The sequence below is a fragment of the Melozone crissalis genome, unplaced genomic scaffold (genome assembly GCF_028551555.1).
Source record: "Melozone crissalis strain CALT ecotype California unplaced genomic scaffold, PUWL_Pcris_2 ptg000005l_1, whole genome shotgun sequence".
NCBI classification, from domain to species: Eukaryota; Metazoa; Chordata; class Aves; order Passeriformes; family Passerellidae; genus Melozone; species Melozone crissalis.
This window is the reverse complement of record NW_026535783.1, coordinates 58,660,767-58,946,897: the sequence shown is the minus strand read 5'-3', so window position 1 is coordinate 58,946,897 and position 286,131 is coordinate 58,660,767. Positions and strand designations below refer to the sequence as shown.

Here is a 286,131-nt window from a genome sequence, read left to right as displayed (position 1 = left end):
GTAAGCTTTGCATAGACAAAGTCTTTCAATAAAAGCTGTGGTTTTTTCTTTCTATGCAAGACAGTGTTGGCAGTTGCAGAGCAAAGGGTGGGTATAACTCAAGACTCTTCTGTATAGATGTGTATTATATAACTCCTTTCTGCTGAAATTAATACTGTCATTATTCCAGAAGCATTCATGACTGGAATAGAAAGCACTGGGTTTTGTCTTGCTTATGGAGCAAAACAAAAGTTTAGTCTGAAAGATTAAGATTGTAGTTGTTTTTCTGTGATATTCTTGAGAAGTGAAACTAAGCCAGTTAAACATTCACAAATGAAGTCAGAATACTTGAGTGCCTCACACAGTATCAGCTTATACTAATTGCATAATTACAGTTCTGGGTATTTTATTGCTGGTTACATGTTTATCTGAATTGAGGTTTCCTGTTGCTTAACAGGAGATGTGGGTGATAGCATCTCAGCCTTAACAGCAAGTATATATTGTACACTCAATTTGTCTTCAACGGTATTAAATTATTAGTTTTACAAGTGCATAATGTTATATTTGAAATCTTTGTTTACATATCTTTGGCTGTTGCTTTATCTGCTTTAACTTAACAAGTTATGGCATTGGCACATGATCAGTAAAACATTTTAAAAATGGGGGATTGTACACCTTTTTGCTATGCAACTGAAAGTTTTATCCCAGCTGTCACAAAAGATACAGTTGAAATAGCTCTCTCCACATAGACCTAAGTAATGGTGTGAGTGCTGTGTTAGATTTTAATGAAAAGAAGGCATAAAATTATCTTGTATTGCCCAGGTTTTATTATTATATTGTGTATTCTTGTTTCAGTTTTAACCAGCTCCCTATATGCTGGCTAGCATTTGTGTAAGGCATTGGTTCTGACCCAGTTTCAGCATAATCAGCCAGTTGGAGGAAGTTGCTATTTCCCTATCACAGACAAAAACTGTTATTCCAATTCATCTTCTGTTGAATTTTGAATGCTGCATTTTGCAGTGCAGCCTGAAGTCCTCCAGGAATGCCAAAGTGCACCAAACTGGAGTCTTAACAGCCAGAATCTACTGCAGCTTTTTGTATTCCAGCTCAGCTTAATATGCTTGTCTTACAAAGAAGACAGTAAAAGCAAAAACCATTCATTGGAGTGTTTTTCTTCTGTTTTTTCCAAATAAAGAGCAGCAAGTTCTTAATTTAATGATCTTCAAGCATGATCAGATTATCAAAGTAAGAAATCCACACAGCTTGGTTTTTGAAATTACATGGTCTGTGGAATTGGGTGATAAGTGTTAGATACCTAACATTATCTTTGGACCCCTAATTAGTGAAATTGCTGTCTGTTAATTTAGACTTCTCATAACTGAAACCAGTTTCACATAAAGCACAGTTTCTTATTTCTTTGTTTCTCCTGGAAAGATAATGTAAATACTTAAAAGGAGAATTTGATAGATCTCCTTTTAAGGAAGAAATCTTTTTGTTTGTTTCTTTTTTTATGATTGTGTATAATTCATGCCACCTTGAAATCTTTGAGTTGTATTTGAGCTCTGATCTTCTTTTCCTTTGATCATTTTCCTAGGACTTGGATTTTTTGATCCTGCTGCATAGTTTAAGAATGACCATGGTGACAGGGGAAATAGAATTGATTGTAGTTACTTCAGTCTTCAAACCTGAGAAGTAGTACTGAGGGCAGTACTACTGAGTACTAGTACTGACCTTGGAAAGGATCAGTTGCAACAAGAATATATTTTAGAGATCAGAAGTTGTATTAGATACTAAACTTCTTTACTCCTTCATTAATTTAAAAAATTATCACAGCTCTAGGCTGGAACTGAAATTGTACATGATTTGACTGTCTTTAGTTAAGTACCTTCTGAAGTGAATATTTGATAGGTGAACTCCAGCTTCTACTTTACTCCACAATGTGTTGGGATAAGTAAAATTGCTCCTGAACTTTGAATATGTCAAAAGGCACAACAAGTAAACTACCATAATTAGTCATTTATGATGAATGAGAGTAGCAGTTCATGTGAAGGAGAATTAGAATGTTGAATGAGATCACAAATTCACTTTGGTGGTAGATTTGGCTGTGCTGCATCTAAGCTTTTAATGGGAGGAATATTTGAAACCTGTGAAAGTAAAAGGTCATTACTGAGTAAAGAAAAAGTGTAAAGCTCACAAGTAGACTGAATATGGTCTTTACCCAGTGAGATTTGTTTGCAGGTCACATGTCTTGCCACCTTACATGGCAATAGCAAAAGAATGTTAAAGAATTACTAGGCAGTTGCAGTATTACAGAGTAATTACCACAGATGTTACATTTACATTCTTTCACCGAGGTGTTTTAGAATTGAGGTGTTTTCCTTCCAGTTTTGTAGCTTCCATTATTGTGGAAAGCCCTGTGCAAAGAGTGGGCTGATCTGAAGTATTTTTACGCTTTGGCTTCGGTAGTTATGTTGTGTGAAGTACTGGAGGCAGTATGCTGCTGCTAGAGACAAAGTCCTTTCCCATTTCTAGCAAATTGTTCCACAGAGCCGCCAGTTTTCTGAAAAAGGCTTATTATCTGTCATTGCTGTCTCAGCCAGCATATCATAAAGAGTTTTGGATTATTCCTGTCAAGTCTTGGTGAAAGTTCTTTCTTCAAAGAAACAAGCAGCATCACAATATCTTTCCTCCCATATGCTACTACTTTTTACTCCCATCAACTCTATAAGGTATGTGGTATATAAAAGGGGGTGCAAAATAGTTTTGAATTGGTATTAAAATGTTGATTTCAGTGGATGTAAAATACTGATTCTTCACATCCATGTTCATCATGAGGGAAGGTAAACACGTTCCTGTCATGAATGCCTCCTGCACAAAAAGTGAAAAAGTGAATTTAACACCTTTTAGGACAAGTTGATTAGAATAAGTACAAATAAGTTGATTAGAATAAGACTGTAATCTTGAAGTAACTGAAATTTGAAACTGTGTAGTTATAACTTATGGTTTAAACATTTTTCTTAAAAGTCTCGTCTGAATAACAGGTGACATAGTTTGGGGTTTTTGGTTTATTGGGTTTTCTTTCATTCCTCCCTACACCTCGAAAAACTCTAAAAATAATTATTTTCACATTCTTCATTGCAGTTGGTGATTATGGGGCAGGATGATTTGAGTAGTTAATTTGATTTACAGAGGGCTTTCAGAAGGCTCTTGCAAAGTTACAGAGAAATAACACACCTGAAGATGTAAGTATCTTTTTTTGAGGAGCAAATCTCTAACATGGAGGAGAGAGGATTGAGGATTAGTATGGGTGGCCTCTAAAATCACAAGTAATCCAGGGAAAACTGTATCATTCACTTGCTTTTAAACAGATACATCAACAATCTCATGAGGATAAGTGCATTTTCACATAGCAGATTTTGAAATTCATTGGGAATTTTTTGACTGCCAAAACTAGCTTTACACTAGATTCAATACAAAAAATGCATGCTATAAAAATCTGCATTAAATATAAAATAGTGTCCTGATTAGTAAAATCTCTGACCTAAACATGCTGCAGCTAGGAAAGTATCCTAGAGTATCCTGGATCCTTGGAGTGTATCCCTGTTTTTATCAACCGCTGCCGAAGCTGGGTTTGTTCAGGTGTCTATCCTGATCTGGCTCAGAATGGATATTGTTTGTACTGTTTGCCAGTATGGTGTTCCAACATTGTATGCTATTGTGTTTTGTCAGTGTTTTGTGATAATTAAATACATCCCTCTTACTGAAGAAGTGACCACAAACATTTCCCACTTTGAAGCTGAACAACATTCACTGTTGACCATCATGATCTTTAGTGATCATCACATTTCTTAAAATGAATACCTACATGTAACCAAATTCCACTGATTGAAGAGTATTCTCTAGGACTTCAGAAATACTTAAATGAAGATTCATATACAGTTTTCCTCCTAAAACATTCTGGTAAAACAATGGCTAGTCTTGATAAATAACTACAATTATTCTTGGAAATGTCATTTAGAAGATGTGAAGAAAACTGTTTATTCTGGTACTGTGCCTATAAATACTGGAAGATATTTTAATTTCTCTGTTATTAGGTAGAGAAAATGAGAAAATTCTTATCATGTCTATCAAGTAAAGCAGTTGTCTTCTGGCATGCCTTGGTTGTCTGTTACAGGAATATGTATGCAAAGTTGTAGTCAGTCTACTGAGATGATTTCTATAATTGAATGCAAGCTTGTCATTGCTGCCTTCTTCCTTAACCAGCTAAGGGAAGTTAAACATCAAACTGAGAAGCACTGTAAATTTCAAACCAGGACACACTTCTTATTTCAAACAGTCCCTACTAAATTCTGTGCTTATTCCTGCACCTTTTTTTGATCAGTTCTTGGATGCTTCACTATTTTTGTTTACATGATCCAGTGTTGCTGCCAAATAGTTCTGTCAAAATTACAGTCTGCTCATGAATGAAATTTATTTTTGCTTTCTTACCCTTTCCCCCACCTGACCACTTTTATTGCTTCACCTGGGATGTCTGCACAGTGCTTGAGAAAATATTTCTGGGTATGACTGGAGAAATGCTACAGTGCTCTTGACATTTCAGAATATCTTGTTCATTACTCTGTTTCATGGAACATTCAGGTTTTAGCTTTCCAGTGGTGCATTTTTGTTTTTCAGTTTATTATTGGGATATGATAGCAATGTTCCTTTACCAGTCAACACCCCAAAGTACAGCGTTCAGACATGTAAAATACCCAATTTCTAGAACAGGCATAAAATCTCATCACAATCTAAGGAGCTTCACAGAGACACTACAAAATAAATTACTAAATGTGGGGGGGAGGAAGTGGGGGGTAATTTCTGATTTCTAATTATTCTTAGTTTGCAACTGCTGTTTGCAGTTATGCATAAAGCAAAGCTGGAGTAAAAGATAGGTGTGCCTCAGAATACTGAACCACAGCATTGAGAATGCACAGTAACTGAATTCCACAGGCTGCGCTTGCAAAGGTGCAATAACTACCTAAGTAAAATGATTTTTTAAAAATTACTTAAAATAACTAGGCTATAAGAAATCAAAACTTGCTACTGTTAATATAATCCAAATTTTAAAAATAAGAGTGAATTGGAAACAACTTTGTTGCAGCCCATCACTGTAACTTGGAGTAAAATTGCAAATCCACAATCTTAGAGTATCTGTTTTAAAATGAGGTGAAGTGAGAATTGCCCACCTGTTCACAATGTGAGGATATTTGCACATATTCAAAATATGAGGAACTTACTGGGTTCCTTTAGTAGCTGGTGGATTTAGACTAATTTAGCTGATGCAGAAATCTGAATAGGTAAAATGCATGGAGCTATAGAAATACCTTCTTGTCTATTGCTGTGGGTGTGATGTGAATGAATGTTAAAAGTGCATGTCTCAAAAGAGAGACTAAACAAGTTGTTTGGGGGGGAAAAAAACCCCAAGGGTTTTTAAACACATAGCAGCCACCTTCAGCATAGAATTCCCTAAAGCACAAATGGCTGAAGGCTGTCAGAATAAGCAAAGGAACACAACTCAGCAGGCATCCCTGCAAAGCTAGACAGCTGTCTACATTTGCTCCCCTTCTGAAACAGGACCTGAGCTAGACAGATCCACCGTAACCACCTTTTGTTCTTACATGACTGTAAACTGAGACCAGTTAAATGACTGCCATCTCAGGTGTAAACACCTGAAGTTCAGTCATCAATACCACTCTTCATGTCTGAGAGATAATTAATGTCTGTTGAATTAAATATTATCTGAGTGATGATTAAACTGTTGGATTCATATCTCTATATCTGAAATTCCATGCTTTGCACAGCTTAGGGTTGAATTACATATTTTTATTTTGTTGTATTATGTCAAGTTCCTTCAGGTTTTTATCCTGCCTGTTTAAAAAACAATGGCTGAAGCATCCTCTGCTGTTACTAAGAATAGCTAAGAAATTATTTTTTGCTTTTTTCTTTCCTCCAGACTAGTAGTTTAGTTAGGTGTCAAAGTCCTGCCTATGTCTCGAAATTCCATATGCTTTCTGAATGAGGCATAGATGCTACCAGTCAGTGCAACAGAGGCATGGAAAAAGTTGGGTGTAGTCAGTTCTGTTCAGGTACCCTCAAAAAAAGCATCTTCACATCAGTGCCTATCTTCAGATTTCAGGCTGATTAGGAAGCACAGAAGAGAGAAATTGCAGGCCCAGTGTTTGAAATCAAGTCTTTATTTTCCTGAAGAGAGCCAGAAGACCAGAAGAAAGATAATATAGGAATTTCTTTTCAGGAAGGGCAGATGATTTACTTTACAACCTGGTATTATTTGAAAAAAAAAAAGCCAAGATAATTTTTAGACCCACCTGTGCCTGCTTTCTATACACTGGAAGGCAGGTTATGAGGAAAAGTGGGAAACAAATACAATTACCACTTCTTCTGCTGATTTTTACATGTTAGAACAGGGTAGAAAATAATCAGCACCTGGCTCCACCACCCACCAATCACAGAATGCACCTTAGGAAATTGTTTCAATACCAGGTTTCACTTCTTGCCTCCTTTTCCCACACTACATGATGGCTTATCTTCAAAGCATTCCCATTTCACTATCTTCAGACAATTTTTTTGCAGGTGGAAAGCAGCTTTTTGTTTTTCCTCAGCTTTGATCGTTACCATATGGTCTTTCGTACGTGCTCAGGGTCTCTTTCCAGGTTCACAATTTATTTTTCTCTCACTGGACCATTTTTCTGACCAGTTCTCTATACAAAAAACTACTCAAAGTGATGTGTTCTTGGAAGTATTCTGGGTTCCAGACAGAAACAGTTGTGTTGTGCCAGGGGCATAGATCAGTGGCCTGGCCTGGGGATGAATGTTATCAGGTAGGAGGCCTTATCTCAGAAGAATGTTAACCTAGGACACAAATACCCCATAACAGAAAACAAATGGTGTCACAGAAACAAAAATCCAGTTCTTACTGGCGCCTCCTGGGCCTTTTATTCTTTTCCATAGGCATTGCCTTAAAGATTCACAGTCAGTCTTTGAGTGATGTGGTTGTGTGTTCTCTATTCTGCTGCTGTGTTTGCTGGAGTTTGGAATTTCTTTTTTGGCCAGTGGGCTCAGCGTCCCACATTGGTGCACTTAAATGACCTTCACCATCTCCTGAGGGCATAAAATGGCAGTGTAGTCAACTGTCTCATCTGTGATTAGAATTGCTAGTTGTGTCTAGGTTTTTGATTCTTTTAATCTGTAGCATATTGCTTTTCTACTAGCAGGCTAAATCAAAATTAAGTGTTGGTTTTAGGCGTCATTTTGATTTTTTTTCTTACCTATTACAGCCCTGCTGTTTGAGTTGTCAGCAATGTAAAAAGTTCTCTGAGTCTTGGCAGCTTGGAAATACTCTGCAAAAAATTAGGTAATATTGGGAAATGTTGATTTGTTGAAATCATTGTGATTTGGGGAAAGATTCAATCTGAAGTAATATTAGTTTTGAAATATTTTGCAGCCTGGGAATGATTTCAGATCAAAACCACTAAACAGGCATGAGAGTAGCCAGTAGCAGGAAAAGACAGTATCTGGGGAGGTGCAGTTAAGGGTGTGGCACATGCTGCTGCTACAACCCAGGTGAATTCCCTAAATATTAGGCTACATAATTCCTCTTTTTGCTGACACAATACCCAGTTATTTACAGAAATAGGACTGTTCCAGAGAACAGTCCTTGACTTGACTGAAACAAAGAAATAGATACTGATGGGATACTTGCTCATCTTGTGTAGGAATGACCCAGGTCTGATTTGAAGCCAGAACTTCAGTTGTGGATCTTAATGTCTCCTAGGAAACTGCTGTGACTGTTAATGGCTGTAGTTTATTTCTGTCTTACTATTTTTCTGTTTTTCTTTGCCAGGAACTTCAAAAGCTCCAGGTTTTATTTCCAGACAAGGTCCTCAGGGATAATATTTCCCCACCCACTTCTAATTAATTTAGAGTATCTTCTTTGCCAGATCACAGACAGAATATGCTGCCTCACAATTCTCTGCCAAAATCTTGGCTTAGAAAGAAAAAGAAATCCAATTTCTAACCCCATCTTACTGAAGTGAACTTGTAAACTTTGGCTGTCAGAGCATCAATAGCAATCAGTTAAACTTGCTTCAATTTTAAAGAAGTCCCTGGGCAATAACAACCTGAATCTGAGAATATTTAATCATGTGACATGGGGTGCATTTGTTTCTCTTGAAGCCAGATTTTGTCTTTGTTATGTGCAAGTGTTTCTGGCCTGGCATCCTGGTTCAGAGACTAAAACATTCTAGCATATCAGGTGGAACAGTCCTCTTGCAGTATATATAAGGCTGTTCTCACAACCTTCACCTGCAGTGATGCTGATAAAAAGATTTGCAATCTTACGTTCATCCAAATAAGCTCTCCTGCTGTTTCCCTGAGTAGTCTGAGCAAGTTTAAAGGTTAAAGTTAAAAGTTTCTTTGTGCTTAATTTAGCAGCTATTAGTCCAGCTTCTTATAGTCTCAAAAGCATTACTGTGTGTACATTCTGCAGGTATTGAGCCCTTAATGTACTTAGCATTACAGGTGAAATGTACAAGGACTGGTTTTTAACTCTTTTTGTTTCTTAAATCTTTGTGTGAATATATAATTCTTCATGAGCATTTTGATTCGACTTTTTGAAAACCAAGAGAAGTTCACCTTTCCTTAATTCCAAACAAAATTTCTCCTTAAAGCAGTTGTAGTTTTTTATCTCAATAACTTCATTACTATTAAGAAAATCTCTCCTCTGAAGACAAGCTGAGAGAGTCAGGGCTGCACAGTCTGGAGAAGACCTTGGGAATATCTTAGAACAGCCTTTCAATACCTAAAGGGAGCCTACAGGAAAGCTGGTGAAGCACTTTTCACATGGGTGTGTAATGATTGGACAAAGGGAAATGACTTCAAACAGAAAAAGAGTAGGCTTAGATTGAATATTTGGAAAAAATTCATTACTCTGAGGGTTGCCTGGAGAGGTTGTGGCTGCCCCATTCCTGGAGGGGTTAAATACCAGACTGGATGGAACTTCGAGCAGCCTGGTCTAGTGAAAGGTGTACTGGCAGGGTTGGAACTAGATGATCTTTAATGTCCCTTCTAACACAAACCATTCTATGGTTAGAACGCTTTACAGTTATTTGGATCTTATTAAAATATTCCCAGCCCTGATTGAGGTGACTGGCTTTGTTGAAAGAGAGAAAGAACAAACCATTTTGCAAGCAGTACTACAGATTTTCTCCCAAAATGAACCCATATGGATTGCTAACTCAAATACTCTATGTTAACAGATAGCTAAATGAGAACCTTCTCCCCAGTCAGATAAAGATTTACTTCATAAAAGCTTCTGCAACTTCTTTTGGAAATATTCCCATCTTTGGAGTATGCACTATGCCACCTGTTTATGTATTTATGAAACGCTGCTCCCTGCGGGACAAGTCTGGGTTGTATGCTTATTTTGATAAAGCACTACTTTAATCTTCAGACACTAAGTAATTACCTCCTGCTAATGAAGTTATGTCCAGAAGTAGAATATATTATACCTTTTCCCTCTCATTTCAATTTCCCCAAATTAACTGCTCATTGTATTGTATACATGTAGGCAGCATGCTGCTATTTCAAAGCTTTAAACAGAATTATAAATGAAGGAGATACCTGGGACTCCACTGAAGACCATCTAACAACTCAGGACAAAGTATTCTGTCTGTGCATTTGTGGCATGTGTGCCACAGGTGAAGAGTCACTGCACAAACTGGTGCTATAAAACAGTGATCATTAGAGCAACAGTGGAGTGTCCTTAGAGTGAGTGTTTGTGTGTTTCACTGTTGATACCTTGCAGATGCTAATCCAGTGATAGGAAGTGATGTTTGTCATCCAGCTAAATAAAGATTGAAATGCTGCTTAATCAAATAAGCTTATGTTCAGATGTTTCCCTAAGGGTGTCCAACTGGTTTGATGTCTGCATACTGTTAGCCAGCTCTTGGTATTCTCTCTACATCCCATCCCATTTTATCCACAGCTGAGCTGTAATTCCAAGTAGATGATATCATAATAACAACTAAGGATGCATAAATTACTGTTCTTTCTGGGATCTTCACAAGTCTGCTTAGTGAATGGACATCATATTAGTTCCAGCAGGGTGGTTCAGAGTAGTTTCCCAAGACTGATCCTTTCTTCAATAACTGTTCTGGTTAGTCAGTATGTTCAACAGAAAATTCGTAATATATTGTGAAGTGTTTTTAGCTCTGGAATTTGTTACGTTCAAGGGAAAATAGGATTTCCTTTTGCTATGTGTGTGGCAGCATCATCAAGGTGCTGATGAATACATAGAATGAGCTGAGTTAGTAGAAGTGACTGTTCTTCCTCCAAAAAATGTCTCACTCATCATAAATCTAATTGTAGAACTAAAGGTTGACTTTATACATCTGGAAGCAATAAAAGAAGTGGCCTGTACTCTCCAAGTGTCAAGACAAAGGATATGAGGTGGTGAATGACATCTTGGAAAGCTGAGCAGGGACCCTACTGCACATTGTCCAATCTTTTACATTGCTTTCAGAATAGTACCAGAAAATATCAGTGATAAGTAAGTTGCCGAGATGTTTTTTATGCCATCTGACATAGAAGACTATGATTCTAACCTCACATCTTCAAAATCATTCTCCAAAGACCAAATCTGGATATATTGCCAACATGCCTATATGCTGAATTTAGAATGGAAACCTAGATGAAGTGATTATTACAAACCTGCATCCCCAGAAGCTAGAACTTACTCTTCTAGCTGATCAATTGGTGAATTAGAGTTTAGGAGATTACAAGAGAATTGAGAGTGCCTACATTACAAAAAACCAAAACATCTCCTCTGCAAACTCCACATTCGCAGAATGTTCAGGCAAAGGACATATGGAACAGTTCACTATGCTTAAAGTTCCTTAGGGCATCAAACCTTTTCCAGCTCATCACACTCACAGAGGTTTAACAACTCTTTGGTGAACTTAAATAATAAGAATCAAAAGTCTTGAGGGACCTGGAATCAATCACAGTCAACCATGGGTATATATTTTGCTCTTGTCTACAAAAATATCTTCCGTAAATGCAGATTCAGTGTAAAGGAAAAACAAGAAGAAACCAAACAAAAAAACACACTATCTACCATGGAGGATAATACAGTCTCTCTAAAACACACTCTACCATGGAGGAGTGAGAGTTAAATTGGGAAAATTAAACATGCCACTCTTGTCCCAACCATGGCATTAGCAATAGGAGATAATTTTTAAGAGAAACTGCCTAGTGGATCTAGAAAGTAAGCACTGCCTAACCCCATGTATAAAAAGGCAGAAAACAGACAGGATTGTTAACTCCATTATGAAAACAGGATAGGAACCTCTATGACTACAGATCTGACAATCAAGGTCCTCTTTGGACCTCTTTGATCAGAAACAGGCAAGGGGTTTTTTTTCAATATCATGAAAATACTAGTAAATTCTGCCCCAGTATCCCATCACTTTCTGTGGCCATTTTCTGATGCTTTCAAAGAAAGTAACCCTGTCTACCCTCATTCCCCAAAATCCAAATTATACACTGAAGGCAAATGTAAATCTGGCCCCTGCAGGTAAACAGCTGGCAGCATTAAAGTATTTAAAACATGGTACAAAAAAGGTGTATGGAAATGCAGTCTCCTTTCAAGGCTCTGCTACAGATACAAGAAGTTAACCACTCAAAGATATAAATCACAAGTTTTAACTTTGAACAACAGGATCACTTATATCCTGTCATCAAGTCCCACTTACACACTTGTGAGTTGCTAGCATAAAATATTTTATTCCTTGTGGTCATTATTTCAAATGCTACTCCAGAATGGCTTATCTTCAAAACTCTAGTCTTATTTACAGACTAGTTTTATTTATAACCAGTTTATACAACTTTCCCCTTAGATGCTTTAACCAATATTCCCTCTCTGGTAAGAGCTTTCTGAATTAAAATAACTAATCAGATTCCTTTTTAGGATTTGATTACAAACTAAGCACATCAAACTCTTTCTTTAATCTCTTCTCAGGCCAATGGCTTGTCATTTGCCAAATCCTTTTGGTAGCCATTGCTTTAATTTCTTTTATACATAAATCATGCCCAATGCAAAGTCAAAACATAACTCAGAATGGGAATTATGAGTGGTTGTTGTCATTGAGCTGATGAAACATGCTTCTGCCACAAAGTGCAGTTAACCCTAACCAGCATTTGATAAGGTATGAAAGATCACAGCCTAAGAATTTTCTCAGAAGTAGAAGGTGTCATAAATTTGGCAGTGACTTGCAAATCAGATTCTGAAGTGGAGAGTCTGGAATACCAGTCTGGTCAATCTGTTAAATGAAGACCCTGAAAATTTTCAGCTAAAAACTGGGAAAAATAAATTGCTGCTCTGATTTTTATTGTTAAGGAAGTAACCTGTAACTCATTAACAAGGTGCAATCAAACATGGAATTGATTGAGTAGTTTTTAACTGCCTTCTGATGGCACTGAAGTACTTTGAGTTTAGTAGTTTTATTTCAATGTGTGAGACATGTCCAGAGGCTAGAACAAATAAATGCATACATAAATAAAACAGATAGCCATTTAGAGCATTGAAAGTACCAAGGGTAGGTCTCCATTTTCACTTTCTTTATCAAGTTGGTATTTTTTCCAATAAAATTCTATCATCAGTTGGCCTGAAAGTGTTGTCACCTCTCTCTACAAACTTTGCCTTATAAACTTCAAAACAGCAAGTAAAGAGTCGACTGAATATAGTCAATAAATAACAAATGGGAGTTGTTTTCCTACTAGAACAGTGCCAGTGGTGATGATTGGTCTACTAGTATTTACTTTCCATTTGCAACACAGTTTGCCAGTCTGATGATTATTTGTAGTCACAAATAAGATAGATGAAGGAGAAAGGGAAGTTATTCATCAGGAGTGCAAACTGCAATGTGACAGGAGTCAATGTATATCAGGATCGCAACTGTTGAAACAAATGCTGATTTGCTAGGCCCAAATTGTTTAGGAAAGGCAAAGTGTTAAGATATTCCTTTGATAGCTTTACTGTTCTGGTCCGTATTTAAGGTCTGAAGAAAGAATTATGCATTATAAAAAGTGTAAACTTTACTTGAAAGCATACTTCCTTAGTCACTTAACAGCAACTTAGAGCTAAGAACACCACCATAACTAAATATGTAGGTTTCAGTGAAATTAATATTAACAATTCACTTAAAGCATCCAGCTGCCTGTTTCCAGTGGATAAAAGGCTTTACTTTCCTCCACAACAGTAGCAACAACTTTCTTCTAAAAGAAGCCAAGTACGTAAGCAAAGTAAATTTTCATCAAATTTTCATTCCAATCCAGGCAAAGTTCCGGTTTTGTCAGACTGCCAAACAGTATGTGAGCTTTAACTCGAAATTCCAAAGTTCTGTGGCAAAATTTATTCTTTGAACTTGTTAGTTTTTAAAAACTTACAACAGTAATATCCTGAACAGGTTACTATGTACTACATGGCTATTTTAATTAGCTGCTTTACTTTAGTGTTCCTTGGAGCTTTAAATGCACTGTCATATAATTTCTTGAGGTAGTTTTTTTACAGAAGGAGATGCCAGGTGAGATAGGTAGATATTATAGTTTGGATAAGGGAAGGGAAGAGGAACATGGGTGAATGATTAGGTTTGATAATCTTGAGAGTCTTTTCCAACCTAAACAATTCTATGAATTGCTGAGACTTGGCTGTGTCCACAAGACATTCCATTCCATCCTGGCATTGAAGTGGATTTGGAAACTACCTCTCAACCAGATGGCATTTGCAACACTTTTGATTTGTTTGTCCGTGTTTTAAAAATTGTATCAAGAAATCAAATGTTTGCTTATCACAGATGTATTAAACCTGCACATTTCAAAGTTTCATGGTACTGACACTGGCAACTTTGGAAGACAATGAGAAAAAAATGTGTGATGAAGGAGGAATGCACAGAAAAACAATTTTTCTTTTTTAACTGAAATGCAGGGGCCCTTTTTTGCCACAAAATGGTGGGTTAGAGTGTTTCAGTGAAGAGGAAACTATTGCTCCTTGCACAGGAAGAGCTGTTGGAGGGAGATTAATTATCTGAGTTGTCAGAAATAACAACCCTTGACTATCATATGAAATAACAGCATACAAACAATGGAAATAAAAAGATAAGAATAAAATGGCAGTGTGTTAGCTAACCAATCCTCTGTGCTCTGCCAAAGTCCCCATTGTCATTAAGGGCAGACTGAAGGAATCCAGAAGTGAGACAAAACTGTGCAGATGAAATCCTTAAAAGAGGGCATGACTTGCTGTTCATTGTTGAATGATGGAGTTGCTGCTGTGTTTTTGAACATGGTATCTTAAAGAGCATTCAGAGCTGGTAGACTAAGAGAAAGTGTATTCATCTTGTTGCCTTTACACCATCTGCCAAAATAGCATCTGGCCTAAGCCATCGAGACAGCCCTGCCTTTCAAAACACCAGCAAGCATTATTTTCTTTATGCATTTCATGTGTGATTAAAACAGAGTTGTTGGTACTATGGGCCATGATAACTTCTCAGCAAGCCCCATTCCAGAAAAAGATAGAATGATGCTGTAGTGAAAAACAGACCCTGTGAGTGCTTTCTCCATGTCAGGGAGCAAGACCCATGCTTTCAATCCAGCATAGTAAACCAGTGAATACAAAAAGCAGTATTAACTCAGCTGAGCGCTGGCTGTCACTTGTGTTCTTTTCCACCTGGTGTTTTTTATTGCTGGGTGTATCTGCTGCCTTTGTCATGAGGCACGGCAGAAGCTTATGGCAAGATAAAGTGACCTAAATTACCCAGGCAAGGATCACTCTAAATGTATTTAATTCTTAATGTGAAAGAATCTACATGCCAGTCAACATTATTGTTGTTAAGTATTTGTCAGGTGAACAAGATTAAGAAAAGGTCCATGGCAAAGATCATCCTCGTAAAAAGAGGAATTCATCAATAGCTCTAAGCTGAACAAAATTCCTGTAGGCTGAGCAAACTCAGAACATAGGGTGCCTCTTACCCAGGAGACTGTTCCCAGCAGAGCTCTATAAAGCTTACTCGGTCTTTGACATTGTGCCTCAAATGGAGGCTGTAACCTCGCAGGGGTCTGCAAGAACTGAGGCAACATGTAACACATTTCCATAGACTTGGGTTTTTTTAAGGCATAAATGTTTCAGCCAGTTGCTCTGCATTGTGCAATAGCCATCTCCAGGGATTTCAGTGGCTGTCCCAGAACTTGCACAGAGGAGCATTAAGCAAGATGCACTTCACATTAGGGAGTCAGAAGGTAATGGGTATTTTCTACACTCCAGTGTATAACAACAAATTATCCTCATCCTGATATTATCTGTATAATGAATAGTCTCTTCTCTTCTTGTTTTTTCAGTACTGTTTTTTAAAGCCTCCATTGTCTGACATACTTACTTACTCACAAGTCTACTACAAAACTTCCTGTTGAATGCCCTGCCAGTGTACAAAACCAATACAAGAAGGAGCTTGTCATGGTTTCTGGAATTAAAATCCACTTCCTCAGAAGTAAACCAAGATGCTGCTAAAGAAGTCTCAACAAATGCTCTTTAGTCTTTGAACTGGCAATATGTAACAATTAAAACAGGCATGATTACTCAGTAGGAAGATGTACAATACTCATAAAATAAAATACCCTTGGGCAGGGAGAGGCATATTTTTTGACATACTCTGAAAAAAGCAGACATATAATTCAGGTCTATTATTTTATGCTGCTATACTACTACATTACTGCTGTACTGCAGATAAGTTGTGATTTCTAAATAAGGCAGTAATTGAAACCTGTGTGTAGAATATGAATCCTGTGTGTATTCTTGAACACATCACATGTCTCCACTACACAGACACAGAGAATTCCACTTTACCAAGAGAATAATGTCAATTTACTCTTCTATTAGAAAATACGTCCAATGTGAAAATTGAAGTTTTGTTGTAGCTTCTGGCTCCTGTAATGCAATATACAGCAGTTGCTCTGAACCCCCAGTCCTTGTAGCTCTGAGTTGTCTTTCTTTTATTACTTTGCACAAGCTGTCTCCTAGAACTGTAAGGAGAGGAGGGGTTAGAAATGTAAACAAAAAATGAAGTGGTCAAGGATACCTATACATCCATTTTTAAGTCCAGACTTCAGTTTTGACTCTCAGTGTTAGACAAACTGCTAGTTTTTATTCATTTTGTGGTCCACAGCTCCTGTTTGTATCACTGTTGCAGTGGAATAACAGAAAATGTAACTATTTCCATATTGGCTAAGAAAGACTATTTAAGACCTCTAAAATAGAATTTACAATACAAATAAATAAAAAGTATTACCAGCAAAATTAGATTGGAGCTAAGAATTCCAAAGAGCCCATAAAGTAAAACAGTTCATGAAAAATCAAAAATATTTTTTTTAAATCTGGTAGTAAAAGGATGTTAAAATCCAGCTGAATATATGATTGGAGAAATTTAAATCTCTATTGGATATTCTGTGTGTTGTCTTCCTGCCTCTTTTGGGTGCTTGTCTTGCTGGCTTTGAAACAACAGTCTTATTTGACTAAATACATCTCTGTGAATCACAGGAAGCCCTTAACGTTCATAAAGATAAAATAAACAACCTGACTCTATTCCACACTCCCCAAAATGCTTCACAGCAGATCAAAATGGTCTAATACTAAATTTCAAAATGCCAAATCAGTTTGTAAGTCGATCTAGATTTTTCCAGCAGAATTATGCTCATTTTCCCAGAGTTCTTTTATACCCAAGCCTCTGCTTGGGTATAAAAGCAGCAAGAGGTCCTCTTGGTCAGTTACTCATTATGTAACCTCATGCAACACAGATTAATAGGTACCCTAATTTTTTTCAACCTTCAAGCATTACAAGAAAGCCTTTCAGAGAAACAGACAGCACACGAATAATTTTATTCTTTTCATTGGCAGACTCATGACTTTTATTTTTCTGTTGGACTCTGAGGTAAGGAAAATTCAGTTTCCCTTTCTTTATACTGTATGTATATGAATGTCAGGGATCAAACTTCCTTTGAGCTTTTCAATAGAGAATGAAATGTTATTGGAACATATTGCCCTAAGAATCATTGCAAGAACATGATGATCCCCAATAGAAACGAGTATTAATGGTCTTGAAGTGTTTCTAAATATTTTCTTCTGCCAAAAGTTTACTTATGTTTTCCTGATACTGAAATGGAAAACATTACTGAATTTAATAAATACTTAGATTAGATGTTAAACTTACCCTCATTTTCACTTACTCATCTCTGAGTTGGTCTGTTCCAAAGAATGATTGCTGGCAATTGTTTAATACATCAGTTATTGCAGTATTATACATTAGATAATAACTTCACCTTATCAAGAAAACACATTTCTGAATCTCTTGATCCACTGAGGGGTGATAATTGGATTTTTTTTAAACACTAGAAGGAGACTGAGAATAAAGTAGTAATTTAGTTCTTTCCAAGCTATTTTTGTGCTTCTGGAAAAGTAGTGTGGGTTTCAACAGATCATTTTGGTTAAAGCAAGATCCTTTTAGTCACAGATTACAGCTTTAGATTAAATAGTTTTATTTTTTTAAGACAAATGTGTCTGAACTCTGCCTATGTAGAAATACTAAATAAAATGGAATTGAAGAAAGACAGAGGCAGGAATGTGATGAACTTTTTTTCTTCACCTTGGAATCTCTAGTTGCTTTTTATTAATGCAACAGAGATCCAGGAAGGATAAACTGGTGGAAATGGATTATAATGGTCAGAAGAACCCAGAACCCAGAAGAATACTGAAGAGTGGCTGGAAAGCTGCCCCATGGAAAACGACCAGGGGGTGCTGGTGACAGCAGCTGGACATGAGCCAGGCTGTGCCCAGGTGGCCAAGAAGGCCAATGGCATCCTGGCCTGGATCAGCAATGCTGTGGCCAGCAGGGCCAGGGCAGGGATTGTCCCCCTGTGCTGGGCCCTGCTGAGGCCACACCTCCAGTGCTGTGTCCAGGGCTGGGCCCTCAGTGCAGGAAAGGCCCTGAGGGGCTGGAGAGAGTCCAGAGAAGGGCAATGGAGCTGGGGCAGGGTCTGGGGCACAAGTGCTGTGAGGAGCAGCTGAGGGAGCTGGGGGTGTTTGTCCTGGAGAAAAGGAGGCTCAGGGGGGACCTCATCACCCTCTACAGCTGCCTGAAAGGAGGCTGTGGCCAGGTGGAGGTTGGCCTCCACTGCCAAGTAATAGGTGATAGGATGAAAGGAAGTGGCCTTAAGCTGTGCCAGGGGAGGTTTAAATAGAAATTTAGGAAAAATTTCTTCATTGAGAAAATTTTCAATTCAAGATGCCAAGATGCCTAGGGAAGTGGTGGAGTTAGCCTACCTGGAAGTACTTAAAAGGCATGTAGATATGGTACTTGGGAACATGGTTTGGTGTTAGGCTTGGCCATGCTGGGCTAACAGTTGTACTCATAACCACTATGTGAAGATGATGTCGGGTGGGGGAGGTGTTGCCACCTATTTTTTTCAGGCAGGAATGTGCATGGAAATTTAGCAAGAATATTGTTTCCAAAATGCTGCGATGCCATAGAATTTCACAGAAGTACCACTTAAGGCTGTGCATCAGGAAGGTCTTGTGGCCTTAATTAGCATAGTCTAGCAGGCACAAACCTCATGTTTGACTTATGCCTATAAAAAAAGATTAAGCTGTGAAGAAATACAACTCCAGTACTGAGAGGAAAAGCGCTGGAGCTTAAACCCCTTGGTAGATGATGAAAGGCTTGAATGGAAATGGAGATGAGAGAAGACCAGGGCAATTCGCAGTACTAAAGTAGTTACAACTATGGAGGGGTGTGACATAATGTGAGTATAGATGCCATAAGGGCTATAAACAGATCAGTTATCCTTAACTGGGAAGATAAACCAGACAGAAAAACAAACAAACAAAAAAAAAATAGAACAACAGGCAGGAAAATTGAGTAGGAAAAGGACATGGGTGACATAAAGGTGGAAAAAAAAGAAAAAGAAAGGTAGGAGAGAAATCTTGTTTTAAAAGGAGGCAACTGATAACAGTATATTTTTCACTCTGGGGTGGGGAGGCAGTTTGAAAGGTGGGGAGTATGGTGAAGAGTGTGCATAGGAAAAGGAACTGAAGAGAGATATTTAGGGGAGACATTTTTAAGGTCATTCGTTTCTGTATATTGGCAGTAATCCATTGTGGAGAACAGACAGCTACTGTAGTTGTTAGTAAAGATAAATGTCATTGAATTATAGATGAACATAATGGAAAACTTCATGTGTAGCCATTGTGTAAAATTAGGAGTGGGACATACTGGCTGTGTGGGCTTGGTAAATGCCAGGTGCTTGGGTGAGTCGTGAGCATTGGGAAAGAGCGTCTTATTCAAGTGGTCTATTCAGTTCTAACACCAGTACTGTAATGTCATTAATTTTTTTAATGCTCTGTCTGCTGAGTACAAACCAAAGAATAGTAAACACTAAGTGCCTTAGTGACTATCTCAGCACATCCATATATTTCTGCTTGCATGTTCAGTGCAATGCCAGAAGGGAAATAACTCACCGTTAATGTGGTGATTGTTCATAAAGGCCTCTGTAATCACACCTGCTAACTACATGACATGACACTGCACTGGGTCACGATACACAACATGCTATCCAGCCTCAACCAGTCATTCTGAGATTACAACTGAATAAGTATTAAAATCTTTATCTCTTCTGACATACAAAATTTCCTTACCTAAAGTGCATTATTTTTGCATATATATGAACATTTACTTGCCAGTAGTCTGGAAAAAGTTGTAATGGAGGTGTTTCTCCCTCTATGCCTGTGCCATACAGCTGTTACTTTCCAAGTACCATTTTCAGGCTGTTCTCATCTTTGGCTGTTTCCCCCTCACGCTATTCTTTATACCACATACTATTTGTCCTTCTGCATGTATGTTTGTTGCATGTTGTTGCATGTATGTCCTTCTGCATGTATGTGGCTACACAGCCACTTTTCCAGGAACTCGATTCTTCTGTCATAACCATTAAATGTATTAATACCCCATTTGCTGCAGATTGCACTGCCTTAATACAGAATTCAATTGACAAATGTTACCATGAGTTGTGCCTTATGTGAAAAATGACCAATTGAAACAACTGGCCCACTCAGACAGGAGATTGATAAAGAGCAGTTGGAGAATTAACTACACTCAGCTAGCCATTAAAGGCAGAACTCTATAAAAAAAATGAAGGTCTGTTCTATACAAACATAGCTTAAGAACCCAAACATATTGAAACATACTCACTAGCAGCATGCTTACAGCAGTAACTGAAAAGCTGTTATATTTTCTAATGCAGTTTCTGCATGTTTAAGTAAAATACATCTGGTTTAACAGTAGCTAGTAAGGAGAAACAAGGAGTAACCTAGATTGCATTAGTAAAAAATTCCTCTTAAATTCCTTTAAAATAAAAACTCTACAAACTAAATCATATCGCTTCCTTTTACTGTAACAGCACAGAGAGAGAATTACAAATAATATTCAGGAGTGCATAGCTTAGAGGTAGTATGTCCCCCTCTCTAACATTCAAGGTGAAATATCTTGTAGATATTTCCAAGGTGCATCTACCAGGTTAGGATACAAGTAAACATTCCCTGCAGACTGACTATGGCCACCTCCTCCTGGCACTCCTTCCTCCTGGGGACAGAACAGCCCTTGTTTAAGACTTGAAATGATTTTACTTTGCAGCTCCTCCCTGACCATTTCTGCTTGGCTTCAATTCTGCTTGAAAGTGAGAAAGGGGATAGTGGTATGTGATTTGGGTAGAGGCATACATCTTCCATGACGCTCACTCTCTGATTTATGGTAGACACAAATCCACTGTCCCTATGCCTGTGATTGTCAGATATTGAAATATCACTTGTAGAAAAGGAACATAAGGGATTTCTAGAGCAGAGAAAAGTAAGCACTACAATTATATTATTATAGCAAAAAGGGGGAGGGAGATGCCACCTCAATATAGGGAAATTCCTTATCTACAAGTTACTGCAACTAGAGGACTATCCAAGGAGCTTTCACTATATGTTTCATATAATCTCCCCAAGACATTTGCTGTCAGAGAGAGTTAAGATGCACTGTTGCTTTTACATGCTATATCTATTCTTTATACTCACAGATTTAGTTTCTCAGACCTGGATTTTGCCTCCACAATAGTTACCTCCCTCTGGAAACACACCCTCCCCAATATGATCCTCAGGATGCAATCCCTAGGAACTCAAGTAAAGAGGCCTCTTTCCTTCCAGCCAGGCCCATCCCCTCGTATCAGAGGAACACAGTCACTTGGCTCCAGTTCCAACATATATTATCACTTATTCCTGACATGAACACTTCACAATCTGTGCCACTTTCCGGCCACTCAGCCACCCTCTGCTTCTATGATTCAAATTCTGAAGGTTGCTGCCAGCCTGCGCGCCTCCTCCATGACAGCTACAGAGTGTGTCCAACACACCGTAGGAACTGCCCAGGGAAGAGTAAGGTTCATATCTGTGCCATGGACAGCTCTTGGATCTTGCATAACACACCCAACTCAATTAAAATTGGCAAAAAAATCACCTACAAATGAAGGAAAGCATGAATGTACACATCTACTCTACACTTCTAATCTACACTGAGGAAAATACAGCTCACTCCAAACCAGACCAAGGTGGAAGAGAGTACTTCATTATATGAAGTACTCTGGCTGCAGAAGACAAACACACCTGCTATTTCCAACCTTCTTACATAAGCATTCTGAAGTTCCATCACACAAGAAAACCCTGCCACAATCTTTCCCAACCACCTAAATGTTGGCCTGCACCTAAAAAAGGTCCACACTGGGCTGGATCCAGCCCTTTGTGCTGCCCCACCTACTGGTGTTAACATAAGAACTGCTCCCAAACCAGAAGAACCTGGCATGGCAGGGGTTAATGGGGCGATGGGGAGGGGAGGGTGAGACTAAAGAAAATAGCCCGACACTCTTCCCAGCTTGTTTGATGGAGATGCGACCTGGCAGCATTGAAAAGCTTCAAGATTAATGGAGAAAAGGCGGAATCTGACAGCTTTTCCGCTGGTTTCACTCCTCCTGGGTGGGCCGATTGCTCTTGAATGTCACTTGCTACTTAATCTTGTGTATCTGAAACAGACTGATGTGTTTGGGGAGCCCTGCTTGCTCTGTATAGACATCAATTGGCAAGGCAGATAAAAGGAAACTGCATTGAATTACTCTCTTATGCCTTTTATAGAGCACTTTCTGACTACAAAATAATTAGTAGCCTCATCCAACAAAACCCATCGTGGCTAGGGTGCTCGTTAAACACCAGAAGTGAGGAGGAGAAAGTATTGCTTACTCTCTTCCAGCTCCTTCCTAGAGCTACCATCAAAGCAAGACATGTTTACACTCAAATGAAAACATCTGTAGTTAATACTGTCATTTAATATCACCTCACTGTCTGTGGGATGCTTGCATTGATTTTTTTTTTTTTTCTGGATGATTATTTCTGTTTGCACATTATCACTGCGGAGTTAACAATTTATGTGTTACATTCTCTCTCTGCAGAGCAGAAAACCCTTAAGTATCCTTTAAAAATGTAATACATCTCCCACTCAGTGAACACGATACATTTTCTCTTGTATATAAAGGAGGGCATGGGAGACTAAAACATACGGGTTTTTTCTCTCCATCTGCGATGAAATCAGATGGCGACTGTCTTGCAGAGGACATTTGATTCTTTTTTTAATCCCAGAATATCAGGTCAAGTTCTTCTATGTCTTTCACCCATGTCATACCATTTACAGCTACCTAGAAATAGTAACAAAATAAAAAAAAAAAAAGCAGCCTCTGTTAGTTTGTAAAATTTGCTTTATGCCCCAAACTGATTTGCATGCTATAAATCTGCATTTGTCCCTATTTGTTCCTAAAACTTCATTTGGAGCTATACTGGTGGTATAACACAAAGCTGACATTGCGGTTCAAGTCTGCAGTCCACAACACAGGCAAAACTCTGGCACTGTGTGAACTGAAAGTTAAAATTTTAACTTTTTAGGCATCTAAATATTTAGGAGTGCTTTGTTGCCAAATTACCTTCTGCCCTTTGATAAACAATTGTCTGAAATAGATGCACTCAGCCAATTTGACACAGGATGTATCTGTCATAAATTCTATTTTTTTTCCTTTTCAAGCAACAGAAATAATCACAGTTAGTCTTAAAACTGTGGATTCTTTCACACCACCTTCTAAGTAAGGAGAAGCATCCCAGATTAAACATCAGCACCGCTGTATTTCAACTGGCACCTAAAACACAGTTAATAGGAGATGACTGTGCCTTCAGCAAATACATAGACCTGTTCAGTTGGCAGTGGGAGGGAAATAGCTCTGTTCTGTGCAGGTTTTTACAATATTTCTCCTCAGACCTAAGTGGCCCTTTATAGAAAGAAACGAGGTGGAGGAATAGCAGCCATTTGAGTGGTGTTTTTTTAATCTATCTAATTTCTATGCCTTTCTTAGAAATATAGGAGACATAAACTGAACAATTAATCACTAAAGGGAAAGCATCACTAAACTCTGTATTATATTTATTTACTATGGTTTTTAATAGGGGAATCTGCAGACACTTTGCTGTTTTTAAACAAGCAGTTTTAAACAAGCAGTTGTTACTTTCTGATTTTCTTCTGTTTCAGCTGCACGGGACTACTAAAAGTATAACATCTAACTTAAACAATCTTTAAAAATTTTATAAGTTGTTTGAGAAACTTAAATTAGTAAAAGCTTCATAAAGTCCAACTGTTGATTTTTTTTTTTTAATGTTGGGCTAATGATTGTGCCTTAATAAATGAAGCATAATTACACATTTAGAGTAAAAATCAAATTAGTATCTGTTTTCCCATATTGACATTTCAAAGTTCAGGTTAATTCTCTACTTTAATTTTGTTGCATACATTTCTCAACCTTAAACCTCTAACACCCTTTGTAAAAAAGGTAAAAAGAGCAACCAAACTTAGTTATGATAATTTATAGAAAATGGATCCCATATCAGGTATATGTTCACTTTATAAAGATTCAGGAGTGAACAAAGAAATACTAATGAAAAAGAGGCAATTAGAACCTTTTGGCAATATTGTGAAAAACAAGCAGCATGACACCCTAGAAACGAAAAGGTTTTCACATCATTTCCCTTCCCCCTTCCCCAGAAGGACGGCATTTGCATTGTTAAAAAATACACAGGACTTTAAAGATATTTACTAAATTTTGGTGAATCCTCTTGAACAAAATTCTTTCTGCAAGTGTAGTCCAGCCAAATTTATATGCTATTTGTCAGAATAAATCTTAATCTTTCTATATTTGGCCTTGTTTACTAAACATTTTTAAGATTTTTAAGAGCACTGATCAAATTCTACACGCACATTTAACTTCACCAGTTAAGTTCATGAGATGTAGCAGAAATGAAGATGAGCCTGTGTAAAACTGCTTACAGCACTCAGATCTTACAAGTAAAACAACCTGAGACAAGCTATTCTATTATTTTTAAGGATTAAGGCAAGAGAATTTCTGTTAATTATGTGCATATCCTTTATCTGTAAAATTTGTCACTTACTAACATCATACCAATGTTTTAACGAACAAAGAGTAGGGGATGCAGTCAAGCCTTAGGTAATTCATACAAAATGTCTTCACAGTTTGTTGGCACATTTGGCCACAAAATGGAATTTCTTATCTAAAGTTTCTTAGTGCAACATGTTGCAACCATGCTTTGATTTGCAGCCTAGTTCAAACTACTTGAAATCATGGGTCACTAGCACACTACGCCACTGCACTCTCTGTGAGTCCTGTTCCCTGCTATTTTGGTGCAGTTTCTGTTCCCACTTCCTAGCAGGATCCAGGCAGAGCGTCTGGTAAGCCACTGATGTGTGCAGATACACACACACAGGTGCATAAAACAAAAACCAGAAAGAGCTTTGTTTTCCTTCTGCTGCTGTTCCACATGAAGATGCAATTACAAACGAAGAATGCCTGGATGAACAACACTGGTGGTAAGCTTAAATGGCAGACAAAACAAAGTCTGATCTGTTTAGACTTTTATACTACTACAGAAAAAACAAGAGGCTTCCAAGGCCGAGTTAGGCTTCACAGTGACACAGCCAAGGGCAACAGGGATGTTGTCTGGAATTGTACTGTCAAATGGAAGGAGGCCTCCACATGGCCCTCACTGCCCCTGTGCAGCCTCACTCCACTGCCCAGCACAGATATGACATGCTGGCAATTGTTTCCTGTAAAGAAAAAACAGCACCATTTTTTTTCAGCCCCACCACTCTATATTGAAACCCATGTTTTAAAAGCTGGTTTCAAACTCCTGAAGGTTGATAAATCTAAAGGTCGAACTTGTACTGTTGCAAACACCTTTGGCTATTGTTCGACCTGGAAGATGTCAGCATGGAATGACTTTCAGGATCCTGTCCTATCCCTCCAATTCCAATTTCATTCCGTCATAGTGAGATGAGTAGGAGACAAAGTGATCATGGTGCAAGAACTACTTTCTCTTTTTCCTAATAGGATTGTGCAGTTATGAAGACAAAGGGCATACGCATAGCATGGTGCTTTACAAAGATAGGACAATATTGTAGGTAATAAATTTTTTTCTCAATACAGCTTCATTGCAAGAATTCCACAAGAAAAGCTTTTCCTTTGCAAAATGGGCCAAAATTCCATTTTACCATGTTCTAGACATTTTTGTGTCCCTAAAATATTATTTTTCCCTGTGCTTCACCCTCAAAAAACTTGTTAATATTTATTTCAACTAAACAGTTTAAAATGTGTTAGCTTTTTCCAAGGCAATATTGTTCCCTAATATTAAAAAAAAAATGAAAGATATCATTGCAAGTGTGAGAAGAATATGCAGTCCTGGCTGAAAATGCATGTTGCAGACAAGACACAGCATCACATCAGCATAGATGGGCTGCAGGGTCCCAGCCAAGACCTGGAGCTGAGAGAACCCCAGGCGGAGTGGTGCCCTCTAGGTCTCCTCATGCTGCCTGTGCGACAGGAGGCGGCATGTCACAAATGCTGTAAGGGAACCAGGGCTTAGGGAAAGGTGTGGGCACATTTGACCCTCATTCGGCAGGAGGGAAAGAAGCGCTAAGGCAACATCTCTCATCTTCCAGGCAGGGGACTGACAGTGCTTGTGGGAGATCCGGCCTGCTGGAGTGGGACAGCACGAAGGTGCTGGGTTTGGGGGGAAACCGTTGCTGTGGCCCATTTGTGTAACTGCTAATATGGAGAATGGGTACGTGTGGGTCTGTCAGAGGAAAGAGTAAAAACTTGGGAAGGATAGGAAAGGGGCTCAAGCAGAAAGGCTGTGCGTCACCAAGCCCCTTTAGTTTTTGCAACGCAAGCCAAAACATAATTTAATTCCATTTATGTGAGAGAGTATTGAGACCATTAACAGTTTTCCATACACAAGCATTTATGTAGGTATTTTAAAAACAAAATGAAATATATATAATTGTCCTAAGATATAATATTTTTTGTCGAGATTTGGACAAAGTGGGAAGATGACCAGGACTCAGCAACACTTGATTTTTTGCAAAACCACTCTCCTGCCCACATAAGTTCTAAGGCAGGGATTTTTTCTATCATCCTTTCATAGGGCCCCAGCCTATACCCAAGATCTTGGCTCCCATAAAGCTGTTTTGGAAATAGAAATTAAACCTCCTTTCTCATGACTGCCAGGGAAGCAGGGCTCTTGCAGCCAGTTTCAGGAGCCCTTGCCCAGGTCCCGTAGCTGCTGTGCTCCTTTTGAGTCCCAGCATGAGATCCAACACGCTTTACTCTGCTCCTGGCCACAGGCTGCACTCAGATGGTCACTTTCCAGCCCCCTGCTGCCTGACTCCATGGAGGAGGAGTAGAGGGAGCACGCCTTGGAATTCAATTACCTCCTCCCCATGGGGAAAGGAGAGGAGGTAAGAGGCAAATCAGAAGACAGAAAACAAAAGGTTGAGCAACTGCCTGCAGCAAAATAGGGAATTCCACGAGGGAATGCTGAATTTGGTGGCACCCTGATGAAATGCCAAATTGCATAGCCATTGCCTTGCTGAGCGCTGGGGCCCAGAGCCTCAGGAAACAGGACTAAGATAAATTGGATCAATTCACACAAGTCAGAGGCATTGTTTCAGATCCTCATTGGCGTCATGCATATGACATTGCAATGGATTACATGATATATTTTTAAGTTCTTCTTCAAAACTAAAAGGGTTGTTTGTTTATTTTCCCCTCTGAACAAAATTGTAAATTCCATTGCTATGAAATACATGGAGCTATTTTAACAAATCGTTGCTGCACATAAACTATTGCCAGTCATCTAATGGATTATTGATGATATTTTAATTGGGCTGGCCACTTTACTGAGACCAACTGTCAGTGAATCATATCTTGTCTAATTTTAAAATCCTTAACTCATTAACCTCCTTCTCCTCTCCTCTCTTACTTTGCATCTGTATTTTATAAGTATATATGTATTTACTACAGCTACATATTTTCACGTTAGATTAATTTTACTGATACATCAGCCGGTGGTCCAGTGGGAGCCATCTGCAATGCTGGTTCCAAAACCCCTCACACTGCAAGGCTGAGACGCAGTGGAAACTCCCAGTGCTGGATCTAGCTTTCTGAAGTGTTGCTGGGTAATGCTGCAACCACAGGCAGCCTTGTTCCTCCTGCAGCCAGTGTGAAGCCAGCATGTATTTCACACAGCCTGTTGTGATCAGTGTGACAGAAATGTTCTGGTGCACATCAGATTAGGTGAATGAGACAGGGGTGATCTCATTCTTACTTCAGAGACTACTAAGAGAGACTGCTGCAAGTACTTCTGTTCCTAAGATGGTCTGTGAAAAGTAATTTATCTGTCTTATCCAGAGGGAAAAAGAGCTTCCTACTGCTCAAGGGTACCTTCCCCAAAGTAGGAAGTAGTGTCATGTCAGAGACTGGACATCAACATCAAGTTTTATAATGAAGCTTTTTTCTTACTGTGCACTGTGAAAGCATGTGAGCTGCAGCCCCACCCAAGGAGACACGAAGGACAGAATAAAATGTGTGTGCTTAATACCTTATGTTTAACACGCTGGAAGGATCATTTCCCTGTTTTCACTTGTAAACCCTTGTTGGAAAATGCTTAATGTGGGGCAGGGAGAAGCCAATTTCTCAACATTTTTCTGTTAGTTGTACAGTTTTAGAAAAGATATTGGTTATTCTTTTCTCAGTCCCTGTGTAAACTTAGATGTACCTACCTACCTTTCCCTTTATCTCATTGCTGAGTTTTCACAATCAGCTTCATTTACTTTTCTTCATGATTCATGGTGTTTTATCTCCCAGGAGCAGAATAAGGCACCTCTGAGATATACACTGATGAGACTGGTTCTTCTGGTCATCTGCCAAAGCTTGTGGTTATCCAGTTTCAGAAGACAGTAAAAATCATGGTTGTTTATATCAGCCTTTAATTAAATTTGCAGCAACCTCTAGAGTTTACTAATTTAAAGTAGTTGCCTAAGTTGGAGTCCTATGTTAATCTCTGTTTAATAATAATCATTACTGTTCAATATATTAAAGGTGGTGTGAGAAGACACTATTCCTACTCTCATACCTTCCAAACATTCCTCACTGATGCTCACATTTTGTGTATCCCAGCTTCCACTGTTTCAGCAGCCACACAATGGCTTTTTATTTTACAAACAGAGAAAATTTGTTACTCCCAGAACATATGATCACAGCAAAGTTCTCAGTGCTTGAAAAGGTGGTCTGTGATGGCTTTGCTGGCAAACTCATAACTTTGATTAGTAATGCTGAAATGTTAAATCCCCATCACATTAACCTACATTCTGTCTCAAGTACTTGGAATACCACCAGGCCTTGCAGAACAGAATTATTTTTTCTTTCTCTTTTTCCAAAGTTTCCAGCACAGCCTGGAAGGGCAGCTGGCTCTGCCTTGGTGTGTTAGAGGCACGGTGCATACCCAGCTGGCTGTTCAACAGAATTTGCTGGGCAAAGGCACAGAGGAGCAGCAGAACAGTACAGAAAGCTCTGATGAGCACTGAGATAAAGTAGATAGAGTTTCTTATATGTCTGAAGTCTGCTTTTGGTATAAAGTATTCCTCGCTTTGTCCACTTGTCTTGTTGATTCACTTCTTCTGCCCCTGATGCTGTCCTAAGTTTCCTTTCTTCCTCCTCTCCTCACCACCTTTGTCTGCTCTTTTCCTCACCCTCTTCCCCCACCTGTGCTTTTTCTGCCTCTTCTAGAGTTACCCTGTGTGAGGAGCAGCCAGTACTTGGATTTTATGTGCAGTCCCTCATGCCAAGCACCTGGTGCCAAAGCAAATGTCTGGTTAAAGTGCTGGCCTGGCTTTGGGCTGGTGAGTGCTGCACGATGGGCTAAGAGCTGCTGGGAGCCTGACTGGGGCTTGGCAGCAGCGCCTGGGACACCTCTGCCCACCCCAGCTCACCACAGCCCCCCTCTTCACTACCCATGTCACATGGACAGGGCACGTTCCTCACCCTCCAGATGGGACAGAGGAGCTGCCAGCTTCCCTTTCCACGGTGTGGCTCTTCAGAGAGCACCTTTGATTAATTGATAAAAAGCTATTTCGCCCAGGTATTTTTGCCCGTGTTTTTTTGGGGTTTTTTATACCTAATAGAAAAATTGATTGGAAGAGAAAATAAAATCATCTTACATACTTTCCTCACTCCTTCTTTCAGGCATATTCTGTTTCATACCACTTTTATTAACAAGATTTTTACTGATAGTGGATGAATTATCCACTAGATAGTGGATGAAACAGCAAGGTTTCCACTATTGTTGATATTAAAAAAATCTCAATCTCTCTCTACAGGACTATTTCGCGGCTGATCAGAAAGAAAGGGTCTGCTCTTTGAACTGTTTTTTTCTTTGTTAATCTGGTATTCAAACAAATTAAATTAATAAATTTAAAACTGACATGCTGATTTATTTTCAAGAGCAAGGTCTCACTTTGTAATATTGTTTGAGAAGATTGTGATTCCTCCTCAGCTTTATTTTCTGAGTTCCAGACAGAGGTCATATAAAAATAGTAACACATACAAAAAGATGTTTTTTGTTCAAGCCATTATTCTTAATTACACACATCCTTGAACCATCCTTTTTTTCCTTAACAGTTACACCAGTCTAATGTTTGTGCATTGTTATCGTCTCTCCTATCAGCCTCATAGCTCCACATGACTAACTCCCCTAATCTTCGTGGCAGGGAGGAGCAGTGGAGATTGCAATTGTTGTGTATCCCCTGGCAGCCTGACAGATGAAACAATCCCCACGCACGGCTCTGCTATCAGCCGGCTCCTCCCATTACCTGGCAGCAAACTGGCCGCCCTGAGGGGCTGCTCGCCCACCAGAAACTGAGCCCCCGATGGGCTCAGCCAGATTCCTGGCTTCCCTGCTGGTCCCAGCTCAGCACTTTCACAGCTAACTAATTTTACAAGTGTCTTGCACTGATTGCACATATGCAGTTGCACACTGAGTTGGGTCGGGGGACTTGTCTGGCTGAAGGGTAATGTGGAAAAAGGACACTGGTGCAAAAGAGAAGGAGAAAGGCAAAGCACTCAGCAGCGTAAACTGTGGAGGAGCATGTGCTGGCCAGAGGGGCTCGGCCTCAGCTTAAAGTCACTGGTGGCATGCTGTCCTCATCCTCCTGCAAGAAACCTTCCCCAGTGCCAGCCCATGGGTGGGCAGATTCCCCAGCCATGACTTTTAAAGTGGAACGAAAATGGCACTTCCACAATTGGATATGCAATTCTCTTTAATATCACAATAGATGTAGCTAAGGTTATCGATGACTGCTTACACTACTGGCACAGTTCTTTGAGAGGGGCTTCCACAGAAGCTACACAGTTTTTCTTTCACAAAGTAACAGTTGAGTGTGGAGAAAGCACCTCTCTCCTTCCTTACAGAGGGGTGATTTAGGTGTTTCCATTCACTTAGAGCACTGGATGTTCCTACCAAAGTATCTTGGACAAAACACCACACCACTGCTCTCCAATCTTAACAGGAGTTGGACTTACCTCCAAATAGTGATTTGAGGTCTGTCTCAGTTTTGCCAGAATGGGACAGTTGTGGCTAAGGAAAGAGGCCATGTCCCCAAAAGTCCCCATTTCTCCAGCTTATATAACAAACTAGTTTAGTTTCTGATGGCTCAAAGTGAGCATATATGGAGCCCATTAATAATTACTACAATGATGTCCAAGAAAAACTGGGAGAAAAGCATTAGGAAAAAACCCCCTAAAACCTCCCAAAGAATCTAATCATGATAGGGTGAGAAAAGAATGTGGCTGTGGATTGATGGATGATGTGTAGATATTTTTTGTTAGAGACTTATGAAACAAGTAGAAAGTCCAGATGTTTCAGAGACAGTAAATAGTTCAATGTTTCTGAAATGGGTGTTGTCAAGGGAGAAAGTTAACACTGAGATGCCCAAATAGGCTATATCTTCCACATGGCTTTATTAGTTGGTGTAGCTGAGGTTTTCTTCTATAAAGAAAAGCATTTTGAGCTTCATCTAAGCAATTCTTTTTTAGTTTATTTCAACTAAACACATCATGCTGGAAGTTGTAACAAAATTGGATCTTAGTGTAGGACCAGGTTGCTGCTGCACATGACCAGGGGACAAGCAGCATGATTGTGGGCTGGTGTAATCTTCAGTCCAGTTTTATCTGTATTGCAGAAACCCACAGGCTGGACATTTCACTCAAAGGCAGAGAAATTGCTCTGTACTCACACATTTCTAACTTAGAAGGTCACTTCCTGTCCTCCTCTCAGTTCCTTCTAGATTTGCACCTAGCCAATTCAGCTTGGAAACATTCTGCACTTCTACAATCCCTTTTGTTTTCTGCTGTCAGTAGCCCTGTTGCTCTTTCTGTTGCTACATATCTTCAGCCTGGAAGAAACTCTAGTTCACTCAGCTTGCTCACATTAGTGAGCTGCTTGAAAGACAAACTTAAATCCCAGCTTTGATTTGTGATTTGCTCTGCTAATGCTTTAATTAGTAATAGTTCTTCAATACCGTGACAACACCTAAGTAAGCACAGCCCTGCAATAGATGTGTCTTGACATTTTATTTTGGTGGATTTTCAAACAAAGATCAAACCTTGCTTCCAGGCTTTGGTCCAGTCAACCCAGTGGCTTCCCAGGTAGCAGCACACCTGGCAGAGTCTTCTGTAGTCTGCAGAAAGTTTTCTCCATCACTGCTGGGGTTTGGCGGCTGGTTCACTGTTCCTCTCAGCAGGCTCTTGCTGCTTGGTGCCAGGATTTTCATCTGCAGTCTCTGGGCTGTCCTTCCACCAGCTCCACAGGGATGGAGGAACAACTCTGCCTTCCAGAAAGCACTCTGTGTCCTCCGCAGAAGTTCATAGGGATCTTCTTGAAACTCTCCACCAATTAATCTTGGGTAAGTTCTTGACCTGATAGGCATCAGGTATTTTGGCTTTTTGTCCTTTCTGGAAGAAGGGTTTTCAGACCCAACAGTCCTTTCAAACTTCCATGCATGCATTAGTGAATGCTCTTCCAGTGGCTTGGAATATGCATATACTCTTTCCCTGGAAAAAAATGAGTGAACTGTACTCATTCCTTCCTCCATAATGTTGCAGGCTTTGTGCTATTTATGGCTCAGCACCCACCTCCAGAGTCTGTTCCCCCAGTTTACTGCAGCATATTCTGTACCTCTGTTCACACCCCAAGGAGTCACAATTCCTTAAGTTGAAGACATTGCATACTGCAAGTCAGATAGATGATACTTTCCCCTTAGTAAAACTGCCTTTCTTCAAAGAATTTTAAGTCATTTATGAGCACAAGGCAACTCATACTCACAGCATCTGAGATAGACTGGCAGGTTTTTCTGCCAGTCTATCTTGTCCTCTCTACAAGGAAAATATGCTCAGAAATAGAATTTAATTCAAATTTTAAGATTTCTACCAATTTTAAAAAATCTTTTTCTAATTCCTAATGGCAATTCTGAAAAAACTTGTATCATAAATAATATTTTCCTTGGACCCAAGGTGTTGTGTACATATGTGTGAGTGTGTTGCATAAAGACAGATTCACGCCTTTTCCTTTTTACTCAAAAATTTTGTTCCTCAGCACCTGAGAGCACTTGGGGCATTAGTACTGCAGAGAGCAGAACAAAGGACAGTATGTAGGCTCGAAGTGTGACCAGTGTATGCAAAATGTAATCATTGTTGGGACCACTAAAAATTGCATGACCAGCAATGATTTATTAGTAGTGCAGAATCCAGGGAAATACTCCCCTCTAAATTATTGTTTCTCTGGCTCTAAGCATTCAGTACATTCCCAGCTTGAGCCAGGGAATTTATTCTCTCCTCTCCTCTCCTCTCTATTTGTCTGTGGTTTGCATTATCATTCACTAAATATACTTGGACATGACATTACTTTTCTTGAGCTACAGATTTGAAAACTTCTGTAACTCTCCCTTTGACCCTCCACCATTTCAGGAATTTCATAATTAAATCAGTAACTCACACTCACTTAATGAATGGGGCCTCTTTTTTGGCATTATATAAATTATATACTTTTTAAATAAGAAGGGCAGAGTGACAAAAATTATCTAAAACTCACTAGATTGAAAGGCTTGAAATATATAATTTTCATGTTTACACAGTTCCTCCCTTTCTTCTAGAAAATATGTGAAAGTAAAGTGGATAATCTGCCACTGAGACAGTTTAATGGTCCATCTAAAATATAAATGTCTACCATTTTGTCTGAAAAGCTACCATACTTCTGTCACCAACTATTTTCATTAACAATTTACATGCTTTATGGAAGTCTTTTTCTGTACTGATTATTCCAATTTTCAAGAAGCCAGAGGAGGAAGCATTTGTCATCAAGGGCCAAAAAGAACAAGTTACTTGGGTCTTAAATGAGCCAGACCAAAAAGTATCTTATGTTGCCTAACGTATAACTACAAGCCCAATTTTATAAGCCAGCGATGTCAGGTTTGGTCAAAATTAAGTTTGTCTTGGCTGTGAATTTGCTGAAGCTGTTATCAAGTGCACTGAGGGTTGGGGAATCTGCTGACTGTGACTTTGAGAAAAGGAGGGGGCAGACTCAGCTTTCAGAGAATCAACCCACAGAGGTACACACTGGTGTTTCATGGTGGCCTTTTCAGGGCTACTGCTAAATGTGAGATGTGCCCCACTACTGCTCTAACACCAATTCAGGAAAAAAAAAACAGCACACAAAGTGAAATTTCCAAAACTCAGTAAACATGCGTTTTACTGCTGAAGACAAAGAAGAAAGGGATTCCAGTGTGTGCTGGATCTTGAGATGGGTAGCTAGTGCTACCTCCATTGCAAAAGAGGAAGATGAAGAAGAAAATATCTGCCAGAAATGGGATAAGATGGGCCATCTAAAATAACAGACAAAGATATATCAGCCAAGCAAAAAAGCAATAATTGGAATGCTGGTCTGGGAGTTCATGGCTTTGTAGCCTTGTAAAGGCTGGTGTTTGACTCTTTCTTTTGCTAAGACGCTAGACAAGTTCATCTTCTGAAAATTAGCACATGTGACTAAATACACAATGATAAAAGCACTTATATTATTTCCATAAATTCCCCTGACAGCCATTTGAATGCAAATTGAGCAGAGAGAAACCCTGTTTAAATGAATTAACAAGGAAAGGCAGCAGGGGGATGTGGGGGAAGAAACAGGACTGAACACAGACATACTAGATACAACCTCTTAAAAATAGAGTTGGTTCATATTCAATATACTTGAAGAAGGCATTTCATATACCTTTATTTAGGGTCAGAGGACTCTTAATTTATCCAGCTTGAGTGCACTGACACAGTCAAGATAGTGAAACGTTTCATCTATTTCATCTATTTCAATACTGCAAACCAGGGACTGCCTGTTGTGTGTTTGCTTTCTTGCTTTTGTCTCTATGAACAAAAGAAACAGCAACCTCTTAATTGAAAAGATAACATCACAAAATTGAAATGATGCAGCACAAAATAAGTGCCACATGTTTAGAATCTGCAGTAACTTATCTCATTTTGGTGAGCCTCTGTTACTGCGCTTGCTGACCTGGCGTGTGCGAGCTGTAGAAGATTGATGACTCTTAGAAGATTTACAAGAAAGCTAAAGTTAAGCAGGAAACCAGTTTATTTTATCTTGAAAACTGTGAAGTAAGATGAAAGCTTATACCACTTCAGAGTGTGGTAGATTATTTAGACTGTTTTGTTTTTCCTCAGAAAGGAATAGACTGGTCAGTGTGAAATTCTGGTTCCCAGTGCTGCTGATCTACATTGCCACAGGGGCTGAAGCTGAGGAGTAAGGGCAGAAATAAACTTCTCCTCACAAAGTCACCACCAAAGAAACCAGATGGAGTCTGCAGGTTCACCTGGGTGTTAGTCATCCCAAAGCATTTCATTGGAAAGTCTTAGTGAAAATAAGATGGATGGAACTTAACCTTGTATGAAGTAGTATGGAGAAAACTCCTCCAGAGGGAAACAAGAATGAAATAAGGCATATACTCTCTCTACATGTACCTAAAACAAGCATCTGCTGCAATATATCTACGAGCAGTCCTTTCAGACCATGAAGAGTAGTAGATAGGAACAGATCTATTGAAAAATCAAGTATGGGTTCCAGAAAAAGGCACTGGTGACTCACTGTTCAACAGTGTTCAATTGCCATTCAGCTCTTGTGAGTCAGGGATAACTGTACAGATGGATATCATGTTCAGAAGAGATGTAATATCATGACACATCAAATTTACAAGTATATTTTCATTTGAAAATAAGTTACTTAATCATAAATAACTTCAATTTAAAGGAAATTTTAATTTATTTCCCTATTTTTTCAATAAAATTGTAAACTATTTTACATAGTTCAAAGTATTTGAGGCTGACATAGCCAAATAGCACAATTCAGTTTAAATAGAATAATTTTGAATTTTTCCTCAAAATTAGAAAATATTTCACTGAATTATGGCAAAACCAAATGACATATTTAAATAACTGTCCATCAATCCAATAGTGAGGGTTTGAAATAGCAATAGAACAGATTCCAAACTGTGGACAGATATCCTTTCTTTATGGCTAACTGGGTTTGGCTTCTCATGGTTAAAAGATATATGTGAATGTCTAGCTACAGCTGAAATAAATTAACTACATCCAACAGATCCTTTCTTGTGCAGACCACATAAAAAGACAAATATAAGAAATGTTTGGACAAAAGACTGTTTAAAATTATTCTTTCATGAAAACCATCATTCAACCATCTTCATAATGTCACCCAAGATGTAAATATGCAATGCCTGTACCAGGTGAAATTACACCATTGTACACACTGCCTACCTAAAACCATATTACTGCAATGCAAAACACAGACTTTTCCCAAAGGCCTCTCTGACAAAACACAAACTCAAACCATGCTGGGGACACAACCTTGTCTCCCCTGCAGAACAGCTGCAGAGGAGAGAGTCATAACTGTTTGCAAGGTGCAAGAGGACTGCATGATAGCTGTGATCAGTGAAATCGAGCCCCTTGTTACCAGTCAAATTTCATGGAGTTACCAAAGTGAAAGTGCCTTGGGAAGCTTAACATGAAAGGATTACAAACTTGCTTTGCTGGTCTCATCTATGGGAGGCCTTAGTTGCATAGGGAAAGCACTGTAGTGAGAGCCTATGCTCAAACACCAGCACTGCTTCGGAGTTCAGATGATCTTTAGGTCAAAATTATTCTGCATTTGATCTCTCTCTCTGCCAAATGGAAGAAAAAAAATCCTCACTTTCGTAAGGAATGGAGTGAGGCTTAATTCTGTGGGCTTGTAAAGCTATTTGAATAACAAAGGAGACAGAGCTATAGTTAGAATAATGATGTTAAGTTAGGATGTTCAACAACACAAAACTATGGCACTGATTAAATATTGATGTGAGAAAGAGAACTGATAGAAACAGATCACTATATCAGACAAAACATCCTCCCTAGAGAGCTAACAGCTAGTTAGCTGCCCAGACAGACATTCAAAGGCACTCCATGAAACCTAGATAAAAAAAGGCAAATATTGACACAAATTCATCTGTTTTAACTGTTGCTCTGTCTGGATTGCCAGATAGCTACAGGTCATGCAGCAGCTGGTGTCTGAAAATATGCATGCTTCAAACTATTACCTACACCTGCAAACAACTGCTCATGTGATGATGGTCTGAATGTCAGCAGCACAGCTGGTCTCAGTTCATATCCAAAAGACAATGGAGACTCTGTGGAAGGCTCCAGACAAAACTGGCATCCTTGAAGGACAGTGCTACATCATTACCACTCTCCACACTAAGTTGTATGTAAAATTTTCAAAAACTGCCCTTTCTCCCAGCAAGATTTCAATTGCTTGAGATGGGGAGGGAGAATTTGAGATAAACAGTCAATTAAGAAAATACTTCCCAGAATTATTTTGAGATGTTGTCTGGCAATGGTCTGAGCAGATGTGCCATGGCATTGTGCCCTACTGTTAAGGGGGCTAAGCTGTGCTGTTAGGCAGCCTCTGTGCTGAACTGTGCCGCACACACCACCTTCCATGGAGAAGGTGTTGTCTGCAGCCAAGTCACTGCTCAAGGCATTCCCAGGCCTCATAGTTACTGTGGCTGGATGAGAAGAAGGAATCGCATCCTTTGGATGTTGGGGCCTTATTCAGGATCTTGAAGACCAAGAAATGAAGCAACAAATCTAGAAAAGCCTAGTTGGTTTCTATGCTTTTAGCTGAATAGGTAAGGTGAGGACCGGTGTTCTGAACCAGGTGGTTTCTGGGCAGGCGCCAGACCCACCAATTTAGGGAACTGCCTGATGGCCTTGAGAATGGGAAAAAAAAAATTAAACCTGCCTGTCCTAGCAAAAAAGGCATAGAGAGTGACCTGGCCAGTTAGAGAGAAAAAACTTGCCTCTTCTACCTTGATCCTCAAGACCCACATCCATGATACCATGACCAAGGTTGTTTTGAAGGTGATGGACCAATAAACTAAGCCTCTGCTTCTGAACTACATTTGTCCTGTGTGAGGGAAGGTAACAGTCATCATCCCCTCTAGTCAAGTAACACAGATTTTCTCAATTCACCCTGCACTCATTCTCTGCTAAAGAAATGCTCTCTTGCTCCAAATATTTTTGTCCTGTCTTCTCATTCATTGCAGACTTTTCATCCACTGGACACTCATTCCATGCTGTGTAAATGCTGCAGATATGCAGTGAATTCACAGATGGAGGGAAAAAGGTACTATCCCAATGGTTTGCAAGACCATCAGCACCACAGGGAGCTTGTGAGTCCCCACAAAAGAGTTGACAAACTGCTTTAGCATGAAGCTAGGCCAGTCATGACCCAATTTTGACATCTGGGATAACTGCAGGAGGACAGGGAATTTTACTGAGCATCAAAACCACACCATGCACAGTTTGGAAAGGTGTGTAACAAAGACATACAGAGAAATGAGGATAGATGACAAAATTTCAAAATAAAGTTAATTATAGTTATGCATATCTGACACTAAAGCAGTTCTGGTAACAGAATCTCATATTTGCATCCTTTGAAACATCAGTGTAATATTTTTAATTGTTTTTCAACATATTTTCTCATATACAAGGATTTTTCCTACAGTACTCTTTAAATTACTTACTTTGGTAATATTTTTCTTCCTGAATTTTCTATAACTTTTAGTTCAAGATACTGAATCTGATATACTGTAGCCTTAAAGTAACCACAGAATATAGACATGCAGAATATAGATGCTGCTCAATAGAAGCAAGTCATTTTGACAGGTGAAGAAAAATCCAAGCAATTCTGAAGGAGAAATAAATATTGAAACAATTTATGTGCTCCAGCTATCACAGCCCATAAATGATTACATGAAAGAGATATTTTACAAAACGCATGTAGACAAGATTTTTTCCTTTGTTCTGTAACCACAGATACAGCTTAAGTTTCCTCATAGGAAACTTTAAAATGGTGAAAAAAATGATGGCATTTACCTTACCATATGGAGGTCTACATATTTCAGTTCAGTGGTGGTATCCAACATGCTTATCTGCACTCCCACTTGACTCTATATCTGTCTAACTACCCAGGAGAGTGATGCATCTGGAAAGGTTGAATAGGCCAAGGGAGTTTACATGTATTTTGCAATGTTCTTGAGAAAATTTACTGGAGGGAGGTCAACATGTCTTTTTTCTTGTATCTCTTCACATTAAATAAAAACACATTGTATGTTATCTGAACATCCTGACATCTAAGTTTATTTGTTAGTTTGTTTGTTTTCACTAAGAATGCAGAAACGTATTGGAAAGTGTTTGCTTTTGAAAACCTTGTATGCAAGGGGAATGCTTGACAGGGTGTAATATGAGGATTAGTACTGAGTAACAGATGTAGATGAAGAGATAAAACAGGTTTCTGATGGAACAGATTACAGTCAAAAATGCTTTTTGAAGAAGTTCATAGAGTTGCACTCCAAAAATTAGCATCTTTGTAATTTATGGTAGTGATTCATGGTAGCCTGAGACAAGATGCATGAGAATGGGGTAGGTCCCTGCAAGAGAAACGTGGGGAGGGTTGAGCAGTGCCAGGAAAAAGGACTTGCCCTGGGGGTGGGGAGACCTTTCACATGCCTCCTCTGTCCATGCAGCCTGCCAAGGCACAGGCTTTGATCTGCCTAGGATGACAGTGAGCCAAACTGTCCCTCATTCAAATGAATCCACCAGACAGTTGTGAGACATTCCTCAAAGGGTCACCAGCACAGGGCTGCGGAGGAGGGCAGCTCCGGCCACGCTCCTGTATAACATCTCCTCTCAGCCGCACCACCTGCTGCAATTTCCCCCCACATCAGGCTCAATTTGTATGCAAATTCTCCCTCATTTATTCTTGCTCCCTTCGGAAAGGACAAATTAAGTATAATAACAGTAATTGCTTTAATAACATGAAGAAAATGACACCTTTATGGGACCAATAATCAAAGACTGAGACTGTAATACAGCATGACAGGTGTGAAGGCATGCCACCAGCAGTGATTTTCCCATTTCAGTATTTCTTTCGTCACCTTGAAAAGTGCTTGTCTCGGTAAGCCAGGCACGGCTGGTGCCTGGCTGTGAACTCCACACCGCTCCTGACAAGCCAGGCGGGGTTCCCGTGGCAGAGGCACCACGAGCAAGCAGCAGTTCCCCTGGATCAGTGGCCGCAGGTCATCAGCAGCCAGCTCTGCAGGACATGGGTTGGCATTACCTGGTGAGGTAGAGGCGCTACCAAGGCCTCCTCAAACCGGTGTCTCCCCTCAGCTCTGTGGCAAACAAATATCCTGTGGCTGGTAGGCCACAGGCTCAGGTAAGTGGCCATCCCTGAGGAGGCCTCAGTGTCTGAGGGCTCAGTGCCATTCAGAATGGTGGCCCACACCTCACCAGGCTCACGGTCTGCATTCCTTCTGCTGAACCAGACATTATCTAATTTTGGGCAACTTTTTCTGGTTTAATTCTGACATTAGTAAATGAGAATCAACTTTCAGCATAGTCAGCTAGAGCAAGGCACATTTGATCGCCATTTTAGTTATACTCAAAGCCATCTACTAACAGTTACATTTACTACAACAGTCACTAAATGTAACTAACAGTTACATTTTCTAGCTATTTGTGTTGTAACCTGCAATTTTCATCATAAAAGAGAGTCTCAGAACTCTCCTCCTGTAATAGTCCCTGCTTTCATCAAAGATAAACCCAGCATCGAAGATCAATTATTGCATGAACCAGAGTTCCCACCCAAAATAAGCAGATATGGAAACACAAAAGATGATGAGAAAATGAGCCTTCATGCATACTCTGATGAAGAAAGAAGAGAATACTGTGTCTCATGACAACCATGAATGAACTGGTCCTTGGGTGCCAGGGGAATTCCATATCTGTGTTAACAATCACTCCAAGGGCACAGTTGGGTGACATGGGAGAGAGATGTGCAAACAGGTGTGAACATCAAGGGGTTTTAAAATGTTTTAGCAGGCAGAAATTAAAAGGATCCAGTCACTAACTGGAAACATTGACTTATAGTGAACACCTCCTCAGGCCTTAATCGGGTTAGATGCAAAATGGCTCTCACAGACCAAGTGCTTGAGAACATGCTAATCACTGGTATCCACATAGTATAAAGTACCACACTTGAAAGAAAAAACAGTTTCTGTTTAATTTGCTTTGAACCAAAACCTAAAAGCAAAACTGCCTTCTGAATCTCTCATAAGCAGACAGAACAAAATTTATCATCCCACAGTGGTTTTATGGAAGATTTGTCCTCATTATTGAGAACCTAGAAAACAAGACATTTCAAATCTACAAACACTGCATACATTTTTGTAAATGTCTATGTCACCAATACATCTATATATGCAACCACCATATTTGACCTTGATATTAAAATTCTTCAGAGATCAAAAGCAAGTGCTAAAAATAGGCACGATATTTATATAGCCCATAATAGTAGAATCCTATATTACAAGCACCTCTCAGCGGAGACAGGCCTGAACTGAAATCTCAGGTCTGCACATCATACCAAGAAAAGAAAACAAATAAACAAAGAGTTGATGTTCTGTCTCAGATCTCAGAAGTTTACCAGGAATGTTTCTGGTAAGAGGTAAAAGACCTTGGTGCATGGATGTTTGATGTTCTTAATGCCCCAGAAATTAAAAAAAAAGAAAAAGCCAAGAGAAGGAAAAGAAGCTCTCTTTAGTCTGAGAGTGAGCCCTGAAGTCAGCATGCCATGTAAATGAAATGAGAGAACCCCAAAGAAAAAAGCCTCAGCAACATGCCGCTGTCTTTGGGTAAACATTTGTTTGCAATATCTTTTAAAAATAATACTGTCAACTTCAGTGATTGACGATTTCACCCCATTTATCACTGACAACCAGAATTATTTTTTCAGCTGTGGATCATGTTAATTGTGGAAGCTAATAGAAAGGAATGTGAGGTAAATGGTCTCAATACCTTTAGTATATGTGATGACTTTCACAGACTTGCACTACTGTATTTACTGTAACCAAAAGGTCATGCTCTATATCTTAAACGCAAAAGTGAACTTTCCTGCATCAATCACACTCCTGCAAACTATGCAAAAAATATTTTAGACAGGGCAATTAGCATTTTTAAAAATCAACCTTAGTTTCAAATAATTGAAGGAAGTTCAATTTTTTCAATTCTGACACACATGTGTAAAGCAGAGAGGATTACAACTACTTAGTTGGCAAACAAAGTAATTTATTAAAAATGGACTGTTAAATGCTGTTGTAACTCATGTTACTGAAAATGACTACTAATTTCTTCTCTGCAGCAAGATAAATATTGAGAAAAGGATGACATTGCATTTTTCATTCCACTGTTAGGAAAAAATAGAAAAAAAAGTTTTCCAGATGCTGCAGTTAATCAGTGTTAATTTTAAATGGTGACAATCCCATTCACATCTTGAATCTCCAGGTCCTACAAAAATACCATATGTGGCAATGCTATAATAAAATAGTTCTGATGTAGTTTTGCAAACAGGTATTTACTATATTTTGATACTGTCAGAAATGGGGTCTTTGAAAGTTACAATACAGCAATTTGGGTATAACTTTCTCTGAGGAAATACTAGGATATGTGCTTTCAAATAAATGAGAAGATGACAAAAGAAAGAAAATGCTATTTTAGTGTATGTTAACAGAACACTAAATTAATTCATTTCTATAGATGAGACTTTTAAAGTGCCAAATTTAATGCACAGCAGGAATTATTGCTTTCAAGGGACTATGTCAAAATTAACAAACCCAAAATGTAATCTACTATAAAATTAGGCTCTTTACATTTTTTTACAGGATGCATTTTTGATCCTGGAATATCTATCAATCTTCCTAATTCAAGATTGTCATATTGTGAAAACACCAAATACTTTGCCGTGTGATTGGCCATTAAACTTGTTTTGGTTTTCCAATATTCATATGCAAGTCATGATTTCCTCTCTCCTGTCTGCCATCTCTGGGATTATGCATTTGAACAGCACCAGACCTTTTGTTTGGGATTTCCATGATTTAGCATTTCAGCTGGCACTGTTTTAAACAAAGTTACAAAGTTCCTGTCCTTCAATATTCAATGCTTCCTTAGAAAGATGGCAGCTCTCAATATGTGGAAGTTGCAAAACCAAAAAAAGATTTTTTGTCTTTTACTTACTACGTACAAATGCTTTCTAGTGTACAGTGAAATGCAAGAAATTATAGTTACATTTCATGATAATAAAATGAACCACAGCATTTCATTTCTGCAAGGTGATAGGTGAAAAAGAAGTACTGTGGTGGCTAGTTTTATTTGTTGTCGTTTTTTAGGTACAATTCATGCCTCTTGCAAGTGGGCAGGTTTCCAAATACATCTATATAGTTATATATATAGTTTAATTAATGTATGAGGATATGTTTCTGTGCTTAGAAATTAATTGCAGCAGCATTTTATTACAAATAAGGTCTTTACCAAAACCAGCCTGGAGAAGAGGAGACTGAGGGGAAATTTCATCGCAGTCTACAATGTCCTCATGAGGGGAAGCAGAGGGCCAGGCCCTGATCTCTTCTCTGACCAGTGACCAGTGTCAGGGCCTGAGGGAATGGCCTGGAGTTGTGTCAGGGCATGTTTAGGATGGATATCAGGAAAAGGTTCTTCCCGCAGAGGGTGTTTGAGCACTGGAGCAGGCTCCTGGGAGATGTGGTCACAGAAGCAAACGAGACAGAGCTCAAGGAGTCTCTAAACAATGCTCTCAGGCACATGGCACCATTCTTGGGGATGGTGCTGTGCAGGACCAGGAGTAGGACTCAATGATCCTTGGGTGTTCCTTCCAACTCAGAATATTACGTAATTCAGGCTATTTTCAGGTGAAGAGTGTCTCTTTTGCCGTAATCATCCCAAACCAGTGCTGGGCCTTTTGCTGATTACTTCAGTTGGATTTTCTGTAAACCTGACAAGATTAGAACACTTCTGTTCTCTCCCAGTTTATTGCTACAGGTAACTGGAGCTCCACAGACTACTGTTAGTGCCAATACTGACATTCACATATCTGCCTTTCCTAGAGAGACTTGGTGATTAAAAAATCAAGGTATATTTAAGACATTATAAATGAAAGTGCTGAACATGATATTCCATTAAAACCGACCAGAATACCATATATTACATTTTCCTATGAAATTCATATATAATGAACAAGGATTATATACAGCCTATTTTGGTTTCCCTAAACACAACTGTGATAAAAGCTCAAATACATTATAAACAGCTAGAATTAAGAATAAATGTCTCAGAACTATTTAAATTAAACTTCAGTCAAACCCACACAAGGAAATTAGTCAGTTCACTCTTGAGGGCAGAAGATTGAAAAGGATAATGATCTTCTTCAGTTTCTTCACCTAACAGAATTCAGCACAGCCTACTTGATTTCAGGTGTCCTTTTCAACTACAGATGCTGAAAAAGGTATGGTTTTTGTTTTTATATTGGATATGGGACTCCCTCTTATCCTCATGTTAACCTGGGCCCTGGATGACTAACCCTACAGCTGACACAGATGTTTTTATTTGTTTAAACTATTAGGTCAAAGGGTTAATGAGCTAATGAAAATTCTTTTTAAGAGCTATCAAATGAGGCATGATTAGCTGGTTTTCAGTTCCTATTTGTATGAAACAAAAGAATTTAAAAGAATTCTCAGTTTACAAATCTTTCATTTCATTCCTAGTCTTGGTCAAGAGGCAGATTTAAAAAACAGTGACATGAGAAAAGCATACCTCAGTAACTGCATTACCAACTCCAGTCTGAGTTAGCAGTGGTGTTCTTCCATCAGCTGTTACAACTTCCATTGTGGGAGCACCTTCTACTCAAACAGCATTTGACAGGATAACATTGAGCCATTTTGGCAAGCTTCTATTTTTCCCAGAATATATTTCTTTACTCAGCTTCTGTAACTTGTGTTTTGTATATGTATTTTGCCATGTCATTTATTTAAAAAGAAATTTCTAGTCACATAAACAAGTCCCTCAGTTTAATATTATGGAGTAATTGTGTAAGGATTATTCCAATCCCTGTTTCACCAATAAACCTGCAATATCTTTCAGAATACTTCCAGAGTAAAAACATCTTGCTGTAGAAGATATCAGCTGATTTTGGAAGTTTCTATTTCATACATATGTATGTGAATTTGCAACTATGTATGATGTACCAGTAATTATACAGTAGTATTTGTTTTCACTTATGAGTAAATAATTTATCTTGAAGAATCCACATCAAGGCAATATGCCATGCTTCCAAACTGGCTACTTACTCAAGAAACAAAAACTTATCAAGTCAGTTCTACACAGTGTTTATTTTATTTTCTTTTTCTTTCTTTTTTTTTTTTTTTTTTCTGATAGTGGAAATCATGTATAAATCACAAACAGTACAAGTTCCCCATGTCAGCAGTTGACCACTTGATTGGGTCAACTTCTGTTGATACTGTATTTTTAGTATAAAGTCAAGATAATATGGCAGTTAACTAATACTTTCGACTACAGTAAAGATACAAACTTTTGTAATATAAATTAATTGCCATTACAAAAAGGCAACTGTATTAAGTAATACGGTACAAAAATCTGCAACTTCTATAAATATAATGAAATGCAAGAAGTTAAACGAAATAATACATCACAGATTTTTGTATAGCGCATTTGAATAGGCAAGCTAAGATACACATGGAGCATTATACAGCAAGAAAGAATATCAAAACCCACTAAGACTTAACTTTTAAGCCATACAAATGCCAAAAGTACAAGTACAGGACACAACATGAAGCAGTTAAAATTACCAGCTCAGAGTGGGCAGACAAAGAGCCTTAGTGATGAGTTGTAAAGCATTAGGCAGCAGACAGAAGGTTGTCAAAACCAGCTGTTGTTGGATACTGATTGATAATGTTTTCATTCTGACGGCTGAGACACCGCAGACAGCCACAGGTCTGAGAAGAAGCCCAGTGTGGGCACACACACACACACAAAGTAATTTAACAGATGGCTAAAGAACATTAAAGCACAATATATTTTTTTAAAAAGACAATGTTCACTCCTTAATGAACTTGCATGGAAAATAGAGCCTAGTGCCCAAGTTTATTCCACCTAAATGACAAACACATGTGGAAAGATTAAAACAAACAAACAAAAAACCAAAGCAGTTTAGATTGGTTATCTGAAAACTGTATGGTGCTTACATATTCTACCATAGCCAGAGCATTCAGCACTATAGACAAGGAAGTGTGACATGAGCTGCTATGAACATTGTTATCCCCTCATAAAAAGGTGAAGTTGTTTATAGACATTTAAAAGGTACACATCCATTAAGTCCATCTACAACACAAAACCACAGAAGTACTACATTCAAAGTAAAGTTAAGTGTTGGTCTTCGCCTTCAGCAGTTATGAGGTATTGTTTCAACCTGTGATGAGGAATGATCACTATATTAGTAAGAAAGAGCATACTCAAAATAATTCTGAAAATTAAAATCACTGCTTCTGTGCAGTTGATATTTGCCTAAAGAAAAAACACTGAAGTATCAAAAGGTCCTAGTCTAAATGGCCACTGGCATTCTCCAAAACCACATTATCAAGGACTTCTTGGGCATTTCCATGTAAGTTATGTAGCACCTTCAAACAGTGCATAGCTGGGAGATCATGACCAAAAGTTGGAGCCATTAAAGTTTTTGGACCAGACAAACTCACTGGTGGTAGAAATAAGTACAGTTTCAAGAATGCAATAGAGTTGGACTTCTTTTCATTTCCTGTACCTTTTGGTCCATAGCTAAACAAAAGCAGGGGAAAATAGTAAAAAAAAGTTATTTCACATCTTCTCACTAATGGCCAATGAAAAAGCAGTAAAAGCTTGGAATCCCTCAATTTGCCTCCCCAAACTGCCTGGAAATAATGCTCCTACTCCTCTTCCCTGCTTATTTTTCATTCTCCCTAAATAAAACAGAAATCTGGGGACCTTGTGGAAATCTGGGGACTCTGTAGCCTTTAAGCTCATGTCAGCAATTAGGGAGTTTGGAAACGTACATTAGATCCAGTTCCCCTTCAAATCCAGGGAAGGGAACCTCCTTAGCCCTCACAAGAGAAACTGATGGGCAGCTGGGTCCTGATTAAAGTGTGCAGAGAGAACTGAATCAAAGCAGGCCTCCTCTGTGCTTTAAAATGAACAATTCCAGTTCTTGGTTGTTTCCAACAGTATTAGCAGTGAGACAATTGACCTGACAGGAAAGAGAACACAAAACAAAGCAAGGACATGCCCTTCAGGCTTCCTGCCTATTCTATCTCAAAATTAAACAAGGAGTTTACCAGTTTTCCCAGCTTCTTTTTGATAATAGGAAGCAGTTACAACAGTGGGAGCAATGCAAGAAATTAATGGCGAATGAAAAGTAAACTAAAATACGTATGAGAAACATTTTGTTTAACAAAGAGCAAAATTACAATTAATAGAGAAATGGCTTTTATGAGCCTTCAAAAGCTGATGTTTACTATTTTCTTATCCCCAAATAAACTAGTAAGGAGCTACAATAAACTTCAAACAGAAGATAAATGCTCAGGGTGGAAAGAGATGTTGCTTAAAGCCCCAAAAACAAGGCATTGTGTGTTTCATGACAGAAGCAGAGCTGATGAGGAACTAATGACACCTCACTCGAGTTTGTGTTTGCAAACACTCATGCACAAGAGTACCTGAATGCACAAGGCACAGCATTCAAGGCGTGCACCAGTCCAGTGACTGATCTGCACAGACCCTGTTGTCACTGTCAACCAGTGGCCTGGCACGTTTCTTCAATGGACAAAATCAGTTTATGAGTTTTTTTAAAAATCAACACAAAGTAGCTGAAATACTGCAAATCTACAGTGGGGAAAACAAGGAAAGAGGAAAAGTGGACTGTGTTACGTGACCCAAATCAACTTCTAAATGTATTACAAATGTTGTTTCCAATGACTACTTTTTTGTCTTCTAAGTAACATGTAGCCCAGAGGAAGTTAGAAAGAACAAGATATAATCCCCTTGAAAAGAGAAGCTTCTGGTACAAACACTGGAAGACCCTTAATTACTGGATAGATGCCTTGGCAATGTTACAATAGCAGTAGTAGTCGACGAATGAGTGATAAAGGAAGTATTTAAAAATCACTTATACTTTTAACTAGCAATAAAGCCTCCACAGATGAACTAACCGATATTTGCTCTGCTTTTCTTATGGAAAACTACTTTCAATTAAAATTATTACTTTATTCAACTTCTGTATATTTCTAAAATCTTTCATATACTTCTAAAATCTTTTTACTTAGATCACCTGTTCATGTCAGCTGATTTCCCCAAATACTGTTATCTGTGCACATCTGTTTGTTAATTTATTTTTCAGCAAACTTCCAGCAAAATACCACACTGCCTCTGGCAGGGTTTTGCAGTGACTTTAGAAGACACTCAACTACCTTGGGAAGTCCACTACCTCAACTGTGTTTTCACCTAGTAAAACCTCAGGAATAACCTTTGCATTAACATGAAACTGCTTGTGTTTTAGGTATCCTATTAAGGTTCTCAGTGGCTGTGCTCTTCCATAATGTGAGGTCAATAAACAAGCTAAATTAGACTCATAAATTCTTTAGACATTACTTATTTTTAAAATTCAAGGTAACACATGGAATTCCTCCTTTATGGACTATGCTATTTTTGTGCGTGTAAATTTTTCTACCAAGGATGATCGTGGTGCAAGAAAGCAACATGCAGTGTGCAGAAATAGTGGTAAACAAAGAGGGACTTTCTACTTCAGTAGTGTAGACAACTTTACTGGAAATAGCTGTGTACCTGATTCACAGAACATTTATTTTAACCAAAGGACATTCTGCATTAACTCTGTATGAACAACATATCACAGCTCAGCCTTGATACTACGCTGCAATTAAGCTGTGACAGAGTGAGCAGGTACAGCAATGCGTGGGAACCTCTTCTTTCTCTTGGCTTTCACATTCTTGAAGGTTCGAAGTCTCTCTCTTCTAGCAAGTTTATTAGAAGGGAGAAGCTGTCTTTTACTGCCTCCATGTCATCCAAGGAGCAGGGTTTAAGAATCCAGCGCTTTCCACGTGCAAGTGGCTCAAGTTCAAAATATTTTTTTATCTATTAAGAAAAAAAAGAGAGATCAATGTATTATATTATGACAACTCTCTGTCTCACATCTAAAAAAACAAACCAATAAAAACATGTAAAAAATGTTTATCCTAATGGATATTCACTTTTTAGAATCTTACCCACAGCTGCTCTTATAATACAGGTTATATGACATGACCTGAAAGGGTTTTCTTTAGGGGTGCTTGGAAGCTACCATTCTACCCATACATTTAACAGCATGGGAGGTCTGAGGAAGAATTGTACTGACTTGATGCAAACAGCAAAGCACATGAAACGTGCTCAAAAACATATCCAAACCAGCAAAAGTAAGTAAGAGCCTGTGTTTGTATTTCAATGTTAAAAATGTATGTATCTTATTGGTAACACTTAAGATACATACTACTGTAACTTCACAAATTAAACATAAAAAATTTACAGATCCTAAACATTCCAGTCAAACATGAGCTATAGCACAGCATCTGTTTGTGACTAAGAAAATCCTATAAAAATTAAAATTCTTTCAAAATTACTTAGTTTTTTTAAAAATTAAACACAGAAGACTAACACACTAATGTTAGTAAGATAGTAGTAAGTATTATACATGAAACATGATGCAGTTTCTTGGAAACACCAATCATTACTGACATTGCAACCACTGTCAAGACACAAATACAGACCCAAAAAGACTGAGAAAGGAAAGATTTTTATTTGGTAGTATATTCCAATCACTTATCAAAATAGAAAGTACAATATCAAAAAGAAGTTTTTGATGTCTCTTAGAAGAAAACAGCAGCCTGCAGGTTATACTGGTCCACAGTTTCCTGTTTTCATTAAAATTTTAGTCTTTGAAGGTATGTGACCCAACAGTCTACTCTGCAATTTGACTCGTCCAATAGAATTTTAGTTTTTGCATCCAAAACTACATCCCTCAGTTCCTGCAACTGTCCATATATCAGCAGAAATATTTAGTCCTGACTTAGTTTGCCCATTTTTGTTCATTGTAATTATTGCAAAATACTCTTAATTTTAGCAGAGGCTGTGCTGTGAATATGCAGCACAATTACAGAAACAGTTACTCACAACATGGTAGGCAGTAGAGGCCCAAGACAGGCAACCGAAGCCACACTGTGTTAAGGCTCCATGTGCAGAAGGAATGAAAAGAGGAAAGAAACAAAAAAGGGCTTTCAAAGCCCTTTTGCAAAGATGTTGCAAACTGCAACATCTCTATGTAGCTCTTATAGTGTCTACTGATAAACAAGTTTTGTTTTCCTATTAATGAATTCTAATAGAAAAAAACAAGTTGAGTTGTATCAACTCACATAATTCAAAATACAATCATGATCAGGCAGGCTTTCTTATGTTTTAGAACGGAATTTCAACCAGAATGTTTAGTAACAAATATTAGGGGAAAAAATGGTGGTTTTGAGATGAGAATTTCTGCTAACCCAGAAACAACACTGTGAAAAATTTTAAATCTATTTTCATTGAAGTAGAATTGTATCAATAACATTTGAAAATGAAGCGTGGTACTTGACATTCACTTCCCCTCAAACAAATTTAGAAAACATGCAAGTTGAAATAAACGGGGCTCCAACAAACCAGTATCTTTATAGCAACATACCAACTTTTTAGCATTGCTATCTCAGTGCCACACCAGTATCTCACATGCTAGTAAAATTTTATGTCTTTACTACTATCTACAAGGGATGCATTGCAACTTTTTCAGCAGCTTGAATTTACCCCCATTAATAATGAGTTAATGGCACTGATCACAGTATTGGAAAAGCAGGGTAAGAAAGTTTTATTGCCTGTTCCAGCAGCAGCCTCCTGGACTGTCACATGAGGAAGGAAGTAAAAGCTGCATGGAAGGATAACAAAGCAAGGTGTCAGCGCAGCTAGCGGATAGAGCTGCCTGCTGGCGTTAAGCTGATAAATATGGCTGAGAAATCTAAGATGTTTCAGACCCACAACCCAGAGGATGTCCACCACACCCCCTCTACTGGAAGACTATTGCTATCAGACCCTGGAGCTCACTGAAGTCAGTCTGCAATCTTCCTTACACAGACTCTTGGATGAGGGCTCTGCCATATGAAGGGAGGTCATTATATTGTAAGGACAGCACTTGGGTTTAAAAGTAGAAACACGTGCTCAGGGAAATGATGGCAGTAACTAGCACTGAGTCTTTGTGAGCAAATACAACATAAGTTACCAAGGTAGCCTCTAGCCAAGCAAAATACAATGCCTTTAGGCTATATTTCAGTGACTGCAGATGCCAACAGATTTAGTGAAACCAATTTTGCAGATAAATTATTTGGATAACCCAAAGTGGATCAAAATATATTTTTTTCTGTTTCTATCTGTGTAATCAGAATGTTACTGAATTAATGATGTGCTGTCATAATTTTTCCCACAAAGGAACAGTTCAGAGTATCTGCAGTAATAGGTCCTAGATGAATGCTGAAATGAAAGCATTTGTTAGGCAGTTGTTTTTAAAATGTGACGGTTTGATACTGGCATGAAAGCACAATTGCTTATATTCACAAGCAAGAGTTATTTCATTCATACCTTCTGCAGAAAAAAAAAAGATCTGCTAAATGACTCATGTCTAATACTAATCTAGAAAAATAACACTAATTGGCTTACAATTAATAACTAACTAAACCAGAAGTAGCACAGAAGTGATTTTTCACAACCCAAGGGACACTTTGTGGTGTGTTACTAAACTTCCTCATTTAAACTTCATACCACAACGGAGTTTGCTAAACCTCAAAGTTTTGAGAGCAGGCTTTCTGGACTTTGAAACTTCCAGAAAGAAGTTTGCAGACCCAAATATTTTCCAATTTACTGTAGCTTTTTCTCCCTTCAACTCAGAAGAAGTCATTCTGTTCTAAAAGCAAGTACTTTTTTTAGACTTGAAAAAAGAACCATTTTTTACATGCAACAGATGAAACATGAAAAGATTGACACAATCAGATGCCCAACTCTTTTTATACAGTTGAGTTTTCCACTGGAATGCACTCAGCTCTCCATCCATGCTTGTTTTTGTAGTTCCTTTCTGCCCCACTGATCGTCATCCACATTCATTTCCTGCAGATTTCCTAAAAGGATGTACACTGATCACCCAAGTGTCCATAGAAAGCTGAAATTCACAGAATACTCACACTACCTAGGTAGTTCTTGCATAATCAGCAGTTACTATTTTACAGCTCCCTTCAACCACACCAGCACAAAGGGGTGACCTCTAAAGAGAAGCTCTTCTGTCTTCCCCTCTGCACAAACAGTGAAAAGCTTTCTGCCTGTTCATGGATGCTGAAGTGAAATATAAATACTCAAACATGTTTCAAAAGTCTGATGCATTTGATGCACATTTACATACTGGCTTTGCATTTTCAAAACTTTACTTTGAGATTACTAAATTTTTAAAGATATAATCTTAGAAGAAAATACAACCAATTAAATCTAATTTTAAGACTTCTTTACTAATTCTTACAGGATATCACTGTATGTCTTGACTCCACATGGGGGCCTTGTTTTATAGAGAACCTGACATTGTATTTATGCCACATTCTGAAGTCAATAAAATCTAACAACACACGTTTGCAATTCCCACTCTTCCCACACTCCACCTTCTAAGTCCCATTCTACTGGCACAATACACTAAACATATGGTTATCAAATGTTGCTTAACCTACGTGCTAGAAAAGTCAAAACACAATAAAAAGGATCAGTGCCCAGAACTTCAGCTGGTGTAAATTATCATAGCAGTGTGGAACTGATGTTACTAAATTGATATACGTAAGCTGAGTAACCAGGCCCTGCTGAAAGCTTTTCTATGTTCTATTAATGAACTTCATCATCTAGTCAGTTCACCACCCATATGAACATAAGATCTATAGGAAAACTTAGATGTTCTAATATATAAGAAGAGTAATCTCTATTATTCAACATGAAAAAAAAGCTGATTGAAAGCATTATTTTTCATTCAAATTCAAAATTATACTACCAAATTTCATCAACATAGAAAAACTTCCAGCCCACTGCGACTAATCTGTTGTAAACAAATACAAAATTCAGATGATCACTTACATTACCAGGCTGGCAAACAGAGAACCTAATGAATAAAATATTTTTTCATTCATTGCTGTTTTATTGAAAAATTTTACTGGGACAAAAAAATTGTAACAAAACGTGTATTATATCCAATCAAAGGCTGCCTGGTCTTGTCAGTGTCCCCACTAGACAAAATTTTCAGAAGGCTTTCACAGGATTTACCAATTATTACTGCAAAAGGGTGACTGTTAAAGCTATGAATTGAACTAAAATAATCTAATTTGCTGAATCCATGTATTAACCATAAGACATAGTTCATTCATCCATTCCAAATCTGCATGGAGAAGAAACAAAGTAATAGTGGGAAACCAGAGTAGCCCATACTAACACTGTGCAAGTTTCACTGAGCTGTGATGCTGATAATATCTTCTCAGACATCATGAAAATCTGCTTTTTGGAACAACCATTAAGAAGACACAGCAGAGAGAGGGAATTTTGCTTGCTGTCTCTACAAACAACAGACAAGCTGCCTATAACAATTCTTGTGCAAATTCAATATATTTGGAGAAGAGAAAAAGCCAAGAGTACTCTACTTTACATAGCAATAAGTTTTAAAAAGGGAAACTACATAAAATTTGTAACTTAAAGAAAATTAACTATGCAGCTAAAAAAGTAAAATGCTTGCAGGTGGCACAGAAAAAAAATACCATAATTAGAGGGTCAGAGTATATTTATACTGCTTCAGACAACTTTAAAATAAACAAAAAAAGCTTTCACCAATTGCAGTAAGGAAAAGGATGGCATTAGAGGTAAAAGAAGTCATGTCTAAATAAAGAAAAGAGAAAACAAAAGAAAGGAAATTCTGGCAAATTAAATAGAAACCACAAATGTTGACCTACTAACCATAGAGTAGAACTCATTATTTAAATCACCACTGATGGTAAAAAGTAAATTGAAATCCACTCTAGCTTATGTTGGTGTGCTCTACTACAAACTGCACAGCCTCATGAGCGGCTACATCAACTTTTCTGCTAGTTCTTTTCTGAGTACAGGGATTTATAGGATTGTGTGGAGTGGACTGATAGCCACTTAATCTTAAATCAACTAGTTTAATCCACTGTCATACAGGAGTTTACACATCCATGCTTTTCCTGAAAAATCTGCTAGAAAGCTCCTGATCTGACAGTCCCCTTGGCCAAAAAGGACCTTCTGTCTGACCAGAGCAGCTGTAACATGCACAACTCTCAGCCAAAGTTTTGTAATATTTATTCATCCTACAGAGACACTTCACTTCTCCTAAAAAGATACTTCATGTATTCCTGCTCGTATGCTTCTTCTCAACAGTGATCTCATCCTTGTCTAGAGGGATCCTTGTAATGCACCTATGCATCATAAGCACTCCTCCTAAAGCACCTGTACCTCATGTTTATTGATTCCATATGCAATATCTCTTACACAACAGGGAGGGGAACGAAAGTGCCTCAGATGATGAGAGGGGATGGTGATGTGCTGTGGTCTGGAGCAACCTATGCACAAGTCCACTCCCAGGAATGCCAGCTGAGGTCCAACAACACTATCAGCAACAAAAATGCTTTTATATTCTAGCTCTTTGAGGATATAGATTTCACTTCTCACTGACTTTAATATGCCAAGGAATCCAAACTCTGTATGCACAATGTTAAAAATTTGCAATGAGTCCATTAAGTACATATGATAATCAGATTTATGTAATTGAGCTGCCTTTTTTTAAACTTTAAAATATAACCTGCTGAGGTAAAATCAAAAGAAAAAATAAGTCTGTCTTCTTCAGCATTTCTGTGTCATAGCAGGGTAAGCAATTTCTCTAAACACGATTACAAAACCATCAGAGGCTTTTTAGTACATCTCACAAGTAGTAGTGAATGCTTTACAAATTGGTATTTCTAGTTTGTACAGCTTTCCAATGATTTTTTTTGTTTTTTTAGATTTTGCCTTTTATAAAAGACTACCTGAAACACATCCAACTCAGCTATGTAAGAGAGCTGGATGATATTTTTGGCTTCTAAGTCTTTACAAAGGGGAATACAGTCACTTAAAGTAATGTACACAGTGCTTTGTGCATGTTTCCATCCTTGTTATCTCCAGTGGCCACAAGTCACAACACTTTTCAGATCACAAGTGATAGTTGAAAGAAATGTATTTTAAAGAAGATAACTAACTATTCAGAATGAAGAAATAGGATGCCTGACAAATCCACAGAGCCATACTATTCCAGAGAGCACAGAGTATTGGCAAATGTAAGCAGGAGACAAGAAAAAGGGGGAGTGAGCTAAAGAGCTGGAAGGTTTATAAAACAGAGAAGTTGGGGTGTTTTTTTAACAGATAGAGTCATGTTACAATTGGTCTGGAAAAATAAGATGAATGACAGTGAGGACAGAAAATTGCAGAGCTTGCAGAAGTACCACTGAGATTTGCATGCAGATGGAATCAAAGATAGGCTTTGAGAAGCTACTAGGATCCATCAACTCTTTGCACACACTCTTTGTGTTACACAACAGTGCACTACAGTGCATTAGATTGTTTTTGTTAGATTCTATTATTTTGTAAAAAAGAAATAGTAAATTGTGTAGCTGCCAAAAATATAGACCTATACTTTGCCTTCCATGTTTCATTCACCCAGGATATTACTTTCATATAAGCATGTGCTTTTCTTACAACTGGAAGAAATGGAAATAACATGAGAAGAGCAGCAGCATACCTATACAGGGAAAACCAGACTTCCAGATGAAGATTCATATAACTGTATAACCAGAAAAACAAGATAAGGGCTCACAATTATCCAACCCTAGAGTGAGTGAAAGAGCATCTCGAGTGATAAGGGAAACAAGAACAGAGAAGAGGATACAGTACAAAAATGAATGCAATGAAAGCATAGTAAAATATTTTTCTTTAATGCCACTTTAATTCTTTATTTTACTTCAAAGAAATACTCAGAATTGAAAATAAAACATCACTTTAAGTTACTGCTCCTTTTGCTTTCTCTCTTACCCACTATGTTTTATTATGTACTGTGGGTTGCCACAGATACTGACAGTTACGTACTTACACATAAAGTGTTAGAATATAAAATCCTAAAAAGCAATGCTGAAAATTAGCCCTGGTTAAAGATAGCTATCTGGAGGTCATCTAAAATTCACCTATCTTTCTTCCTCCCCATAGAGCACAGACACAAAATTGCCAATTTACTGTGTGTAAGGACAATTTTCTATTTTAGTGTATTCTCAACACACTCTAGTATATTCTTAAGCTGTATTGAAAATGACTGATTGAATATAAGATCAACTTAAACTTAGGATAACTCATTTAAATTACTATTGTTGTTCTAATCTGTTAACAAAAAGTATAGAATGGAACATATCCAAAAATAATTTTGCAGGAAATCTACTGAAAGATTTTACTATACCACTAGTCATCTCCTCTCTACGATCTCTGACTCAGGTTTGTTTTTGTTATAACTTCAGTTAAATAGCTTAAGGAATTCAAATAACTAGTAGAGACTCAACACTCAAGACCTGTAGGAAACATCTTTCAGAGGCTTAGAGTTTTTGTGGCATCCTTTTTTCTTAAATAGACTGCAGGTACTCATGGTTTACTTCAGAATATAAAACTACTGACAGAGTATGCTGATTTCAGCAGCAAAATATGCTACTTTTATCTACAGATTGTGGTTTGAACTAGTAACAACATTGAGACACAAGTACTGAGATTTTTCCCTCCCCAACCCAAAAAAGTTTACCTGCGATGCTGAATGTCAAAATAACCTTTAGAGTAATGAGAAGTCCAAAGATCAATCCTTATTAAGACATCCTTTCTGCAAATAGCATGTTTTCTGTTCCGACAGCAGATAAGCAGTATTTTCTGGGGAACTGCATATGTGATGATTCATCTGCATTTGCCTGAACATGTACACAAATCTAGCACTTGAACAAAGAACATCTGTATACAGTGCCCGTGTCTGCAAAGCACCAAAACACTGTATGGACACGTACCCTTGTATCAGCAGCAAAGAGCAGGATTTCTAAGGGCTTTGTGGTTGGCTCCTCACATTCACACTGCTGACACTGTTCCAAGTTAACAGTCAGATTGAGCACAAAAGCAGCTGTGGTTCTGTGAGGTGTGTGCTACCACAAGCAGACGCAGACAGTAGTTGTGCCTTTTTCCCTTGCTCCTTACCAGGTACAGAGCACAACATATTAGTATAAGAGGGTTCCAACCTCCCTTCAGGGAGGTTTTTGCCAAAGGGAGAACTATTTCTTATACAAAGTCTGCATAGAGGCAATGGAAGTCCTGAACTAACTGCAATTAACCATTTCTAGTTCAAAAGCAAAATCTGTGTAATAAATCCATTTGAAAAAGTTAACATAAAGTACTTGTTAAGTAAAAATTGTTCCCAGAGACCAAGCCACTGCCAGGTTCAGTTCCTGGCTGTGAGAATGCCATTGGCTCTGTGACCCTCCCAGCTGCTCCAGCATCAGGAACTTCTGTGGGACCTCTTTCTGAGGATTTTTTTCTGCCCTGTGGTTAGAGGATGCAATATACTTTGTGCTTTCTAGATCCATGTCTCTGAGAAGATTAATGCTTCCAAACTCACAGCAAGCCACCACTTAAAACTACTATTCCAGGCAGCTCCAAACTCATCTATTTTTTGATACTTTTTAACCCTCTACCTAGAATTATGTCAGAACCCCTCCGGGTTCTCTGACCAGGCCTTGCTTGAGTAAGGCCCCCTCACTGCTTTCAAATTTCTTCATAATGCACAAGGATACCAAGAGAAAAATTACACAGCTCAATTCAGACACAGTCCTGTATACAGGAAAACATCCATGTGCAAAACAAATCTGCCACTAACCCTAAAATGATAAGAAATGCATGAGCAATCATAGATATGGAAAAAAAAGTGAGCACTTTACAGCAAGACAGGATGTTTTAAGTCAAGTAAATGGGAAATAATATTAGCAAACTGCTTTGCATTGAGATTTGCAGCAGTGGTGCTGGAAAAGACATGGATGACCAGATGGATTTGGAGGAGATGGGTGAATGCTGAAGAAGAGTATAGTTATTTTGACTACTGAACTTAAAGGTAAAGATTCTCTCTGTTTTTTCAGCATCAGAGTTATTCCTTCTATTAGCATAGGTTGCAGCAGGGAATTCTACCTTTCTGAAAAGTCTTTTTAGTAAAAATATTCCATGAGAAGGGGTAAGAGAAAGAGTTTTTCTTTACTGCATGAAATGTTTTTCTTTACTGCATCGAGAGATCACTTTCCTACATTATATTGATCCAAACTCCAAGGAAAGAGATTAAATGATCAAGAGTTGTGTATACAAGAAAGAAGAGAGATACATTGATACCTCAGGAAGGATATCAACCTTGACATAAAAAATCCAAAACAGCTCCAAAGTACCATAAAACGGCTTGGGTTGGAAGGAACCTCAAAGATCACCCTATTTCAACCTCACTGCCATGGCTGAGACACCTTCCAATATAGCAGGCTGCTCAAAGTCCCATCCCACCTTGAACACTTCTTGGGATGGGGCATCCATGGCTTCTCAGGGCAACCTGTTCAACTGCTTACCCTCCCCACAGTAAAGCATTTCTTCTCAACACCTAATCTAAACCTGTTCTCTTTCACTTGAAAGCCATTACCTCTTGTCCTATCACCACAAGTCCTTATAAAATGTCCCTCTCATCTCTCCAAAGAATGGCCAAACTCTGACTGACAGCATCTGTAAAATTTAAGGTCTTAAAGAAGAGCTACTCAAAATAATATTGAAGGAGCGTAAAACAGGTTTTGTAATAAAACTATTGTTACTTTAGGCGAATTAAGGCTTTCTTTTGTACGTGCCAGCTGTGGAATACCTTTTAAAGTCATTGAGAAGCCAGATTATTTCTGAAGAAAAGCACCCGGAGGCAGGTGCTATGTCCTGGTAACACCCCAAGTATCATGACTGTACCAATGAAAAACAAAACCAGGTGCTTGTCAAGCGATTCTAGCAGAAAGGGAAACCTGGCTTTTGCAAGCTGGCAGCTCCTTCCCTCCACCTTTGGATGTGACTTGCTGATTTACCAACAGGCCCTAGCATTACACCTGGGGTAAGCACTGCACTGAAAATGAAATCAAATATAGCAAATGTATATCTGGCACTAAACTTTTATGAGGATGAGAAGATTAATATCATTTGACTAAAATATCTTAATGCAACAGACTTTTCTAAGCATTCTCAGCTTACTTTAGTGAGCAACCTATCTATTCAAAATTGACGTCTAATAGAAGCAAAATCACTTCTTTAAATTCTGAGGTTCTGGCACTCTACATAAGTCAGAAATCTGCACATTTGCAATTCCTAATTGAGTTTACTTTACATTAGAAACCATAGGCTAAGTTTGCTGACTACTAGTGACAAATGAAAAGGTTTTAACCACTAGCTTTTACAGAAACATATTCAAAATTGGTACCATTTTATCACTTCTTGATAATGAATTATTATATATGTCTACAGCTAAAAAGACCTTAACTGAATACTCCTAACCAAGCCAGGAAAGGTTCTATATATTGAAGCTAACAAGTTTAAATTTCAAGCTCACATATGAGAAACAACCAATTATCCTGTCTGAAACACAGGCTTGTAAAACTCTCAGTTACTTGTAAAACGGTCTGCTACACACGAGTAAGATGTTGTTTAAATGAGTTGTTTGACTAGATGCATTCACCATGAAATTGATTCTTTTAAAGCATTATTTTTAAACTTGATACAAGGTAACTGCATAAACTGAAAATGGGAAAAATCTGGCATTATAAAGCATAAGTTGCAGTATGAGTTTAGTATTTTATGAGGTCGAGGGTTACTTGAATGAGAAACCCATCAAAAACAAATAGCCATTTGTGAGGCAGTCATTGAAAAAAAATTGAAAAAAAAATTAATATGATTAAACTATTCTGCTATTTCTAAGCCAAGATGTATAGTATATTATCTACTGTTATATCACCACCACCTGTGCAACTCCGAAGTATTGCAAAGGCAATAAAACAACAAATAGAACATCTTTCAACCATAAACAACAAAAATAAATCTGAGCTTTGATTTCTCTATAGTCTAAAAATAGTACTATATCATAGCTTTTTTCTTGGTACTTCCAGTTAGATTTAGTATTACTATCCTGTTATGTCTATTATTCAGTGGGTGGCATAAGGGGATAACTAGCAACAGGTTACTGAATATTCCTCCATCTCCACCTCAGAGACACAGTTTTCAGCTTTACATGGTCCATATTTCAAAGAAAAAGAAACCGTTGCAAGGAGGTAATGAATAAAGTATATATATATTTAAAAAACACAACTAAATATGTTCTTCAATAACATTTTAGATCTGAACATTTAGTACAGTCCTATATAAACAGACAGACAGATAATGCCAGTTTTACTGAAAAGACTAGAAATTGCAAACTCATGTTTTATGTTTGCTTCCATAAATGAAAAATGGTTCAATTGCTTTATAGGGAATCAATTTACTAATGGTATGCTGCTAATAATTCAGATGCTTTAGTGACTTATAACAAAAAAGGTCTACTTGGTAAAGAGCTAGAATTCGAAATATCAATAATGTAATGTTTCCAACTGTGCTCTCACTAAAGAAATCACCTCCACAAGATGAAGCACTAACAACAATTAAAAAAAAAAATAACATTACAAAGTGTTTTATACGTTGCTCCAGAAAAGCAAGGAAAGATGTAATGCTGCCTACTGCAATACTGTTTTGGAGAGGGATCACATTCTTAAGACTTCAAATAAATAAGTATTTGCACATTGTACAGCAATTTACTCAACATGCAGTGAAGAGTGCCACCAGCCACACTGTTTTATAAGACCAGTTGTAGACAGATTAATAGAAAGGACAGTGTCAACATCATGTCAGTCAGACCACAGGCAGTGCAGCAGGAATTGGAGAGGGTAAGTAGAGATCAGCCATATAAAATGGCTTTAGATGATTTACAAGCAATAAAACATCCTGTTTCTAAAGATGTGTAATCCATGACAGCAGAAATTACTTCATATTAAAAAAATTCCAGTCCAGCTGGTAGTGTATCAGCTTGATGTTCGCCAGCTAGAAAGCATGAATCTGCAAAAGGACTCGACAACATTTGAAGAAGAGTATACTGAAAAGTGAACAATGCTTAGAAAAAAATCAAGATTGAACAGTGACATCTGTCACAGAAAACAAAAATGTTTCCTTTGTTACTTTCACAAGAGTTTAAATGTATTAACAGTATTTATCAGTAAAAAGAAGGTATAAATTAAATCACTTAGGTTTAGATTAAAGAACAAGCATGGACAAACAAGTACAACTGGATCCTATAAAAAAACCCCACTGTCCAGTGGTCTGATTAGATTTTCAGCTGTTCTTGTGGGAGGGAGGAGAGCAATTCTCATTGAGAGATAATTCTCATTGAATTCTCAGTAAGAGAGCTCATTTCATACAAAACACATGCAAGACCATAATGCTTCTAGTAGGATTTGAATACTCCATTTTTAATTAAAAGTTGATATATCTGACTTCTCTGAATTTTACCAGAACTGTTAGACAAAGCATGAAGATTTTTCCCTTTTAGCCTTGCCTGTTTTTATGGACACAGTATATAAGGCGCATATATATATATATATATATATATATATATATATATATATATATATATATACCAATCCTTATTTCTGTGAACACTCTGTCACTTACTTTCCCCAATGAATTTTCTAAATGGCAAACATGAACAGTTCAATTATTTTCTTTTCAGTATCCAGAGTATATGACTGACCAGCTGAGTTGTTTGGTTTGCCTTCTTCACTGGATGACATTTTAAAGCAAGTCAGTAACAGACAAATAATCCAATGAACATCAACATTCATGTTTGAGCACAAATACCCTGAATAATGCACAACTTCTCATTCTCTATTTTCTCTTCACTACAAACATTCAGAGATATTAAGTCTATTATCAGTTATGCAGTTAATTCATGCTTCATATAGCAGGGTAAGAAAGGTGCTGGATTGCACTTTAGATATCAACTACACCTTGTTCTACAAGCAAGAACACCTCAGCTTGTACCACATAAAAACATGAAGTGACATTATCATTAAAATGGCTGCCCAAAAACGCACAGCTGAAGCAAAAGGAGAAATACAATGTCTTGTTAATGTCCTATCCAATACTGTTATGTCCTGTTAAGCTCTTTTAATATCTTGATGGGCTATAAAGAAGTAAAATCACTTGGTAAAAAAATGTTATTAATAGAGCACTCCATCTACCTATAACAGTGCCAATATGCAAAACACCCAGCACAACCGAAACATATTTTATGGTCTTACACTTTGATATTAGCACATAGCACTTCTTTGCAAGACACTGTGACACCACAACGATGTAGAACACGCTCTGTCTAATACAGACAAATCTGGAACACTTTGAACCTAGTTTGTGCTTAAAGCTGGTAACATTGAGAAGAAGGAAACAGCAAGAAGAGAAATTAGCAGAGACATCAAAAAGAAAGGCAAAAAAAATCCCCTTGCCTACAATTGCTAGCATTGATATATTTTACAGCCATGATCTAGGCCACCTTCCTGCAGAAGGAAGCTAGTGCAAAGAAGTGTGGGTCAAACCTAGAGTGACATGGTTCACTGAACGACCAAACTGAGGTCTACATATTTCCTTTATGGCTGCTGGCACCGGTTTTGGCCTAGAAGCATCTAATCAACAAAGAGAGCTCTGATCCTTTCTGGAGCCATTCATATGTGATTAAGATCCAACAATACAGCACTTTGATCCACTAAGTTACAGAAAGATTGGATGTTTCCTGAAGAAGTCATTTCGGGTGAAAAGGAAAGAGAAGAAAAGAAGAAAATTTTCATGATCAGGTCAAACTTACTGAGACAGCACTCTTCTCACATTTGACATTCATTGTATTCTCTTGAGATTTTTGAAGCTTTGGAAAGATGACAGATGACTGAGGTACAGAAAAGAGGAGTGAACTGTGGCATCAGTGTCTCAAACTCAAAGAATAAATTTAACTTTTTGAAGATGGAATAAGATTCATTTTCAAGAGAAGGAAATTGAGTTAGATAATGCATAGGCATATGCATAGGCATATTGCAAAAAAGGAGGACATACAACCACTACAGCAAACTGGACGGCATCTTTCATAGATATATTTTAAAAGCTTGCAGCATCACAGTCAAAAATACATACTTCCTCATGCTGATGTAGCTGAAAACAGCAGGAGATATATGGGTAAGTCTATAAAAAAAATCTCAGAGAATGAACACCTGGTTTCTTTAAAGTAATCTTTCTATCTTGACACCAATATACTTCACATAACCCAAGAGAATTAAAGGCCTGTTTGAAGTTAGAAGAGCATGTTCTTGACATACCATTTGGAGGAGTATTTAGCTTTTTTCAACAGACATAAGTATTAAGCACAGGTGATGGATTCAGATCCACAGGAATGAACGGAGGCTGGAATGTCTAGACAACCAGGAAAGCATAACACAGGTGTGACAACTCTACTTCACTATCACATTCCAACATTTTCAGTACAAACTAAATAACTTCCATCATCTGTTGATATAAAAGCAGAAGAGGAAAAACATATTTGGCTTTGTCTACTACAAATGTCTACTCCTAATAATTTATTTTGGAACCTAACTCTCCTGTTCATATTTGGGTTGGATGCTTCTAAGTCCACCTGGGAATGGCTCAGCTCTCTGGCTATCCAGGACAACAGTTCTTAGTTCAGAAAACACTTGAAGTTATTTGTCACTGTTATAGTCAGACTGCTCATACGTGAATGCTTTTCATGTGGCTGTCCTACTGGACAGCAGGTGATTTTTTGCTCAAGAAGAAAATCTTCATAGTCTAAATTTACACTCTAACTTCTTGAATCCTTTGCTAATGTATGTGTTCTATAATTCCTCATGTACAAAACAAGCAAAACACACTATCTTTCCTCAGATGATTTTTAAAAACCAACAATGTAGACCTCCACTGACAGCCAACTACCAAAACCAGGGAAGCTGAGGTGAAAGCAAAGGGAATCAACAATGTGGTAATCCTAAAAGTAAAATCTAAAGAAGACTTGCCAGCAGTCTTGTACCATGAAAGATAATACCACCCTCTATAAACTACTCCATTTTTTGGTGCTATAATGACAGGTGAATATTAAATATATCTTGAACTATTATGCCAGAATACATTGAAGGCAATTAAAGGTTAATATGCTCCTCAAAACAGTATGACTACAAAAACATATGTGAAAAAAATATTTTCCATCTCTAACAGATTAAGGAACAGTTTACCTATTTTGGAGTAGAAGTTATGGAAAAGTTTTACTTTTCCTGATGCCTTAGGATTTTAGCTTCTATATTTTTCATATATTTGTAATCCTGTCATTCTTTAGTGTGTAACTCTAAACTCCATATTCAGTGTTAACTACTGTCTTCACATTTTGGTCAGACAAAACAATTCCTCTCTAGGCCTGGGAATCAAGGACACCTCACTATCTCAGGCCCCAAGAAATGTAAACAAAAGTAAGCTGGGGGGGGAGCAAACTTGGGGTAAATTACTTCATTACCTGAAGCAGTAATTGGAAAATTAACTCCCAATATACAAATGGACTGAACTTATAAAAGTGTGAAAACCTGTGACCCACCATCCATTTTTGGGTGTAGCCCCTGGGTGGGCTCTATATGCCCTAAATGTACCTTAAGGCCCTTCAATAAGTATTACTGCTTTTTATGCTCTTAATTTTGTCTGGCCTCTGGTTTTAGGTGAGCCTGAAAAGGCATCATTCCTATCACACACCTGCAGTACAGCATGTTCAGCAGACAGCTGATCAGCAAACTCTTCAGTAATTAATGTTTGATTACTCCTGTCATAATTTCTTCTGCTTCACAGAAGATAATCTCTAATTAATCATTTAATTTTAATCAACTAATTAAAAATGTATTAGAGACCATTTGCTATTACAAATCCATGAAAAGGAGAAACTTTAACAAATCCATTAGACAAGTACAGATACAATTTTTGGATCTATAGAACTGTAGACAAAAAGCCAGTCTCTTTTGAAAAACTGACAGTGGACTGACCTGTGAATTAGCAGAGGGGCAGGAGTCTGGACAACAGCACTCTCCCATGACATTTACAAAGCTGCAGTTCATCAATATCACTGCTAAGAGCAGAGCTTGTTCTGACAAATCAAAACAACTTATTTACCCTACTTATAATTAACAACAAAGGCATAAATTTTAATGGCAAATAAGTAGTTAAGCCAGTTGCTAATTACTGCCAACCTGCAACTGGACACACCTGTGCTTTCAAAACTTCCTATAGCCACATACAGCTGAGATGTCTGACAGCCTAAGTGTGACTGTTCTTCTTCACCTTTAGGAGTTTTCCACTTTCCTGTGCAGTACAAAGCTGTCTGTACTGCAAAAGTACCGCACATATAATTGTGTGATGATTTTCATTATTTTCCATGTATTCTCTGCCTTGGAAAGTCTGTTTTGTTCTTTTCTAGTGACCGGGGAATTGAGTTTTTGACATTAGCTTTAAAACAAAGAAAAAAGCACTAAACTAAAGGTTGTTATAACAGATTATGATAATTAAAAATGGCATACAGAGTACTGATGTTGTAACCCTTAAAGAAGCTGAGTAATGCCCAACTTCTTGAAGAGATTTCCCAGAAAGCCCTCTATCTTCCTTCCTCATTTAAGTTCAAAGTAAAAGACATAGCAACCTTTTGACTGAACTTGTCTAAAATACATGTGGCAAAGTATCTCTTTCACTTGGACAGCTGCCAGCCCACCTTTGGCTCCCAATGACAACCAAATATCCAGCTGCAGCTAGGTTGAAGGATGAGAATTTGGCATATCAACAGCAGTCAAACAAGAAAAAGTTTACTCCCAGGCTCCATAGCTGAATGATCACCATTTTAGCTTCAACTGGCTACCTGGAATAAGGGAGGCAAGTTTCCTCAGCAGTCACCAGCCATGAGCAAAGTCTGCTTTACTTCCTATTCGGTTTTAACTGTAGGAGTAGAATGGTCCATGTTAGTCAGGGACAAAAGTGAATGCTGCAGGACTGAAGTACTATACAAATGCTGAAATCACAAAGGGTGACTAGAGCTCCATTAGTGGGCGTACATTAAAATCAGGTCAAGTATGCCCAACAGAAAAGAAAGAGAGCTAAGAGGTCTACAGAGTTGTGCAGTTGTGGGATTTTTTTTTGCTTTTTTTTTGTTTTTTGTTTGTTTGTTTGTTTGTTTGGGGGTCTTGGGGTTTTTTTTGTTTGGATTTTTTTGGGGGAGATTGTTTCTTTAGAGACTTTTTGTTGGCGATTTTTAAGTGCAGGTGAGTTGTTTATTTGGGGGATTTTTTTTTTCTTTTTATTTGGTTGGGTTTTTTGTTTGGTTGGTTGAGGTTTTTTTCTCATTTTCTTGTTTCCATAATTCAGCTCAAAAGAGAACCTAGGAAGATAGGAATAGGTAGGAATAGATGAAGAAATGGTGAATGAGATGGACAGCAAAAGAAAGATATATTTCATTAGAAACAGAGGAAAAGACACAGAACTCCAATTAGAAAGCTCAGAGCATGATTAGTTTCAGATTAATTTTGTTTACTAGAAATTGCAAGAGGTCAGTATGGGCCATAAAAACTTCATCTTCTTCACAGCTACTCATTTCTCTCCAGTGTTTCCCATTCATTCCAGCTAAAGTCTGTATTTTGAGTCATAATCCTGGGTTTAAAAAATTTATTTTTTAAATAGTACTGAGATATTAAAGGAATGCCACACTACTCCCTGTCTTTCAGACCAACCTGAATCTGGAAAAGCTTCAATATGAGTGGTGTTTTTATAATTCATGCTTACTCATTAATGCAAGTACCAACTGCAAACCACTTTATCATTCACTCTAGTTCAACAATACCACGGCCAAATTCATATCATCATCATGATATACTTTGAAAGTACGGCTAATAAAAAAATATGGTAACATTTGCCATCCTCATACTCAGTTACAATATCTAATATTCAGCTAAAGAAACACCTAGATAAATAATCATATATATCACACATAGAGAGAAGGTAAAAAATTTGAACCATGTCTTCAATAAATTAAAATTCAGATCTTGGAATATTTTTTAACATAAACATAACTGTTGAGCACTGTGAGTTAAGCAAATTTGGTTTCTCTACTTCTATATCACTTGGTTTTATTTTAAGGGGGCCCATATCTAAATGATGCCTACTATTTTGGGCATCATTTAAGGAAGCATAAACAAGCTTAAGAATTGACACAAATTACAATCGGGATACCAGCTCTCTTTCTCAAAAATACTATTGAATTCTTGAAGACTTTTGTGCAAGAATACTATCTCATGCCCAAGATATTAACGAAGGAAATGTCATCTATGCCCATGAGCTAAATAAGTACTGTTTTCCCAGTTTTGCAGATGGAAAGAGGAAAGATTACAATCCTGAAATGGCAAGTTACTTCACCAAGTGTTTGATTACCAGTTTTGTGCAGTCCCACTCAGATGGGTAAATACTTCATTTCTGACTTGCAAGCAATTTTTTCCAATTTTTCCCAGCCACCCCCATCCCAAGTATGTTGGAATAAGCTCAGCCAGGTAATGGCTAGCCAGAAGAAAAACAACACTTCTTTTTAGGAACTCACACCAGCTCAGACTTGTTCTTTTCTGAGTCTGTGCCTTGGAGAAGCTCAGGAAACTTGTCATTTCTACACAGAAACTGCTTCCGAAAATAGACAGACTTACAAACAGGCTCTGTCAGCGCCTGGATCTGGCACATCTTATGACCTCCAGAAGGGGAATGACACAGGTGAGTTGGTGATGAGCTACGACAGGTTTTGGGGTTTTCCTTAGAACCCCTTTTTTTTTGGGAAAACATGGGGCATTATTAGTGCTTATCACTTAGCTATTACAGAGGAGTGAATGCATCCAAATTTGTACTCAGTTAGCTAGCCAAAAGTAAGACTGTGAGGGAGGGAACAACAGAAAAGGTGTAGAGGGTTAGTTTGTTTGGAGGATAAAGGAGGACCTATCTCTATTTAGATAATCTCTTTAGATGCACAGAATGGCCTAGGCTGGAAGGCATCTTAAAGATCATGTACTTACAGCCACCTTGCCATGGAGATGGATGCCACCAACTAGCCCAGGGTGCTCAGAGCTCCATCCAACCTGGCCTTGAACATTTGTGGATCATTCACAACTTGTCTGATCAACCTGTACCAGTGCTTCACCATCTTCACACTAAAGAATTTCTTCCTAATACTTATTCTAAACCTACTATTTTATAAGTTTAAAGTAATTCCCTCTTGTCCTGTCACTATATGACCTTGTAAAATATCCCTCTCTGTGTTTCTTTAGGCTCCCTTCAGGGACTGAAAGGACACAATTTGATGACTTCAAAGTCTTCTCATTTCCAGACTGAAAAATCCCAATTCTTTTAACTTTCCACATAATAGACACGTTCCAGCCTTCCAACCACCTTGGCAGCCTCCTCTGTACCTTCTGTAACAAGCTGCTGTCCTTCTTATGTTGAGGATGCCAGAGCTGGATCCAGCACTGCAGGTGGGGCCCCATGAAGGCACAGCCGAGGGGCAGAATCCCCTCCCTGCCCTGCTGCCCACGGGGCTCTGGGTGCAGCCCAGGACACGTTTGGCTCTCTGGGCTGGGAGTGCCATGGCTGGGCCATGTGCAGCCTCTCACCCACAGCACCCCAAGCCCTTCTGGGCAGGGCTGCTCTGGGGCTGCTCATGCCCAGCCTGTGCTGGTACCTGGGACTGTCCTGATCCAGGTGCAGCACCAGCCCTTGGTCTTGTTAAATCTCATCAGATTCCCATGGGCCAACTTCTTGAGCTTGTCCAGATCAAATGTTGGGAAGCAGAAAATAACAGTAATTTAGAATTATGAAAAAGTTAGGATTTTTTAAAATTCTTTCCGAGTATTTATTACTAAAATGAATTTTACATTGTAAACACAGTAATCTTTCTCATCTACATTTCTCAACTTTTTTGCATAATCATGATATGTCCATATAAAGTGTTAATTTTTTTTCCCTTTCAGGTAAGTTTGAATCCACAGATTCAGTGGGTTTAAAATAGAGTAAAACTAAGTTTTATAATAATCACATTTTGTTAACAAATCTATCTCTTATTTATGGGTAAATTTATGGGTAAATTTATGCACAAAGAATTGCAGTACATTGAACAAATTTTTGCCATTTTCTCACATTAACAGCTTTATTAGGAAATCCAGTGCTACATATATGTCACACGTATAGTTGTTCAAAAAATAGCTGAGACTTCTGCTTGGCATGAAGCCAAGGAGACAAGATTCTAAAGCCCATTAACAGTGTATCATGACTGGGAATTAAAGACTCTTGTGGAACCATAAACAGTCTAGAAAGAAAATGAGAAAAATAATAAAATTTGATCAGAGGGTTTATATATTTTTATTAGTGCTTGGCAGCAGACTAGTAATAGACCATTTAAACGTGTACAGAAGTATAACTATACTGTGTCAGATGCCCAGTGCTGAAAAACTCTGCACAGTAGAGTATTCATACTCTAGACAGTAGAGTAACAATAATTAAGAAAACCTAATCAACCAACCAACCATCTAAAAAACTACAAAAAAAAAAAAACAAAACCCAAACAAAATCCCAATCCCCCAAAAATTGATTAGACTTCACACAGCTCTTATCTGTACTTATCAAGGCAATGTTCTCTGGAGCATGGAGATTTTCTAAAGGAATCAGAACCAAATGTTTCCACACTAGCAATGTCAATAATTACATAGCAAGCACTGCTGGTAAACTAGAATTCCCACATTAAAATCCCAATCTAAAACACTCAAGACATAACTACCCCACCAAACTCTGTTTAAATAAGGTAAAAATAGCTCGATTCACAGCAAAAATAGTTCGATTCACAGCAAATTTGCACAGTCCAGAAGATGAATGGTTCAAGGTAGAACTACCTCTCTCTCAGTGACTGCAAAAAGTCTGAAGTACAGCTGGTCCATTAGTGAAGAATTTCATAGGAAGTCTCAGGAATAAAATACTACTTTCTTCATAACAGAATATAAAATGAATATAGAGTAATATTTAAGTTAAATTTTATGTTTCCTAAAACACTCAAGTCCTGAGAAGGCAGATTTTTTGGTTGCAAAGTCCTGTGTTTAAATACCAAAACTGTATTTAGAAAACCAAGGATGTTTAAGAAGTTCCAGGACCTTTTTTGGCTTTTCCATTTAAGTTTAGTGACACTACAAACCTAATATTAATTAATTTTAGTTACCAACACATTTGAGAAGTTTGTGGATGTAGAGTTAATGAACACAACTGAAGATTCTCCAATTAAATACAAACAGAAAGTCAGAACTTCAGCTGATTATGGAAACATTAACGGTAGGTTTTTGTTGTCCTCCTCGCCCACTAAAATGGTCTTACTGTTTACTTGTTAAGATATTTATATATATTTATACAGAATTTAAAGATAGAAAGCAAAAACTTCAAAGAAAAAAAGAGAAAATAAACATGGCTTGTTTATCCCTCTTCATTCTTTCCCCTCTCCCCCCCAGTCAAGTGCCTTTCCTGTGCTTACCTTGTTCTGATCTTTCAAATCCACCCAACTGGACAAGAACCATCTGCTGCAGCACCACAGCCCACAAGGCCAGGAATAGCATGGAGAACCATAGCATCACTTAGCCCACAGGCTGTTTTCTCACGACTGCTGAAAACATGTCCAACAGCCAGGTCACACTGCCTTCCATCTCCCACAGAACAGATTGCAGTGACTCAGGATCCTTCTGGGTCAGAAGTCCACTGGGCCAACCTGCTGCTGCCGTACACAGAACTAATTCACTCTCTTACAGCCACTCCACCAAGCCTACTTTCAAATCATTTAAATGTATTCTGGCCGACAGCTATGACAAGTAAATGCCTTTTAGCAGCAGACTGAAATGAAGCTTTGGGACATTCAATGAAAACAGATTTGCAATTCAGTTTAACACTGGACAACTTGTTTTTCCTAACATGCTTTTTTTTTTTTTTTAATGATGCTTCACCAAACTACAGCAAGTGTTGTAGTGGTATCACATTTTCTCTGCATTTCTGGAGGACCTCTTAGAACAATACCTGGGGTCCTATCACCCTGCTGCGCAAAAACAGTGTTTATTTTAGTGACTTGATTAACCCATTCTATGTCAGTAAAGCTTGCACACATTCATGTTAGTTGGCTTCACAAGTTGACTATAAAAATGATACAGAGAAGGGGAGGGGTTACTGCCAGAGACAAAAGAACTTTAAATAATAAAAACTAATAAACTCCACAGCAGAAGAATTCAGATGGAACTATAATGTATGCTTCTTTTTTGTCTCCTGCTTACTATGTAGTAGCACTTATATTGGCAATTAAATCATGGTAAGATATATGTTTATGTGCTGAGCTTCCCTTACATTCTCCTCATCCTCTCTCTAAACACACAAACCAAGGAGACACAGAAATTAACCTAAGACCAAAAAGTCCAAACAACTCCTAAAATAGTCTCAAAACCATTTGCTTGAAAAAGATTCAGGTACCACCTGAAGTCAACAGAGGAACTTTCCTATTGGTACCATATATGGAAACAACTGAGACATGAAATCTTCATACAGAAAGACAGCTATATTAAGCAAGATAAATAGCATTGTCTTTCCTTGCTGTAATTCTTCATTGCTCACCACAGCCTTATACACTTAGCCTTGCACACTAACATGAATGTGTGCAAGCTTTACTGACCTAGAATGGGTTAATCAAATCACTAAAATAAACACTGTTTTTGCACAGCAGGGTGTTAGAATCCCAGGTATTGTTCTAAGAGGTCTGATAATAATCCACTGATAGCAGAATGAAAAATGCACTGAGAACCTCTGATATAAAGCAACATTGTGACTACCTAATTAGTACCATAAATATTACATATTTTTCCAATTAAAAATATAAACATTAGTTCCGTAAAACTTTTGTATTATATTAAAGCAAGTTTGAGATACATGAATTGAACAGTGAAATCCCTTATTTCTCTACTTTGAAAAATATTTTAAAAGTCGATACAAAACTCTGGAACATCACAGCAAGACTGATTTCAATACAGTATAGCAATCATGATAGCATAAGAACCAGTAAAAGAAGGCAAGAAAAAAAAACCCCAAGGAAATTATTTCCTCAAGCAATTGTGATGTCTGCAAAAGGACAGAATGAAAATGATTGGTAGCATCAAGACAAGTAATAAATTTAAACAGTCTGTGAAGGCACCTCCACTGAAAATTGCAAATTACTTTCAGTAGTGCTATTTTACTCCTGAAAGATATTCCTGCAGTTTCAAACACAAAAATACTTAAAAACCAGTCCCAGCTTTGCTGGTTGCTTGTCTGAGCCTTTTGCTGTTGACAGATGCTTCCTTAATAGCAATAGCAAAGATGATTTGTAGGAAAGATGAAGACTTGATGCTTTCCTAGGTGCTCTGTACACAAATTTCAGGAAAGGTAGGAAAAGCTCTTCATCTGGGACAAATCCTCCTTTCTGAGGAGAAAAGCACAGTGGAAGTTGTACCTTCAGACAATGATGTTCTTTTTCCCACCCAGAGATCTGTGGCTCAAACACTACAAGTTACATGACTTGTAACAGCCTTCTCCTGTCAAAGGTAAAAATAATCTGGTGCTGATGAAAGAAGTGTAATGTACTTAGAAAACAATTAGATACCACGGGTGACAAAGTAAGAAACTTGTAGGCAATGGGCTGAAAGCCAGAAGGAAGCACTACTAATCTGTTTGCTGCAGCTGGTGCCTCTTTCTGCTTTTCCTACTGGAGAATCAGGATGATACTTTGTCCACGCCAGGACTACTGAGGCATGCAGAAAGGTAAAGCACAACTCAGTTAGAGAGTGAAAACAGACAGCTACTGTGCTATCCAAGCAATTATTTCTGGATACTGGCTTTCTGTATCTCCAGGCAGACATCTCAAGCTCAAAGAAACTCATTCTCTATTTTAAAAGCCCTGATGCTCCAAAAGAGATACTGTGAAAAAGACTGCTGAGTCTCAGTAACTACCAGCAATGCTGTGATAATGAAGGAAGAACTGTTCATAAACACCGTGTCCTCTCCTGCTCCCGCGAGGGCAACTCCAAGCTCAACTGCAACCATTCACATGTGAAGCTCTGACAGGTTATGCTTGCTTACAGATTGGTCAAGCCACAGCAGTATGACTGAGTGCAAAACCTCTCAACTGAGAATAAGGAGCTCTTAAGTGAAAAGAGAGAAATGTCAAACTGAAGAGGCTGGGCTTTTTTTAGTGGGAATATCCCCACGCAAATTCCTCCAAATCTAATATGCAAGACCACACTGTTTTTAGCTAAGAGTTCAGAGGCTCATTTAAATTATCTGCACAGAAAAAAAAACCAAAACCAAAACAAAACCAAAAAAAAACCAAACCAAACCAACAAAACAAAACCCAACAAAGCACAAATGAACGTATACTGAAAGTTCATTATAAGAGTACCAGCTGTGAATGAACAAATCAACCCTTGCACAAAACTTATCTACAGAAGAAAAAGACCAGCATTTTTATTACTTTTAAGATGTACCCGTTCATAGTTTGATTTGTCAAAATTCATACCATTTTACAGCACTTTCCAGAGTCAAAGTGCCTACTAAGTCTTTCATGGTCAATATTTACCACAGAAAAGTTCTCTCAAGCTGGGTATCAAGAGAAGAGAACTGAGAGAAAACACAAAAAGGAACCACTAAAAAACACTAGGTTTCAATGACCTATTTGGCACTAGACAAACAAAATCTATGATGAAGGCAGTCAGATAGAGAAGCCTTCAATTACTACAACTACATAGTTCTTTGTGCATTGCCTTGCACATCCTCCCATCTGGATTCTAGTCCTTTCTTAAAGGATTACCAGCAAATTAAAAAGAGCCAGGATTAAATAGAATGCTAAGTAAAATTTTAAATGCATGCTGAACTTCAAATATTTAAAATGTACCATTTATACATAAAAAGAATTAAAGACATTAAAGGACCAGAGATAGGACCCTTATCATCTTTAAAAGTAAGTCCTTATTTAAGAGCTTTGCAGAATCAAGGCTTAAACACTAATAAATATTTTTAATGGCTGATTCCTAAAAGAACCCTTGCTGAATCTTACTCTTGTGGCTTACCACCAAAGTATCTGCATGTGCTTCAGACTGTCTGATGGCCAATTTTTGGCTCTCCATATTTGGTACTAAGCTCTGTGAAGCACATATTTCACAAAGACACTGCAGAAGAATCTGTAGAAGGAAGTTTAACAGCCAACAATGTCAAGAGCACAATAACACATGATTGACATTAACATTTCACCAATACAGAATGCCAAAAATAATCAGGAATTAATTTAGGCTTGATTTGTCAAATGAGATGCTTACAGTTACATTCCTAACCCAGGAATGCTGATTTGAATGCTGACTTTGAATGCTGACTTAGTTTTCAGAGGTGTTGAGAATTTGCGAAGTTCAGGGTTTTTAGACCTTGAACATCACACCATTTGTTGAATATAAATTATATAACATAACTGGAGGTTAGGCTGAATTGCTTCAAAATTTTGTTGATGAGAAAATTAAAATTAGTCACTACTTTATTCCAACGAAACAACCAACAGAAGCATCACCAGTGGCTGTCATTTTATAGCAGTTTGCAACCACAGCACTGTAGCTACATAAAACCAAATCATGGTAGCTAGGAAAGACAGCTAGAAAGACACTTTCAAAAGTATTTTCTACAGCTAGTTTTCAACCTGGAAAGATAAAGAAGTAGCACTGATGCTCTTTGTTGTACCCAGTTTTGAATAATTTTTTGGGAAGATGATTGTAAATCATTTGGGCAGAGAAAACATTTCCATAGATGGCCACAGTTGAAACGCATCCACACAAAAACTAAAAATAAAACAGAATTATGCATCAAACTAACATAAGTGTTATCTATTACAAAGTGCAAAAAGAATGCAGCTCACAGGGAACATAAACCATAGCATGCTCAGAAAGAAGATGACACCAACCTACATGCAACCAACTGAAAATGTAAAATCAATTACAACTTAAAAAAATTATTACACAAAAGTCACCCGTGTGCACTGTGAGGCAGGGGTCCACACAGACTTCAGTTAATCTGGTCACTGTCCTTTGTTGTTGATGGCAAAGATTAGCAGAGAAACAGAAATTTACAGAGGGAAATATGCCTGAGGCATAAGCCCTCTCTCCCACATACCAACAAGATCCTATCTCATGTACTTACTGGAAGCCAAGCACACAGGGCAGAACCTTAGTACAGGTTCCAAAAAAGCAAATTAACTGTTTTTCAAAATAAGTAATTTAAAATAAGAACAACTAGAAGAGAGAGAAATAATTTCTACAAAAGAGAGAAATTCTGTTCAATGTGGCATCACTGGCCACTAAAATCACATACTAATAATCATCTATGCCTGACAAAGTATGATTCTGTAATCAAATGCAATCGCAGCAGGATGGCAGAGGATAAAGAGGTGGCAATATTTCCCCCTTAGAAACAACCACAATAATGTAGCTGCAGTAGGTTTGTTCTCAGACATTTTTTCTTTACATTTATCTATATATTAGAAAGCCCAAACCCTTTTACTTTACTTTAGGAAAAAGAATGTTTTTCTCCTTCATAGGCAAATGCTCATCTACATAAAAACAAATTCTCATAGAGCTGAGAGGGAAAATTCTCTCCCTCCTACAATGTCCTTTTTCACCCCCAAATGTCATTTTATACATAACAGCAAGTTACACATATGTATAGAGTAATAAATTACTTCATACACTGTTGCATCAGAAGACACATGGAATGTTTGCAGTAGTCCTAATAAAATGCCATTTTTAGGAGAGCCCACATACTTGAGCATTTGCTTCATTTTCATCTGCCAAAATATGTAACAGGATGAGTGTTTGGTGTTTTGAACTATTTTTGATTTTTTTTTGTATCTGGAATTACAAAACATTTTATTAGGAGAAAATGTACTTCAAAATATAACTTATGGAGAAACAACTTCAGTGTTTTCACTATATCTGTTTCTTCTTACAAAAGCCATACACAACATGGGACAAATGGATAAAGTTCAATGAAGAAAAATTAGATATACAACCACATCACACTGATCTAGTTAAAGAAAAATATATGCTGCAAATTTTGTCTCCCCAGCTAGTATTTTTGGTGTCTAAATTTCCATCAATGCAATGATCTATCTACTCATGAACATGGATCCTTTACAAGGATTTCCCACAGACAAAATACAACCAAACTGTGAAACTAGCTGCCACAGACTGCAATGGATGCCAGAACTGTAAGTGCATTCAACAATTAACTTGAGAAATTATTTTAGGTGGAAAGGTATGAATGCAACACTGCACGATTAGGAAGTACCTAAAGATCACTCAGAACTAGGACAGGATGATGGGTGCAGCATCACTGTGTGCCTACACTGAACTAATGGCACTGCAAGCCAGCCAGGGTCAGAAAGGGGCACTGGGAAAAATGATCCTTTGGTGTGACTCAGTGCAGCAGTCAGTGTATTGCAGTTCCACACCAAAGCTTTTATATGAGACATAATCTACTTCCATTCTGTGTATCATACCCAGATCTTTTATATATAATCTGAAACAAACATCAGAGTGATGAATTGTCTAGTGAAGCCAATGCACAGAGAACTGCATGAACCTGTTATTCATGCAGTCTCTATATTCATACTTCACTAAGAACAACTTGGTGTACCTGTCTTCACATTGTCTTGCCAATCAAAACACCCATATTGAACCTATATAAAGAAAAGTGTTATTAATATTTTAAAACAAGAAATTATTTAGAATCATTTAAAAAATAATTTTGATTATTAGAAGACATCTTTGCCATAATTTAAGTCCAAGATGAGAGGTTTCTATTAAAAAAAAAAGAATGCTCCATACTTTCTGAACACACAAAATTATGCTAAAATATCTAAGACGGTTAAAGAAGTTTTTGGACATGGCAGCACATAAAAACACTCATTCCAGAAGCAAAAGACCCCGGAGTATGGAAAATTTCTCTTACTCAATGGCATCCTACATCACTTTCCTTAAGCAAGAAAATACAACAAAATTCCCTATGTAATATTTAAATGTAAATGAATAGCAAGCCTTACGAAATCAGATTCAAAAACCCAATTATTTTTGAGCAAGAAGATTATATTCAAATGGTAGAAGGGGAGCACAGTTTTGATTAAAAACAAAATAGAATTCCTTTGAAAGAGAAAAAACTTAGGCAAAGCAATGCCAAAGCAACACCATATAGCAAATTTTCTTGTGGGGCTACACTCCTCTCATGATCCAATGTAAATAAGGAAAAATATCAGTATAAGAAAAGAGCTGGAAATTAGAGTTTGGGACTTTGGTTTTCCAAATTTGATGAGGAGAAATAAAGTAAAACATGAAAGAATGGAATGGTATTAAAGGTCTAGTTTTTTCAAACAAGAGAGCCAACCAAGTGAATGTAATGAAATGAAAGTTAAAAAGAGATAGAAAATCATTACTAACTCTTGGGCACCAACTGCAGATTTCTACCAACATAAAACACCTATAAGCATTCCAAAAGAAATGTGAGGCTGAACCATCAAAAGTGTAAAAATCCCTGCACTTCAGGGGAGGGTTGCAAGCTGGAGCCAATAGGGTGCAGCTCAGTACTTTAGCAGAGAAGGAGGGAACATTCCTCAGGTATAAACCACCAGTAATTAGGCTAGTATATGATGCACACAGCAGCTTTTAGGTTTCTATCACATAGCATTCTAGTATATATTATTAACATTAATTTATAAAAACCAATAACAATACTTGCTGTAACCTGGTGTTCTGGATAGTTGCCTGTTGGAATTGACTTTCAGAGGCTTTTTGAGTGTGGGATATTTGACATAGTGTGAAAGGCCATAAATAGTTTTAAATTCACTCAAAACTACCAAAAGATATTCACAGATGAGCTACAAACTAAAGTGGAGGAACTCATGCAGACAATACAACCTTGGCAGTCAGCAAAGCTTAGACCTCCCAAACTTCCTGGTTGTTTTTCCTCTTGCTTTGGTTATGTAAAAAAAGAGGAAAACAAAACCTTTTAAAATTTACAGACTGCTATTAGGTTTCTTAGCAGTCAGCCCTGGGTCAGTTATGGGAAGATTCTTTTCACATGATGGATAACAGAAGTAAACTGATTTTATGAAAAGCATTATGTGAGAATCTAGACTAAATCTTATCTTGTTTTCACCAACAACAAGCTTGGGAATTAAACAGATTATAAACATTAAGTATTAAAAAAAAAGTAAAGCCATGTGATTTTACATAGGATCTCAGCAGGGAGTCAGTGTGGGCCAAGAGGCTCACTTTGCAGGAGGTATCATTGCAAGACCTAAGCACAGGACTGCTCACCATGTTCCTTGAGCACTTCCCCTGTCCTAGTTTATTCTAGCTTTGTTTGGTGTATGGGCATAAAATCTTTAGGAGACTGAAAATCTCTGACTGATAGAGATGTCCAGTGGCATGCAGGCAAGTATTGATGGATTAATGGATCTCTGACATTACTGAATTTTTTGCACATTAATTTTATACAGCAATAGGACAAAATAAAAAGTTCCATTAAAATAAGTGCTGGAGCAAAACTCCTATTACTATACAGTCTTAAAATGATGTTAAGAAGTCATACACTTTCCCTCATATTTTTCCATGCCCTCAAAATTATTCCCAGAATTTTCATGTGGCTTTTTCAGTACAAATCACAGATTTTGTGATTTGCAAGCATTTTTCGCTGCAGAAGGACTTTTCCAAATCCCACCATACAGAGATACCTGCACAAAATAAGATCTCATTATATCAGAAAATATACTTCTGAAATAAAAAGTTCAGTTACAAACCATTAGAAATCATCACCTGTTTTTCAAGAGCACCTTCAAGGTATGGAATTACTGAGTACTCCATATTTTAAAGTACTTGCTATTAGTTCTGTAGATCCAACCATTGCTGTATCACTGTCAAATGTAATGGATAAATAAATTTTGTACGGTTATCCTATTTTCAGCAGGGGCAACTAGAAGCTGTATTTCCTTTTCTGTACTACTGTACAGACAAGTCTGTAACACTTTGATGGACCTTTCATAAGGTGAAATTACTTACATTAATTAAATTATTTGAAAACTCAAACTCTTACAAAGAAACCTCCTATTAGAACCTATGAAGAACAGTGGTATGATATAACAAACCCCTAAATGTACAGCCTTCGGCTGACCAGAACAGATTTTCACATACTATAAGCAGATAGTGGCATGTTTCAGCAATCTCCATTCTAAAGGCTTAGTATCACCACAAAGCACATGGCTAACGATCAACGCAATGAGATCAGATTGTTCACTGGGTTACACAGAGACCTCATTTATCTTTGTTTTTGGAAGGCAGAGTTAGGTAGGCTGTATTTTCACATTAACAACTGCAGAGCACTCCAAAGATCCTGGCATGGCCAATGACATGGAAGTTTCAGGTCCTATGATTTATTCTCCTCCAGCAGACATGAATTAGTGTGTGTAGATGGAATCCTTTCACTTCACATGAAGCAGATAACACAAAATAATTTTCACTGACAGATTTTTTTCTTCACCTGTTTTTTTAAAATTAATTTACATGTCATTATGATTTTGTTCGTAGATGTATATCCACAGACATCCTCCATTCATCCACTTGGCAGAAATTAAGACAAGAAACAGCTAAGTAAGTCCTACAGTGCATTTGAGTATTACATCCTTGCAATCAACAGGTAAGCCTACATCTAAAAATCTAACTGAATAAGAACAGAAGGAGTTCATGTGTGCAGATGATAAATTTGATCACAAAAGTTTTACTGAAGGTCAAAGTAAGTGCTTTCATTACTCAGTTTCTTTTATTCATCATTAGGATCCGACCTTTCCTTCAGCAGTTTTAAGTTTGTCTGGTCAAATAATTTCACTGCGGCCTTCATCTGAAACTACAGAAGAAACTTTTCGTAAGTACACATAACTAGCAATGATTTTTATTCAATTAGATTTTTAATACAATGGGTTTAAAATTCAAATTGGGAAGAATAAAAGTACGAAAAACCCACATTTTTCAAAACAGAAAATCAGCATGGTGTCCCCTGCAATCCAGGGAAACAAGACACAGAATATTACTGCACCATTTTTCCCAGCAGAGTTAAACATCAAATACCTTCCCTTGCAGTTTATACAAAGGCCAGACACAGAGAAAAATGCACAAAGTATGACATTAGCCATACTGGAATTATTAATGGAATAAATGCAGCAGTCAAAGACCCTCTGAAGATAAAAGCATCACTCTCTCCCATCTCTGGAACTCTGCCAAAATCACAGTCATATTTTCATATTTGTCAGCCTCTTTTCCCTTGTAATGAAAGAGTTCCTTCATAATAGTAAATAAAAATTAATTGTTCATTCTGTGCTTCAAAGTAAAATGGCTTCAGTAATGATGCAGATAGTACAGTGTGCATCTTTCTAAGGAAAGATTTACTGCTTCAATTTCAACTTAACATTTTGTATTGCTTCAGGGTTAAAAATACTAGGACATGTAATCATGCAGAAATCTATTTCTTACAAGCGAATTGGTTGCTTTTTCTGGTATCTAGCTCTATGTTTGGGAAGGGTCACATTTACTCATTAATACTCTGAGAAAGAGGTTTTATAATGTAAACATATGTGCTGTAAAACTAAGTCTTGCATAGTCAACAGTAAAATAATCTTTAAAATTTCAGTGTAGAATGTTAACTAGACTTGGCCTTAAAATTCTTTCTACAGGAAAAGTAACTGAGCTAGAAAGAACCATTATGTCAATCACTGATTTGACAGATTGACAGTTACATCAGTTATGACAATTTCTGGTCTTACAGACAATCCACAGAGTTTCTGTACAAATCACAGCTATTATTGTTTGAACTAGAACCAAACTTTAAAGCAAGATCTCTGGTCTAGTTATGAAAAATTGCAGAAGCTCTGACATAGGAACAAGTCACTGTGGAACAAAGTGTTATGTTTCCAGGCACCGTGCTGACAGTTTACCTTGGCCCAAGACAAATTCAAGACAGCTTACATCCTCTGAGAACTAACCTCTTTTAGATTATTTCGTGCTTGCTGAAAGCTAAGTGGGCATGGACTATGATCATGAATGAGCTGACCTGTAGCAAGTTCATATCCCAGTGCAACTGTCTTTCCTCCCACCCCCACCAAGTACTTCCTGGAGCATGCAAAATTATTTCTGTATTTAACCCCCTCATATTTAAGATACCCTTCTATTCAAAATCTTCTATGTGTTCACTTACAGATGACAGTAATTTCTGATTTATTTACTTGTTAACATAAGAGACACACCTTCTTATTTTAATCAATAGTAAATGATTTTGCTGTATCTGAAATCAGATACTCTAAATACTTGACGCTGAAAAACAGACTCCAGACCTGTTAGAAATGGGGGCAAAACCATTAGAAAGTATTTAGACCTGTAAAGACAATGTTTTCTTTAGCTGAATGAGGAATGGTAGTTTCAGTCTTTGGTATTAAAAGAAACTTTGCTGTTACTATTGCCCAAGAAAATCCGGCTGTCTTAAGGCAAAGTTGAAGCATCAGGGAGAACACAGAAATGCCAATGTTGCAAACCACATATCACTTTGTGTAATGTTTCATCTTATCACAATTGCACATGAAGTTAAATAATACTCTTAAGTGGTATTGTTCATTTTGTAACTAAACTCTCTGAGGAAAAATAAAAAAGATAGAAAAAAAGCTGTGGCTAGCATATAGAAGACCTTTAAATCTCTTTGGGAACCCTTTTCTACATACTGTAACAGCGAGCTATTTTCTGTCCTCCCACTCTCGCCCAGAAGCAATGTCTGCCTGTCACTTAGATAGCTGCTCATGAAAGATATAAGTAGTAACAAGTTGTTGATTTCAATATTTAATTTATTGCCAGGACTAGAAGCAATAAGCAAAAATCTGTTTGACTACAAGCAGTCAGCAAACTAAATACTACCACAAACAAGCCTGTATCCTTTAAGTGTAACTTAACCACACCTTACAGCTCTTCTCCTTTATGCAGCAAGTCTTTACATAATGAATGTCTAGTGAAACTGGAGTGTCTCTGCACTGTCCTGGATATCTAGCCTCTTGACATAATGCAATGGAACTGTTTCTTGCTTTCTACACCTACAATTCTTTTTATTATTAGCAAGTTTGGTGTTGCCCTGTCACCAACGCTATGCAAGGCAGCACACATGCACACTTTTCTCTAGCACATGCTTTTGCGGCCTGCAGTCTGAGTCTCAAATACAAAGGTGGAGACCTTCCAGGTCTACAAAGACTTGCAGAACATTACCCAGATGTGTTGTAACAAGACTTGAAGGACACATATTATGGATTTTGAAGGGACTCACTGTTCTGCATCTCTTTCAATGTGCGAGGGAAGAGCAATGTCAACTATCCTCATAAGCTAAGACGATTAACAGTTACAAGTAATTATTGCTTTATATTTTCATTCAAAGTTGTAAGCAAAAGATTACATTTTTAAACTGTTTATTTTCTTCATGTTTTCCAAAAGTTGTATCAGGTAATGCACATTTTTTGATCTGAACCCAAGTGACATTCATTTGAATGCTCAAACACTTTTTTTTAAAATGTATCTATTTCATACTAAATGTTAAATTTGGTAATAAGAATAAATTTCCTGAGCTGAGATTCCATTCAACTATGGTGCATGCTCTACAGATCACAATAACACATTAAATAAAAGCTGAGTTTAAAACTTCCTGGACTGAAGATTTTTAATTAAATAAATGAAAAAAAAGATGAATATGAGCAAATGTGTTATCAAAAGTTTTCAATCTGTAGAAATTTCCTGCATATCCAGAATGAAGGCAGATTCACCATTGCTAATGGCATACAAGTCTCAGGGTGGTTGTAGGAAAATAAATCCAAAGTCCACAAAATCTCTACAAGCTCATCTAATCCCTGCAATAAACTTAGTAAGACAAAAATAAGGGCAATGAGAAAACTGCATTGCAATAATGAGGGAGCATTGCCAGTTGCTGCTCTCATTTAAATGGGGATCTTTTGTTTAAGCTCCCCCATTGCTCACTGCTAGAACAAACTGCCTAGACAAGTTCTAAACCTTCAGGTGTTCCATAGGCCAAAGTCAATATTTTAAATACCACTCCAAGAACACCACCAGCATTATTAACTTACAATTTTATCATGAGTCTCAGGATATTTGTTGATTTTTTTTCCACATCCCAGTTTTCAAAGCCATGCAGTGACAAGAAAACCCCACTTGTTGAATTAAATGAAAAGATTTGTTGGAAGTAAATACACTTAAATACGCAGCCTACCATGTTCCCTACCAGCTTTGGGTTAAGAAGGTGGGTTAAAATGTAGTTCAACAAAATTCATGTTGCAACCATCTAATCACAAGCAGACAGAAGTCTGCACTACAGTGCTCCACGCTCAGTCTTCTATAAAAATACAGATGGAAAAATGTTTTTTTTGGCCATTGGTCTACCTGATCATTGCCAACAGCTAGAAATCTAGCAGGATTTGTAGCTCATGAATACTTCCACCAAATTTGCTGGTAGTTTCCCTTAAACTAGTACCAGTATTTTCTTTCTTTTCTTTTGATTGAGCTTCTGCCAACCAACTTACTTTTGTGCATCAACCAGTCTTCCAAAACACAGTGACAGACTGCTGAGACCATCTTAAAAGAAAAAAGCTCATGTTGATAGGATTATGACAGCAACAAGGCTGTAGCTCTCTATTCCTGTTGGATTTTGATGCCAGGAGAGTTCCCCTAAGAGAGAAGAAGTTCTTCAAACTCCCTGGGGGACATTTGCAGGAAAGGAACACTTGAAATTTGATTTGTCCACTGAATGAACAGCACTAAAAGTCTGTTCAAATGCTAAAACAAACACATGAAGTACAGCACTGCCAAGTAACTTTACTTTATAAATCATATCGTTTTCATTTCCTGAATTCATAACCACAGTGATGCAATAATGGAAACTTTTGTATGTTTATATGTTAGATGACCCACAACCATTCCCTACAGTAAGCACTAGTAATTTCTGACTATTAAAATAATTGTTATATTCTATTGCTATGATTTGCTTAACATTATAAGGTGAGTTTTCTATTTCACAAACCGTATGACATTGGCAACAAGATTTCTGACCTTAGCCAACAGTATTGGATGTGATTAATTTCTAAAATTCTTTTTGGAAGTCAAAATAAACATCCACTCAGTTTTCTTTGTTTGCCATCTCAACATCCTAAGCCGGCTGGCCTTCTCACAAATTCATGTTGGTTGTCCCTAATTAACTTTTTTTTCCTTTTAAAAATGTTTGAATTACATCCAGATAGATTATTTCCATTTAAACTCCCTTTCATCTAACATTAATCCCCAATTGTTGTGTTTCATTTACATAACAATCCCACATTATATTTTAAATTAAACTGTCAATTAAAATAGACTGTTCAGACTTACAACAAAAGTCATTGATGTGGCAAATAATGATGGGAAAATGAAGATACCTTTTACACAAGTCTATATACAAAGTACTGTATTATAGAATGAGATCTTAAAATACCACCACATCTGATCAAGAAAGTTAGTATGTACCATTTTAGAATATGTAGAGGAATTGCTTTAGGATATTATTTTGTAATCCTTCTTTCTTAAATTAGTCTCCATCTCAGTATCTTGTGCTGCTTAGACGTAGAAATTAATTTGCTTTCTCAGCTTCTGCCATAGATTCATCACCTATGTAATTAACAAAACTGCTGAAAAGATATCTTGCAGATTTTTCCAGAGTTCTTCTGAAGGAGAAAAAACCTGTCCGTTTGTAGAATAACACACAAAGTAGCCATGCAAGATTGGATTCTACTCTTCACACTTCTAACTAATATTCATGCATTTACTTCACACCTTCAGCGTAGTAGCTGCTTTCCAGACACTTTAGAAGGGCAGCCTGTTATCTTTCAGACAGCAGATCAAACTAGATGTGCCATTTAAGCAAAATAACCATAGAATAGCTTGCTGGAAGTAACAACCACACTATGAGGCTCAACAGATGAGACGCAATGAAGAAATTCTGTCTATACAATCTGCTTCATCCATTTCTTTTCATAATTGACTTTAATCTTTGCATCCTATGTCTCATTCTTAATTTGTTTAATTGGCTGAAGTCTAGAATGGCCTCCAGCTGTCTAGACCATTGAACTAAGAACACAACCATGCACTAGCTCAAAGTAGACTGCCTCAAGTTTTGCTCCTGGAAATTTGCATGAGCAGTTATTCACACTGCTTTCTAGTTTGTCTTTGCAAGATACTTCCTGTTCTACTTGTTTTAATTGCCTACCTGTCATTCTACCAAAGCATTACTTGACTACCAGTGTATTTACCATAAATATACATTTGTTTCACAAACAATTACAGTTTTTCTTGCTGTGGATCTTCCATCGTTCTGCCCTTTCATTCATTTACAAGGTATATTTTATGTCCTTCCATGATGTTAATTGCATTATTGTGTATATTTGCTTCAGTACAATGAAATATCTTTCTCTCTGTTTCTCTCCTCCTCTCCCACATCATAATTTTTCTTTATTATGTGTGCATGACCCTATGGCTTAAGAGTAGAAGTTTTCTGCATATTTAGTCTTAACTTTCCCCTAAACTAGCTATGCTGGAAATGGTATGTGTTACATTTATTTTTTAGAGTCAGTTCTCTGTAGCACTTGAGTAATTAGTTATTTAAATTTTACATCTAAGAACAAGGTGATTTTAAAACACCCATAGTTATATATTTTGATTTTTTCAACCAAAACACAACTTACTCTTAAAGATTTTCATTCAATTTTCTACTTTCTGACATAGAAGATACAGTTGGGCTGTGTACCTGTGCCTTGGAGTGATACACCAACATTCTCATGGCTTCATTTCACCATCTAAATCAACCAATCGTCCCTTTGAAATGCCAATCCCTGAACACTTTAAAAAGGTTCTTTGATAAGGATCTAAGTCAAATTAGCTGTCTCCCTCTCTCTCTTTCCAGTAGAAAAGAGACTTGATACACTTAAAGACTTCACTCAACTGACCCTATCCACCCAGTAAGCTGGCAGATGAGGTAGGTCACCAGTCCATTAAACCTTCAAGTCTCATAAAGATCAACAAGTGTGCAGAGCAGTGTTATCACATTAACTGACCCACTCTCTTACAAATGAAGCCCAGATACAAACTTCAGTAGAAACTGAAGAAGCCACAGAGAGATGTAATAGCATATGCACTTTAACTACAGAAAAGCCAGAGATAATACTCAGATCAATTTTAAGACTCAAGTCCATAAGAAGTCTGTACCTTAGACTCCTTCCAAGGTTTTCATCATCTTTACATTTTTAATTTAGCATTGGCAGATTGTGTATCTCCCTTCTTGTTTCAAACTTTTTTGTCTGCTTATCTAACCTGTTTATTAATTTGAAAGTTTATTTTCTTGGATTTCTATACTCATGAAAAGAGTCACCCCTCTGTATGACTCTCCCTTTATTATTACCCAGTAAAACCTCAATGAAGTTTTCAATAAATTTTCCTTCAGCTTGTTTTTATTCCTTTTGATGATATCTGCCAAATTTCTTTATATTCTCTTTCACCACAATTCCTAGGATTTCTGTTTTATCCATATTTTAATAATTCTCAATCATATTTACCAGATTTAAAACCTATCTTTATATGTCTCAGAAAGCCCATCCTATTTTCTTCCAGATTATTCTTTCAATTTGATCTTTCTTACTCTTCCATTATCTCCATACATTGTCAACATCTTTTGGACAGCCTGTAAAGGAATCACTCACTTTCATGATATTGTTATTTGTACCTACTTACAAGTACAAGCTTACCACATATCAGTTGTGCAATCCTCCCTTCCTTCAATTTTATTAGTTTCTTTTTTTTTTTCCTTGGGCCTCTCCATAGAGTTATTTCTTCTTCACAGTTCACATGTTCTCCTGACTAATTTTTTCAGCAACAAAATTCAGACACTTAATAAATAAAACTAACAAGACATATCTCAAGTCTGCTCAGGCAAAAAAGTTCTGCCTTAATCCAATACTGTATCTCTGTATAAATTACCATAGCAAGGTGAACGGAGTCTTTAAAAAGAAAGTGACTCCAAACATGGCCCAAATAGTGAAGATAAGGATGCAAATCTGAACACAGTCCTGAACAAGATCAGCTAAAATGCATAAAATTCAGACAATTTATACTTGATCAGTAATATCATCTGAGCATCTCTATGAAAATTTCCAGCTGTTTATCACTTTACTTTTGGTGTCTCAGTGTTAAAGTTTAATCAGTTAAAAAAATAAGTTGAAAACAGACTGAAAAGCATAAAATGCCTCTGGTCATTACAAAGATGGCAGCGGACAAAGTAGCAGCATCCAAAAATATAAGTCTTTACCTTTGTATAAAAACACTAGATTTTAGAAAAATGGAAACGTTTTTGAACAGTAAAGAATCCCATAAGAAATAAAACTGGTAAAAAATTCAAAGTCTAAACATGTTATGGCAAAACAGTCAATAAAATATGGACTATAAAACTCCATGTAAATTGCTACTATTTGTGATAATCAGGAACACCAAAATAGAAGTGAAAGTAGAAGTCAGCCACAGTATTTATCTCAGACTATGAATTACCATTTCAATTAAAACATTATCAGAAAAATATACCATTTTTTACTAATAAAAATTGCCTATATACAATTCTGATTCTATCCACAGTACTAGTGTGCTCATTAAACGTAACTCTAACAGCATTATCCTTCCAGGTATTGTATCTTGCAAAGGAAGAGGCTGAAGTCTCAATTTGAAACTATAATAGTAATCTTTATCAGCATCTAAACCTTAAGTAATTTAATATATAACAGATTTAAAATCTGTTGCTTGATTCTATGGGATTAAAAATAATGGTGGAATAGATTTATCTGGAGATTACTTAAGTGGGCAGGAAGTAAGATCAGTAGTCTCCAGACCTCCTGAGGCACTTAAGCAAGAATGGAGAAAGGAGACCTGCATTTAAATAACACAGCTGGGAATGAGATAGGAACTTCCCAAAGTGTCAAGGGAATCAAGAGAGAACAGAGTGAAAGAAGCTGCAGAAGTTAAAGTTAATATACACAAGAGTATGCACATACTGAAAGAGCTTGTCTGCCTGTAATATCAAAGCAAAAGCAGTTTCAGGACATAAAACATGGCTGACATGAAAGGACTTATAGCTCTGAATATTACTATCACACTTTGAATTTCCTTCAAATTAGGGGCTGTCTCACAGCAGCTGCTTTATAAGATTCAAAGCTTTATTTAGTTTTGATAATGATAATAAGGCATCCCTCATTCCTGTTGGAAAAAATGCCAAGTTTAGTATTAAGAACATCATCTGGGCTCTCAACCATATGGAAATACAGATCAAATCTAAATAGAGAGCTGACTTCCTTCAGACACTTTTGGAGTCAATCCTGGATGGTAACTAGCTATTCTTGATTATGATGCTGAATGGAACAGACAGAATTAAATCAAAAAGAGCTAAAAATTACATAAACAAGTCTAGCGCTAATAGAAATCTTAGAAATGTGCATATTCTCAGGAGCTGCAGAGTACTATTTTTTATTATTATTATTTATTTATTTTAATTTTTACATGGGTATTTAATGGGTATTTTCCAATTTAAATACGTGGCAATTATTTGTAAGTTTTATTTAAGCTACTACATACTTGGACCCAACACAGCACCCTTCTCTCTTTCTGCTGAAGCCATTTTCTATTCAAAGCAAAAGTATAAATCAGAAACCAGTTTCAGATTGGAAGAAAAAAATCTGCAGTAATTATGAATAGAACTACTTACTTTAGTGTAGCTCAAAATAACTTACTGCTATCAGTTTAGGTTATTTTTTTTAGGGAAGAGATGGAAGTAGCCAGAAAATCAGTATGATCCATTTATAGTGAACAGAAAGAACATAATCATCACCCCTGAATCTTTACAGGGGAATGTTTTGCCAAATCACTTTCTAGGCCTCTAAAATGGACACAAAAATAAAGAATAGACCTTTAGCTCCTAATAGGATATCTTGATTGAAAAATACACATGTCACAATAACTCAAGGTAGTGGGTGTAAATTTTGTTTTACAGACAAATAATGCCTATGGCCAACATGAGAAACTGGCATTTAGATTTAAATCCTAAATTCTATGACATATGTTTTTATTTTGACTTTTTCCCCCATCCCTGATTCAAAGCACTGGCAAGAGAAATTACATCAACAGATTTTTGGCACAGCCATGACAGATCCCACATTACAATGAAAAAAAAATTTCCCCAAAAACCGTGTGCAACATTTTCTCTTTGAGACCAATGAAAGTCCAGTGCTATCAAAACATGGCATGCCAGACTTTCAATATTACTCAACTGAATACATAAAGCTACTAAAATGTTGATGAGTAAGAATGCAGTCCATGGACTTAATGTTCAGTGGTACCATCAGATCACTCAATTTTACAATCTGTGTAACACACACATGGCATTTCAGGTGGTATTTCATGTAATCACTACAATGACTTGGATGACTTATAACTCATGGACCCCATTGCTGACGATTCAAACAAATGGAGATAAAGGCAATGTGCTGCACTCCAGTTTCTCAGAGGTACAATGAGATACCATCCAGAAGTGCTAGGCGTGGGAATGCTGGAAGATAAACTTTAAAGGAAATGGAAGCAAGGTACTTTAGCTAATGTTAGCATCTCAAGTCAGCTTATAGTACAACACAGAAAACCATATTTCAGGTTGCCATGGTAACAACAACCAGATTAGAAAATTTTCACCAGATTTACTTTTTTGTTTGAAAGGAGGAGAAAAACCCCATGACTGTCATGAATCCCCAGTAGTATTGTAGTATCAGTATTGTACTACTTATGTAGTATTCCCTTCATAAGCAGAAAGCCAGGTCAGAAAACACATTTAAAATACGTGCTGTGTATATGAATAACCACCACCTTTATCACAAAGAACTTAGTTTCCCAAACAAAGTGTTATTGTATCACAAGAGCAGGAAAGGGAGAGACAAACATGTGGAGGCCTCTTTCGGCACAAACACATGGACCAGAATTGCTTTGAGCCGCAAAGGAAAGCAGACTAGGGTAAAAGGTCTATCTGAGAACAGTGTTCTGCATGCAGATGGCTCCTTCCATTGCTGAAATGCAGTCTTGGATCACCAGCAAACTGCTGGCTGTGAGCTCAGCTGATGTCCTCTGCTGAGCACACAATTACTTCACTGCAGCACATCTCAGGCCTGGTGGAAGTACACGGCTTTCAATTCATCTGTTCACACAACCACCCCCGGAGCCAAATATGAGGTATGCTTCCAGGCTCCCAACAGTAAAAACCAGAACTATGTGAACAACAGTGTTTGTGATACCACCACAACATACAGATTTACAACACCAAGAAAAAAACCCCAGCAATCATGGTTAAGTTTTAGCTTTTTTCAGAATACACAATATAAGTTCTTCAGCCTTTCTAACACTCTCCATGCAACTTTGAACACCTTTGTCATCCTATCAAGGGATATGACATCAGCTAAGCATGTTTGCATTGTGCCAGACAATGTGCCAATGCCCACATACTGTAGGCCTGTTCAGAAAAATTTCTTTGTGATAACATACCCATAACATTTTTATTCACATCAAGCAACTCAAAATTCTTGCAACATCCCATTTCCTGATCAGGATTGAAAATAGTGATGTTGATACTCAGGCAGTATTGTACCTTCAAGTTTTAAGCTCTGAGCCTATCAAACTGCTGTAATAACACTTTTGTCTGTGTAATAACACTTTCTGTTGCCCAATTTGAAATTCTTCATGTCTGTGTCAGTTCTGGATATGTTTTTATCTTCTTTCATATAGTCTGAAAGGAAAGCACTACCATACAAGGGCAGATAAAAGAAATGAAAGTTGTAAAAGAAACTCATGTTGACTAGAGCACGGGTAATCATATTTACAAATAACACTGATAATAAGATTTTAAGAGTTCTGACTAACACATACTTAGATACCTCTCATTTATTTGCATATTTCAGTGCTACTTTACATCTGGTAAGGGCACGAAACTTAAGTAAGCACACAGACAAGCAGATACACAAATGAATATCTGCACTTTGTTCAGGGGTTCAAGAAGTAAGTGATCAAGCATAATTCTATTTTCAGCATGTCTAATGAAGTGTCTGTAATGATAAAAGGATAGAAAAAAGTCCCTTGCCTTGACAAAATGAATCTTGCAAAACAATAATTAGGAAAAAAAAAGATTTTCTAAGCAACTTTACACTTAAGGGAAAAGGATAAGACTGAAAACTTACTTTCAATATTACAAAAGTAAACCTTTTTAAAAAAAACAAAAAACCCCAGCAAGGCTAGAATACAGGCAGTGCTTTTACCAGTTGTACCCGAAAGTATTTTTCTGATATAGAAAGTCATTCCAAAAAGAGCTGAATGGCTCCTTCTTCTTATGCCATTCTCTTCAGATCAGATTGACTCAATTAGCAATCATGATTTTAAATTTCAAGAATTCATTTTCTATGCTCTTTCATAAAATACTAGCCCAATGAAAGTGAAATTTCAATCTGAGCATTTCTATCAAAGGGACTGGGATAATTTAAATTAAAAAACATAAAATGGGATACATGAAGTTTAAGGTACCACTAATTCAAACTCAGCCTGGAATTTGACAACTTAAGTGTGATCTTTTATTGCTGCTTATCCAACAGAGAGCTTGTACTTTGCAGAATCCTCTACAAACTGTGTCAGGTGACTTACCTTTGGTAGCACAAATGTCAAAATGCCAGCCAGATTTGTACTGATACTAGAGTTAATAAGAAATTGAAAAGAAATTGAAATAAAAATATGTATGGTACTATAAGGCAAGAGGATGCAACACTGAGTACATATGAGGAATAGATCTGTTGAGTAAGGTGACATTTTACATAGCCCCTTTTCAAAGCAGAACTACATTTTAAGGGCTTTTGCATATGTTTTACCTAAAGACCTCTGTGATGATGTGCCAATATCAACTTCCCTTTCTCTTTAGTTGCCTGTTTTATTTGATTTCTCTCTTCAGATATGTGCCAACCAGTTCAACTTGTTTAACAACATTTTTTTTAAATCAGCTGCCTTGCTGGAATGTTGAACTGATGCATGTGTGGGTGTGCTTATAATGCATGTAAAAATATATTAAAGCAATATAAAGGGTCTGGTTTAAGCCTATAAAAGTAAAAAAAATTAAGGACAAAGGCCAAATACTGAAGCAGACACCTCTTTATATATCATAATACCTTACAAAAATAACCACCTAACTTGCATAGAAAGTGCTGTGGAAGTGGAAGTGCTATGTTCATTTAATACAGCTGTGGTTTATATGGTTGTATGGAATATGTGATATTTCATTAGGTTTCAAACCTAATGGAATATCACAGGCCACATTATTATTTAATGGGAGGAGTTGAGATTTGCAAAATGTTTCACTCTCAAATATCATAATATCTAATAAAATTATGCAATGTAATATATTTGATGATTATATATATTGGATTGTGCACTAAAGAGAACTTCTTTTCAGAAAAATTATTTAATAAAATGCTGATGGCATGAGGGTAATCAAGCAAAACAATTGAACCAGGATGTCAGATGGGGATATACAGTTAATGAAAGCAAAGCTGCATCCTGATCTAGAAAAGCATTAAGATTTCCTTATTAAGTCAGCTTGAGGCACAAAAGCTTGCCTGTTTCAGGCTCCGATCTCCAAGTCATAAGCAGCAATTAGAAATCCCTTAGGAAATTTCAGTTGCATTGTCTGACCTTTGTTTGTAACTGAAAAAAACTACAGGATGAGAATAGACCCACAAACCTAGTCAGAGAGACAAGCTCTCAACAGTCCACACATCCACCTAACCCTGACAAATCACACTAACTCTTCATACTTATGATATAAACTATTTTGCACTGTTTTGAGAAAACATTAAACAATAAATCACAGAATAGCAGAAAGGCTTGGGTTGGAAGGGACCTTAAAGATAATTTCGCTCCAAGCCCCTGCCATACGCAGGAACACTTTCCACTAGATCAAAAGATGCTGCTTCTGAAGTCCTTAATACTTAACTAGATTCATTTTTGACAACTGATAAAATGTCAGATTCTTCTTGTTCATATTGGGAGAGAGAGAATACAGTTAACAGGAGGTTTTGGAGAAAACTTGATTTTACAGCTCTAACAGTCACTTCAAGATACTTGGATGATCAGCATCACTTTGATAAAGATCAGCTATCTTTGCAAGTCCTGCTTTGTGCTTAGGTATACTTAGGTACTTCTATTCTGCTAGTGGAGAAACAAGTTTGTTTGCTAAAGGAATCGGAAATACACCAAGAGTTTTTTCATCATCATATAAAAAGAACTGTTCAGAAAAAAACTCTCTTCCAGGTCTCTGTCTTGCCATATCTCTGTCATCTGAATATTTTCACTATCTCTGAAGCATGGTCATATGCTTTTCATCTTCTCTAATGGCTCTGAATTCTCCATTTTTCTCCATTTTTCATCTATACCAGCTGTCTCAAAGAATCTTTTTTTTTCCCCTGTTAAGCACACTGCTGTACTTTCCACAAGAAAAGTGAACAAAAAAAGCCACCCACATCACCTGTCTGGTCTTGACTTTTGGATAATCGCCACTGACTTCACCTGCTCAAACTGCTTAATGATTTTCTGAAGGTGGGAAGAGCAGTAGGGTCCTGCTTTTTTAATCACTGTTAGATTTTTTCCATAATGTGAGGGGAATTAATTTGCTTAAATCAAACCTTCTTGGTAAGTAGAAAGTATCTGGTATCAAAGGCATATTAGGAGTTCTCCCAACTCAGTAATTCTGCTTGCCTCTACCTGCCTCACTGCAAGCAAATTTGTGAGGAAAAAATGATGCTTAAGCTTGTCTAAACCTGATTGAAGACACATGGACAAAAGAAAATGGTAGTCAGTGGAATTTTTTTTTACTTTACTCTTGTTGGCATTGTTTGCCTTTTGCTGTCATTCACCCAACAGTGGATCCAAAAAGTAGTAACTTGAGATTTTACTCATGCAGTAATTCAGCAGAAGTTCCTGCCACATGGAGTTCATGGGGAGGTCTCAGGAGATGTGAACCAACTAGTAGTTGGCCCAGATTGGCCCTTTGTGTTTACATACATTCCTTCTTGTAAAAAATAGAAAGTTCCCTCAAATGGTCCTCAGTGATTGCAGACGCTGACCTAGCAAGTTGGAAAGATAATTTGCTAACAAATGAAGTGTTAGTCATAAAAAGTTGTCTATGCTCATCTGTTAAGAGTTGTAAGGCTCTATGGACTGTTATTTTTAAACACCTAAATACTCAAAAAGCCATAGTATAGCTTAAAAATAAGAGTTATTCCTGCAATATTATATACCTATTCAGATTGCACGCATTCTTTGACATTTTGTCTTTATCGATGCAGGGTTGATCTTTTACCAGTCTGTTTATATGCCTTTGGTAAACTTCGTCTATATTTGATGACTATGGCTGCACAACCCCCTGCTTTGACATGGCAGATCTTGTACCAACTGCAAGAGGAACCAACTCATCAGGCACCAGCCCACTAGCCCACTCCACAGAGAGCAATTTGCAGTTGTCCATTAACCATGGAACAAAAACCAGGTCCACAAGTTCAGCTTTTACTGTGATGGTAGCTAAATCTCACCCTGACTTTTGCTCAATATTCAAAATTTTCATGTCAATTTGACTACTTGAATCTCAATATCTTGAGCAGAATGCTTTCTGTATCATTCCAGAAGGCAAGGGGACATAACCATCTGATGTAAGACCATTCAAACAAAGAACTTTGTCATCAGAGTTGTACTTTAATTAAATTTAAATTTAAACCACTCTCTTCCAGTAAGTACAGCAGCTTAACACTAAAATGATTTTAGTTCAGCAAGATGTGCTGACACAGATATTAGAAGATACCACTGTCATTTCACAAAACAATCCTCCTTTATGTTATCTCTTTGCAATTTGATCAAAAATATTTCACCATTCCAATTTAAGACTTATTCCTCTCATGCTTCTTTGACAAGAATGTAATCGCTCACCTGTGCTAAGAGAAAATGAAGCTATGCTTAACCTTCATGCTATTGAAATACAATATCACATGCAGTTTCTAAAGCATTTCTCTCAAAATCTCTATCTATTCCTTGTCTAAACTAATACTTAGACATGCCTATTTTACCAGCATTTCTGTAGAGGATACAGCTATAATGAAAAAAGTATAACCCAGATGTTAGAATCAAAAAACACATTTGATATAACAGGGTGGAAGGTTTAATATATTTTTCACTCTTGTTAATGCCAGAGTTAAATTTATGTCAGAGCTATCCAAGCTATCGATATGTGAAGATGTCAAACAAATGTTTGACAAACATATGTTTTCCTATGGTTTAGTACAATGAACTGGAATGAATGCCATTACATTGAAATGGTTGGTTAAGGTATTGCAACTACAGATTTCTCAAATTTATATACTTTTACTTTCCAATAGTGTGAAATACCTGTCAATCTGTGCTTAGTACTATATTATATAAAATTGACCCTTTTAAATGATAGAATACAAAAAGAAGGGAAATAAAATTCTCAATTATCTCATGCCATGTACAAGCTTTTTTTTTTTTTTAAATTTATGTCTGCCTTCAAAATACATAGCCCATGTTCTAATTAAAATGAGCAAAGCCAGATATATTAAGAACTTACTTCTCCTTTAGTTCTGTCAACTTAGAAGTTAGTTCAGATATTAGCAACTTTCATTTTATTAATGAACATACGCTTCTCACTTCCTTCTACAGACATTTCATTTTGATTCTAGAGAAACAAAAATCACTTTCAGTTCCAGGAGAAAATATCAGGCACTCAGAGCAATATAATTATTTTTACAAACTAAAATAACTGAATTTCAGGCATTTTTTATCCAAGTGGCAAATACACTGAACAACTGACTGAATTCTTCAGGGTCACACAAAAAAAGAGCTACGTGATGTATTTGCTAAAAAAGGAAATATTTGGGAGAGTTAGGTGGGAAGAACCTACTGAGAGAACAGGAGTCAACAACAGATGGTAGATAAAGGAGGAAATAATCCATAAAACCTATCTGCATAAACAAAACAAGACATACTTTTTCCAGCAGAAGCTCATAGCACATTTCTTACTAGACAAAACATTGGTGTTTTAGCTGTGGTGGAAAATTAACAAAACTAAACCAAACAGAACAAGCCTGACATCAAGGTGCTAAGTGCAGCTTGGATTCAGAGTCTGTTCTGCAGCATATATTTAAAAGAAAAAGACTGCTTTATGCTGAACAGCAGTGTCTTGGAAACACATCCTCAAAGTAAGAGTCAAGCAACAAAATTTTATCAGAAAGCTTTTGCCAACCTCCTTATCATTCATGTCAAGTGGTTACGAATGAAAGGAACAGAAAAAAGGATGGTGTGCCTGGGGACACCAGGACCTGATCAACCCTTTGTTGTACTGCAGATTTGAACAATAAGGAAGAGATTTTCCTTAAACTCTCATCACAGATACTAATAATAATGACTCTATATTACTTCAATATAAAAATCAAAATTAATGACTAAACAAGTACTATTTGATAGTTTAGCCAATAGAAGTTTCAGGATATTAATGTCTAGAAGTCCTACTCCTATTTTTTGCTGACAGTTTGGAAAAGCTATTTATTTATGATAAAAGGAACTTTTATTTTGTACTTTGATTTTCAAAGACAGACAATTTATTTTTGGGAAGGCTAAAAACCTAACTCAGAATGATCATTCCTTTATGTTTTAAGTAGCAGATTACAATAGTATCTACATAACAATATAATTGGTTCCTTTTTAAGGGAAGTCCATGCCCTGAGGCAAAGGTGAGTGATAAAATACAGGTCAAGAGGAGCACAGGGAGTGGAAGTGCATTGCAACTGCCTGGCTGCCACTAGAGAGACCCCTGGGAGCTCTGCACTTGCCCCTTGGGAGGGGAGAGGCACATGGGAAATATTACACCTGCCAAGGTGGAAGACCGGGATGTCTGGGAAAAAACTGTTACGAAAACAAGTCAAAAACTAGCAAGTAACAATTATGTAGGAGCAGTAGAGCTCCCCAGGCTTCTGCAGGACCAGTGCAGGGAATACACTGAATTGAAAGAAGAAGGTATCCATAGTTCAAATGAGAAAAGCACCTCTCCTCTGTTCAGCTTCTAGTTAAAGCTTGGAGTCAGGTATGGCCTGCTCTGCTCTAAGCTGGTGCAGCCTCATCTCGAGTCCTGTGCGCAGTTTGGGCACCACAAAAAAAGACATGAAAAAGACATGAAGCTATAGACAGTATCCAAAGGAGGGCAATAAAGATGGCGAAGAGCCTTGAGGGGAAGCTGCACGAGAAGTAAATGAGGTCACTCTGTCTGTTCAGCCTGGAGAGGAGGAGATAAAGGAGGTGGATGAAGAAGGAAATAGGGGATAGGAGACCTCATTGCAGTTACAACTTTCTTGGGAAGGGCAAAGGAGGGGCAGGCACTGATCTCTCTGTGACCAGCAATAGGGCTCAAGGGAATGGCCTGGAGTTGTGTCAGGGGAGGTTTAGATTGGATATTAGGAAAAGGTTCTTCACCCAGGGGTTGGTTGGGCACTGAAACAGGCTCCCCAGGGAAGTGGTCATGGCACCAAGCCTGGCAGAGTTCAAAAGGTATTTGGATAATGCTCTCAGGCACATAGCACCATTCTTGTGGATAGTCCTGTGCAGGGCTAGGAGTTGGACTAGATAATCCTGATGGGTCACTTCCAACTCAGCTCATTCTGTAATTCTACGATTCTAGGGATAACTGGGCTGTCAAGGATGGAAACATTAATGGTTTGCTAGTCATGCTGGACAGCAGACACTCACGCTCACAATACCACCTGAAGACATCCTCAAATAAATTACAGAAAATCTAAAATACCTATTTGAAATAAGAAGAAAGAATAGCTGATATGGTCACTAATATCAGACAAAGGTCCACACTTTCAAGCCACATCATACAAAGAAACTGGAAACAGCATCCATACAGTTTATGTCAAACAGGGCCAGATCTCCTGGCTTGCTCACCTGTATGACAACTAAATGTGTCATCTCACAACTCCCCATCAAAACAAACCAGTCTGGACCAAGACGAAATCATGCAAGCCTAAGTTTAAAAAGAACTTTTCCCGACTTGGAAAAGAAACAAATTAAACCCATATGTTACATATGAATCAAGCATTTCCATAAGCAGCTGAAAGAGTAAAATTTGGTTTTCTGTGTCCTGCACTGATTCTTTGTTATCGAGGTGAAGTTGTTTTTCAAAAGACTGCTCTGAGATGTTGAAGTTGGACAAGAGTCAAAAAGTAGGACACACAGGCAGGCTCACATGCAGAAAACACCATCACATGAGCTTTGTTTTCTTGGGAAACCCATATTCAAAAACAATTCCTCAAAGGATATTTATTTTAAAGCAAAACCTCACTTGTGACATGACAATAATAAAGAATCACATATTTTTAAAATGAGAGTTCACACCACATTCCTGGGACAAAAATCTAAAGTCCTGTTCCAGGGAACAGAAAATCCAAAGCAAAAAAGCTATCTTGCTGCAATTTTCTAAAGCATTGAGGCATTTCTAAGGCTGGATTAATTTCTAATTCAGAATTAAATACTGGTAATAGAGGGAGCACTGTGATTCATGACTGGTTTGGTACCCCAGAGCCCAACTCTCTTAAATTAATTCATCTGAAGCTCATATTGTGCTCCCAGTACTATGTTAAAGAAGATTGTACAAAAAAAAAAAAAGGTGTTAAAAAAATAAGTGGTTCTTCCATGACCTCAGCTGTTTAACTGATTGTCATGAGCTCATGTGCAGAACCTGAGAACTTCACTATCATACCTCCTATATTAAATCTTCGGTCACACTTGGGTTGAGAGAAGAAAACAAAATTGTATCTTACCACTCAATAGATTTTAGGCTATAAAGATCATATCTTATTTAGCATACAAGAGTATGAAAATAAAAAAATTTACAATAGTATTCTCAGAAGCTTTTTACTTAGTTACAATATTTGGAAATTTTGCAGCAATTATTTAAAAAACTGAGATTGTGGGAGTCTTGGGTACAAAAGAAAATCACTCCCTACTAGCTGGAGAAACTTGCTAGATTTAATTTTTGTTTTGTTTTGTTTTGAAGTACAACATTTCAATTGTTACTTGAGTACTTTTGTTTCATATTCTGTATTCCTTTACTGCAGAGAACAATCTTTTCTGCATAAAGCAAAGTACTGGGCTTTTTTAGAGCGGTGACATTAAACTTACAAGTTCACAAAACTTATTTCAGTTTCAACAAAAGATTTCTTCCTACTGTAAACAAAAACTTGTCAACATAATAATTTGGTAGACTTTCTCAAGTTTTTTCAAAGCCACTCAAGTTTCCTGACCACCGTACCCAAATACAGTAGTCAAGCTGGATGAAGAACTAGTATTCAGCAGGTGCAAGGACCCAACCAAAAAGACATGTGCCACTAGCACATTTACAGTTACTATTAACCCAGAAGCTGCAAACATGCCATTGTTAGAGCACTGGTATGGCTGGAAAAGGTTTCCTAGTTCCCTAATTAATCTATTAAAAAGTCTATTAACAAAATAGTTGACAGTACTGTCTTATAATACTTAAAAAATATGAAGACTGGTAAAATGTAGACTGCTGTTGGTTTCAATATTTAATAATCCAAAATATATTTAATGCTGTTTAAGCCCTAATCCATTTATTTGTAGATCATAGAAACCAAAAGACGTTTCTGCTACAGACAGAGATTTATATGCCATCCTTAAAATCAGTCAGATGCTGTTGTCAAAGATAACAGCCATTAACCAAGAGGACGTAGCTATGTAAACACAGGCAAGCTCAAAATCCTACAGTAAAAACAACAACCCCTCCAAAATACAGAAACAAAGATAAGGAACTATCCAGCAGTTACAATCTGAAGACTTTCTGGGCATAGGGGACAACAAAGTCCTGTACTGATCTTTAGACAGCATCATCATTCTTCTAACAGGAGGGGAGGCAATCACTCATTAACAAAAGTAACACTAACAATTTTTACTGATCCTCATGACAAGTGCCACAACTTCTTTAAGAATGTGTTTTGCAGAATTTCTTTAAGAAATTTCCAGCAATTTCTTTAAGAACGTGTTTTGCAGAACAGATCGTGGCACATTGAAAATATAGAAATACAGGTTTCTTTCAAGATGTCATAAGAAACATACCACCTCAAGTGTTCAGTATCTTGCTCACCTAGCATTATTGTTCTTCTGACTGGAAATGAGATTCAATTTTATGTTAAGAAAAGCTTATGGGCTGACTTTCTAAAGAAAGCAGCTTGCAACTAGAGACAAAGCTCAGAAATGCATACTCACGACAAAAAGACTTAATAAAGGCCAAAGGTTCAGATAAATTCTGCCTTTTGGCATAAGCATTAGGTGTATTAAAAAGCATTCAAAGAGACTTCAGTCACTTTTATGCTCATGTAACATCAATTTATAGTATTAAACACATCTGTTCTGGTATCTTTAGTAACTATGTTTACATAACAAGCATTCTCTGTCACAGAATATTATAAAACTACTATTACTTATTCAAAGATCTGAATTCCCTAGGAAATTATGTGGGGCCAAACAGTATTATACAGTTTTTCATAAGTGTTTATGGCAGAACTTCAACTACTTTCCTGTTAATGAAGTGTCCAGAGCGGGTTTTTTTCCATGTTTATCTTAAAAACATTAATTTTCAGAAATTAGAAACATGTGACAATAATGACTTCTGCCTACGGCCAGAAGCTAAATGGAGTCTTTATAGTGAAAAGATTAATAATAAGTTATGTCCCACTAAATCAGTTAGATTCACAAAACAAGAATGTTTTCACCAGCAGCACTGAAAATGCTGAAGACTCTAGCAAATAGCCACTCACGGCTCAAAGAGCCAGAGAACACCTATTCTGCGAAACAGTCAACACTGTACTTTCTTTGAGTTCAAAGTATTACCAAATAGTAAATGCTCACTTTCTTAAAAGTGGTAAGATGTCCATACTCTGACCTGTTCCGCAGGAATAGCACTAAATAAAATTTTATTAGACATCCTAAATTCACAGAGTAGTCACAACCATAATTTGGGGGTTAACAAGTAGGTTCAATTTTTCACTGTATGCAAAGCTCATTCTACATTTCAGTTTAGAAACAGAATATGCATTATATAAGATCTACACATGCAAAGAGTATCATGAGGATACCTGCATGCAACATTTTTTAGCAGAAGTAGTAATGCTCACTATGTCCAGGCTTGCTGACCACAGTTATCTCAGGCTCCATAGCAATGCAAAAAACTGTTCAAAACAGCTGTTCTTTCAAAAAATTACCTTTTTTTTCATGTCTCCAACTCAAACTACACACACACACACACACACACACACAGACACACACACACACAGAGTTCAATGTACAGCACATTTAAATTATTGTATATAGAGAAGCTCAGAGAACATGGGTACCACAGACCGTCACCTAGGCAGCTCTTAAACTCACTCCCAAGTTTTGCTGAGTCACCTATAGGGGATGCAAAAGCAAGTGTTATGTGTAGATGAGGGAAGCAAGGGAAAGGATTCATTAGTTTGCCAGACCTTTTTCCACAGAAGTTTGGGGTGTTTGTTTTTTGTAGGTTTGGTTTTTTGGGAGTTGAGTTCACAGGTGCCAACTCTTTAAACATCTCTAAAAGACAATGGACAAAAACCAGAAACTGCTGACTTTCCAAGCATAGAAGATTGTGGTTGAACATAGCAGCAGAGAGCTACAGAGCACACTGTGGGGCTGGGGCCTGCAGAAGGCAGCCCAGTGCCATGTGCTGGGCAGGGCCTGTGCTGATGCTGCTGCCTGTGGTTGAGCTCTGTGAGAAGACTGATTCATTAACTTGGCTGTCATTGCCACCTGTCAGCTCCTTCCCTGGCATGTCAGAGTTTTCCCCTCCCTACAATATGCTGGCATAACTGCTTGAGCAATTATTTGCATAAATAGTTCACTTTTAAATGCTTGGACTAGCTTTGACATCAGTAGTATAGTTTTTAAAGTATTTTTTGGCAAAAATTTGAGCCCAGAGATGATATGGGAGTAATGAGCAAACACATGGGTTATGTGATGGATGATAACTTACAGCAGGGACAGTGTCAGGGAATCCTGGAGCAGGGAGGCAAATAGGGTGAGCAGAGTGAGCTGGGTAACTGGACAAATTCTCTCTGCTCAGCTGTAGAGGAGGATCAGCAACCAGAGACAGGGAAGAGGAAGGGGAAGGAGAAGGAAGGCAAAAGCTGAGTATACCATTGGCATGCACCAGCAGCAACCCATCACTGAAAGGACAGCTCAAGGCCTTCAGAGTTGGTCCAGGCATAGAGCTGGAATCCTCAGAAGGGCTGCCAGCAGTGCAGCACCATGTCCTACAACTACAAGCTACTCAGGTTGCTGAACACCAGAGTAGTTTGTGGCTGGTAACATCACAGAGCCATTCCTGTGCTCATGAGAAACCAGCAGCTGATGTCCATCCTGGAGCACAAAAACACACAATTAGTGCCTCCATTGAGAAAGACCTGGGCAACTCAAGTGATAAATGCTTTCCTGCTTGCTGGCTATTGTATTTAACATAGCACTTTACAAGTATGATCTAATATATTGTGAGATTTGGGACATAGTGTTACTATGGTTATAACCTCCTTTGCTTTCTTTCCTTTGCAGGGGGAAGGCAACAAATTGCAGGCAACAAATTAAAAGTAGAGCAGGAAATATTATTGTTCACAGATATTAACTGGTACAACTCTGCATTGTCTTAACATAGTTCTCTCTTTCCATCATCAATGAAGGTTTATTAAAGGTTAGAAGAAAAAAAATTATCATGATTACATAGATTGGGGGATAAGCTTATTTTTCCTAATTAAGATGGAAAACTTCTGAGGCCCAATTCCCACCTTAGGCTGCTTACTATGTAGCTTGCCAATCTTTTAGCACTATTACAATTAGATTTATACTACCTTGCCAGACAATATACACAAAGAATTAACTGGAATGATTACAAATGGATACCTTTTTTTTCCTTTTTTGTTTTAAAAAAACAGTTACCCCGCTGCCAGAATAATATTTAAAATGGAACATCTACCAAGAATTTTATATGGCCTTCATAATTTCTATTCACCTATCTGAAACGAATTAGAATAAGCAGAAGTCTATCTAGGAATATGGCTGAGATATATTTTAATCCATAAATAATATATGAACCTGCCCAGGGAGGATTTTTAAAAGGGGGTTCATTGACATGGGTAAGAAATTCTGCACTTGTAAATAGAAATAGTTGAAAACAATGCAATTTTCTTTGGATAAAATATCATTCTATTGTCCGGTGCAAATATTTTAAAGAAAACTAAAGAGACTGAAATTATTGGCTCAGTTTAGAAATTATGACATTGAACAAATCAAAGTCAAAAAAATAAAAGCACAAAACAATACTGGGAGATGAGAGGTCTGGTCAGGTTTTAGACAGACTATCCAAACAGCTGGAAAAGATGTAGATTCTCTGAGGGAAATTTGTAATGTATTTGACTCATGTTTTTGTGGAACTGTGGATTATCCTAAGGGGTTTGAAAGAAGGAACACATGCCAAAAAGTTACAAACATTATCTGGAAAATGACAGTATTTTAGTAGTTTTCCAACATAGCCAGCAATAGAAATTAAAGTTTTAAAGTAATGAAAGAAAAAGTAAAACACCAATTGGTGGGGTGGTCAAAATGAGAGATTACCTATTGATGAAGGGGATTCTTCTGCTTTGTTTTCAAAAAATAAAATAGGTTCATGTTTCCAAAAACTAAGCTTTCTTTAAAAAGCATTTTCTCAGGATCAAATTTTTAAAAACATTATAAATTCCTTTCTAATTTTTGCAGTTTCTTCATCCCTTAAAATGACAGAACAGAAATAAAATTCATCATTAATACAACTCTTACTGGCTTGCTTTTTCAAGACACATATGTACTACACTCTGTAAGTGACAGACTACCCTTAACATGTGTAATACTGTCTCCTCGAGTAAATCTGTTTTATAATGATTATGACTTTACAAACTATTTATTTTTAGAAATTTGCAATATGCTTCCTCTCACCATTTTCAAGTACTTCATAAAACTGGTAATTATGGAGATATTTTGTGTCTTTTCACGATTACATCTTCTCATGTTAGAAGCCAGTTTCATGTAATTAAAGATGGAGTTGGAATGGCTTACAATGTCACTTTTCCAGACAAAGGTTGCTATCTCCCCTGAAATCCATCAAACCCAGGTAACTAGGGTGTTTCATCTTACTAATTACTAATAATTTACTTATTACTATATCAGTAATAAAAGTAAATATTCAGAAACTAGTCCAAGTAACTGCTTCTTGTCTCAATTATAAGGTTTAGGGTTTTTTATTTCTACTTCAGTGACCCATCATTTAACATTTGGGAGGGGTACTAGGTACTTGTGGAAGAATAAAGCAGAATTTGCAAATCTTGCAAAAGAATTCAATTGACAGGGGCCAGTGACAGACAAGTCTCTGTATAAAAGGGTGTGCACTGATTATTGGCAGGTGTGGAGAGATGTGATGGGCACTCGGAGCTTGGCATGGGACACCAGGTCACAGCAGGGTCCCCAAATACAGGGCCCTAGGGGGCTGACACATACCTCCTTGAGTTGCACAGGTATCAAAGCCTTACACATCAAAGGAACCGACAATTAAAATGCACCATTTCCCAAACAACTGTGTCCCAGCTGATGGAAGCTACAGAGAGCGAGACTGTGACATGGGAATGGAAAGCAGCGCCAAGAATGTATTTGGAGTGATTAATATGCAATTTAATGATTCTCAGCACAAGAAACTTGATTAATCTCAATATGCCAGAGCAAGGTGCAAATTATTTCTTAGTCAGGCAAGTAAAGTGTTCATTAAATTACCTATGAAACGGAAGCCAGCTTTGAACACAAGAAATTTTGATCCCCTTCTACTACAGGAGGCCTTCAGCTGCACCTCCTGAGATGGGCTGTTGGGACTGCTGTGGTCTGTGTTGGTGGTTCTGCACTGGGGGCTCCTGGCAAAGGAGGGACTCACATGTGTAGGGGGCTATACCTGCTCCTCATTGGTAGAGTCATACTGGTGGACTAACCAGACATACGGCCTGAAGACCTAAGCATCATTGCAAATAAATGAGCAATACCTATCCTAAATAAAATTCAGAAAGTTGAGCACATGGAAGGAGGTTGTAGGAGCCCAGTTCTGTTCCCAGAAAAATTCAAAAGTGTTTCATCCATTAATTTTTGTTTGGAAGACACAGCTCTGCAGAAGAATAATCAAGTTCAAATTGTTTGCAAGCTTAACAATTTTAAGGCTAAATGATGAACACATCCAAACCTTCGGGGAAAAATCCTGCTTGCTCTTTTAGTCCAAAAATGACAATTAGATTTTAAGCGGCACAGTTGAGCAGATCCAAACACCAGTTTAAAATTCAATCCAGAATCCAAAACATAGCAGCCAACTGAGAAGCATCTGGGGACATCCTGATCAGACCAAAGAATTTATAACACAATCCCAGTATTTATTTAATAATCATAATAAATATACCAAAACACATTAATACAAAAAAGTAATTGTGTTTACCCAGATACAAAATTCTAACCAAATTCTACTTCAAGCCCATTACGTTTGAGAAAATCTGAAACTGGGTTTTACCTTCACCTTGAAAAATTACCAATCAAGCAGCAGAATTTTAATTTTCAGTAGATATCAAGTAAAAAACATGTAATGAGAAGAGTTCTGCTAGAGTGGAAGACCTGTATGCACTTCCAAATCACAGTTTGGTGTTTTTTTCCAGCATCCAAATGAAGAAATGCAGATTGACAAATGAAGTTCTTTATAAAGAAAATGTTTTTCCTGTGTTTTTAATTTAATCTGTATCTCAATGTTGGATCTGTTACAGAAGCAGATGCAGTCTTTTTAAGATGTGCCTAAACGCTTGTGCACAAATATTTCTCCATTTCAGTAATCAGACAGGTCTGTTCTAGGACAATAAGACGTGACAGGTAGCACATTTGTGGGAGATCAGTGATTCCCTTGGTTGCTCTGCAAGATGCAGGTCTAAAGGCATAGTGACATCAACCAGCCGAGAAGTGCAGTAATCCCCTAGGACTAGCTGTCATGTCTCATTGTCCTTATGAAAGAAAAATGGTAAACAAGGAAGCCAGTCTGCAATTATGAATTTATGGACGTTTGTTAATGAGTATCTCAGATCTAGTCAGACAGCTCCTTTTGGAATATTTTTCAAATTTCACAGGCTATTTCAGAATGGTCCTTCAAAACTGATTAAAAATGCCACCATCATTAGATTACGTGACAAAAAAATCCACATTAAAATTTGGATATTGTGATTTAACACAAACGCACTTTGAAAGCTTGGGGAAAACACCCTCCCTCTAAGTTTCGGCCATCAGCTCTTTCCAGTGAACAAATAATCCAGGGATGAAAAAAAGAGAAGATGGAGAAAAAGAACTTAATTCATAATGATACAAAAAAGAATGAACCAAAAGGACTTAAAGGACCAAACTTAATATATTTCTGGTTTAGGACACACAGACAAAAATGAAATATCAGGAATCATATATTATGATTTATGCTAAAGGAATCCTTCAGAAAAATTGCCAGACAATTACACAAAAAGATAATGAGGATAAGATGACACAATTTGAATACAGATCACCCAGACAGACACCCTCTCGGCCATTTAGTAACTCCAGACAGACAGTTTGCAGCAGTTCTCTTATCCCAACTATCCTTAAAATCAGGGAAATCACCCAGTTAAAAACAAAAAAGTCTTCTTAAAAAATATTTTTCTTAATATTAAATTAAGTACTATTAAAAAAATAGAACATAAATAGAGCAAGAAAATATTAAGAGAGAGAAACACTGATGATTTATAATGAGCGCTGGTACCAGACAGGGGAGTAGGGTTGGGATGGCAATGGATAAGCAGTTCATAAAAGTGTCTTGGGCTGCAGGTCATACACAACCTAACACAATATCTTTTTTATGGGAGAGATTTACTTGCATGTCTGCTTAATGCTTTGCTGCATGCCTGGGTATACAAATGATCCTTTAGAGAGGTACAGTGCTGTTTCATATAGGGTGTTTAACAGTATCCAGGCACCAGTCTGCAACTGGAGTTTTATAATTGATCAGAACATATTTTCCCCAAATAAAACTAACTTTTCCACAATTTGTTGAATAACAAAGGCAAACATCCACTGAACTACCTGACAAAGCTTTAAGAACAGTCTGTCCATGGAAAAGAGAAGCAAATAACAGAACACTGCTTGCTGCCAACAGGTGAGATCCAACTAAGTTAACAAGTTTTGTCTGAAGTCACGTTTCATTTTACTGCATTGGGGAAACCCATTGCTACTCATCCATTCGACACATTTACCTTCTTGCAGATTAACCCAGGTGCTGCACATTGCACAGCTCAAACTACTTTCTGAGCAGCACGCCAATGAGCTCAAAGACATGGAATCATTCTGGTTTAAAGACACAAGAAGCTCAGTTTACTCTTCCATGTTCAGTATATGACTTCAAAATGTGGTAAGAGAGGGAGAGTGTGGCATTGCAGCTGCAATGTATTTCTACTCACCACTGAACCCTCTCTCCCCAAGTGCATCTCTGCAGACTCTCCATCTAACAGACACACGCACAGTACTCACACCCCACAGGCTGAGCAGAGCTCAGTTGGACGGCTGGTGGCCTAGCTCAAGCAATTGAAGTGTGTTTGATAGAGCCACAGAGGCACAAAGTGAAAATGAGAAATCAAGCTTCATGCCGCAATCTTGCAAGTCTCTGATGTGCGTTACTTCACATGTTCAGGTCACCAAAGTGGCCACTGCTTTAGTTCAGCATGTCACAAGATCTTGTCACCAACTACTCTATGAAGCACTATTGCCCATACAGTCTAAAGATGTAGGGTACCATGCTGTTCCACATCTATTTGCATTTAGACATTTTTATGGCAAATTATCTGATCCAAATAAAAATATTTCTATGCAGCACTAATGTAAGTGACCCGAAGAGGAGACTGATTAATTTTCTAAAATTATCTTAATTATATAATCATGGCAAACCCAAAGAAAAAAGATACATATATTTAGAGCATTTAATGTGCAATTACATGGATTATGATTAAAGCAAATGAAGGAATTAAAACATGCTAAAAATACTGATAACATATATTTTTGAATTTAAAAAAGAAGATTATTATGAATTATCCAAAACAGGACTAAGGATCTTACATTTGTGTAAGAGACACTATTTTATCTAGGTCCAAGATATCATAGGAAGACTAACAAAATACTTAAGGATGCTGGATTATAATGCTTGAGCGTGACATATCCCAACTCTTGCATAGCGCTTGATTTAGGTACAAAGTGCTTTTCTTTTTCACACCTCAGATATAAACGGAACCAAGGAAAATTAGGTGCCTTCTTGCTCAACAGTTTTACATGTAGATAGTTACTGTGCTGCAGATATTCCTACTGTCATTACACACCCTCATTTGAGCAAGATAAAATAGTTAATTACACAGGCTTTAGTATAAGTCGGCTTAAAGGAAAGGTTAGCTTAAACTGTCTTCATCAGTAGATTACACCAGCACATTTTTACTTCTCCAAAAATAAAAAGAAGCACTTGCAGTGCTGGATATGTCACTGCAGTTCACGGCCAGTAATGAGTGTTTTGTGGGGTAACTTCTCAAACAGCTTATGGCTGCTCCCCACAAAACCTGACTTGGCTGCATTTCATTTCAGTTGTTGCAATTATACATTCAAGTTGAAGAGAGTAAGGTAGATGGCCTTTTTTGCCACAACAAATCCACTATCTTCTCTTGGCACCAGGGAAAAAAGCTATGAAGATGTATCTGTTATTGTAAAAAAAAAAAAAAAAATTAATAGTATCATTCCCAAAAGGAGTTATAATAAGTATCCATACCAGGTGACCTACGAGTCCAGGATTTTAGAAAAATTAGGTTAAGAGTCTGGAGCAGCTAAAGTAAAACATTTTTTTCACAGGGCATCAATATTTCTCCCTTTTCTCATATTTCCAATACAGGATTGCATTTTCTTGAATTGTTGATATCTGCTTTATTACCAGCTCCCAGAGATATTGGTCAAGAGTCATTCATAGCCTGAGTGGATTTTTGGAGTGGGAGTGGATGTTTTACTGCAGGGGTTTCTGTTTTTTAAAAAATAGTTCACTTATACAAGGATCTACAACAGTAAATGCACAGTGTATGCAACTTTTTGAGAGGTTTTTTTGAGTTATCAAGATCCTCACATTGGCATTTTTTTCCCCTCAAAACAGGCAAAATTATTGTGAACAGTAGGAGCTGTACACTGTAAAATCTTCCTATTTAAATCGAAACCATTATTCTTAACTTCACGGATGATGAACAACTTGTTGAAGGCATATAACTACAGACTCGAGACAAACCTTATAGGGAAAACCTGCCTCTACAGTTTTTGATCACTTTGACTTAATCAAGCAACAGAGAATGTTCTTGTCGGTGACCAGCACAGTCTTTGCAGACACAGTGCATCATAAGAAACAAAAGCCAAGTTACCGAATGGGAACTGTCTAGACAGTCAGCAGAAATGTGAGCATTAGCAGGCAGCATCAGCATGTCTATGAGCCTCGAGAAGGGAGGACTTTGCTCTTTCTCTAGAGAGATTTTTCCCTTGAGCACAGTTCCCACCTGTGAACAAAATGTGTGATCCCTTTATAGGTTTCTAAGTGTTTGTTGAGTCACTTCTACTGTGTGAACTCAGGCTGCATGAGCAAGAGACCAAATCCCTATTTTGAGGACACAGCTAGAGTTTCTAACTACAAACACCATGCAGCTTGGTTGCTGCTATAGCAGCATGCATGGGGTAAAAGTGAGAGAAGCAAAGGGCTCTCATTTCACATCCCGCCTTCACTCTTGTTTGGAAGAAAGGGATGATAGCATAATGATTCCCGAATGTCTTAAAGAAGGAAATGTAACAATGTCCTAAATTTCCTAATAACTCAAGCATCAGATTACTTCAACTGTAATCACCATTTCTATTTTATAACCAAACCTGTAACTTAATAGCAGTGGAACCACATGAAAAATAAACTAATAAGAACGTTGATATTTAAAAAACTATAAGCAAATAAGTATAATTTGATTCAGGTTTTATTTTTGTTTCTCTTTTCCTTTGTAATTTTTAAAAAGGCCTGTTTGGCTTCCATGAGTATATTTCTTTTGCAAAAATTGATTCTACAGATGTTTATGAATTTAGAAAAGTAAAGCAAGAGTGTTGCAAATCAGGCTTGGGAAAAATCATCACAGACTGCTTTCATCAACTGCAACACAGAAACACTTTAATACTGACCCTTCACCAACTATAAACTATAGGAAGTATCTAGTGCATTAGCAGTTTCCTGCTGGTACCTAAAGTTTAAACATTTGTGCACAGAATGAGAACTTGACAGTCATCTGACTACAAAAATTGGTTTGGGGTAGATTGCTTTGGTTGTAGTAAGGCTATTAAAACCTATTAGTTTTCATGAACATTAGCATAATATTTTGTATATTGGAACTGCTTTTTTTTTAATCCAAAAAAGTCAGCAGTTTGCTGCCACTGTCAGTTAAAATGATGCTAGTCTCAGTGGCAGCATGCCCAACCTCAAAATCACTGAGATTCATTGCAGCAAGCAAGCCACTAAATCTCTTCAGTGTCCAGTGGGGACAATCAGAATTGTGCTGATTGAGAGGAATCTACAACAAGAATACAAAAGGGTCACCACACCTAAACAAACATTGTGGCTGAAGGCAATTTCAAACTTTATATGTTCTGTAAACTAGAGAGACTTTTTTTCCAAGGAAAAGTAAAATGGGATTCAAGTCTTCACATTTATTTTCTCTTAAATCATCTGGTTTTCTAGTATTTATTCTTTACACTTTGCCAAGCAATATTACAATTTACAGCAGTTTTTGCTGATAGAAAAAAACCTGGAAGCCCTCTCCAATGCCAAGCGACAGCAGTTTAGAGTGTTTAACTGGTGAGTAATGCACTGATGAAATACCGCAATGCAAATTTTTTTCAAAATATTTAGGACTTAGAGATTACTTGCGGAAATGGTAATGTTTCCTAACAAATCAAGTGTTTCAAGAACAGACCACCCAAATGTATTATCATAAAAAGAAGTCAGATACTTAATTACATAATAGAATGACACATTTCTACTCTACTTCTCTATTTTACATTTTTTAATTCCTTTTTTTAACAAAATGTATCCTCTCTAGAGAGTAAAAGATTTACAACAGGAGGCGGGTCAAATTAATTTGCTAGTAACCAACTTCCTCATGTTCCAATTACTTTGGAAATAGTTTAGCTTGAACCATGATACTGTACATACAGCACAAGGGAATGAAAACACTACCCCTTTTCCGTGTCTGAAATGGCTTTCCCTAGACCACCTACGCTGACTTAAACCATGCACACTCACAAATAAATTTAAAAATCATAGAATCATAGACTTGTTTAGGTTGGAAAAGACCTTTAAGATCACTGAGTCCAACCACTAACCCAGCACTGTCAAGTCCAACACTTACGGACCACTTCTCCAGCGCTTGACAACCACTTAGGTAAAGAAATTTTTCCTAGTATCCAATCTAAACCTCCCTTGGCACAACTTTGAGGGCATTTCCTATCATCCTGTCACTTGTTATCTGGGAGAAGAGGCCAACCCCCACATCACTTCAACCTCTTCTCAGGCAGCTGGATACGGTCCCCCCTGAGCCTCCTTTTCTCCAGGACAAACACCCCCAGCTCCCTCAGCTGCTCCTCACAGCACTTGTGCCCCAGACCCTGCCCCAGCTCCATTGCCCTTCTCTGGACTCTCTCCAGCCCCTCAGGGCCTTTCCTGCAGTGAGGGCCCAGCCCTGGACACAGCACTGGAGGTGTGGCCTCAGCAGGGCCCAGCACAGGGGGACAATCCCTGCCCTGGCCCTGCTGGCCACAGCATTGCTGATCCAGGCCAGGATGCCATTGGCCTTCTTGGCCACCTGGGCACAGCCTGGCTCATGTTCAGACACTTCCAGTGTCTTTCCAGACACAATTTCCCAAGACTGTAGTGCTACCTGAGGTGTTGTGATTTGTTGAACCTCTAGCTCACCCATTAGTCCAGCCAGTCCAGATCCTTCTGCAGAGCCTTCCTGCTCTCCACCAGATCAACACTCTCACCCAACCTGGTGTCTGGTTCAAAGTGACTGAGGATGTCCTTCATCTCCTCATCCAGGTCATTGAAAAAGAAGTAAACAGGACTGGTCTTGACACTGAGCCCTGGGGAACCCCACTAGCGACCAACTGGATGTAGCGCCATTCATCACCACCTTTGGGCCAGGTCATCCAGACAGCTTTTCAGCTAGTTGGAGTGCACCAAGCCATGAGAAGCCAGCTTCTCCAAGACAGTGAAGTGGGAAATGGTGTCAAAGGCTTCACTGAAGCCCACATAGACAATATCCACAGCCTTTCCCTCATCTACCAGGCAGAGGCTGTCACACAAGGAGATCAGCAAGGATCTCTGGCTAAGCAGAGATCTGCCTTTCTGCCTGGGCCCAATACCTGGCAGACCCTGTACATGCTGTGTGATGGCAGTCAAATGATCTGCTCTGTGACCTTTCCAGCACTGAGATCAGGATGACAGGCCTGTAGTTCTCCAAATCCTCCTTGTAGACTGGCATTATACTTGCCAGCCTCCAGGAAGGCTGTTTGGGACCCACCCACTTCGCCAAAACGGCTTGTTAATAATGCAAAGTGGATTGGTGACCACTTCTGCCAGTTCCCTCAGTATCCTTTGGTGGTTCCCATCTGGCCTCACAGTCTTGAGTGAACAACTGATCTTACTATTAAAGATTATTACTCTTAAAGAGGAAGAACAGGCCTTAAATACCACAGCCTCTGCCTCATCTTTTGTTACTATGTTTCCCCCTGCAGTCAATAAAGAATGGAGATTCTCTTTAGTCCTACTTTTGTTGCTAACATATTTATAGAAACATTCTAAGTGCCTTTTATGTCAGTAGCCAGATTAAGTTCTAATTGGGCTTTGGGCCTTCAAATTTTCTCCCTGCAAAACCTCACAATATCCTTGTAGGCCCCCTCAGTTGCCTGCCCCTTCTTCCAAAGGTCATAAACTCTCTTTGTTTTCCCTGAGTTCCAGCCAAAGCCGTCTGTCCAGTTAGTTTTGTCTCCTCCACCGCTGGCTCGTGTTTCAGCACACTGGAGGGCCTGCTCCTGCACCTCCAGGATTTCCTCCTTGAAAAGTCATCCTGGACTCCTTTGCCCTCTGCAAGTCCAGGATGGCAGCTCTGCTGAACCCCCTCCTCACATGTTCCAGAACTGAAAACTCTCTAATTTTTATGATAGCTGTGCATAAGACAGCCTCTGACCACCACATCAGCCACCTTTCCTTCTCTGCTCACAAACAGCAGGTCCAGCAGGGCATCTTCCCTCACTGGTTCACACACCAGCTGTGTGAGGAAGTTGTCTTCCATGCACTCCAGAAATTTACTTGGCTGTTTCCTCTCCACTGTATTGAATTTCCAGCAGACATGTGCTAAGTTGAAACCCCCCACAAGAACAAGGACCAATGATCATGAGACTTCTTCAAACTGTTTATAGAATATTTCATCTGATGCCCCATCATGGTTGGGCAGTCTCTAACAGATTCCCAGCAGGTTATCTGCCTTGTCATCCTTCTCTTGATCCTTGCCCATAAACAGCCAATCCTCTTGTCACTATTGTTAAGATCTAGACAATCAAAACATACCCCTTAAGTAGAGGGCTACTTCACTGCCTCTCTTTCCTTGCCAATCTGTTACGAAGAATTTCTAGCCCTCTACTACAGCACTCTAGTTGTGCAAGTCTTCCTACCATGTTTCCATGATGGCAACTATGACATGATTTCTGCGCTGTGCAAAGGCTTCCAGCTCCTCTGTTGCCCATGCTGTGGTCATTGGTGTACATGCACTTGGACTATTGATCCCACTGCCTTTTGACGGAAAGAAGCCCTAAGTCCTTTGTGACCATTCCTAAGGTATTTCCATGGTTTCTAAAACATCAATAACTCTTGTGCCTTTGCTGCCACAAAGATCTCCATCCTCTACCTCCACTGAGACAGGAGACCAAAGGACCTTGCTAGCACACTTGAAAATTCATTCAACATATTTTATATCACTTCAACTTTTGGTCAAGAACTACTGTATTTCTGCTGTCTGTGCAAAAGTGAAATATTTCTTGAGCTACTTCACAGATTTTACAACCAACCACCTAAAAATCATGTTTCTCAGATTCTTAACTAGTCTTCTTTGACAAGACATACAACTAAAGATTGCTTAAGCAATAAAATGTGAACTAGAAAAAATTTATGTAAAAATTAATCTGCATGATAATGTGCCATGCTTTATTTATGCCAGTCTGCTAACTTCCAGCAGTCAGCAATTCAGACCAGGTATTCTACTTTTTAACACAAATAAACACACAGTTCATATTAAGACTTCGTAAGGCCTTCACAAATATTGCCTTAATGCACACATAAATTACTAAACAACTCCTTCATAACTTAATTTTCCTCAAAATGAGGAAAAATATGTTTGTAAAATGTATGCAGAAATTATATGTCCGAATGTTCATAGTTACCTACCAGAAACATGCCTTAAACACTGGATAGTTTAAACAATAGTGAATATTAAGCAGACACAAACTCTATTTTTCTATTTGAGAGCAAAGTGCTGAAACAACTACTTTGTACTTCACTACCTATAAACCATATTGTGTGTTCATCACCATTTTAAAGAATAGTAAAGTCTACTAAAGGGACTATCAGTATCTGATGAGAAAGCAATATGTATTGGCAATCCATTAGAAAAGGGTAACAAAAGGACAAAGTATTTAAATAATTGAATTTCACAGCAGGTAACTTTAGTGGGTGCCATAAAACGTGCTATATCTGTGAAAACATGAACATACTGAAGGGGAAGATAGAATAAAACTGGATCAGAGGTGCTCTGGCAAAGAAAGCAGGGAAAGAATAGGGATTTTGTAAAAGAATTCAGCACTGGTCCTTCTCCTTTTCTGGGCAATTACCCTACATTTCCTTCTGGGACTGTGACAAGACATTTATTTTTTTCTTTTTTATTTTATTGCTCTGCAGGCCAACCATTTATTTTAACATATTCAATGGGTGACTTTGTGCTTTCCTTGGGTGGTTGTCCCATTGGTGTACTTCTTCTGTGAACCTGAATTTCAGAGGATCCTATATCTCATCTGAAACTAATCTACTGTGCAAAGAAACTTCTACTTATCTCCTCACTGCACTAAAACTGTTTAAACCAGATGTGTCAAAGTTATTCTGCAAGAAGGGGCTGAATTCCACATTTAATTATGCCCCATGGAGCAGGTCATAAACCTCATGCTATCACTGACAAACTGTTTTTGATCCCTCTTGAAGAGAAGCTGCTTTGGCCCAATGACTAAACACAAAAACCAGACCTATACAAAAAATAAAAAATGTTTCAGACTTGCTTTGTAAACACAAGGAAAATAATTGGAGAAGAAAATGGTATTACATGTTAATGTAGCATTGACTGACAAACAGTATAATGGGACAGAAAACCATGTGGAAGCAGAACGAGTGCAAGTTTTCACTTCTCGGGAAGTATCCCATTTGTCTCATTCTGCAACAGAATGGCTGGAAGAAGTTTACAACCTTCCCATGTAACAGTGTGGCTGCACTGTAAAATGGACCATGGAGACATCCTAGAACAAACATCTCTCTGAAAAGAAAAGCAAGTACATTGAGAGATGCAGAATTTCACTGATTCTGTTTACAGCAAAGACATGTCTATCCTCCAGCTCCAACAGCAGTGTTAGTACCACCACTGGGAACAAAAACTTGTAGCTTGGAAATGAGAAGAAACTGGACAAGGACATAGCTGGCAGAAAAAAAATAAGAAAAAAAAAATCAAGATGGCATGTTAAATACAGTATCTAACTTAGACTTTCTCCATTTTTTCAACCCATACATTACTGGATCTGTTTGAGAATTTTTCATACCTCTCTACAGTCCCTATCTCCAGCTGATCATCACTTCTTCAAATCTTTTTTGTTGTTGACAGACTCCCCTAAAATCTGTTTCTTCTTAAATTATTGGCTGGTTCAAGTTAAAAAAAAAAGGTCACCATTTTTGCTAATGCTGGTAGACTTCATGATTTGGATTGCTGCTTTTTGAACACTTTCTACAACAAATCATATGACTTGGACTGGCAAAATTTAAATGCTCCTATGTTTTGAAAACTTATTATAGATCTTTCAGAAGCAACATTAGCTCACTCTTTATTAGGTACATAAATAAAAGACCTTTGTTTTTCATGGATGGGACCAGTCAGGCCATCCAGTTTTCTCTCTAGTTTCAGTGTTTTATCCACAAGCTATCACCTGTGACATTCTGCCAACAGCAAAAATATGTATGTTACAAGAATAAAAGGGAAAAGACTATGTTAAAATTATCTTAGAAACACCAGAAAGAACAGAGAAGTGCACAATATTGTCAAGAGTTACTTTAGGTCTTCATGCAAGCATTGCTGACTAGTATATATGTGTGGTACAGAGCATTTCACTCAAGTGCAGGAGAGCCTTCAGCCTCAACTCAACTTGATAGCTTCAGCTAGGCTTCCTTCAGGCAGCACACCCATTAGCCTGCAATCTATCAGAACTAAACTGTACTGCTCAGTTACTTGCTACAAACTACAGCCAGGAATGAAAAATTCCCAGTTTAAGTGACGTGTGGGTTGAAAACCTTGAGGAAGTTTCAGGTACATAACAGCTGCTTATCATGGCTGAAACCTGTGGACTGGCAGAGCACTTGCGTTAAACAGAAAGTTTTGTCCACAATTCACTGGTAGGAATCAAGATCTCGCTCCACTCTGTTCATGAGCATCAGGGAACCCCAGGAAAGGGTAATGGGACCTCTGCATCTCTGTGTGAGTTCAGGCACAACAACCTGCAGGTGTGGGCAGGTTAGTTGTGGCTTTATCTCTGTGAGTCTTGAAAATCCCTGAAGGGAGACTCCATAACTCCTCTGAGTGCAACCATGCTCTCCTGGGGAAGATCCTCTCCCAATGCCCAGATTGAGCCACCCAACACACAGCTTCTGGGTATTATACCTTATACTCCCTTTACCAAGAAGAGTTTGATTTCATTATCTTTCTAACTGCTTCTCAAGTATTCTTACTGCATTTCATCCTTCTCTTTGCCAGACAAGAAAAACACAGATTTCTTGCAGTCTCTCTTGGTTAGAAGATGGGTCCTGGTAACCCTGGCAATTTGTCACCGGACCATCCTCACTTTCTTCACATCACTGCTGACTTGAGGACTCCCTGACTGAAATAAAGTATTGACCGAGGAAGAGAAAGGGCACGGCAACTTGTGTGCAGCTCTGCAGAGCTGCTGCTAACACCCAGAACAAAATTTGGACAACTCATTCATGGTACTAATCACTCATGTGCAATCTGTGCAATGAAAATGTAACCAGAAAGAGAGAGATCCAGATGGTAGTGGCTAGATCTGAAATGTAATTAGTTCAGTCAATACAGTAGTGTATTTTTAGATCTTCCACTAGTCAAAACAAGAGATGTTGCTCAAGAAAATTTAACATTGCTTAAAAAAAATTAAAAAAAAAAGATTGCAAAACCTGTTTGCATGTCAATTCTATAGAGACTTTTCTGACAACTTAGGAAAGGGCTGGAAAGCACATTTTAATTCATACAATGGCTAGAGGTAGGAGCACTGCCAGAAAATATGATTTGGAACAATTCTTGGAATACAGAGGTTCATCTGTTTTGCAAAAGAAAGAATCAGAAGCACATAAGTATAAGCAGTTATTTTAAACTTGCCAATTAAGCAAGGACACCAATAGCTAACAGATGCAGTTATTTGCAAATGGTTTCAGCAAAACATACATACTACACATGACAAATCCTGATTGAAACCTGTGTCCCAGTAGAGACACAGCTATATTACAGACCTGTCTATTAAACTCAGCATTTGTCTGAGGGCTGTTACACTGGCTATTTAATTTGTATTTCAGTAACAGTATCGTTCAGATGCAAAGTTGGAATGCAGAAAAATTAATCTAGATTGTCATTTCCCAGAATTATTTAAACCACTCAACAGAAAACTTGCCTTTGGAATTTTTCAGCATAGACTAAGAAAACTATTCCTACTCTGAAGGATCTCTTTCCAAAAAACAGACCTAATTGTTTCCAAACACACCTCAGAACACTGAGGAAACCCAAACCTTCACAAAGTAGTTTAAACACTGTGGCTTTGATTATCATTGACACATACATCCATTACATTGTTTAGGTCTGTTTTGATAAGTGCTACACAAACACAGCAAGAGTGAAAACACAAGAGGAACACATATCATCTGGGAGGAAAGAGAAGAAGGAGACACCAGCTAAGTAACAAATGGCTACTTCGTGTCTTGAGCTGCGTAATTGGCAAATTTCAAGCAGAAGGAGCCTGGGAGAGCAGGGTATGAACTACCAGAAGGGCAGCTAAATGGAACATCCCTATGAGCAGGAAAAGGTACTTTAAGGAGAATCAAAAAGGCTCATACTGGAAAGCAAGAAAACTGGTGAAAAGCTAAATGAGTGCATTCCACTTACTAAAACAATACTGTAAAGTTTAAAATAATTTTTTTTCTAATTAAGAAATATGAGTCCCAGGGCTTTTATGGAGGAAGAACAACACCAAGAGGAAAATAACAAAAAAAAACTACAAAAAGCCACCCCACCCCCCTCAAGAAATGAGGCAAGGCAGTAAGGAACTGGGTTACCTATTTCAAGAAGTGCACAAGGTAAGCTGTGGTCGTTTATGTTATGCTGCATTTCAGCGGTTAGAAAACTTCATTGGAGTGGTGAAGAGCCCCATTGGCTCAATGCAGAATAGTGGTGGTAGCCAAGATAACAGTGATAAACCACTTTAAAATATCTGGTGTACCACAAGAGACCTGTGTTTCAAGGGCATCAAAAATACATGGCAAACCAACCATTAAAATAATTCATTCAAAACACAGTTTGACAGTTTTCATGGAGCCAGTTTAAGATTATGGATTTTTATTTATATAAGCATTTTTGTGAAGTGACAAGCCCTTTTGTATATAAGTTGAACTATGATCGCTTTCTAAATTACTGCAAACACAGTTCAACTTTTGTTTTTTTCATCTTTTGCTTTCACTTTTTGCCTAAACAATTTTATGAAATATTCTTAGTTCCTGCCACCTTCTACCCATATTAAGCAACCTAGGACTGTGAACGAGGGCAGAGTTTTCAGGCTGAATGCAGCGTATTCTCCACTCCCCTAATCGTGCAGAACCTCCTCCGCCTCACATCTGCAGGGCTGGAGCGTTGCCAGTGGCAGGTCTGTTCTTCACGGCATCATTCTTTCGATACCGCTGGGGATTTTCTGCAGAAGATAATTTTGACCATATCTTACTAAAAGTTGATGCCCTTTGATGGCATCAACTTGATAGTTTGATAGCCTGTGCAATTCGGTTTACTGTCTTGCCTAATTTCTAGAATTGCTGGCATTCTCAGTAATAAACAAACCCCTTGATTCACACTACCACGATGACTAGCAATTTTGGCAGCTCTGCAGTTCAGACCCAAGGCTGAAATGCCACAGGAGAAAAAACACTGTTTCCCATTCCTGTGAACTGACTTTTGAAGTCATGGCTGTAACACACTGGGCAGGCACCTTCTGGGCATAAACATAGGACAGTTTTTAGGACTAACCACCATGGTCTCTCCACAGAGCCTAAACCAAGATTAAAATAATATTTGCATAAAGAGAAACTATAGCTGTAAAGAGAGCTAATTTTGTGCTTGCATGGTTGGAATATTATACCTGAACTTGCTCAGAAAGTATGTACTTTCCTCTAACACAAAATTAGCTTTGGGTGTAACTATTATTTGCTTTTTAGCAGAACCTACAAACTACTTCTGTTTGCTTGCACCTAAATGTAACAAAAAGATGTCCTCCACACCCATGAAGTATAATTTTAGAAGCCAGAGGCTTCTGAAAGACCCAGGTGAGCTAAGAGCTGGCTCTCATCTTCCTCTAACCACAAATGGAAAGGTGGAAAGTCCTAAAGAAGGAACAATTCTAATCCTATTACTCTTTTGCTGCTTCCACGCCATGCCAGCCAAGCACCTCAACAGCAGTCACATTCACTGTCTCCCTCTTGCGGGAATAATGGCCCTTTCCTTGCTGCTGTCAGAAGGTAGTACACCCATCAGGAAACTTCCTTTGCTCTAGCTATTGTCAGATTTATCTGAGACGACTGATTTTTTTCGTCTTTGTTTTTGCTTTCTGGCAGGACTTTACAAGAGTGGCCACATTTTAAACCTTAAAATTCACTTGCTAAATACTGTTCACGATTACTCATTCATTCTGCAAGATTATCATATTTCAAAAACTGCTCCAATTCTACCAGATATTGAAAATCACTAGGGAGTATCTGAATTAATATTTTCCATCATGTGAATAAGGAAACAAATAATTGAAAAAAATTTGTTTCTATACTTATCTTTACTTTTCATTTTTTGTAAATTAAATTTGGAATATTTTTGATAAATTTTAACATTCCTATATTTCAAATGAGAAACTAATGTTTTTGTAGGTATTAAACCAAAAATTTTGGCTAAACTGCTAATAACTGAATAGCTGAGTTTGTGTGTGTGTGCATATAAATATATATATACACGTGCATGCACAAAAAGGCAACACCCTGAGGTTAAATTTTCTTTACAAAAAGATTCTCCTTTATTATTTTTATCATGGTAGAATCTACAAACCCCACTAGAAACTGGGGCCCCACTGCATGATTTGCTGTACAGACATCTATTAGAACTCAGTCACAGCCCAAGAGAGTTTACAAATGTGTATTTCTCCTATGATGCACATAAATACAGCGTGGCTGTTCAGTTCTTCAAAACTATCCTGAATAATACCCTCGAGAGCACAGACTATCAAGAAAGTACTATGATTTGAGTTGGACTATCCATATTTTTTTAAAGACTAAATAGCTCTTCAGCTTAAAAACATGGTGAGAAGCAGTGTATTAAAAGACAAACATGAAATGGACTTATACCACTTTTATAAAAGCAAGCCCAACTAAAAATTAATCAAGTTTTTAACTGCTGAAGCAGTCAAAAAAGGAGTGCTTTTGCAATGGCAAACTTTTTTTTGTATGGGAAAAAGTGGGGTAAATGTTTCAGTTTAGTCTTAAGCCAAGGAAATTAAATCAGCCTCTCACACTATCAAGAATAAAAAGTAACTTGGTGGGCCTTCTCTCTTTCACCCATCTCACAGTGGTTTTTAGTGTTGCACATTGACAATGACAACAGCTCGTCTCACACACACACACACACACACTTGTTAATTACTCAGTTTTACTGCAATGCGTGATGCACAGCTGTTGACTTGCACCCATTGCAATAGATACTGCACAGACAGAACAGAGGTTCAGCCTCAGTGCTTAGAATGCATGTGCAACAACAAAAAGAGCAGATGGATGCAGACAAATTCCAAAAACAAGATAAAGCTGGTCAGAATATTCTCAGCACCGTGGCAGACAACTGGATCTTATATATCTATCTATATAAAATATATACTACAAACTTCTTTTGAGGCATACAGAGGACGAAGATGCTTGTTTAAGTGTTAGGTGAGCAATTGAATTTATCATCATAAACAGAGTTAGAACACTTCACACAGGCCTGCAAACACTCATTAAATTTAAACATTTATTTTCATGAGAACTGAAGTAATGAATAAAGAGCTCTCTCTCTCTTAATATGCAATTGGATTCCATGAGGAAACCCCAATGAATCATTCCTCTTTTTTTTTCCAACCTCTAAAACAAAACTCAACAAAAACCCCTGCAACCAAACTGACGAAATCCCCCCCTTCCCCATGCCCCTGCAAAAACCAACAAAACGCAAAACCAGCAACCCACTGAACAAAACCCTGCAGTGCAGCAACAGCATTTATCAGTCAAATGTGTACCATGTATGAGTCCTATGCATTTCTAAATATTACAGTGGCAGTGACAGGAATATAAAAACATAATTATAAGAGCATATGAATAAAAAGATTCACCAGACTCTTATAATGGTGATTGTTTACTATGATGTTACTGACAGATTCCCTCTGATCTGACTTCAGGTTTGTATGAGTAAGCTACTGAGTTGGAAACTCTTTAAGTACAAATCTTTAGGGTAAACTGGGAGCAGTAGTTAATGTAAATACAACACAATTGTTCTCAAAACTATCAGTGGAAAATTATTCACATTTTTGCCATTTCTTGATCAAAAGCAGCACCTCCTGTTAATTTACTAAGTGCTAAAGTGCTACACTCCAAAATTAATTTCATGGCATCAAGGATACTAAAACATAAAATGTTTACCATCAAAAAATGTAAATATTAAAATGATTAAATACATTAGAAGATTAAGGTCCCTAGGATCAGAGAGGAAAGGTCTGTAACTTTGCTTTTTTATCTGTATATTTCTCCCTCCCTTCTCTTTTTCACTTATCTTGCTCCTTTTCCACCATCTCTCCAGAACTCAACAGGAGATCAAAGGATGTTCCACCCATAGTAAATCAAGCTAGAGGCTGCCAGTCTGGAGAACACAGCCAAGCCAGAACTGCAGGGGAAATGAACACAACTGCACTCACATCAGAAACAGAAGTTAATAATTTTTAAAGGATAGAAGTTACATATTCACTGGTTCCACAATTACAAAAATGGTGTCTATGCTTTAGACATCCCATAACAAGGTTAAAACATATTCACTTTTTAAAAATAACCCAGAAGCTGTTTTCATTGTTCTAGGAAAATACTATTTTTTGAAACCTGTTCTTTTTAAATGTTTAAGTTAATATTCAGCATGATTCAGTCTAATTTCTATTAAAATGTCTGCAAGTGTAACAATATCCGTATCCTTTTCAAGCTGTTTGAATGTGGGATTTTTTCCAGTGTTTTCTTTAAAAGTTTAGCTGGCTGTTTTATAATTTGTCACCTTTTGTCTTCTTTCAGCAGTATGTCATTAAGTCTTTAATTTGGCGTTTCCTGTTGTCTGCAGAGGGATATATGCTGTTTTAAATCCAAAGGACTGCAGACATAGATGGTGGGTAAAATCTGTGAACCATAAGTAAATTCTTATAAGGAACATACAAAAAAGATTGTTCTTCAGTCAGACTTAAGCCATTACTTTCTTCAAAAGAAGAAAAGACGCAAGTTAAGAAAAAGGCACCGCCAAAGACCTTCTGCCCAAATGTGCATCTCCATGAAGTTTCCTGCTGAGTGCATATGAATGCACAGTGATCTGGGAAAAGGATCCAAATAGGATTTCAAACATCCAAAAATTTTAACTCAAACATTTAGGTATTTCACCATGCTGCTATTCATTCATTCACTGATTTTTTTTGTCTTAGTTTAAAGAGATGCTAAACAAAAGGAGAAGAGCTCTACATGTATTTACATTCCAAAACTAAGCTCCCCTTACCACCCCCCTAGTCTGTCATCCCTTCATAGCTAAACAAACCGTAAAGTCTAGCCCTATGTCCTTGAAGCAAAGTCACAAACACAGTAACAGAAAAGTTTGGTCTTTCAAGAAGAAAAAAGACAAAAAGCGGTTTTAATCTATTATAGCTGCCCATGCTGTTTTGACACCACATTCAGATAATATGCGCAGACTGAACTGGTGGAGGAGTGGGATCAATTTCTTTATTATTTTGGCTCTTACTAAGCTTTGTTCTTTGACAATTTCCCAGTCATGAATAGCTATTCCTGTCCTACTGCTAAGAATTGCCCTTAGATACAAGTGATACATTTACCAAAACAATTTCACAAACAAAACCAGAGGATAAATATTTTACCATGTAAAACGCAGGCAAGACCAATGGTTGGCTCTCTGCAGCTGAGAGGTTTCCACGTAGATGAAGCCTGACAGACCCAGCCGCCTGTGCCACAAAGAGCTGCAGGGTCCTCTTAGGTGACGCTGTGTGCTACAGCCAGGGCAGGTCACACACCGCAAACACCAAAACCTGCCAAGTTTTCCCCATTTCTGTCACAACAATAATTTAAACACAGTACACACATACAGGCAAGGGGCTGTATCTTTCCCAAGGAGGTGAGAACCTAAACAACACCAGAAAGGCACATCATTCCATTGAGAAACTCCGCAGTACTCTGTGCTGAACTCTTACAGCACATGTACTGTCTCTGGTGGAAGAGGCAGCAATACCCTATTTGCTGCCTCTGAAGCAGAGCAAAGCATGAGAACAGAGTGTCAATGACTAAGAGGATTGCAAAGAAAGTTCCTTCACACAGAGAATGCATTTAACCCACCTTCTCTAAAAGGATTCATTACAAATTATAATGTCTTCTGTTAGTGAATCATATTTTAAACTTTAGTATAGTATATATAGCTGGAAGATTTAAACATGGGAATTTTACTATAAAGTTATATATTCTTATTGTTAAAGTGTAAAATTATATATTAGAATAATATATCTTCATAACAAGGCCTCTGATGAGAGTGACAAACATTACTTTGGAAGCACTTACAAAACTACATCTTTTAATATTAGAAGAATCTGTTGAGATCATTGTGACAAGGATGATAACTTGAATTGCATTCTGTTCTGTTTCAGTTCTTCTGGTGAAATATTGCTAAGCACCAACTTTTTGAGCATTAAACATGCAACAAATTTTTTTCCTAGGCTGCTGCTAAAATATATTAGACTTTCTGACCAAGTCCATGATATGTGTTTTGCTTTGTTATTCACATCCAGCCTTAAAAGCTGAAGGATTCCAGAACCTGACTTTCCATCTGGCTTGTTTTGAAAAGTTCTGGCTTTTCTGTGCCAAAAGTATGGGAGCTTTGTGATCTTGAAAGTTGTACAGGTTGAATTGATTTCTGCTATCAAGTATGAGGCAGAAATTTATAATCAGTGTTAATATAGCATATTTAACTGCTCATGACCAGCATTGTAATATTCATATCTGTTTTTAAGAGCCTTCATTTTTATGCTTATTATTTCATAAATATACTTAAAAGGTTTTCTGGGGCCATATGCTGTCGTGAACCCAAAAGGAAAATTCCCCTAGAAATGGTCAAAACTGCTGCAAAGAAAAATCTGTGTGGGGAGGTCATTCTGAAAACATAGAAGTACTACACCTATTCTGTTCAACTCCCCCACAGACTTTTAGTAAAAGTTTTCCTGTGGTTTAGCTAAATCCACTTTCAAAGTGGAATAAAAAAGACACTTTTAACATCCTCTCAGAGAGCTACTGCAGAAAACCTATTCCTTGACAGATATTTTGGGCTAGCTCCTCATGTAGACAAGCCTTATGTGATACCTTTTTTGGCATAGTTCCCAATGTTACATCATCCACCACAATGCTTCAGTCTTTTGTAAACAATTTTGTGGGTAAACACAGGTATTCTTTATCCCAAGTCCTCTAAACTCCAATATACTTCTCATCCATAGAAGGCTTTGTGTATATAAACAGTTTTTCATCAAGCATTTGTATAGAGAATGTGAACTCTGAACATTCCTTTATCATACTCTGGAAGTTGTCACTAATATTTTTCCATTGTACAAGGAAAAATTGAAAAGAAAGCTCCCTATCTGTGTTCTTTTTAAACAACAAACATAGAAACTTGTTGTTTCAATCTAGGAAATTATGCATTTAGAACTTCAGAAGTACATAACCTTCAGGACTCAACTTGAAATTGTTCTTTTTCCTCACCTTTATAACAGAAAAGTACCTATTCTGATATAGTAGTTGCACTGCTAATCCAAAACAACATGGTGCATTAAACCTGTTCTGTGATGATAGAAAACATGTGCAACTGTGCAGATACATCCATCAAGAGAAAGGCTTCCAGTAACTTTAAGACAGAAAACAGCAAACTCTAGACCCCAAAGGGAAAACAAAAGAAATAAAATGTAATTTCACACTTTGTCAAATGAGAAACTACAAAAAAAAAAAAATAGGTAAGTAAGATGTCTCTTTTCAAAAGCAGCCAACTTTGTCAGCCAGCCCACTCCAGCGAAAGTAATAGAACATATTACTATATAGCCTTCATTTCCCATGTAATAACCATGTCCTATCCTTATCTTCCAGCATTATCAACATTGCATTAAAAGATTATTTTATTTCACTTGAAAGTTTGAAATATTTAATATAAAATTGCAATAATTAATTGTGTTTCACATATATCATTGAATATATTGCAACATACATTAAGGATGCAACACATTCATTGTTTTCCTATCTCCATAAACAATTTCAAGAGACATTGGCAAATCCTTGTTTTTTTGGGACATGTTAAACTAAGTTTGAGCACACAAAAAGCAGGTCTGCTGGAAATCAATTACTCAGTCTCAGAGGATGGTAAGGCCAAAAAATGTAAAACCATTTATTAGAAAAATGTTCCCAACATGACAACAAATGGGGCACTGCAGAAAACTAAACTCTTCTGGACATCATCAAAAGGCTGCTCACGACCTGGTTAGAGAAGATGCTCAAAGGCATGACGTGGGAAGCCTTGAAAAAAGATACATGCAGTCATACACCATGACAAAGTGATTATTTTTTTGGACTCTACAGTCTGCATGATTTCCATCTGCTGTTTATTCGTTCTCTTCACCCTCATCCACTAATTTACATTATGTTAGAAATAGACACATTTTATGTCTAGCTGCATTACAGTCCAGCTTTGTTCTCTTGCTTCCCTCTTTCCCACCCAAACTCTTAAAGGCTTCTAGATTTTTCTAACAGCTTTTTCTCTACACTATCAACCTGGTTGCTAAAGTGAAGAAGACTACCACAGCAGTTCTAACTCTCAAAACTAATCATTGAAGCTTTTTCTTCTTACATCCAGCCCTCCAGACTCTACAGCTTTTCATCTGGCCTATAGGATTTTAATGTGTTTATAGGTGAGAGAAGCATACACAAGTGCAAGAATGGAAACACAAACTAGGCAACTAGCATGTCCCCTGTTAAGAAACACACTCGTATTAGTCAGCAATGACACTGCCTGGCTTATTCTTCCTCTAATCCAAAAAAAATTTCTACAAGAGTCCATTGCTATTTCTGGGTCCAAGCTGACTTGAACATTACTCCTTTGCAGTCCATATCTACAGATTGTGCATCAAACAAGTTGCCAGAATACTGTCTCTGTCTCACTATTTAAAAAAAGATTAGAGCTCTTCCTCTAAAAGCCAAGTCTTAGAAGTGAAGTCCCTTCACATATTAACAAGGCAACTCCACACCAATTACCATCCTCTGCTCCTGAAATTCCAATGTTATAAAAGCAAGTACTCAGAAGCAAGTAAAAAAGGGGGGCAGGGGAGTGTAGACCTGCTTTTGCAGACTGTTTTGTACTCTCAACTGCCATTAAAAAATAATTACATTCATCAGTAGGCCCCTATTTTCTGTAAAGAGGTTTCCTTGATTCCAGGCAGCCTCTGGAGAATAAGTTCTACATCTCTACGCGCAGGTTAGACCTAATGAAGAAAGTATAACCCATGCAATTTGCATGATACTCTGTGACAAAAACAGAGATCTGCTTTTGTATCTTCCAATTAAAAAGAAAGAAGTTCTCAATTTTAGTTTAATTTTTTTGCACTGGAATTCACCATTACGATAAGGAAGTTAATTACAGTGGGAACAATGCATGGAGCAAAACAGAATGAGAACCCCCTGTTTTGGGGTTTTATTCCTTTTTTAAGGGCCAGTGTGTTTAGGCACCTTCAAGAAGAAGGATGCTGTTGAGGATTCACAGCAAGTAGCCTTGGGTAGGTCAGAATTCTTTCCTCGGTAAAGAGTGATTAGGAAAACACAGATTATTAACATCAGTCAGCAGACATGACACTTGATCTCGTGCTTTTTTGATTACCTGCCCCAGGACACCTTTGTCTGGGCCAAAGGGTATTTAGAGGGAGGAAAGCAGCTGCAGCCGTAGTCATCACTATTTTATCTGCGTCCTGTCTGGAGTTTAAATTGTGTGTGTCATACTGACGCAAGACACTAAGATGGTTCAAGTCTTGTGCTAATAATGCTTAGTGATTTTGGCAGGAATCCAGGAACACCCTGTACAAAGGAAAAGCTAGACAGATTATGACAATTTTCAACGGTTTGTAACTTGCTCAACTCTCCAAAACTTTTCAAGGAGCTAGCAAAAGACTCCCCCGACTTTCTACCTTTCTTTTTCAGGAAAGGAAGTAGCAGCGAGAAAAAAAAAAACAACTAACCTTTCAAACCAGGAAGCATTAATATTGAAAGGAGTACCAATAGCACAACAAATTCGCGCTTCCCCTGAAAAATTCAGACACCATCTGCATGATAAAACAGGAGCAAAACTCCCTTATAATAGTCACTTATCAGCCTGCAAAACCCTTATAAGCCTTCATCTTGTAAAATCCCAGTTCTACAGCTCTGATAAGACATTTTAAAAAATGCCAGAAGTTGTTTCAAATGTGAGGACCTCCTAACATGAACTTGTTCTACTGGTAATAAATCTATCTATCAAGATTACAACTTAGAATAACAATTTTATGGAGATCCTCATAACTCTGAAACTCATGCGCAGTAGTAGACATAAACAGGGTTCACCTGAATCTTCAGGCGACTATCGCTATCTCACTTTATATACAGAGCCCTTAATCACAAACTTTTACCACATATCATACTTTCACAAGGCATTTTAATTCAGGAGAAAAGAAATCCATTTAGTTACAGAAGCAATCAGTTTAATGATAGGAAATACATTACTGCATGAGAGTCTGGAACAGTTGGCCAAGCCACCCGAAAGCTGTGATTTTTAAGAAATGTTTTCTCTATATAAGCCTTGAACTGACCTAGTTAGAACCTTAAACAGAACTGGAATTATTCTGTAAACTTTTAAAGGTCTCGCCTGCAGGAATACATTTGCACAACTATCATCCTGAAGTTGTGTCTAGTCCAAACTTTAACAAATTGACAAACACCATAAGTGTTCCCAGAAAAGAAATTTGTTTAGAAGTTTCAAATCCAGCTACTTTAATGCCTGGTGAGTGAGCTTGAGCAGTTTGATTACTCAGTTCTCAGGAGGAAACTGAGAAAGACAAAAGTTGTTCTTTACTGCACAGAAATGGGTTGTGAGAAAGGAAACATTAAGACAACCCAAGCATTGGACTGACTGCCAACAGACTAATCTATTGGACTTTGATAATTCTCTAAATTCAAAACGTAAAATACCAGGACAGCCATTGTATATTGAACAAAGCAAATTGCAAGACCTAATATTGATCACAAATACTTCAAAGTCTGTGTCAAGCCTTTTGTTTCAGATAAGAAAAAAATTTCCTCATGTTCCCAATTTGGCAGTACATTGTGCAGTACATTTGCACAGTACAAGCACAGGTAACACTCTGACCACCTGTCATACATAACTCAGTTCTTAAAATGGGCTCTGTTACACACAGCAGTAGGTTTAGAAGGAAAAGAAAAAACTAAGATGACCATGACTGTCTGCCCCTAAATAAAAAGAAAACAAAAACCAAAACAAGTATGGAATAGAAGACTGGGACATTTTCAAATCTTTACCCTATTCATAAACAAATAATCTGTGTGGATGAATCTACGGTATCAAAGTTCTTCTCCAGAAGAAAAATGGACTTAATATGAATAGTGAATAATGTCTATGAATTGTCAGTCACCTAGGCAGACTAGGCTTTAAGTGGCATTCTTAAAATTAATTTATTTCCCAACATCTTTTATTGTACATCAACTCTTTGTATTTAGTTAAAATCTGACAATTTTATTTTAAAAAAATGCTTATGAAACATATCGTGCCTTGAAAATGAAACTCCAGCACAATAGATCTGTCTTCACTCTCTGAATTATTCACAGACAATATCCTGTTCATCTCAATACAATTTTATTCTTACAAGAAGCAAACAATACAACTGGTTTCGGGGGCTGGGGGGAGAGCTCCATCTCATCTTGTCCTAACCAGTCCAGAGCAATTCTACATGGGGAGATTCCTCTGGATATTATTTAGACTTCCTTAATGAAATTCAGGTGTAATCCCTAAGGCTCTATAGCAAAGAGTATCTTTAACTCAACTACAGAAAACAGTATTTGCCAAAAGGAGATTAATTATGTTTAGATGTATCTACTATGAATACCAACAAGTCTAGCATCTCTTTAAAATACATTTCAAAATTCATTGAACTTAAAATTCAGTAGTGAACAAAATATAAGCAGTTGATAAAATACACTGGGAAATCCAATCTATAAAGACTTTGTTTTCATTTGTTTTAACTCTAATAAAATCAGTCATAATATGAACTCCCTCTCTAGCCCATAGTAAATACTCATGGGGAGCAAAATGTTCAATTCGACTCCCAGATTGCCACAATACAGTCTATGGTGTAATCCACAGAGGTTTTCCACCAGCACTGTGGAAAGGGGACAAAAAATATGTGCCTTTTAATTTGTTTCCTCACATTCTTTTCCTAAAGAGAAAGCTTTAACCACCAATACTATTTTGCTAAAGTTTTATGCTTCTTCAATAGTTTTCATGCAGTCTAGATTAGGAGCATAGTAAGAGTCAAGGCCTGGATCCCTTCTGGGCAAACATCTTTTCCAGAAGCTTCAGCTTTCAGATTTTTAAAAAATTATTATTCTATTAATACTTTCAGCTGTCAATCCACCCTCTCTCAACGTGGGACCATAATGCACTCAGAGCATTCCAGCAGTCTGCAGGGTGTGAGACTGCTTTTTGTTGCCAGACAGAGCTCATGAATAAGAAAAGTAAAAATATAAACAGATGAATATTTCTAAAGGTAAAACTGTGAATGGACATCATACTAAACCACAGACCTTCCCTTCTTTTGAATCAGGGAGATAAGGGAGATGATGTTTAGATTGTGCTGTACATTTCAGGCAAATATCTTCAAAACCAGTCGATATCTCAACTTCAGATTTACAAAATATTGAAAATAGGCAGACACTGAACAAAACTGTAATTCTGCAGAAAGACAGCTATCAACCCACTGACCAAAAGGGCAAATGAGGCATTTACAGAGTCAGTTAATACACATGTTTTGCTTGGAAGCTTAGTGCCAAGAAAGAAAAAAAAAAAGAAAATAAAAAAGAAATCTAGAAATACCAGGCATTTTGGAAGTTTTCTTTGGTCACTAAATCAGCTTTCTGTTTTACTTACGCAGGCACCACACAAGCTAATGCAAGTGTCTAAACCCAATAAGCAGTGATACACTAACTGTAGTCCCATGCTGTATTCCTGTGTCCAGATTTTAAACAGTTTAAAATCATAGGGGAAGAAAAAACCACAGAAGAACCAATGCTGACAGTCCTTGATTATCTTAGCATAAACTATTAATTATTAAACCCCTTATTTACTGACAAAATGAAACAATACCTTCACTTCTTTAATCACTGTAGTGCATTTATTTTTCTTCTCTAAACACTTCAGACTCGATCCACTTACCTGATTGTATTGATGCAGACTCAAGAATGGTAGTTGTGGGGAGGGGTCTCTTAAACTAATAGAGCAGAAAAATCCTCAAAGGAATAGTGCAGTACAAATACTTGTCTAGACATATGAAAGTTAATTTAACATTGAAATGTAATTTAAACAAGCTTTGGACACAAATCCTTCAAAAAAGCTAAGCTGCAAGTTTTATGTTGCATCTACATTTATAATTGTATTACAAGTCCAAATTTTAAACATTTTCTATTACACGGGCTACCAAGGCAGGTAAGTCTGACTGAAGAGGTAATTGATGTCTTTAAAATTTTCAGTATTGTTAACCTTGAGAAAAGCCTCTATATTCCTGGCCTGCCTGGTTTTTCAGTTTTAATAGCTGATCTCTCACCATAACACTTTCCTTCCTTTAGACCTTTGTGAAAACTCACAGTGATCTGTGCTAATAATGACTTTTGTGTATAATGGAACAGCAGATCACTGAGCATTGAATCTGATTTTAAAACAAGAATAATAAAGCAATTCAGGTTCTTTCATAGCAGGATAATGTATTCCCATACCTTGTAGTACAAAATCACAGAAAACCAAATAGATAAGAAGTAAGCAGGAAAACAAGAAAAAAGCAGTAGTAGCTATTACCTACAGAGTTCTCTGGCCTCTCATTTATGAACAAGCAAACTGTGTTCTCTTAAGAGAAGTGTTTTTCCCAGTTCATCATTTAATGTTATAGCTTGTCAAGTTCTAGGAGGAGAAGCTTAAAACAGATCAAAAAGAAAGACCCTGTTCACTAAAAAAGGAGCCATTCCAAACTGGAAAGCGAACTGCAAAGGTGACTAGATGAGGCAGACTGCTCTGCTTAAGGACAATAACTACAGAGAGATGTACTCCTGATCACCAAGGAAATGACCAGGTGAAGAAAAAGTCCCCATCTCTGTTCTTCTCAAACTTAAGGTCCAGGAATAGCTAACCTAATTTATGTACATGTCTGAATGTCAAATTCTTCAGGCTGACATAACACATTCACACATTATTCTAATTGACAAACCCTTTTAGAACTCATAAACTGGTAATTAATCAAATTGTCAAAAGAATATTAGAACATGCCATTTTTGATTTTTATCTACACACAGAGGAAGGTTCTGTCACCCAATTATTTTATCAAATACCCTTTAATTTTGTATTTATTCTGACTCTGATAGCTACAGTATGTCCCAGCTTGTTGTAAAAAAACTTAACAAACATTTTACAAAAAGAAATGGAAGCAACGGACACCATCTAACCAACCCAGTTCAAGCAGCACAGCCAGTAAAAGTTATTACACAATAATGTGTAATTACTAAATCCAAAACCAGCTAGTTTTCACTGGATGGTCTTCAAACTTCTAACAGTAACCTGCAAAAGAGGAAAGATTGTACACACAGTCTTATAAAAAGACTAAAAGAGTAACAATACTATTCCCTTATATTTGCTCTTATTTATTTAAAAGAATAACATATTTTATTACTCTTTACATTGCAAGACTAGAAGGTTTTTATGGACTGCATCCTTTAACTAGTTAACTTTAATTAAAGTTTTTAAGTTTTCATTTCTTTGGGGTGTTTTGCTGAAGAAATCTACCCACATTTGCCACGAGTAAGCTTGGATTTTCATAAGATGTTTGTGATGCACTCTTCTACAGCAGTAAACAAGGAGTATTCAAGATTAATTCCTGAAGCATGCCATAGTTTATAATAACTGTGAAGAAATAAACAAGCAAGACTTTTTAAAAATGCAGGCAAGCCCAAAAATGAGAACTAGAAACAGCCTACCCTCCCCTTGCCCAAATGGGGCATCTAGGGAATGTGACATCCTCCTCCTGTTAGGGAGACTGTCACTTGGTCTTCTTTCTTGCCTCCCTGGGAATTTTCTTCTGGGCTGCTCACATGTAGTGAGCAATAAAAGGCTGATGAAAAACTCATCCTCTTACTGAGTTTCAAAGTATCTTCTTTTTGCCAAGGTCAATAAGAGCAATACTCAAGGTTTTAAAAGAGACTACCCTGGTTTTTATATTTTCAACCAAAAGCCCAGTATGTTTGATGGGAAAATAAAGGCAGGAAAACAAAGTGGAGCAAGCTACTTTTAAAGTAGGAAAGACTAGGGAGAAAAGAAGTGTTTCTTCCTTGAACAAACATATTAATAGGAAATCTCTGTTAAGTTAATAAAAAAAACCCAAACAAAAAACAGCCAACCAACCAACCCAATCCAAGCTCCTTTTGTTAGATGTGAATTTCCCATATTCACATATCAAGGCTTTAAATACAGCTCTGGCCATCAGCATCTGATGCTGCAGCACACTCACTGTCAAGGACACCAGTGGGACTGACTCTTATTCACCCAGTTGCCTGCCTCAACATGTGCAGGACTTAGTTTTCTCTGAGATACTGACATAAGGGTCTTCAGCATAAACCAGCCAAATAATTTTAGAAGTCCAGTTTCTAACCACAAGTAAAAGAGATGCACATAAATAAGTGGTCATGCTCCATGGCAACAGTAGTCTGGGCACTGCTGGGCACAAACATCTTGTTCATTAGTTTGTTTTACCTGGATAACTATACCATTGTACTGCATTTATGTGTATCCTGACTCAACAAAGTCTTCTCACACAAACACCCTGCAGACAAAATCCTACTCTCAGACCGAAGAAAGGCCAAAAAATCTAAGATCTGGTATCTCTAGTTTTCTACAATTTTTCTCCTTCTTGTCACTCTGACATTATCTTATGATATACACAACTCTTGGCCATAAAGATGCTAGGTGTCATCTAGTGTACCTTTCACAAAAGAAAATGAAAAAAGGGGCGTCAGGGGGGCTGTATGTTATTCCAGTAATTTTTCCTGTAAGAATAACTGAAAATTATGGAGAACAGTGCTAGTTCCTTCTAGAAACTGCAGACATGATCCTAGAATACTGCTGCTGGGAATTTCTATGGAAGACTTGAAAACCTAAATATCATCACAGCTATACTTCTTTGAAATTTACTGTTTATCTGCATGTGCAGAAAGCCCTTTCTCCCAATGTACACATGTGGGGCAGGACAGAGCTGTAAGTTGTGGTGCTCCGGCCAGACCGTCACACATTTGGTTCTGCAATATATAAACCTCACACCACTTCAGAACACAACAGGAAAGATTTGAAATGCTCTAAACTAGTAATGAAAAATAGTGAAATAATAACTGTGATCCTTGAGTACTATTCAGGAACTTGTATTTTAGTAGCACCTAGAATTCTACCTAAGTGTGATCACCATAGAACACATATTCTGGATTAAATATATTACCCATCCTAGGACCTTGAAGTCTATGAACTGCAGCATTCTACATGAGCTCTCTGGGAGAATACCTGTATGGACTTTTAAACTGTATTGCTCCATTCTCAGAAGGACTGAGTCCTAAATATGAACTATTCTAGTTCAACTTCTAGCTCAACTAGTCCTGGAATTCATTTAAATCAACTTTCTTATTAAAAGAACTTTTGGGGTATTTTTTTCTACTGACAATTTTTCTAAAGCATGTAGAACTTTTCATTTTACATTTAACATTTCTTGAATGCACTTCACAGTTGTTGTAATGTATACAAATACATATTAATAATTGAAATTGAGAACTGTGACCTTACAGCAATGCCACAGAAGAAATAATTTCAGTCACTATAAAGATGTTTCTGTTTCTGGATGCTAAGGACTGATCAAATTCCCAGATTCCCAGAACAACTGCTGAATGTATTTCATCATGATTTTAAAAGGACACACCCTCTTAAATAAGCCAAGTGAAAAACACTTTCAAGTTCCCTTCAAAATGAGAAAGGGGCAAGGTGTGAGATTTTTGTAATAGGTTCTGTATAAAGAATTTCCAAAATGTTATTGCATACTATTATATAGCATGAACTAGTAAGAAAAAGCAGTAGCACTTGAACTGCTTTGACTACTTATATGACAGCCTAAAACACTAGACGCATTGGAAGGTCAGTAACTAAGACTTTATCTTATTCTGTTTCTAAGAAGACAGCTACTGGAACAAACTTAGGTGCATTTAGAAGAGGGTATCATCATTTGTGAGCAGACAAGGGTATTAAAACGAATATCCCATAAAATTTTAGATGCATTTTTCTTGTTTTGGAAAGACACTAGACTACCCAATCTACTTCATAGAGCTTGACATAACTTAAATATACCATAACATGATGAGCCTATTTATTTTGCCATTACAAAACCTGTCTGCCATGTTCTCTTTGCTTTTCTCTTTTTAAGCAGATTTGAATGCAGTTTTATGACACTTCGATAATAATTAGTAAGAAACACATAATTTGATACTGAAGTATTTAATTAGTCTTTTTGCTTCAAGATAAAGATTGAAGTCTGAATTTCTTAGCACTTAGTTAAATATTGGATAATTATCTCATTTAAATGATGAAGTAATTATGGAAAATACGTAAAAGGAATTAGCTTGGACACCGGCATCTTGAAAATGTGTTAAGTGATTATGATGGACACTGCTTGACAGGGATAATAAGGCAGATGGTCAGAAGTTATTTCATTACATACTAATGCTGATGGCCTTAAAACTATAATTTTGAAAAGTATAAATAAAATACATTTTATTTATGTATATATAATATATGCAAAAACAGTTTTTCCAGCTGAGTCATGAATATTTAAGACTTAATTTTCTACAACAAAAATCTACAACCTCATTAGCAAATTGAGCTAAATAGAAAGAGTAACTACACAGAAAATAGTAATTTCTAAGTGTGTACAAGCAAACTAGTATTCTCAGACATTGGAAAACAAACTGTTTTCCAGTGAAGCGTTTACTTCTTTACTAAATTGTGGTCAATCTGTAGATGAAAGCTTTTTCACAGTTCATCAGACAGCATGAGATGCAAAAGTGAGGGAAAAAAAGGACAGTCCAAATCTGATAGGGTAAGAAAGTTCTCTTTTTTCCTTCTTCCAGAGACCTGAGGTGTCAAAGAAAACACTAACACGATTGGAAGATAGAACTCTTTCTTTTTATGGCTTAAAAACAATAATCATATAATAGCAGATAGGAGACATGTGAGTTTACTTCAAAATATATTCTTATCTGAAGTGAAAGATCTTAACACTTGTAAAGCTATCAGAATGATGCAGCACGTATCTCCCATTAACAAAATAGAGAATGGCAGGCAGTGAAATCTTTACTACATGTCAGATTACTATGAGATTTAAAGTAAAAATATGGAACTCTGACTTGGGTAAACTGAAGTACAGTGTTGGGGGGGGGAACAATTTTGGTTTATATGTGTTACCTGGATATTGTACTTAAGAAAGAATTGTGACAAAAAGGTGATGACCAAGTTGTATTATAGGAAACTGTTCAGGTTTTTGAGTTTTGGGGTTTTTTTGTTTGGTTTGGGGTTTGTTTGTTTGTTTGTTTATTTGTTTGTCTGAAAACTAATTACTGGCAACAATTGATGAGAGAGAATTGGAGGACAGGGATATCTCTTAATGTTTCCTGCAACTAATTGTTCCCAGCAATGAAGGAAATAATTTAAGCCTCCACACAAAAGATAGCTCCAACTGCCTTTCTTCCTTAAATATTTTCACTGATGGAAACTTGAGTATACACTAAGACTACCAGCAAATACATTCCAAAACTAAAGTACAGGGATTAAGTACAGGGATTTGTTAATTCACATTAAAATAAAAATAAATTATGTGATATTCTATGTACTCAGCACATCCGTTGTGATTAAGTTTTGCTCCCTCTCATAATTTTCAAAGACTTCAAAATGAATACCCTATGATTTCCCTCATTATAAAAGACGTCATTTATGTGATATTACAATTACAACTAAAAATTGCTTGGAAGAGATATTGGTAGGTTATTTATCTATTTAGCTGTCTTTGTCCAAGGAATATTTTCTGCAGATTTTCCTCTTGCTCTCGTTCTAGTATCAGTTCCCCAAACAGAATGAATTTGGTCAGTTCCCTTGAATTCAACAAAACATTGTTTGTTTTTTTTTTTTAAAAAAAAAATCTATCTGCCTCAGGAATTCAGAGTCCAAAATCTACTTCTTAAGAAAATATTATTATTGTTGTAAGTAAGGTTTTCTGGTAACATAAAAAATAACGACTTCAGGCTGATGGAATAAACTGGTAATTTAAGTATTTACTTCCCTATATTGCTCTTAATGAAAGCAGCAGAGGTGTTGCTGGTGTGATTATACCCTTGTAATTACAAGGGAACAGGGAGTTTCAGCCAGTGTGGCACTTCAGCCAGCACTTAACAGAGATCCAAAACAACATTTCTTTAGGCAAGTCCACAAGTTCGTCATTACACCTCTTCTTTCCCTTACCCTAGCCTACTACTTGGCTCCTCACTCCAGTTTGAAAGGAAGAATGTTCAGTTCCCTTGCAGAACTACTGGGAGTAATTTTTCACTGTATTTTGGAAAATGCAATAAAAGTGTGTCAAAATAGCTAGAGCAAAGTATCTTTAAGGACATGTATTTTGCTTAACATTCACAATACAAGATAACTTCTTACAATAAGATTCTTTAATTTGTTCTGCTCTGGTTTTAAAGATTGTAATTCTTGTGCTTTATACCATTTCTCCTCCAACCCCTTCAGTATCATTTGAGAAAAGAATCCCACATAATGGGCCATCTTTTAATGCCATCAATACTAATTTCAATTACTACACAAATCAGAACAAACCCTCCCTTCCTTATTAGTCTTCAATAACTCATAAACAGTTTCACTTAACTCAAAAGCAGTTGTTTTCATAGCCTACATGTACTTCACTAGGCTGTATATACTGAGCCTGTTACTCATCCCTCACAAATCAGTCCCAGCACCTTCTTTTATGCAGGGTCAATTTGTATGCAAGAATGCAGGCAGTTATTGCCCTGCTACTGAGATGTTTGAAAGCCTCAAACTGTTGATGTTTGTTTTGATCTATTTGATAGATGCAAGGTGATTTTGAATACTGTCACATACTTCATTCTTGGGTAGGTCAGATATGTTTCACTTCCCGAGTGAAATTTATTGGCAGCTGCTACCAGGATTTCTTAATATTTGCTGATGCCTTCAATTACATATGCCTCATGTTCATTCCTACCATTTTTTTAGAAGTTGTTATGGATACATTTCCCTAAGTTCATTAGCCATTTGCTCATTCATTAGCAGTAGCATATATATTCAAAAGAACCTGTTAATAAATTGTCTATTTCCAACTTATAAACTTGGATCTAAAATACCTTGAGTCTTTTGAGGAAACACACTATGACAGGCATGATGACTACATATTTTCACAAGCTGTCATAGTCAAGCCTTTTTCCAGTACTGGATACTTCCAGGAATTTTCTTCAAAACTCAAGACAGCCACTGTTGTGCATTAAATGCCATACCTGTTATTAAAATACATCTTTGTATCATGACAAAGTGCACTACCATCAGTCAGATGATAACCAAATTCATTAATTACTCCTAAAGTATTTAATCAGCATTTAACCCTTTTAAGTCTTTGCTACTTGGCAATTTTTGAAGCATTTTATCCTTGGGAGCCAGTACTTTCTCTGAGAATGAACAGATACACAGAAGTAAAGCTGCAAGTAGTGCAAACGACTCTTACATATATACACTACTCCTCACTCCTATATCCTCCAAAGCTGGTCATTTTCTTTCTTTGTCAGCCTACACTTCATCTCTTGGACAGCTTTCAACTATGTGACAATGAAGAACTCAAATACCAAAATAGAAACAGCTACATATCCTCTGTATGACAGTGTAATTTCTTCTGCCTTAAGGCAGTGTCTAGCATTGAAATCAAAGGCTGTTTACTTCTAACTGATGTATATTACACCAAAGACTTAACTCTTGCTTACATAAAACTTCCAGAAAGATCAACTTACTCACAATAGTTCTATTTAGCTTTTAGAGTGCAGCCATATATTTCATAGCCAAGGTAGTGAGAGCAGTTGGACAGAACCTTGGTAGTCAGGCAAAAGAACAGATCTCAAGCCCTCCTGCTACTTGTATTCCTATGAATAAGAAACAAGAAGGCAATGTCTTTTTACTCTTTTAGGTTTTGAACCTGTTTCGAATGGTGACAAGTTCAATATTTTAAAATAAATTATCTTCAAGAGTTTTAAAAAGTTTTCATACTTAAAGTCCAATGTATTTGAAACAGATCATTCAGAGCTTAATTAAAACGTAATACTTGTATGACAGGGTGTTGGAAATAGGTATGCTCTTCTGAACTGGGATGCATGATTCTGATAATTACATGAGAATCAAAGGGAGAAAACTTCAACTAAAATGAGCAAATGAAAATGCACCAATAAAAACTGTGACCTCCTAAAGAGCAAAAAAATAAAATATTAACTTCACATATTTTACACACATCTGCAAGATATTAGCAGAGAGTTGAGAGGGCAAGAGCATTCACGCAAAAGTCGTGCAGGTTAGAAGCACAGCACTCTCTATGTGCTGCTGGCTACATAATTCAGCACACGTGAGCATTTTCCCCTGCTGCCCATGAAGGTGTTTGTTGCATAACCAAATGAAGTCCCTACTGACTACCTGCTCATTGTCACCCAGCATGGAAGGGTACCACACAGTATATATTTAGTCAAAATAGTTCATACACAACAAACCTTTCAGAAACATCTGTAACTGTAAATTAAACACGTCCATGAGTAACTTCCAGGGAACTGAGGCCAACTGGTACAAAATGACATGTGTCTAGGGTGGTATACTCCCTTACTGCAAAACAGAGTGGCCTCACAGAAATGGTCTTTAGGGAATGATCCTTGGAACACTGACTACCAAACAGTGTCCAGAAATTAGCTCAGTGGTTTTGGCTTTAAGTTAATCAGGACATTTTTCTGTAAAACTTTTACTATGGACATAGCCAAAGAAATTCAAAATGTCCCTGGTCCAGTCTGCAACTACAGAGAAAAACTGCAATCCATATTCAACTGGTAAAGGGGAAAAAGTTCAACATAGTTTTAATTAAAAACAGGCAAAATTGGAGTCCAAAGCAGAGGAAACAGATACTACTTTTTTACTGCAGTGAGAAGGAAGCTGTTTTTATCTCTGAGGATGGCATCTGGTCAAAAAGTTCCACAGTTACAATGCAGAGAAGCAAAGAAACAACCCTAGACCTGTGTTCATAAACTACACAGCTACCTGACTTACCAGGGTTACTTTACACTCTCACATCAGATAACATGGTTGTGCTACTTTGAGGGACTTTTCCTATCCCACCTTGTTTCCTTAGTCTGGCAATCAGGTCTTAGGAACAAGATGGAGACCAATGATAACTGAATCACCATCCAGGAACTATTAGGAAATAATCATGACCTTCACCTGCAAGTTCTAAAGATCTGACGGAAGCCACAGGCCCAGTGAAGAATGCATCTCACATCATGGTACAAAAGGAAACCCTCCCAGCTGTGGCTGAGTCACATAAAGAATGCATTTCACAAAACTTCATTTTGTTGGGCATGTTTCTCTCTCCTTCTATAAACAGTTTAGGTATGCAACTTGGGCCATATTCTATGAAATTCCTTAAGGCTATGATATTTATATTAAAACACTTTTTATGACACAGCAGATTAAAGCATGGGTTTCCACATATCTGCACTGTTCAACATTCTCCACTATATTAGGAAACTCCACCACTGTCCTTTGGCAGATCTCTCTTTTGTCATTGGTTATATTCTATTTTACACAAAGTAGTTTAATTAACTTATATCAAATCAGTTTTCTCTAGCAAATTTTGCAGATTTGGAAGATAAAAATCTCTGGCTTTTTTTAAGAACTAAAATTCTTTATCTGTAATAACTGACAGAAATTATACATGTAAAAAATTCATTTTAATCAACAACACTTAGCTACAATTATTCCGCACAAGTGTGTTTCTAGCTAGCCACCTTAATGAGTGCTGCCTCCTAGTACTAATCAAAATTAAAATATATATACTTTAGCTATTGCTATGAAGACTTTTTTATATTGTTATGTTGAAAATAAACCCTTCATCTTCTGTGTAAGACAACAACAACATCTATATATTCAAGTGTCCTTGAAACAAGCACTTATTTTATGGCACAATTCCAATGCCCAAACAAACAAATTGTGCAAACTTCTTTTATTATACATGGAAATTAAGATAATTTCCACAGCTAGCAATTGGTCCTTTAAGCCACTATCAATACATTGGGAACTTAGGCTGAAAGATATTTTTTACACTCTAAAGCAACTTCATAAATTATATTGTGGCAGTTCTCTAAACAGTTTTAAATATAAATGCTGTCTAAAAATCAGTCTACTAAAATTGCTCTTAATTCTCTAATTCTTCTGAAATAACTTTTTTATTTCACATCTGAGGAGAACATAAAATCCTGGAAAAAGAATCCTGAAACTACAGGAGTATCTCACATGGCCATCCCTAATTTAACATAGTCAGCCTATCTGAGGGAAAGAACGTAACAAGCTTGATCAGATAGACACTATCAAAAACTGTTTAACTCAGAGCTATAAGCCTAATCTTTTGTTGTCTAGCATGCACTAGTTAAGTCCCTATAAAGAAGGCACAACTAGATTCATAACAAATTTCGATTTCAACTTACTAGGTTTCAGAGAGCAAGCACTATCATCAGGAATTTCCAGAAAGGATGACCTATAATCTACTGTTCCTATAACACTCAGTCCTTATTAGGTTGTGCTCTGGGAAATACCTAAATCTTTTAAATATATCAAAGCCTGTAAGTATTTGCCATCAAAACATCTATTTGAGATTGAGATTTTCCATTCTCACAGAATGGGTCAGGTTGGACCCACAGCGATCTAGTTCCATCTCCCTGAACCAGCAGGGCCATCCTGGAGTACACAGCACAGGATCGCAACCAGTTGCAACCATGCCCAGAATATCTCCAGGGAGGGAGACTCCACAACCTCCCTGCACAATCTGTTCCAGTGCCTGGTCACCCATGAAGTAAAACATTTCTTCCACATGTTCAGGTGGAATTTCCTGTGCATCAGTTTCTGCCTGTTGTCTCTTGTTCTGTTGCTCAGCACCGAGCAGATCTGGTCCCTGCTCTGACCCCTGCCTGCAGTCACTGACAGACACGGATGAGGTGCCCTCTCAATCATCTCTTCTCTAAGCTGAAGAGGCCCAGCTCCAGCCCTTCCCCACAACAGAAACATTCCAGTGCCTTAATTGTCCTGAGCTGGACTCACTCCAAGACCTCTGTGTCTCTCATATCCTGAGGAGTCCAGAACTGGACACAGCACTCCAGCTGAGGCCCCACCAGGGCTGACCTGGGGTTTGGTTTAGTTTTTTTCTCATTTCAGTCTTTCTAATTATTGAAATCTGACACTTGAACTAGCAATTTTTTAACATTATTTAGCTCATTTATAAAACTAGGTAAGTGCATTTTTGTAGAGTGAACAAATCATACAGCATCAAAAATAACAACTATATGAGACTGTAGCTCACGAAGTATTACTCCCTACACTGAGAAGGTTAGGTTGATTAAATAGAAATATAAACAGTCTAGTGTGTGACATTTATAGAGATTAATCTCCAATTTCAGGAAGGAAAAAAAGAAAGTGAAGGGCTTTTTCAATCACAGAAGATTCATTTCTGTGTTCCAAAACTGCTATTTTATTATAAATACACTATTCTAAGTTTTCATTTTTTCTTTGTATTAGAATAGCTAATTTCATAATTTAAACAATGTCTTGAACATAATACAGGTTTTCAGGTGCCATCAGGTCTTGATCTAATTATTTTACATCATGTGCTGAAGTATGGCTATAGTGAAACAGAGGTAGAGACACAATCACACAATTTTTAAAATACTACAACAACAGAAATTCCTGTATTAAGACCACATTATCAGTAAGTCTTCCTTTTGCTGGGTCACAGGACTCAACAATTAACATCAAGGCTCTGACTCTGAGTAAAGCCTCAGCTTTCATCTAATTCAGATGACCTCTTCAAAGCTTCATTATAAGATTTAATTGCACTAATTAACAGAGATCAGAGTCAATTAGCTATTTGCAGTCTGCACATCACATCACAAGGCACCTATGTTTGCAGTGATGCTGCATGACAGAAAACTAGATCAATTAATGTAACACAACACTTGTTTTCTTCCTCAAATGTGCATCTCCAGATTTTGGATACCTCTGTGCAAATGTTGTCAAGGCTGCTAAATCCAGAAAAGGCTAAGTAACATTAAAGATCTTTACAAATAGGAATTACTGGGGGTTTTAGCTATGACAATAACTTCCAAAAAAGCACCACGAAAAACAGTGATAAAAAACCCCAACCTATCAGTGTCCTTTTAACATTCCAATATGAAGGATCAAGCTTCCTGTACAGCTGCATTTTTAACTTCTGAAGACATTTGGAGAAATAAATAATAAAACAATAAACTTTTCACATTGCAGGCACCGTGCAATCTCTCTGTAAAATGCACCTTTGCCCTACTGCACAGTGATAGCATGCACAGCACCAAGCCCTGCATTCAGACCATGGAAGTATCCCCTCACAAGTGGCTTCAGTGCTGAGGCAGCACAGACACTCTTCTGCCAGTCCTGAGCTTTGCAAGATATTTCTTTGAATGCAGTGTAACCTTCTGTTCCCTATTAATTACAGGCTCCCAGACCAGTAGTAGAAAAGTCTCTTCACAGTACGCATCAAGTAATGCCATCAATTAAAAGAGTGGCTCCAACTTTCAACTGAGACAAGACTTGCCTAAATAACTGTGATCTTCATTTCGCTTCATTAAAATATGCATAGAAATATAATCCTAAATTGTTATACATATTTTGTACTAGTACGTTGCAATGATCATTATTTAGGCATACAAAGTGCATCTTGAAGGCTGGCCTGAGCTTCCTTTGCTTGAGCTTTAACCATGTATAGCCAAATCATAATGCGAGACCAAGAAAGGAATGCCTACAGGTGGTGCGCTATGTGCCAGGGCATCCTGAGCCCAGTGCCACAACAACGGGGCTGCATGACACCTGGTCTGCTCATAGTCCTCCTGCAGCTGGAAAACACTGCATAGACAGGCTCTTCAGCTTTAGAAGATTTTACACAGCATTTCTTATTTGATCTTAAAGATTGTAAAACACCTTAATTTTTCTGGTGAAAGACTGAAAGCTGGTTGTTGCAGGAAACTTCTGAGCACTTTTTTTTTTTTTTTAGTTTTACATCATTGGCTCATATTCTGCATAACAAATGCCATATTGAGTTCTCTTGTAAGTGGGGCCCAGTGAAATTCTCATACATCAGTAAACCACTGAGGCGCCACAAATCCACTGCTTTAAACAATGAGGCTGAGTTTACCAACTGTTATGCAACGTGACATGGGTGCAAAAATCACTTGTGTAAGTTTTTAATGAATAGATAACATTCTTCTTTAATGAAGAATAATTTTCTGCTGATATTAATGTACATGCCTATTTCAATAACAATGATAAATATTATTATGCTTTTTAAATTCCTATGTAGCTATAAAATAAAAAATAAACTATATTGATCATGCTTCAGATTGAGAAAGGGATGAAAGAGATCTCAGCAAATGAAGAGCTACATAAGGTGAGATGCCTCCAGTGACAACAAATGCACATCAATGGCTTCTGAAAGGAGTAAGATCAAATACCCATATATTTTACTGAGCTCTAAACTGCCCACCAGCTTCTCAACTACGGCAGGAACTGAAAACTGTGTGGAGCCAGCCAGGACAACCAAGTGCATTCCTTCTCTCCTGCAGGAAATCACAATCCCTGTTCCCACTTGGAAAACTGATGAAACTACATCTTCAAAAGTAGTTTGATATGTTGACCTGAGATTATGATTGACCTTGATTATAATTGTAGGTTTATTACTTCAAAACCCTTGGGAAACATTTATATGCAAACATTTCCATATTTGCTTTGCTAACCAAGTCTTGACACACCGCATCTCCACAAAATCCACCAAAGCACTCTAGCAGGTTCTAAAAAAAGGAGACAACCAGAAAAAAGAGACTAGAACCTAAGTGGAACTTTTCCTTGGGGAAGCAGTACTACTTTGGTGTTCATATTGACTGCAAAATACTCTTTAAGCAAATAAAGAAAATACAGTAAAAATCAATGAGATTAGAGTATGCTACGAAGGCTTAGGAAGTAAAGAAGGGATATAGGAACCCAGGGAAAGAACAATCATGTCACAAACACTACCATAAAAATCCTGTGTCCTGTCTATTTACCATCATACATATAAAACCAAATGAAAGCCAGAATCACAGAACCAATTAGGCTGGAAAAGCCCTCTGAGATCATTGAGTCCAACCTAACAGCAAACACTACCATGTCAACTAGACCACAGCATTAAGTGCCATGTCCATTCTTCCCTTAAACACTTCCAGGAACAGTGACTCCACCACTCCCCTAGGCAGCCCATTCCAGCATCTAATCAGCCTTTCTGTGAATTCTTCCTAGAGCAGAGCCAAGAGCCAAACTATTTTAAAAACATAAAGCTTGCCAGAGTTCAAGTGTTTAGACAATGCTCTCAGGCACATGGAGTGTTTCTTGGGCCTGTCCTGTGCAGGGCCAGGAACTGGACTTCAACAACTATGGTAGGTGTCTTTCCACTCAGGACATTCTGCAATTATATCATGAACAAAAGCTGGGGTTTGATTTGGGGTTTTTATTTCTCCAATACCTTCTCTCCCACTCCCCCCACCCCCCGACTAGTTCAGATAACACAGCAATTAAATTAACTATTGTTCCAGTTCCTTGGAGCACTTACTCTGGGCTTTGCTCACCGGACCCAAAAATCTCAGTCCATTTCTGTATCCCATCCTTAGGGAATGGAAAGGAACCTAAAAGAACCAAAGCAGAGATGCTTTCTCACACCCAGAGGGATGCTGCTTCTCTTCTCTATGTCAGAACCGGGCAGAGATGGGAAGAGCAGCCAAGCAGCTGCACAACTGCAATAAACGCAATTGCCTGATCCCTTCAGAAAACTTTTTCCCCTATTATGTTCTAAAACCTGAGCCAACGTCTTGTGTGTTTTGCTTCATTTTCAGAATACTTAAGTATGCTCATGAAAAACTTTCTTAGAAGAGCAGATTTCCATTACAAGTGATTTTAAGAGAAGCTAACATTATTAAAATTCAAGCAAAATTCATACTGAAGGATATATTTAACTTAATTCTAAAAACTTCTTGAATGAATCAGATTACATTCACAAGTCAAACTCATAGTTCAGCTTCCATTGTTCATGCCTGCCATTTCTGCCTGAGTGCAAAGTCTTGCTCAATTTGCCCAAAGTTTACAGTAGTCTACATTTTACTGAGAGAAGGAAGATTCAGGGGGGTTGGGGGATAAAGAGATGGAAGACTAGAGGCCTGTTAACCAGTCTTTATTTTCCTAACTATATTGGTATTTTTTATATTCCTGAATATTTTTCTAGGTGATCAAAGGAAAATGGGTAATGGAATTTTTTTTCCTGTATTAAAAAAAATAATTACTGTAGTTCACCAAATCATTAGAAATCTCTGAGAGGAGACACATGAATAGTTTTGCCCTTAATTGCAATTACTATAGACTAGTCTTCCTGCTGGGAGTACTCCTGTTTTTCCTTTCATATTATCTGGGTGGAGCAGATTAGGTGATCAGTTCTCAAGTTTTCTCTTAATCCTCTAAAATCTCCTGTGCTTCACAAGTTCCTCTGTCCTTTCCTCACTGTCTTGTCCCTCGTTTATAGTAAGCTGGAACATAGCTTTCTTCAGGATGCTATAATGTAAAACATTATACTGTGATTTATTTATATTTCACTGATAATGTGATTTATCCTGTCACTAGTGGAGTTTTGGTGGCTTAAAAGAATTGAAAACAACAATCAACCCAACAATTAACCTCCCAACACCTAAATCCCCCCAACAACTGAAACAACAACAGATACTTGGAAAACACTTTTTTGGCACTCTTGAAGAGATACTGCTATGTTGAAAGCAACAGGATTTGAAAATATTGGGAAAATTAAGGATATTAAATCTACTGTACACAGTACATAAATAATTTGCAAATAAAAAAACTAAAATATAATACAATTTTAAAAAGACTGATTCTGAGAGACAAATAAGGTCTGGGATTTCCCTGATTTCTTCTAAGCTATCCCCTCTTTAGGGACCTCTCTATCACAAAGAGAGGAAAGAAGACTAAAACCAACATGAATGACACAGCTAGACTGAAGTGATTCTGCCTGAAGTTTTTTGCTCAATTACACATTCCTGCACCAAGAATTCAACAACCAGTTAAATGCTGGATCTGTATGAGAGAAAGAAGCATGAACGTAGGATTTCTTCTCAGAGAAAATTTTCATCTCACCACTTAAAGCATCTATGTGTGGCATTCACTCCTTGTTTCATCTTGAATAAGATGAAAATGCTCTCAGAAAAGCTTAATATTTCCAGAATAGCAGTAGAGGATGTCAAAGGGATTAAGGTTTCCATGTACTAAATCACAGATTTTCTTGTGTAAAGTGCAAGTTCAGTAAAACTAGCAAAAAAACCAGAAATGAGGACCAGCACAGACTTGTACATCACAGTAAGACAACTAAGTCTTCATAAAAGCACACATCTTTTCAGCAAAGGAAAACTCATGCTGGATGTTACAGGCTAAGGCCTCTATGACAATCTCAATCTCCTGTACTTCTAGGAAAAAGGGTCAAAATTTTTTATGATGTTATTCATACATATTTTAGTTCCCCTGCCATTTTCCTACTTCTTTAGAGGAATGTTGTTATCCAAACATCTGGTATTGTCTCTGTAATATAATGAGCAATATTTTATGGGCTGTATATTCCTCTAGAAATATTGTATATGTCTGCAGTTACATATACTTTATTGAAGGCAAGAATGAAAAGTATACTACTTATTTTCCTTACACCTGACTGTGTCTTATATTTCTCATGATGAAGAACAGGACCAGCAAATCCTACACACACTGTAAAGGCCTGTTGAAAAACTACTCACTTCATGATCTAAACTGCTTGCAATAACAGATTATCTGATTAAAGCTCCTCTAACACAAGTAGATAAATTTATCTTGCCTACAGGCATAAATGAGACTGCATCTGCAAACTTACAACAATGTTTATCTATTGGTCTCTTTCACAGCTCAATAACACGGTCTAAAGAAGCATTTTAATAAATTCATCTGCCTTTTGTAGTTCGGGGGAAGGGGGGAAAGAAGGAGAAAATGCAGACATCTCTAGTTTTCGTGTAAGCCAACAATTTAAAACAGGTCTATTACAGTACACTTGGCTCCTGACAAACTACTTGAGAACCTGTCATATGGCATGCCAAGTTCTTTTAAACCTCTGAACAGGTTTATTATTACTGCTCTACAAAGTCTGCAACAAGTCTTGGCAGACCTACCACTCAGCAAGAAGAACACTAGACCAGATGTGTTTAGAATTCAAAAGTGCAAAGTTGCCATTTTCCATTTACAAGTCACCTTTAATCTTTTCAACTAACCTTTCCAACTACAGTCAATCCAGAGTCTTGCCTACTTTAGCAAGACAGATAGGTGGAAATGTAATGAGAGAGTTCAGTAGTCAGGCTAGCTCTTCATGGGCCAAAACCACTTTTCTAGTACTTTTCATTAGTCTTTGAATAAATGTAACTGAAGACAAACTAAACTGACTAAATGCCACCGGACAGCAGAACTACAGTCCACAGATATACTATTTCAGAAAATACTCACTGCAGCACTGTCTGGAAGATGAATGTAAACACACACACACACAGAGATTAATTTTGAATTATCTTCTCTCTCCTCCATATTCCCCCTTTCCACCCTGGACTTCCCAAAAACATCACAATTGACATTGAAAGTGGCCAGGATGTCACCAATACTGACCAAATGACCAGTGATAAGCATTTCAAAATGCTGCAATTATTAATTTTCAGATGGTCACGTAAAGTAATACTGTAGTAACATTTATTAGATTGCTTTTTTCCAAAAGAGTTTTTGGCTCACAGAATTAAGACAGAACAAGCTTAAGAAAGAAAATTAACAATTAAGATTCCAGACCATAATTCTTTGGATAACAATGACAGCTCTATCATATTCAGGACATAACTAATCAAAACAGAAGAGATTTTTTCATATAAGACATATGTCCGTTGCTTGTGGAGGCTAAAGGGCTCTCAGAGGTTTAGAAAACTAGCTAAGATACAAACAATGAAAAACATCACATTATTTCATGAAGTGCAATTATCAATACATATCTGAGAATTCACAATAGCATTTTCTGAAAAAAGCCCAAGTATTCTCTCACCTGGAACTCTTTATAAAGAAGCAGTTCTCTTCAATCTGAAGTGATCAAATAACAAAGAATATATTTTAGGAAATAATTATAAAACTGAGGTAAAGTACTACGCTGAATGCACATTAATAAAGGAGTGAATTAATCCCTGATATATGTTACCTGAAGGAATATCAAAAATTCCAAATTTTTGGTAATATATGAGGTTTTGGGTCTTGTTTTCTGTTTTGTTTTGTTTTGTTTTTTAAAGGCTGTGTGAATGCATGCATGAATTTCACAGCATTTTGCTAAATATTATAACAAAGGACAAAACACCAAGAATAAATGAGAGAATAAAGCAACAATAGTTTCTCAATCCCAAAGTATATAAATTTAAAAACACATCATTTACACTTTTGAAGAACGCTCACTTTGCAAGGAATCACTGTTGAAATAAGTTAGATTTCCTTTCAGGTGCAAACTGCTGGTTTGCTATAGATGATACAGAGATTCCACAGTATTTCTCAAGTGCATGGAGATGTGCCTTCATAAGAAACAATGATAATATCTTCAGAAAATGTGCTTCCCCCTATTTTGCACGCTACTAGTCTTTCATCAGACATTACATTAACTCAAAAAACATTAAATAAGTTAAAAAATTTGTGACAAATTGCATTTTTTAGAAAACAGCTCAATATGATGGTCAGTTCTCAGAAGCAGCTAAGAACATCCCAAGCAGCTTTGACTTCAGAGTTTGACTTATTTTTTTTGAAAGGACAATTTCTAACAGAGTAGCTCAAGCACAGACTTTCAAGCAGCAATGGATCAATGTTAATCTACAACCAACTTATGTAAGGCCCTAGCAACTTCAAATTATTTCGAAATATTAAACAACACCCAACAAACTTGGCTGAAGAAGCTTCCCAACCTTTCTGCTTACTGCTGGCATTTGCACAGCCGTACTCTTCCACAACATATCCACACAGCCTGTATCTTTGAGAACTTCAGCAATGTAACATCTCAGAGCACTGAATCAATATTACAATTTAGACCAAGTGAACTGGTCAGAGTTAAGCTGAAATCTTAAACACCAAAGTTTACAAACAAGAAGCATGCTTCTACAAACTAGAGAGTGTCTTCAGAACATTTCAGCAAAGATGCCTTCTAAAAGGATGGTCTTATATAACTGCATTACTAGCTGCCTAGTGTGACAGCCCAATTTCAGGACATTATGTAGGCATTCTGCTTCTTTCTAGTACAAACCAAGATGAGCTGCTCAAATGTGGATGATCTTATGGAAATAAGAATCACACAGTTGGTGCTCTCAACAGCTTATGTACACCTATTCTCATCTTAATGACAGAGATCAGCAGTTGGAAAGGTCATGACTGAGACCTCCCAGGATGATGAAGAAGAGCAGCTAATCATGCCACAAGTTATGCAACTGCTGGGGGGGAGTTCAAAAAACCAAAGCAGATAGCTACAAAGACAGGCCTATGTACAACAGATAGGTATCTATATAACTGTAAGGATAAATACTTACCTGTATGCACAGGAACATCAGACAGTGCCAGACACCCTTCTCCTCAGGGAAAACTCAGAACCAGAGACATCATGAATTTTGCTCTACATGACCACCATATAGCTTCCTATATACCTCCGAGGTAAGCACTGGGATCTGACTCAGAGATTGATGAATGTGAGATTATCCATGTCAATATTCTGATAACATTATGTCAATGAGGTGAAAGGATAAGCTTATAGAAAACAAAGGGGGATTATTCCTATGGGTCAAACAGAATTCTGTTGGCAAACAGAATTTTGGGGTAGGAAACTCATTGGACAGAAACTCTTTTTACAGAAATTTTTCCACTTGGGTCATGCACCTCTATTAATCAATAAGTAACTTTCTGAAGACAGATGAAGAACAAACACACACTGCAAAACATACCATAAAATGGAAGTTGCTTCTTCCGACAATATGATGAAATACTCCAAATGACACAAATGTCCTACTACAAATCTTTCTGAACTTAATGCCAGGACATGGTTGGTTACTGTTTGTCAAGTTAAGTTCATTTTCTCCTTTCAACAAGCACCTCAAACAAAAAAAGTCCTTATTAATTAATGTTGTTATTCCATAACAACTTCCTTTACACACAACAAAGATCTGTCCCATCATAATGAGATTACATAAAATATGCATCCACCTTAGTTGTATAACACCACCTAAGATGGGCTTTAAATATGCTTCTTTTACCAACAGTTTTTTCCTTAAACTGCATGCTCTTTTGGACAACCAAAAAACAAAAGTTGCCTTCTTCAGTTTAAGAGAGCTGGTTTATGGTCTTGCTGCTTCTTATCTCCTTAAAGGAGTTATTAGCATTATTCGAAAAGATAGTTGATAAAGAACATTTAACTGTTTAACAATACTCAACAGACAGTTGATTATAGAAAGACATGTCAGTGCACATATGGCAGGCGGATAAATTATGCACATCTGGATTACTTTTGGCAAGAAACACAACTAAGTGTCTAACGCCAAGTTTAGCAATCTGTCACTATCAATATGTGCATTTATTTAAAGACGTCAAGGATTCAAAGTCATATTTTCTATTTCTTCATAAAAGTTCCAGCTCTTCACGAGACAGCAAAACAGGTGACAAAACACATTGCATAAATTGCCAAAGGCTGTATAAACAGGGGAAATTTTTAACTTACCATGCTTACAGGAGTAGCCAAATTTTCAAATCAATTCTACCCTTCACTAGCTTATATTAGTATTTAATATCTAAAGTGGGTATTTAATCAAGTTCTGAATACCAGCCTCAAAACTTAGATAAAATTTTGCTAAGTTCAAAGAAAATGAAACAATATGAAGCTATCTGAAAAGTTTTAATTATGACCTTGTTTGTATAGTAACTGATTATTTTTGGTGATAGTGTGATGAGAAAATTTACTCATATCTAACTATATTGCCCAAAACTAAGTAATAAATTCAGCAGTAGGGAGAACTTACACCATACGGAAAGGCAAGCATAAAACTGAAGGTTGAGAAGTCATGTTTGTTCTTAATTCAAATCTAACATAAGTAACCAAAAAGGGAAAGTACAATTGATATGGATTAACATTTGCCACAGAAAGCAATGGTTGCATACAAAAAAATTATCAAAAAGCCAGAGCAAGTTTTCCTCAAAAGAACAGAGAGATTGATCAAAAAGGCCTTTATAAATCCATAAATATCTTTAAAACATGAAAATCAAAATCAAATTTTGTGGCAAAAAGTCTAGTTGCTTTCTTATACATTAAAATCATTCAGCTTATACTTAACAAAGGGAGAAGGGAATGAAGTATTACCACTGTCTATCAGTTTTAATGTAAAAAACACTACAAAAACAAGTTGTAAGAATTTCAAGACTACTCATTGCTTGCTTGGTATCAGAAATTCCACTCCGGTTTAGCTCAATGATCATAGAATGGTCATCATCCATAGTTCTCTTATGATTTTCATCTCTAAAGAGAATAAAACCTCATTCTGTCTCGCTTCCACTGTCTAGATGTATGGAGAGACAACATTAAACCTGCCTAAATAAATTTAACTTTATATTCATATTAATATATGAATACATGAAAAATATAAAGGTTTTGATTTACAGTTGTAATGCAGCCTTAATTACATTCACAAGAAATTCAAATATCCTTTTCATAACATTTATTCCAAATATCTACTCAAATTGTATTAATATTTGTTATACCAAAATACAAAAATATCATTATGTATTTCAAAACCTGAAACCTTTGCATATTTTCTACAGAAGTAGTAACAATTTGCAGTTTTATTTCACACAAATACAGAGGTAAACAAGTAGATACAACATTTTAAATTTTAAAGAATTAACTGATTCTCCACCTTACTGGATACCATATCTGCAGCTTTGAGCGAGTTTTCACCTTGCCAAACATAAGAAAGAGAAGCTGGAAAAAAACAGTGAAAGACAACAGAATCATCTGCCTTCCTGATAAGCAACCATGCCTGTGGTAGAGGAAAAGATACTGTACTGTTGGGGTTACTGAGACAACAGTTTTCATACCAGCCTCAGGACAAACACACTAGGCAGCACGAATTCACTCAGGTCTTAGAGAGCTTAAATTAGATGGATTTTTGTTTGTCTTTTCACTTGTACTTTGTTGCTAATTCTCGCTCTAGTGGATAACAGTACCTGCTTCTCACCATACATAACCTATTTCTCTTGTCTCCAGTACCTCTAAAATTTTCACTCTTCTTCACAAGTACTCAAAGAAAATATGCAAAATTTGGCACAGGCACTTCCCACCACAGAAGGAGTTGAGAAATTCTCCTGACAAGTACGCAGAGGGTAATATTTTAAGCAGATGATTAATTAAATCAAATTGAAAATCTCTTTTAAAAGGAGAAGTGAAAAGGGTTTGTTTACTAAGACAAAAATCTTGAACAGCACTGAAATGGGTAAATACCAAGCTGAACAGTCACTGGTTAGGGACTGACAACACAATAGTTTACACTCCCTATTGGGCACTTGACATGAATTACTTACAGGCCAGCTAAAATAAATAGACATGGAACTTGATAACTTCAGCTGTACTGCATCTCACTTCAAAATTCTTTTAAAAGATTGGCAATAGTTTATACTGTGTAACAGTGGCTCTTTCTTTGCATATATATGTTCAAACTCAAACGAATTTACCTGCTTCTAGACACACTGTGATGTCTTGAATATTGAACTCTCTACCAGCAGAGGGGGAACCTCTATTGTGATTTCTTTCTTTCAACACAATCTTAAAGGCAGACTTCTAAATCCATTTCTCAGTTTCTAGTGCATTCTTTTTACAAACCTCACATGCAGGACTAAGTTAACACTCCTACTTCCCATGGGCATTCAAGACAGAAGACTCAAACTGGCTGACTGTGCTTGTTGCTTTGATCATATCATGAGACAGCATTTCTATTGCTACTTCATCATTTTAGCCTATACCAGCGTGACTGTATGTAAAGGGAAATGTATACATTCCACTTTTTCTTGATCCTTGTTTTAAATTACCTCTTATCAACACGAATAACTCATTTCATTGTCACAATCTTTTAGAGCTTTATTTTTTTGTGGAGAAGAAACTTAATCTTTCACAGAAATCAATGTTCCTTCTCCTTGTACTTGAATTTCCAAGATATTCAAAACTTCGTATCTTCATTATCATTTAGAGCACTTTCAAGACTCTCCTATATGGACATAAGCAGAAGAACAGAAATAACCTATTCCCACAAAGTCTTACGCAGCAGGTCAACAGTAAATACAAAGAAATGAAGCTATATTTCATACATTTTAGCGATTGTAATGACATCTTCTATGATTAACCCTCACCTTAATTTTCTTCCCTCCAAAAGGGAAGAATTAAAGCAAACTTTATTAGTTATCCAACAGAACAATGGATCACTAGCTCTTCGGCTCAGAAAACATTATATTATGGTATTCTGTTAAAAATAAAACCTCTTTCTGCCAATAACAACTGAAAAATTGGACAGTGGGCATTTGCTGGAGAATCCTCAAGGTGGAAGCTTTATATATAGAAGGAACGTAAGAAAAAAAATATTTTAAGTATACACAGGTTTTACTTCATTTATGTATTTCTATTTACATCACCCACAAAAGATGGTCTAGATTTGAGTTATCATTAAATAGTAGTAGGACATATAAAACAAGAAACACGGATCTAATGTAATTCAAGAAAATATTGTAAACAGATACTCTTTTTTAAGGGCAAAACATTTTAAGTGCAAAACATTTTCCTCACTAGAAGACAAGTGCCAAAAAAGCAAAAAAAAAATTAAAATAAAATATCTAAATCCCTGTCTAACTTTGCCAAAATCTAGTCTGAGTGCTTACATTGTGCTCAAACAAAACTTTGATCATAAATTTCTTTTCAGAGACCAAAATGAATGACAATAGGAACGTAGGTTTCTATGGCAGGGCAGCTCTGTTAAAGCTTTCAATAACCATGTCAGCTCCCAGGGGCTTTAATTTGCTTCTGTGGTGGCCTTTGTTTCTATCTTTAAAGAATTCAGAAACTACATGACATACATGTACTTAATTTTTTTTTTTCAGTATTCTTTGGTAAAATTCTAATTGCTCTCAGACACACATTTCTGAGGGATGATGGTCACCAGAGCTGATTTGCAGAGCACCAGACAGGTGAGGATCTCAGCCTCTGACAAGGAGTCCCAAACGCTGGCAATTTCAATTCTTTTGGGGAGGTAACAGGCAAGCACAGCTCTAATTTTCTGCTTTTTAGTATTCTTCTTTCCACTCAATGCTTGGTGACATTAGCTGGCACACCCTGTCTGTCAATATTTTTTTTTCTGCAGAAGTAGTTTCATGGGGGAAAAAAGGAAAGAAAAGGAATTTTCTAGGCCTATAGTTTGCTTTTCTCCTCTTCATCTCTTCTCCCCTTATTTGCCTCTTAAACTTAAGATGAAAACCTCGGGTCTGCAAAGACAAGCAGGAGATTACTACTGCATGACAAAAAAAAAACCTCTCTTGTATTTTCTAACAATAGCCTGCCAGCCTCAGAAACAGACTACAAGAGACATGTAGATTGGCTCTTCTAAAGCTAAACTTCGGATACTATGTGTAAATAATATTCTCTAGTGTTGTGAAATACAAAAAAGCTGATATGGCCTTTAAATATAGTACCATAGTACAGGAAAACCTTGCAAGATGTAGTACCAAGCAAACAATTTAAAGAAGTAAAATTGATGATTAGTAGGGTTGTATTGATACATGCTTGCCATAGAAAACTATGATGATAAAGTTTAATTTTGGAAGTTTTCCTCAGTGCCTGAAGGCTCATGAACAGAAAGCTTATGGTGATAACAGCCATAATCCTTCCTTTGCAGGAACGGCAAGTATTCCACCAAATGGGTAGATAAGGCCAGCAACCTGGGCTAGTGGCTGGCGCTCCTGTCCACATCAGAGGGGTTGGAACCAGGTGATCTTTATGGTCCCTCCAACCCAGACCATTCTATGATGTCTAGATATTGAAAGTAAAATCAGAGAGGTTTTAAATAACAAGGTGACAGAACCAAACTCTTTTTGAAAGTCTTTCAATAGCCAAGAAGTAAACATTTGCTCAACAAGAACAGACTTCAATTTTCCACTCAGAAGCAGAAATTTAGATTTTCAGAGTGATTTTGAGTAAGACAGTTATAAACATCCTGTGAATAATCACATCTGTCCCAGCAAAAAAAGCTGCAGATAAAAAAACATTTCACTATTTCTGAACACTGCACAAAGCATCCATCTAATGAAGCCTGAAGATGTAAGAGAGACAACAGTGATAGATGTTGTTAGATTGATGGTTCTGATCAATCCTATCACTGTTGTGGAAGGCGGTAGTTGTCCAGAGTGCAGTCAGCTGAAAAATGCTATATTTGTGGAATCCTGTGGTGTTTTGCAGGATTTCTGACAGATTTTTCCCGTATTTCAATAGAACTTCATCAGTTTCTTGGTGAGTCTTTTGTGGAGCTCAAATTCCTTTAATAGGTACAAGGTTGTCACAAATTTCAGGTAGTAATACTTTATAGCAGTCTTTAACAAAATTTGCACTGCCTTCTGAAATGCGTCATTGGTCTAAATTAAGAACTAAGTTACTGATAAAGGAACATTTAAGTTCCATAGAAGAGACCTGGGATTCAGATTTACAGCTTTCTTTTCAAGACTAGAAAAATTCAGAATTTTATCAAAGCTTGCAAACAAATTCACTGAACAAGCCACACTATTTTTTGCATAATAACCAAAATTAAAGAGTTGTTCTCTATTAGCAATTACAGTCTGTATATTCATGCTGATATTCTGAATAATTGACCCAAGAGGGGAATTCTGAAATACTACCAAATATAAATAATTTCTTTTTGCACACAAGATGAATTAATACTCTATTAAGAACATAAAAGCAAGCAAAATAAATGAAAACAAATTAAATAATCTAAATGGTAACAGGAAATTTTAAATCTCTAAGGTAAGGAGAATTACTGCCTTTGACTTATATGTTAGCAAAATGTCCATGGATTATTTCTGCATTCTCTAATACCACAGCTGAATTGACAAGGAGGAAAATGATCACACAAATAGAGAATATTAAATAAACGTAGTTCTCAAAAGCATTAAACTCAGAGGATGACTCAACTGTTTCTAGGACAGACATCCTTCATAGGAAAATATTAATACTAATACATACTGAAATTAATCAAACATGCAAACTAATTTCTTTACAACAGATAAACTACTTAGAAGATGCTCTATATTTTCTATGTCTCAGGAAACTCAAGAATGCCATGTCAGAACTTGAAAGTGCTATATTTATTTCCAATTATCGCTATAAAGGAGAATACAAACTGACATCAAAGAAATCAAAATCTTCTCCAAAGTGTCAAGAAAAGTTTTGAATGACAATGGTGAAATATCAGAAAACATCACTACCTCTTTCAATTAATTTGCAGCTCTTGCTCTCCAGTTGTAAAGCAACATACAGCTATATAAGTACACTAAAAACTGTACTTTGAATATAAATATAAAATTTAAACTCAATTTTAATTCAAAAAACAAAATCAATTTTCAGATGCAAAAAATTACCTAAGAAGGTTATTAGGGTATGAATTCGCAGATTTTTCCACCATTTGATGTATTTTAGTCAACTAAGTCAGTTTTTTAGTCAACATAGTGAGTGTCTGATAGATAATCCTGAAGAGGGCAAGTCAACTCTTCTTTCATTGCTTCATCACAATACCCTGGCAATATACACTGTATTCTCAAGCACTCCTAGTTATCCATCACAAGTTCTCAGAATGCTTGAAATTATGCTTTTCAGAAAACATAAACTGAAATAATTGCAAAGCCAGGACAAGAAGACCATCATATTAATTTATGGTTTAAATTATTTGCATTACTCCTACAGTGAAAGAAAACAATACTGTGACCACAACAGCAACTTATGTGTAGTGTAGGACTCTCTGTGACCACAGTTCTTATGACTGATACCACGTTTCTTCAATTTGTGTGCATGAGGTTCTATGCATATAAAAGCACTGTGAAGCAGACTGAATAACAACCATGTCAGAAATAGAGAAAATTAGAAGTATTCAATTATTAGAATGATAGCATCATTCTAATAGTTAGTGCTAATAGTCTTGTTTTCCTCTGTTTGTCCAAACTTTTGCTTTAAGCTCTTAATTTCTGCTTAACATACAAACTCTCATTGGAATCACTAATAATTAAAAGGCCATTAGCTTTGTGGTTGTACCTGATAAGTCTACCAGTGCTTAAATTACTGTAAAATAATGGCAGACTGCTTCACTACCTCAGAGATGACAGGCAATTACATTTAAAGACTGACATGCTCCAATACTACAGTTCTACTTCAGTGAAACATGTAAGTGGAGGGAGCAATATGCATGAAAAAGACCCAGACATCCTCCCATCTAAAAATGCTGAAGGAAGGTGCAATATAGTGATAAATGTAACTCCAGCCATCTCTGGTATAAGGACTTACAACTGAGGCCTCTCTTTAACTCAGATTTTGCAACTATAAGGAGAAAATTGAGTAGAAGGAACAGAACCACATTAATGAATCTGGCCTTTTCTGAGAAGGACAGTCTTGCAAAATATTTCATATCCAATAAGCTAGATTTCTAGTCTGCCCTCTGGCATGCTTCTACCTAGGACAATAGTCAAGTTCCTCCTCTTTCATTGCATCTGATTCCTCCCTCCAACCCCTCTCTTTCTGCACGGTCTCTATTTTAGGGTTCAAATACAAACACTACTTGTTTTGTCCCCAAATGCCTTAGGGAGATTCAAACCCATACACATCCTGATCAATATTATACAGAAGTGGATCCAAACACCAGACCACAACTGAATCAAACTAACACAAAGAGGCCCTATATGCCCCACTGCCAGACACAGGAGATTTTTTAATTCTCTCTCAGGTTCTACCAAAAGTGGAGAAAGTGCTTTGCCATTGTTTAAATGCAATCCACTTCTGTAGCATCCATTCCTCTGCACAGGGGTCAGGGATTGATGATCTGATGCCTTTTACATGCACAAAAAACATCAGCCAAACCCTGAGTTTACTACCCACAAGAGCAGACCCTTTGAGCTTTGACCCAGTTGGGTTACTAACAGCCTGTAAGGATATTCCTAACTAAACCCTGCTGTCAAGTAAATATCAACAAACCAACATGTAACAAAACAAAAAACTCAATTCAGTGTTCCTGATTTCAAAACAGGCAGTTCTTCAGTCAATAAACATTTCTTCTAATGCTACAAGTAAGTGAAAGGTGACTAACAGGCAAAAGACTTTTTAAATGTCTGGCAAGTTTGGAGAGCGTTTGGAAGGAATAAGCTTGCCAGAAAGTGCTGGCAAGCACACTCCCTACAACAGCCAGCAATGGATATCCAAGCATGCATTTTTGCTTCCTTTCCCAGACATAGTATTACCACCCCCACCTTCTTATTTATGCAGGGAAAGGGTGGCATTATTGAACTTGTTTTCTTAGTTAAGCAATTTTTTTTCCTATTGCACAGAAGGAATGATTTCCAAAAGGAGAGGTAGCCAAATACATCTGGAGAACATTTTAAACCCATTTTACAGGTACTGAAAACTGAATTGTCAGAGTCCATTGGCAGAACATAACACTTCACTTTTATACAACACACTAGCTACTGCATTCCCAGTTTAGAACAGTTTGAGAGTTATACTTCACAAATATAGTGCTGAGATGCAAATAATGGCCTCAGAAAAATGTAAGAAGTCACACCCATTTTCTTTAGAAAAAGTGCACCTGCAACTACTTTTATATTATGCTCCTTTTGTTTCACTAAACTTTGTGTTTGCAGCCTATCCATGATGTGGATTAAATAATAACTACTTCACACTATTAAGGATTATAGAGTGGATAGACCATGGAAACTGAACCCACAGGAAGGCTTTGCTAGAGGTTTCATATCATGACATCCAGATAAAAAAGAAAAACTTTGCATGTTGCATTCTAAAGCCTATAGCAAAACTTAAAATCTCTGTCTTAAAAGAAATGCTTTCTAAAAATGTAACTATGGACTGGAAAAAAAAATTCCAGAAGTCTGCATTTGGCTATATCCCATCTTCTTTTGTCAGCTGTCTTCCTGAATCAAGCAACTATATTACCATCAAAAAAGAACTTAATCATTTCATATTATACCTGGAAAATTTATGTGAAAACAGTTTATGGTGCAGTAGACTTTTTGTGGTTTTTAAAGCACCAACCAGCAAAAGCTATTCACATCTTAAGGAAAGCTAAGAAGAACATATGAAAATTTCCCTTTTCTTCACATGAGTAAGTAATATTTACTCTTCCAGAGCCTGTGACTGGCAGTATCTATAATACACTCTTGAACTGACTATTTTTTATAAATTGATTTTGAAATACTGCTCCACTGTCTTGATTCCTAAACACAGATCCACAAAAATTAGTCTAGCAAGATGACATTAGTCTCTTCTCACTGACCAAATGCTTTGTAATAAGCAGATTGGCAGAGATGACTTAATTCAGACACACTGAGCAACTGAATAATTAAATCAAATAGAAGAGCTAATAAAGAGTGCATAGAGACTGCACAGACAACATTATTTAGGGAATGGAGAAAGTAAATGGAAAGAGAATACTAGTAAGGCTTAAGTGTACCTTCATTCAGTATTCTGATTCGTTAAACATTTCCTCATCATTTTATGCCCTAATAAGTTTCCATTGACTAACATGACCTAAAGCTAGAGAGAAAGTAGCTCAATGCAGTTTCCTAGAATGTATGTCCACCAAGCTGCTGCAACTAAATATCAGTCAAAATAATTGAGAAAATGGAAGCATACATATCATAGCACATTTTTTTTTGAGACTAGTGTTTGAGTATAGTAACAACCAAGCTACTTTGAACACCATGCTGTTTCAAAATACATTAATCCTATTTCAAGTTCTAATAAAAAGTGAATCTTACAATGTGTTAAAAACAGGAATACTGTGAAATTAGTAAATGCAGCACTGAATATAAAAAAGTACTTTGTTACCCACATTCAACTGTCTGTTAAACCTCAGGTTATCAGGAGGTAAAACTATACCTTGTATCTACTGTAAACAAAACGTGACCAAGATAAATCAAAAATAATATGGCACCACATATTAATACATTATCCAATACAAGCTAAAACCAAAAGTTAATGTTCAATGTCAACACTGAAGCCTGACATCCTGTTGTCTTCTCTTCCCTTCAACCAAGAAGAGATACTCCCTTAAATGTCAGTGAAATTATTTGAATGATCAGTGGGAGCACAGCCCCCTGAAGTCAGGTAAGAAACAGAGTCTTAGTTATGGGTCAGTTCTTCTCAGCTGTTTAATTTCATGTATTTCTAATTGCAAAAAGATAGGAGGATCAAGACAATCACTTCCGTCAACGCAGTACAATCTAAAACTTAACACAGTTGTATGGCAATAGTGCAAACCTGACTTTTGACAGCCAATAGAAGTAAGAATCAATTAGTGAAACTTCTGGTAGCAGACAGAAAAAATCACCTTACCCCTAAGACCACCCATTTGTTTTATTAACTACTGCTACAATGCACAACGATAGTATTGCTAAAAGGCTGCACTTCGATTTTCACTAAAGCCAGCCAGATCAGAAATAGCAACAACAAGAGTTTACTATGAGTTAAAGGCTATCAATGCAACTGCTTGTACTCTTCAACTCATGGAGATTCAGGCCACTGCCAAGTAAGTGAATGAAATAGAAGAGTAAATGTAATTTCAGGAATAGGTATCTTCAACTTTTCATTTTTGCAATTTCAAAGCAGCAGGCTGTCAAGTCCAATTCAAGTGCTCAGAAGCAAGCTTTACTAGTAGAAAAATAACTTTTTAGTACATAAAGACAATTTTTGGGTCTGTCTGCATTTGTAAATGTAAATTTAAGATAAGTCTATGCCTATTTCAAGACCAAAGGCATTAAGGTTAACTCCAAGAGAAACAATCAAGGATGTGAGGGCAAAAAAGTATCATAACATGCTGCAGAAGATTCAAAATCTACATTCCTGGGCAAGTTGAGCTAAAATCTTATTTTTACATACATATTCATATGTATGTATATACATATGTGTATGGGTTTAATACATACAAATAAAAATTATATATTATTCAAACACGTGCACACATACATTCTACAGATCTCAAAATAAGCAGCACGGGCACATAATTAAGGGGTCCCCAGGGCTCATAAAGAAAGTGCAACGACCTTGTTAGTGTTTGGCCTTTCTTTCGCACCCAGTCTCATTGTAAAACAGTCAACCATGAAAGTACTTTAAAAAGCTGGTCTTCTTTTTATTTACAGCATGATTTTATAATGTACCATTCATGTTTTATAGAAGCTGGTACTTCTGTATATCTTTCTGCCGAATTCAACATGAACCACAAACTTTCTAATTTACAACTTTCAGAAATTTGAATGCTTTTGAATACCAGGATTTTCAACTTTGCAATTTAATGACAACCCTGCCTTTGGCCTTTCCTGACCTGTTGTGAAGTAAATCAGGCACACTAATGTGGGCTAACAAGTCTTTTTCACACTGTTCGATCACCCTGCATCTTTTTTCTCAGCAGACACCGCCTCTCTCCCACTCTCTGTCTAGCCATCCTCCCTCAAAGCAAACAAAATGGTCACTGTAACCCTGCATTACTGCTCATTAGATCACAGGTTAGTCAAGTGGAACTGCCCGAGGTTCCCAAAGGAGAGCTATACTTCAAAAATCTGTCCATGTCAAATGAAGAAAAAACCCCTGAGCGTGGGGTCACCCAGATCAATGATCAAAAGAGACTGAGAATAGTGGAGGGAAAAAAAGAAAAAAAAAAAAAAAGAAGAAGAAGAAGAAGAAAACCCCCTTTTTTGTAAAAAAACAGCCTTCTGTATAATAAATCAGAATAGAAAAAATACTAAGCTTTTTTTTCCCCACTTTAACAACAGTGCATTTTGGCTTTAAAATGTTTTTTCTTGTTTTTCTGAAGATTTTACAAGAGTAAGAGTATTTTTAAAGTGTTAAGATTGAGGTTTCAATAAAACTCACTCACTTTAAGAAAATTAGCAAGAGAAATAATAATGGAAGATAATGGAGATTTTATCTCCATCACATAAATACTTAGCTATTCCAAAATGAGTCAACATCAATTTTCATTCAATTATGACTTTCATTTAAACAAATCATACATTCTGAACTTCATGAGAAATGATACAAGTAGCATGTCCACAAAAAAAGGTGGTCAAGCATAAACTACATAGTCTGAACTCTTCTGCTACATGACAGATGTGCAGGCACGTGCAATACTTCAAGAATGTACAGTACCATGTCTGTCGACTCTGTTTGTCCTTTACGTACATAGGGCCACTTTTTAGTAAAAACCACAAAAACAAAAAAAGCCCAAATCAAATTTAAAAAATTTAAAATACAATCATAATTTAAAGTAATAAATTTTGATTCACAGAACAGATCAAATTACTCAATGAAGAGCACTGACTGTTTAATAAGGGCCTGTGCAAATACAGGTTACAGATATCACATGCATTAATACTGCTTATTCAAAATGAGCTATGTATTTCTAAAACAACAAATATACACTGTGCCACTAGATGCTGTTGCAGCTAAAGGGACCTGATTGATTCCCGGAATATTGGTTGCAGAGCATGTTTTTGTTTACAGCTCTGAAAAGATTTCTTCGCCTGCCCTAGAGAGTGACTCAAATTTCACTCTCTTACTCCCTTTATCCTCAGCCATGAGTAAAGGCATAATTAGCAACAAAGAACAAAGGTAAACAAATTGGAACAGAATATCTGTAGTAGATTTGTAGCTAATATATGGTCTGTTGTAGCAGAATTACTGTAACATAACAAACCTATAGGAAAGCAAAGGAAAGAAATCTTTAACGTACTTAAATGTTTCATAAAATGTGGTAAACTATTTCCTAGTATTTATTACCAGAGTAACACAAAAAACCAAAATGAGACTATAAATACTGTGATAATACATTATGAAAAAATATTGAAAAAAAAATTTACAGAATAAGCTTGTATTAACAGAGAGACAGATGAAACAACTTATTTTTAAATAAATAATGCAATTGTAACAAATATATAACAGTATATGCAGTAATCCAAATTATCTACCTCTGGAGATATGTGTGGATGAAATGAAAAGTCTTTTAAGCAAAACTCATTCACTAAAGCAGGTGGGGCTTTTTGCTGGTTTTCTTTTTTTCAATCAGTTTGCTAGATGCCTCACACATCTATTAAGAGGCAATAGATGCCTATTAATACTTGAAATGGAACTCCAGCATGCATTAACTTTAAAGATGCCCACATATTAATACTGAGTCCTTACTTTTAGGACAGTATTAATACAGCACAGGCTTTCTGACCCTTGCAATTTCGCATCTATTCAGAATCTGAACAACTAAATATAGTAGAAAATATCAGAAAAAGCAAAGCTATTGAGAAATATGTAGTCATAGGAATGGATTATTCAATACATTGTCAACACTCTGGTTCTTAAAACAGTAGGAAAAAATATCAGGATGATATGTGCAAATCTGAATAACAAATGAACACATTTTCAAGCAAAAAATTGTCTAATTTGGCCTTTTTTAAAGCATGTTACCTAGTTAATTTGTATGATCCTTCAAAAAGTTCTTTTCTAGACTAACTCAAAACTTCAGGAAGTTCAGATTCTAACAGAAGAAGTTACTGTTTCATGTCAGACTGCTGTAATAGATTTTCTAAACATTTAAACTATTTTGAGGAAACATTTATGCTTATAAAGATTCCAGCATGACTAATGATATGCTGCAGTATCAACAAATCATCATTAGAATAACGTCGTTATATTCAAAACCCTGCTTCTAGTCTTATGAAGACAATTGTTCCCAGATGCTAGAGTGGATAACTCATGTTTCTTCAGAAGCATGTCTGCATCTGCTGTTGAATCACTGCAAGAAGTGGATGGGAAAATGGTTTCCTCTTTTTGAACCAAAAGTCATAATGCACTGAACAGAAGTGGTTTCTGAGGAAATAATGGACACTGTTCAGCCTATATTGCTAAAGAAGAAGGCCTTCAATGGCTCCAATTTTCTTTAAGTAAAAACTCAGTACTGCATCCTCATAGTCTCTGAACTGTGCAGCCCTTCACTACTTTTGAATTTGCAAATCTCCATGTCATTCTTTGTTTTTGTTTGAACCTTGGAATGCTCTCTACTCATCTCTTCTACTTCACTGCCAGTAAAGTCTTGGGAAGCAACAGGGAAAGAGGTGCATGAGATTTGTCAGCAGTCCCCTTCCCTTTCTCCTGTTACTCCTCTCTAGTTCATTTGCAAAAACAGCAGTGTCCTGTCCAGCAATCAAGCTCACTGCAGTCTTCGATTTTTGTTATCCACCACACCCGGAGAGCATCCAAGATTTTTCCAGGAGCTTAATGGCTTGAAAGAATGCCAGGGTAAAAAAAATGAGCTCAAAACTAAGAATGGATAGGAAGGAATTTAATCTCACCTTGCTGTAGTATGTGTTTCCTTCCTGGCCTTTGACAATTGTAGCATTGTTTCAGTAACATCCAGACCACTGATGCAAAGATGATCCTTTCCCCATCCTGTCACTTGGGAAAACATCATTGTTTCATGAATTCTCACATACATGCCAACATCTCCATCTCCAGAGATTTATGGTTTGTTTTCGCTCATAGGAATCTTACACTCAAAAATCTAAAGAACCAGCCTCTGATAGGCCTATGACACCTCAATTTTCAGGCTTGTTTTTCCTCATGCTGCAGCTCAGTTTCAAGAGAAATTCTCCTCAAGCATCTTCAGAAATTTTGAGTTTCATAGGGAACAGAAAGCCTCCCATGCTCAGGCTGAGCTCTGAGCACCTTCTATTTGATGCAGGTTTTAAGAAACTCGGCATACACATATTTCCAGCAAAGTCTTCAGGGTGTTGGTAATTACAGACAATAACCTATGCTGTGTCACAGTGTAGGTAATATTGATGCAGCTGAAAATTTTCTACTTTTGTGGCACATAATTAAAATCTAACTTGAAATACTTACACAGATATAAAATAGATAGATTTTCTTCTGCTATGGTTATTGTTGAACTTCCTTGACATGACCAATTAAGATGCTCAACATGATTTCCCATGTGTGTGAGTGTGTAATTCCTGCAGAATGGACTATGGCCAGAAATTAATTTCATACCCTGCATACCTACTCTAATGGAATGAAGATTATGCTATCATAATCAATGTGAAAAACATTTCTTTTAAAATTTACTTTTTTTATATTGAGTACCAAATATAAATTATGTAGTTCAACTACAAAAAATTATCTTTTCCTAGGTAAATTCAAGGTTCACAGTATATTTAACTTGCCTATAATCAGCAAACTTGTTTTAGTGCTAAAAAGAAAAATAGAAGTCCTCATCTTTTAAAAAGCAGCAGCTTATATTATTGAACTCAAGATTTCATTCTAGTACATATACATGCATATATCCATGTAAGATGGGTGTTTGAAAGAAAAACACATAATAATTTTTACAATAGAAGAAGTTTCACAAACTTGATCCAATGCATTACTAAATACTTTTCCATTATTTTTCAACTGATCCTGAGACCATTTTTGCTAAAATGGTAGAGTTATATTTGGAAAGTAGTTATATAGCCACTATTTTGTTCCATTTGTAATAGTTATTAATTCTGAAAGAAATACGACTTCTCTTGTTCATGTAAGATGTCACTAACGGTAATTAAATTTTTGAGCATTCAAGAATTCCCCAGAACAGCAATATCACAGACCTAGAGGCTCAAAAGAGTCATAATGATTGTGTGGTCAGATTTGTATCCAACAGGCTTCAGGATTTAATTTAATTCTCTACTAAAGCACACCAAATTTTTACCAAGCAAAAATGGTTTCAGAAAGAACTGTAAAAAGCTGTGCTCTTCTACAACAGTCCTTACTGAATACTATATAAGCATTTGTAAGTAAACAAATATTTATGAAAAACATTTAATAAACTATGCATATAGATTTGTATCTGAAAGCATTTTAAACTTTCTCTCATAAATTTACTTTTTATTTTTAGATACTATGCTCTGTCTTTACAGCCATTGTGTTTAGTTCTGCAAGTGCAGCCAACTCCTCTTTGAACAACATTTTCTGTCTTCTTTCTTTGCTTGGAAGTCAACAAAGACACTAAATTTTCAAAACATAGTGAAAATATGTTTCTTTCCTATCTCTCTCTCAAGTCCAGTAAAAGTAATTGCACACCTACTCTAGAACATCCATTTTTAAGTAAGAGGAAAAATTATTTTCCAGTATTTCCTGTATAATCTTCCTTTACTATGGTTCACTGTAGAGGGATAAGCCAAAAAAGCATGAGAAGTAATGTGGTAGGTAGAAGGGTTCAACTCTCACTGGATTTTAGATGCCCACACCTCCAACTTTCCATACCAGTTCTAGTTTTACACCTTCTTCCTACCTCTTGTTGGTGCCTGTATGCCAATTATCCAATTTTGTTCTCATCTGAATTTATTTAAAAATAAGACCTCGAGGAAGGATAGCAGTTAAGTAATTTTTAGGTCCAGACCAGTTCATCACGTGGTCGTACAGGCAGACTGTCACACCTGAAAGATGGGGGAGGCAAAGAGGCCAGCAAGCAAACCAATACTGCTGATGAAATAAATACTCAAAGTACACAGCATCTATATGCATATAAAACAACCATTTGGAGACCCAAATAGTGCTGCAAAAATCCACGTCTGGTGTTCAAAACTATATAAACCAATACTCTTTGAAATCTGCTCCAAGATATGTAGCTGCTTTTCATGCGAATGTGTACCTGGCACCATTCGCTACAAAGGGCCATTCAAGAGATGTATTTCTCTAAATACAGTTTCATGTTGTGAAATGGGTGTATGTGGACAGGACTTCTACTCCTGTGTCTTAGCTACTACTACTCTTTATCTTCTTGTACACTGTGTAATTATGTGCATTTTTGCAGGTGTGCTTGAGCAATTTTTTTAGTATCTTCAGGAACATCATTCCAAATCAGAATTTCTAGTGGCAGTTTTTGAACTCATTTCCTTGCAGACTCATCCATTTGTCAAGAGCACAACTGGAATTTACTATTCAGAGAGAATAGTTTCTTTGTCCCACATACACTAGGACAGCAATATTAAGTTTACTAAGTGATATTATTCACTAAAACATTATCAACTATACCAATTCATTTTTTTTATCTAATGAATATATTGACAATTTTACCTGTTATGGCTTTCTTTATTTTAAAACGTGATTGAAACACAAATTCAGGCAAGGAAAATGTGTGGTTGCTGTTTGGATTCAGTCTTGCAACTGTATGAAATTGCTTGCTGTTCACATTTGGCTACGATGTGGATCTACTCACATTTATTAAAACTGGTTAGCTTTTTAGATTGCATTAATATATATATTTTTTATCATAGGATCCTTTTATATCTAAATCATTTTCCTAATAGGTATGATGAAATTTTTAATCAGTGTGGAAGTTCATATAAGAAATACAAATAGGAGAATAGGAGTTACTTCTTCATTGTTCTAAGCAGGGCAAAACTACTATTGTCTAAACACTAGTTTAATAATATTCTCCTCTCCTGCAAATGTGTTCATAACTGAAGTCTGACAAATAACTCTTCTGTTCCCTCAAAGGCCACAGTTGTGAAGGAAGCAGCCAATACTCAAAATAGCAGAGTCCAGCTCCAAAACAATCTTCAAATATCAGGGGATACACCTTGGACGAAAAGAAGTATTTGCAATGAGGGGATTGCAAATATTAAGGTCACTAAGGTCACTATGATCTCAAAAACAGCGTAGGAATCTATATTTTGGCTATTTACTGCAGTAATCTGAAGATAAATCATCTCAGAAACAGTTCCTTGAGGAACCAAAAATCTGTCCCTGATTTAACTTTGCTCTGGATGTCCCTGTCACAAAGCACACAGATTTGCAACAGCTGGTCTTTGAAAACTCAGATTTGAGAGGCTTGACCAGGGTGAGGACGGGACAGACTGCAGAGAAAACTTTCATTTTCACTCTTGGTTGCAGGCTAAGTTTTTGCAGTACCTGCTCCTGGGGAAAACATTTGCTCAAGTCTGTGAGCTAAGATACTACATAGTCTCTGAAGTTAACCCCTTTAGTAGTCACTGTTCAATGCAGTTTTTCAGATTGCTAGTAATGACATCTATTACTCATACACTGAAAGGGTTTCCAAAGAGGAACCATTTTCCTCTAACTAGCATAAACCACAAACAGCATGAATTATGGAAAAACAGTACAAACACTGGAATAGAAAGAAGTGATTACATCCTGGAATTGAGCCTGTCATACTAAGTAGCCAACTCAGATCATTGGCAGGCCTAGAAAGCCCAATTTGCAGCATGCTCCAGATCCCCACCACCAGTAAGAGCCTCCAAAGATGCTGGCAAACCTGAGCATTCCCTTGGTTATTTAGTTTTGAGATATTTAAGGCTTCAAGAAGACACTTTATGTACAAAATTATTTCTAGACACAAACAACTGAGAAAAAACTAGCAGACTAATAGATAACAGCCCTCATAGCCTTAAGATGGCTCTTTTCATTAGGAGAGACACCTTCCACTATTCTCCTAACAGAAAACCTAATTAAACACTGCCAGTGATTCAAAATCCATACAATCTCAAAAAGATAAATGCATCACAATCTATGTAAATAGGCAACAAGCCTTTCACACTCACTTTTGAAAATATTGTTTGAACTTAAAAGATTTTTTTAAAAAAGATAACAAGGACAATCAAAATGACTCTCCAATGGAGTTTCCCACCCCCATCAAGTCAAATTTAAAGTAAGGTCTTGTATGCAAGAAAAAAACCTCAGCACTTGCGATCAGCATAAGCTTTCCACTATTCTTTTCCCAACAACTATATTTAAAACAATGGTATAATCTTAAAATAGGCAGAGAATAGGTTGATTTACTGTTAACTAGTAAGTCTATATTAAAAAGTTCTATCTTTTTTTTTTTTAAAGGGAATTTAAAACAGATCTTCAGTAATTTTTCATGTTACTAGTGGTCACCAATTTAAATATATGAAAGAAATTTATTATTTGCCTGAATTTTAGGATAACTGAATACAAACCCATCTACAGGTTATAGTATATGAATGTCTTCACATATATGGTCTTAGAATAGAATAGTTCAAATGGAGTGCATCTACACTGATCATCTAATGCACCTACAATCTTAAAAAGAGACTTAAATATAAAAATAGAAACGTCCCAAAGTCAACACACTGCCAAACAAGAAGCTGCTTCACCAGTGAACTGGAAAAACTAGTTAAATTTGGTTCCTCCTTTGGCCAGGCCTATATGGCTTCCAAGAGTCCTAAACAGATCCAGACAAGTATCCAGAATAGCCTGCTCCTAAAATAGCAGACACTCCTACAGACACTTCCAATACATGCAGCTCCTAAATATTGCTCTGACCTGGGAGAAAAATGCACACTGGTTCAACTCACAAGAATCCACTGTAACATCCAGCTTCTGCTACTCATACACAAAGTAGCACACATTCCAAAATAAAAATTAACAAGCTGATAATCACAGCAATGCCTGTTCCCTTTTAAAGCAATTTGAAGCATTTTTATCACCATTACTTTCCTGCAATATTTTAACACTGTAAGAGAAATCTGACTAATCAAAACCAGCTTTGACAATCAAAAGTACTTTCATGTGGAAAAGTAAAAGCACATTCTGTCAGAAAAATACTTACTTAAAAAACATATAATTAGATAAATTGTTTTGGAACTGTAGCCTGTATTTCGGAAACTATGGCCAAACTGATATGCTACCACCTTCCCTCACATGCTGAGTAACTAAATTTATTTTTCATTTGTAAAATTTTTTATTTGCTATTTCATAAGCTTTCCAAAACTACAGTCAGAACTGACTTATATAGGATTAATTCTTCAATTACTGTAATTTTAATCTAAAATAAAGTTATTCTGGAGCAAATCCATTGGAACAAAAACAATTGTATCAGTTTTACAGCCTGGTTAATATATGCAGTTTTTATCTCAGCACAGACTTAGCAGATATTCAAGTATGTCTAAGTACATGCTATTGTCACAGGAAAAATAAAACAACTTACAAATATCCTTGACATGGGAAGATAGAATAACCATCAAAGAAGTCTACATAAGAGAAACATATTTACTGCTAGTTTCTGAAATGAAATGCCATGCCAAAGTTACTTTTCTTGAGTTCATTTAAAAATCAAAATATAACTAGAAAACAGATAACCAGCAACAGAACTCAGGGAAAAAAAGGATTACATTTACTGATTAGTATTTCAGCTTGGCTTCTCCTGTAATTTTCCCTGGTCATTACAGTAATATGAAGTATATTCTGCAAAATGAATTAGATTAAATTGCATTTTATACATTAAGTAAGTTATTTGGATATTTTTGCAAGTACCTACTATAGCTGTGAATTAAACTATTCATGACATTGCTTAGTACTTACAGCACGTAGATTCTACAGTATCATTTCTACCTAAGTAATGTATGGATAAAAACCACATTAAATAAAGTAAAACATTGTGAAAAACTGAAGCAACTGCACTTCCCAACAAAAAATATAACTAACATCTGTTGCAGAAATTGCTTGGCACTTGCACAGTTTTGTGAAGAATTTTTGTTGTAGATAAATATTTTTCTACATTTCCTATTATGCACCACTCAACTGAGACATTTTCCTTAATTATACTCCAAGGAGTTCTTTCATATCCATTAAAGAAAGGCAATTTATTGCCTAAAAAAATGCATACATATTTTTAAATTTCAACTGTGATTCATCTGTCTTCTAACACATGAAAAAATGTCAAGAAAATACCTATAATTAATGGACTTCATTCTGCAAAAATTTCTAATAAAACTCTCAATGCTCAACATGTTACACTTGTTACATACTTTAACATGTTTGTTTTATATAAGCAATGATCTTGCCATTCATCATTTTACTTCTATTCCACATCTCAAAAAGGAGGAAAATAGCACAGCAAAGCATCAGGAAAGCAAGAAATTACCATTTCAACATTGGTAAAAATGACCAAAGAAAGCTTCTACTTTGTATACACAGCAAACACAGATCATAATTTTTTTCAGAGACAATGAACAACTTCATGATATTTTCTCTCTCTTTTTTATTCTTTTCTTTTTTCTCTTTTTCTTTTAATTTCTCTTTCCAGTACTCTTAACTAAAGATCTTCAAAATCACTGAGCTCTTGATACAGTGTGAGTTTTTCCCTGAGAATATGCATGTACTGTGCACATTTAACAAAACTGTTGTATTCTGCACACATTCTGTTGTACTCGTACATTAGCAACCAAGACTTGTCTACTACCAGAATGAACTGTAAGATTTTTTTTTTTAAAAGCATGTAGTAGAAACCCATTTAAATGCTATTGTAAGCATATAGAGATCTGTTACCCTACTGAGATCTCAAGCAACTGGTAATGAAGAATGAGGCGAAAATGAGGGTACTGCCAATAAACGAAAAGAAGCGTAAAGTCTAAATACACAAAAAACTCAGGTCAGGCCCAAAAGTCTGCCCACGTGAGTTCATCTGCAAAATGAGAGAGTTACAAGTATAATTTGCTGTTAAGCAAACCAACTGGCATTGCATTCATTATTAATATGAAATTGGAGAAAGAACATTTCTTAAATTTTATTTGCTATGAAAAACTTCACTTAATTTTGGTCACTTTAAAAGTGAAAAATATAGTAAAATAAGAAATACTTAAATCATATAAGAAATAGCCCTAATGATGATGAAAAATGTGATCTGTATTGCTCTATGAAAAAGTTAAAGCCATATAGACTATATTTGGATGATAAAATCCAACCAGTTTTGTCTCAGGATATTTTTGGTTTTTAAATGGGAGGTTTTTGCTTTTATGCTGCAAAATAAACTAGGCCAAATTTGCTTTTATGCTGTACAATAAACCAGGCCAAATTATTAAACTTACATATCAAAATCCATATTATATTTCCTTTACGTATTAAGTACTTTTTTCTAAGTCTGTTTTTTACATGAACAAGACCTGGAACTTGTACGTTCTATCCCTGCATAACTTTTGTTTACTTTTTTATGTAACTTGATATTTTCAATCCAAATTCCATTTTTTTTCCCTTTCTCCTAAGAATGAATTTTCAGAGAAAAGGACCAACAATTTTTAAAAATATTTTAGTGTAGTTGACAAACCTTTCACAATCTCTTCTTAAGAACACTGCTATACTCCACTTACATTTATGCTATTTCCTAACATATAATAAGCTTAATTTCTTTTGATTCAGAAAGGAGACATAAGTAGCAATAAAGAAAAAAGGCTGTATGTTCAACTATACTGTACTAAGAGCAGCTATTCTACAGATCAGTTTGTTCTGAGCTCAAATTCTATAACTTCATATTTCAGAAAAAGAAAAATCTAAGAAAGAATCAGTTTCTAAATACAAAGCAGCAACACAATAAGGTGCTGAAACAGTTTTTAGTCTGCTGCAATCACAGAACAAACGGATTCCTCATATAATCTTTAAGAGGAGGAGTCCTTTAAATGACATTTATGAACGGAATGACACAACCCGATTTTACTTCTTCCTACAATTTCAGAAGTAATTTTCAGCATTTCCCCAAATGTATCTGACATGATAGGAATGTAGACAAGACAAATTTCTCAGAAACTGAAGAGCAAAAGGTACACTGAATAGAACAATTACGTAATTTACTGTGTGATAGCTAGAAATTAGACAAAAACATTACTCCTTGGAACAGGAAGATGAGAAACACTTCAGGACTTCAGAACAGGAATTGCAATTCTGACCTCAAATCAGTACACAGCCGTTCAGATAAAAGCTTTTACATAAAAAAGACAACCTATGGCTGCAACATATTGCTTTAAGCAGTGGAAAAGAATGGAGTAATGGAACAGCGCAAAATTAAAACTAATAGCAAATAAAAACCCAAGTTAAACAAAAAAAATCACTGTCCCAGCAGCTTTTCACAAGAGTAGTTTTAAAAACATCTTTCTTCCCTTAAGCAAAATATGGTGAAAACAGAAGATCTGCTTGTATCCAAGTATTACTTGTCTGTTTTCCAGAACAACTAAGTCTGTATAAAGTGCAGTGGACTAAGTTTTTGGGGACTGGGACTGTTGCTGGTCTGCATACTTACAGTAAAGAAGAAACTGAGGCCAGTCCTTAACCAGGATGTCAGGGTAATAAGTGATAAGGGATCAGTGGTGTGCAGAAAGTAAATACAAGCAGGCAAGAAGCTGACACATTAACATACCTCTTGTACTGAGCGAGCTGCTGGCTTGTCTTGGTGATTGGCCAGTATTAAAAACGGCAAAGTACATAACTGTGGGTGCTGAAGAGCAGAATGCAGCTCATTCCTAGCAGTTTCTAGATCATCTTCCGAGGAGGCGCTGTCTAGTACAAATATTACCCCTTGGGATCCTTGGTAGTAACGACTCCAGTATTTCCTGATATTATCAGCTCCTTTCAAGACAATAATGAGAACTAATTAAAACAAGAATAGTTTAACAAATGTAACACTTGTAAGTGAAAATAAACCATCAGTTTAGAATTATTAAAATAATTAATTAAATTTTCTCTCTTAACCATCATTAAAGGAATAAAAAGAAAAAAAAGTATTAAAAAATCCAACATACACACACACACCCCAATGTCAAATCAGCATTGTTTAAATAAGGAAGGAAGTTGACTCTATGCAGCTTTCTTCCATTAAAGCGTCTGTTCTGTTAATGAGTAGAGGCAGAATTACCATGCTGACAGTACCACAGAGCCTAATCCTTTACCTTCTCACTGGAATATCTTGCCACTAAGACCTAAATCTTTACCCATTCTTTTTCACTTTGCCCTGCAGCTCCTTGTCATAAACCTGCAGCTTCTGTCATGGCAGTGGTTCATTTCTGATAAGGTCTTCCAGTTCATCTCCAAACCATCAGGCAACCACTTCATAATTGGGGAAAAAAGGTGTCAGGAAAGCCTATTAAAGTAATTAGATACTTAATGAGGAGAATGATGATACAATAGTGAGTTGAACAGTGAATGAGGAGCTAGGGTGACTACATGCAAAGGCATTCAGTTCAACTACTTTTGCTCTGTCAACCACACTAAGGATTCTGGAAGAGCCCAAAAGCAGACACATGAGTGACTGTATAGGCTTATATGCCACAGTAATTTTTAGGACACAGTTCAGCAGCACTCAGCCATCTCAACAGAAGCCAAGCACTAAGGTTATCAACAGAAAGCTTTTGTCTCCCCTGGAGAGCAGCATATGTTGTAGCAATGAGGTAGGGAAAAAAAAATTGTATTTGACAGCTGTCAAACTATCTAAACTATGATTTGGATATGGGCTATTCTTTGTACGTCTGGATCTGGCACTACACTCATGGGGACAAACACTAAACAGTGAACAGTGGCAGCAATAGTCTAGTTGAAAACTTGACATGTCTGCCAGACAGTGACTTGCAGAAATGTGCAGAAGGTACCTTTTATAGACACTTTTCTTATTTCGAGACAGAGAGAACTGAACTTCCATATATCCACAAGAACCAAGAGCTCAAAATAATAAAATTCCTCTTTTCAGTGAAAGAAAATAACACAAAATTTCTGAGAAACATAATGAGATTTTAATGCAACAAAATGACCGCAAGATTAATGCAATGCTTAAAATATTAACTTAATTTACACGTTGTGCAACAAAAAAGACAGTCACTAAATACAAGTGAAGGAAGAAATAAACATTTGCTCCATGAAATTTAGGTATGCAACTCATGAGTATTCAAATCTCACCTAATAGAGTTACTCTTGTCTTTTAACTAGTCACACTGGAACCCTGAACACTTTGTTTCTGTATCTGCACCCAGCACAAGCTGTCAACACACAAACACACAAACTTTTTCCTACAGAGAATACTGAAGTCATACCTAATAATTTTTTTTCTGCAAAAGACCTACAGATCTGACTACTAAAATGTGAACAGTGACAGGACTTAGTCAAGACCTTGCTTAATCTCTCTGTTAATTTGATTAGACTAAAAATAAAAATGACAAACAAAGATGGGTGTTTTATTTATTTTATCATCAGGATCTGAAGATTAATATTATATATACCGAAGAGGGACTGCATTGAAAGCTAATTCTATGTTTCTGTAGAACACAACTATCTGTCCACTGTTCTTGTAAAGAATTTTATAGCATCTGTTAGATACCCCAGTCCTTCAGAACCAACTAGAGCAAGCTGCCAGAGGGACGCTGTTTACATAGCCACACACAGCAGTGTCACAGGCATCTGAAGTATCGCATTACTTTAAAAACTAGTAGAAAATCATTTTCTATGAACTTAAAGACCAAGACCATGATCAGTTCTTTGAACATTTTTTTTCCTAGCAACATAACATCTGTCTTATTTGCTCTAAGCATCAGTCAGCTACTTTTCAATCACATGTCACTGCTAGAATCTGAGTTTTACCTTGATAATCATACTCACTCTAAAAAAAAAAAACTGTGGTAAACTGCAGAACATTTGACCTCTTATATCCAAGCACTTGGAAGAAAGCAGTTCATGGATCCCTACATGGGACACTGAAGCCAGAAAAGGAGTATCTGATTTGTTGACCTTACAGTCCTGTCTTTTTGGCTCAGATTCTTTAGCAGCTCAACTTTGTTCCCCTACATCAGTTGGCCCAAAAGACCCACCACCAAAGTACAGCAATCCTTTTCTCTCCAGCCCTGGTCAGTCACCATGTCATAGTCATAAGAACCAACTTCACATAAGAACAACATCCCATGAAACTTGGTATTTTCTTTGGGATCTTCCATTACTCTAATGTCATGCCCTGAAATTGCTTACACTTCAGTTCTGAAGAAATCGCCTGAGATTTAAGAATAAAAATAATTTGCACTAAGCAGACAAGGAAAAAACTGATAAAGCATGTACTTTAGGGTGCCATTTTAAACCATTTTTTCTGGTAAATGCACTAGAAAAATAATTCTTGGCATCAATAAGCTATCAGCAGCTGGAAGTCACAATTTCTACAGGACAAAAACCCTGATATTCTTCTGCCTTAACTCTTCATATCCAGAGAACAGAATCTGCTCTCAGCTTCTTTCCTCAGAACAGTGGAGTGGAGTGATCCTGGAGTTATCCTGGGAAGGAAATATTTGCCTATGAAGTATTCAGCCATTCACACCTTGTGGCATGACAAATTCAGCCTTAGAAAGCAAGCAGTTGTTTTTAGGTGCAGTTCAGCAAAACTATCTTATTATTTATTTTTTCATCTATTCCAGCGGCTTCAAAGACAGGAAGATTCAAAGTCTGAGGTCTTTGGAAATCCAGAATATAATGTGTATCCATTAAACATCCTTAGTCTCTCAGAAGAGTGATGTGATAAAAGCAGGACTTTAACTTAACTACTACCCAAAACATCCCTTCAAACAATAGTAACACATAGAATAAGCACTTAGATTTGTCAGCCTGCTATCATGTGTTTCTCTAACAGCTTTGAACCATATGACTGTTTCTCCAATCAATAAACTGCCTTAACTAAGATTTAAAAAAAAATAAATCTCCAAACATCAGGAAAATATACTTCACATTAGACCTAAGGAATGTGCTACGTGGCAGGTTCACTAAAATGTGACATTCAGGGTAGCAGCTTCCTCAAACACAAGCAAGAACCACTGCTTATGGCTAAGCATATGATTTGTTTCCCTCAGCAATGAAGGAACTCACAGGAGTGGGTAGAGTCTTGTGATGCGACTGAAATATGCAATTTACAAATAAACTAGGGAGGAAAACCCACCAAAATCTAAACTACAACACAACTACACCACCTATTCTAAAAGAAAAACTGCTATTCAATCAAACGTAGGCTTGAATTACTTTATAACAGGAAAAAAACCAGACCTCTCCTTACAGAAAAATGAGAGGATGATGTAATAAAAAACTCAACCATTAAGCATTACTACAGGACAGGTTTACTCAACTAACTGTAATTTTAAAGACCTTCATTTTAATATTCTTAAATATCAAATATTTTTTCTTTATCATCAAAGGAACAGTGTGCCCATATAAATACTGTTAATTATTTGTATCAGTGTCACAGTACCCCTTTAGGAGGTGGGAGGAAGATTTTGAGTTATGTGCAGTTTAACATGCACATGAACCAGTACACACAAGTACAAGTACACACTCCAGTAGAAATTATGCAAAACACAGAGCTGCAAATCTACCTTTCAGCTATGAATACTTCAATTTACGTCTTCATTCACAGTGGTGGTTGGAGGCTACATCCAATTCCCTCCTTTTTCAGAGGAGAACAGAACATAGCATTACAGAAAAAAAATTCACTGAAAAAAATTTGCATGTATCAAATTTGTTACTTGTCAGACGCAGCAACTCTGCATCAAGAGCACAAAGAATGCCACAGAACCCTTGCTTCAACACAGTCTAGTCTGCAAATTAAAGCTCCTGTTAACCTCAAAATTCATCATGGGTCTGGAGAAGTTATAGTCTCAAATAGAGAGAAAAACTTTTTTTTCCCTTCCCATCAAAAACAGTTAACTTGAGCACATGAAAGAATGCAGGTTGCAAACAGCTTTTCTACCACTTCAAATATATCATCCACTCACCTACATACTCTGAAGGTTTTATAGTTAATTAAAATATTACATAGATCATTCCACTACTGATATTAAACAGAACATTTCTAATAAGCATAAAGGTGAAAAAATGCCAATGACTCTGTCACAAAATCTTTTTGTGGGCAACACTGGCCATGCGTGGCGTAGTAAGAAAGTAGGGAAGGGAAAATAAATCTCTTATCCATTCTTGCAAAATTTCTAAATATACCCTAGTCTCTCACCCCAAGAAAACCTTTGGAAAATACATGTTTCTAAGTCTATGTAGAGTTCATACTGTCACTTCACATCATATCCCCACAAGTAAAACTGATGTATTTTCCTGAGTAGCCAAGAACATGCCTGAAACCTTAGAAATCTTAACATCTTCAAGAGATATGGTTGCTCCTTATCTATCTTGGGCAGGTTTCCCAGTATTCCACCCTTGAATAAATCCTGTATACAATAGGGGTTTTTTTATTGGTTGTTTGTTGTTTGTCTTTTTTTAATGTGCTGTCTCGTTTTTATGATACATACATTTATAAATCCTGTTTAAGATACCTGCTATGAATAAACTAATGGAATCTGACCCATCTGACAGAGACATCCGCACAGAGACACAAACGTTTTCACTGGTGTAATGTCAGTCATCATTCTATGGCTACCTTGTATGGCTACTGCTACAATGTAGATGTTAAACCAAAACCTTCTCCCATTTGCAAAAGTCCCAGGACTTCTGCTTCCTAGGGTCTATGGCCAACTGATCACAGCCTGCTTTCTCTAGGCTTTCAGGCAGTGTACTCCTGCAATGCACAAAACATGGCAGTAGGAAATTGGCACTTTTTCCCCAGAAAGAGGAATATTCTGAGAGTGCCAAATCAGCTATATTCACTGCAGCAATTCAAATATGGTAAGAAAAAACAGTATAGAAGAAAAAAAAAAGAAAGACAGTAAATGTTGAGGAAAAAATTGTCCGCCTCTGTATTCAAAACATACAAAATCAGAAATGCATATAAGTTTATGGTACTTCATTTTATTTTTCTTATCAAACCAAAGTTTATGGAAACCATCTCTGTCATCTTTTGTCTGCCTTCCAGGCTTTCCCAGTGAGATTAATCTGGAAGTCAAGCCTTCAGCATTTTCCTTACTAGCTAACTTATATGCTGTTTCCAAATTTGAATCTCCACCTTACTCTGATATTAAATCTGTTGGAGTAACATTTGGGTTTCAAGCACTTGGAAGTTTTAAAAACATTATACTTATACCTGCCTGCAGAAAGTCAGCTTGATCTACTTGGTTGTGTGTATTTTATACCACCATGTTAAAAAACCCTTGCAATTTGAAATAAATGTCTTCTGTTCTAGTCAAGAACAAAAAATTCATTATAAAGTTAATTTTTAAAATTACAAATTAATTTTTTAAAAAGAGAAGGATATGCGTGCCCTGCAATATGCTTTAACATCTATTTAAGCCCAACATCTAAAGATTTAATAGTTTGCAGCAGGTGGCACAGCCAGCCATTCTTCACCCCTTCTTCTTCTGTTTTTTTATGAGTTTGGGGTTATTTGCTTTTTAAATTCACAAACACACAGTATCCTCGCTAGGGCTAGCAATGACTGGCTGGCATCAAGATAACCGGCATCTGTGTCCCTCTCCCATCATCTGCTAGAGAACTCTGAGACAGCCAGGGTCTCAGAAGCAGAGGCACAACTCCACAGAAAGACTGCTGCCAGCACCCAGCCAGGTTCAAATGTACCATCCCCTGAGCTGCAGCCACAGCTTTGATAACAGCGCAGCTAACCTCAAATAAGGTTCAAAATATAACTATCTCTATGGCACTTCAAACTAATTGTCATACAAAAGAAGTGGCAGTCTACCATAGCTGTGTATTTCTGTTTAGCCTTTTTGTGAATTGGTCTACGGAAGTTCAAAGCTTTATCTGTCTAGAATCACACATAAAACTTTGGGGGATGTTCTTAAAATATTTGGATCATTTCTGATGCTTAACTAAGCTGTCATATTCTATCCTTTTATTCTGCCTGAAGAAAATGATCTTGCAAGCCCAACATAAGGCAGATACTTTTAAGCAAACCAAATGTTCTGCTTTTCTCTCCACAAAATATCTCACAAACAAAAACAACCAGTCCACACCCACAAAAAGCTTAACTAGGAAATTCTGTATTTTGCTTATCCTATTTACACGGTTTTGATAGCCATTGCTTGCATGGTTCCTACTTGCAGTGAGATGAACTGCAGGTTGTCCTTTCACACTGTAAAAAATGACCCAGTTGTAGCAAAAAGCACAATATTTCCAAAGAACAGTGGCAAGATCACTATGCTGAATAAGAGCTTCCTCAGACTCCCATTAAAAAGGTCCCTAAGCAGGTGTAAATGATCTTTCTTATCTATGAAATGAGGAAACTATGTGACAGAGCCTGGGTTTAGGCACCATTTGAACAGCAGGCTGAGCATGATTGATAGCAAACAGATCTAACTTTAATGCTTTTGGAAACAGAATCTATCTGTGCAACTCACAGCGTGGACAGCTCAACAGGGTCATCTAAAAATTTCATCTGCTAAGACATGCTGTAAACTGTTTGATGCAGCTATGTCACAGATGGCATTGCATGTACTCCACAACCAGATTTTGTAGATGTGTCAAGTGCCTTTTAGTCAAGTACAGTATGGAGATTTTATTGCTTTGTGTTAGTTCATCCCCCTGTAGATGACTTAGGCTGGCATTTACTTGTGGGATCAGTTTTCTGATGACTAACTTGATGAAATGTTAGCTGCTCTGTGTTGCTAGAAGGGTGTTCTGTACTCTACTTCCATAGAGCAAAGGCAGAGAAATTTCCCAAAATATTTGAATTTTAAGCTCTAATTAATAGAGCAACATTACCTTCTCCCACATCCATCATTTTTTCACCAGGCAGATACTACCTGACAACTGTTGCTGTCTTCTCCAGAATTTCATATTTTCCATTCAACTTGGACTGCACAATAGTGTGGCTTCTCCTCCTACTCTCTTTTCTGCTGCTCTTTACTTCCAAATTAAGGCAAAAATACGCATCCTTTGTTTCACCAAACCTATTTAAAGCTATTTGTTCTGAAGCTGTCACCTAGACAATTAATTTAGCTGGCCTAAGAATGTGAATTTATGACTTCAGTAATCAAGCTTAAGAAGTAACAGGAGTGGGGAGGAAAGTTCTCATCTCTTTTCTTGGGCATGCTCAACCAACTGGAGACAAGAGCATTCCTGATATTAATCACTCCACTCTTGCTAAGCACTTAACAGATTTTTGTCTTAAATTTTCCAATATTACTACACAACATGTACTCTCTACTTTTGAGAAAATTGCTTTAGGATGTATCACAAAATCTAACACAAACATAAAGACAATATATTTAAATAAATAAAAGAGGAAACGTTATTAAATCCTATAGCATATTGTTAGCATTTTTAAACTTTGTAAGAAGAAGACCTGCTCACAACCAGAACCATTCTTTTAAATTTGACGTGGCTCATTATTTGGTATCTCACTTGTAGTTTCTAAGCCTCCATTTACAAGATACAAACAAAATTATTAAATAACTTATTCCAAAAATACAACTAAAAATTCTCAGTTGACTACCAGGATGGACCTTTAATCTTGATATAGACCTGAAGAAATATCTAAACTGGAACTTTATATTCTGTTTTGAAAGCATTACAAGTGCAAATGGCTTTAAAAAACAGGGAATAAATGGTGCTTTCAGCCACTGTGTCTTCAGGTTGGAATTTGTTAGAACCAAAGAAAAAGTTGCCTATTGCCTTTACACCTTCATTATCTATCTTGAGAACCAACCTCAGTATTCAGCATCCCAAACTTTTTTCAGCAGAACACTGTTAGAATCTTCTGAACAACAAACTTATCATCTGCTGTATTTTTACAGTCTTCTCCCACTCCTTTCTATGTTCATCACACACAGTGTCAGTCATAGTTGCCACAACAAATTACTGCACTGTAAGAGGAAATCATCACAACCGTAGTTTCTTTCTGTATCATTACTCAGCTAAGTCACATAATAAAGACAGACATTTCCAATTGTTCTGGTAGTAGTACATTCTGAAAGAATGTGGACTAGGGCATGGTACATCTCCGCAATAATTTAAATTATACATACTATCTTTTAGACCAAATTTTTTGGGAGAAAAAATGACATTATTTTTTAGTTTCTTGAGAACAAGGATGGGATTATTGGTATAGCAAAACAGCAACTTAGAGAACAGGCAGTTCAACTTGGTCAGCAAATAAAGCAAGACTTTCTTTTCAAGTAATTCAAGAAAGCCTAATGTTAGATTTGAAAGCTCTCTATATATTCTTACTTTTTCAGGATCAAACTCTAGCTTTTTAAACAAAACATTTACCATTTATTAAATTGGATAAACTCGTTATTCTCTGTTAGGACTGCAAGTTCCTGTCTTAGGAAAGAAAAACCAAAAAACCCAGAAATTGTGTTGAATTTTTAATATTCTAGAGTCAAAGAAAAACTTCTGCAAAGAGAGCACAATAAAATTTTGTTCCCTGTCCCTAAATCTTAAAGGAGGATGAAGAGATAATCAGTCCTTGAATAAATTAGAGAAGGGAGACTATGTTCTCTATATTTTGTCTGAAAATTTACAATCCCTGTAGAAACGAAGAAATAAAACCTGGCTTCATTATCAGCTTTGGAGACCATCAGCACAGTAAAAACCAGCACCATCTTTAACCTCAAGGAAGGACACTGCCTCAACGAAACAGAAAGGATACTACACAGCATCTGTTTCATTTAAATGCTTGGCTGCTGAATATAAGAGCCTTAAGCAGTATAACTTCTGCTGTGTTTTAAATGCTGGCTGTTAATATGTTACTGTATGATGACATATGTAGATTCCTGTTACCTAAACCTAAAAAGACAAAGCAACAAAACCTTACAACTACACAGAATGTCACTCTATAAATAACATGTAACAACAGGCACTGGTTGTTAAGGAAAGATACCTTCCTTCAAGCTTCCAAGATCAAATGTCTGGACAGGACCTCCACGCTACAGTAAAGAGAAAGTATATAACAATAGCATAACGACTAAAGGCAAAAGACCAGGAATAAGACAAAAAATCCCCAGCAATCAGGCAGAACATAGTTTCTCTTCAACATCAGAAACAGAAATTCCCGAACAAAATTTAACAGTGATGTCCTAGGGTGACAAATGAAAAATGCTTTGGTTTATTTTCATATAGGAACAAGAGAGAAACCATGCCTACTCCAGAAAACTCAGGTTTTACTCTCATCAAACAGGAACACATTTCTCAGCTAAAAGGTTAAATGCTGACTAGAGAATCACAGAATGATTTAAGCTGGTAAAGACCTCTAAGATCTTCGAGTACAACCTTTGACCTATCACCACCTTGTAAACTAGATCACGGCACTAAGAGCCATGTCCAGTTGTTTCTTGAACACCTCCAGGGATGGTGACTCCCTCGGTGGTCATTCCAATGTTTAACAACTGTTTTCATTAAGAAATTCTTCCTGATGTCCAGTCTGTACCTCCGCTAGTGCAGCTCAAGGCCATGTCCTCTCATCCTGTCACTGGTTGACAGAAAGAAGAGAGTGACTCCTACCTGGCCACAATCTCCTTTCAGGCAGTTGTAGAGAGTGACCAAGCCACCTCTGGCCTTCCTTTCTCCAGACTAAATACTCCCTCAACTCAGGAGTTTCCTCAGCCACTCCTCACAGCACTTGTGCTCCAGACCCTTCTCTTGCCCCACTTCTTTCTCTGGACTCTCTCCAGCCCCTCAGGGCCTTTCCTGCACTGAGGGCCCAGCCCTGGACACAGCACTGGAGGTGTGGCCTCAGCAGGGCCCAGCACAGGGGGACAATCCCTGCCCTGGCCCTGCTGGCCACAGCATTGCTGATCCAGGCCAGGATGCCATTGGCCTTCTTGGCCACCTGGGCACAGCCTGGCTCATGTTCAGCTGCTGTCACCAGCACCCCCAGCTCCTTTCCAGCCACTCTGCCCCAGCCTGTGGCACTGCCTGGGGCTGTTGTGACCCAAGGGCAGGACCTGGCACTTGGCCTTGTTGAACCTCACACCACTGGCCTCAGCCCAGATCCAGCCTGCCCAGATCCCTCTGCAGAGCTTTCCTGCCCTCCAGCAGATCAACACTCCCACCCAACTGGGTGTCATCTGCAAACGAAGAATGCACTTGATCCCCTTTTCTAGACCATCAATAAAGATATTAAACAAAAATGGGACCCCATAGAGTAGAGTCCTGGGGAACGCAACTAGTGACCATTGACTTTTGGAACAAAATAAACTTTTGAAAGCTTGCTTTTGCTCTCTTACCAGACAATGAAAAGGTAAGGGAACTAGCATTTTTCTACAATATTTCATATAAGAAATCAGATTAGATAAGTTTTAAATATAGACATGCAAACACCTATAGTTCAAAGGAAAAAGGAAGCAAAAGGTGCAGTAAAAAATTCTGACAATCCCTCTGTCTTTGAGAAGAGATAAATGGATGAAAACAACAAATCAAGTATTCTGGATTACTCCTCATCATGAGCCAAAACTCCTCACTAAGATAAGATTTCTCAAAACACACATACCCATATGATCAGAAAACGTTAAGAGACTTTAACAAGGATCTGCTATCTGCTATTGAATCACAGATTCAATTTTTGATTAAAAAATTGTATTTATCTACATGAATTAAATATTTCATACAGATTAGGTAGCAGAACATATAAACTAGACTGCAAATGATTCACCCTATTTTTTAAAAAAATCCAAAAAGTGATATTATAACACACTTAAGCAGTATCTACACTATCCCTGAGTGGTCCCTTTATGAAAGAAAACTTACTGGGTTTTTTTTTTTGCAGAATGCATGCTCAAACAGGAACGTGTATATTTAAATCCATGGACCAGTGGGCAGTAAAGAGGAAATGCTATGCCTTTCACATGTGCTTATCACAAAGCCTTCCTGGAACAAGTTCAGGTAAGACAACTACTATGCAACTAGATCTCCTGAGACTTTCTTCAAGAACCAAGTCAAATTCTACTTCAGATAATTTAGGAGAGGTTACAAGCCCACTGAAAAATCTAATAAATATCGTCAATATTAAGTCTACTATATCTACATAAATAATAAATAAGATATACAGAAATCTAGAATATGAAGATCTAGGTGGGTTTCAAATTAGAAGAATATTAGACTCCATGAGAACTCTTCACAGGAGACTGTTTTCTTGCTTCTAACAAGCAACCTCACTTGAGACTCAGAGTGAGAATTGGGTGCCAAATAGGTTGCCTGTATATAGAAAAGTTTAAAAAAATCCTACAGCAATAAAACAACCATTGCTCCAGAATCCAATAAACCCAACAAGAGAACAGCTCTCAAAGAATATAACTCATTATAAGTTGGCTGCCTTTGCAACACTTTCAGTGGTGCAGTAAATATATTGGTTTTGACAAATGTTCACATAGTTACCTGAGCCAGTTCTCATAAGTGAAAGTTTATACATACAATAAACACAAGGAACTTACACTTCCTTGAGCTGCCACGTGAGCCATACTAAAATTACAGTCCAGTTTGTATTTCTGTGTAACTCAACCACTGCAATCCAAAAAATTACATTAAGGAGATACACCACATGCCTTCCACTTCTCCTGCTTTTTACCCTTTGTTCTTTGAGGTCAGGATTTATACAGCTATTCTCAACTTTATCTGCTGAGATTTTTAATTACAGCTGTACTAATCTATCATTTTAAAATTTAAAATAACTAACAATTTAAAACAACTGACAGTTATGAGGAGATTTAAACATGCATGTTTTATAAACCAAGGAATAAATGCCATACCTCCAAGTTCTTTTACGTTCAAAATTGCATTCTGGAATGGCACTGCTTTTATACTAAAACCTAAGGAGAGAAATACAGAATATTAGTAAGCTATTTGTTAAAGGGGCCATTTGGAATCAACTGCACATATTCAGAAAAAACAACTTTTTCCATCAAGAACCAGGATTTTGCCTGAGAAATTCCATTTCAGTAGGTTTAAAAAGTAAGTTCAAAGGCAGTGAGAAGGGGGTAAGAGGTGGAGGAGTGCCATAGAGTGGAACAAGAATAAATCAGGATAAGAAATGTAATTTTCAATTATAAGTACCTGGCACACAAAATTTAGCACAAAACTTCCATCCAGATCTTCTGCCAGAATATACTTCTATAAAATCATCTTTTACTGCATCTAGAGCTAAAGTGGACAATCCAGACTACCAATAATACGAGGTGATCATTCTGCAAATTTTAGGAGACCTTGAAAACAATGTGCAATTCAAATTATTGTATTCTTCCATTTAAACTCCATAGGTTTTGGTTGCAACTGGATTATTAATTCTTTCCATAAATGTTATTAACTGAAAGATCCTTCTACAGACCTTAGTTGGATGTCTTAATGGTCATAAGCACACTGGAAATATCTAAGAGTCCTCTATTAGCCTGATTTTTGCTTAAAACTGAAATAAAAATAAAACAAATCAAACCAAACAAAAAAAACACTACCAAAATGTGACCTTTATCCTTAATTGAAAATTCAGACAGACAAAAGAACAGGAATGTGAAAGGCTCCCAACCATACCAATGTATTACACACTAAATTTTGCATGTTCAGTTCATACATATATATAAGCATACATAATACTTCATAAAGGAAAAATTATGTGTGCTCTTTCAGCAAAAAATATCCAGACAGACATTAAATTTATTTCCATCTAGCACAAGTAGTTTCAACATGATTACATACCTGTGAACTGAGTAAAGAGGTTTTGAGAAAATGTGCTTCACTTCACATTTGTTAGCTATCACTTAAGAGAAACAAGATGTTTTTCCTCCCTGGTAGATGTTACAGTACTCCTACTATGATCAGTGCTAGATACAATAGAGGAAAGTACAAGAAAATCTGAAGGGAATAACTATGAAATATTCTGGGGACTGTTATCTTTAGAGAAATCCTAAATTCGTTCTAAAAAAAGGTAAAAAATGGAATGGACCTGAGTGGCATTGATGAAAAAAGCAAAAATATACATTATAGCTTGAAACCTGAGTGGAGAAGTGGTCACATAGTATTCTTGGATTTTCCACAATATTGTCTGATATGCCACATTTAAGAGTTATTATAAGCTGAGTACCCTAGATGTGCATCATTTTGGTTTGCCTGCCTAGTATTCTCCAGAGCTGGTTTTCATTCCTCAAGTTACCTAATCATATAATGGTATTTTAGTGCATCCCTCTCTAGAAAAACAAAATCAATTTAATTTTTAATTAGCAGTATTTTCATTAATTTCTCTGATAGCTCTATACTTCTATTTATATTGCTGTTACTATTTATTTCAGGGTCTAAAATATTTAAGTATAATCTATTTTAATCCCAGAGATAAAGCTCAAGAGAGGGAGAAAAAAAATTTTAAAAGGCTCATTACTCTACAGTTTCTTTCTAACTTTTTTAAGTTAGTCACCCTCTCATAGCTAACTGTCAGATCTCTCTATTACAGAGGCCACAGGCTAACTATTCACAGGTTAATAAAAACACTATTTTCTTGTACCTGTTTTACATTTTAATTACATTTCTATTAAATAATCTTATATTCTTGTAAATTAAGAAAACATACACTGAAAAGCAGTTAGGGTTGCTATGGCACAACCATGAAATTCAAGCCCATGAACCACAGTTACAGCACAAAGCCATGTTACTGTAAACACGAGGTACTTGCACAACACTTAGTATCAGTTCCATCAGCAAACCAACCTTAACAATTGCTGCAGCCACTGAACCTGATTTCTTCAACCTCCATGACTTAATCTGCCCTCTTTCTGAACTTTCCAGCCAGGTATTCCCCCTTCTTAATTCACATGTCTTTTTCTGGTTTTTATGGTGCTGTTTTGTTCTTTGTTTGCTTTTTGTTTGTTGTTTTGGGGTTTTTTCAATCAAAACATGTTTTTCAGTATTAGGCATTCTGGTTCACCATTATCAAGATGCCTATTCAAATTTTTTGGACTTAAGATACATCTTATCTGTGGTTGTACTGTCTGTTTTTATGTATCTCCTCAATACCACTCTAACTTTCTGTAAATTAATTATTTGATAACAATCTGCCCTTACTACATAAACAAGCCTGTTGCTCATCTAAAAAGCTGGGACTGTCACCAAAAATTGATATTTTCTTTTTTTTTTTTTTTTTGTTTGTGGTTGCTAGCATATACCACAAGGCTGCATGGAGCAAGTACGTACAGAAACAAATCCCAATTAAAGTCTCGCAGCATCACTGTCCTATTCTATTTTACAGCATATTCTCTTCCTTTTTCTCCAATACATAGTGAGACTGTTTAAAAATCAAAAGTAAAATGAGGAGAAACATTTTAATGTGTGTCTACAGCACAGTACTACTGTATGTCATGGTTCTGCTTCATTAGACCACACATTTTTGATGTCTAACATATTCCAAATTGCATGTTCTCATGGATATTCCCCATATATGAACAAATACTGAAAGAAAGCAGTGGTAGCTTCAAAGTCATCCATTAGGTACTTTCAACAGCAAGACAAGTAGGCTGAAGTTCTCTACAGGCTTTGCTATGTGTTTCAGCAGTCATCTTTGGGCAATATCCCAGCACACCATGGAATAAAGGGAGCATCCTACCTGTGGTAGACACGATATTCTCCGCGCTTTCACTGCAGAGCTGAGACAGAAGACTTGTCTTGCCAGAGCCAGAGAGGCCTATGCAAACCAAGTCATACTCAGGTCGTGGTGGTGGCGGTCCCTTGCAGCAAAGTGCTCTAAAACACTGCCAGGATAAGACAAAACAAAAACAAAAGGAAGAGGTTAGTTTTCTTTTTTGGCAAATGTTTATTTCTTTAACTTTCTAAGAAGGAAGTTTATAAACCTGAAGGCATTGGAGAGAAGCAAAGTATTATTTCAACTTATTACTTTGACTAAGTCAAAAATTAATAGACTAAGACCACCTCAACTAAAATCTAGAAAAACTTTATAACAAAACAAGTATACATGTTAACTTTTCACCTAAACATCAAAAAGCTGTGTGTCCGTTTCCCAAGTAGCACAAACTGCTCACACCATGAGACAGGCTCATGCCCTATACAGCTCTGCAGCTGATTATGCATGAGTTTCCTTCCTGTGCTAATTTCATGCAATACCTGGTGTGAATACCAGAGCCAGTCCTGAGCAGCTATTGACCAGGCTCTACCTGTTGTCACAGAAAAGAATCAGAGACCTTTGCTCCACTAATATCCTTTCCGGGCTTGCTTTGTCACGCATTTCAGCTCAGAACAACAGCTTGTAAATAAATAAATAAATAAACAAATAAATCTTTCTGGACATAGATCTAGTAAAAACCAGATAGATATCTCACTTTCCCTGGAGAAGTGCAAATTAATCACAATGTAAACAAATAAAATCTCTCTACACAAAGCCTACTTCAGATTTCTGCTCACTTCTCTTAAACAGTTTTGCCAAAGTAGGCCAAGTTTTCTGAAGGGTTCCTTAGGCCCTCATTAAGTTCTTCAGTTCTTTGTTTATATGCAATTTAGAAACTTTTAATGTAAAAATCTAAGAGCATACAATTCCAGGAAAGCTAGGAAATTTATATTTTATGTATGGAGCATAATTACCCACTGATTTCCAAGGTAGACTTCCACCACTCCAACAGACATAGACATAAATAACTTTTTCCCCAGTATCTGCCACCTTTATATCAAAGGAAGACATCTGCTCTAATAGGGAAGGGCAAACATGTCTATGCAATGAGCCCTTTCTCACACATTCTGTTTTTACATAGCCCCAGCTCTTTATTTCCATCTTAACCACAAGTCTGCACTGCACTGATTGCGGGAAAAGAAATCCAGTCTTTACAACCTTAACCTAGTTTGTCTTGACAACTGCCCTGGTTTTCTCACTGAAGGCTACTGGAGGAGCAGAGAAACTGAGCTGATGTCAGCAAGGCTCTAATGCAAACAGTGGGGTCTGACCCTGTGAGCAAGTCGTCCAGTGAGAATGTGATTATAAAAGGACGGCTCACTCAACACAGAACTTTAATTGGATTCTTTCAGTATAGATGGTAAGCTATTACACATGCTGCCAAAACAGTTTTCATTGCTTTGAAGCAGCAAAAGATAAATTCAGTGAAAGCTACAAAACTACTTCAGCATCTTTTAAAAGAGTGAAAAGCAACACTTCAGAAGAAGTAAGAATATGTACAATAATATTTAAGCTGAATAAAAGCAGCAGATTTTAAAAATAATAGTTTTGCCTCTATGAAGATTTGATTCAAAAATTATTTTCCTTAAGGTTTGCTCTTGTATATGTCCATATCTCAAAGGAATAAACTTGTCTACTAGCTTTATTTACTGCTGTTCTATTCATTTACTTGTTTATACTCATCTCACAGGTTCTACAAAGCCACAGCAAACATTCTACAGTGGTACATAAGTGAGAAAGGCCAACTGAGTTCATTGAAAAGGATAAACTCCTTTAAATAGAGTTTCCATTTAATGGATATCAAGCTGAAGGGCCGCATGAAATCCTTCAGAGCTTGCCAGAGCTCCTGAAGCTGTGTGTCAGACCCTCTATAGCCAGTCTTTAAAAGGATTCCATTTGTCCCTGTCATCATGGCATCTTTGCAACAACCTCTTGATGTGACATTGAAAAACATAAAGGAATAGATGAGCTGATGGAATTCCGTGCTTCTCTGTCCAGCCACTGTGCTGGTTCTTATGCAACCAAATGTGACACTTGAGCCCTGACAGCAACTAATGACATATAGTTCTGTGAAAGATAATTTCTGCTCTTTGTAAAACACATATGGAGGCTCTGTGGGTGACAGGCAGGTTTGTGAAATTCAGTATCTCTCTGCTGCAAACTCCTTAAGTCCAACTTAGACTGGAGAATCTTTATATGCTGTGAGTAAAACACATGATCAAAAATCTCCAAAGTAGTATATGTAGACTCATCACCCCTCACTTATCCTTCACTATTAAGCACAGTTAGGCAATGAAATTTCAGACAGACCCCTAGAAGACAGGAACATGGCTTCCCCCAGACCACTCTTGTATTTTATTTGGTATGATTCCCTTATCTTTGCTATGCTCATGACTTTGTCTTTCTGCTAGGTTAATTTCCTTCAGTAACTTGGTTTAGTTGTAATGAAAACATTTTTTTTTAATATTATAGCTTCAAAAAGCTGCTGAAACTTAAGCTATTGTGTATAGCACTTAGCAGAAGCTGAGATGAGAAATTCTAGAGTACATTGTAGAGGATGCTTGTAAAAACAGATTTGGACTTAATAAAGTTGTTTTGCAACCCTCCCTACTCAAGCGCAATGAACATCTTTCCCATTGGAAATATCACTATACAAACAGTCTGATCACTCCCTTCCTGTTCTCTAGCAGCCTCAAGTTACCTGCTCCCTAACAAAGTTAGGGCCATTTAAGTATCCATTATAGAGACTAAACCTTTATTGTCACAACTGTGGCAGCTGCATCTAGTAGCTGCATAGTATCTGTGGGGAGTAGAAAACTCAGAAGTCGCAGACCATGCAAATAAACTTGCATCTTATATTCAGTATTTCATTGTAGATAGGAAATGCATCCTAAAATATTTTATAACCATGGACTAGAGCTACATATTATTTAAGATGTCGTAACATATTACAATGCACTCTGAAAACCATAAAACTGCAAGAAAAGTGTACCAGTAACTAAAGAAGTAATTCCAGAATTCTAAAACACAAATACATCAAAAACATGAAGAGAGTTGCTTAATTCACAACTAGTGGTCAGGTCTTTCTCAAACCAGCATACTTTCCACTCCATTTAGCCAACCCAAAAGGCATAAAAGAAGCTCAAATTAACTTGCCAGATATAGACCTGGAAGTCTCCTCCATTGATTCCCAAACTTGATTTGCTCAATGGGCAATAAAATCATGCCTTTTAGGTATTGCAAAACAAACCCAAACAGTGCCTCTTAGAGAAAGTGTTGGAGCAGACAGAAAAAAAAAACATTGGACTACTGCAAATACAGGGTCAAGCAGAGCTAGTCAGCACAGTCACTGAAAGGTTGTTTAGGATATGGTCATGTACTCAGACCCCACTGCTAGCAACAAAAGCTGAACATTTTTCTGAGCCTTCTCATCTTATCAGGGTAAGACCTTACTTAGTATAAAGGAAATGACATGTCAAATTGTCAGCTTTCATAATTTTTGAGAATATCACACTTAAAGCTGTAGCCACTGGATGAGGGAAATAGGCATGAAAAGAGAGGCAGGCAGGGTGAGTCAGGAATTCATTTTTTAATGAACAAACCTATTTTTAAGTACAGAAAATAAAACAATAAGGTACCTTTAAAAATGTATGCATTTAACCAGTTTTTGAAAAAAAGGATGGATTAATCCAGAAAACTGGGAGTAATAGGTGCTTCAGCCTGTAGAAATCTTCGCAATATTCAGCAACACTGTTACTTTCATTTTACTTGTCAGTGTGCAGGAATGCTAAATATGCATGTATCACAATTTTTTAAGAGTTAAGGGAAGAAGCTAGCCAGTTCTACTCCTCCTCACAGATTCTCAACCCAACAAGATGATTCTGGGTTTTAGGCACATCAGTATTTATGCTGACAATCCTAGACTGTGTCCCTTTAAAGCCCTATGGAGATTTCTTCTGGGAAAAGCATATAGTGTTTATAGCAGGGATGGCCAAACACTTCTGATATATATGCCACTCAGAGATCACAGATTGAAGATCTGGGCAGCAAATGTCCCTAAATTAGTACTCTCTACAACACATTAAACTGCCTCCAGCTGTTGAGTCTGTTTTTGCCTACTCATTGTACTTCTCGTTTCACTCTCCTTTTTGGGGTGAAATACTCCATTATTTCTGCTTTGTTCTGGACCCATCTCCTGTCTGTTTCTTTTGTTGCCACTATTTAATAGGGACAAACACAAGCAAGGGATTTCATGCTTAGTTGGTTAAACACACACACACTCATGGAAAAATACTTTAAGTTAGTGCAGCACTAATGCTAACAAACCAAGCATTCAGAGCCCTTGAAATACAGAATTAAGGTTGAAAGCTCAACCCTAAGTCTGCTCCCTTCCCCCTCTCTTGGTTTTACTTACGGATATGGTCTCCTTTTACGATTTATTTTTCATGTAAGGTAGCTTTTAACAAACAGACTTCCAGTACTTGCACACACATCCAGACAACTAGTTAGTCATCTGAAGCTGTTGATAAAACTCAAGGAGTTTATTAAAAACGTAAAATTTGCACACAGTAGGTTTCATAGCTCTGATGTTGTCTAAGATCAAGCAAGCACAAGAAACCTCAAACCTTGAAGAGGTAATGTGAAGGGGGGAAGGGGGGGACAATGACACAAGACGGACAGTCATAATGTTAACGATAGGAAACAACTGGGAATGACAGTGGCATAATTGAATGCAAGTAATAAAACACACAAGGCACCAGAATGAAATTATACATTGTGCAGGGTTTGGGGGGGGGGGGGAGTGATGGATATATATAAATAAACTAAATTTTAACTGTATTAATACCTTAACTTTAAATTAGTACAACAAAATTCCATGCATTTCACAGTGTGAGCTAAATATGCAGGCTCCTCAGTTTCCATACTGCTGTACAGGTAGTTATACCTCTAAAAAAAACCAAAAACCATACAGGATTCATCTTCATCTATATGACTTCATTAATAAGGACAAAACTTAGGATTGCTGTTCATTTTGTGGCTACTGAAAGAGATGAATGTAGATGCATGTAGCCACTGCCAGCCTGAGTGATGTCCGGCACAGGTAAAAATCCCAGCATCATGACTAGATACCTTCTCCGACGGCCCATAACCTCATTAAGCAATGACCACTATTCTCAAGATCCTCCACTCCAATAACAGCCCGAACTCCATTGGAAGGCTCAAGGTCTCCTAACCTGCAACATCACTCCTCGCACAGGATAAAGCAATCCTCTAGTTTAACCTGGCTAAGGAGTGAGTGGCCAGCCCACAGATTGAACCAAAAGCACTCCTTCTCCACGAGCACCTACTCCTTTTCAACTTTATATCAGCCTATGCTGCAGAAAAACCAACAAGTACAGGCATTAAAGACAGGATAACATAAAAAAGGACAGAAGAAAACAATTTCTCAAGGAAGTGAGGCAGTTTTAAAGAGCAAACAGTCCTGCTGATATCCCACCTCACAGAAATCATAGAATCATAGAATTGATTGGGATGGAAGGGACCATAAAGATCATCTAGGTCCTGCTGCCCTGCCAGGGGCCAAGACACCTTTCACCAGACAAGTTTGCTCAAAGCCACACCCAACACTTCCTAGGAAGAATCACCACAACACTCTGGACAATCTGCTTCGGTGTCTCACTAACCTCACAGTAAAGAATTTCTTCCTAACACCTTATATAAATCCACCTTCTTTTAGTTTAAAACCATTCCCCCTTGTCCTATCACTACATGTGCTTGTCAAAAGTGCCTCACAGCTTTCTTGGCTGCTCATTTCAGCACTGCTCAAAGGTGCTATAATCTTGAAGCATTTTCTTCTCCAGCCGAGTGAGCCCAGCTCTCCCAGCCTGTCTTCATAGAAGAGATGCTCAGGCCTTCTCTGGACCAACTCCAAAAGCTCCATTGCCTTCCTCTGCTAGGGACCCCAGGGCTGCATACAGCAAGTGGGGTCTCACCAGAGCAGAGGAGAAGGACACAATCCCCTTCCTCTCCCCTGCTGGCCACATCCCTTTGGATGCAGCCCAGGACATATGTGGCTCTCTGGACCGTGAGTGCACATGGCTGGGTCATGTCCAGCCTCCCACGCACCAGCACCTCCAAGTTCTTCTCAGCAGAGCTGCTCACAACCTATTCTCTGCTCACAACCTATTCTCTGCCCAGCCTGAGGTACTTGGGATTGTCTTGCCTCAGTTGCAGAGCCTTGCACTTGACCTTGTAGAATTTCAAGTAGTTCACATAGATCCTCTTCTATTACAGTGATGAAGCAACAAGATATGGTCCAGAGCAGGAATCTCAAATTCTGCCTTCTGACCATGAAGAAATACATTTGGATTCATTGGTTGTAATTGTTTACCGTCCCTTATCAAAAGCCTCTTGGTATTTCAGCACAGCCAGATTCTGGAACCTCAAAAGAAGCAATAGCCTTAAAAAACTTTCAACATTCCTTGTAGTCCCAGACAAACAAGACACATGACACAGGCTCAAGCACTAAAACCAGACAAATGACAGAGACATATTCATGTTTTAACATATTTGATAACTCTGCTACCAACAGAGAAGGCTTAGAGGAAATACAGTTAAAAAGAAAGAACTGGATGACTTCTGACAGGCCAAATATGACACTGCTATTCAGAGCTATAATTCCAAAGGACTTCATGGTCATGATAATAGAATTACAGTGGGTAAAATTGCAGGAGATAATTTGTTTTATCTGATATCAGATGAACTGCTCTTAGATGAAGGCTTGACGCAAAGTTCAGGAATCATAAAAATTCAATAAATGCAGCCAAAGACATAACTTCCCTAGAAGAAGCTGTAAGGCAACAGGAGTCCTTTCCCTACCATCAGCCAAAATAAGCCACAAACCTCACATCCAAAATGGAAAATGAGTCTCTCTGACCTTTATCTCTTGCCCACTCCCTATAAAATCAAAACCAAATTATGATTCTCCCTTGCACTCACACTAGAAAAAGAATGAAGTAATAAATATCAAGTTCTAGATGTACTCAGATATTCAGTGAAGTAGTATGATTTAAAAGCATACATAAAATTAAATGGCAGACAGCTATGATAAACCAAAGCTGAGTCAGCAAATGGTTATAAGCACATGCACAGGTGGTACTCTGTACAGAAGCAATCACTTGCTTCACTGCAGTGTCAAGTCAAGCTCTAAGGGGGCTTTTGGACACTTCTAAGTTCCATCAAGTGTAGAATTATTGCTCAAGTTGTTTCCTCTCTGACAGTTTGCTTTCCAGTTGTTTTATTGCACAAGAGTAACCCATTCAATCCACCCGTCCATTCACATTTAACAGCAAGAGACAAAGACAACAAAAAAAGATGAATGAAAGCCTTTGCAAACAGTTTGTTTCACAACTTAAGGACACACAACCACACTAAAAAAAGCCTGAAGAATCATCGAAAATACCAGCAAAAAAGGCAGTAGCAGCACCATCCAAATGTGCAAAAGTTAAGGATGTGACACTTCCTGTCACTTCTAACTTCTGGTAAGGATAAATATGTATACATTTTTTTCTTAATAGACCCCCTCAAAAAACCCACACAAATAACAACAACTAAAACAAAATCACACCTTTGAGCTTTCAGGCTTGCTAAAAGCCATCCCTGCAGAGTTTCTGAAACAAAACATAAAAAGCTTTTCCATTTTTTATGTGTGCTACAAGGTCGGTTACCAAACAACTTTTTTTCAGCATTGAATGAATAATTCTGTTCTGTTCACATGGGATCACAAAAGCAGAAAGAAGCATATAGACCACTTGGTGTTCTTTGATTTTTTTTCTGAGCTGCATACTCGACTGCATGCCACCTACATGCAACAGCATGCTTTGTTTATTTTTTCTCCTCAAAAATTATTCACAAGTACTTCCAAGACCTTGGACATTAGGATTCGACATACATGGCATACATAGGATGACTTTAGTAACAATATCAAAAAGAGGATTTATTGAAACAGTAGAGTGACACCTTTAAGCCGGAATGGGTCAAAGGAAAAAATTAAAGAAATATATCTGGTGCAAAGAGGAATCTGGCTGTACACTAGATGGAGGTAAATGAAAAATGAAGACTTGCATTGTATTCCATGCATTTAAAAACTAAAGAACAAGAAAAGTTACTGCTGCTGTCCTACTCTTAACATCTGCAGGCGAATTCAAAGTACATTAAGAGAATATGACCCATCATTGCCTTGTGAAGTGAAACTTCTGCATTTTGCAAAAGGATCTATGTAGCAAAATGATCTCAAAAAACCCCAGTTAAGTTAAAATAAACACAAATTAATTTGAAACATAGTTGAAAAAAGCATGGGAACAGCCAAGCACAAACAAGAGAAGTCTGTCCTCATGCACTAACAGCCAGAAGATCTCAAGGGGGATTCAGGGGATACCAGTGAATAAACCCCTGAAAAAAGTAGCAAGATCTGAATTCTTCCATCCCTTGTATCAGTAACATTATAGAAACAGGTAAACTCCAGTGTATTTTTCCCAACCAGTTTCATCCAAAGCTTTCAGAGTTGTTTGGCATCATAATCATAAATAAAAGAAAACAATTCCTGGGCTGTGTGTTTCTCTTGAGTATCAAAAAGCAAAGTAACCTAGAGAAACTCTAAGTGTTTTGAGGGAAGAAGAAGAAATAACTAATGTTTACTTGAGGCAAAGTTTCCTCTGAGATTAAGCCCCAAGACACGTCTTGATCCTTCTTATGAAAGATTTCAAAACTAACACTTGACATCAAATCTGAGAGAAAAGAGGAAAAATCTCTGAGGACAGAGGTCCAGACTGTTTTCTATGAAGTCTGGTCTTACTGAACAAGTTCATAGCTGAGATAGAATAGTAAGTACAAGACTGTAAGTATCAAGGTAAAAAAAACTGTGCAAAGAAATCCCAAACTAAACCAACAAACCAACCAACTAACCAACCAAAAACACCACCCGACAACAAACCAAATGCACACAAACAAACAAGAAAAGAAAAAACAAACAAAAAACCCCAAAACTCAAACAAACAAACAAAAAATAAATAAACAGGGAGAGGGAGAAGAAAAGGATCCATTGACATCTGTGGGGCAGGGGCAAGCCACAAACATGAGAGCTTTAGAATCAATTTGCAAAATATCATTAAGAAAAATTAAACACAATCATGACAGTGTGACAATACATTAGGAGGCAAAGTACAATTTCAACTGTGACTTTAAAACCTGCTCAGGAATCCCAGCTGCTCTCTGCTCATGCATACCAAACCAAGAACTGAACAAACCAACGAATGCTTGATTACCCTAATATTATCAAGGGATAAGGAAAGAAAACATGAGTAGAAACTGATGCAACAAAAGCTACTAAAATAGCAACAGTGTATGGACTTAATATCTAAATAGCTTTACTAGTATACACAATCCAACAAGAAGTAATCGGAGGATTTAGATAATAGAAGGAGGTGGACAGAACAAGGATAGCCTGATTTTGCAGACTGTGCAAGTCTGCTGGCCAAAGAATTCTTCTGCTTGGAACACTAAAGACAATACTGCTTTTCAACACCAGAAAATGGAGCAAGAATTATCCTAATATTAGTGCAGTCACAAATGGGAGATCCGGTAAACTATTACCAGTTCATGGCATTACCAGCTTCCAGTGCTGAATTTGAAACACTAGGTAATGGCAGGCTAAAATATCTCTTATGCATTAGGTTCCCTATGAATTATTTCAATCTTATGTGGCCTTTTCCTCCTACTTTCCCAGTACATTATATTTACAAAAAATGAGAAACTTCAAGAGAATACCTGTTTTGACCAGAAGACTCTAGGGAATATTCACAGGAACCTCTCTTCCCACCCCCTTATACAGCATAACAGTTTTACTTGGCTAGCACAGCACATTACTACCATGGGAGGAAACAGACCAACCCACACAAAAACATTAATCCAAAATATACAATTAGAGAAAGGCATATGAATCTCAAGTACCATTAAAAATTCTTCAAATTTTAATCAATGAGAGCCTCTTGGAATGCAGAACAGGTTTAGCCTCAATCAAACTCTTAATGAGCTAGGTTTGAGAAACTTCAGCCATTGAAAACATCTCATGCTCCACCACAGGCATTTCACATTTCTCCTATCTCCAGCTGCAAGTTTGGATATTTTTTCTGCCTACATATGGCATCTGCATACATGGAGCTTTTCAGCTGCCACCCTGCTGATGAAGATTCCTTTGGCTATTTTGTTCCCTTAGAACTGCAAAATCAGAACTGAAATTTATTATTCCTGAGCATGCAAAAATCAAGGACTACATAGCCTTTAAACCATTTTAAAGAGAATGCTAAGAGATGCCCTAATTCTAGTGCCTGAAAGTTTGGGAAACATAACTGAGTCTGAGATGGGGATTCTCAGCTGATAGGGAAGGGAATAAATCCTACAGAGAAATTTGTCAACTACAGATAATAGTTGTTTTCATGAGTTTGCACTGTTAAAAAAAATAAAACCAAAGAAAAAAAAGAATAAAAAAGAAACACAAAAACTGACACAACAACCACACAAAGGGGATATTTTTTTTGTTTTTTTAGTAAGTATTGAACAATGCATATTCATCTTTTTTAGTTAGGTGGGGAAAATATCCCAAATAAATGGTAAAAAATATTCTGCAGACAATTTCCAGACACACAGATTATGTTACCTTTGAAAAGCCATTGGCTGAATTTAAACTTTTTTTTAGGTGGAAATGGAAGTTGGCAAGAACCAGCTTTATTTTTTTGTAAAAACACCCATTATTGTGGTTTGCTCACAAAACAGCCTGCCATACAGCTATGCAGACTCACGGGTAAGTCAGTGTGCCTGCTGTGTGGTGCTGACAGCCCAAGCCAAGAAATTTCTCCTGGTGAAACAACCACCACTTTTTATCAATTAAGAGGAATGAAACACTTCAATCCACAAGAGTGTATCACTATGCCAGATTTTTTTTTTTTTTAAGTCTCAGAAAGTCTCAGAACTGCTGAAAGCCTTTTAAGGGAAAATAATTTTTTCTCCTTTGAGTAGGTGCAGCCTCCAGTCAGCTCTAGGAAACTAACACTTTTAAAAGACGTCCTCCACCTGAGCCCTTCCTGTGCAATCTGTTTCCCAATGATATTGCTTTCAGGGAAAGTGTGATGAGTGTCTTGGTTTTTTTCAGATAATCATTATGCAACAGTTCCATAAAATTTTTTGTCATTTAAAAAAGCAACAGATTGTTACTTAAGAATACACCTGATGTTGATGAATTCAATCACAAATCCAAGCAGAAATACACTTAACATGTTGCTCAGATAACTCAGCACAGCTCTGGGATGCTTGTTACCTCAGCTGATTTAATGTTTAGCTGTGGGAGATTTATTACATGTTCTAAGGAGGCTGCAGACACTTCAGTAAGAACTGGCTCACTGTTTCTTACAGGAACTAAAATTTTATCTTTTATTCTAGATCAGCATAAATCTTGCCAAGTTGGGAAACTCCTTTTTGCTGGCTAGGGAGAAAAAAATCACTGAAGACAAGGGAGAATTGCCATAATGATGATAGTCTATCAGAGAAATATAAGCAATCTGTAGTTGGTAGCATAATTCTGAGTGAGACAATGAATAAAAACAGGCTTAAAAAATGGAAGACAGTTGTCTTTTAGAGACTAAGACATAGGATTAGTTGTAAAAGCAGTACACTGGCTTTAACTCAACCTTTTGTTTTAAGTATCTTAAATTTTTACATTCACTTTCCTAAAGATTACTAAAGCAGATTACTAAAGAATTGCAATAAAGAACTGGAAGCTGTGATTTTGAAATATAAAGGCATAATAAACTTAAACAGTGATGTTTCAGCAACTGCCAATTACCTACATATCATTAAATCAGTATTTTTGAAACACAGAGAACACACACAACATGAGAGAAGATGCACACAGTTCTATTCATGCACTGAGATTTTTCACTGAAAAGGATGCTTTCACAGCCCACAAGTAATTCTTCAAAGCAATTTATTACAATGAAAAGAAACAAGATATGGAATATATCATACCACTTTATACAAGGACTAAGGAGTGCAGCACAGTTTGATTACATTATTGGGGAACAGAATCACCTAGGATGTCAGAAGAAACTAACTGCTCTAAAACATGTCAAAAATCACTGTAACTGAAAAAGCACTGGAAGAATTTTACTTTCTTAAGTAATAATAATATAAGCCTCTTTATTTGAAGAAACATATAATTGATCAGGTTTCCTCATCCTCACAAGAAATTCTTAAGATTATGCCGTCAAGATTATTGCCAGAAAAGCATAAAATCACAAATTATGTCTTAAAGAGATCAACGCTTAATCAGGAAGAAATGACAATCTATAAAAGCAGGGAAAGAGACATTACACCTTGGTTTCCTAGTGCATTGCCCACAATCCTTATCTGATACCTGGAGGTAGAATCCTCATGCACATAGATGAACTTTTACATGAGAGGTTGAACAGAGAGAAGAACAGGATGTTGATGTACTTCTGTATTAAAACACTACCTCTGTAGACTAGTAGGAAGCAAAAACTCTGCCCCACACCCCACAGCCCAACAGAGTAAGAGCTGGTAGTGTGGCATCAGCTTTACATACAACCTTGGATAACCTGGCTTGGACTTGTACAGTCGAGCAGGAAGTACCAGGGACATTCTGGATAGATAAAGTGCTTATTGCAAAAAAAAGTCTTCTACTCATTCGTATACAACCATTTTATAAAACCTATATAAATCAGAAAAAATGCTGTTTGCATTCTCTGACAAGTTGAAATTTCTGGTGCCCAAAGGATAGCATGAGCCCTTAGATCTGCAACTGAGTAGAGGCAAATTGTGTTCAGGTCACTATCCTCAACTGATGTGTACCAAGAAAACAAAATTAAACAATATGGAGTAACATATAAAAAAAGCATAAGACTGACCATTCCTCAAGACTCACCGTTAGGCAGAACGATGAAGCAGAAGTTCTTCTGCTACTATTAATCACACTGATCAAATCTGAACATTTGCTAACAGCTACTGGTTTTCCTATTGAATTTTCCAAGTTCCTTACCACAGGAAACTAAACTATTTCAGACCTTTTTTTAAAGAATTAAGTGTTCTCTCTTCAAAGTCAGAAATAATTTGATGGAGAAGAACAAAATATCTAGGCCTAGGGTTCAAAATTAAGTAAATAATGATAAATTCTAGAGAATATATGCTGTCTTGAGTCATTTTCCTAAAAAAACCTCTCAAAGGTCTTTGATATTAGGAGGTCAACTGTGATTTCAAAAACTAATGCACCTTTGCCTAAATCTTCAAACTGACACTAGCAGTAAATTAGGTTATTTTAAAATTCATTCTTAGAAACAAATTTTATTAAATCTATTTTTAAATGTGCCTAACTTCACTAAGTTGAGGCTAATGTAAAATTTAGAAAAAGAGCAGGGAAAATACCCTAGGAAAATTAGCAGGAAGGGGGAAGAACATGTTGCTATTAATGTATTACTTCTAGTGAAATACCACTGAACTTCAACATAATCCAAGCCTTAGTGCAGTGTGTAAAGCAGCCAAGGGTCTAAGTTCCATACCCTAGCAGAAAAGCAATAATTACATGTCTTTGTTTTTTTTTAATCTTGTTCAGATTTGGAATTTAGTTGTGGCACTGATTCAACCTATTTGTACTTCAAAAGAAAACCATCCTTAATGGAAACATAGTCTAAAGCAACAACAAAATGCAAACTTCAGTGCTAGTTTTGCTTTTAAAGACATCAAAAAATATGAGAACATGATTGCTATGTCCATTGAGCACAAGGGAACTAGAGCAATTTAAAGTAGTTTATTGTAAGAGGACACAACTGAGCTGAGAAGTCTCATATGTGACTTGTGTCCAGAAACAGGAATCAAAATGAACTATTAAGCTGTAGTCTAAATGTTTGAAGATTTTTTCAGCTGGGGACATTGTAAAGCCTTAAATGGTAAAAACAGTTAAGTCCTATCCCAGTAAAAATCCTTGGAAAAATAATCTTTTACAAATAAGACGAAGTTCCAACAGACCATAAATTGATTTGGAAATGTTCACATTAGAAAAATCACATTGATAGCAATTAGCACACCATTCAACAATATGAAATCAGGTAAATATTTTTGCACTAAGCATACATATGAACTCCATTGTAAAAACATTCAAACCTACTTGGTGTTCCAGACACACTGAAGTATTTTAATGACAAACGTATCATGATTCTTCTTCCTGCTGTCTCCTGCTTTTCTCTTCTGTTAAACCTTACATTCCAGCCTAATAGCAATATATTTTCTCCTTCAATCAACCATACTATTCAGTGGCATTTCCTAGAAAAATTTTTCTTGTGTGTCAGATAAACACAGAAGAAAATCCTTCAGGGACAGCTTGATATACCGCAGATGCCAGTTGAAATAATACTGAAGCAAGAAATTAAGAATTTCCTTAGCGAACGTATCAGCACAGAAAATGCAGAAGTACATATTTTAGCAAAATTCAACTATATCAAGCATGTGAGTTGGACTTCGTTCCATAATTTTAAAGCTATGTGGGTTCAGAAGTATCAGAAAGGTCACGCAGTGGGAAAGACCAACCGTGAAAAAAACAAAAGTGAAAAAGTCTACATGCAAGAAGCAGCACTGCATTATTGTGCTATCTTGAATCTTTTAACTAGGAAACAAAAGCAGCTCATATGCGGCATTTTAGGATAGCAAAGAACTCTTCATAATTTTCTGGTTAAAAATAATTTGATGCTGCCTGGCTAGACAAAAACACTGACAAAAAAAAAAGTTATCTTGCAGGTGTCACATAGGATCTCATTGAGGGTAAACAAAAACATATTTCCTGGACAAACTGCTGAACTTATGTCAACAATTAAACACCCCATTAAATTAAACTATCTATAACAAAGAACTGTGTGAATTGGCAGTGCAACTCATCATTAGTGTTCTCATACAATTCTGTGCTTCCCACATTTTCAGGAATTAGACTGCAAGTTTCCCCATTTTTACATATATTCAAAGAATTTAACATTATTAGACTGTCACAGATGACTTATGATTTTTGGCAGGCCATCTGCTTTAATAGCTTTGAATTTCCCTTAAGTGCATATTGTGGATGACTTATTTTAGCAGGAATTAACACTACCTTGAGGCTCAAACAAAATCTAAATTCTTAACTCCTTTGCATCACTAACATGCCAAGTGAAGGTCAGTGTTATATATGTGTTATGCACTTAGGGTAGATTAAGCTGCATGACATGCTACATATATTGGACATTCTTTTGATCTTGATTTGAAACCATTAATCCTTCTAAAGCAGAATAAGACCATCACCATACACTTGGACTACATGCTTTGTATCTCTGGTCAGCAGAGTCAGAACTCAAGGAAAATTTCAAAGAAACACTTTTCCAGTTACATTAGGGTTAAAAATTACGCAAATTGCTCATGCTTGCCATTCCACAAATTCCAAATATATTTGAAAAGTCATACTAGTCCTATTCTGCATTCCAAATTCCTGCAACATTCATTAGTCTCAGTGTAAGAACCACCATGAGTGGAAGAGCAATTTGCTCATAACATTTCCTGTGTTGGTTGCACACTGGATCTACTTTTTTACTGTAGCATATTGGAGAATTTAATCAATCTTCCGAGAAAGAATGTCAGCAACAAGAGCTATTTCAGTGGCTCATTAGCTAGTTATTAGAAACAGACTTCATCACTGATATCTTAGGACAGTAAAAACAAAAACCAGATTGCATGGATTTGTTTTTAAAGAATTTGATGTCATCATTTTTGCCATTATAAATTGATACTGAAAACAAATATTGGCAAAGAAAGCAAACATCCTATACTTTCTGGATTTCTCCACTGACCACACATAGGGAAAAACACTTCTCCAACACTTCCAATACAGACATGAGATAACATTATTTTGAAAATGAACAAACAAAACCTTTGATTTTCTATTCTGTCAAAGGGAGAAATGTCACTTACAGTTTCACAACCACATTTTCCCCTCAAAAAAATACTGACATAATGATCCTGCAGTTTTCAACCACTTTACACTGCAGATCATGTGGCAGAACTGTCAGCTATACCCTTCAGCACTTTCTGCTCATTAGCTTGGGTGTTCTCCACATTGTAAATGAATGGGCACATAAATTTGTTCATCCCCAACATTGCAACACTTGAAAGTTTCATTCAGAAACCTGAGGATCCAAAAGTTCTAGAGGTATTCAACATCATCAAGGGGAAGATTACTGAATTATTTCACTGGATTTTTATACCCCGCCTAGAATATACAGTTTTCTCTTTACCAGCTGAACCAGTATTCAAATAATTTCTTTTAAATATCATTTATATTCATGAGTCCGTAGGGAGAGACTTTGGTATACGGCATCAAGTTCCAATCAGGTTTTTTCTGTAGTTTTTTATAGCCTGATAATAACAGTGCTTAACTCACTTTGGTCAATGCTTCCATCCAAACAACCAAAGGAAAACGTTTCAATACTAAAGAGATGCTATTCCCCAGTTGTGCTTATTCTACAGTCACATCCTCCCAGGTTAAGAGGTACTGCATGGTAAAGGTCAAGTTTTTATTTTCAATATCAACATATACTATGCATATGTAGGGCCCACAAAATGAACACACGAAGAAAATGAGAATCTTCCGGATGGTGTAGCTTCATTCCTTCAGGGGGATTTGTACATTTGTTGGGGGGAACGCTTTTTGTTTTTGCAATTGCCAATTTTAAACCCTGGGAGGCTAGGGCTTCAAAACCCAACTACTGAAAGGACTGACATATCCCGAAGAATGTAAGAGGAATTTGATTAGGCTTTTTTATTGGGAACTATTTGTAGTACTCCTAGATGCTTACATAGTAACAGTAGCTAAAAACTCTTACCATCTTTGGCTGTCCAGGAGACTGCACCCCTTCTCTAGGAATGTGGATTCAGGCATAGCTATCTATGTATTCATCACCCCTAGGCTGAATATCACGGAGCACTACACCCCAGGGATGAGGCGTTCCAAGTGAATCAACAGGCACCCTGCCCTGGGAAGCGGCACGTGGGGATTGCTCACCCGCGCCAGGCGGCCCGCTGGTCTGCGCGCAGATTCTTTCCAAGATCGGGTGCTTGATTTCATGCTAACGCGTGGGAGGGGATCCGTTTCTCCATTAATTTCTGTGATGACGGCAGTTGAGAGATCATTGCTATGGGCCAAATCAGGGGAGGGAGGCTCATTTCCACCGCAGCTGACTTCAGCAGTAAAATACTTGTGGTGGTGTCTCGACCGCAAGCCAATTATTGGTTCAGCAAAATTTCCTCTGCGATAGCATTGTGATTATAGGAATGGGTTCAGTGCCCGCAAAGAGAAAAAGTAAAGCACAATCTCAGAGTACCATATTGAATTTCCCTCGGCACTCATATCACATTACCATGCATTTCGAGCAGAACATTTGAGACACATTTTTGTCTTAACAAAAAATACGATTTAAGAAGTTGCATGAAAAGCTTTTAAAAAATGAAAAAAATGCTATTTTATATAGAAGTATGGATAGGGCAGGAACAAAAAAATTTACAACAGATTTCTTTTATCCAATTCTGTTGGTTTTTAGGTGGAACAGAGGTAACAAAAAAGTAGATCAATCAAGGCAGAGACCATTCTGTAGTTCTGATTTCCCATGTCTTCCCAGTTCCAGCAACTCCTAGTTTTCTGCTCTAATAAACAAGCTACTCACTTCAGTAAACAGTACTTTTTGTTAGTCAAGCCTTGTATTACAAAATAGTTTCTGGCCTCGACGCTAGATTTTTAATACTGGCTATTCACATGCAGCTCTGCACATCAAAAATGCTATTGTACCACTGCAGAAAATTAACTACCTAAGGCACAGGCTTTAGAAAGCAATCATTGTAGATACTGTGCAAGACAGCAAAAGCTCCAGTGCATCTGGATCAGGCAGAGGAAGAGAACATGACACAGTCCCTTTTTAAAAGTGGGGGTTCACTGATTTAAAAATAAAACAGCAATGTGCTTTACAGAGGCCCTAGACAGCTCAAACGACTGTGTGGAGCTACACACAAACAAGTGATACTTAAGCCTTTTCAGGTAACACACAAAAAGAAAGCAAATGCTAATTAAGAAGTGGATTCTTAGTACTTCCATACATTACATACATACATCATGCAAGTTAGCCTAACTCAGTGAACTCTCACACATAGATTAGTGCTTACATACCTGAAGTGTTTTCAAATTAATTTTAATTACACTGCAAATTGTGCACAGACTAGACGGCAGCTCAGCATGTATTGATGTAGCATGTAGCTCAACTCATATTTCCTTATGACTATCAAAAAGTCATAAGGAAACAAAAGAGAAACACATGAAGCACTTACCTACTTGATAGCCATTAAAGAAAAAATCTATCTGTGGAGCAGAGAGAATAAAGACATCTGTTTTCATAGAGCTGGATATTTTAGCAACAATTTCAGGTTGCCCTGCTATGTAAAAACAGTAGCATATTAACGTGTTCCTGTCTTTGGTTTTGTTGATTTTTTAGTGTCTTTGTGCATGCCCTAGGTTTCCTACATGAAATTAAAATCAGTCTTTCATCTCTAAGCCTTAAATGTAGCAGCATATATAAAATAAATAAACCCATTTCCTTTTGTTACTTGCCGAGACACTAATTTCCCTCTTTCAGAACAGGCATTTGTTAATGCAAATGCATCAAGGCATCACATTTTTTCCTTATGTTTCAGATGACAATATTGCCAAAAGTAAAAATTTCTATTTGTTCAAATTTATTTTGTACTATAACTACATGTGACATACTGAATGTGCCAGCTTTCAGAAATCACAGTGCAGTCTTGAGCTGCACTCTCTGCTAAAAGAAATCTCACTTACAAAATCTAAGAAAGCCACAGCAGCATAAACACATAATAGTCTTCGAGACAATCTAAAGCAATTGAGATATCCAGATAAATGTCCTGGGAACTTTCTGAAGGGATGCATGCAGCTGTAAATGGAGTGAGGACAAGAAACAATGGACAAATTGAAGCCCAAGAGGTTCAGACGGGATTGAAGAAAATGCTTTTTGCCCACGGGAACAGTCCAGCACTGCCCAGACAGGCTCCACAGTCCTTATCTTTGATGGTTTCTTCCACTTGGTTTCAAGACCAGAACTAAGCTGAACAAAGCCTTGAGCAACCTAGTCAGACCTTAAGCTGACCCTCCTTTTACCACAAGGTTAGACTACAGACCTTCCAAGATCCCTTCCCACCTCAATTGTCCTGTGAAAACAACACAAATCCTACAGCGCCCTTCTGTGATATTTCATCTATACAAGTTTAAAATGACAACATTTTCCAAGAAAAACAGTGTGTAAGTCAATAGTGTTCTTAAAAATCTACCATCACTAGGGAGGACCCTTAAAAAAACCTGAACAGTTTATTAATTTGAATAGACTTCCACAGACTGCTTGATCCAATGCAGGCATGTTGATTCACTGCCACTTTTGCCCAGGTGCTCAGACCAAAGCACGCACACCAGCTTAGTCACAGGGTGAGTAATCAGTACCCAATTTATTGTTTCTTTACCAGTGAAAACATCTCTAGAGGTGTATCACAATGACCAGGGTGGTTTTTTCTTTGTTTTTACAATCAGGGGAAAAGAGAACCCTCTCACACATTAACTGGAAACGAATCATCAAGCATCTGCCTGTGCTTCTGGGAGAGCTCTGGGACAGCTCTGAAGGACTGCCAGATCTACTTACTCAGTATCCTCATTTGCACGGCAGGCAAGTTGCCAGACTCAGTTAAACAATACCTGAGGTCTAGTTTATATTCCCACCTAGGCCAGATAGCTGGGATTTAAAACACTTGCAAGTTTGGGTGTGAGGGCGGTGTGCGTTTGACAAGGGAATTAGGCCATGGCTCTACAGGATTTCTCTTCTGATGCAAGATTAGTTCAAGCAGCTCTGCTCTCCCCCTCACCCACTTTTTGTCAATGTCTGCACAGATGGAGAAGTGAGGGGCAGAATTGGAGACCACATTTCCTCTGGGGTGCAGGTGACGGGATTCAGAGCAGCGGCCCAGGCAGAGTCCAGAAGCAGAGTGCCCTGTTTCTGCTGTTCAGGCAGGCAAGCTGCAGAAAGCCACTGCCTTTGGGCTGGCAGGGACAGGCTGGTCCCAATTTATTTTAAAAAATCAGGCCCCTCTCAGCTGTTCACTTGCTTTTCAGCACTTACTCCACTCCTCTGCCCCCGTGTCTCGCACACCAGTTGCCACAGTTTGTTTCCTCCCCACTCCCACTTCTCTCTTCACATTGTCAGAAGAGAGGGGAGACGGAAGCTCCTTCTTTCCCAGTGCATCACCTGTCAAAAAAATCTCTTCAAAAAAAAAAAACAAAACAAAAACAGTGACTCACCCAAGGACAAAGTCAACAAAAAGTTCTAAATCCTGCTGCCTGCACATCTCCTGAGTTAGGCACCACGGGTGGCCCACCTCTTTCTAGAACACATTGAGAGGGCAATATTGTGATGGCAACACCCAGCACCACCACCCAGCAGCTCTTAAGTTTTCCTTCTCCACTCCAGCGACATGCTCACAGAGCAAACCATCCTTTGCTGTGGTATCAGGGGTCTTTGCTTCTCAGAACTGACTACAGTTTGTAACACGCTGACCTCAGTCAGCACAACACACCATCCTGCCAGGAACCTGGCCAGGCCCACTCTTTTATCAGTCCCTATTACTTTTTGTAAGTTTAGACTGACCCGAAAGTGAGACTGAGGAGGTTGAGGGAAACCAAAACACAAGCACACAAAAAAATGTGAACCTTTTAGCCCACCTCTGACAAATTCATTTGCAATGAACAACAAAGTTATGTTAAACCACATTAATTAAGGTGAGAAATGCTTAGATAAATACTCTTATTATCTTGTGTATAAGTAAGTAAAAGTAGCTGTAGAAGTAACAGTTCTTGAAAATTTAAACTAAGTAAAATTTTTAAGCTGATTGATACAAGGTAAGGCAGCATGGAGTAATACTTCATTCCAGGCTTTCAATATATCAAAACAAAATCAGAAGTATGCTGAAAGAAAAATCTCAATTCTGCAACTTCTAAGAAAAATTTTACATCTAGAGTCTCCCAGGCTGTGTTTAGTTTTCCAGTGCACCCTAAGCAAGGAGTAAAAAAGTAACCAAGTATAATTCACTGGTCTTGAAAATAAAAAAAAAAAATAAAAATAAAAATAAAAATCTATATTTGTTGTTTTTAGAGACATGTTTCAAAACATCCAGTTAAAATCAGAATAAAACTATAGTCGAGTTACAATGTTTACTCAATTATCTAAATGCTGTATTAGTACTAGTTAATTTTAAGTTGATATGGAAAATTAGCAGGTTAATTAAAATATCGAATGCAACATATGTTTATTTTTATAAAATTGGAGCACAGGAAGGAAATCAGAACCAAGAAGTTTTCTCTTACTCTGCTTAAAAAGCAGAATGAAAAATATGCTGCCACTGAGACAGGAGAAGGTAAAAGAGCAAGACAAAGTTTGACAAACTATTAGACCCAACAGCCATAGATAATATCCCTAAGAAATATTTTAAAAAGAGAAAAAAATAAAAGAAAGACCAGCCCTATTTCTTCTCTGCATAAAAAGAATTGCTATTCTCCTGCTAGATTTGTTTCTTTGATATTTAATATTCTTTTTACTAAAGAACTGTAAGAGAAAACCTATGAAACAGTCAAACATGCTCAGAACATATAAATTACAGAAATCTACTAAAAAACACAAACAAGTATTATACCATCAAAGTCTCTGATCACAGATTTGCAAAGTATAATGTATCTGCTTTTTCCAAGATTCAGCAATACACTGCTGCTGTGTAGCAGAGAGGTTATCAGTCCCCAAAACAGTGCACACGGAACATTGTTTCCCTAGAGTTGATTCTTGTCAATTAATATTTACATATTTAATTTTATTTGCAAATTTACCAGATATATTTACTTTCTTCCAATGTTACAACTCTCCTTAAAGCAAGAAAAATAGCAATAGCAGAGGATAAAACTATCTGTAAAATGGCTTTATATTTAATTTTGAATTCTTGCTCGGATTCATGATCAGTAATAATTATTCCTAGCAAAGAGGGGACAGACTTTCCAAAGCACATACCATGGAGAGATTTGCAAATTAATTCAAGTATTCTGTAAAACTGTTTCTTCCTTAAGTGGTAGTGCTCCTCAAAGATATAGTTTATTATAACATCTGGATCCATCATCCCATTACTCCCTTTGCTATTCTTGAAATATCCTTGTAACAGGAAAACACTTTCAAAACATGCTCTGGCATGTTAAAGCCCAGAGCTTGCCACTGCAATTCAGGTATTTTAAATTTACACCACCCCTTGTTTCCACCATCAAATGTACCAGCATGTCTTAGCATAATTTAAAATTTCCCCAATGCTCCTGCTTAGCATTCCCACTGCAACACAAATTACTGGTGCCCCCCCCCCCCCCCCGGCCCCTAAAAAAAAAAAAAGAAACAAAAAGATACTTCAAAACATTTGGCTTATTTTAAACATGCTCTCCTCAAAATCATCTCTCCCCTGGTCAACCATCAGTGGTTCTTACATTGCATAGTAGCTATGACCCCTACGTTTGAGGTGGCATGATCAAAGGAGCGCTGGCCAGACTTGGAAAAACATTTCCACTGAGAATGGACATACTGCCTGTCAAAAGGTTATTCCCACTGCGTACAGGGAGCAGCTCATATTACTGCAGTGTAACATGAAAGTGCAAAATCTAGCCACAGTAATCCACATACATGTTTTTCTTTCTAAAAAGGGCATATGGGAGACACTGGCTAGAACAGAACATCCGTATTATCATTTGAAGGGAGGGGATGGACTGGCGAGGGAAAGCTTCCCTAATCAATACAGCTGTAGGAATCAGCCTCTTAAAAAAATACTTTAAAGATTCTGCCTCTCACCATAGCAATTACTTCTCTTCAGTCGCTTTCCTTCCCTTTAGTTAAAAATTTATATATGCAAATATACATCTACATATAGATAATCACACACATACATATGATCAGACTTTACACGCTGCGGAAGACAAAATAACTTTGGAGGCGTAAATCTTAATGTCAATGACAGGAAGGCTTTGGTGAACCATTACCATAAATCTGACAAACGCTAATTTGATGGGTGGCTGTATCTGTCTGCTGCAAGACCAGTCTAGACAGTCTATTGAGAAATCCTAAAACACAACTGTTTGTTCCCTGTAACACCATCTGGATATGGCAATAAGAGCCGACCCAGTGCCATTCACACATGGATCAAAGCACATGCTAATGCCATCATGAAGTCATACACATAAAAAATTCAATCTGAGAACTCTATGCAATTTTCCTAAGTCCTCAGTGAAGAAACCTCAGACTTAGCACAACTCAAGCTAAGTGCATGAAGAGGGGGAGAGGGTGGAAAAAAAGAAGAGAATATTTAATGAGCTTGGCCTTCCCGAGGAATGTTAGGCCACCCATTGTATTGGAAAAGGCTCATGTCACACTTCAGTCATGGCACCCATCAGGGTGCCCCTTTACAAAAATTGATCCGGAGGTTTTTGTAATTACCTGTTTCAAACAGAAAGAGTGCCCAGAAAAAGGAGAAGGTTTCTGAGGTGTAAATCTTACATTTTCTTATTTAAGGCAGAGCTGGCAGAATTTGCAATATCGCAGACAATATTGAAAACCCCTCTCTCATTAAACTGCAGCATGGCACTAGATCAAAGCACCAAGGGCCCCCTATTGAACTACTCTAAATATTACAAACCTAAGAGCAAGTCTGGCTATGCAAAAACTAAAAGTAAAGCAAATTTTTTCCTGCTTCCAGAAAAACAAATCATGGCTTTCCACAACACAGCTTAAATAGGTAAACATACTACACAGCATACCACAAACTTTGTCAAACACAAAAATGTCAAAGCTTCATCTACTACAAAAAGAAAACAAAAGCAAAAAAGCAAAGATTACTGGGGGCTTTTTTCCTGCAAAGCTCACATCTGATAGTTTCTAGGGTGCTTCTCTAATACTGCCTTCAAAAGATTCTTCTAATTTTTTAAAATATAATGTATTATGTAACTAAATCAATAATCTGCAGAAAACATTTGGCTTTGTCATCAAATCCACCATTTCTTTCTGTTAAGTATCCACTAATACTAGGCTTCCAGCAATTATATTGTTCCCAGCTTTTTGACCACTGACACTATATTTCGTAGCTAACTCTGTGTTCTTTTTATGATGTATAAGTTTACAAGAAACAGTCCTCAGTCTTTCTGGAAAAACTATCTATAAAGCTGGTTTGCTGATCCTGAAGATGTATCAAGTCAGGAAGCAAAGCAGGTTTTAACAACCATTTTGATACAAGTCCAATCTTTAAAAGCTGACATCCTATCATTTAAGTCTTTTTCTCTAATCTTTTGAAAGCAATCTGAATACTGTTGGACTTCAATGATTCTTGTGAGTCCTTTTCAACTCAGGACATTCTGTGACGCTATACTGTTATGGTGGTGCTTCATATTGAAAATATTGTAAGACTACAATCCTAGGTCCTAAAATACTTTTCTTTGTAAATTAAAAAGAAGAACAAGTAACAAAATTTAGTTCTGCCACTATGAGCAGCTCAATGGAAGTTAAATAACTATTAAAACTGCATTTTAAACATTTACAAGCTGATGTTAGTAATTTTTATTGCCAAAAAACAGAACTAGTATGTTAACATGAATATGAATGACCTGTCAAAAAATAGTGCATCCCTAAAAGTTTCCTAAAATTTCTACAGAAAAATTAATTCCATACTTACTTTAAAGAACCTGCAAAAATCCTGTGTATCTGCACACAAACACACAAAAATCACTCAAACTAAACTTCCAAACACAATTTAACTCTAACTTGAAAAAATACATATTTTTAAGAATAGGTATGAAGTCACAACAGCTATATTGTGGCTCATCACTGAAATAAAACTGTAAAAAAAAAGTACACTACAGTCATCAAGATGTTTTAATTCAGTACTACTGTGAACATTACAACTATCTTAACATTTAAATATCTGAGTTCTATATATAAAGTTTCAATATCAATTTAGAAGAGAAACAAGTTCAGACTGTTACCTAGATAAAATAGTCTGAGGAACTTTCTGCTACCATGCCATGAGAGAATCAATAATAATAACCTTTTTTCGTGACTTAGATTAAAAGATTAGCATTTCAATAAAACAAACAACCAAAAATTCTTTAAAAAATAAAATAAAATAAAAGATGGGGAGTAAAAAAATGTATTGTTGCAATCAGATTACTTTAAAACAAGGAGGGGGAAAAAAGAGTGATCAAGTAGTCTTTCCGTTCAAAGTGTGTTCATGGACAAACAGAAAAAATCTCCACTAAGATTTCCGGTACTAGAAAAGCCAAGAGATTGGCCCTGACTTATGACTCAAAAGACTGATACACTATGAGTCATCAAGTTTTCAGACTGTAGAGATATTTCAATATGGGGAAGTGGGAGATTTACAGGAATGAACTGTGCACCACAAACCAGCACTTGTTTCTGCAGAAATCAAGCATTTCCCTTGGGGAAGGAGAGTGAAAATGTGTACATATCACAGCAATTCTTCATTATCTTTGCAATGGGATTACATGGCATCATACTAGCATTAGGCTCTTTAATGTCTGAATCATGTACAAAACAGATAATTGCAGAATACACATGCACTTAGTATTTGTTTAGAAATACACAGAATCTCCTGTCTTCTCCAAATTTCTGCATGGAGTATTGTCTTAAGAGAACTAACCTAAGTTTAGGCAGAACAATATATGCCCCAGCCGTCAGTGTTCCAGCAGCAGACACATAGCGAAGGGCATGTTTCGCAGGACTTGAAACTTCCAGTGACTCCTCTTCATGCTGTGCAACAGGACAGCACTGCCATCTACTGCTCACTGCCGTAGCACAACCCCTCCACACACCTCCAAAAAGTCTCCACCAGATTAGAAACAGCAACTCTCACAAGCAGAATCAGAGACAGAACCTTGAGAAGCGAGTCCCAGGGAAGACACCTGCACCAGTAACTCCTCCAACAATTCTATAGTTCCACATAATATGAAACAAAAGGCTGTGTTTCTTTACTTATATGTCTTGCAGGGCACAGAATTACTGGAGCACACAGGAAAGAGACCTGCAGCTGCTCCCCAGAGGGAGACAGCAGGTAGCTGTGCAGTGCCCTCTTCTGCTTTCCCACCAACGCAGCTGCACCTTTCCTGGGTCTTTTTTCCATTTTCCAGTCTTTTTCAGAGTACAGACAATAATTTGTTTGTATCCTGAGAAGCTATCCATTTTCACACATGCACAAACATTACAAGGGTACACAAATCACATAGCTAGTGTTGCAAGCACAACAATAACTAATTTTTCCAATTTTAAGCACAACAAATTTATTTCTACCAAATGCTATAGACTCAAGTCTTTTTAAAGTAAAGCTTGTGGATAATCCATGGACAAACTCATAAAAAGGTATTGCATTCAGCTGCTTTAAAGAGTTGCTGGGAAATTACTGACATGTTCAAACCATTTCAATCACAATCTTAATATGACTAGGAATTCAGCAGAATATAAGCACAAGGACATATTTGTGCCACTGCCTTTCTAACTGAAAGGAATTAAGTCCAACTGGTAAGCTTGACAGGTTTTGAAGAATCCATCCTCTAAAGCACTACTCTCACTAACAAAAAATTTTGATCCACTAGAAACTGATGCACAAAATTTGAAGAAAGGAGATTGTGGATTTTGTTAATGGAGCATATCTCACATGGTAATAATGATGATGAAACTACTGCAAGTAGCACATTTGCATCTTACATCTGTAAGTACACTGAAGACAAATTGAACAACTTCATTACGAAAACAAAAAGTTATTACTGTTTTGCAGAATAGAAAATAGCAAAATAGCCATGTAATCACTTCAATCACAAGGGAAGTGTCATACAATTACACTACATAGTTACTAAAGTCTCCCAGATTCCAGAACAATAAAAGGTTACCTGTGGCAATTTGAAACTTGATGGTGACAAGTGGTAGAGGTGGAAAACAACTGAGGTAGGAATAAAATTCTGAGAACAATTGTGAAATCTGTAATTAGAACATTGTGAAGTTACACAGACAGCTTTCATTTGCTGTTGTTTTGTGGCGTTTGGGGATTTTATTTCTGTATGGCAGAGTCTATCAAAATGTGAATAACCTTTCAGAAACTTCAAGAATCTTCAAGATCTTAAATCACTCTCCCAAAAACCTCTGCAAACACTCTACTCCTCTTTCTTCTTAAAACAATTTTTCAGAGAATGTGCAAATATACTTGCTCTGCAGAACCCACAAAAGCAAGTCACAGCATTTTTGACGCAGTAGACAAAAAGAAATAGAGATTCGTTTCTTCACAGGTGACATTATATTGTGGATTTGCTACAGGCCACTCAAACAGGAAGACAAAGCTGATGAGGTTGAGTAGAGACAGACAGGAGCAGCCTCACATTCACTTGTCCTGGTCCTCATGGGGAACTTCAGCCACCCGAATTCCTGTTGGAGGAACTGCACAGCAGAGCATGTGCAATCTAGGAGGTTCTTGGAATATGTTGGTGGTAACTTCCTTCTCCAAGTGATAGGTAGCCTGGGAGGAATACCAAGCAACCAAGAATCAGGTTAGGAAAGCTAAAAACCTCATATAATTAAATCTGGTCAGGGACATCAAGGGCATACTTGTGTGACTGATAAAAGGAAGATTAGGGAAAATATAGTACCTGCTCAGAAAGAAATGAACAAGAACAAGGAGAAGGCTGAATTATGCAATGATTTTGTTGCTTTCAGTCTTCATCAAAAAATGTTCCAGCCATACTGCCCAAGTAGCAGAAGGAAAAGGCAGGAACTGGGAGAATGTAGAATTACTCAACCACCATAGAAGAAGATCAGGTTCAATATCTGAGGAACCTGAAAGAACACAAGGTCATGGAACCAGGTATTGTGCCTCCACAGGTCCTGAGGGAGCTGGCCAAGGAAGTGGCTATGGTGGTGTGGAATCATATTTGAGAGGTCATGGCAGTTCAGTAAAGTTCCCACTAACTAGAAAATGAGAAATACAGTCCCCATTTTTAAAAGAGAAATAAGGAAGACATGGGAAACTACAAGGCTGAGAGTGCCACCTTAGCTCCCAGCAAGATCATGGAGCAGATTCTCCTAAAAACTATGCTAATGCACAAAGGAAATAAGGAGGTGAATGGTAATATCCAGCAGAGTTTCCTAAAGCATAAATCATGCCTGACAAACCTGGTGGCCTTCTCTGGCAGGATTAGGGATGGGTGATGGATGAGGGAACAGTAACTTACATCATCCACCTGAACTTGTGCAAAGCATCTGACACTGTCCTACACGACAACATTGTCCCTAAACTGGGGACAATGGATTTGAAAGTGGTGGAACATTCAGTGAGTAAGGAATTGGCTGGATGGCCACAGGCAAAGTGACACAGTCAATGACTCAGTGTCCACATGGAGTGGAACAAGTGCCATTCCTCACAGGTGATATTGGGACCAGCTTGGCCAAAAATCTTTACTGGCAACATGGATGGTGGGATCAAGGGTACCTTCAGCAAGTTTGTCAACAACACCAAACAGTGTGGTGCAGGTGACACACAGGAGGGAAGGGATGCCTTCCAGAAGGGTCTTGACAGGCTTGAGAAAAGGACCTGTGCAAACCACATGAAGCTCAACAAAGCCAAGCACTAAGTGCTGCACCTGGGTTGGGGCAGTCCATGCACAAATATAAGCTGAGCACAGAACAAATTCAGAGCAGCTTGGGACATGTGATAGCCAAAAAACTCAATTTGACCCAGCAATGTACACTCACAGGACAAAAAGCCAATAATGTCCTGGACTGCATACAGTGAAGTGACCAGCAGGGCAAGGGAGAGGATCCTGCTCCTCTGCTGGGCCCTCATGAGATACTACCTGGAGTACTACATGTGGCTCTGGGGCACCCAACATAAGAAGGACACAGACCTCCTAGAGCAGACCCAGGAAGGGTCACAAAAATGCTCAGAGGGCTCAAGTACCTGTCCTATAAGTAGGTTGAGAGAGCTGGGCTTGTTCAGTCCAGAGGAAAGAAGGCTACAGGGAGGCCTTACAGCACCTTCCAGTACCTGAAGGGGCCTGCAGGAAAGCTGGAGAGGGACTTTTGACAAGGGCATGTAGTGATAGGGCAAAGGGGAATGGCTTCACACTGAAAGAGTATAGATTAATGCTACATATTAGCAGGAAACTCTTCTGTGAGGCTGGTGAGGCGCTGGAACAGGTTGCCCAGAGAACCTGGGATGACCCATCCCTAGAAATGTTCAAAAGAAGGCTAGGTGGGGCTTTGAACAACCTCTTTAGTGGAAGGTGTACAAGCCCACGACAAGGGGACTGAAGTAAATGATCTTATTAATCTCATCCAACCCAAACCACCCCATGGTTATATAAACTGGAAAGCTAAAGAGACTCAATTTTCATACTCAAGTTCCCATCAGGAAGTGCTGACCACATTGATCATTCTATCTCTCCAACAGACCTGCAAAGAGATTTTAAGATAAAAGCTGGTAGACCGTAAAATTCAACCTGAAGAATTTATTCGGAACACATAGAAATTAACTGTTAGATTTTATGTATGCAAACTATTACCTTTTTCTTACAAGTTATTTTTTTACTTGAAGTGACTCATGAACAAGGGTATGCTGGTTTTAGCTAGGGTAGAGTTAGCTTTCTTCCCAGTGGCTGGCATGGGGCTGTGCTTTGAATTTGTGCTGAACAAGGGGCTGACAATACAGAGATGTTTTTGTTATTGCTGAGCAGAGCTCACACAGAGCCAAGGCCTTTTCTGCTTCTCCTGCTGCCCTGGTGCTCTGGGAGGGGACTGGGGGTGCCTGGGAGGCTGGGAGGAGACACAGCCAGGACAGGTGACCCCAGCTGGCTAAAGGGACATTCCAGACCATGGCTGGGGTTAAACCACAACAAAGGGATACAGGTAAACACTGCCTGTAAAGAGACACTTCATACCTTGGCAACAGAAAAGATGTCATGCTCATATACAAAGAGGGGGAAGAAGAAGGAATGGGGGGACATTTGGAACAATGGTGTTTTGTCTTCCCAAGACACTCTTGCATGATGGGGTGCTGCTCTCCTAGAGATGGATGAAAACTTGCATGCCCATGGGAAGCAGTGAATTAATTCCTTGTTTGCTCTGCCAGGGTGTGCACCTTTTGCTTTCCCTATTAAACTGTCTTTACCTCAACGCCCAAGTTCTCCAGCTTTTACCCTTCTGATCCTCTTCCAAATCCCGCTGGTTGGGCAGTGAGCAAGCACCTGCCTGGGCTTGGCTGCTGGCTAGGGTTAAACACGACAAAGGGATTAAAGGTAAACCCTAGCTGTAGAGACACTTGAAGTCTTGATAATAGAAAAGGAAAGAACTCTAACTGAAATCTAGATGCTTCTTCTGGTAGTTCCCTCTTTTTATATCTGAAAAAAAAAAGATCAGTTTTACATCTACTATAAATCATGTATAAATCTAAAGCCTTATAATTACTTAAATTCTTTACAGTTCTTTATACCCAGTAAAAGGAAACAGGCTCCTCTACAAGGAAAGCTCTTCTCTTTCTGTAGTGAACATCTAAGATCACAGGTATATTCCTATGTTTAGATTTAAAAGTAAAACCAGCCTATACTAAAGAAATAGTTACCAACAGAATGCTCATACTGAAAATTACTTCAGTTATTTTATTTTTCTTACACAAAAGATACTAATTCATCTTTGGCAGCCTTATTAAAATCATCTCACTTCATTAACAGGGTATCAGCTGTTCTCACATCACAAGATGATTTCTGTGAACTAATACTAAAAGAAAATTATGTAAGTTGAAAAAGAACAGAAAGAGAAGAGAATAGCTGGAATTGCTAGACAAACAGTCTTTAAGGTGTCCTCTTCTTGGGAAAAAAAAAAAAAGCATTATTCGATGAAAATTTTGTAGCATTCCTGAAAATAACAAAGAAAAGCGTAAATTCAGTACACACAACTGTCTGAAAAAAGGCAAACAACATTCTTATGACGATGATTCAATAGTGTCCATTCCAACAGTAAGTCAGGATGATGTTAAACAGCGGCTATTAACTGGACACTTTTACATCAGCAAAGCTGGACAGCTTGGATTCAAGCATGCTGAGAGGTGGAATAGGTACCGGCTAGACTGGTAGGGCTTACTGCCATTAAGGTTTGAAAAACAAATTGGAAAAGTTCATAAGAACAGCAAGAACAGAACTGCTATGTCAATATTTACAAAAAACAAATTGGATGCACTAAATAATTATGCCTGTCAGCCTAAAGCAGATTTTGTAAAGAAAAATAATTTTTATGTAGTGAAATAGCTGATGAAAGATTTGATTATGAACAATTAACATAAATCACACAATGAATGCCAATCAACAGGTATACAGACAATAGACTTACTGTTCTTAAACTGGGTGTATTAAAGTAAGTCTTTATGTAATATTCTTAGAATATTACAGATTCTTATGTAATATTCTTAGTCTTCTTCAGTGCCAAACTGAGTGTATTTTCCTTAACCCGCTAGAAAAATACAATACCAACAAAACACTTTTAAAACTATGTTTTGATTTGATTTGTATTTATTTGATTTATGGGCTCCTGGCTATACCTTTAAACAAGGCATCATGATGAAGTGATGCATTTCTACTGTGATCAACAGGCCCTAGCCCATACTGTCTGATATTTAAGAGCACCCATCCCAATAAAGCACAAGATCATCAGAAACAGTGAAAGAACATTGCAAAAAAAATGAAAAACACAATTTTTCAATATATTACTAGGTGCCCGGGAACACAGCAAAACTCGAAAGACACACTGCTTGAAGGAATCTGTGGGAGGTAACTGCAGGTAACAGCAGGCCACACCAACTGTTCTGAGCACAGGCCTAAAAAGAAACAAAAGTTGTGCACATTTCTATCTAGACATTAAAAAGGTGATAGAACTTTCTGCCCTGGGAAATAACGTCTCTGAAAATGTTTTTGGGCATGGTAACTGAATTTGCACAGGGCATCTATAGGGATCAGTCATAGCCTCAAAGGACCAATATCTGCTTTGGAGATTAGGGAATTACTAAATTGGGAAAGTAAGAAACTATGATGTCTGCAGTTGACACCAGAACAATCCCATGGCATTGTTGTTGTTTGTCCTGATGTCTGCAAAGCAGAGTGTTCAATCTGGAGAAAAACAGAATCAAATCGGTCAGGGAAGAGTCAATGAAATAGAATGGTGAAAGAATAGAAAAAAAATCTCAAAAAATTCAGAGACTAAGGAACTCATAAACTCACCTTAAAAGATAAAGAGTAAGAGCAATCTTCCTCAATACATACAGAAGAGGATCAAAAATGCCATTGGCATTCATGAAAGGAGAGGCAATTAAACACTAGAACTTCTTGCTCAGAGTATAGTGAGTTTTTTACGACTGAAAATACTCAAATCAGAATTAGATTGTTTGAATTTCACCCCAAAATAGTGTTGTAGCTTAGAGGGCATCCAAAGATTTATTATAATCTTTTTAATCTGATAATAAACATGATCAGAGCAAACGCTTCTGGATTTACATCTATTGATTTGGATATCCAACATATATTGTCTGGACAACCAGCAACCAACCACAGCTTTACTGAAAGAGAGAGAAGACAGTGCACATCCTTGAGATGAGTAGTTCCATGCCTGGTTCCACCAGTGCCACTGAGGGCTGTTCAACATTTCACAGAGCTGGCAGAAGCCCACATTATGCTGAAGCATCTCATACGTAGAGATAGTTCACATTCAGAGAAGTAGCTGACACAGACAACACAGAGCTCACTAAGTTACAACTGCTATAGGCTGATTTCAGCTTATTAATTATTAAGTATACAGCTCTTAAGGTTCAAGAGAGAAAAACAGCATAAAGTACAAAAGCAGCATAACTCCCCATTTAAAACAAAATAGCCCAATATTTCCAGTATTCCCAATTTTGAGAAAAATACCTCTTTCAGGAGGACTCTGGTGCATGTCAGACCCAAGAGGAAAAGCAAACTTTTCCATAGGTTGTCCTGTGGGACAGAGCAGCATTAAGGTTTCCTGCTTACCTAGCCTGCCACAGAGACTTCAAAATATTTGGAAGCAGAAATCACTTCTGCAAGACAAAAAAAGGAGGCGGGGGGCAACAACACCACCCTTTTGAAATTTTCACTTTCTCTCCCTGCTATAGGTGCAAAACCAGCCACAGACACTGGTTTAGGAAAGGAAGGAGACCTGTAGATCTTGAAAGTGAGATGGTCACTACTCCTGCTACAACTGAGAGGACACAGCAAGATCCCTTGCAGCTGGACACAAACGAGGAAGAATGTTGCTCATCCACTCCCACGTGTCAAATGGAGTCAGTCTAGAAGACAGAGCCAAAAGACGTAGCATACTGACTTCAGTGTATTTCATCTGGCTGTCTGCTTCAGAAAGCTTTTTGTAAACTTTTAATTCATGTACCATGTTTGGTGCATTTCACTAAATTCTATAGAAAATGCATCCAAATCTCAATGGAAGAAATTATGTTTTGCTTGCAAGCATCACATTAGAGAACTTCAGGTGCAAAAGTTGAGATACGCTGTTCACCTCTCACATATAGTAAAAGGTTCTCCAAGCGAACTTATGCTGCTGGTCACATGTATGCAATCCCTATGATTTTAATAGATGTGCCCAACTCTAACTAGAGGTCAGTCAGTTAGAACTGAACACCAGCAGCAATTTAATCAGTGAAGCAAGCAATACCAGCTCATAACACAGAGAGCAGTTTGACTTAAACAGCTTTATTTACTCCATTTTGAGAAGTAGCAAACTGTCCTTTTTTCTACTTAGATCCAAAAATAGTCTATGTGTCCACATAAACAGATTTGTAAAGTCTGCACTGACTCAAGAATTGAAATGGCTCCTTCTGGATGACCATGTTTTACTTTAGACAGCTTTTATTCAAACCAATGCAGTAGAGGAAATTCGTCCTAAGTGTGGTGAGTTTGAAAGACACCAAAATTGTCATTCAGAAAAAGATCAGTTTCTGCTGAAACCACACTTCCTTTTCCCATATGGGAACTTACTATAGGGAACCTAACGACTGAGAAAACATTTCAGAGAAGAGTGTGCATACACACCCACACTGGAACAGATTACCAATTGTTAGGCTAGTGAAGGCAAGCATATTTCTCTAAAGCAATCCCTTCTCCTCTCAGGAGATAAATCTTAGGCAAACAATACTTGCTAGAAATGAAAACATAAGATGTCAACAGCTTTGTAGTTTGTTATGTTATTTAATATCAAGTTTGTGCAAAGCACAGTGTGGGAATTAAAAAAAAAAAAAAAGAGAGAGACTGAAAAAAACCGCAGAAAGTAATTTCTAATGTTTTCAGGTAAAATTCAAAACATATTAGTTAGAAAAGTCTGGAATGATTCTGAACTACATAAGGCCTGTAGGAGTCTTGGAGATGTTCTCATGAGCCAAACAGGCATAAAAAAAGACATCCTTATATATGAGATAAATCTGAATTTAAATTGAGCCAACATGGATAAAAAGAAAATAAAACAAACAAATTCTACCTGACCTGAAACTCTCAGTAAGCCACAACACAAATGTCAGCCCTCTCCAAAGAGCTGCAAAATGAAACAGATGTGGCTAAATAGACAACACAGTATTCTAAGAAAGTTCCCTCTGGAAATTCGGTTTACATTTAATAACTTGCATGTAAAAATCATGTAAGGCACACTTTTTCCACAACAAGTCTTAAATATGATAAATTTCTTCCATTAATGATAAATTCTTTCTGTTTCAAGTAACACTTTGCAGATAGAAGATATATGCTCCTACCTTGCACAGTTCTATATTACTATTTCAGAATTATTTAGCTCACATTAGTGCCACAGAATGTCCTTCAGCTCCCACATGTAGTAAAATCTAGAGTATGGCATTTGTCTAAGATGAAAAGACTGAGACTAATTAATGACCTAGAAAACCACAAATAGTAATGCCCAGAAGTATGATAGAGGACATCTGTGAACAAAATTAGGCACAAATTTCTTACAAGATTTGTGTCTCAATGACTCATGATACATGTCTCTTAGACATAACAACAGAGTTCAAGCCAACACTCCTCCTTTAAGCAAGAAGTCATACAAACAGCTTACGAGAATTTCTCAGCAGCTTATATTGAACCAGGTGATGCAAAGTTGGCACTGGAATGCTGTCTTGGTGAACACCCTGATTTGGACCAGACACTCCTAAGACTAATATGAATAGAGCATCAACTTCACATGAACAAGGAAAATGTTTTTAACATGCAGGCAAGACTTACCTGGTAAATGCCAGAAGTGCAAGAGCATTCATTAAAGTCTCATGAAGAGCAACCTACTCTCATTCAAGACTAAGAATATATTTTCAAGAGTACTTTCTGAATGTTTAATATAATCTGATGAGATAAGGCTTTTGTTAGGAGTTAGAACAGTCAAATAAAGGTTATCAGAAAGACACAGGGCAAAGATGGATTCAGAAGAGATTACTGAATCATCCAACAAGGTATGAAAGAACAGCAAGGCCTGAAACATCACAAACCTGTAAGAGCAGAAAAACGAACACCTTCCGCTTGCTAACACTGCAGCTTACATAATTAATACATAAGCAGAAAAAATAACTCCATTTTAAAAAGTGATCAGTATTCTGGGCTTAAATTTCTAGAACAGTTTAACTCTAGCATTAAAATTTCTCTGAGTTACAGTATTACATCTTCAACATTGCACTCTTCCTCTGTTTCTCCAAAAAGCAATTTAAAGGAGCTCAGAGAAACAGATGATAAAGCAACAGGTGGGGAAAACCCAGAAGGCCTAGAAAGTACAAAGGAAGAAGGCTTGTGGAAACTTGATGTTGGTAAATTAACTTTTCACTCAGCAGCTGAACAAATTCTCTAAGGTCTCCACTGTAGATAATGTTATAATCTCTCAAAATAAGTTCCAAGACTTCACTATTCTCTTTCAAAGAAACTGAAGGATTTGAATTAAGAATCATCTTTTTCAATAAATTGCTCATTAGCAACAGGATACTATGAACAGAATACCCTTGATCACTTTCCTCTATATTAGCTGTCCTTTCACTGTTTTCTACAAAACTTTTAAAACTAACCTTTTACTGCAAACTTTCTTGAAATCTTGAGACCAACACCAATACAAACTTCATTACCTTGCTGCAAATAAGATGCTTACAATGCTGCTACAAACAAGTAGACATATTGGTTTGTGAAATGATCTCAGAGGTGCTACACAGAGCATTTGCAGTCAACATAAAGGCTGATGACCTTTTCCTCCACAGTATGAAACAAGAGCACACATGGAGTGGACACTTTTTAGTCTCTATTAACTCAAAGAGGTGCGGCAAAAAATATCACGAGACATCCAGCACTCCGTGATGTCAAAAGGGTAGGCATCCCTTTCTGTGTCAGTTCTGCACTGCACATTCCTGCCTCTCACATGCTATCAGCCTCTGGTGCTAATCTGGTCCCTCATATCGACCATTCATGAACACTGAACTGTCAGAAATCCCCACTATGGCTGAAAAACACAAACCAACTTGTAAACCTGGCAAAAAGTAAACAGGATAATACAAGCACTATATGCACGTGCTTGATCTCCAATGTCAAACCAAGCAGAAAGATGGGGTGGGGGGGGATCATAAATCTCAGAGCAAAATTCCTTTTCAGCAGCATAGCTGTACTGCCAGTTGAGCTATCCCTCAAAGTCTCATTTTAACCATTCCCTCATTTTACAGGTTTGAACATTTTCCTAGAAAAGAATTTCAAAAATATCACAACAGCAGTCCATAACATTATGAATAAGGTAGGTGTTTCAATGAAACAAGATCTCTAGCTCACAACTACCTGGACACTTGTGATAATTCTCACTCCCTTGAGTTTGAAAACTTATTCCCGGTTGAACAATGAAATCCTAACGAAAGAGTTAAGAACTCTTGATCTTCATTTGCCTTCCCCCCTCCACCCCCTTCCTTCAGATTAACACCATGCTCTCTCACATTTGGAGCCACTGCTGAATTTCAGTGCCAGCTTGTTTGTTTGCATCCTGAGGTTTTCTTCTAGGCTTTGCTTGTTCTCAAACATATCTGGAATCTCTCTGCTCTGTACTTCTTGGGACTCTTCAGCTCTCTTCATGAGCTTTGCAACACAAGACCTAAGGTGAGACAATTCTGAACCTGCCTCCGCCAACAACACAACTGTCTAACCAGAAGGAATGTACACTGGCTCTCCTTGCAAACCAGACAAATCTATCTTCCTAGCATGTCTTTTTTTCAGAGTGTCTAATAACTTAGTCGAGATAATGGAAATGCCAGAATGGCAAACAGAGGAGTAAAGGTGTCACAGGAACTTCTGCTTGTCTCAAGAATCTTGCACCTATATCAAATAATTAGCTATGTAAAAACAACCCTGCCTTGAAAAGTCACAGTGGCAGTTTTGCTCTTTCTCTTCTCCCAATACTCCATAACTAGAAAAAGAAGATGCACAAAGTTCCTTCTCTGGAGAAAACTGCACAATGATCTGCAGATGATGCACTTGTAAAAACAGTAACTATGCTAAATAAATGGCTACTTCCAGGGAAACAAACAAACAAAGAGACAAACAAGATTTGCCCCCTTGAAATCTATAATACAGCAAAACCCTACTGTTACAAGATACTACAATACTATAATTGACAAAAACCAAATAGGTTCTACCCATTCACCCACCAGCAGACATATTTAGAGAGCTGCAATGCTAGGAAAAAGACAGATACATTGTAAGGAAAACAGAGTCTTTAAAACTCAAGTTTAATCATTAGGCACTGTGAAAAATCCTCATAAAAATCAACAAGTTCACATGGGGAATTTTTTTATGTTTTTACTGAATGCTGGAGACCCCAAACAGATTGCAGATACAAAGTAGGACAGTTTTTATGTTTTTATCTCCCACACAAATGCTACAGGAAGTAACCACTCTACTGTGCATTACTCACATGCCCACAAGTGCTTTGTTTCTATAAAAATCAAATTTAAAAGACTTGAACACAAGAAACCTATGACAAATCACACAGAGCCTAACAGACATACAGATTTGCAGGACAACTGCAAAAAAAAACAGACCACTGTGCATCCTCCCTAGTATCCTCCTTCCTCCCTTTTCTCCCCTGTTTAGCTAAGAAGAAACATTGCTGCGGATAGTCGCTGTTCCTGCAGAGCAGCAGCATTGCAGAAGGTGGTTGCCTCTTGGCTTCCCACAGGACAAAATCCTAGAAATGCTGGGGGCTGAAGAGAGGAATGTTGCCTTTCTGTTCCTACATTTTACATCCCTCTGCTCTGACACCAGTGCATTGCTAATTTTCCTGTCTCTCAGGTGTCAGGCTCAGGCACTCACTCACCCAAAACTTCCACTGTGCAGGCAGTGTTTGTTTTCCATGAGGTGCTACACTGCACCATTTCACACACCCCAAGGGAACTACTCCAGCCTTGTAGTCGCTCTGTAGTCTCCGTCTCACTTGTTCTTGTTGTCCTGAACAAACAGACACGTTTAGTCCCAGCTTTATTCATCACCCCATCCAGTGTCCTGTGCCTCAGACCACAAAGTCTCCCAGTAACTGCTTTATATGCTTGCAAGTCCAAGGATTTTCCTGTATTGTACTAAAAGTGTGATAATAGTAGGGGAAACAGTGGAGACAAAAGCCAAACTAAATCAGCTCTCTCACTTCGCCTCACACCACACACACACAACCACTCACTTTCCCCTATCTGCTTGACTTCAGGAAAATTCCTGCACTACTCTCAGTCTCTTCTCAGCCTTCTCCTCACAACAGAACCCTAGGTTACACCCTTCTTTTTGGCAGGGATCTAAAACTTATTCACCCCCAGTAGGAATAAGGGCTCCATGTCTTAAACCACAGTTTAAAATTAAGACTGCAAGCAGTGTTTTCACAACAACGTGGCAGGCCAGCTCCTCGCTGGAACAGGAATCGTGCTCCTAACTGCAGCTCCCACCACGTTTTCCAGCAGCACTGGGCCACACTCGCCCAGCCCCGCGCCCGATGGGCGCGAAAGGCGGGCGGGGCGCGGCTGCGGGCGCGCGGCGACAGCGGGGGCTCCGTGTCACCGCGCCGCCCGCCAGGGGGCGCTGCCCGCCGCTCGCCGCCGCGCAGGGCGCCCCCCCGTGGGCGCCGGGGGAACCGCGCCCCGCCAGCCCCGCGCCACCCGAGCGGAGTTGGCCGGACACGGGCACGGGCACCGCTGAACACGGGCACGGCCGGACACGGGCACCGCTGAACACGGGCACGGGCACCGCTGAACACGGGCACGGCCGGACACGGGCACCGCTGAACACGGGCACCGCCGGACACGGGCACGGCCGGACACGGGCACGGGCACCGCTGAACACGGGCACGGCCGGACACGGGCACGGCCGGACACGGGCACGGGCACCGCCGGACACGGGCACGGGCACCGCTGAATACGGACACGGCCGGCGGCGCGCACGGTGCTCCTGTCCTGTTGCTGCGGCTGCTTTCACACCCCTGCTTTACCATGTAGGCTGCCAGACCGGGCCAAGCTTCCAAAAGAACCCAGCAGTCTGGATATTCATAAGCAAAACGATGAATCCCGCAGAGATCGGAGGAAGCTGGGTGCGGGTGTTGGAGGCAACACACGCCACAGGAATTAAGGTTTAAAAGAAAAATACTTTGGTTTCCCGTTTGTTTTTTGTGGGTTTGGTTGGTTTGAGGTTTATTTTGGCGAGGGAGGTGGGTGTGTTGGTGTATAAGACTTTAAACAAACCTCCATAAAAATACATTTAATTGATAACACTTGTGAACTGCAATTTCAGTGGCCTGTTGCCAGACTGCAGCTGACTTTACTGAGAGACAGAGCTGCTACTGAGACAAAGGCTGCTTAGGAGCCGCACCTTCTGAATTCCCTCTATACCTTTGCTGGAGTGCATTTGACAGGGTACAGCTTTTTAATCTGAAAAAATGTGTTTGCTAAACAAGTTTTCAAGTAATTTTCTGATGCTATTGTCTCCTAGCTCTTCCTAACAAAACAGATCTGCAGCTTAAAGCCATATCCATTAAACAGGGAATTCTGAAACCAACTACAGAAATTCAGTTCGACCAAGTTGAGAAAATTCAAGACAATCACACAAACTTATGTACTGTATATACTAGAGGAAACACTTTTCATTCAGTTACCTCAGAAAGAAAGTGGGCAAGTTTTATTAACGTCTCCTAAAAATACAACCTGGTCTCTTGGGTTTTACCTGTCAGTATCAGAAAACCAGAGAAGTAAAGATACAAAGATTTCTTTGCACAGTAAGTCTGAAAAGTCCAATAACCACCTTGACTTTCACTTATAACCAGGAGCAAGGTATTGTCTGTATCTGAACCAGCTACACATCTAAGTCGTGTTCAAGGTACATTCTTTAAAGATTATAACAATGCAGAGGGAATATAAGAAGTGGTTAGAAAATAGACTAGAAATCGATGTTTTAGAAGCCCTTACTTGAAGCTTGCCTCTTTGCTGTGCTTCAGCATATTCTGGTACTCTACTGGTCTCAGACACATTTGCCAAAAAGATCACCCACAGACTATTCACAAGGAGAACTTCCAGCAGTGTGAGAGGACTGTAAGGGGCTGTGTGAGAGACTGCAGCCCACAGAAAGGCCCCACTGAAGGATGATCTCAGTGGTGACTGAGGGGGCAGGGGGATAGGTCCCAAGCAATGCCAATGGCACACCATCTTCAAAAGGCCCCAGAAGAACTGGCCAGGGACCTACAGGGTTATCAGTCTAGATTTGGTCCCTGGGAAGGTCACAGAGCAAGACCTCTACAAGAGGAAAAGGATTACAATCTTAAGCAGACAACTTAGAATGGATAAAAACTGACTGGATGATTGGCTTAGAGGCAGAAGTTCATGTTTTGTACTCTACCAGGACTGCAGTAACCAAGTGGAGAACTACTGAAACAAAATCAGTGACTGGTCCTTTATCAGTCACATGGCAGAAGTCACACTTTTCAAGTCTGCAGATGACATCAAACTGGGAGAAAAAGCACTGGAGAGCAGGGCTGCCATCCAGAGGGACCTGGGTAGGGTAGGGTAGGGTGCAGGAAGGTGGGGAGAGCCTCGTGCAGTTCAGCATGGAGAAAGCCCTGCCCAAGGAAGTCAGAGCCTCAGGCAGCAGTGCAGGCTAGACATGGCCTGCCTGGGCAGCAGCTCTGCAGAGAAGGCCTCAGGGCTGGCAGCAACCAAGGGCAGCAGTATACATCACTACAGTAGTACAGGCACAACCAGGAGATGGAGGAAAGGGATGGTTCCCCCATGATTCAGTACTTTTTAGACAACACCAAGACAAGACACTGAGTCCTCGGTTTGAACTCTCCACTGCAGGACTCCCACTTGCCAAACTGGTGTGAGCCCAACACAGGCCCACCTGGATGCTCAGGGACTGGAGCACCTGCACAGTGATGTGACCCTGAGGTACAGGGCTGCCTCAGCCCGGAGAAGGGAAGGCTTCAAGAGCATCTCAGAGCAGCCCTCTTCTGCCTACAGACAAGGCTACTGACAATAAAGAGTCAGGCTGTGTCATGGTGGCTGAATGACACATCAGGCACAAGCTGAAAGACAGCAAGTTCAAACTGGAGATAAAGGGAAGCTTTTCTCCTACAGGAACAGTGCAGCAGTGGTGCAGGTTGCACAGAAGTGCTGTGTGGTCCCTGCTCTTGGAAGTTATTTAGACAGACTGCAAAAAGCCCTGAGCCCTGTGGTCTGGCATCTTTGCTGACCCTGCTTTGAGCACAGTCAGACTAGAGACACCCAAAACTTTTCTGTCCTTAGCTATAGTGTCCTCTTCAGTGCTGGCCAGCTGCAATGCAAAACTGAATGTCTGGTGAGATCCTAAACTTTTCATTTACCTTAATCTTGTTATTTTAGTGGCTGACAAGATTCCTACAAATTCAATCTATAAACTGACAGCATGTTTTCAAACCTACTTTCATGGAAGAAAGGCACAGAAAAGTGAAAGTCCTACTAATTTGAATCCCCAAGCCTGCATGGTATCATCTTCCATGCTTTTGGAGATCAGAGAGCATGGGCTTTCATAAGAAACATCACACTGCCCATTACATATGGTCATCAGAAGTATGAAAAGAGCTGCATGACTCTTCAAGCAGGTAATACAGTAAACAAAACAGTGTCATGAGAAAAAGCTCAGTGCTGCTCTCTACCTGCAGCCAGTGTAAAAAACACATTCAAGAAAATCAGTACCGGACGCAAAACATACAGGTTTTTTTGGAACCAAAACTAAATTCCCTCTTTAAAATTGGGAGAAAAAAAAATCAGTTCCAGAACCTTTCACAGGCAGAGTAGAAACAAAAAGACCTGCATTCACCTGTACCAGAGAAAACAGGAAGCAGATGTGCTGCTGGCATGCAGAGTGATGACAGAGTCCCTCTGTTAGCAAACAGAATTCCCAATGCTGAAGCAAGAGGTGCATCATAATCCTTAAAAAAACAACCCAGAAGATGTGAGTTTCCCCAAACCCACCAATCATGAGCAAAACCCTGATGTGCTTTTAAAAAGACCTGCTGTGTATAGTCCTCATGACAGAGATTTCTGAATGGAGGAGTTGATTCTTGTATAAGTAAACTCATTATTAAAACTTTGTACATGCTACTAAGTTCTTCACATGAGAAGTGGTGTATGAAATAAGTGTTACCCCTCCAGTCTCCACAAGAAGGTGGGAAGGCTTTGAGAGGGAACAGCATTTAGCTAACAAGCATGCTGTAGAGCGGTCAGACAAGGGGTTGTGCAAAACAGTCAAAAGTTTCCAAGATGGCTGTAAATTATAGGAATCTCATGTTTTGAAAAACAAGTGGAAGAGACTGTGCAAATACCAACTATTATTAAGAATAGCTTTGAAAATGCCAACCTATCGATTCCATAACAGACACACCCTCAACATTTTGAGGAAGGCTCACAAAGAGGAATGGCTGCCACATAACCAGTTGAGTTACTGATAACTCAGGTTTACCAACTACTGGGCATTATATTATCAACCCACACTATATATGGTTACACAGATTGCCAAAGCGTGGAACAATTACCATCTCATCTGGTTGTTAACCTCAAGATTCTGCAGGTCCAGCATCCAGAAGCAGAGCTATAGTAACTGATCAGCCCCACTTCTGCATCATCATCTTGAGCTCCATCCACACTAGGTACAATACATAACCTACATCCATCATGCTCTGGGCTAAAAAAGGCATCACTGGAAAATGAGGTTTACTAGGGAAGGCCATGAGAAATAAAATTTAGCATTTGACTTTCCTGTTCTTCACTTAGACTCTATCTACACAGGAAATTACTATTCTAATTACACTTAGTAGTTACATACACAATATTGCAAGAAGTCAACATGACGTAAGACCCAGCAGAAAGGCTGTCTTCTTCCATAGTTGCACAAAGTCTAGGCAATTACCTGGTTTTCCTGCTATAGCCATGTGGCCTATGCTAAAAGATCCTAAAAGCCACCTTTTGTAGAGTGTTCTGTTTTGCCAATGGAAAAAATGTTTGAGATATGCCAACAACTGCCAGGGTAAAAAAAGAAGTGTATAAATACATACATCACCCCTGCTAATCAGTCTACCACATATACTCTCTATAGCTACTGATCTACTTTTCCCCTCTCCCACTGTTTTCCTTCCTTTCCTGTTTTCTTTGCTAGCTTCAATAAGCATTTCAGGTACTCTAAATACACCAATGAAGGAACTCCCCGTCTGTGTGGGAAAACAGCTTTACAGATGGCAATACTGGAACAGTAGAAATCTTAAAACTCTACAGTGCTGATAAAAATCCTAAGAACACTGAGATTTCACCCAGAGAAATGCAGAAGCATCAGGGGATGGCAACTGACTGAAGGAAATCCCCATTTTCCTACCTCCTTTCTCCTACGTGTTCCCTTACCCTCTGCCTCCTACCTCCTGCATGACAATAGCAGCAGATCAGACAAGTATCTATTGACAAATTTTATTATCTACTGACAAATATATACTCTCACATTCACACTTAATTTATCACTTCCCTGCAGCTGCAAGACTGCAGCAGAGAGAAACCTTTTGACTGGTTGGCTCCCACGTACCTCTAGGGCACACCCCAGCATGTGTTGACTACCAAAAAATGTTGGGGAACTGAAGGCCTTCTTTCACAATGTCAGGACACAGTGATCAAATCCAATTCTGTGCCAGATAGGAATAAAAATCTATGTGCATAAATGACCTCTTTCCAAGCCCAACCTTTCCACTACAGTAAAACAGTGGGATAATGGGAATTTTCTATGTTGTTTCCTGTTATGCATCTATTTTCTGTTCCACAGAAACCTGTTTGGGTTTTCAGATTTTTTTTTAATTCTCTCAGAAAATGGAGATGTGCCATTCAAAATGCAAGAAAACAATAATTTACACAGCACTTGCAGACAAATCCTGGGAAAAGTCTATGAGTACAGTGAATAAAACTGAGAAGCAATTTGCTATTACATTGCTGCCGTATATCATTATGTGGATCAATGGTTACGTGGTGCATTGCTTGTCTTTGCTGTCCTCTCTGTACACCATACAATGTTGGATGGTGTCACAGGACCAGCTGGTGTCATGAACACCAATCTCAGATTTGAAGTGACAAAGAAATGTCTCTGGTAATAATGTTTATCTGTCCTTCTTAACTCTTTTGACAGTGAAGACAAAGACACTGCAACAATCCTGGACCTATATGGGACAATTACAGCAAATTTAGTCTGTTTTACAAATCTATAGATTATGCAACATTGTTTGTTGTAGAAATTTGAACAAGGCAAAGAGGTTTTCTCAGGACAAACAGAAGACTGCCAGCTTGGTAAATGTAATTCCATTATTTCTGCCACGGAGTGGCTCTGTTAGAACACTTACACATTTCAAAGATACATGCTATTTTAGATACCCAACAGGAGTATGACTTAGCTGGAGCGTGACTTAGAGAAGAACTAGTCATTGCTACAGCCAGCATTATGGATATGTAGCAAAAATGATGGCATGTTCCAGGAGGATGAGAATTCTGGGGGGAAAATTGAGAGAAAAAAAAAATGAGTGATTCTGAAACTGGGAAGTAAGTTATTACACAGTTTAGACTTCAGCTACTTTATGCTCTGTTCTATATTTGAAGATGTTTTGCAACATGAATAAATAAAATTCAGCATTTATGAGGTACCCTAACAGTACCCACGACTGTCACAGAAAGACCCACAAAAGCATGGTCAAGGTGTATTTTCTACGAAGTCAAAGTAAGCTTTCTACAAAATTCATGGTCAAAGTAAGCTTTCTAGAAAATTCTTCAAAAGCTGAAGAAACCCAAGTCATCATGACAGAAAAAGAAAAGCCTTGTATGGATGAGTAATTGGTGAAGTGTCAGGAAACAGAGGGTCAATTCTGCTGTGCAGGGAGGCCACTTGCAAAATTTCTCAAGGAACTGTGATGGATCTGCTGTGGCAAAGGTAAGCAGCAAGAAACATCCAGTTACTCAAAACAGTACAGGGTAAAGCTTCACAGAGGGACAATGTGAAACTGAACAGACAGCAGAAAGGAAGGTGACATTCAACAAATAAAGTGATCTACATGTAGATCCTTTATAGCAGTCCTAATAAGTTGATATGGTCTATTGCTCAGAAAAAAGATCTGGGATTATGACAATCCCTTTAAAACAGGTGTTTAGCTCCTGATTAAAAAAATACAAAACATAGAATTAGGATAGGAACATCATCAAGCCATTGTGTAAATCTGTATTTCAATATAACCCTATTTATACCTAAGACTATACCCAAGATTTTTTACTTTCATTATATCAAAAATGTTAACAGATGTAGAAAAAAGACCAAAAAAGGATGATTGAAATATGGGATAACATTTCCTTCAAGCAATCTTAAACCTACACAATCATAGTTTCTTTATTCAGGAAAAGAGAATTTTAGAGAGGTCTGACACACATATCAATGTTTAGGTGGGTTCTAGAGGGTGATGGTAGAGGTAACTGCAAACATCTCTTCCCATACAAGGTTTAAGAGCCATTGAGTCCAGCTTATCAGACACAACTCCAGAAGGACATGAGTGGTTCCTTGTGGAACTGATAGTTCACCTGAACCACCAGCTTAATAGGTGGTGTATTATAGGCCATGTATTCTTCCTGACTTCTTGAAGAAGCTGGACATAGTCAGAGACACAAATCTACTGATGATAAAAGAACATTAGCCACACCAAACTCCAAAATCTCTTGGCCTTACAAGAGTTGCAAACTTGTAATTTATCAGGTAACATTAGTGCATACACATTTCCTGTTCTTATAACTTCATAGGAATTTGTTTATGGCTCTTGTAAAACACGTTGCTGATCAAACAATGTTTTCAGGCTGACGTAATATGGCCATCTTTGTGTTCTAATCCTGCTTCAGAACAAACAGCAAAAAAGAATTTGAAGCAATAACATCTAACCCAGTTTTTCTCCACAATTGTTAGCAGTAGCTAATTAAATTACCACCACCCATCCTGTACAATGAATGACTCATGAGTTCAATGGGGAAAGGAAGAAGGAAAACAAAGCAATGTTAGGTAATTAAAGGCTATACCAAAACACACATGAAACACAGAAAGCAAATTAGGCAGGATTATCTAGCTTGTATATTTCCCAATCTGTGATAGCCCAGCTTTGCAATCAGACAATTCTAATGTCTCCTAAATTTTGAATGGTCTGGAAAAGTTTGATGTATGGGTCTTCTGAGGGAGAATGTCACTCATATGTCAGATTTAAAGGAATACCTGCAGAATCTCCACTTGCTTTCCTGGAAAGAAGACAATGCATAAATTAACAAAGACAGTGTTTTAAACTAAACTGGGTGACTTGGACTTGAGCAAATATGGGAGCACTCTAACTATGTTCTAGCAGCTAAGACAGGTAACCACACTTCTCTCCATCCATTCCATGCAGATCAAAGATTGTTTTAGATGTTAATGAAGAAGAAGAAATCAGATGCCAGCACACTGACAGGGAAGTGGTTTTTGTCATCAGTACCAGAACATTCCACACACTTTTGCCAGTTCCAAAGTTACTGCTGTAAAAGTCCTTCTGTATCTTCAGCATTGAATCAAAGCCAGAAGGTTATAGCTGATTATGTGTTAAAATTGGGCTGAGTTTACTATTAGGTACATTGGTGAAAGGGGAGGCAAGATTAATTTTTTTTTTAGTCCTAGGACAGAACCTTCAGCAATGAGTAGAAAATGCTAACAGGGCTAGGTATAAACAGACTGCAACTTCACAAAAGCTGATTGATTTTAGGAATAGACATTGACAGATTGTGTTTTAGTAAGAAGAGTAAAACATAGATTTCCATACAAATTTTCAGGAAGAGAGGACATAGTCTCAAGCTGCACCAGGGAAAGTTCAGGTTGGACATCAGGAGGGATTATTTCACAAAAAGGTTGTCAAGCATTGAAATAGCCTGCCCAAAGATGTGGCAGAGTCACCATCCCTGGAAGTGTTTAGGACTGGATGTGGCACTTAGTGCCATGGCCTGGTTGACAAGGTGCTCTCTATGACCTCACAGTTCTTTTCCAGCCTAATTGATTCTGTGATTCTATGTTTGCCAGTGGCTGCTAAGACAAAATGTACAACAGAGCATTGAAGTATGCATGTGTGAGGCTCTGAAATATTGTTTGTAGACTACCTCATAAAAACCTGAGGTTTCATATCTCTAAGACTGTTTGCTGTTCAAGGCATATATAATGAAATACCCATATAAACATTTAGCCCTTCAAATGCTGTTAAACTTCAACATGATCTTACAGCATCAAGCTCCTCTACATATTAAAAAAAATGTACAGCCCTCTACAAAAATTAATTTTCCTCTTTAATGTAATTATTCTAAGAAAAGAGTCCCAAATGCTGTTGTGGCCTTTGAAATAAGAATGGAAAGGATTTCAAAACTGTCACATTTTTTGTTTTTAAACAGAGCTGGAGGTATTTTATTTCCATACATTTTTAGTAGAGAGATGGGAAAATACCTCTGTCATGCTTTAGGTAAAGGAAAACCAGTTATTTATCAAACTGCATCACTATCCTGTTTCTAGCATCCACATTTGCTTCTTTCCCAAAGAAAAGAAAGGATCACTAAGTTTTATCCAGTCATAGCAGTCCACTTCACTAATTGCCATAGCTTTGTCACTTCTCAGTTTGCCTGTCAAGGTAACGCACACAAACTATTTTGCTGGGTTACATACTATCCCTCTGTTCTAGTCTTCATATGTAGCTGTTTCGTTCAACATGCATTCATGCTGCACTGGTCATTTATTTCAAATTCACTAATATATGAAGCACTCAATTGTTAAGTGAGCACAGACCTCCCCTTTGCAACCCAGCTGATCTGTTCTGTTTTAATTGCACTATATCCTGTTTCTGGGTTTCATTATCTTCCTCCTTTGAACTGGTATCTAGGAAATTGCTTCATGTGCAGTTTAGACAACCACAGTGATTTACAATTAAATTGGTTTACACACCAAGGCTGTGTCAGACTATACTTTTGTTACATTCAATTCAATGTCATTTCCCATGAGTCCACTTGCAGTCAGAATTAGTTTTCAAATTATGTATTAGTATCACAAACTTATGATACAGTCTGTTCCATTTCTGTGCACCAACTCATTTGACATCTGACAAAAGACAAAACAGTATTTTAATATTAATTTTTATACCCAGAGTCTGCCAGTCAACAGATTCAATAGTACCAATTAAGATTTGAACCACACAATTCACTGTAGCTACTGATGCACTTATATTATCCAGGGAACAATCATCTACCTTCAGCTGGCCACAGCTCAGCCACTTCAGGGCAAGGTGTGAACCTTGGCACCTACATCCAGGAACTGCAGCTGTTTCTCATTCTCCTGACCTGGAAGAAACAAGTTACTAGTAGCAGCTGAAGTTAAGATGAATACCACTGGTAATGTAGACTCTTGCTAGACATTGATGGGGAATGGAAAAGACTAGTCGGCAAGATTTTTTTGAGAAACACCAGTAAAATTTAGGGAGAATTGGTAATATTTGCTTCTTTTAAATTCTCCATTATTTTCTGCAAAAATGGAGAATTAGGGAAAATAAACTAATGTTATGTTTAATAGCTGAATGTCCACTTGAAAATAAGGGCAGAGAAGGACCACACAGTCTCACAGTATCTAAACCCACAGTCCTGGAAGAGAGGAGGGAAATCACTAGGATTTTTCAGATACGAATTGCATGGTTTATAACCACTCTCCATGGCATAGCAGGATTTTTCTCAGTATTTTTACATGAAACCATACACACTGTGAGTGATAAGCTCTTCTGAGTTTTAAAAAGCAAACATTGCTTTGCAATCACAGTGTGTTAAGCCCTCAGGCAATACCCACATGGTATAGAAGCACACAGCCTCTACGAACTAGCTCTGTAGGACATGTTTCTTATGACCAGTCATGCAGCAAGACAACTGAAGCAGACAGAAATTTTACAGAATGTTGTACGAGACAGTCAAATTAGCAATGTACAGGCATAAACCAAAATAATGACTGGGACCCAGGAAGAAGAACAAACCATGTCTACATGAGTAATTTGCTTACAACAAGTATTGTCACTGCTTCTGGTACTAATTTTCAAAAAAAGTGTAATTAGTTGGAAATGAACACCAGAGTTTTCAAATCATTAACATGTATGCCATTGATTTTATTCAAATGTTACTATAAAACAGACCCAGAGATGCTTCAGTTATGCTAAATTACTTCAGCCACCCGGTGCCTCAGTCAAATCCCCTAAGGGATTGACAGTAGGAGGCTATTATCAACACCCGATCTCCACATTTAGGGTGCAGAGCAGGTAAAATTATCAGCTCATAGGCAAACCACCTCCTACCATAGTGGAAATGAAGGAAGCAACAGGATCTTGATTTCAGATCCAACAATCAAATTGAATTCAGTCATGTGAACCAGAGAAGAGGCAACTAAGAACCCTGATACCGCTGTCCTCCATTCTCCACACTCCTTTCAATGCCTTAGAAAAGGCTTTCATCAAACTAACAAACTGGTTGGCACAAGAATATGCATCTTCCCCAAATCCCACAGATGACCAGATAAAAGGCCAAAACAAAAATTTTCTTCCTCCCAGCCTCTCATCTTCCTCTTATTTTTTATTTGGGAAAGGTAGGTGGGGTGTTTTTTGTTTTGAGCTCAAATCATTGTCAGATTTCATTAAAAAATTCTCTGAGAATACATATTACCAGATTCTGAAAACCACAGCCCTGAATTTATGGATGTTTTTACTGTAGACTGAAGAAAACCAATCAGCAGAGTGTATTCAAAAAGCTGGGAGTAAGAACTCACAGCAGATTCAAAGAGGCAGGAGAGGTACACACTAGACAGAAAGTAAAACCCACTTTTGGTAAACTCAAGATTCCACATTGTGCTGACTCTTCCTACTTTCAATGGGAACACAAGACTAGATAGGATCATTTTTGAGTCACTAACTTCCATCTTCCACAAGCGCAGATTTATTCATATAAAGATTTACTCATATAAGGAGATGTACAATCTCAATCTTGAAGACTCACTTTGCTGTGTTCTCCTAACCTCTGGACATATTTTGAGCTTCAATTCATCTCTCAGTTCCTCATAGTAGATTAAAGGTTACCAAAAAGGAATTCCAAAGTCAGAAAACTACCACTTCTTCAGAAAATAAAAAGGATAAATTGCCAATGTTTTGAGCTTGTGAACACCAAAAAAGTCTCTGAGGAATAATTTTTTAGTGAGAAAATGTTTTAGGAAAAAATCAAGTAACAGACAATAACTAAAGACTCACAGAGAACTTTTAGCAGTCATTAGCTCACAGAGGACACAGCCTAACAGGTCAGGGCTTAGACAAGGAAGACCATTAAAAAAAAGAAAAGAATTTGAAAAAAATAAGGAAGGTAAGAACAGAAAGAAAACACAAAAAACTTTATAGACATTCCTACTAACACCTTGCAGACCAAGCACTTGAGGCAGTAAGCATTAAATTTGTAACAATTAGAAGAAACCACCATGGAAAAGGCAAAGAAAGGATGAGTGCAGATTGCATGCATACACCTCTTGGGTCTCAGAATCCTCCCCAAAATCTTCTGTCTATATAAAACAGAGGGGCAGTAACACAGAAGGATTTTGATCCATAGACAAAACAGGTTAGCTTGAGTGTCACAAGTGACCTTCCATTCAGACATAGCTCAAGAAGTAGAAGGCTAACATATGATTTAATCAAAGCAGATGACTCAGTGAAGCAGAAGTTGAGCCACAGAAATGCAAAAATAAGCACATAAATCCCTAACACCGGGTAAAGCAAATGTAGAAGGCAAAGCACAAAGCCCTTACCAGCACTGACAGAGAACGTGATCCTGGTTCCCCTCAACAATTTAGATACTCATAAGAAAGAATTAGGCATTATAAATTAGTCATGACTAGAAGGGGAAAACACTTATGCTGAGACAAGATGGTCCAGCTTGAAAGGAATTACACAAGAAATTAGCAAACATATAAGGTTAGCCAGGAGTAGTATTGCTATGAGAATTATCTCAAATTTAACTACAAAAGACAAATGGGAGGAAAAAGAAACATTTTAGCTAGTTAACCTTAAAAAATAAGATAATATAGGAGAATAAAAAGGAATAAAAATTTACAAAGCCGGTTGCGTGGCAAGACCACTCAAAGCAAGAAATAACTTAATACAAACTATGCTGCCAAAAAAACCAACCAACCAAACCCATCTGTGCCTAAATTCACTCCCACTGTGTTTTAAATCTGAAGACACCCCAGTGATTCAAAACTAGCCTGTCTGAACAAGATGTTATGAAATGTCAACAAGATTGACAAGCATTTCTTTCCTGCTTTCATACAATAGTATTTCCCAACTGTCCTATCATAGCCAATCAGAGGTTTTCCTATTTTCTTCAGGTTACATCAACCATGATATCTGCCCTCAAGGTAGGACAGTATTTCCAACATGAAGATTAAACAGTCAAGCATACTGCCAAAATTAGAAGTGGTTTCACATTCTGCAACTGCCTCCCTGTTAAATCTCTGTCTGTGGTAACTTCACAAAGGACTTCCCCGTTGCTATGTAGAAAGTGCATGTCAGCAACAGTGATTTAACTGCATGGAATAAACCACAGACAAGCTACTGAGCAGGCACATTTAAACTAAAACAAAGATAAGGGGGCTTAAAGTGATAGAGTGATTATTGTTACAACAAATCAGCAGGCAATTTTTGAGGGAAGTGTCATTAAACTAGTATTCACCTTGTAGTCAAGAATAGGAGTGCTCTAAAAAGACAGAATACAAACATTTGTTTTATTAACAGGGTACGTATGAGAAGTCTCAACTCCAGTACCTGACCACTTTCTTGCTCAACCATTAATATTTTCCAGAGAGTTGAGAAAAGTCAGAATGATTTTTGATTAAGAACAAAAATTACTGTTAGCAAAAAGAAATTACAACACCTTGGAAAAAGAGGTTTCAAATAGTTTTTAAATGGTATGAATTCTTCTTAAGCACCATCCGGAAAATAGTGAAAAAACTGTTTCTGAAAGGAAACTGCATTTCTCAATACACAAGAAGCTGTGTGTGAGAAAGCTCCACCAAAATAAGTTTGTATTGAATTATTATTTATATCTACATCCTGTTTAGCCATTTAGAAAAAAAGTTTAGTTCATGTTCCATAGACCCCTTTGTGTAAAGCTTTAAAAAGGCTTCTGCTAAAATAGGGAGGGCCCCCATACTTATATCCTCCAATTCACACTCTGTGGCAACTCAAAACTTTCAACCTGGATTTCCACAACAAAAATAAAGTCATCCTTATCGTTTCCTCATGAAGCAGTTGGTTTTCAGCTTTAAACAAAGAAATATAAAGGGATATTGAACTATAGAAAAAAATACTCATGTTACTGTTTAGAGGTCTACGTAGCTTGATCAAAATACTTGACTGAGACAAACCCAAGTTTTGCCAGAGAAGGCTATTGTTTGCCAAGCTACAGGTGTTTTTCTACACCTTTCTGCATGTTCCCAAGACTCGTAACCCTTGAAAAAGGAGAATTGGGCCCTGCCAAAGGACCCTTCCCTGGCTTAATTTTAGCATCACGGCACTGAAATGTAATTGAGGCTTGCTTGCACTTTGGGCACTTGCCTACTTAAAGTGATAGGTCACTCAAAAAAGCGTACATTACAGCTTACATTCAGGCACTCCTTATCTTCAGATTTTTTCTACAGGACAAAAGGTACTCCAAATATATACATTCATCTGATACAACCTAGCACAGGATACCTCAGGACCCATACATAACTGCTTTTGCTTTCTCTTAGAACTATTGTTGGCATCAAGTAAAACATCATATACTAGAATAATCCTATATTTCAGCACAAAAATACAATCTGAACTTCAAGTTATATACTGTGCTTCTGTAAAAGAAGACCAAGAAAGGCCTTATCTGCTGGGACATGGGGGAGGAGAAAAACCCAACAAGTTCCAAAAAAGCACAGCAAGCCATATCAACCCTCCAAAATTGAATTGCAGGTCAAGTCCTCAACATACAGAGATTGTTTCTTTAAATTATCTTAATCTCACAATCACTGTAAAATATATTTCATAATGTTAACTGCCATTATGAAAGCATTCTGCTTTCACACTTTTTGAAAAAAAACCACATGTGATGCTGAGTTCTACAAATATGTTTTCTTTCACAATTGCAAAGGTACTTCTAAGACAGAAATTGTATATAGTCTTCTGCTCAAATTATTAGATAATTGTCTCAAGTCACTTCATTGAAAATAGGCTGACTTGTATATTTGGGCTTTATTTTAAATCAATATGCTATTCAAAATTCACTATTTTAATAATATTTAACAACACAATCTACTTCTGTTTTAATTTTACAGAATAGGAACTAGCCCAAAACCAAATTGTTTACAAATGTTGCTCAAAAATATGCCAACAGAAATGTACTGTTTGAAAATTAGTTTTCATTCCTGTGGTTTTTATTTTTCTGGGTTTGGTTTTACTCAATTTGAAGACTTATTCTACATGTCCACCATGTAATTAAAAAAAATAAATTATTATTTCTCCCTAAACAGCTTCTTCTCCTTGCTCTTCAACTTCATTCCACTTTAGTTTTAAATAGGGGAATTCACATTAGGTTTCCTACAAAACTGAGAAGTTTAACATTAATTTCACCTCATAAGACAGTTAGGACCTGCTGATCAGAAACTGTATTAGGGTATTTCAAAGATATAATAGTCTAAAACCAGCTGCACAGTATCTCGTGTTGTAAATATACTGAACCAGCTCAAGCTGACATAGCTCAACTTTGCCATTTTGATAGTGACAGCACTGGAAAAAAAAAAATCACATTACTTGGTAAGGACTGCTATTTGCCCCTTCAGCTCACAGGAACAATCAAAAAGTGGTGGGGGAAATCAAGAAACTCTCCTCCACAAAAAATTACTACCCTTCTAACAGATTGTAAACTTCTAATTCAGGTAAGTAGGGCCATATCATTAAAGTACAAATTGAGAGAAAACCTAGAAAACTGATAATTTTGTAATCTAATGTTTTGTTACCAAAACATTAAGTTACAAAAAATAGCAAAAACTGTCTGAAGATAAAGTTGAAGAGAGTCCTGGTATAACAGCCAATAGTTGGCTTTTGGTGACATGCAACCAGAATGTGAAGCAAACTTACAATTTGTTAAAGTATTTGGCAGTAAAAAAGAAAGAAAAAAAAAAAAAAAAGAAAGAACACTACATTTCATAAAAATCACATATATTGGCTTAGCCCTATAGACACATTTCCGACTTTTAGCAACTTTCTGAGTGTTAAATCACAAATAGAATGAGTTCTCTCTGTAAAAGATCATAGCAAACACCTTCACTGGAGTTATTTGGTCTGTAATATTAAAACAATAATAAAACTACTAAACCAAAAATAACTAAATGAATAAAATAAATACAGAAATAAATAAGAGGGAGAGTAATAAGGGGCAATGGCTTTAAACAAAAAGAGAAGAAGCTTAGTTAGATGTTAGGAAGAAATTCTTCACTGTGGGGATGGTGAGCCACAGGTTTCCCAGAGCAGCCATGAATGCCCCATCCCTGGCAGTGTTCAAGGCCAGGTTGAAAGGAACTCTCAGCAACCTGGGATAGTGGAAGGTGTCCCTGCCCATGGAAGGATGGCTGGAACTGGATGATCTTTAAGTTTCCTGACATGTCCTGTTGGAAATAATACAAGTTTAAATTTTTTATATACCTTTAGTCAGGGGTTTTGTTCACCTTTGCCCAGGGTAAAGGACTTAAAGTTTCCTTTCAAAGGACTTAACATCTGAGCAGACTGCAAGTAACACAGAAGATACACAAAAGATAAGGACCATTAATGACCATCAGCTCCAAAATCACCCCTGGCATGGCTGGAGACTCCTGGTTTGGGAAAACATAGGTAAGAAAGAATGAGAACCATCAAAGGTGAAGAGATCAACAACCAATTGGAAACTAAATACAAAGAACTGTGTAACTTGGGACCAATGAATATTGAACCAATTAATTTCTTTGAGTTTTGACTGTATCAACATGTGAAAAATCAAGTAAAAATTATGTGATTGAATGATTTTCTCTGCACAACCCAGGCAACGTGGGGATGAAATTGTTTCTGTTGCATATCCTGGCCATAACAATATAATGGCCAGAATAAAGAAATGCTTTAATTCTCTAATGCTAAAAATTGAGAGTTTTTGGAGAGTTTTTGTTTTTCCTGCAGTTTCAGTGAGACCAACACAAGATTTTTTACAGTTCTATGAAATGCAAGTAATTAAGGACTGAAATCTAATTACACAGCAAGTCATACTCCCTGTAAAACAAATGCCATCCAATGCTGGATGCATTTTGAAATGGGTTTTTTAGTTCAAAGTTTACTATTATACATAGGAAAGAATCTTAGAACCATTTAGGTTAGAGAATGTTTTTATGATCTTTAAGTCCAAGCATGAACCCAGCACGGCCAAGTCCACCACTAAAACAGATGCCTTAGTGCCACATGTACACATCTTGTAAATACCCCAATGATCAGTGAATGAGTCACTTGCCTGGGAAGCCTGCTCCAAAGCTTCACCACCCTTTCCATGGTGGAATATTGATGGTGGGTATTAGTGGATTTTAAGTACAAATAGTGGATTAGGAACACATTTTCCTAATATCCACTCTGAACTTTGCCTGGCACATCTTGAGGTCATTTCTTCTTATCATATTGCTTGCTGGCAGAGAAGAAGCTGACCCCTACCTGGCCACAGCCTCCTTTCAGGCAGCTGTAGAGAGTGATAAGGTCCCCCCTGAGCCTCCTTTTCTCCAGGATAAACACCCCCAGCTCCCTCAGCTGCTCCTCACAGCACTTGTGCCCCAGACCCTGCCCCAGCTCCATTGCCCTTCTCTGGACTCTCTCCAGCCCCTCAGGGCCTTTCCTGCAGTGAGGGCCCAGCCCTGGACACAGCACTGGAGGTGTGGCCTCAGCAGGGCCCAGCACAGGGGGACAATCCCTGCCCTGGCCCTGCTGGCCACAGCATTGCTGATCCAGGCCAGGATGCCATTGGCCTTCTTGGCCACCTGGGCACAGCCTGGCTCATGTTCAGCTGCTGTCACAGCACCCCCAGCTCCTTTCCAGCCACTCTGCCCCAGCCTGTGGCACTGCCTGGGGCTGTCGTGACCCAAGGGCAGGACCTGGCACTGGGCCTTGTTGAACCTCACACCACTGGCCTCAGCCCAGATCCAGCCTGCCCAGATCCCTCTGCAGAGCCTTCCTGCCCTCCAGCAAACATAAATGCTCCAGCCCTGAGCCCCGGGGAACTCCACTGATGAGCGGCCACCAGCTGGATGTAACTCCACTCACCACCACTCTCTGGGCCAGCCATCCAGGCAGTTTTTAATCCAGCAGAGTGCACCTTTTTGCTGCCTATAAGACAAAGAATGATAGAATGGTTTGGTTTGGAAGAGACCATTAAGATCATCTAATTCCAATCTCCCCGCCAAGGACACGGACAGCTTCCACTAGACCAGGTTGCTCAAAGCCCCATGTAACCTTGAGCTAAAAAGTTTAAACTGAAGCAAGAAATACTAACAAGAAATTTAGGCTAGATCTTAGAAAAACAGTGTGTAGAAAGTAGGGCTAGTTGAGCTCAGGAAGAGTTTGTAGAAGAGATTATGGAACCTGATGTGTTTTTTTTTTTTTTCAGAAACGCAGCCTGGTCAGAACTGGTTGGGTCATTGTTCATCCCGCTTCTGAGCCAGGAATTAATTAGATGACTCTTGCTCCTTTCAACTCTATTTGTTATGATGTTATCATGTGAACATGAAAAACAGAAACATTTGTGCATTAAGGGAGACTACCTGTTTCTGAGGCTTCTTATACTTCACAACCTGTGCCATGAACTTTTGCATCAGCAACACATAAACCGTTTAAGTCATCTGCCTATAAAACACTTTTCTCTATTAAGCCTTTCTTCCAAAAGAAGAAAGGTATTTCAACCTTGTCCAACCCAAAACAGCCATTAAAAAGACCTTTACAGGAAGACTTTTTTGATATCCCAAAATAATCTTGGAAAACCCCACCAAGACTCAAAGCCTATTCTTCAAATAAGGAGTCAGCTTTCAGTACAAAACACAGACAAAGCCAACAGAAAGTCACTTATGTCAGTTTAAGAGCTAAGGAATACAGCAGTATCCAGTGCTTAAACAGCAACGCAGAGACCTGCAATAGTTCAACACACTGAGCATATGATAGTAAAAATTTATATACCACTTTGATAATTTGTTTTCAGTCCTCCACTTTTCCTTAAGAAGTCATTCCCTGTGGCAGTTGCTACAGTAAGCAGGCAATACACATGCTGAAATATAACACAAGCAGCTTTTCTTAACAAAAATATTCCAGCAATGAGGGGAACAGGGAATCAAAACCAGAAAATCATGAACCCTGGTCACACACAATACCACAGTTAACATATATGGGGAAAACATGGTTACTTCATTAGAATCAGATGCTAGGAGAAAAAAATGATGCCAGCTTACCTGGTGCACGTATCTCATATAAAGCAGCCATGTAAAGAAAGCTTGAAAGAAGTCAGAGGAGAACAGAGAAGTGACAACATGAAATTAAGTGGCATTCTTTGCAATATTATTCAAGAACTTGAGCAGATTACTAACATCTTCCTGCCCAGGAAAGAGCTTCCCACACTACAGAATTTTCAAAGAGAAAATCCTTAACTCCCACAAAAGAAGCCACAAAACCCCTCTTTCTGAATCTCATGCTAGAATTTGCAAACAAATTTGGAATCACAACATTTTCATTCTAATTATGTTCTAATTTCAATGATAAAAACAGCAGAAGGCTTATATAAGTATTCAAATGCCCAGACACCAATCAGCCAAGGCATGCATTGTGAGTTGGAACCACAAGATCTTGCATAAACTTCCTGTGGAATATCAGTAAATTCTTTTCATTTTACACTTCAGTTTAGCCTGCTGAAAAACAAAATATCTTGTGTCTCATTGGGAATGTTGAGCCACTATCTGTGAGATCTGGGAATACAAGCATATGGAATAATAAAACCATCAGGAGAAAGAGTTCTACAAGCATTTTGAATACATTCAGATTTTGTACTTACTAAGAGCTTTATTCATATTCTCCATCTAGAGCTGATTTGTCAACCTCTAAATTATTATTGGAGAGTGATAGCTTATAAAAGATTAATTAATTACAGGCTCAGCACAAAACACACCTAAAACAAAAGTTTCTTTTATTGTGGTTTTCTTGCTGATTATCCAATAGTTCCAGAGCCTCAGTTCAACTTAGTTTACTCCACAGTAGTTGGTTTTTGGGTTTTCTAGCTCCTTAGAGATGGGTTTTCAGTTGGTTTTCTTCTTCTTTCTTTTTCTTTTTAAATACATGTTTTGACCTTCTTATTTATGGGTTATTTGGATTTAAAATTCTCTTTTACGATCCCTATATTATCTTTTCCTGCAAGGCTGAGGTCCAGTATTTGGGGTTCTCACCTACCGTGGTCATTGCTTTTTCATCTGACATGACAAAGTGTGTATTTCCAGACTTGATCCCTTTCAGAATCATGTTCTTGTTCAAAGTCAAGCGAGATGGCATGGCGAAAAGCATTTTAGAACCACTGAAACCAGGAGTTACTTCTTTTTAACATCCCACTATATGACCCAATCTGCTCATAAGCCTCTCTCTTAGCAGACTTATTCTCTTCCATGGCAAATAAATTCAAGCAGAGAAAAAAACAACACACAACTCCTATGAAGAGCAAGGCAAAAGCATCTGAAACACAAATCTTGATGTAAATAACCAGAAGTCTTTGTCAAGTCTTAATCAAGACATTTGCTTTACTTTCCCCCCATGGTTCCATATCTTTTGCCTGTAAAGATTCAACTTCACAACAAATCCCACCTCTTTTTCCACACACAGACAAGAAGTGCACGTAGCAAGATCTTGCATGGTTTCCCAATACACTGATGTGTTTGAGGTAATCCCTGTTAGCCTGTAGCTTGCTTGTCACAGCAGAGACTCGAGTCAGTATGGAACAGAGTATCAACCTCTGTCGGGCCTCTAGGCATGACTGTGTACACAAGGGTTATTACTTACACGTATGTATTCCAGAGAATTGCACTGGAATGTCTTCCACTAAATCCAAGATGACAACTTAATGAAGTAAGCAGATCTCCAAGACAGCACTAACACAACATGGGCCTCATTAAGAAACAAAATCTCACATGTTTTGGAAGTGTGTGCACTTTTAGAATTGGGGTACAAATAATTACCTTCCATTAAGGTAAAGTGTGTCTTGTCTGACTACATTACAGTGTAAAGAGTGGTTAAAAAAATCCATGATTAATGGAATTTGTGGCAAAGATAAGCAAAAAAAGATGGGTCGTGGGTTTTGCCTGAGATGCAACATTTGTTAATGAAACATTTATTAATATTGAGGACATGTTTCACTAAACCAGGTTGCTCAAAGCCCCATCCAATCTACCCTTGAATACTTCCAGGGATGGGGCATCCACAGTTTCTTACATCAATAATTTCTCCCTAACATCTAACCTAAATCTTTCAGTTCGAAGCCATTCCCCATTGTCCTACATCACTACATGTCCTTGTAAAAGTCCCAGCTACAGCATGGAAACATGTTGCCTTGTTTTGAAAAAGAAATCACTGGAAAATTATGGATCTGTTCAACATGGTGCCAGTATGTGCCCAAGGCTAAAATGAAGTTTTGAAAATGCTACTGAGCAGCTACTCTCAGTTCTGTCATCAGCATCCAGCTGGAAGCCCAGGAAACATACAGCAGACTTGTGTGTCCCTCTCTTAAATTACCTTTGATTTGGAGAAGAGGAGAAAGTGGAACATTTCATTCCATTGGCTGTTGCTGTTTCCTTACTCTAGTTTTAAAAAAACCCTCTTTCAGATGAGAAGCTCTGCAGGATTGTATCTGAAGATCCACCAATGTTATTTTTCTGTAATGTGTAAAGGTCCCAGTGCACAAATCAAGAAGGATTTTGAAAATGCACATGCTGGAATTTTTTGGGCTGTCCTGTGCAGCACCAGAAGTTTGACTCAATGATCCTTGCGGGTCCCTTCCAACACAAGACAGTCCATGATAAAATAATTGCAGGACAAATAATTTGTGTCAGTGAGGTTTTGAAGACACCAGAAGGATTGAGTGAAACAAGGCAGGTCTAGAACATTCACTTGTAGCATTACATAAAGCTAAAAAATCAAGCTGTAATTTTGGGAAGCCTCGAGACAAACACTGCTGAAAATTGAAGTACTAGATTTTTGCCTGCATGGACACAGGCAATTGTGACAACACCAGAAAGAGAATTTTAAAATTTTGGTTACAACACACCATGTCATAGCTGTATGTGGCTTTGCTTTCTCTGACAAAAAACAATTCTTATACCGCCTCCCACATTTTTACCATTTCCTAAAAATCTATTGCCCGAAATGGCATCTGAGATCCTAGTAACACTTACTTAAAAGCTTCCTTTTGAAATTTAGGTATATATAGTCATAAGAGTGGAACCATAGTATGAATTTATGACATCTATTAAACACTGTTGTTTTCTACTCTTAAACAACATAATACCCAGCAATATAAACACAGTAAAAATTCAATATGGTTTTGTACTATATAAATCCTTGCTATAAAAATGAAATGGCATTCAAAAGTTTTCATATGACAAAATATAACTAGGTTTATGATTTGTATGCAATATAATCAAACTGATCAAAATACAAACACTGTAATAGAAGGCAGATCTAAAAGCACTATTTACTTTAAAAGGCTCTAAAGGATGCTGTAGAACAGCCTTTCCAAAAGCATTTATGGTTTTAATTACACATACAATCTCAAATGACTTTGAAGACAGCAGACTAGAATTATAAAGAAGATGTAGCAACAGATTTTCAGCAAACCACTTTGAAGACTAACTTCAACACCTAGGCAAACATTTTCAATTTTAGGGTGAGAAGAAAAATTAAAAACACCATGGATATATGTATAGTGATGGTAAGAATTAGAAGCCACAAAAAAAAAAGCTAACTCATGAACAGATTAAATTTTGTAGCATTTGATGCACTTCCTTTTTTTTTTTTTAATCTACTATCCACTTGTATGACTTCTTCCTTTAACAGATACCTGTTCTTGAACAAACACAGGATGTCTTCAGAAAACAGAGTGGAACTATTTACAGTAGCAATCATAATAGTAACTTATCATTGATGGCCTCAGGATACAGTGCATGCATGTTCACAGGAAAAAGGAATCTTCTCTCACTCTAAGACTAACAGACAATTTTTGAGCTCACAGAACAAAAGTTTAGGAGCTGCAGAACAAACTTTTCCCACTTTTACTGAAACATGTAGTCTGTGAAAGATGCAATTATTTTGCAAGCATAATTTCTAGTGCTCTGTGGTTTTTCAATTACTGCTAAAGGCAAACACAGACTAGCAACAAATACTTTACAACTCATACGGAAAAGCAACACAGTTTTTGGCAAGATTATGACTAAAAAAACAGAGCAATAAAAAAACCCTGCAGCTACATGCAAAATATTATGAGTGACACATATTACTGTAGCTCCCTATTTCTGCTTGCAGATCACCTATTAGATTCTTACTTATCCAACTGCCCAAGGTAGAGGATATGATTGCATGTGCACAAACAGCAGGGAGTGCAACTTTGACCATAATCACAGGGAGCTTGCTTTTCATCTCAACTTAGAATTGCCCAGTCAGGAGCCCTTGCAAATCAATTTGCTCTTCTGCACATCTCATTGCTATGCATGGTCTCAGCCACAGGATTACAGAACATGAAAGAAAAAACTTACTTCCCCTGAAGAGCCACTTCTAGTTCACCCGCTCAATAACTCAAATGGTACAGTGAAGTAATATATTTGCAATTTGCCACTAATTCAACATTAGTTGAATCCCCTGCTATCTTTCAAAGTCCACAATCTGAGGGCACCTCTGATGTCAAACAGATCATTTTTTCATAGGAGACTGTCTAAATTTTGAATATTTTTACTTTGAAATGTACTTACAAATTACCTTTTAACCTACAATATTAAATTAATTTTTTTTTCATTTCGTAATTAAAGAGGCTACTTTGCAAAATACACAAAAAATGGATGCTCAGCAGAGGCGATCAGAAAAATTCCATGCTCATACCATCACTCCCTGCATCACTTGAGCCTAACAAGAGTAGTTTATTTTCCATGTGGAGCACCATGAAGGCAAAATACATTTGACGACACATTACATAACTGTTTTCTGGACAGGCAGCAAGAATGAAGATTAGGAATCCTGACTTCCAAAGAGAAAAAGCAAAACAGCACTTATGTACAGGATAACTAACCCCACAGCTTTGATAAATGCAAATCAAACAGCATCTTGTCCAAACAGAAAACATTAGAGACTTTTGTAATGATGATCTGGGCTTTTCCTCTTGTCCTCCCCTAAAAGCTAACAGCCTGCGGAACAACACTGCTGTTCTCTAGAGCAGGAAGGAGCCATGGACAGCAGTGACAAATCAGATGGAACAAAACCTGTATTCAAGTCCCTAGCCCAGGACAAAGCTCTATTCCAACTTGCAAATTTGTCCAGTAGAGATTCTGACAAAAATCAGCTGGCTGATTTGGCAAACCATACCTTTTCAGTGAAAGCAATAACTAATTGTCAGAGGTTCTCAAAGAGCTGGAAACCTAGTGTATGCCAATGAGTAGCCCAGGAAAGCAATGCTGTCACAGCAGCATTGGCTGCACCAAGCTGCTGAGCTCTTTGAGCAGGTAACATGAGCTCTGGCCACAAGAAGAGACTCTCAGCAATGTCAGCACAGTTCACTTTAACCAAGGCACTTTGTGGAAAGACAGGGAAGAGAATTGTACTCTGATCCACTCTTCCACTCTCCTGGCCCAGTCTTGATGCTCTCTCCCCCTTCACCTGTTTTTACTTTCCTCATTTCAAAAAATGCTGTACCTGTTCCTTTATTTCAGGAAAAGTAGAAAAGAAAGTCTCAGCTTATAGTACTATAGTACAAAATCCACAATGTATCTAACATTCACATGCACAGAGTGACACATGCATCAGGACACTCTGCCCCTCTGTCTCCTGTTTAGGTTGGCAGCAACACAAATCACAACTAGCATGGTTCAAGCAGCTTGACTACAGGTTTGCAACAACACAGCAGGCACAGTCCCACCCAGTGCAAGTCACTGCCAAAACTCGGCTGATAGCAAGAACCTTTCATTTAAGGCTGGAAGTTAAAAACATTTAGACCTTTCCTTTCCAACAGGCTATCCACAGACTATCAGCAGTGACCGTGAATGGAATTATCCACATTTCCCCAAGGGTAGAACATAAAAGGACTTTTTCCTGCTGCACTTTTGTGCTTTTGTTATGTTGCTCATGTCAAGGACATGACATGGGAAAGGGAGGAGTAGGCAGGATATGCTATATGAACACTGTTATTACTTTAACTTAGTGTTTTCCAATGGGAAACCATGTTAGGGAGAGGAAGAGTCTCATAGGAAGCTTTCCACACACTAAGTCACTGGCTGGCTCCAGGAATCTCCCAGGCATGTTCCCATGATTGCCTCCTATTTCATGGCTGCCTTTAGTTGCTGGCATTTAGTTGATTTCTCTTCTTTAAAGAGCTTCCTCTCCACCACTTCATGAGTAAATGTTATTTCTGTTTTTTCTAACATCAGACAAATTCCTTAGCACAACAGCTGATTCCAGCCAAACCATTTCAAGACATGAATTTATCACTATAAACAAAGACAAATGTAAGTAAGTCCAAAGTAAAACAGAAAACCAAAAGCACATTTGTATTGTTTACTGTACCAACCATACACAAACTATAGCAAGCAAAGCTGTAAAAATGCATAATTTATTTCCACTTCTCATTGCATTCAAATTCAAGCTAAGAGGTTACTAAAACTAAAATATCAGTTACTCATGATTTTCAGGAAGAAAATGCCAGCATTGATGCAATGTTGCCACAGTGCATTGCTTTTGCCATATCCAGCATTTGAAAGCAGAAAGAGCTACAGGGAACTTTTTATTATCCTTGTGTTGCTTTGAAACAAAATTATTTATCTACTGATGCCATATTTTGAAATCAAGAAAAACTCACTTTTGAATTTCCTGAAACAGGAAAATGCATTTTTCAGTATTTTACCTTCTAATATACACCAGTAAAAGACCATGCTTCCACTTGGCCTCCTCAGGCATTTTTGCATGGCTCTGACCCCTGTAGAGGGTTTTGTCCTTGTTTTTCTATCTAAAACAACAAGTTATGTGAAAATTACAATTTGCATGTTCCCGCAGTCACATTTAAAGGTTAGGGACAGAAAGAATGCCTTATTACCCCTGTTGAAAAAAGCTTAAAATTATATGCAAATGGATGAAAAAAGTCGCAAGGGCTAGGACAGAGTATCAGAGAACCTTCCAGAGTATATGCACACAGTCACACACACTGTTTCCAAGATGGAGTATAAAGGTGGCAAGCGTTTCAATATGCATAAAGGTGGCAAGTGTTCTATCATAAAAACTTTTCCAAGACAAAAAAAGTGGACTATTTTCCCTCTGAGGTTCACATAGGTAGAATTCTCTATCATTATTTTAATAGGATCTTTACCTAATTAAGAAAATTAAATCAGAAACAGAAAGAAAATAAATTATAGCCTTTGTTACAAGCTGTCAAATGCTTACAGTCTCCACAGTCATGCAGATTTACAAATTTATCTGCCTGCTCCCACACATCCAATTGACACATCTGATGCAGATACTAGTATGATGGAAGAGGCAGAAACCTGCATCTGAAAAACTTCTGAGAGAAGCCATGTGAAACAAGTTGAGTTTTATTTTCATTGGCTGGTTGATTTCTTAATCACAAAAGTTTTCATTTGAGTTTATGATAATGTTTTCCTTTTAGACAGAAACATCTATCAGTTTCAGACCCCTACAAAAATCTATATGGTTTTCATATTAACCACCTCTGTGTTGCTCTTCCTCCCTTCAAGTGTATATACTTCATCTAGTTAATTCACCTGAAATAGGCATTACATCTCCTCCTGTATTCTTGCAAAGATGTAGGTTTTCTCCTCATGGCAGGCAGCACTGGCTGTTTTGCCATAGATGACCACATAAACTCTTCCCCCATCTCATAACCTGTACATTCCATAAAAACAGGAAGCCAATTTAATGGTGTAGTGCAGTTGATGTAATGGGTGCTTTAGAGTGTTACTGATAAGCAGCTTGATAACAGGCTAACAGTTGAGATGTCTGTAGTCCAAAGGACTAAGAGCCTTACTTGCAGCACTGTACCATGAGGACATGCAGAACAGGAAGTGTCCTAGTACCTCAGTACAAGCTGAACACATGGTGCTGCTAAGGACTGGCATCTGAGAGACTGCTTAGATTTTGGATAAAAATCAATTAGCTAGCAAATGGAAAATCAACTGAATCTGCAAAATAGCACGCAGCAGAAAGAACAACACCCAAGGAATTAATTAGAAGGGAAATATGAACTGGAGTTTTGTGGGGGTTTGCTTCTTGACATCATGGAGCACTCAGTACCTAACAGCTGCCAGACTTCGGACACGCCTGAGTAACAAATCTGGTGACAGTTACAAGCACAAGCAGGGTATGGTGCAGAGGCAGAAACTATCACACTGTCCTTCTGCACAGCTCTCACTTCAGCAGGCCTCTCTGTTTACTATGACACCAAAACTGTACAAGCCTACCCTCCAGTCATCCAATGAGAGGCATTTCATGTAAGAAAGTACTCTCTGCAGCTAGCATTTTCCTAAAGGAACTACTTTAGCCTTCAAAGGCACTTTACATGGCATGCCCTGCCTGGTACACTGTGGCCGTAACGCTGCATCTCCAGATGCTCTGAAGCCTAGTCATCATCTCCTCACTATCCCTCCTTAAGTACCAGCAGTCAATGAAATCAATTTCTTTCAGCATTTTAATAAATTCAGCAAGCTGGTTTTATTTTTCAATTTAAAACATTTGATAAAATTAAGTATTTTGCTGGTCAGAGTGAGATACCACTTATTTAACTATCACTATAACTGCAACTACCACAACTTAGCAGAGGACTTGAGTATATAGACAACACTTGACCTATTTTAAACTAAAACAGAACTGACTACTATCAGAGGATATACTACATTTTACCTTCTCATACACAGGTCCATAATTCACACATATTTATACTCGGACATTCTCTCAAATTAATTTGAGCAGCTCACTCTAGCCCTCTTAAGAACTAGCAGATCATTTGAGTATATTGTAGCCATTGAAACGTCAGACTGTAACCCTCTCTGATCCTTAAGATAGTATACTCTTATCACACAGTAATTTTTAGACAGAAAGTCCTCCCAAAAAAATTTAAATACCATAAGGAAATATGCCTTTGACTCATCTTTTCTACCATTTAAAAGGTTTTTAGATGTTGAAAACAGAAAGCAGTCAAATGTTATGGGAAAAAAACCTCATGCAGATATTTAACACTACCTGGAACCAAATTCTGTGAACAAAAGCAAATGTTAAACTTTGAGATTCTATCCTCAAGTAAGATTTAGTGATGGCACATAGCCCTCCTCACTATTAGTCAAAACTCACCCATACTTTTGACTGTATGAAGTGGTATGTTCCAGGCTTCCTCCTGAAAAGTGCTAACAGAAGGAGCAGCATTCCCACTCTAAAAGCTCCAGGATATGAAGCATGATTTGAGAAATCTAGTCATATACATTGTGTAAGCTCTGTATACACTACATTATTGTAATGTATTAATTAAAGTTAATTTCTACAAAACCCCATTCATCTAAGTGTTCTCAACATTAACTGGAAGAACCAGGAGCAGAAAAAAAAAGCTAGCATATTTGGAATACATAATTGAAGTAAACTTCTTATTTCTTTTATGTAAGTTTTGCTAAGTTTAACTTAAAAGCATTTCCAAAATTTTAAGGCTCTCCAGAAAAAACTTAAAATATGTGCATTCAGCTAACATGTTTTAATATGTGACATTACTCAAACATCATAGACATTTAATGGCAAATGTACATAAACCCTCCAGCAATTACATTACGCAAGAATTTTCAGCAACTGATGCCCATGAATTCTAAATTTTCTTACACCTCAAGAGGCTGGCTGAGTTTTTCTTTACCTTTTTTTAACTAAAGTGGAGGATACTTTTTTTCTTCTGGTATTAGTAAATCTTTGAAAGGACAAAAATCCACTGTAGTCTGTTTAAGCAAACTAGCATGACAAATCCCTTTTGCTATCTGCATAACTTAAATCAAATCCTAAAAAACTTAAGTAACTTCTTTTCACTCAAATGGCATTAACACTAACAAAAATACTTAGTTAGAACATTGCCTTACCGTGTAAATGCCAATTCTACAAACAGCAAATGAGAGCTGGATACATTCAGACATAGTCTAAAGGAATTAAAATAAAAACATTATCAAGAATGCTGTTTATTAAGAATTACTTTTCTTCCCATCTCTCCCCTCTCCCCTGAAAGAAACACCTTTTTCAAAGCTGTATTAAAAAAACCTTAGAAAAATGCCATATAAATTCAGGTTATACAGATACATACTACCTTTCATACAGAAGCAGCAGTGTAGAGGTGTCAATACCTTCACACTCACTAGTTCAGTATTTCATTATAGGTCTCAATTTATCTAATGATCCCAAAAATGCCTGTACACAACATTAATAACTTGCATGTAAGCTTTCAGTCTCATTTATTTTTATCTACTCTGATTTAAAAACAATCTGCGAGAATCATTTTAATGGAGTTCTTTTTGGCCTTTTAGTGGACTGTAAAGAGCTTCTGTGTTTATATTTTTCTCTCCTTTTACCATCACTGAAACTGTCTTCCTCTATATACCAGAATAATACATATAATTTAATGTTTGCACATTTCTGGAGCCTTATTGCTTTAGCTTTCTAAAGTAGAACACAAAAATAGAACATTTTATTTAATCTGTTCTTAAGCTGAGAATAATCATATTAAAAGTTTTTACCCTCAACTTGCTCAACTTCCAATCTGCTGTGATGCCACAATTCTATGTCTTCTGCAGTCACCCAGAGAGGCTGAGGATGGACTACGAGTTTCTGATGAAACAGATGAAAAACACCTTCTTTAATTAGCACAACAAAGCCAGGAAATAAATGCAGCTCTCCAATACCAAAATAAAAACTACTGTAGGTTTGCCATATTTCCTATACAACTAGGTAAAATAAACTAAGCTTACAATTATTTGTTCAGAAGAGTAATTGAGGAATTACTCTATGTAAGGTATTTGAAAGACAAAACTTAAAGCCTTCAAGCGGAACATTTTCATTACAAGTTTCAAAAGTCCACACATTGTCTGAGATAAAGTGTTGGATGACACAGACTTCAAACATACCAATCAAAACATCTTTTCAGGATCTGCCTTCTAATTTCTCCCTCCCTCCAAAAAAAAAAACAATATTGAATTGAAATACCCATTTAAATAAAATTGGGATTAAAAAAACCAAAATAACAGATCTTAATAATTACAAGTAATAAAAAAATGTTTAGCAACATTTTTCTTTTGGTGTTGACTGCTACATCTAAATTTTAAATAAACAGTATTTCACTGAACTGTCTGAAAGTCAAAAAGCACAGCAAAAAAACCTGAAAAAAAACTTCAACAGCACAGTTGATTTTCATTTCTTACTGGAAGTAATCTAGTATGCTATTAATGACAAGGAGATTCTGACTTTAAACACCATTTCTGTTAAAGCAGGTTTTTTTTCAGCCTTAAGACCAAACATCTAAGTCTATCTCTTGTGTTCTGAGCTTGTCCCAGAAAGAAAAAATTGACAGAGAAACAGGAACTGACTTCAAGAAATCCTACAGTTACACAAAGTGGTGGGGCGGGGTCATAAACCATACCCCTACTGACAGCATTTGCAGACCTTGTTCCAAAGGTTCTAGGGATGGATGATTTCCCCAAGCAATTTAGTCCAGTGCTTCATTACCCTCTCTACTAGAAAGTTTCCTAATGTTTAACCTTGGTCTGTGGCAATTTAAGCCCATACTTAAAACACCGGGTGATGCATTGAATGATTTGCATTTTCAGTATCCTGGCAGAATCTACGTTGCTGGCAGACACAACTTTGTATATAAAGTAAATTATTATTTCAGCTTGCAAGAGAAGTAAACATGCAGCAGCAGCAAACCATTATAGCTTCTTCATATATACAGTTTGCTTTTGTTCTAGACAAGCACAGCATTATAAATAGTTTTCTTTTTTTTAATTTTTGTTCACTACTTCCAGGCTATGCATTAGTGGGAGAACTAAGCTGCAGTTCAAATTCTCCAGCAAGCCCCTGTAGATCCTTGCTTCAGCAAAATAAAATAACCTACATCCCATGTTACCTTAGTTATCCATTGTTGGGTTTGCCATTGTTAACATTCTAAAATCACAGGCTATTTTAATTATTATAAGGCATGAATTCTGTCACACACAGTACTGATTGTTTCCCTTATGCATTTCCCAGTGAAATATTAAGATAATCCCTTCTTCAAGTCTGCAAGAAAATGCTTATAAACTACATTTTCTAGTGGTAAAAAGGATCATTAAATCCAACAATACTATTAATATTTATTATATTCACCTATCCTTTCTTCTGAAAATTTACATTCCCTCCCCAGAAGTATTTCAGTTTAATCCTTGAAAAAGTGACAGGAATTGATTTAAATAATTAAAAGTTTAGTGATACTATCCTTCAGACTATCAGTCTGACCACTGAATTAAGACAGTTGATTATCTGTTGCTGCAATGGGGAGTTTATTCTTCACACTTGCAATCTTTCATTACTTTGGTTGCGGCAACTCACTTGGGACCATACAATTGGGCAACAAAACAATTGTTGGAAAATTTACACATAATTTACTTACAGTTTATTGTTGCTTTCTGAAAGGATTTTACACGGTAGGCATGAAAATAAAAGAAAAAAAAAGTAAAAATATACCTACAAATACTATGAAAGAAAGATAGCTTGTTTGACACAATTCTACAAAGACTAATTATTCACAGATGTGATTTCACATGTCTAAAGTGAAAAATGGAGTCGTCAGATCAAATATGTCAAGCAAGATATGCATGCGTCTCTGTCAAAAAGCACCCTTCTGCCTAGGCAAAGGGTCATCTCACAAACATTAAAAAATTTCTCCCACTGGAAAGCAAACTCATAGCTAGCTTTCCTATTCACCCAAGACTTTGTTATTTTAATCATATCTTGTAAAAATGTGGCTGTTTATAATGACTTAGAAACATGTCTGCCCTGCAGCTGTGCAGCATTCAATTCACAACAAGCATCTGTTCTGTCCATTTTTTCAAGTATTCTGCTATCAGTACAAAGCAATTTCAGTATTTGGTGTTTAAAAAAAATCTCATTCAGCTCTGACACAGGCACACAGTCTGCAACTCACAAAGCCATTGTTTTAAATATCTATTTTGTCAGCACATACAAGATTAAATCCCTACTCATAATATTTACAAAAGACCAGATTTTGAAAAGATTAATTAGAGCATGTTCTGCAACTGATGACTTCAAGCACAGAGTTGAAAGCATTAGCCTCAAGAACCTTGGTGGGCAAAAGGGGAGGGTGATCCTAACCAAGTTCTCAGGAAAGAACCAAAAGACCCAATACCTTACAGAACTGCAGTAACAGCCAGTTCTGCCACCCAGCAGAAATAATCACCTCAACCTCAACTCACTGTGACATAATTCTAAATAAATTACAGCACTGAATACAGCTCCAAGACCACAAAAACAGAAAGCAAAATAAGAAAAGGAAGATGTTAGAGGGGTTTTTTTCTGGTGATATGTTTCTTTAATATGTTTAAGATCAAGGTACACCTCTCCTCATTTATAATGAAGTGATACAACCCAGTAGACACTTGGAATTGCTGCATCTTCCAGGCAGAAGTTTTTCCATCTCTATTCTTATCTGCATCTTTTTCAGTGTATAAAATTGCAAAAATTAGCAATACAAGTGTATAAAATATGCAGGTTTTAAGGTACCTTTAAGTATGGAGCCTGAAACAAATTCTCAGTGCTTATGTGTTGTAAGGAACATGTGGGTACCAAAAGCACACACAACAACACTATAGTAAAGGTAGCAGGAACTTTGACCAGAACTGCTGTTTGCTAACCTTGCCTACTGAACTCCAGCTAGTAATTCCAAGGTTCCCCTTTCTGCACAAGATGTCACAGCCCTCTAGCAAATTCCATTAACAACATTTCTATTTTAAACTCCCTGAATTCTTTTTAATACTGTTCTCAGGGAAAAAAGGCACAGAAAATATTTTAATATTCTCCTTCAATGCTGAATAATTAGATTTCTAAAATACCAATCTTCTTGTACATAATCATTAGAAAAATAAATCTCAGTTTAGAGACTAGAAGAAACCTGATGTTGATGGAAAAGCAATGATATGTGAACAGGAAATAGGACTAGATCCAAGAACTCTCTTGTCATCATAAAAAGTAATCAAGTGGATGCACCAGAGAACAATGCTCTCCTCTCTTTTAGGCAATATTCTCAGTAGAACAGTTTTCCATGACTGTTTCCAGGACTGCAGTGGCTGAGGCAGTGTAAGATACAGATTAGCCAGCAGAAAATTAATAGCTGCAAGAACAGCATAGACATTTCTCAAGAATTCTGGACCTTTTCTCCAGTCTTGCTGAAACCTGAAATTATGCAAGTTTCTGGGCAAGAAGAAAGCACTGAGAAAAGAGAGCACTCATTGTAGAATGCATCATCCCTCTACACAGGTTGTCTATACAGTTTCAGGTTCACTCAGTGTTGTGGGCCTTACATAAAAAGTTATAAATTTGTTGAAACACAGATGTCAGAAAGCCAATAGCCTTTTGTCATATGTACTTCCAAGCAGAAGGAATCTGTGCTCCTGGAGAAGATTATCTTCATAAATACCTCTGAATTGAAAAGTCCCACCTCTTGTGTAGTCAATGAAATTCTGATTACAGTGGACAGCACTCCTGGACACCACTCAGAATATCTCAGTTTCCTAACTGCAATTTCCTGTTCAAGAACTGATTCTAGGTTCCTCCTCAATGAGGAGGAAAGATGAGGAGGATGTCTTTAGTCCACAGCAAAGCATCAGGATATCCAGGGAATCATACCTCATGGACCTATCCTTATGTTCCAGTAATCACAACTTCAGGATTTCCTACCATCATATCTGAACATCATGTTTAATACCAACCCACAGTGGCCCTGTCTTTGAAGACCCTGTACAAATTCTTGGTCTACTCATTTTCACTTTCCTAACATTACCACAAGTGAGAATTCAACTACACTCACATGCAGAAAACACAGTTCCTGGATTATAACTGTGAGTTCTTCTGTATAGAAAAACATGCTTATTGCCTAATCTCTTTCTGATTCAAAAGACATCTAGACTATTACCTCCTCACACCAGTCAGCTGTCTTTTCTTCAGACTGAAGAGCTGTAACTACTTATCTCTGCTTGTATGGAAGAAATTGCTTTTCTTCAATTACCACATCATCCTTCTCTGTATTTTCTTTGGTTTTTTTAATACTCTTCCTGAAATGATGCAACCAGTAATGTAGCAAGTAAGACAAGAGCAAACCTTATATTTAAGCAATGTAAAAATGAGATCTTTCCCTCTTTTTTCTTCTTAATACTCAAAATTTGTTGACAGATGTCTGGGTTGAGATGACATTTTAAAGAAGGATCCTCATTCCCTTTCCTGAGTACTGATGATATTTTAGAGCCTATCCATGCATCTGTACTGCCATGTGACTTCTTCTAAAAATATATGCAACTTTGCACGTATCAACACTGAATTTCATTTGCCATTTTATTACAAATATCAAAAGAGGTACTAGATTTTCTTCCTGGGTTCTTATATGCATTCTTAATATTTGTCCCTGCATCAGCCCATCCAAAGCATATGCAGTTTATACAGCTAAACACGAACATGAAACTCCCTTGCAATCTCTGCATTCACTTCTCCCTCTTATTTGCTGCCAGAGCTCTGCTCTCAATGCTCATTTGTATTTCTCATGAAATTTGTATTACAGATTACAAAACTATTACTTCATTTTTAATTGATTTAAGTTTTTCACCTCTATTAGAGTCAAAATCATATAAAGGAAGACTAAGCAACAGTTATTATAAAGCTAATAAAATGTGGAAAACAGATGTTTCTTCTATACAAAAGCTCCAAGTTATAATTTAAAAAAAGAAATCTGCAAACTTACTTCCCCCATATCAACAGCTCCTAGTGGATCTTGGATGCCATCTTGCTTACTCAGATTCTCCAATGCCAAAAGCTAATGTGGGTTCTGTGAACAAATTTTTCTTCTGTTCTTCCACCAAAACATACAGAACATCAAAGATTCAAGCTCTTCCTACAGTTTATTCTTACAAGCAACAAAGTTCTAGGGCAGGACTGCATCTAGCACAATAGCACTTGTCAGCTACATTTCCTGCTTTGTGTCTCTTCCTCAGACAGAGGGAGCTTACTTACACACTCATTGACAATTAATTTAGTCACTTTACCAGGTTATCAGAGAGAAAAAATAAATTTTGTACGCTGAAGAGCTCTGGCATGAGCCATCTTTTGTTAGATTGCAAATACCCTACTTATGCCCACAAGGACTTTCATATAGTCACAGTCAGATAGTTTGCACTTCAGAAAGTTATCCTGCGCACACAGTGAAAAACAGCAAAACCAACATAACGCAGAGCAGCACAAGCCAAAACACAAAGAAGCAAAAATTTTAAATACTGTTGTGTTTTTTTTCATAGGGCCTTACAGCTCTTTGGGCCACATTTGTGGTTTTAAACTAAACGAAAAATGTTCTTTTATTAATGGAGAGCTAATATCCTCATACAATCGCAAAACTTCAGAACTCCATTTAGAAGAATAAACATCACAAGCTGGCAGTATTAAAAAACATGAGTTGATGATACTGACAACAAGCCAAAAATGTTAATCAGCATGTGGTATTAGAAGGAATATTTTGTCCTTACTAAATGCAGATATTCTCACTTACTAAAAGCTTGCATTTCTAACCTTTTGTGAAATTCATCACCATGTTGCCTTGAAGCTTGGAGGTCTGACTGAAGAATTCAGGAGCAGCACACTGCAGAGCAACATGGTCTGGTAGTACATAGCAAGAGCTGGAATTGAATACCAAGTATTCTTACTACATACTTCAGACACTAATTCTGATCTAGGCCTATGGTGGAAAAATCCATTAAGTGAAGTAAATCCTTCCATCTGGTTTCATTTGAAAAATATTAAATTCATGTCATCTGTGATCACTCTGCAATGCAAACCTAGGTAAACATGACCTACAATTAAAAGATTCACATCTGATCCAAACACGAATACAGTTGCATGCACCTTACAGCTGTTGTTTTCTTTCCTGCATTCAGCTACATTTTTTTTTTTTTGAAACAACTGTCAGACCCCTCATCCTTGTGTCTAATCAACTCCCCAAACTGAAGGGACAATAATAAAATAGAAGCCCTTGTGCTCTACAGAAGGTGTAAGTTTTCAAGGCTGTTATAGCTGATGGATCAGTCAACCTAGAGGGCAAACATTCTCTATTGTTACATTACAAAAGACAGAATTCCTATGAGAGGGGTGCTCAGCAAACAGTAAGAGGACGCGGCCCTGCCTATAGACCGTGGCTGCTCATGTTGTAGGCAATGTATCCAAATCACACACGTGCCTCAGAAGAAAAATACAGAATTGCTAGTAAGGACCTCAACCCATTTTTCCTTATTCAAAGGACAGCATCTACGAGTTTACAAAGTTTCAGTGAAGTAAAACCCTTACCTTCAAACATACGCCTCTCTAACACATTTGCAGCGCGAGAAAAAAAATGTTTCCTGTGACCTGCAGATACCAAACAATGGAACTGGCAACAGCAATGGAAAGACTGGATCTGAAGTATACCACAATCACTAAGTGGTCTTGATCTATCCCACATTGCCACTTTCTGAATCTAACCTGTCCAATTCAATTAAAGAGTCTAACTATTTAAAAGAAAGGTCTTAAAAGTAAGCGGCCCAAAAAAGAAAAGTTGCTCAAAAACTTTAATTTTTTTTAATATCACCTAACACTTTAGGAACACCAATTTGGATTATGCAGCTTTTCCCAAGTAAGACTTTGTTTGAACACTAACTATTTAGATTGTGAGGTCAAGACTGTTCAGAAACAAAGCAGAAACTCTTAAGTCAGTTCAAGGCCTATTCACATATTCATTTAAAATTTGAAAATTTAGTTTAATTCACTCAAAAACTTATCAAATTTTAGATTTCATGTGCATGCATACTGGAGCAAAATAGTTTGCATCTGCTAACAAGTGCACAAAGAACAACAAGAACTCACCCAAACTTGTTATAGTTAAAAGAAACCAATCCCCAACAAAGCAACAAGGATTCTGATGCACTACGAGTGTGCACTCTCTTGACATTGCAGAACCCATGTTTCTGTTTAACTCCTCAGAAAAGGGACCCAAAAAAATTAAAAAAAAAAATTACTAAAGCTGAAGCAGTTCATCATCCAAAAAGAGTTATCTTTCATTTCAGGTCAGAATATGCTCTTCAATACCTCCCCAAGAAATATTTTTATCTACAACTAAGACAGTACATAGCATCTTGGGATATAATTTACAGATAAGTTATCATAATAAAAATGCAAAATTAAACAGGTTATCAATTTTTTATTATAAACCTCTTAGGCAAATATAACTCTTTTGTGAAGAGACAGATTCAAATTTCATTATCACTCTCTCAAGCAGTTTTTAAAAATTCTACACAGACCAGGCTGATACATTGAATAGAAATATGTAAGAACTTTACCTAGTGCAGAGGATGCCACTGAAGAAGTGTATTGTGAAAGTCTACTCAGGAGCTTAAAATCTGCATTGTAATTGCAGCACGTAAGAAAAACTGAAGCATTTTTATTGTTTCCCCACAAGTTCTCCGAGCAAGAACTGTAAGACTGGTCACATACCATGCTTTTCACAAGATGCATCATGGCGTAACTCCTTAAATTAAGCATAGTCAACTGAACAGAGGCCAACCAACACAAGTCTTTGCACACACTGAAATCCTTCCAGACACAATGTAGCAAGTATGAAGCTGAAGAAGGTTGCAGACAGTACCCTAGCTTATGTAGTCACAAAAACCTGCCATTCTACATTCATGCAGCTATGTTCACATAGTATGTTTTAAAACAGTTAACTAAATGCAAGCAAAACAGCTATATGTAAGTGAAAAGTGCCGCTGAGTGAAGATGTATTCTTTTTTAGAGGCTGGACTTGGTTTAATCATGTTGATTTAAAAAAAGAAAAACACACCACTCCTAACATCATAATTATAGCAACACAAAAATAAAAGAGGCACCAGGCTGAAGAGCCTCTTCTAGCTATCAAAGATACAGAGGCCAGTGATACTTTTTTTGTTACAATGTAAAACTGCAAAAACAGACCAGAGCATCACAGGAGATACTCTTTTAGCACCAATTTATTATCAAATGGCATAGCCATAAATCAAGGGTCACACTTTAAGTGGGAAGGCACTACTCAGGTTTTGGGTATCTGTCCATAAAAATTTTAGGCCATAGTCCAAGCTGGCTCCAACTGACTTCACTCTGAGAAGGTTTTGAGTGCTTTCAATAACCTGATGATATTGGAAAGTGCTTCAGATGTTCATTACTTCTAGGGATATGATTCTTAATGGAAAAAAGACATCTCCATCAATGTAGGTCCTATCCAGCTAAAATCAGGAAAAGAACTTTACTATGCAAGTCTGGGAAGAGTTGGCTGAGGGTAGGCTCCTTGTGGAGATGCACTGACCCCGAGTTCATGCAGCAACAAACCGGACCTCATCTGTCCTCACCTCCTTCCCCTACACTCCCTCACTCAGCCCCCCTGATAACCAAAACTCGTCAAATACTCCATCTCAGCACTACTGCAAGGGAAAACAACTCATCCTTTGCTCTCTGCCTCACACTGCAAGCACGGGAGAAAACCTCACTGCCGGCAGGCTGCAACACAGGTGCCCCACATGAGGAACCAGAAACCTTCTGTTTGTGTTTTCATGCCTATATACCTGCAAGAACCCAACATAAATGCACAAAACACAAAATTCCTTAACATGTACAGCTCTTTTTGCTATGGAAATAATGAGACAATTGTTCTACAGCCATAACTTAACGTTCACACAACTTCAAGCCTTGCATAGATAACGAGTAGGCCCATCTTTACACCAGAGCAGACTGTGACAACAAGCCAAAAACAGGTGTACACAACTAGTTGTCTAAGTCACCATCATAATTTTTGTTGTTGTTGTTAGAGCAGACTTTCTGAGGTGCCTGAACCTCATAATCAATGACAGGTTTTAGAACTGACACTAAAGAAGGCCACATGACAAAAAAGAGGAAAAGGATCAGCTGGAGAATAAGAGTCAGGGGAAGAAAAAAAAAAAAACAGAGCTATTTAATCCCCTCCCCCCTTAAGTTAATACAAAAACATGCTCTTAGTTTGCAAGGCTTATTAAATTTATTGTTCTCAGAGTGGTTGGCCTTCCACACAACAGCCTGTAGCAGTCACAAAGGTTAATGCAAGCATTTGAAAAAGTACAGAATGGCCAGTTTCGTCTGGCCATAAGTTTATAAAGGAAAAAAAAAATCTCAGAAACAGCTCCAGGCTCTCAAGGAGCTATGTGGCTGCACTTGATATCCGGCAAGTTTATTATCAGTATTTCATTAACTAGGCTGTTAAAGAAAAGTCTGCCTACCATTTCCACCACACAAGACTCATTTTCTAGTGTCTCTCTGTAGTATTCAAATTCAGAAAGGCAAGCCTAAAACATTTTGGGGGTTGCAAGGCTCAATAAACCACAACAAATCTTAGCTCCATAGACACAAGAATAGTGAAGTATTAATTTAATGTATTTCTGGTTTAGTTAGCTACCAGAAAAGGCAGACACTGCATGCAGCTCTCATCTCAGCATGGCAAATATTCTGTTCATTAAAAAGAGCATCTCCAGAGATTCTGTTGCATTTGATGAGCCTCTCTTGAAAGCGTACACCCGTGAGCATCCCGTGTGAAAAAGTATGAATGACAGAGTCAAGATTCTGACTCCAAATACTTCCTGGTCCCACTTGACACCAACAACGAACAGGGATGGCCAGAAGATGCCTGCTCTTCACTGCCCCAGCTGACGCTTCGCAGCATTTCACGGTGAAGGAGCGGGCACCAGTTCACAGCACAGAGCTCGAAGCCACAAGACTGGAGCAATGGGATGCCAACAGGACCGGAGCGATGGGGTGTGCTGGTTACGCCCCCCCCCTCCCCCCCCCCCCCACTGCTGGGCTGAAAAGACCAGGTGAGCAGGTACCATACTAAAACAAAGCCACCTGCTCATGAGCCAGCCGTGCCACAGGGCTTTTGCCCGCCGAGGGTGCGCGGGTGAGGGCAAACACCAGCCACGATCCCAGCTGAGGTGCATGCCCGCGATACGATCTTTCACAGACGAATGGAGCCAATATTCATTAAAGAGCCATAAACACTACCCCGAATACCAGCTGCCCGGGCGCTCGGCTGATCCCGTCCGCGGTAGCAATTTAGTTCACTGAAGCATGCCCTAAGCTAAAGCGTTTAGGAAAAAAACAGCGACCCGGGTCACGGCTTTAGCAACCTAATAGCGGCCAAATGAGCGGGGCCCGGCCGCTTTATCGCCCGTTAACAGCCCGCCGGGCCGGGTGCGGCAGCGCGGCCGGACCCGGCTGCCCCCGGCCCCGGGCTGCCCCCCGCCCCCCGTCGCGCCGCAGACGCCGCCCCAGCCGCTCAGTAAAATGTCCGACGGTCTCCGCTGCCGCCGGGAACCTACCAGGTAATCCATGTACCGGAGTGGCGCCGGGCGCCGCGCTGCCGAGCTCTCCGGAGGGGCCGCGGGCGCCCGCCCGGCTGACAGCGGCGCTGGGCCGGCGGGGCAGCGGCGGGGCCGGGGAGCGGGGCGGGCGGTGCGGCGGGGCCGGGCGGGCGCGCCGGGGGCGAGCGGGGGGCGCGGGCGCTGCCCCGGCGGCGCTGTCAGAGCCGCGCTGCCGCCCGCACCTCGCGGCGGAGGGAGCGGGGCAGGGGCGGGCGGGGGCGGGACGCGCCGTCAGCTGATCGCACACGTGGGGGCGCGGCCGGGCCGCCCTTAAAGGCGTAGGAGCGCTGCGGCCGAGCTGCTGCCGCTGCCGGGGCTCTCTCGTCCCGCAGCCTAACCGGTCCCAGGGAAGGGCAACGCACAGGAGCACAAGTGCTGTGAGGAGCAGTGGAGGGAGCTGGGGTGTTTATCCTGGAGAAAAGGAAGCTCAAGGGAAACCTTATCACTCTGCACTACTGCCTGAAAGGAGGCTGTGGCCAGCTGGGGTTCAGCCTCTTCTGCCAGGCAGCCAGTGACAGGACGAGAGGACATGGTGCTAAGCAAAGCCGGGGGGTAGGGGGTTCAGTTGGACACCAGGAAGCATTTCTTCATGGAAGGGGTGATTAGACACCAGAACGGGCAGTCCAGGGAGGCTGAGGAGGTGTTTAAGGAAAGACTGGACATGGCACTTAGTGTTCGTGGTCTAGTAAGGTAGTGGTGTGTGCTCACAGGTTGGACTCGATGATCCAGCCATAGGTTTCCTTCCCAATCTGATTGATTCTTTGATGGTTCCCCTAAGCACCCGTGAAAGAAACGTCCATGTCTCCTACTGCAACCTGACATCCTAACTTGGAGGCTTTTTCACAAACTTGAGGTGTTAGTAGGGAAGCCTGACTCCTGGAGAAACGGAAGGAAACTTCATGTGTGTGACAGTGGGATAGGAAATCTAAAAATGAGGCATCAAGTGAAAGAATAAGAGTGTAGTTAAAGAGAAGTAGAAGAGTAGACAAGGAGATAGAAGAAAACAGGTGTCAATGAGGAGCCAGGAGCAACAGGGAATCAATATTTTTAAGGATATTGGTGAGCCGTTCACCTAGTAAACTGGGGTGGGGAAACATAAATTACAATTACTGCTCTGAATTTTGTAACTAATTAAGGCCTGTTGTGGACAGTCTCAGTTACTATATCCTGAGAGTGTTGATAAAACATTCCCTTTATGCCTGCCCAAAACACATCTTGCCAATGGATAATTCATATTCCGCATACATCTAGTCTAGGAAAAAAAAATATTCCTTTGGTAGTCCTTTCTTTACTTTGGGATTCAATATCAAATACATCTGCATAGCAACTTAAGTTTAATTTAGATGAGTACCGATGATTTTTTTTTAATCATCTAGAAGTTCACTAATTTTAGTACTTTAATAGTCAATGAGTGGAAGGAGGGATACAGGCTTGGCCCTTTCTGCAATTCACATTTTGACTGCTTTTCATTTAGTCACAGCAATTGCTGGCACCTGTCTCTTGATCCTGAAATGTCCTTTTGACAGGGGGAACTACAGTGTAAAGACTACTTTAGCCACTACAGGGGTGGGTAAAGCAGGCCTCTCAATAATGTAACACAGGAGCTGCAAGAAACTGATTTCATCACACTTCTGTCATCACATGTGATTTTTAACGTTTTGCAGTGCTTTCCCCTTAACAATTAAAACCCTTTATTTCTTCTTTTTTTGCAGTAATACATCATTCCTGAGACTTGCTGCCTTTTGATGCTTCTCTAAATGCAGGGTGACTGAAATGAGAACATCAAGAACAAGCAGATATTTCAGAACTGTTTCCTGTGAGACAAATAGGAAAGGACTGGGAATTGTTTCTTCTATAGCTCATTGAGAAGAAAATAGAATTATGAATCTACAGAGTTGCTCCAGAGATGCTGCTGTGATAGGAAAAGAAGTAATTGGCTTTTATTGCAAGGAAGATTCAGTTCAGCTACTGAAAAATAATGGGAAGGATATTTCAACATGGACAGACATCACAAGCAAAGCTAGTAGAATTTCTGAGAGAAGCCATGAGTTATAATAACATTTCTCTGATGTAGTTTAGTTTAGTTTAGTTACTTAGCACTGATGTACATATGGAGAAAAAGAACTAGAAGACCCCTCTGTTTTATATGAAGTTGATAGATCTTATTATGAAGATGCAGTGTGTTTATATATCCAAAGAAAAATGTTTATTCTATTTTATAAATGTGATTTTCTTTCTAGTTTATAAACAAAACCTCACGATCTGAACACAAAATCAGTTTAAAAAATCAAGAAATTTCTCATGTATACACTGAAAATCCCACAAACTTGACCAAAAGAGAAGCCAAGCTTAAATGTATGTATTAATCCTTCTGTTCACTGAAAACACATTATTCCTTTGGCCATTGCATAGCCTTATGGCACATTAATTTTACTACATAAAGTGGAGATTAACATTGAACAATAGCAGAATGTAAGCAGAATACAAGTCCTATAGCACATACCTTCCAGCCTACATAGTAGTCATGCTATTGCTGAGATTTTTCTAGCAAGTCCTATAAGATTTCTTTCATCTAAAATGAAGTTCAGTTTCATATTGGAATACATATACCTAATGCATGTAAGTTATTTTCATAAAGAAGCTTGTCAGCAGGAACTCATATGTCAAGATAGGAAGGAAGAGATCAAAGTATTTAAATGGAGCAAACGTCATGTGTTGGCTGTGAGGTAGTCAGTCTGGTTCCAAAAATGGAAGTGAGCTTATGCACAGAAGCACAAGTTTATCTTCAGTGAAATCCTGTCGCAAGAATAATTTTCTGTAAACTTGTATGAAAAATAATCAATCTGAGAGTCAGACTTTGACCCTGAGAAGTGCTAAGTACAACATTCTATCATCCATTGCTTCTGTCACTTCAATTTAATAATTTTGAACATTTTAGCCTAAGAGTAACATCTGACAAATTCAAGCATTTGTGGTACTAGCAGTTAGCAAACTTGGGTGGTGAATTTGACATAAAGGTGTTACTAATAGATATCATATCTGTTACTTAATAGATATCAGCAAAATGGGAATTTAAATGTAAATACTTATGAATCTGCCTATTTCCAAACATATTAGAATGGAATTAGTATATTTTTTGGAATTGCATAGTCAGCTGTATATATGACAAATTGTCCAGTGAGCATTATCTTGGAAAACATCTTGAATGACAGCCATACTGTAGCCAATTTTCAGTCTCGTTAGTTAAATAGATTCTGTCATAATAATGCTTGTATAGAAAGCAGTGCTGCTATTCATCCAGTAGATGTACATAGGTATAGTGTTGGCACATCATGGTTTGAATGGGCTGAAAACTGGGTATCTTACAAAAGGTTTCCTAAAACAAAAAAACCTAGTAGCACATCAGTGACTGAGACAATATAAACCACTTTGCCGCATGAGAATAATTTCATTCTTTAAGAGAACAAAGTACAGGGTATATTTGTTCTCCCCTTGCTCTCTGCATCCCACCCAATTTTTAATATGGGAAAGGCATGTGATTTTTTTTTTTTTATTATTAGCAAGAAGGTGGTTTTTTTAAGGTTGTTTTAATCACCAGGTTTTACTGATATAAGGAGCCCTGACAGCTCTGTTTGAGAACATTAATTACTCAAGGGGCATGATATTTTGCCCTTCTAATTAAAGTTGAGAAGAAAAGCATTTATTATCTTTGAAAAGACTGGAAAAGGCTGCCTTACTTATACTTATCAATATTTTCCATGGTACAAGGTTGTTACACCAGCAGTTGTCCCATTTTGGCTACTCATGGGATAGTTAGCAGGAAAACAAAATATACCTTCAGGTTAACACCATATACTTACTCTGGAAAAATAAAATCTGTAGAAAAATTTCTCACATAAAAATGTGGACTTCTTTGATTCAGGATGCTCATACAGTAACGTAAAGGCTCCCAAATGCTAGAAAACCCCTTTATTTGTTATGGCTAGAAATTTAGAATTGGATGCCTTAGAAGGTACAAACTGTGCTTAGTTCAAGAATACAAATGATGTGATAAAACAGTCTCTGACTTCACTGGCAGAATAGAAAAGAAGTTGAACCAAATAGGAAGTTAAGATTATTTAGAAGAGTTCTGTTGTTCAGTAGCTGGAAAAATGATAGGAAAAAAATATTTGAATGGTCTAATGGTAATAGATTCCTAAGTATACATTTAAACCATAAATACATGTGGCCAATTGTGACCAAAAGTATTTCCTAGAAATATCCAGAAGGGCATAAAAATGTAAAAATAGCTGGACAGAGAAATCAAAGAATGAGGTTTTCATTAGGAGAGTTTAAATATTAAATAGATGCCAAGAGCAGTCAGCAGTTTTATTTGCAGCTCAAATTTCAGTAAGTGACTTGGAGTCTGCTGTTAATCAAACTCATGTAACTTATGGGGAAAGGAAGAAGGTGCTTTGAGTAAATAATGTTTGAAGCAATTTGCAGCTCTTTATCTGATATACTGACAAATGTCAACATGCAGAGATACTACAGCCAAAGGTGAATGAACCCTATGAGAGAAGCAAAACCTCTCAGTCAAAAATCTCTTTTTCTTTGCTCTAATGCTTTGCTACCTTCTAGCATTTTGGTCATCATGTGTACTATGGTTATATATATATATATATATATATATATTTGTCTGTAAAAGAACACATGGGTATGAAAACAAGCAAACAGATTTCAAAAAGGATTTTTCACCTGTTCTCTCTCTTGTTTCCTGAAATATTTGGCTGACCTTCAGGTAACCTCACTGCCAAAATAACAACAGGCAGTCTAAAAGCAAAGGTTAATGATGGAGCAAGGTCAAAAGTAGAAACCAGTTTCCCACTGCAGTTACATTGATATAAATTTAGTATAATTATAATTAATAATTAATTTAAACCCATGGGTTATGAATAAAGTGATTATAATATTATAGTTGATTTTATGTAGGTTATTTACTTCTTCCTGTGCACCAAAAAAATGTTACTGTTGATAAAATGATGCAAAAATTTGCATGAGAAATTTGAATAGATTATATTGCCAAGTAGGCTGGAATTTACATATGATATTTTTTTCATTTCTGTGTCATCCCAGCTCAAGTTGGTAATGCTGTAGACTCATTTTTAATTTCATGGCTGTTCTATGTTAGGTTTTTAAACAGTCCCACAGCAATAAAATATGTAATTAACAGTCCTAGTCCTAAACGGGTAACCTCGTTTGAATTATTACAGAACTTGAAGACTAAATGGCCACAGATATTTGCCTTGGTAGCAGGGCATCCGTGTTTAGGAGACTTAGGAATTTGGAAGCCTTAGACTTAGGGCTTTAGGGTTTCTTCTCATATACACTTAAGAAAGCATTTGCATCTTTGCTTGATTTCTTTTTTGTGAAATGTAGAAAATAGTTGTCTCGTGAAGATTTAAAAAAAAAAATTCACAGTTCTGATCAGGTTTAATTCTCTATTGCTTGTGGCGCTGTGGTAAATATCAAGAGATGGATTAAAAGTTGTACCTTACCTTCATGTCCCTGCTAACAAGGGAGGTAAACCCCAAGAAATCAAGTAATGTTTTTCATAATGTCTGGTTTTCTGGGATTAACTGAAACTTTCAATTTTTGTGACTTAACTTTGTGACTTATTTTATGAGGACTACAATTTTGCTCAAAGTTTGTAGTAACATTGTTTACAAAGTCTTCAAATATTTATCTCTCATGTTCAGATTGCTTTGCCTTTTTACTGAACGAATATGTAAATAGAAGCAGTACAGTTAGACTCTGTGGTCTTTGCTGTAGTGTTAACATGCAAGTACATGTGTCTCTTTGTAGCTTTTTCTTTTGTTTCCATGATGAGAGTTCTGTTCGGCTAGAATTGTACTTGTGCTCCAAATTTACCTCTAAAAAAATGAGAGACACAATACTCAGTCTCTTTCAAATTACAAATGGGCTGAGTTCTGATCCAGTTCTGACAGCCTTTCACCTTCTTATTAGGGGTCAGAAAATACTTCTTAAGTTCATAAGTTTTCAAATCATAGTCTTTCTAAGGTGTAAAAAAAATGCCATTGCTTTACTAGAAGAAAATGTATCTTATGACCTACATAATGCATCTGTTGTGTTTGAAGATTTACAGTGGCCATCCCACAGGTCTGTCTGTCCAAAGGAGAGGAAGGTCATTACAGACATAAAGCTCTGCAGGAACCTTGAACATGGGTGACTGTTGTCTGCATCAGTCTTTCTCTTCTCTCCAAAGGAGGAAGATTCAATAAGGGCACATTAGGAATTGGTGAGAGGAATTATAAAGTCTCAATGCAAATGAAGGTACAGATAATTCTGAAACAAAAGAAATTGTAATTTCCATATGACCTTGTGTTTCATATTTATACTGAATGTGTTGTCCCATCTTATATGCACTGTGTTTTCCTTAATAGTCATGTTTCCCAAGAAGTCAGTGTGACTACAGACTTATAAAACTAAACTTTGCTTGTAGTGTAAATATAGCATATATTAGGATATGCTTGGCAAAGCATTGTAGCAATATGTGTAGATGACCATTTCATCTCTTCTGGATATAATGAAATCAGATACAAAGTCTCTATGGTTCAAGGTTTTTCTACACTTTAACTTAATTTGTTTCTGAGTACTAAATGAAAAGAAAAATGCTTTCCAGCAAAAATAATAAAACAAATGCTAAAAATTAATAAAAATTAATGTCTTGGTATGGACATACCTTTGTCTCAGGTTTTATTCTCATCTAGGTAGTACATTAAGAAGAGAAAGGACAAAATAGTAACACATGCTTTAGAGTCTGAATGCCACTTACCAGTTCACACAAATGTAATTCTTTTATTCATATTAGGCAATTTAAACTATGTAGGCATGTGAACACAAGTTATAATTAAACCTGCATTTTGCTATGCAACATATCCTTAGGAGCTCTTTTTTTCTTTAAAGCACATCCTAAAGGCCTACTGACAATGCTTACAGAAGCAGATATTAAATAAGTCCTTCCTAATTTTTTTCTTATCTCAGCTTTACCTTAGAAATCCACAGGTCAAGTTTTCACTATTTGTTTTGTATCACAGATCTTTAAGAAACTGTTCTATTAGTGAGTGGAAATAAGAAAGGAATCCTCTGCAAAATGGACGATCTTCATAATGAGAATGATTGCCCATTCTGAAGTCACATGCAGAAGTCTACCTTTAAAAACATAGATAATACTTGCATCTTCAGCATAACCTTTATGATTATAGAAATACTGAGAACATAATCTCTCTGAAAGGCAGGAGCCTTTATCTCAGAAAAAGTAGAAAAGCCTATACTCATCTTTACAAAGATGCTATGCTATACTTGATTTAAAGACCTAATTCATGTTTCTACTAAAATCATTCTTTTCAACAGAAGCAAGACACCGGCTGGCTGACTTTCATGTAATGGCTACTTTGTTCAGAAGTTTTCTTGGTATTTGAACTGGATTTTCATAGGTCATATGCTCTTACTTCTATAGCTAGGCAGACTTGAAAGGAAAATACAGCTCTTGAATTCTGGCTAACCAGCATATCTCATCCATGGCCAAGAGGGAAATGTAAAGCAAACAAGTGAAGTAGCTTAGATATGTTTATCCAATCAAAACTAAACTCTAAAAGGAAATTTGGTGATATAATTACTTGTCTCATAACTAGCACATTGATCAAAAGATGTATTTTGCACTTTGACCATGTAGCCTGTGTGTTTTTGGGAGTACATGTTTTATCTTTGAACTTTGGCTAAATTAGCATGACAAGATCTGACACTGTTACTTTCTGCATGGAAGATTTTTTAATTGGAGAAAACAAGACGCCATCTGTTTGGACATGGACAGCTGACCCTGAAATGCCATTGCTCTCACAGCTCTCTCCACTGTATCTTGTTCCCAGCCCACAAGATACTTCCAGTAATACTGCTCCCTAATGACTGGTAGCTACCATCCAAGATTATAACAGCACGCTGGGTGGCTTCTGAATCCTTAAAGCACAGGGAAGTGGCAACAAGAGTTGGGATAAAGTGAGATATAATAGTGGGATTCTGGTTATTAAAATCTTTTGTCTTACAGAATTCCATAGAAGGAATAGAAATAAAATTTGGCCCCATAGAATCAGAATAGAGACCTGGAAGGAGTCAGAGAGAGAATTTTATGAAGTCTCAGAAGGTGAAGATTGATTTGCAATAAATGGAAAAAAATCAGTACTGAGTTCTGCTGTGGTGGAGAAGTGGTAATGCTCAACATGTGTATTTGAGAGTTTAATTTCTTGGAACTGATTGAAAGCAGGGAAAGAAGAACTGGAACTGGCTTTAGGACATTTCAGTGGGAAGGATGACTGGAAAAAGTGAGGTTTGTGGAAAGGGGTGTGATTAGAAAAATGAACCCCCAGCAGATCTTGCAAAACAGGTCCCAAACATACTATTGTTCACTTTGGTGCTACCTGAAAGTAAAAGTTGCCCATTGCCATTGGTATTGGTAAGAAAAGCCTCCACAGATTTTAGCTGATTTCCATGAAAAAAAAATTGAATGGTTTGTTAGCAAGCCCTATTTTCCCTTGGGTATCTGGAAGAAGGTCAAGGAAGTCTCTAATACCCATCACTACCTTATATAGAGCTTTTTGGATGCTTTTTTGTTATGTTCTTCTTTATACCTCCTTGTGGAATAAAGCTTCTGATAAATGTTTCTTTCCCTCCCAAGCAAACATATGACAAATAATAAAGTAAAATTAATAGAATCGTTTCGAGAAAAATACAGGTTGGCAGGAATAAAAGACATTAATGACTGAACTAGCTGGACAGAAATAAGCTATTTAAACAATTTAATTCTCCTCATTGGACTGTGTAAAATCAGGTGAAGAAAACAGCTAAAGACAAAGTCTGTTGTAACTCCCTAGTTAAATCATGAAATTTAATCTTATTAAGGTTGTGAAAGCTATCTAACCATTTGCCCATAAAAAGCATGGAGTAAGGGTTATTGCCATTTAACAAAGAACCAAGTGCTTCTATGCCCTGGAGAACAAAAGATGGTCACTGACAGGGAAGGATTCAGTCCAGAAAGAGATTATGTGCTCAGCTGTCTTGCTTTTTTTTTTCCTAGGAAGAGGTACCAAATGAACAGAAATGTTAATGACAATTACAGTAAATGTGAACTTGCTCTCCCTATAGGCAAGATTAGGTCTGCATTAACTGCTTTTTTCTGAGATAACCACAGTTAGTTACTGTATTTAAAACCATAGAATTAGTTCATTATAAAACTCACTTAGTATTTTCCAAATAAAGGAACTAAAAGGAGGTGCCAAATATTTAATTTTAAATATCAGTAAGGAACCTTGAAAGAGCTATCCTGTTCACAGGCAGAAGCAAGTTGCTGTGAATCAGGGTATCTCTCAGCATTCCTCATCACTGCCACTCACTTTTCAGGCTCTACTAACCTGCTTTGGGATTCAGGATAGGGCAATGTGTGACTAGATTTCTGTCAGAATAAGGCTCCCTGCTGACAGACTTTGTGCAAAAGTCTGTATCATTAAATATGCATTAAGTTTTGAAGAGACTCAGGAATAAAACTAATTCCATATACCCTTATAGTAAAATGTAACTGCAGACTAAGAATAGGCAGAATGCTCATTTTATAGGCTCCTTATTTTATACAAACTCTCAGATGCTGACTAAAATTCCATGTTCTTATTTACAGAAAATTGCAAGTATATAGGTAAGAGAGATAATCACAGGGTTATAGCAAACTCTTGCTGTAATGGCAATGCTGGGTGAATCACAATTCTTTGTAGTACGTTTTTCACATATGCAGTTTTACACATTAGCATATACAGTTACTTGTCTCTCTTACCTCCACTGTAACAATTTTTCCTAATAATGTCCAGCTAGTAGCTGAGGCTTTTTTTTTTTTTACTCATTCTACAGTATAGGCATTATAAAAATAAATATTTAATCCTTTTGTCCCTTTGCTCTTTCAGTCCAAAGGAATGAGAAATACAATTTCAATATGAACTTTGCCCAAGAGAGGGCTGAAAGTTGAGTGTACAGTTGTTAATTTTAAATGGAATTGAAGCAATTTCATCCTGAAAGAGCTTTTTTTGCACCTATTAATAGTACTATAGTATGATAAGTCTATGAATATGCACTTTTTAAATTTTCCTTGCAAACTAACATTCTATGGGTGATTTAAACAAAAACAATAGCCTTGTGGAGGACAATACAATTATATTTACTTTACCAACAGCAACAAATTGTAAGTCTGCTGAAAACATCTTAATTTCTATTCAAATGCAACCCTTTGACAAATTTTAATTACTATGCATTTTCTTATTTTCTGAATACCCACTCTCCACTTGCTGTATCTCTGTAATATCAGATGCACTATAATGATGCCCAGGCAGCCACCCACTAGCAAGCTATATACTTGGTGCCATAGTAGGGCAGCTGGGAAGACTTATCCCTTCTACTGTTTGCCTCTGATACCTGAGTCAGTGAGCTATTCTTTGATTTCTTCAGAAATGTTAAAGGTACGTTCACATTAAACTCAATTTCTTCTTTGTCACTAGTGGTACACCTTCATACTTACAGTTTTTGTGATCCTCCTTGTTTGCTCTTTTTCCTCTGAAAACTTCATATGATATTTTGTGTAAGTTTTTGCATATGTGTATTAGAAGGTACTGTTTCTCCTAAAAATAATAATAATCTAAACAGGGCTACGATGCTGATACTTCTTCCTGCACTCTTTGAAAGTGGAATAAAGAGCCTCTGATTTTCCAGAAGCCAAAGAGAAAAACCTGCCCTAGAGATAAGAACCAAATTGGATTTCTTACTCCCAAGGCAGTGCCCCTAACCAAAGTCCAGCCACCCTTTCTTGCTAGTGTCTTGGCAGGTGGATTATAAACCTATCTTGTCAGTAACAAAACCAGTTAGTGATAATCATCTGAGCAGCACAAACAATGCTGCAGACATGCTAAGGAACAGCCCCATGTATCCAAGAAGCTTAGGTGCGTTAAAGACAAGAGTAGGGGAATAAATACAACGGAGAGCATGTAGTCTTGGAAATGCATTTCCACTCGGGCAATTTACTGTGTGAGTGGGAATTTTGCAATAACACTGCCCCTTTTTCTCACTGTTTTTATGTGTTTCCAGAATGAGGGTCTAAATATTGCATGTGAATTCAGCCACTTCGTTGTAATTCTTTCATCTATCCTTCATGCAATTACAACTCCAAAGGAGAGGAAAATAAGACAAGGGTGTGGATGTTCTGAGTCCATCTTGAAGAATTCTTGCTTTGTTTGTTTTTTGAACATCCTCCACATAGTCTTGAGGATGGAAAAAACAAGCAAGAAGGTGTGCCATGAGGAAATGCAAGTAATGACCCTGAGATTGGGTTAGTTGCCTAGAGCATGGTGCTAAGAGCATGGTGCTATTTACACCAGGGTTGTAGGTTCAATCCCTGTTGCACTTGATGACTCTTGTGGATCATTTCCCACACAGAAAAATTCTGTGAATCACAGTGTCAAAGATGCTGATGATGCTCTCAGCCAAACTGTAACTCATAGCAGGAAAACAGACTGAAATATGGTAAGGTTGTGTAAAAGCTCTTTAAGGGCTAAGTATTTTATGTGGTAACTATGGATTTCAGCTCTTGAAGCAAGTCCAAAGCATGCTTTACAGGGTTGTTTTACTTTCATGAGCCTGTTTTAGATTTTTCCATTGAGGGAGAGGCCAGCAGTGAAAGTATAGGTTCCTTGCCTCTAACACACCTGAAGAAAATGTGAGAAGGAATACCTGTTGTATTTTATTTCTGGTCTACTTCAGCATGAAAGATATGGGTAGATCTGGATCATATATGATTTTTACAGTCCTGGCAAAACAACAAACTACTTTTCTGTGTAACTAATGTGAAATTTGATCTCTTGCTTCAATATGGAGGCTTTAAGAATAAAATGGAGGTGAATTTGTTAATTCATTAACATGTAATTCTGTTAATACTTATTCAGAGAATTAAAGCTAAATATTGTTGTTATTCTGAACACATAAAACCCATAAGTAATGGTACTAAATTATCCAAATACTGGAACATTCTTTCAAGTAAATCTGTTTATATTACGGGGAAAAAGCACTGTCCATTTGTGCTTAGAGCAAATGATTCTTATTAGTGTTGATCACTAATTCTTCATTTTCACTCTGCTCAGCAGTTCAGCAGGCATATTAATGCATTGTCTTTGAACTGAGCCGCAGGCAAAAGTAATGTTTTTCACACACTCGGTGTTCTAATGGCTGCCTTTCAGAAGACTAAGACACATTACTGCATACAAACAGGTATTGATAAAAGTCCCAACAAATTCTGTAGTATATAAATAGACTTTCAGTCTAAACATTTTAACCTGGGTCCTACCAAGTCCTGCCTATATTTCCTAATATCATTCAGCTGCAGGTGGGGAAGTTCTGGTGTATCCCTGCTGGAACAGTGGGCAGAAAACACCCAATAGATTCAGTCTCTAGACAGTGAAGTGCCAAGAGGTTTCATTTTACAGCATCAGCTGACTCGTTATTCTCAAGGGAGAGGAGCAGACAGAAGTCATGGCTTACTCACATATAACTTTACTTTCAAAAACTGTATATTACTATCTGAATTAATTCCCAAATATGATTCTGCCTTTCTGCATATCTCACATCCTTGTAGCAAATTATGTCTTGTGAAAAACAAAGAAGAGGAACAGAAACCTAACAATTGTGGCTGCAAAGCAGTAAATTTTAAAAACACTTAGTGAGGAAATGCTAAATTTTAGATTTCCTGTGCACATTTATTTCAGCCTGCACGTGCCTCTATATTATAATGTGCTGTCCAATTATAGAACTCTACTGTATATTTTCCCCTTGACTACTATATCAGTCAGAATTAAATTTTCCTTCTTCTTTACTTTTTAGTAAATAATTATTGATGCATGTGGCCTCATGTTTTTCTCATGTTTTTTACTCACCACTTGACAAATTCTGTCTGAGGACAGAAATCTCTTTTTTTGGGCACACAATCTGACACTAACTTCTTCACAGATACTATGTGTCTAAGATTCTATGAGTCTATGATACTAGTCAGTTCATTTTCATAACAATCCACTAAAATGAGAGATTGTTATTGCCTTTCTTTCAGAAGCAGGGATGAGGCACAGAAAATTAAACGTCAAAGTATTTATGATTTTGAGCACCTAATATAAAACAGAAAGGATTCTGTAATATTTAATGTCAAGTAGCTACTGGCCAGATCACTTTTCGTATTTCCTGGAAGTACAGCTCTCAGTGCCTAGCACTGCTGTAGGTCTTGACATTCCAGCTCAGACCTGCTGTAGTGGAACAAACCATGGGCTAATGGCTTTTTCTGCTAGCCTTTCTCCCCACATCTGGAGGTAATAACTGCAGGGGTTTGTATCGAGTAACAGAAGGCATCAGTCCAACTGTTTCAAATATGCAGGCAATCAACTCCATATTAGTTGGTACAAAAGGCAGAGCTGACATGTGGCAGCTTCGTATGCCAGCCAGCTTGGAGTTGGAAAGCAGCTCCTAATGAATTCGCCCACACAGGAGATGGGAACATAAAGGGTAACAAGAGGCAAGTGCAGCAACTACATTTTGGAAGGCCCTAATGGCTTTTTGTCTTCTCAAATGGGACTGAATTTTTCAAGTAGTCATGCACCTGACATGTGACCTGGTATGTAGCAAGCATATCTTGTAACCACATTACCTAGCTGTCTAAATGCTTGCTTTACACTTGGATATGGAAAAAAAATACATACATGAAATCAATGTGTGACATTTGAAACCAGGAAGTTAAAATTATTATCAGAGTATGTAAAGTGGCTTTAAAGACTAAAGAAATTGAACTACTGAGAAAAAATATTAACATCATGATTCTACATAATCAGAGTGTAGAACTGCAACAGTAAGATAACTAAAACACACTTTTCCAGATTGTAGAATACTTTGGTGTCTTTTTATGGTATCAACAGGATGCATTTTTTACTCTGGAAACAATAGCAACAGGAAACTGTATTTGATTTCTCAAAATAGCAGAGCCCTCTTGCACTATTTAAGTACCTAAACTTAGGATGCTGGTTTCCTACGGTTCTAGACTAGACATAGATTAAAGAATTACCAGTTGTTTGAATATTGGTGCCAAATCTCTGTTGTGCTGCAGTCTGTGCATGTCAGCCCTCCCACAATTATGGTTCATAGAAGAACTCATTACTATTGTTTGCACACTGGTGGCTAACTGCTCTCTATGGCTCACTATACAAAGGAAGAATGAAGCATGATTTGGCATCTGATTTGGCCCTGACTCTTGTTCCTGAGCAGAAAAGGGGCCTGTCTCCAAACTACACAGATTGAGGTTGGAGAACTAAATGAAAAACAACATTAAACTATATCAAAGTAGGGAGGAACTAGAAAGCATCCCTTCTTCCTTTAGGTCATGTTCTTAACTCTAAAATGTTGTACAATATAAAAAAAAAAAAAAAAGAAAAGCCATTGCCAAAAAAATCTAACATTGAACCAGTGGAAAAAAAAATGCCATAGGCTGTGAACCACTGGTATGTGATTTAATAGTCTGTCATTGTTCTTAATCCTGTTATTGTTTTCTTTGCTATTTGTTTCCACAGCAAAATTCCAGCAGTGGTAGAAAATGAATAGTGGTGAGACAGTTTGGAGTCTATATGAAACTGTCTGGTGGTTCTTTCTGTCCTGGATTTCTGCTAGAATAAAATTTAATCCTGTAGCCTTTACTTTGC

General features: G+C 37.6%; 1 protein-coding gene across 2 annotated transcripts; it reads right to left on the bottom strand.

The window, feature by feature from the left end:
* Positions 1-45,504: 45,504 nt before the first annotated feature.
* Positions 45,505-271,359, bottom strand: ARL15 (ADP ribosylation factor like GTPase 15). Of its 2 annotated transcripts, XM_054289806.1 has the most exons (7): positions 271,277-271,331; positions 260,360-260,450; positions 259,712-259,768; positions 191,308-191,452; positions 188,474-188,533; positions 176,233-176,441; positions 45,505-49,254 (listed from the first exon to the last, which is right to left on the bottom strand). In XM_054289806.1, exons 3-7 carry the CDS (start codon positions 259,763-259,765, stop codon positions 49,102-49,104), a joined length of 621 nt encoding a protein of 206 aa, XP_054145781.1. In that variant the 5' UTR covers positions 259,766-259,768; positions 260,360-260,450; positions 271,277-271,331; the 3' UTR covers positions 45,505-49,101. The 2 variants fall into 2 exon arrangements, with proteins under 2 accessions (XP_054145781.1, XP_054145788.1); XM_054289813.1 differs by lacking the exons at positions 259,712-259,768; positions 260,360-260,450 and having other exon boundaries at positions 271,277-271,359.
* Positions 271,360-286,131: the final 14,772 nt, after the last annotated feature.

What these genes read in the sequence shown, in the direction of transcription:
- ARL15 (XM_054289806.1), bottom strand. Translation starts at nt 259,765, where the DNA reads ATGTCTGAATGTATCCAGCTCTCATTTGCTGTTTGTAGAATTGGCATT. An exon ending in GTAGAATTGGCATTTACACG is followed by an intron (nt 191,453 to 259,711) that starts GTAAGGCAATGT and finishes TTATCCTGGCAG; the next exon opens with TGTTTTAGAGCACTTTGCTG. An exon ending in GAATATCGTGTCTACCACAG is followed by an intron (nt 188,534 to 191,307) that starts GTAGGATGCTCC and finishes TTCTCTCCTTAG; the next exon opens with GTTTTAGTATAAAAGCAGTG.